This window comes from Bacillus rossius, chromosome 1, assembly GCF_032445375.1.
Source record: "Bacillus rossius redtenbacheri isolate Brsri chromosome 1, Brsri_v3, whole genome shotgun sequence".
Taxonomy (NCBI): domain Eukaryota; kingdom Metazoa; phylum Arthropoda; class Insecta; order Phasmatodea; family Bacillidae; genus Bacillus; species Bacillus rossius.
This window is the reverse complement of record NC_086330.1, coordinates 265,690,953-265,979,310: the sequence shown is the minus strand read 5'-3', so window position 1 is coordinate 265,979,310 and position 288,358 is coordinate 265,690,953. Positions and strand designations below refer to the sequence as shown.

The following is a 288,358-nucleotide window of genomic DNA, read 5'->3' as shown; positions in this document are numbered from 1 at the left end:
GTGAAAATACAAATTTCAAAATACTGCCAAAATAATAATCACCACTCTAGTTCACATAAAACAAGCTGTGACACCCGTTTCCAGTTGTCACAATTTGTTTTGCACTGAGCGCAAATGTGTTTGTGTGACGTGGACGGATCGCTGAGCGCCGCGATTTTCTGTCAGCGCAGGTTGGTCACAGCGCCAGTCAGGTTGTAGCGGAACTAGCGCCGCGGGGCAGAGGGGGAGTCGAAGCTGTGTTACACGCATGCGTAGTGGACGACGCGGAGGAGAGGGGAAGTTGGGTCGAGCAACAGGGGGGAGGAGAGAGTCGTGAGGAGAGGGAGTCAGGTGGTTGACCAGCATGAGAGGGGACAGGTGTGAGCTGTCGGGAACTGTCATTGGGACTTCAAGTAAAAGATATGCGCTGTGAAACTACGAAAGAAAAGATTGTCTACGGCGCGACGAAGTTTGAGACGTATGTACCGGGAAGAGGATCGACGGTGTTTAGTTCTGAAACACAAAGTTGGTTCGCAGGCAGGCGGGTAATGAGTCTCGCGGACAGTCGTGGGCTCGGTTGGCCGGTAGAAATCGTTGAAGCGGGATGGCAATCGAGTATTAGACAAGCAGTTACAAAACTTGTTTGAAACAGCATTTTCCAGTAATGCAAGAAGGGTCAGCTATGTATATAATGTAATAACATCGGGGCTTCTTCATTACGACGCAGTATTAATAAATTTTATTATTAAGAAAATTTTGAATATTGATCAAGAGTGAAACATAAAATTTATGTGAATGAGGTATTAGGGAAACATTGGACTTACCTAGAAACGACGAGAATGTTGTCGACAAGCAGGCAGAATCAACTTGAACAACTTCAACCCCGTTGAGTTAATTTTTGTAACTTTAATGTTTTTTAACAATTAGTCTTCAGTATTGCTGTCAAATTTTAGTATGAATACATAATTTTTTTTTTTTTGTCGGGTTGTCCTGAATCTTATGAAGATCGGCAGTGAATCAGCGGTTGTTTGTAATTCGGAGCTGTGTCTACTTGATCGTCGAATGGATCGTCGGTGTTGAAATAGTGGGCAAGAGAGGTCAGCAGTGGCAGTTCAGTTCCAGCTGTCGCAGAATAGGTGTTTGTGCTTCGGGGTGCGCAAATTATTAGTGCATTGTCTGAATCCTGTAGATGGCATCTGAAACTGTAAGTGTTGGTTTGTTTTCAATTATTCTTGGTGCTAGGTAAATTTTCCTGTTGAAATTTTGTTTGTTAAAATAATTAAATCTGCCTTGTTTTTTTTAATGTAATTTCGTTCCCTGCGGCATATACGCATGTTCGAAAGTCTTGGGCAGTTGAGGTTGAGATAGTGCATTCTGGTCTCAAGTAAAGTAGGTTGATTTTTAATTTTTTTCGATTTGTCATACCCTTTTTGGTATTGGCGTCGCTAGCATGCGGTAAGCTGGTGGACGCAAATTAAGATACCCGCGGCCTTGAAGTGTTTTCTTGGAAAGAAGAGCTTTTGAGTTTATAAATTTAAAATTATTAATTCCAATGATTATGATGTAACGATAGCTGAACTAAACATTTCAGCATAGAGCCTAGTTCTGAAACAGTATTTTGAGGAGACACATAAGTATATGCATTTAATTTATTGTAATTTATTATTGTAATTTATTTTTCCTGGAGGCGATTTGTAAATGTTCATCTTTAAAAAAGGTTTGCTTGGTGTTAATTGTACCACCAGTAGGCGCAGGTCATAGAAATTTTCCATTGATGAGTGAATTTGGAATTCTGTGGTTTTCCTTTTAAAAGGTTGTTTAAAGTTTAATTATTAATTAAGCTCATGGCTTAGAATATGTATGAATTAAAGTGTTAAACCTGTTCAGTGAGATTTCCTGCGTAGTTTTTTGTATATCCGTTTTTGAACTTGTTATTTTTGTGTATTTTATATTTTTGTAAGTTTTTATTGTATTTGTTGGGGAGTCAAGTGATTGCTGCTTGGGCACCGAGAGCTCTCGGGGTGGTTGGGAACAAGGTTTTGCGAGCTGTTTTTATAAGGTCCAAAGGATTACTGATGATGATGAAATCATCCGATGAAATCCAAAAGCCAAGGAGTGTGGTGAGTCTGTAACCAACCAAACCACTGGCCCCAAAGCCTTATCTTTTATTATATTAGCCCGGTGTGTTTCATTATAGTTTTGGAAAAAGTCAATGAGATGCCTTTTATCTTTATGTTGTTTGGATTGTGCGTTTTTTCTTTGTAATGTTGTATATCCTTTTATTGAGAATTATAGTCACTCCTCAGACCTTACTCTATGGTTTTCCTTTACGTACCCTGCCTTCTGCTTGGCCTCAAGGGAGGTGTTGCTGAATAAGTTGATTGGTTGTCCAAGTGCGGAGGTGCAAGGTTACAAAGCTTAAACAAATTACATAAGCCAGCAATTTTAATATTGCACCGTTTATAAACCAAAATTTTATAATGTGAATATGATTTATGTATAAGCCTAAACGTAAATCAAAGTATAAAACCATTTTCAGCTGCACAATTATGTACAGAAACTAATCTCCTCAGTTAAATTTCAGTTTGAAAATCCTTAGTCTATCTTTATTCCTGTTACCTTATTAAAACTTGTTTTAAATTGTTTAATGGAAATGCCATTTGCGTGGCTCAATTACTTTTCTAGATAAAATCAATTTGATATCCTTAAAAATTCAGTTAGAATGTTCGGGAAATAAAATGCCTCGCTGAAAGCAATTTGTTAAATTTATGAGTGTTTACAACAATATTTTATATCTGGTAGTTTTGTTCCTGATTTCTATTAGTTTCATGTTGCTCTTGTCTCAAATATTGTTTACTATTCCACTATTGTGGTTGCGCTTCACATTGAGAACCAGGTTCTGACACATCTAGCAGCGAAGAGTAACGTAGCAGCTGTAATTTAAAACGTGGTACTGGCCCCTAGTTGTGGTAGCCACTCTAGTTAAATCTCCTTGCTATTGTATTATATGGTGTTCAACTCGCTCTAATTATTGATGTGTTCTCATGGGATTCTTGGCGCCTACCCTCTTCGCAGTAAATATCGGGAACGCTGCTACTGGATGGTCTGCCCAGACTGATAATCCAGCTAGCACGTCACTGCCCTGTGTTACTGTCCAGAGAGTAATTATAAAAAGGAAATTTAGTAGTGTTGTGTGAATAGTGGAAATATGCATTACTTATTTATAAATGAAATAATAATAACTGAAAAACATATGATTTTAATGGGTTCTTGAATATGGGTGTGAAGTTACGGTTAACATGTGATTAAGCGAGAACAACCAAGGTGTCAAAACTAGGTGTCGGTAATTAGATGCAAATGACGTCACTGGAACACATTGAATACCATGCCGGGTCTAGCTATACGTTGTCGGAGGCTTGACGCTCTCTTCACAGGACCTCCAGGTGGTCTGCTGCTACACTGGAACAATGGACGCTGTAAGCTGTAATTGGCGAACTACAGAAGGTCTGAGGTAGCCGGGTATCTGGCTGAAGACTCGGCTTCCCTCTCGTCCTAGAAAGTCTGGTTTAATCTGGATCGGTCTCACCAATTGTCGTGGCCGATTGCAGCTGGCGCTGACCTCAGTTGTCTGGAACCACTACGGGACGAAAACGGGACCGACGCGGAAGTTGGCACTCGAAGTCGCCGATACTCCCTATCTAGGACTTATTTAGTCCAGATGCAATTCTCTCAACTCGTAGAGCGGAGAATTCTAAGCAGTACACGATCGCAGATGACGCGAATCTTCTATTCCTCGGGCGGCAACCAAGGCTTTGGTTCGCCCCAGCCCGAGAAACGTCTTCCCGCTGCAAGATGGCGATGGCGTCTCCCTTCTTCCTCCTTATAACTATTTACTTTCAGTCCCTAGCAACCAAGGAGCTATAACTATCAGCAAACAGAATAAGCTGCATAGTGAAATAAAACTTGGATGTTAGAGTGTAAGAGTATCGAACTAAGACCAAATGAATAAAGTTTCCAAAGAATAATTCTTAGAAGACCCTGAAGTTAAAAGTGTGTTGTCTATGGCAATAAGATGTGTCATATCTGTTATACCTTGGTTGTCCTCTTTACAATAAAATAGTGAAATACATAATATTCGCTCATGGAATATACAATTAATATTACAATAATAATAAAAAATAATAATCATATAACTGTAAACAGTTGTACTGGTTACAGAGCCGCTTCAATGTTTGTTGTGATCTTTTCTTCCAGAAAAATCAAAATAAACTTTCTAAATATACATTGAATTAACATGACTATGTTTTTCTTGAATAACAATCTTAAAATTCTCACTTCTCTTTGTTGAAAGTCTATCAGAGTCCGTGTGAGATAAATTTCATGAAGTTACATTCAGCATATTATAAAAGTAATAATTATTAACATAATATTCAAGATAATAAAATTAAACATATCCCTTGTCTTAATCTAATAGGTAACATGTTGTTATCTTTTCAATCAACATCATCAATTATTTAAAACAAATCAAATTATCAATTATATATACACAATATCACATCATCAGTATCTAGTCCTGAATAAAGTGACTTAGTGTTTCTTTTTTTTTGTAGATAAAGATTAATAAAATATTTAGCTGAGAATAAACATGTACAATAGACACAAGTACGTAGAAATGTTATTGACCAATTTGTAGATAGTTGACAAAATACCTGACAATGTTTTCAGTTCAGATAATGCACGAAGTTACAAATAAAAATAAAACATTACGTAGTTATCACGTATACACACTCGTGTTCTTGAATCCTTTCTCTTTGTCGACGAAAATGCACTCACTAGTGTTCACTTTCTTTAGTTTGTCTGACAAAAATATTTTAAATAAATGGTTGTTCTCTGCTTATGCAAAATTGCTTATAATAGTATTGAAATGTCTTTATTACAAGCTCAATACTAATGGTCGAGTATAATGATTCTCAAAATTAGCTCATAAGGCAAGCTTTTTCTTTTGTAAGAAGCATGTGTCAAATGACCAATTCAGTTAAATGAATTCTCATCAGATTCATATATTCATAACCATTGTAATGAAATACTAGTTCTTTGTTTAGCTTAGCGTGTAGAGTAGAAACAATTCCTAAATAGAAAATAATATGAATGTCGAAGCTAGGAGAAATGAAACGAAGTAGTGTATGTGTCAGTGCAATAGTGACAGAACAGTGTTTAGATATGTAAGTCGGTTGAAGGACGAACGGTAACGTGAACTATATCTCAAAAGAATCTCAGGTATTAATAATTGTGTATGTGACAGTGACGTGTTTCGCCTGAGTAACAGCTGGCTCTTCTCTCTTAGATGACGCCTCTCGACGAACGCTACTGGATCTTAACGAGTCATCTTCATGATCTTCAAATCTTCCATGACGTAGACATACAGCAGATATCAAATTCTTCAATAATTTCAATGATAAAATAATTATGTGGCATGGCTCAAATCTTACGCACTGGCTAATAAAAATTCACACCACCTATAGGTGTGAAAAACATTGACGACGAAAAATCGCATATCCGCGAAAAATGTCCGCACTGGCCTACATGCTCAGTGGACAAAAACAAATCGTCGATAAGTGCTCTACGCACAGAAATGTCCTCACTGGTACTCTGACACAGTGGACACTAAATTAGCCTAAAGCATGCGTGCTTGTTTTAGCGATGCAACATAGTGCTCCCTTACTGTTGGGATAAACATTAATTAAAGCCAAACAATAAATCTACTTCATGTCGAATGTCACTGATGACTTGACCAAACATCATCTCTTACATATACATTATAGATCAGCGTATCTAAGCCTTAGGTTGCTTATAAAGCCTTAGCTGTGTTAAATTAAATCTTCCGATGACCTTGTCACTGTCAATTTCCTTGAGAGTGTAACAGTTCTCATTTATTGGTTCACAAACTTGAAATGGCCCTTCGTATAATAAAAACAACTTCTTCGTCACCTGTTTCCACATGTCACTAACAGGATTAGTTTGTTTAAGCACTAGGTCTCCTATATTTAACTTCGTTATTCGTTTCGGCTTCTGTAGCTTACTTCGACGTTCTGCAACTAGATGTAGACGAGCTGTAACAAACTTCTCTATTTGTTCCCTCATATCTTCGCTTATCGATTATTGTTTTTCGTGTTTTTATCATGATCGGGTAATATGGTAATCGGTAACGCCTCTGATCGTTCCGCAGTAATAATCTCATGGGGTGTTAATCCTGTCGAACTGTGTACTGTATGATTAAGGATGCATTCTACCAATGGTATATAATCTCGCCAGCTTTGTTGTGCATTGTGACAATACGCCCTAAGCATATTTCCTAGATTCCTCATCTGCCGCTCCACAGGATTACTTTGAGGATGACGGATAGAAGAAGTAGTAGGGATCACACCTAAACTTTGCATACCTCGCTGCCACTTAGCGCTGGTGAATTGCGTTCCACGGTCTGACAAAACACACTCTACTTTTCCTATTTGCAAAATGAATGATTTCATCTTCCTTAACACGGTCTCAGCGTTTGCTTGCTTAATAGCAAAAAGCTTAGTATATTTGGAAAATATATCCATAATTACTACAACGTATTTTACGCCTGCCTTGGATGTGGGTAGGGGTCCGTACAGGTCAATAGAGACTAGCTGTAGTGGTTTTTCAGGTAAAATTGGCTGAAATGTCCCTTCCATACTTTCGTTAGAGTGTTTGGATTTTTGACATAGGTCACATGTAGACACTATTTTTAATATACACTTCGGCATATTATTCCAGTAAACTTGTCTTCGTAGCATTTCGTAGAGCTTAGGAGAACCAATGTGACCTACCAATTCGTGTATTTCTCGAACGATAGTGTTTTGCATGCTAGCTGGTATCACTGGTTTCCAATACTTTTCCACTGGTGTTTTAGGTGCATTATTCCTAAAGAGAATACCTTCTTCTGATATACTATACAATAGATGTATCTTGTGAGTTTGTGGTAATTCCAATAATTTAGTTTTGACAGCTTGGCAAAACTCGTCTGTTTCTTGCGCTCCCTTAAGATTGTGAAATATATCCTGTAACTTAGGATTTTCCTCTATGGCTTGCGTGATTAACTTCGCTACAAGGTACTCCTTACTATTTCTGTTTTGAATTGACGGCTCGGCTCAAATAGTCAGCTGCTATATTGTCTTGACCTTTCACGTGGTGTATTTCAATGTCGTATTCCTGGATCAGTAAACACCAGCGCGTTAATCTGCTACCGAATGTCTTGCCAGTTTTTAGACACGTCAGTGCCTGATGATCTGTCATTAATTTTATTTTCTCGCCAAGGAGTAAATCTCTAAACTTCTGCAAAGACCAGACGATTGCAAACGCTTCCCGCTCGGTTACTGTGTAATTTCTTTCCGCTGCGTTCATAGTACGACTTGCCATAGCAACTGTTTTCTCTATGCCCAATTCATCACATTGCGCTAGTTTCACGCCTAATGCATACGCTGATGCGTCAGTGTACAAAATAAACGTTTGCCCTTGGATTGGATGGTGAATTACATGTTCTTTCAAAAATATGGCTTTTAACGATTCAAACGCTTGCTGTTCAATTTCGGTCCAATTCCATTCTTTACTTTTCTTAAGTAATGCAAAAAGTGGTAATGCGATCTTAGCAACTTGATCCGAGTAATTTCTGTAGAAACCTATCACTCCGATAAAAGCTCTGAGCTGCTTTACATTCCTCGGTGTAGGAAAATTCACAATAGCATTTAGCTTATCAGGTGCCGTTCTAATACCTGAAGGTGTGAGTATGTGACCTAAGAAAGGTACCTCTTCCCTGCAAAATAGCGATTTCTTTAGTTTGACTGTCATTCCTGCGGCTCTCAGTTTCGATATTACCATGTTTAGATGTTGCATGTGTTCTTCAAACGTACTGGAAGTTTAAAATATGTCGTCCACGTATGCGCGCGCAAAACTCTTGCATTCCGGACCCAATGTCGCATCTAAACAACGAGTGAACTCCGCCACCGCATTGCAAAGTCCGAATGGCATGACTTTGAACACGTATTGATGATTTCTGAAAAGAAATGTGGTGTACTGCTGTGACTCTCGCTTGAACGGAATCTGCCAATAACCTGCAGATAAATCAAGAGTAGTTAAGTACTTGACTTCCTGGTATAATCTCAGTATATCGCTCGTATTGTGTGGACTTTCACGATCTCTTACATTTATTTTGTTTATTTCTCGCGCGTCCAAACATAGCCTTACACTACCATCCTTCTTTCTTACGCAGACCATCGGATTGGCGAATGGACTAGCTTCTCTGTGATGTACTTTCCAGTCTAACATTAAATTTAAATATTCTTCGGCTTCCCGAAAATACTTCGCAGGTATCGGATACGATTTCTTGTGGAACGGTTCTCCTGATTTCACAACTATTTTAGCTTCATACAAGTTGTTCCGACCTGGTTTATCTGAAAATACAATTTTATGGTTTTCCAATAAATTATACAGCTCCTGCTTCTGACTATTCTCGATCGTCTTTACCTCAAAAACGGCTTGCAACAAATCTTCGGATGTGGCCATTAAAGATTTTCCTTCACTCACATTAGATATCTGGTGTAATCCTATCTCTTGCTGTAGCAATCCGACTAATTTATCAGATACCTGCCATTTTGTTGTAGTGTTTGGTACAGTGCTGTCAGTAGTAGTTACTAACCATCCTCCAAAGTCTAGTATAATGCCGTACTTTGTTAAGAAGTCTGTTCCTAGAATGACTGGTTTAGCTAGACCTCTAACAATCAATGGGTTAGCTGGTTTAGTGTGTCCCAATACTTCTATAGTAATCATTGCCTGTCGATTCACTGCTGGGCTTGCTCTAGATGTGACTCCTAATATCTTGAGACTTGAAATGGGTAATATAGGTAATTTAAAAGCTGTATCTTCAATTGCAGATACTAAACTTTCGCTAATGCAACTTATCTCAGCAACACTATCCAATAACACAGGTGAGTAATCCGCAAACAAATAAATTTAATTCCGGACAAAATGCTTCTGGAATTTTAGTAACAATGTCATCTTCGTTTGACAAGAAATCTCTCTCATTTTCATGCATTACTATTGTACACATACTCTTACTGTCTTGGACTAGGATTAACCCCTTATTACTATTCCCGATCGGTGCTCGGGGCGTACCATCACCGACCTCTTCTAGTTTAACTTTCTATTTTCCTGGCTATTACCGGCGCTAAAAGTCACGGTACTGGACGTAGACTTAGCCAGTATTGGTTCTATGCCTTGTGGATTTGCATAGTAGGTGATAGGATTGACGGGTTCTTGTCTCACAAAATACCCTGCGTACTGTGATGACGATGAAGGTTGATTCTGGAATGTATTCTGTGAGAATTGAATAGCTTCATTACCGGCGGCTTCACTTCTCAGTTGGTTAACCGATAACTTGCTATGGGAGTTTGGTTTGTGTGGCTGTCGGTTCTGCGGACTACCGGATGACTTCGCCTCTCCTCGATTTTCATAATAATGTTTCGAGTTGTCGTAATTTTTACTCGAATATTTGGGCGAATGTCTGTCGTCCTTATAGCGCGGCGACCTGGGTGGCCGTCTCGGTAAGGTAGGCGGGGTTCTAGACTGTTCGCCCCTGCCTTCTCGCCTAGGCGTTGAATCATAAATAATTCCTCCACGTCTGTATTCTCCGCGTTCCTCGCTGTTACGCCACGAGTGGTTGTGTTTTGAGCGTTCAAACTCACGCGACTTCGAACCTCTATGGTAAACATCGTTGTTGTTCCGGCCTGAATACCAAGTGTTTCGTCTATGGGCCGGCTTATTCTTGCCCCAAATTAGGCTGTTCACGTGCGGCTGTTTATGTTGGTTGTTGTCTGGATAATTTTCATTACGCCGCTGATTCCAAGGCTGATACAGCGGTGGTTGTCTGTTTACCGGCGATTTTTCTGATTCCTCTCGCTGGCTACTTCTATTCTGACGGTCGAGCCTGTCGTATGAGAGTAGCTGTTCCCTGAAATCTGCTATCCCGTCAAAGCTTCTACCTGTCAGATGTAATTGGTAGCGCATCGGAAGTTGGCCTAGAATCATTGCCACGAATTCATCGTCGCTCATGACAACGTCTAGATAACGTGTACGCTCAAACATGTCGCTTAAATGAGCCTTCAGCGTTTTGTTTTTCTTTGGATCGTATTTTTCGCCGTGTAACTGAGCGCGTAAACTCCCCTGAATTTTTAAGCTCCAGTGTTGTTGTAGGAAAGCTGCTTTAAACTGTCCAAATGACGATATGGAAGTTTGGTGAACCTCCCACCAATAATACGCGGTACTTTTCAAACAGTTATTCAAACATCGCAATTTTTCTGTGTCCGAAAGATTAAATCTCTCTGCGTACTCTTCAAATAATTTTATAAATTTACGTGGATTTTCCGTTGATTTTGAGGAAAATACAGGCATTTCATCTGACCAATGCCTAGCAGGGTGATTTAAGGCTGCTGTATCCACTATTATTACTTGTTGTCTGGTCGCAGTGTTGGTAATCACATCTTGTGAACGGTAAGTAGGCGTAGCCTGGTGTGACGACGCGGACGGGTCTCGCTGCGCTGACGTCATCGTTTCCGCCGCAGACGCGCTCGTTGTGTCAACGTTTATCTGTGTATGCGCTGTCGCTCCAGACAATGACAAATGCTGCACGCAGTTCTCGAGCTGGATCAATTTTCTGTTCACGGTTCGAATGTCGTCTGCACTACTAGCTTCATGTCGTTGTAGTGCGGTATTTACGTTCGCGAATTGTGTTTCGCTAAGCTGAATGTAATGGTTGAACTGTTCCTCTGCAGTACATTTCGCAACCTCTATGAACGTAGTTTCCGTGTTAATTACGTGTTGTTGTAACTCGGTTACTTGCGCATCAATTTCCTCAAATCTGTTCATTACTGTTTCACGAATGTTATGAACTTCTTCCTGCGTGTCGCGAATTTGTGTAACTAGTTGTCTGGTTACGTCACCAATTTTAGCTTCTACTTTGCCTATCAATTCAAAGTGTTGTCGCGCTAGCTCTTCAGACAAATTTTTAGACTGTTCCGCCGCTTCGGACCTCTGCCTAGCCATCTCGTCAGATAATGTTTTTGCCTGTTCGAGTTTCTGTCTTGTCATTTCGTTAGATATATGTTCGGTTACTTCTACACGCTGGGATTCTAACGCAGTATTAATTTGTATAGTAACCACATTCAATGCTCGCATTAAATCCTCCATGGAAATATTATTCGTGTTTTCTTTAGCTGCCTGCACAACTGGTTCGGAAGCGTTACTTTCCTATATGCGCGCGGGTTCGGGAGCAAAGCAAATTTCCTGACCTGCCTCAACGCTTAGTGTGGGTGTGCCCTCTTTGTTTTCGATTTCAACACAGCCTAGCATTTCTTTCTGGCCCTCGACTGACGTTTCCTCCTTGTCAGAGCTGGTCTTTTTGTGCCTCAGGAAATACATACCTTCGTCGGCCATCTTGTAGTGCTTCCGACGTAATGATATGCTACGCTACAGCAAACTACACAAATGCACTTTATGTAGCTCGTCCAGTGTGTGTCGACCCTCGTCGTAGCCCCTAAGTTGTATCGCCACTGAAAGTTAAACCTTTGTGCTGCTACTCCTAGTTGTTGTGGTAGCCACTCTCTAATTAATATTATGTGTTCTCACGGGGTTCTTGGCGCCTACCCTCTTTGCAGTAAATACCAGGAACGCTGCTACTGGATGGTCTGCCCAGACTGATAGTCCAGCTAGCACGTCACTGCCCTGTGTTACTGTCCAGAGAGTAATTATAAAAAGGAATTTTGTTATTGTGATGTGAATAGTGGAAATTTGCATATAAATGAAATAATAATTACTGAAAAACATATGATTTTAATGGATTCTTGAATATGTGTGTGAAGTTACGTTTAACATGTGATTAAGCGAGAACAACCAAGGTGTCAAACCAAGGTGTCGGTAATTAGATGCAAATGACGTCTCTGGAACACATTGAATATCATGCCGGGTCTAGCTATACGTTGTCGGAGGCTTGAGGCTCTCTTCACAGGACCTCCAGGTGGTCTGCTGCTACACTGGAACACTGGACGCTGTAAGCTGTAATTGACGAACTACAGAAGGTCTGAGGTAGCCGGGTATCTGCTGAAGACTCGACTTCCCTCTCGTCCTAGAAAGTCTGGTTTAATCTGGATCGGACTCACCAATCATCGTGGCCGATCGCAGCTGGCGCTGACTTCAGTTGTCTGGAACCACTACGGGACGAAAACGGGACCGACGCGGAAGTTGGCACTCGAAGTCGCCGATACTCCCTATCTAGGACTTATTTAGTCCAGATGCAATTCTCTCAACTCGTAGAGCGGAGAATTCTAAGCAGTACACGATCGCGGATGACGCGAATCTTCTATTCCTCGAGCGGCAAACAAGGCTTTGGTTCGCCCCAGCCCGAGAAACGTCTTCCCGCTGCAAGATGGCGATGGCGTCTCCCTTCTTCCTCCTTATAACTATTTACTTTCAGTCCCTAGCAACCAAGGAGCTATAGCTATCAGCAAACAGAATAAGCTGCATAGTGAAATAAAACTTGGATGTTAGAGTGTAAGAGTATCGAACTAAGACCAAATGAATAAAGTTTCCAAAGAATAATTCTTAGAAGACCCTGAAGTTAAAAGTGTGTTGTCTATGGCAATAAGATGTGTCATATCTGTTATACCTTGGTTGTCCTCTTTACAATAAAATAGTGAAATACATAATATTCGCTCATGGAATATACAATTAATATTACAATAATAATAAAAAATAATAATCATATAACTGTAAACAGTTGTACTGGTTACACAGCTGATAATACGAACAACAGTAAAGCAGGAATGAATGACTTCACTTCCTAGAATGTCTCTTTCTACCTGCTGGTGTTTGTTTACGTTCAGCTACATGGAAGCCTGCCCCCCTGCCTGTGGCGAGACTAAAAATAGTGTATTCCTAGAAATTCCTAAGCCTAACAGTAACAGGACAAACAGAAACGAGCGATCCCAGCTACCTGAATAGTAGGACTACCACTAACGCAGACATGCAGGATTTTGCAACACTGGAGTGAACTCCTCAGTTAACTTAATAATACTAGTATGGCCGCATGCCCTAGCAGGGACATTTGGAGTTCATTGGTGAGTAGCATAACCTGCCAGTATCGGCATGGAAGTCAATGATATTATTCCGCATTGTGAGGAAAATGAAAATGCTGAAAATGTGGCTGTTTTACAACCACACTTTTTCAACGCTAATGAAGATGCTGTAGACCTTCACAATGATATGCAGCAGCAGTGCCAGTCAAAAGTTTTTCCTGGAAAACAGAGAAATTCTGTGATATACCACGACGGAAGAGGATATTATTATACTAGTGAAAGAACAACATTGAATACTAGGTAAGTTCAATAGAAAATTACATTTCTCATCTATAAAATTTTTTTAAAACCTTTTACTTGTAAAAAAAAATGTATGTCAACTACTGTCCCATTAGTATGTTTCAAAATTCTATGTTTTTTTTACGGTGTAGCAGTCATAGTTCATTGGTAAAAATTGAAGATATCCAATTATAATATTTTATAAATATTCTTTTTTCTCGATGAATTTTGCACGTATTTTTTGATTGCACACAAAAATGTAAAAACAATTATTATAACGTTTTTATGCTATGGTGGTGGGCATAGGCTTTATAGATTAATGTAATTTTTTAAAGCCAATTTAAAAGTTACATTTTTTGGGATGATTTAACGTAAGAGACATATTATAGCATTAATATAAGTGTATGTACATTATTCATCTACATTTTTACCTCTACGCAATCGCATGCAATCCTTCCTTACGTGTTGTGCACACCCAACACTTCATTATTTTCTGTGTGAAACTGAAGGTAGAGATAAAGAAATGTTCACAAAGCTGTAAGTTCTGTTCTTGCGACAAAGAAAAAAAAGAAGCTGCTTTCACACAGGGTGAGAAACAAAGGCCATTGCATAATATTTGGCAGCTTCCAGCAAAGTAACGCTCTACTAGCTCTGTCATTTAGACAGCTATTACTTTCATTGCATGTGATAAATTTATGTTCAGCGTATTTTGCAAATTAATCATCCTGGAAAATAAATGTTGAAATACTTGTTCCAAAACGTGTGTTATAGATATTATTGTTACTGAACTTAAATTTTTATAATAACTATAGGTAATATTTATTTTTTGCAGGTGTTATTCTGTCATTTACTGAACTTAATTCATATTTGTAATACAACTCTATGCATTCTTTGGTCCATTAAATCTTCATTGTTACAACTCTAAGGACCTACTAAAACTATCAACAAATTTTTGAATATAACTTTTTTTTTTAATTAATCTGTTTCAAAAACATTGACATTAAGGTTTTACTGGTATTGTTGATATTGAGATGTGTGATTTTTACAAATCATACAAATATCAGTGCGATCTGCTAGAGAAAAAGCGGCCAACCTTTAACAGAATATAATTTCTAAACTTTTGTATGAACATACTTCTCTACAATGATGCCCGAAGAATCAAGATGCAAAATTGATCAGTACATAAGAGTTAATTAGATTGTAGGATAATGTTTACGAAAATACAGTTTTTATTTGTGTGAAACATGTAAGTACAGTTTACCGTCTAAGGAATACCGTACGCAAATGAAAATGACCAGTTTTCTTCAGACATTACGGAATAAAACTTTTGCTGTGATTTTGAAAAAACTAAACTTAATTTTTTTAACAAAAAAATTGGTTGTCTGTAAAGTCGGTTTACGGATGATAGTTTAACGTGACAACGTCATAACAAAACATTGATGAAATGATTGCATACTTTTATGAATAAAATTGAATCACTTTTATTGAATTATCACTATTTTGTATGGATACAAAGAAGGAGTGAAATGAAATCTACAATTTAATTGATAAAATTACTTTTATTTGCACTCATTAATTCAAATATGTTTATTACTTTAACGAAGAGATTATTTTAACTAAAACTTTTATACATGTTTGCTATTTAACTTCTTCCAATCTGTGTTATTCTGTTAAGGATAGGACGATGATAGGAAAAGTAGGAAACGAATGGGAGTGTTTCAAGGTTGATGTGAAGGAAAATGGCTTACCCAACACCAAGATGCAATCAAAAATAATATATTTGCGCCACGGACTCTGCAGCAATGCTAGGAGGAGCGGGTTAGTAAACAGCAATGAAAATGTTACATTGAGATGCATGAAAACAGAATTACGCCAGGGACTCTGTCGCAATGCTAGGAGGTTCAGGTTAGCAAAGAGCAATATAAAATGAGCGTAACGAGACTCAGCGAAATGGGACAATGTGCGTAACGGGACACTTTTTCATGCATGCAGCCAGCGTTCATCTATTTATTAGACTTTGTCACGTCAAAAAATACTGCGAGGATTAGTTTTTAACAGTTAAATCTCAACACAGAAAGATAGTGCTGCATAAAATATTGATATTTTTTTTGTGACTCACAAGCTTAGTGGTCCGGAGTATAAAGTGTCTTTTTTGCTCACCACTGTCAAACCGCTTGTTGGCAAACAAACTCCAGTTTGAACTGTCTGAGTAATAAATATTATACATCGTATTGAATATCTAATATTCAATACAGTACATTATTAAATACTATTTTACTAGATATAATCAGGAGAAATGGTGGAAAAGTCATAAAACCCACGTGTTATGTTAACAAATGTCAATTTATTTTTGAATATCTGAAAACATTTATAAATATAAAAGTGGAACTGATGCAATAAAATTAAACATTGCTCTTTTATCTCACTCAGATATACGCAAAGTGTATTGATTCTGGAAAATTTTATAATTTAACTATACATAAATGCCTTAGTTTTATCGGCTATGATATATGTTGCTTATTTCAATAACAAGTGTTTTTTTTACCTATCATTTAGCCATCAAAGCTATGTGCTGTAAATAATCACCAGAAAACCGCCTTTCGAACTGGATGCATTTTTGCAGAATTATAAGGCTCAATTCTTAGTAGCAACAGGCAATGAAGCAGTTGAACAGCACACCACATTGTTTAAAAAATGCTTTTTGATTGTTATAGCAAAGTTACATAGAATACTAAAACTTTCCTTAATAGACAATTATTTGTCGCATGTATGATGTGTCTAAAGAACGTAGGTAACTTTAGCCTGCCTAGTTAAGTAACTACCTATTAAAGAATAATATAGAATGTCCGTAACGAATGTCCTTGTTTAAAGGGAATGTTGCAAACCTGTAATTTATAATATTTACAATGGAAGGTAAACTAACCTTTTTTAATACTTCGTACTAGCAGTGCTAGTGTCATGTAGTTCGCACGAAATCTGCTAGAGAATGAAAATACACAAATCGTACATTATGGAAATTTTGGGAATATTTTGGCGATATTTAATACCAAAATTGCAGTGCGGTTAAGGTCAAAGGTCAATCTCAAGGTCATCCAAGATGACCGTCATGATATCACTTTCCGCGATGGCGGTCGGTTCCAGCTCCATAGTCAGCAGCCCTTGCCAGAATAGGCCAATTCATACTACTGGAAAGAATATTGATTGAATTTGATGAAGTCATGCACAGACCCTTCCTTACCTATATTTTAGTGGAAAAAAATAATGTTTATATTTTTAAAATATTGATGCTCTTAAAACATAAAAAAATTATAAAAATATATAACGTGATAAGACGTTTATTACATAGTTTTACTATATTCTAATGCACCTTCTCCATTTTTGAACTGGGTTTTCAGTATATTCTCTAATAAACAATGAATTAATTAAATATAACTATCTTGTATGTTAAACTTTATTTTTTTAGCCATTCAATGTACAAAAAGTATTTAATAGGTGACAGAAGATCCCGCATGCAAAAAATTTATGTTGGGTTTTGACGAGACACACACACATGAATATGCTGTAAAAATTATATTTATTCTTCTAAAGGAAATTCGTTAGCAAAAAAAATACTGAAACAATCATTAGAGCGGGTGTTTTTACCACATTCTTTTAGTAAAGCTAGAAAATTATTTACACTGTAAATAAAGTAGGTATATTATGTGAAATTGTTCTCTCTCTCTCCTATGCATTTAAAAATAGTAATTTAGAATTGGCATGTGTTTTTGTTTTAATTTACCAGACAACTACGCTGTACACGCAAGAGCGATGGTTATCGTGCGCGTGCAACTATGCGACTAGATAACTGCTAGTAGTCCATTACATTCACACAACAGTGATCTAAGCCTGAGACATTCATACAGTTTGCGGGCTCAGCTTCGAGAACGTTCTCGTAGTGAAACTAAGGACCTGCACAGAATATATGTTGAAGAATCGCAAAGGTTTCAATACAATTTTTTGTTAATACGAGTGAAATTGCATTTTGCGTATGTAGTTCTGGAGTATGCTTACTATTTTAGTAGTCAATGTTCGTATTGCCATAAAAAAATTTGTTCACGATTATATGCTAACGTACTTTAGTTTTCAGAAATCCAAAGGGAGCCATACGCAATTCATTTTTTTGTGTAAGACGGTCTATGCAGCGATGCCGCAGAGATTTACTGCCACGCGTCCCTCAAAGCATTGAAGCGTTCGCAGATACACTAAAGAACTTCAACTGGCAAGAACTCTACGGGTTGGGTGATTGAAATAGGCTAAAAGAAACAATAATTACAGATAATTCCTTGTGAATAGAGACGATTGTTCTCTGCAACGAAGAATTTATTAGAAACTTATCTGAGAATGCAGCTGAAATGATGGATATAGCCATCGACGGAACTTTTAAAGTGGTTCCCCAGCAACCGCCAGGCTTTTCCTGACCATAGCCGTATTCTTTCAGAACATAGTAAGTAAAATAAACGTTGTAGCTATTCAATAATAAAATAAAAAGAAACAAGATAGTAAATGACATAGGGTAAATGTGGGAGAGATGCCCCAGGCTGTCTACTACACAAGCCTCCCACCAGAGGCAAGGTCTGACTATCAGCGTGTGTTCCTGCCAGTTGGTACTCAACGAGCCAGGAGAAAATAAGTACATGTTTTGTGTGTGTTTGTTAATTTCGCTCCAAAAAGGTAAGAATAAATGTTGTGTGTATCGTGTTATAATATTGTGTGTGTGCTGGATGTATGTTTCGTACACAAGAGACTTAAAACCTGTATTTTTTGAATATGAGGTGAAAGTATGTTCACTGCAGAGAACTTAACCTCTGTCGCAGCCATATTGCTGTAGACACACAATTTAAATTCACGTGGGGCATCTCTCCCACAAAAAAGGATAGATGCCCAGTTGACTATGGGAGAGTCCCCCTGAATATACCTAGGCTATGCTAGAAAATTGTGTAATTTATACCAGGTAATAAAAGATTCTCATGACAGCTGTGTTACTTCTCAGCGTTTTGAACATGATTCCCGTGTAAAAATATGGGAGAGTGGGTACAAAAACATTGCTTGAGTATTTTTTTTTATTTATCTGCACAGTTTTGAACTGTTATCAGGAGTAGTGAACGATCACATTATCTTTGTTAGTTATATCTGCAATTTCATCACTTTCTTAGAGGGACGGAGGATTTAGTCATAACAGGAGGTGGGTGAACAAGAAACAGAGATAAAATAGCTTGTTTTGAAGGTACTGATTTTAACATGTCAGTTCACCTAGGTGAAAAAGCTTTTATATTGCGTAATATTCTAAACACGATGGGAAATTTTTAATCATAAATTGAAAACATTGAAATGCACATTTATTCCAGTATCACCCCCCCCCCCCCCTTTTTTTCCTATTTAACACTACCAAAATTTCCCATTAAAAAAGAAAATTACTAAACATTTTTTGAACTCGTATTAACAATGTATTGGACAACAGATATCCCAAATAGATTACTGAATACTCACAAAAATATTTTAACAGTGCAGTGAAGCAAGCTAGTAGGAGAGCAATAAACAAACTTCATCATCTACAAGCCCTCATGTTGTATTGTTAATGAATACAACAAACATTTTATTTTTGTGTGATTTAATTTTTGTGCGGGTCAACTGAGATGCCTAGAAAATGCAACTGTGTTCATCTAAGGGGCAAATGGACCACAGAAAACCTTCAGGAGGCATTAACAAGATTATATTCAAGGGAAATTGGTGTAAATGAACCATCCAGGATTTATGGAATTCCTTCGCGCACACTTAAAAGGCGAAGGCAGACTCGAATTTATTCGCATCTTCCTCAAGGTGTTCTTGGCATTGCCAATGAAAAAAAGGTTAGTGAAGCATGTGCAACGACTAGAAGATGCAGATTCTGCCCCTAATCGCAGCACCGTTGATACTTTGGCTTTCCAATTTGCTGAAAAATTAGGTGTAAAACACAACTTCTCCAAAGAAACTGGAATGGCAGGGTATCATTGGCTCTTGTCATTTCTAGAAAGAAACCCCGAATTAAGTATCAGGCAAGCAGAAGGACTTTCACTGGCAAGAAGCCAAGACATGTCAAGAGGAGAAGCTCAGAGCTTTTGCGATATTTTGAAAACAGTTTATGATGAACATCAGTTATACGACAAACCACAGCAAATCTTTAATATTGATGAATCTGGATTGCAGTTGAATAACAAGCCAGGAAGAGTCATCGCGACAAAGGGTGCGAAAGATATTCATGTCCTAACATAAAGTGAGAAAGGCAAGAATGTAACAGTTATTGCATGCTGTAATGCTGAAGGCACATTTTACCCTTCATTGTTAATAATGAAAGGGGTTAGAGAGAAAACAGAGTTTTCCTTTGGACTTCCACCCGGTTCAATAGTATTCATGAACAGTAAGTCATCTTACATAAATGCAGAATTATTTTTGAGATGGCTTAAAGAGCAGTTCTTGCCCAGGAAAATACCTGGTAAAACACTCCTGATTTTGGATTGACACCCATCTCACCTAAACAGCTTGGAACTGCTTGATTTTTCTGATGCAAATGACATTTTACTTCTTTGTTTACCAAGACACACCACACAAGCAATCCAACCTCTTGATCACAGTTTTTTTAAGCCTCTAAAGACATTTTTCAAACAAGAAGCTTCTAATTGGATGCTTCACGACAAGAACAGAAAAATCTCAAGACTGTAGGCAGGACTGCTGATTGGAAAGGTCTGGACGAGAGCTGCATCAATTGATACTGCCACAGCTGGTTTTCGTGCTACAGGAATGCATCCATTTAACCCAAATGCCGTGCCAGATTGCTTTTTCAGCATTTCTCATATTTCAAGATCTGATCATCTAGAGAAGACTTCTGTGAAAGAAGATGAGGACACCCGAACAGCTTTTAGGCGATACGCAGCAGGAAATATGGTTTCAGACACAATAGTGGATCTGACCAATGAGCCAAGGCCTGTGATTTTGGATAGAGCTGCAGAAGTGTCATCTACACCTTCCTGTTCACCGTTATTACTACATAGGACTAATAATTTGGCCACAATTCCAACCACTGCAACGGAATGCGAAACCCAACACTTGGGATGAATTCACCAACGTCTGAATCTGCAACTACAGACAAACCACAGATTGGCAATGTTGACATGGCAAAGCAAACACCCACGAAGCATTTGATGGAGTTGAGTCCAATTCCTACAATCCACAAATGTGGGACGAAAAAATGAAAGAATCAGCAGAACTCATTTCAAGTAACAAAAAAAAAATTGGAATTAAAGAAAGCTACAAAAACCAAGACAGAGAAGGGGGAAAGAAAAAAAAAAGCTCAGAATGATGAAAAAGAAGTAGCATTGTGATATTACATCTCACATAATTGAATATTTTATTTATTTTTCTATCCCGACCATAAATAATAATTCTTTGCGAAATTACATTTGTATTAATTGCTCTATGCAATAGTGGTTTAACTTCTATGATGGAAAGACAAAAGTAAAGTTTGTGCTATGGTTAAAGAAATTTAAAAAAGGAAAGACTGACATTTTTGTGTGATCGAAGTGTAAGGACGTGTTTAAGTAATTGGGAGTAATTTGTAATTGAAGAAAGACTTTAAGTTAAATGAAAATGTATTACTGTTAGCAATATATTGATTTATTGAAGTTATATATTTTTCAAAAGTACTGTCGGCGTAATTACCTATAAATTGACATAGAGACCTAGTGAAAGACAATTATCGTTTGCTACAATGGAATAGGTATGAAACAATTTTGCAACTCAAGATGTGGCTAATGCAGCGAACCAACTACATTTTATGGATTGAGCCACAAAATTATTGATCCTAATTCTACTGTGATCTTCGAAAAGCAGTTGATAAGACTTTGAATTTTACACCGAGTTAACGGTGTTCTACAATAAAAGTTGCTACGAGGACCTCTGAAGAGAAGCCACATGAATCGTCTAGAACTGACCTATAATTCGAGCGGAACACACGATGAAGGCGGTTGCTGACGAGACTGTGTTCTTCCACCATTCTACGAGAAGCTACAGGTCATCTTAAACTGTAAGGCATCTTCGTGTACGCAATCCCTGCATCATTACGCAATATCTGAGCAGCACCTGCAGAGGAGTTGATAAAGAAGTCCTTGAGCAGTCGTTGGGAATCGCACACACGACCTACCGATACAAGTTGGAAACACACATGCTTCTTACGTATTGACAAAAGATGCTCATAATGAAAATTAGTTTCCGGATCAGGTGTTTTAAGGTGTTCGGTCTCTTTGCTACCGGCTGGCCACTTTCCATGGTAAATTTTACATTTCCTGCAGTAATTAATTGTTAGGTTTTTGTTTACGGTCTTTTGGTGTTGGTAACTCTCTTTTCTGCAAACATAGTTGATTTTTATCTAGTCAGTTATTTGTTTTCAATTTTTTTTTGGTTTGTGTAAAAAATAACTTTTTATACTTCATTTTAACATCCAACAGATTTTTAAAATTTTATTCTTATTATGTAAAAGGAATTTTTTTTATTTTTTTAAGATTTATGCTTTAGGCTAGTAACAATTTTGAAGCAAAGATTGTTTAAGTAACATTTACAGGTAAACTATATGTTTTAAATATAAGCTTTAACTCTCTCGGTTGCACCATAAAAGGAACCACTTTATCTCTAAGAATTTTTACCCTATAGTATGTGGCTCTGTATATTTATGACTACACAGCTTCTATATGCCCTATATATATAGTTAATGGTTGTTATGAACTGAACTACCGAGTTTATATTTTTTGTTTCTAATGATGTTTGCAATGTGGTGGCTTGATTATATTCGATAAATTACTCTCTTTTTTCTGTCCAATAGTCCTGATTTTTGAATGTAGCAAATATTTGAAAAGTTTTCAAAAAGGAGAAATTTTATCTGCTCACACAAAACTTTACTTTCTTGCTTTCCAAGAAGTTTTGTTACACATCAGTGCAATGAAACCTCAACTTAAACTGACAGTAGTATCTTTAACTTATCATAAAATACATCCATATGTTAAAAATATATTTGTAAAATACATTCATTTTATCACCAACCATTTTAAAAAGTTATTGGGAAGCTCATTTCCAATGCCTATTATTTTTAGGTCGTCTGGCGTGCGGTGATGAAGAACGGCTTAGTAACCCATAGCAAAGAAAACGCAGACATTTCTGCAGTCATAAAGATGTTGATGGCCACACCTCACCTACCAGCAGAAAGAGGAGCACCGTACGATGCTTAAGTACTTGCTGTTAATGTCAAGGATGGGATTGATGCTATCAAGACCCATGCTCAGCAGAAAGGAGTAACTGAGATAATGCAGCCTTCTTTCAGTACATTGACCGAGTTTGGGTCCATGTCACTACACCACAGAAGTTCAGCGTTTTCAGATTTCCAAGAAGGACAAATAATGCGCTGGAGTCTTTCCACTCGAAAATTCTTGGTATCATGGGGCCTCACACAAACATATGGCGTTTCGTGATTTATTTGAATGAACTCCTACATACATTCAATTTGGAATACAATTCCGTCATTGGTGGAAACCAGGTCCGACGAAACAGTGGTAGTGTAAAGAATACTGACACAATTCGACGCTGTTTGGGTCTGCTACTGCGTGGACAGAACAGTCCTATTGAGTTCTTGCGGCGAGCAAGCCATATGGTGGACACTATTTTCAATGTGTTTGCGAGGCAGAATATTCTTACTGATGATATGGGACTGATTGAAGAACGCGAAAATGAAGAAAATGCACACGAGTTAGGACTGCAGGTAGCACCCCATGAAGAAGCATCTGCGGGATCACCTGCACATCCACACGCTGAAGAGCCTGCGATGGAACTTTGTAAAGTTTGTTTATTGGAGAAAATCTCGCATATAGTTTTGCCTTGCGGACATTATGTATTGTGCAGTAATTGTGCAGGTGTACTTCTGCAGCAAGCTGAAGAAAATGGTCAGTTGACATGTCCCATCTGTAGAATTATTTCTACTGGCATAACTCGTATGTACGTTTAATAAGATCATGATATTGTATTGTTTTAAGATTTTTGTGACCTGTTTTATGTGTTAATATTCAATACTAATTTCAATTTGAATATAACATTATAACATTTCAGTTCTTCCCTTAAATTTGTTGTGTGTGTCTTTTTTAAATCAGGGTAATTCGTTCGATTAGATTTTTGTTTTTGGACTTTAATTATCCATATAGGGCATTGTACAATGTCTTCTATGCTTTACGGAATCCAGTTCTTTTTCCTTCCCAGAGAGTGTTTTTTTTGGACACCAATGTTAAATTGAATGTTCTCCGTAGCCACTTTTCTTGCAATTTATTTTGTAACTTTATTTTACATACAATTTGTCTTTTGATTTTCTTTGTGGTACCTATAGATGTATAAAGTTGGTTAACTTCAAAGATATTTGAGCTAAAAGTTTTATTTGCAGCTGTCATAACGAGTTAATTATTAATTTTTGCTTCATCACCTAAGCATTTATGTGCTCATACGTGCCAAATGCTATGTTTCATGAATATTCATCACCGGATTTATTTAACATGTACAGCATTTTAATATATGAATTTTATATTTCTCCATCTCAAGAAATAAAAATGACCGTGAATATGCGCTTAATAAAATGGAAAAGTGAGGTGGCACTAAGGGAAGTTCAGCGGACATTTTAATATCTTGCCAAATCGTGATGTCGCGTCACTACCGGGTCGAGACAGTTCATTTGCTCTTCCCGTTGGTCGTATATCTATATTCCTTCATTTCATTTCCGCAAATTATTACCTCTTCGCGCATGTGCACATCATGTAAAATTAATTTATTGTGGCCATAAGTTCAGTTAGATCTTCTTCAAGTAGTAAGGAACGAGACAACATGTATTGAGTACTCTCTGGTTTGGTAGGAACCGTTTGATCTTGTGTGCGTGGGCGGAACTTAATGTAAGTTTCTGATTATTTAAACGCGTTTTCTTTTCAGCCATTCAAATTAATTTTCAGACAGTCCTTGTAAATTCTGTGATTTCAAGCAATATATTTTTAAGCTTTCTATTTTTATTGCTTTACTTGGTTTACTGCGAAACATTGATATTGGTACTGGCTTGTTTCTTATGCTTCTAAAGCTGTAAACTGGTTACTTATTATACTAACATTTATGTCGGTGAACCAATAATAAAAAAAATAATGTTTTGTGTGAGAAAGAATGGTTTTATCGTGCCACGAGCATTGGTAAGTGGTACTCGAATGTGCCTGCTTTGACTTATACACAGGAGTTCACTTTCTACACAATAATTTTTGTCAATAGTCGCCATGTATCTATACGTAAACGTTTGTTTACTATGTCTGGGTCTTTTGCTTGTCTCCTGGTTAGCTGGGCACACAATGTACACATAGCAGTTTTTGTACCTTTGTCTTAAACTGCCCCACTGGATGTGATAGTTTCGAATAGTTGAGTATATGTTATTGATTTGGTCCTTAAGTGTAATTATTGTATGACAATTATGTGAAATGTACTGGAAAATCAGTTTGCTGTACGTCATGAAAGTGTGAGAGTTACACATTCCAGAGCTAATGGCTTAGATGTATGTAACCAAAATACGTTTTCTTTTGTATGAGTGATAAAATATCATTTAATTTATAAGTTGTAAAGTTTTAGAATGTTATATTTGTTTTCCTTGTGTCATTACACTGAAGTTGTTTGCCGATTTATAGTGCTTGGAATGAGTTCTGTAACATATTTATAGTATTATAGATTTATTTATTACCTAGTTGTTGGCAAAATAAACTTTGGTAAAGCAGTTTTTTATGGGTAATACCTGGTATTTATCTGTATCTTTTCTCGTCATTAGTAGTAGTATTATTAGTCATTCATAACGCTCTTTTCCATTGTATGAAGTATAATTGTTTTGGTTTACTCTTTAATTAGGTTAAGTTATGATTGATTCAGCGGATGCCAACTTAAGGTCAATATAATTAGGCTTTACCCTCTTATGATATGAATGTTATGCCAGAAATTTTTGTGTTCATGATGCTGAATTAAGAATGTATGATATAATATTGTAAATAGTTAAAGCTCGTGTTTAAACTAATCTATTTTAATTACTTATGGTGTTATCCAGATTCAAATATTTTATTTATCACAACTATGAAAACACTGTGTGACACTCAAGCATCTTATGCTCGAAGTGATTAATAATTATTGTGCTCAGTGTAGCTGGGTGCAAAAATAAAAAAGAGAATAGGCCTATTATTTTTGATGCTGCGAGACGAGGAGGACAATACTCTAAATGTGTGTTGTATTAATAATGACAAAAACTGACATGTTTTATTCTTACGTTATAGCTTTAATGTCGTTAAAAGATAAAGTTCTGATTACATAATGTAAATATGTTTTAGAAAATTAAAATAGCTTTCTTTATTGAGGTATTTACAGTTAGTTAAGGAAATTCTGCATTAATAAAATCAAGTAATTACTTGCCAACACTACACACAAAGGCTTGTGATTTTCAAATATGAATTTGAAGTCCGTTTTCAGTTGCCCATTTAACGGCATCTTCAAGGTCCATATTAAATACCACAACATTGTTAACAATGTCAGAGAGAGAGAAATATGAGTATAATTGAAGATCGTGGCATACAAATGGCACTGAGTGTAACCATGCGAGTTAGATAAGAAATTTATTTACAGAGAAAATAAAACCGGCTCAAGTACCGAGCCTTGTGGTACTCCAGCTATGATCTAGTACCAGTCAGATGTTGAGTTACCTGCAGTGAAGCTTTAATGTCTACAATACAGGTATGGCTTAAAAAAATTTACTAAATTCATTGTAAAATAAAAATTGCATTCAAGCTTAACCAAAAGTATTTCATGATCAACACTGTCAACAGCATTACCAAATTCTTAAAGTGTAAGAAGAGTAACTTTTTTTTACACCAATAGCAAAACTTATATCATCAATTATATTTACCGTTACAGTGCTTGTACTATGACGAGCACGAAAACCTGACTGCCATTCGTCAAGAAGGTTATTACAATCCAGATGAGATTTTAATTGCTATAGTACTAGTATATAAGTACTTTAGAGAGAACAGGTAGTATAGATATGTGATGATATTCACACTAAAACAGGCTTCAAGGTTTTAGGGATAGGCTTTACGTATGCTTTTTCCCAGGCAAAGAGGAATTTGCACGTTTTCCAAAGAAAAATATTCACAAATAGGGGAAATCAGACAAGCTAAAACTAATTTCATTACTTTAATAAACGGTCGGTTCCAATTGCCGAAATCTTTATATTGTAAACTAATTTCTTAATGCATTTTATAGTTACATTATAGAAGTAAAATGTTTCATCATCATCGTTGAAGATAGTATTGACGCCGACCGCCGGTGCTCCCTCTGGTTCGCACAGGCCGTTATGTCACAACAACACCTCTTAAGTGCATCGAACACGCCCGAGCGTGATGTCCGCCGAGTGTGTAAAAGTGCGCCGCGACGAACACCAAAGCGACGACATCGCCCGGCCGGGTGTGGCAATGCGCCTAATTAAATATGTAATTATTCTGTTCAAATCAAAAACAACCAATTTAATAATTTAAAAAATAATTAATTCAAGGGAAATCATGTCTAATTGTTTATAATCATATATTGTGTAACATGTCTTTTAAGCCCAAAACTGGCCGAATCTGTTTTCCTGCGCTCCACGCGTTTAGGCGCGAGGCCGCAGGGCGGTCTCGAGTTCAGTTACCGTCGGGAGCTCGCAGGGGTCGGACGCTCCGCGAACGCAGAGCCATCAACTTTCACGCTACATCCACATATCAACAATAGTGTAAGTTTTAAATTCCTTTTACCAGCTCTGTGCCGACCCCACCCAGTCGCACGATATTTCGTGCGACTCGTAACTAATTAATTTTATCCCAACAGGGGACTTTACATTTTCTACGTAATTTCGTGTCCAGAGATTAAGGATGGTGTAATTGAGTTACGCAGTTTCGGCTTCACAGCCACTTAATTGTTATCATCGAAGACTCTTAGCAACATGTGTCAAGTTCTTACTCGCTAACTTTCGCCTCTTAATTTTCATCGTCTATAAATGTGTAACTTGTAATGAGCAATCTAACCGAGTAATTACCAATTAGAAAGTGACTGTAACGTGTATGCCTCCAGCTTACAGGGTGTACGTACTTTTCGGGACTTTAATATTTTGCCACAGGTTAGAGTGCAAATAACTTTGGAACAATTGTGTCATTCTCCATGTTAACGTAAATGTCTGCTTAAATTATTGCAGCACAGTAGCTCCGCGACTATCCGCCGCATCCTTCGCGTTGACAGTCGGTCACTGTATCAGTCCGTATATACCACTTTGCAACCTATCCTGATCGCGCGCACCGTTCATGCTCAGAGATACGCGTGTCGCAGCGGTCAGACAACAGACGCGGCTAGTACCTGGACCAATAAGTTTATCGGTTCTGAATAAAGTGCAGTGCCGTGTCAATTCGTTTACCAGTTATTTATAAGGCGCCCCGGGTGGCCTGAACAGCCCGGGTAGGTTTCGAACTGCGACGCGCTCCTGCCTGCAGCCACGAGGCCGAACCCCCGTTAAAACCCCCGAGATCTTTTCCAACCTTAATAATTTCTTAAAAAACTTAGGCAGCGGGAGTGGCGTCATATGGCGCGCAACTAGTGTGGCTTTTGAAAACGAACTTTTGAACGTCTTTCAAACTTCAAAGTACATCAAAATTAATTTAGCACGAGTGAGTTCTAAGGTCGGCAAGTGGCATTGAGTTTTTGTGACTTTTATAACATTACGGGACTATTCACTAAGGAACTTTGTATTTCAAAAAATCTTAATTTTATTTTCATAATTCCAACGCGACAGTCGCACGCCAGGTCACGGGATACGGCGCCGCGAGATAGCGACGGGAGACGACGCGGCGAGATAGCGACGGGAGACACGAGGATCGGTTTCCCCACGACGTGATAACGTCGGCACCGCGAGATACGGCTGGGATTAGTTACACAACGTCTCACCGCGATTAGTTACATCTCGGAACCGCGGGACAGCTGCTCGGCGCAGAATGACGTCACAGGAGACACGGCTGCGCACGCATCACCAGGCTTTCACAAGACAGAAGGCGTGCGAGCACGGGACACTGACTCGGGGATGAGGGGAGGCGGTTCTCCCTACCTGCTCGCGCCCTGTCATCGACGTCCTGATCCGTCGTACGGACAGTCTGCCGCGAACGCGTGACAGGTCACACGTCAACATGAACGGAGACGTGCTTACGGGCAGTAAAACACACCGCGAAAACAGACGCCGCAGGACGTCCCGGGGACGATAGTAACCAGACCGCACAACAGGATCCGCAGAAACCAAACGTACGAGTAGGCGAGTGCGGGGCCGGGCAGTGCCGCGGACAGTCTGACGAGTTAGCCACTTGCTACCAGTGTGGCACGCTGCACCACCGAACATGTACCATTGCGCGAGAATTCCTGGTTTTTCGTGACGGACTATTTATGTGCCAGGCATGTGAAAATAAGGCGACCGCGCCGACGAAAGTGGCGGTCATGGCCGGCCCAGCCCGCGCAGGCGCCGGAATTAGACTTCTCGAGTATGCCGGGCAGGAACACGAAGACCCGCGAACATTCGGCCGTACCTGCCGAGACCGTTTGGCCCATTACGGCGTTCCACTCGATGAGTGGACAGAGCGAGTGAGTGACCAGCTCAGAGGAGCCGCCCGGGACTGGTGGACCATGGTCGGGGAAGGCGAAATGGCGTGGGGCGACTTCATCTCTCGGCTGGAAACCCGGTTCGACGACGCGCGGGCACGAGCACAGTGCCGGCGCTCCCTGTTCTGCACCCCGCAAGGCGACGACGAGGACGTGGAGTCATTCATACGGGCCAAGGTGCGGCTCCATCGCCGCCTAGCCACGGGAGGATATCTAAGCGAGGCCCTAGGACTAATGGTTGAGCTGATGTGGCGAGAGTTGCGCCCGCACCTGAGAGGGGCCACCGGACGTGACCTGGAGGTCTTCGTGCAACTGGCCAGGGAGATAGAGAGGGACGTACTGGCGCTCACGACAAGAACACGTCAACAGGTGACGGCGCGGCCACAGCCCGTAGTGCCGGAGGATCGGCTGGCGGTAGTGCCCTACAGAGCCCCGGCACCTTCAAACGCTACGCCGGCGGGCGAGAGGCGGGGCCGCGCTCCTCCGACGGCAGCCGCACGCCAGCCTGAACAAGCAGCGCTACAGAACCGGCACGCAGACGAGCAACAAACACGACCACCTAGGTGCAGATATTGCCAAGGGGTGGTATACCACTGGCACGGAGTATGCCCAACCCGCGCTGCGCTGGAGCGAGTTCAACGTTCAGGAACTTCTCCGGCGGGAAACGCCAATTAGGGAGCAGCGTACCCGCGGGCTACTGCTCCCAGCTCACTGCCTCGTCACCGGAAACCAGGCCCGCCCGCACAGACTCGTCAACCGTCCCGTCAGGCGGTGGCGCCACGCACCACGTGGTGCCGCCCCGCCCCGGGTCGCCAAAGCACCACGCTGACACGTCAGCGACCCCGGCGACCCCGGCACCACCTGCGGGGCACGACCACGCACCACCGCCACCTGGCACGTCAGGCAGTGGTGCCACGCACCGCGTGTCGCCGCCCCGTTCCAGGTCGCCGATGCACCGCGCTGACATGGCAGCGCACACGGCGACCCCGGCAGCGCGATTGGCAGCACCAAACCGGCTGGGACGAGCGGGTGACAACGCGGGGGGCCTGATCCGTGTGCCGGTCCTGGTCAACAGGCAGCCCGTCCACGCCCTGGTGGACACCGCGGCGAGCCACTCCTACATCGCCGCCCACCTGGTACCTGAGACAGAGCTGGAGCTGGGGGAGGAGGACGTCATTCTGGCCACTCGTGGGATCCGCGTGCGCCCAGGTAACAATCACCATAAGAGAAATGATCAGTCAGACCACTGCCCTGATCAGTCAGACCACTGCCCTGGTGCTGCGGGAGTTGAGGGACGACCTTATCCTGGGGCTCCCGTGGCTCGTCCAGGAGGACGCGTCCATCGACGTCAAAGACGGTAAGGTGCATGTGGGCCGTGCGAGTCGCAGGATGATGTACAGCATCAGCGGGGACAGGCCACACGTGACCACGCCAGCCATCACTGTAGGGGAATTGTGCAATGAGGTCCCTGCAGAACACGTGGACAGGTTCAATGAGGTTCTGGCACAACATCTACAGGTGTTCGCGGCCGCGGACATTTTACGTCGCACCACGGTGACACAACACACGATTCCTACTCGCCCTCATGAACCTAAGTTTGTAAAACCTTTTAGTTTCGGACCCAAAGAACGTGAGGCCATCCAGGTATAAATATCAGAAATGTTACGTGACGGGGTCATTGAAATGAGCGAGTCGCCCGACAACTGCCTAGTGGTGATGGCGAAGAAAAAGGATGGCTCGCTCAGGTTTTGCGTCAACTTCAAACCCATCAACTCCGTCACCATACCAGCACCCCCACCTCTCATTAATATAACGGATGCTCTGGCGGGACTAGGGGACGCCCGCATCTTCACATCATTAGACCTTAAGTCAGGGTATTGGCCCCAGAATGCCCGGAGGACAGACACAAGACAGCATTCACTGCTCCCGATGGCCGCAGGTTCAGTTCTGCGCCATGCCGTTCGGGCTGATGGACGCCCCCGCGACCTTCCAGACCATGATGGTCCGCGTCCTAGATTGGTTTGTGGGCAAGTTTGCCACGGCCGACCTGGACGACGTGATCGACTGGTCGCGGACGTGGGAGGAGCATGCGCAGCACCTTGCCATGGTTCTCAAGCGGCTGGCCAGACATGGGCTGACCTGCCCCACAAATGTCACGTCGGTGCCACGGAGCTAGAATACCTGGGTCACATTGTGAGTGCGGACGGATGCCGACCCCTGCCAGCGCAACTTGACCTGATTGAATCTAAGACCGCACCGCGTACCCGCAAACAACTACAGCAGCTCATAGGCCTACTCAATTGGCTAAGGGGCTTCTATCCCCACTTCGCCACAGTCACGGCACCGATGACAGCCCTTCTCTCCCTCAAGAACAGGTTCAGGTGGACAGATGAGGCGGACCGCGCGCTGGCTGACGTGAAGCGCTTGTTCCGGGAGTGCCACACACTCACCCGCCTCCGCCCCGAGTAGCAGGTGTTCTTGCAAACTGACGCCAGTCAGGAGGGGATGGGAGCGGTGTTGTACCAAGTAGGTCCAGAGGGGGAACGGCGCGTAGTGGAGTACGCGAGCGCCAAGTTCAGTCCAGCAGCACGCCGCTATCACGTCAAAGAGCAGGAGTGCCTCGCGGTCGTGTGGGCGGTAGGGCGCTACAGACACCACCTAGAGGGTAGGCCATTTACCCTTCGTACCGATAGCCAGTGTCTCAATTTGCTTGACTCGGTACAAGGCCGCAAATCGAAATTCACGCGGTGGGCCCTGACGCTCCAAATCTTTGACTTCCACGTCGAACATGTTCCAGAGCGCGAGAACCAACTGGCTGACGAACCCTCACGACACCCCGATCCTAACACCGAGTACCACAACGAGGGCAGCTGGGAGGAACTGCTAAGCCAGTGGGACACACCGCGTACACTCCGGGGGCAGGCGAACCCGCGGTTCTATACGCCACTGATTCCAACGCGAGTCCAAACATGCCTCTCCCCGACACACTCACAGCCCTACATCGTGTTGTGCTGGAGGCGCAGCACGACGACGAGTCAGTGAGGGGGTGGATGGCCAGGTGCAGCCGTACCACAGATGTGTTGACGGGAGGCTGCAGACACGGGTACCGGGGAACATGGAAACCTGGAGAACGTATGTACCCGCAGCTGCCCGTTCAGCTGTCCTGAGTTTTTACCATGACCACGATCTGGCCGGCCACCCGGGCGCGGAGCAGACGCAAGGAGCGCTGCGTCTGGAGTTCCATTGGCCCGGTGTTGCCAGGGACGTCCGCGACTACGTGCGGAGGTGCCAGCTGTGTCAGCAGCGCAAGTCGCGGCGGGCCAACGGGGTAGAGCAGCAGCAGCCTCGCAGACCAAACAAACCTTTTCACACACTAGCTTTAGACATCATGGGGCTGTACCCCCGCACGTCATTCGGGAAAAGGTTTTTAGTTGTCATCACCGATCTTTTTACCCGCTGGATCGAAGCCTTCCCAGTCTCCAATGTCAGGTCAGGCACCATCTTGTCACTCCTAGAAACTGAGGTCTACCCACGATTCGGCTTCCCGAAGATACTGCTAACAGACAATGGATGCCAGTTCACCGGGGGGCGCTGGCGGGCCGGATGCCGCCGGTGGGGAATTTCCCATCACACCACACCCTCATACCATCCTCGGACGATTCCCACGGAACGGATGAACCAGGAGATAAAGGTTCAGCTCCGCCTCCGTCTCAGGGAGGACCATTCCAAGTGGGACATACACCTGCCCAAATTATTGTACTGTCTGCGCCGACGCACCAATGCAGTCACGGACCACTCTCCAGCCGAAATGCTCCTGGGACAGAACCTGGCCCTCCCTGGGGAGTGTCGGGTAGCCACGGCGGCTACCGAGGACCTATGGGGGGAGGAAATCGCAGCCATGAGGGAGCAGGCACGCGCTCAACAGGAACAGTTCCTGGCTCAAAAAATACCACAGTCCACCCATCCTCCTGCACAGCTTGAGCCCGGTCAGTGGGTGTATGTGCGGCAGCACCACTTGTCTTCTGGAAAACACAACTTCTACGCGGGGCTGGCCCCCAAGTGGTCTGAACCACGCCAAATTCTGTGGCGAACCGGTTCATCCACGTACACCGTTCGTACCCCCAGCGGGCGACCGGCCAAGGTGCACCGAGACGACTTGTGCCTCGCAGTCAACGACCTGACCCCAACAGGGGCGGGACCCCCGAATGATAGGCAACCAGGCACACCTCCGAGCCCGACGCCGGGCTCGCCCGAACCGGACGTGGCTGACCCGCACGGACACCACGACGGCCACGCAACTGCCCCATCACCTACACAAAGGTCAGATGCTGTTTGTTCCGTACCAGGGAATCCACCCGAGTCCACAAATATCATGGACTCCCCAGTTCCCGACTGCCCCTCACCCAACATCCTTCCTCTTGCAGCAGACACTATCTTGCCAATGACCAACCTAGCACCGACCTCTCTGGCTGAGGAGGAGACGACTTACCTTGTCTGGCATCTGGACGATGGGGACTCGAACCATGTAGAGGACGATGTCGATGAGCCCTGGTGGCCGCTGGATGTCAGCTTGAGCGAGTCCACTTTCACCATGTCCATTGAGGAGCCTACGTCAGAGGGGGAGGGGGGAACAGCGCAGAGGGGGAAACAGCGCAGAGGCGGTATCCGCAGAGGCGGCGGCGGCTGATGACCCACACGTGCTGCTCGCAGCCACGGCCGCAAGCAGACGGCTCGACAGGCCCTGGGAAAGGGCGCGCAGCTGATAACAACGGGGACAAGGGTGAGGGGGAGATCCAAGCCATTCTAGATATCAATGCCTGCGCTAACACCATCCCTTCCAGGCGGGCACGTCGCCCTCCGGTCCATCTGCAGGATTACGTCAGCGGAAACATCCAGAATCAGGGAAATGCGAGCGTCCAGGGGGTGACCAGTGCACACCAGGGAGGGCGACATGAACAGGCAACACCAATATTACATCTTAATAGAGTATCTCACCGCGTTCCACAGGTGCCAACCCATTTAACGGACTACTTCCTGGGTCGAATCACGACGGCGGGGTCCCAAGGGATGACGGGGCTGTCTCCGACTACGGCAAGGGAGGACCCAAACCCATTCTTCAATCCAGTCGTAGGCTCACAGTCGAGTACAAATCAAATCCTACATCGCCCGCTAGTTACGCCCTCCAGATGGGTCATGCCAGAACCAACATTAATTCAATTTTAGAAACACCTTTACTGAGTATGCCACGCCCAGGGGCCCCACCATTCACTAATCCCCTTAGTGCGACGAACCTGTGCACCACTTACTTCCATGCGTGTGAGGTGTAGTGTTGTTGAGCATAACAGCCTCGTTGGAGGGGGGGGGGGCATTTGACGCCGACCACCGGTGCTCCCTCTGGTTCGCACAGGCCGTTATGTCACAACAACACCTCTTAAGTGCATCGAACACGCCCGAGCGTGATGTCCGCCGAGTGTGTAAAAGTGTGCCGCGACGAACACCAAAGCGACGACAGCACCCAGCCGGGTGTGGCAATGCGCCTAATTAAATATGTAATTATTCTGTTCAAATCAAAAACAACCAATTTAATAATTTAAAAAATAATTAATTCAAGGGAAATCATGTCTAATTGTTTATAATCATATATTGTGTAACATGTCTTTTAAGCCCAAAACTGGCCGAATCTGTTTTCCTGCGCTCCACGCGTTTAGGCGCGAGGCCGCAGGGCGGTCTCGAGTTCAGTTACCGTCGGGAGCTCGCAGGGGTCGGACGCTCCGCGAACGCAGAGCCATCAACTTTCACGCTACATCCACATATCAACAATAGTGTAAGTTTTAAATTCCTTTTATCAGCTCTGTGCCGACCCCACCCAGTCGCACGATATTTCGTGCGACTCGTAACTAATTAATTTTATCCCAACAGGGGACTTTACATTTTCTACGTAATTTCGTGTCCAGAGATTAAGGACAGCGTATTTGAGTTACGCAGTTTCGGCTTCACAGCCACTTAATTGTTATCATCGAAGACTCTTAGTAACGTGTGTTGAGTTCTTACTCGCTAACTTTCGCCTCTTAATTTTCATTGTCTATAAATGTGTAACTTGTAATGAGCAATCTAACCGAGTGACTGTAACGTGTATGCCTCCAGCTTATCGGGTGTACGTACTTTTCGGGACTTTAATATTTTGCCACAGGTTAGAGTGCAAATAACTTTGGAACATACAGTAGAATCCGTTTATAGTGAACCCGCCTATAATGAAATCCCGTTTATTGTGAATTTCCGTCTCAGTCCCGGCAAAATGATTTGAGGTTATGTATTAATTTATTGGATATAGCGCACAACTTTTGTCAATGTTGATACGTTTTCCCGTGTACCACGAACAAATTTTGCCGACATAATGCACATTTATCTCAAATATTTTCATATTACTAAAAGTTTTTTCACAAAACGTCTATTCTGGATCACATTAAAGTTTTTCTCCGCAATACGCTACTCGATTGTCCACTGTTCATATTATAAACAAGTCGTAATCGAGTGGCCTCGGTAGGCTACGTGTAGCCAAAAATGGTGATCAGTTTGGTGAAAATAAAAAATAGTTTTCCCTGCATAGTTAAAGAATGGGCGAACGCATGAACATTTATTATGTTATCAAAATTATAAATAAATTACCGCCACACAAATACGTATGTACATTATAGCAGCAAATTCAAAATTTTTACGTCTCATTTTTATCGTTCACGTTTCGGACATTTTGATCGGATAACGTTCGTAAGACTACCACTAGATAAAACTCTGTGGACAAAATGTTTCCATGGAAAGTGAGAAAATTTCGTTCCAGCTTTAGCAACTGCGATACTAAATGATACGTAGTAATCTTTGATGCACCACACTCGTTATTTTTCGTTTATTTACTTTTGACGGTAAAAAGAATTACGTGTTATTAAGCTGCAAATGTGCTTCAATAAGAAATACGTACATAAAAAAAGGTGAAAAACACTGTAAAAAACGTAAGGCATTATCTTTGCGAGATAAACTGGACATTATTGAAAAGGGAGACTCCAACCCCACTGTCCCGCAGGAACTGAGAATTGCAACATCCACATTAAGTACAATATTAAACAAGCAGAACAATCTTCTTTCTCAAGCTGTGATAATGTCACAGAGTATTAAATGCCCGAAAAAAGTATAATATGCCGATTTCCAAGAACCATTAGGTAATAGAAAGTGTAGTTAATTTAAAAAAATATCTGCATTTGCTCATAAAACTGTTGCTTTGAGTATTTTCATTCGTTCTTTTCTTGGCTTAGGCCTATGTGTAGTTAAGATTTTGCTTTTGAGAATGTATTGCCAATATAAAAGTTTTCCCAGACATAAAGTTTCCCCTCTATAGTGAACATATAAACTACTCCCTTCAGATTCGTTATAAAAGGGTTATACTGTATGTGTCATTCTCCATGTTAACGTAAATGTCTGCATAAGTTGTTGCAGCACAGTAGCTCCGCGACTATACGCCGCATCCTTCGCGTTGACAGTCGGTCACTGTATCAGTCCGTATATACCACTTTGCAACCTACCCTGGTCGCGCGCATCATTCATGCTCAGAGATACGCGTGTCGCAGCGGTCAGACAACAGACGTGGCCAGTACCTGGACCAATAAGTTTATCGGTTCTGAATAAAGTGCAGTGCCGTGTCAATTCGTTTACCAGTTATTTATAAGGCGTCCCGGGTGGCCTGAACAGCCCGGGTAGGTTTCGAACTGCGATGCGCTCCTGCCTGCAGCCACGAGGCCGAACCCCCGTTTAAACCCCTGAGATCTTTTCCAACGTTAATAATTTCTTAAAAAACTTAGACAGGCAGCGGGAGTGGCGTCAGTATATTATTAGAATTTTGAGTTTAAGGGCTTTAGAAATGAAATTTTCTAAGAAATAAGAGTTGAACTCGTTAGAACTAATATTATCTGCTGTATTTGTATCTTAATTTGATGTCCCAACGTTCCTAAAATCACGCCATATCTTGGCCGGTGAGAAATGTCGTTTACCAATATTGGAGGTGTATGCAAATTTAGCGTGACATAATTCTTGGGTATATCAGTTTCTTAGAAAAAAAGTATTTGATACTACATTATAGCGTTTAAGAGATAAATTATATTTCCTGAAAGATGTATCCCGTCGAGCCATCAGTGAATAGATGCTGTCATTCACGGAGACGGAGGACGCGTCAATCGCTGGGTCTTCATTAGAACTCGCGGAGAAAGAAAATTAATTTATCTATATATCATTAAATAATTAAACTATCTTATCTGTCCATTTAGTCTATTTCGTGCTAAGGTAACTGGACCGCTTTGTCAAACAAATCAGTTTTATTAAGATTTTTGATATTACTGTATCTTATTGTTTTAGCTAGAAAACTTGGTCTGCGAATAGAAAAAGTGTGACATACACCGTCCAAGGAGCTTGCAAATGACACAGAACATTGTTAGAATTAAAGGTATTTATTAGGTAAAGCCACGAACTATACTATTTGCAGTGGAGTGTGTTGTATTAAGATAACATAGTGTCAGTAGTCTTGAAGTGTAAAAAATTATTGCTTTTTCAAGTGAGTGTTTGATTAATATGACAGTAATTACTGAAATGTGTTATAAACTCAGTTTATAGCTCCTGTAAATCACCGGCCTTGGGTAGTTAGCTTTTCACGATCCAGCCCAATGAGCCTATAACCTTGTAGTCGAACTGAAGCTTTAGCCACGTCTCTGATACAAATATAGCGTGCATCCAAAGAATTCGAAAACCAGCTTCGAACGCGTGAAAGTGAGCAGGTAAAGACTGAGAGTTGACGCGGGCCATCTGCCAGCTGCGGGTGTGCAAGCGGAAAGCGTTTTGTAACAGTAAACTTGTCGGCGTTGAATGGCTGGGAGTTGAAGAAGGTAGGGGAAGGACAATCTTCACCAGGAAGGGGAAGTGTAGAGGGTTCTCAGAAGCAATTGGAAGTGGGACACAGTACTGCCAAATGTTGTTCACTAGATAGAAATGTAAAATTAGTTCGAAATAAGAGCTATTCACAATGGGCTGAGGCAAGAAGCAGTGGATGATCCAATTACGAAAAGCAAAATACAAACATTCAAACACACGCACACATTACCACCAAAAACAGAAATACTGAATAGTAACTAAGTTAAAACGGTGCTACTATAATCAAATAGCTATCCTTAAACATGTTAATAATAATAATAAAACATACACGTAATTGGTGACAGCTCCGGACAGAAAAAATTGGTTGTCTGTAAAGTCGGTTTACGGACGATAGTTTAATGTGACAAACATTAACATTGATGAAATGATTGCATACTTTTATGAATAAAATTGAATCATTTTTATTTGAATAATAGAAGAATAAATGAATCGCTTATTTATGAAAGGGCATAAGTCAACTTTTTTGAAGAAATGAGTTACATACGGGATGCCAATCTGTGGGTGTATACGCATCGTTTAGTTACTAAAAGGCACTAGTCTGATGCATGGAAGTGGGTTTACAGACCGCCAGAAAATTTAGTTTAGTTATGAAAAGGAATTAGTCAGTGGACTTATGTCCTTTCATAACCAAATGATTACAGCTATTAATCAGTGGACTTATGTCCTTTCATAACCATATAATTGCAGCTAGTTACAAAGAGAAAACAAATAGCAGTATACTCTTCCGACCTCTTTGGCAGTATCATGCAGTGTTGCATGCTGGTATATTCTGCTATCATTTGTTTTGTTGTGTACTTTCAGTTACTTTTGGTTTGTTTACTAGTAGAAAATGAGTGAAATGGTGTCTAATAAGACTTGTGTGGAAAATGATTGTAACCATTCCATGAAACATAAAAAAGGTGTGCAAAATGTGGAAGAATACAAATGTCAAAGAATTAAACGAGCTCGTCTGCAAGGAAAGGAGTATGCAAACTACAGAGGGAATGTTGTGAAAACTAAAAGTACTACCGAGTCGTGCAGGTAACCTAATTCTTCATATTATTTTCTTTTAAGATTTATATTCATTCATCTTTCAGATTTCACTCACGTAAACATATTTCAGTTTGTAGAAATGTATTAGTTAACTACCTATTATTGATAATTTGGAAATATTTAAAATAGCTTGCACGACTCATAAAAAAATTATTTTTATTGTTTTAGATGTGCAAGAAAATGCTATGACAAGATTGACATTGCACAGAGAGGGAAATTACTTGATGCTATACATTCCTTTTCATGCAAGAATGAGCAAGACATCTATCTTCAAGGTTTGCTTGACGCTGTGCCAATTAAACATCGCCGACCAAGGAATGGTGACAAGTCTGGAAAAAGGTCATCCTCCTTCACTTTCCATGTAGTTATTCAAGAACGAAGAGTGAAAGTGTGCAAGAAAGCATTCATTCAGTTATATGGAGTATCTGCCAAGAGGGTAAGGAGACTGCAAACATTGTTACTATGTGGACAAACTCCAAAAGACATGCGAGGCCAACAAAACAATAGGAAGTCGGTGCCTGTTGGTGATGTTCAGGCCATCAAAGACCACATATCTTCATTTCCTGTCAAGATAAGCCACCATGCATCCAAAGAATATAAATATCTTGATGCGCAGTTGGATATAAAGAAGATGCATACACTGTTCAAAGAGAAATTTCCTGATTGTAAAGTTAAGTATTCTTTCTATTACAAGATTTTCAGGGAAAATTTCAATCTCCACTTTGGGAGACCACAGATAGACACCTGTGGAGAATGTGAACAACTGAAGGTCAAGATAAAAAATCCTAATCTTAATGAATGTGCTAAGCGAGTTGCCATGGCCGAGCTGGCCATTCATGAAAGAAGGAGTAACAAGTTTTACACAAGCATGAAAGACACGAAACACATTTGCAAAAACAATGATAGTGTGTTAGGGTTAACGTTTGATTATATGCAGAACATTTCACTGCCCTGCATTCCAGTACAAGAGCTTTTTTACTATCGCCAGCTTTCGGTGTTTCCCTTTGCCATACATAACCTGAAAACAGATGAGGCGAGTTTATTTTTATATCACGAAGGGCAGGCAAATAAAGGGCCAAATGAAACATGCTCTTTTCTCCACAAATACATAAGTGACAACGTGCCTCCATGTGTTAAAGAACTGCACCTTTACAGTGATGCTTGCGGAGGGCAGAATAAGAACAATTGCATGGTAAGATTCTTGTTATCACTTACTGACACCAACAGATTTGACATTATTATCCATCGGTTTCCGATACGTGGTCATTCATATCTTGCTTGCGATCGTGATTTTGCACTGGTGAAACGTGTTCTTAAAAAGACTGATAGATACTATGTACCCATGGAGGTCTGCCAACTTATTACATCTGCAGGAGTTCCTGGAAAATTCACAGTCAACATGGTAACATCTAATGACGTGTTGGACTTCAAGAATTGGTGGCCCAGCCATTACAAAAAGACATGCTTATCATTGGAAAGCCAGAGTAAAGCAGTTCCGCGAAGCCAGAAGCAAGACTTTGCTGTATCAAGGTTTGTAGAGTTCCAGTACAACAGTCGCCATAAAGGTACTGTAGTTGCTTCCGAATTCATTGGCGGACTTGTGTCACATACTTTTGTGCTTCGTCAATCATCCGACAAAAGTTTGAATCCTACTATTCCTGTTCAAAAGGCGTATCCTGCGAAAAATGTGCCAATTAATGCAAAGAAGATTATTGACTTAAAGAAGGTTCTCCGTTATGTTCCAGGTGAACACAGAGACTTCTACAATGAGATTATCCAGTGGCCTACCAAGCAAACAGACTGAGCTACCATGCCATTGTAACAGGCATTGTTACATAATAACATACAAAGTGTGAAGTTATATTAACACCTTTTGTACATGTTTTCAAAACAATGTGTAGTCTTACATCACTGTTGTTTAAAGTGAAATGATGCTTTAGTACATAACTTTTGTGGTGTTGTTTAAAGAGGGTATGCCTGTGATGTTATGCATTATAAGGTCAGTGAAAATGGCGTAAAGTGTTCAATAATATGGTGTACACGTTTACTGAACTATATCTAGGTTGAATTACATCATTGTATTTCGATTGGAATATTTTATTACATAAGTTTTGTTGACTTGCAAGGTTAAGTTATAAAAGGGCCTAAGTCTGTGATATTTAACAATTTTTTTCTCGCAGGTAATGAAACACTTGCAAAGCATGCACTTGTCAATGTAGTGACATTTAGGTACAGAGTAGTAAAAAAATATTAATTTTGATGTATGAAACTTATAACAGATATGATATAGTTTTTTGCATGTTCCCACAACTTTTAGTGAATTGACTTATGCCTTTCCATAAATAAGCGATTCAAATACCCTTGAAATTATCCTAGTAATTAGATTTTTAAAATGCGAGAATAATAAACCTTTATTGCCGAAATTGTTCTTGTAATAAGCAATGAAAACCACATTAACTTTTCACTTCACTTTATAAACATTCGACGAAACAGTTCACGTGTAGATGACTTGTAATTAATTTTAAAAACTGGCGTTTAGCTATAAAGTTTAAAAATAATTATGAACAAGTTTTCATATAAATAAACTATAATCAAATATCTATCATCAATTATATGAATCACCATAATTTTTTAGTCAATTGTAACATAACCTATTATTACTGCACTCGCCGACAGTGTAATGGAACACAGCGTAATGGAACAATGAGCGTAACGGTACAATGTGCGTAACGGGACACCTTTTCATGCGTGCAGCCGGCGTTCATCTATTTATTAGACGTTTTCACGTCAATAAATAAAAATACTGACGTTGATACATTTTTTAAGTTTCCTTTGTGAGCTGATGTATAAGCGCCTATTGGTGCAGCAATATAATGTATTAGTAACAATTTAAAAATGCATATTTATCACTAGAATGAAATACGAGAGCCCATAAATGAGTAACTCAAATAGGTAAAAGAAAATATAGAAAAAAAGCCATTAATGACAATATGAAAAAAAATGCAAGTATAAAAAGTTTTATGACAACAGGTAGGCCGGTCTTCCTGGTAAAGTTCCATTGGTTGGAGATGCCCAAATTTAAGCGCCTAAACCATTGGCCGAGAGAAATAACGGGGAGAACCGCAGCTGACCTGTTATTGGCCAGGGCTAATGGCTGGGGTGTGGACTAAAGGAGTACGGTTAACTGACGCTACGACTGATCGCTGTATGTCCGGAAACAGCCAGTTTTCGTCGACTTTGACAAAAAACTAACAGCGGACATATTAAATGCTGTTATCATTGCACTGTACGGCACTGGTTACCAAGTTGTGGCATGTGTGTGCAACTGTGGAGGTGGTAATGTGGGCTTATGGAAAGAACTAGGCATTTCGATTGACAAGAGCCACTTCAGTCACCCAGTGTTAAAAGATATCTACATTTACTATTTCCCGGATGTCCCACATTTACTGAAATTATTACGGAACTGGTTGCTCGACAGTGGGTTCTTACTGCCCAATCGGTAAATCATAAATAAAAACCCTATCAAAGATATAATCAACACTGCGTCGACAACAGAAGTACGTTCTTGTCACAAATATACTAAACTTCATGTGGACTGCGAAAAAACCCAGCGTCACATACAACAGCAACTGCAATATGAAAATATTGTTCATTGGATTTCGCAAATGCTACAGCTGATTTTATTGAGTTGGTAAATTCCTGGTACGATTTGATGAACACTTACATACCTAACAAGCAGTTATCGGGAATACGACCGAGTAAGTGTGCTAATGGTTTGGATTTGTTGGCACAAAACCAAATATTGGATGCATTGCTTAACACCGTGACTGAAATAAGATGCTCAGGGAAATAATTCTTACAAATTTTCCAAAAAGGATTTATAATATCTGTAAATTCTACCAAAGAATTGCATTCTTATCTAACACAGAAATTTCCCAGCATTAAATACATTTTAACTCACAAATTAAATCGAATTGTTTGGAAAATTTGTTCAGCCAAATTAGAACCAGAGGTGTGCTGAATGATCATCCAACGCCTATAAATGCCCTTTACAGGATAAGAATGATTATTGTAGGTGAAAGTCCAGGCATTGTTCAAGCAGGGAAAAATACTTTTGACACCGACATAGTTTCAAAAGAGTACATTGTTAGCGAAGTTTTGAAAACAGCTGGCATAACGACAAATGCTGAAAACTACAGTGAAACTGAAGATACCAATAGTCTTCAGGTCACGCATATATCACCAATTAAAGAAACCGAAGTTTCAGAAGAGTGCAATGAAGATGGACTCCGCTATCTTGGAGGATGGGTCGCAAAAAAAAATTTCTGCGTTAATTTCTGGATTTGGGACAACATAGTCAGAAAACTAAAATTTCAAACAAATCATCATGGATCCAGCATTTGTTATGGTGGTTTGGTGGAGCCTTCCGATGCTTTTCTGCATAATGTAAAGAAGATGGAATTTATTTTCCAACAATGTTTGGGTCAAAACTTCAAAATAAAACATAGCATTGTTGAGAAAATTTCCAACAACATATTAAGCCAGATTAACGAAATTCCAGCAGCTGTCGTTAAAACATTTGTGACTCAGCGAATTTTCATACGTTTGAAGTTCTTGAACAGAATGCTGCACGAAATTTCAGGGAATAAATGACGACACACAGGAAATAAAAATGGTTCAGATACGCAAGCAAAGAAAATGAAGATCCTTACATAGCTATACAGAGTTTCTGTATACCTATAGTAGGAGTATATAGAAGTGTGTATGTGCATTGCAAAATAAAATAACAGATTTTCGTAACAAGTTTGACCTTAAATAATGTCTATGGAGATTATGGTACTTATGTAATGGTACTAATATTCTTCTGACAGTTCAGTGTTACGAGAAAATAATGGATAAACTGCCGTAGGCTACCAAAACTGAACTTTAATAATTGCAGCTTTTGTGGTGGTTTAAATAGCATAATTGTGTTGATCTATGTAAATAGTGGAAAACGAAGTTCCTTCAGTTGTTTCAAGTGTTTTAATAATTAATATATTTCCTTTATTATTTGATTGTTGTGTGTTCTCTGCCTCTTTTCAAATTTTAAGTTTTCCACTTTAAACTGTGTGGGAATGTAGATAAAAATTTAATGCATATGCAATTCATAAATTTATTATTAATTTAGTAAAAGTCCTTTCGGTGATATGTACGGCCTCAAATGCAGGAAAGTTCATACTGTGACACTTTTATAGATAAATTTACTCCTTTAGTTACATTTTAGGTTATTCATAAAATTTGATTGTTTACATTAGAAATAACATTCTTGCAATTTATATTGTTTTTTGACTATGGTAGAAAATTTTGAGCTAGTGAAATGAAATTTTGCTATGCTTTAGAAATCCAAAAGGCGTGCAGTATATTACGTAAATTGTAACTGGACGAAAGTTTGATTAAATATTTAGTATATTTAACTTGTGACTTCCTCTTATTTATTTTAGATGTAATTTATTTTTTTATTGTGTAGTTTCATGAGAATGAAATAAAATAGGGTATACACATGAAAAAACCATTTTTACATAATTATATGAAACATGATATAAATACCACCGTTCTTTATATTGTGTAACATAAATGTTCACACAATCTAAATGGTATTATAACATTAACAGATAGAAAAATGTCATTTTGAGGTAATTTTTTAAATGAAGAGGAAGTACGCCAAATGTGGACCCCTGCCCCTAGGGTTGACCCCGTTTGTAACAGCGCTGTACGCTCCTGAAATCTAACGGCGAGCACGTGAACTACTGTGATCGCCTATTTCAATCTGACTAGCCCGGTCATTGGCAGACCAACAAAGAAAATAATTTGGTTAATACCAAATTTGAGAAACTCTAAAGAACATATATGATCTCTGAGTATATGTCTATGATTATTGATGGTGAGTCAATAACAATCAGTAACATGTTAAGTTAAGGTGATCCACTGGGTTATTTATAAACACAAAATTATACTTATCATTAATCTTAAGTTTTAATTCAATTTCAATGATAATGCAAACGATTCACTGTTGTAATATGAATAGTTATATTACTGGAAATGATATTGTTTTCACATTACAACATGCTAATTGGAATTTTTACAAGAATAACTATATTCAGTAGAATGGTTTAAGATTAATATTGCACAACCTGTGTAATAGGACACCTCTTCAAATAAAAATTTAATATTTATATTGCAATATCATCTTGAAACTTGATATTACAAATATTGCTATATTCAAATGTAGTAAAGTTTTAATTTATTTTAGCTCAATCGGGACTCTTCGATTAGTATCTCAGGTTATATATGTGTAAGTAGGTGAATCAGACATAAGATTGATACAATGCTGTCGGGTTATGTACTGCTATTAATTATAAGCTTGTGGAGTTGGAAAGATGTAAAATTTTCTCATAGTTCATAGTTACCTCAGAATATGCCGCAAGTTAAGGACAATACCACATTAAGATATGGTATTTCAACTATACCGTGAACTGCGGATCTCAGTAACTACATTCGTACTGACGTAGTGATGTCCTAGTTCTCGATCTTCCTGATGATGACTCCACAGGAACAGCGACTTCTCGATCGTCCTGATGATGACTCCACAAGAACAGCGGCCCTCGGTGTGTACAGCTGGATGTGGTACAGGTCCCGATGTGGACAGCGACTGTTAGTTGATGGGTCTCCAAACCGGCGGTTCTGATGACGACGAAGGGCAGTTGTTCACATTCTTGACAATGATGCAGCAATTTACTATCCTCGATGACGCATATGTAGTTCTTGAATACCTTCGACGACGATTATGTAGTTCTGGTTGAATATTGGCAGCGATGAACTTTAAGTTTTATATAAATTTTAGATTCGTACATTTCTCGAAGTCTCAGTCAAGTTTGCTGCTTATCATTTTCTTCTTTCATGCTCGCCGTTCGAATTCATCCATCCTAATAAAAATTCTCCATCTAACTTGTAATTCAAAAGCAAGAATAGAGGAAGTAGGCAAATAAATATGTTTAAATCCAAAGATATCGTTGTTAAAAGTTACTGTGAAATATAATAAAAAGAAAAGGAAGAAAGTTCCCCAAAACACAAGTTGTGGCAATACTTCACAAATAAATATATACAAATTTTGAAATTAAATAACATTATTAATTACTATAAACTACTGGTTGGTTTATACTACTGCGGACGGACAAAGCAAGCCTAGGGAAGAAGCCTTGTTAGTATGCCGCGATGCACGTAGTAATGGCATTGCGTTTGTGATTTTAGATGCTCCATAACTTTTGTTTTAACAGCTTTTGAAGTGTTACCAACAACACTGTGTGCAAGTAAGTCAATCTCTTTTGTTATTTAGCAATGCATACTTAGCAGCACTAGTGATGTATGGTTTTAGTTGCGTGTTTTTAATGAAACGAGAGTTTTTCGAGCAAGTCAAAAACATGGCAGGTGCGTAGAGCGGAACCCTCTCGTGTGTCCAAGAGTGGACCCCTCCCACATTACTACAGCAGAACTATTTTCCTTTTCTTTTTCTTTGTCAATGACGAGCTCTGATTAATGCACTAATCTAATGTATTATCAAACCTTTAAAATAAGGACTTTACATTAGACTATTGTGACTTCTACTAAATATTCCCTTTGTTTGTCTATTAGCCACACTTGCTTGCCAGCAAGAACTTCGCTCTTTTAGCATATGCTAAAGTAGAGTAACAGTTAAAGTGATTGCCTTCCACCATTATGATCCGGGTTCGATTCCCAGTCAGGGTAAATCCCGGATTTTGGCATGTGGGAATGGTGCCAGGATGATGGCGCTGGTCGGTTAGATTTTTTCTTTTGCTAACTCCCGTTTCATCTGTACATGTATTCTTTTGCTGCTCCATAGCCATTTTATTTAATCTCTCATTGGCTCTCAAGACCACAGCCATTAACATCCGTCCAAATCTCTCAAAATGTGGTGGGGCATATGATATGCGATAATGAGTCGCCCTTCTATTAGCCATGTTTAACATTTCAGGTGGAGGACTATGGACACAAGCAAGAAGAAAAGGGTGCAGAAGTTTCAAAATGGAAGAGTATGGGATGTTAATTCCATGGAAAAAGTTATAATAGCAGTGTGTGAAAAGAAGATGGGATGGAAAAAGGCTGCAAAAATATATTCTGTTCCTAAAACGACAATAATGAGATTGAGTAAAGAAAACGTATGGGGATCCTAAGAAAGCTGCTATCACACAATGGGGTCGCGAAACTGCTCTTACTCCTGCAGGAGAAGCTATTGCAGTACTGTCTGGCAATGGAAGCCACATTGTTCGGGTTAACTCGGGGAGATTTAAGAAGGATGGCATTTCAGCTTGCTGAAAGAAATAACCTCAGGCATCCCTTCAGCGAAGTAGATGATATGGCAGGAAGTGGCTCAAACTGTTTATGAAGAGACACAAACAACGACTCTCCTTTCGTAGCCCTACTGGCACTTCCTATGCTAGGGCAGTTGGATTCACCAGGGAAAATGTTAATAGATTTTTTGATTTACTTGAATCCCTGTTCCAAAAACACAACTATCCGCCCACGAGGATTTTCAACATGGATGAAAGTGGACTTGCAGTTGTGCAGTCAAAAGTTTTGCAAGTGATTGGTCTACAAGGTAAACGCTAAATTGGGCTGGCCAAGTGACTAAAATATTTCACATGCTCTTATTACAGCAATTTAAATCTAGCAAGACGGCAGATGGTCCTCGCATTGAACTGTCTTCTGAGTGGCAGGCTGGACCCATGGTCCTCATAACTGTAGGGTGTTTTCATGTTTGATACACAAAAATTTTGTATTAAATTTTTTTTGCTGTGTATATACTTTTATGAATTTTCTGTATCTCATACCATGTTTATTTTTTCCAAACTGTGTTTTTTAACAGTGGTCCTCGCAACGCAACATTTTTTGATGGTCCTCACAGGGTACTAAAAGCCCGTACGTGTGTGTGTGTGTGTGTATATATATATATATTTATTTATTTATTTATTTATTTATTTATTTGTTTCTGTCTTGACTATTTATGACATGTCCTATACCATTTTTGTGCAAACAAATGTATGGTCAAATGGATGAAAATAAATAAATATTTACAGTATCATGCCACCAGGATCGAAGGAATAATTATATACATGATATGGGTTAATAGCCCATTGTTAACCTGTGGTACATGATGCTGGATGTTTTTAATTTAGTTTATCAAAAGATCCTGTACATAATCAAAACTTGTGGTGTATTAATGGAAATGATTGTTAGTTGAATACAGATATATTTTCCTTTTATTCCACTTAATATCATCAATAATTGTTATATTACAAGTTTTGGTTTTGTGCAAGAAGTTTCGATGTAGATACTTAATTAAAACAGCAAGCATCATACACCACTGCCACTGGAAAATATTTAGGAACGTGCCATAAGGATCAAGGCATAAATTGGATACATGTTATGAACAATTACCTATTACCTAAATAAAGTGGAGAATACACTTTTCAGAATTTAAAAAAAAAAGTCTGTATAAGTCATTACTTGTCTAGTACTTATTAGCTTCAATTATATTGAACAATTAATTTTCTTGTATTTTTTCCTTATTCTGTTGAGGAGTTGTGATTTTTAAAGAGTAGTCGACCATTGATATACCGTTTCAACATTTAGTTAGGTTATGTACATTAAAGATAGCATACAAGCTTAAGAATGGTTTGTTAAGATTGGCTAGCCACATTTAAAATTCAGTGATATTCTGTAAAATTTTGGAATGGTTAGGTTAGCTGTATTTTATATATTTGGAAAATATGTGATTAAATATTTCGACATGTTACATTTAAAACTGATAATTCTTTACCAACCATTTGAAAAGTTGAAAATTTTTAATGTTTCTAGCATAATTGAACATCCATACAATTTATAAATATTTTTATGTTGTTGACACAAACCAAAAGCAATTATCATGATATCAAAATATTTGTAGTAAATATCCATGACCTAACCACTTGTTAAAATGTTAAATACTGTTTAACTACTTAAAGTATTATTCCATCCTCTTCTGAAATCATTCAGAAACATGTTTGAAATTTAAATTTTTAAAAAAAAAATCACAAAATATGCTTTTTCTCTGAATTTAGCTTAAATCTTATGTTACAATAGTCGACAAAGCTGTAGAATTAAGTAATTGTTCAACTTATAATGCACAGTTATTATTATTATTATTATTATTATTATTATTTTTTTTTTTTACTTTGCATTCTTGCATCTGTATGTGATTCTTCTTGAGGGGTAGGCTTTGAAATTCCTAAAGTTTTGTTGCACATGTCAAAGAAATAAAATCAGTAAACTTAAAAAATTACAGCCATCTTTTTTTAAACAATGTTTAGTGATGCCAACATTTTACACAATATTCTGCACACACCCAAAAAAAATCAAACAGTTCATCTGTTAAGATGAGTACCCATTTTTGGACTTACACCCATCAATTGGAAAAATTACTCTTTATTACCAAACTAAATTTTATAGGTTAAAAACAATGTTCTTACACATAGCTGCCTAGGTTAATAACAGTATGATTTGTGGAAGAAGGTTAGATTGGTTAGTGTGGTATTGTGCAAGAAAATGCTATGTGAATTAACAAATATTGATTGTTATTTTGAGATATGACCCCCAAAAAAGCATTAAAAATTTGAATTTTGAAAAAAAATTTTAACAGCAGCACTTGTTCATCCACATTAACAAGATTGTATGTATTATATAGGCTTCTTAAATATTTAACAAAAAAGTTTGTTCTATTAGGATTCTGTATTGCAAAAATATTTATTACCCACCCTATTAAAAAAAAAATCAAAAATTTCTGAATCAATTTGTGTTCTGTATCCAGAAATATACACAAACACAATTACATAATATTTTTAAGTTCTCATTAAACTTCCATGAAGGTTAACTTAAACTGCTGGATCCAAAGGCTCTGTTAATTTTAACATTAACAATTAATTACTGTAAACTACTTAAATTATAACATACTCTTAGTGAATAATTGTTAAACATATCAGAATTAATCATTTCTTTTATCTGAAAATAATGTATTTAAACATTCCAGTATGACATATTTAGTAGTAAATGTGGATAGATAGCCACTTTTATGATGATGATAATTTATAATTCTGAACTGCATCATTTTCTTCTTGGCATGTTTTTTTAATTTGCCTCTAAGAACAAATTATGATAATTCAAACTTTAATTTTTCTCTATTTCTAAGAATTTTTTTCCCCATAGAGAATGATGTTAATGAGGAGGCATTGGCAGCTCTTTCAAAAGATGATGTTAAAGAGCTAATTCCTAAAGTTGGTATGAGAGCTAGATTTATGGTGAAATTGAATGACTATCAACTACAGCTCTGCAGAGGACAAGTAGAATCTGGAGAGAACTTAAAAGTGTTGGTAGCCATTCATTCGCTGAGAATGTTGAGCAGCCAATAATCAATGAAAACGTAGAAGTTGAAATATTTCCAGAATTATTAATGGAGAATTCACTGATAGAAGAATGTAAGTCATCAATTACAAAATGAAGCATGCACACCGAAAAGAAGAAATGAAAGTGAAGAAAGCAGTACAGCAAAGAAATTTTTTTCCCCTGTTGCTAGTTTAGACTTGGAAACAATCTTGAACAAAAGTACATCTGGAAAATTTGTTCTTGCTGCTTACCAAAATGACAAAATTCTTTCCTGCAAAAGTAGAGGCCTTCTGACAGAAGTAATCATTCATCATCTGTTTCAAAATCTTCACTTCTAAGTATAAAATGCTTGTATTTACTGTTGTGTTATCTACAAAAAAAATGAATTTGAAGTGATGTGCTAAAACTCTGTACAATTTTCAAATATTCATAAATTAAAAAAAAAATCCTAGGATACTGTAAAAGTACAGTAACAGTTCTGCTGAAACATTTTCTGTTTTAATATGTCACATTGCACTGCAAAAGGAGAAGCATGTTAACAAACACCACTATAATTCGGACAATAATTTAAACAGAACGTAGCAAGGTTTCATACTGCAGGAGATCAAATTACCATTTATTTTTATCTTTAAAAATTGATGTATAATAAAATGATACCTTAAACATAAACAACATTTGAGACTTCTGCAGTCAGAATTCACTACAGTTCCTGTTTCAGATTGTAAGCACATATTGCTAGTGTATCAAATTAATATATTAAACTAATTTTCATCATTATTGTTCTGAATAACCATCATTTAGCATGCATTTTTCTGTTTCTATGATGTGACTACAAGATCATAATTTGTACAAAATTTTGAGGTACTCCACTGACAAATTACATCTTTTGGTGGTTTTTTCTATCAATGTTCTCGCCCCCCCCCCCCCGCCCCCTCAAATAATTTGTGTTAGCAAGGCTGCTTGTTTTTTAGTGCATTTTTTTTATTGCATTACTTGGGCGATTTTAGGATTTATTGGTGTTGAAGCGTCGTCCTCCAAGCCACTTTTTCAACGTGGGGAAAAGGTGATAGTCACTCGGTGCCAAATCCGGACTGTAAGTAGGGTGATCAAACATAACTCAGGTGTGAGTTGGCCGCTCCACATGGTTGGTGGAAGGGGGTAAACACTACGAGACGTGTCGATTCGTGTAAGAGCGATTAGGGTATCGATTAATGGGCATGCCATGGAGAAATGAAACTGTAATCACACTGCAGGGCACTGTTAAAACGTGGCTGAATAGGCAGGAGGCATCATTTTATGCAGAGGGTATTGGAAAGCTGGTGCATTGGTACGACAAATGCCTCAATCTGCACTGTGATTATGTGGAAAAACAGAGTAAAGATGTACGTTTTTTTTGACATTAAAATAATTTCCCAATTCATTCCCGTTTTTTTATTACAGCTGATCGGAGGTTGAAAAAAAAATAACCCTCGTACTTCTTGAGCAATGGCCTGCTGTCGTCAAGTATTTTATGGATTACATTCTTAAATATAAAAGTCATTTAATGAAGTCATTCAAATACAAGAGTAGTGTGCGACTCTTGAAAGACAAGACTATGACAGCTGAAGTAATGTTTGTTTGTAGAAGTGCTGGTTTATTTACTAATTTTACTGGAGAATTTCAAAAAGAAGAGCCTTTGGCTCACATCATGTACGATGAACTGAAAACTCTTGCTAGAACAGTAATGAACTGTATTTGCAAACCATCAGCTCCATTTTCTGTACAAGCTTTCAGTTTTGAGCATTATTTACCACTGAAAGAAATATGTTGTGGCAATGGTGTGCATGAAGAACTGAAGAAAGTGAGTGAGAAGGAGAGGAAGATATTTATGATGCAAACTAGAAAGCATTTTACTGCTTCATGTAAAGACATTTTCATGAAATCGTCCTTGTTGTCCAAGCCTCTACTTAGGCATCTACAGTGTTTGTTTCCACCAAACCGTGTCAAAGAGGGAAGTCACAAAGAAATAGTGAAAGTGGCAAGATCACTTCCATTTGTTATTGCCAAGGATGTACTTGCAGATGAGTGTAAATTGTTGGCGCTGGAGGAAGATGAACCTGGTAGCCAGAAAAGCCGCATAGATATGTACTGGAATCAGTTCTTTAAGAGGAAAAATAATTCTGCAGATGTGAAATTCCCCACAGTGACGAAAGTAGTGAAAGCCGCTTTGTCACTTTCACATGGAAGTGCAGATGTTGAAAGAGGTTTTTCACGGTCTGGGCCAATTTTGTTCGGTACAAACAGTACTGTGAAGATCAGCAGAAAATTATGGAACAGAAACAGAAAGTTAAAGAGGAAGAAGAACACCGAATAGCTAGAGCCCTACTTTAACGGTAAATAAAATAAGCAGATTTCGCCATAAAAATTTTTATATTTCGTCATAAAAACTGCACTTCGGAAGTGTGAATTAAAAAAAAATACACGCTGTACTTACAAAAATTATGTCATATAGAATGCAAATATAATCGGACAGGCCTACATTTTTTTTTGGCTTTCCACAAAACACAAATTACAAATCAACAGTTTCAATAGTTAAAAATTACAAAAATTATTCAATATGTAAGACAAGAAGCAAAATTTATGCTAATAACAATTCAGCACTGTAAGTATAACTTAGTCCGAGTTTCTTCAACATGTTATGTTTTACTTCCAAAGTACAATGAGACCATAAGCTCAACGTTTTGAGGTTTCAAACTTCGCCTTTTGTCTGAAAACACATCGGAATATGCTGAAAATGTCCTTTCAGAGTCAACATTTGATACTGGTATCCAAATGGCTTTCAGAGCATTGCATGCAAAAGCTGAATGGTCCAGTTTTAAGGCCAACAGAATTGGAATGATATCCACACTTCCTTCACTCTTTTTCACTTTCTCAACTACTATTTCCTTTAAGGCTGAGTATCCTTCCAAAAATTCTTTTCCTGAAACAGTTGAAACAAATGGCAATGATTTTCCTGCCCTGACCATATCATTGCAAACATCATTTCCCGTGGATTAAACAGTTGCCCCAAGTTTTGGAAGATATTTTTGGAAGGATCTTCATTAATCAACTTCATCAACTTTGTGTGACACCTCAACCCACAGGACTGGAACTGGGATTTAACCAAACCTTGTTTAACAGCTGCCAACAACTTTAGACTCTCATTTGTTTTTGAGCCAAAATTAAAATCATTCACCAGCTGCAAACTTTTCAACAAGTCTGAGAGTTTTCCACTGATCAAGTGGGACATGGGGTAGCTTGAACCCTCCAGCTGCTTTGTCAGCTCAACCAAAGCACACCCATGTTCGACGAGAAATTCAGCCTGACATTGAATGATTACAATCTCTTCCACTGACAAGGTTTGAAAATACATCAGAGCTTCTGACGACTCGAGCTCCAGTGACTTCAGGTATGTTACCAAGTCGTCAAGGTATGTGTTAACATAACCCACCGACTCAAACCATGAACCCCATCTTGTAAGGACTGGTGATGGAAACAGAACATGAGGCTTTTCTTGTTCTGGATAGCGCTGCTTGAGAAAACACAAGTACTTGTGTTTCCTTTTGCGCGTGTTCATAAATGCTGTTTTCGTTTTGCTAACAAAATTGTTAAGCTCCGGCAGAGATTGGGGCCAAATATTTTGAATGAGATTCAGTTTATGACTCCAACACTGAACATGAAGGACGTCCCTACCCTCAGACGAAAGAACAACTTGTAAAGAATGCACACACTTTGTCATGTAGCGTGCACTGTCACACACAACCGCATCAACCCTTGTATGGTCAACCTTAAATTTTGTCAGTACTTCTAATATTGCCCGCGAGCACTCACTAGCATTAGAATTCTCTAAAATTTTGACCCCGGCAACAAGAAGAATTTGTGAGTCTGAAGCTTGTAATGTTTTGAAAAGCACCACAAAAACACACTGTCCCTTTTTGTCAGTGGTTTCATCACACAAAATAACAATATCTTGTCCCTCAATTGATTTAATCCACTGCTCCTCAGCCGCTTCTTGGATCTTGGGCACATACGTCTCACGCAATGTTTTTACACATGGTAACTGCCCTCCACCTGTAAGCAAATGGTGCCCTCTAGCGGTATAAACATGGAAAAAAATTTTAAACAATTTTAACTTTAACAAGTTTTAACAGATTAGATGGGGTCTTGGAACGTAACAAATTATTTATAATAAACAAATATTCATCCTTACCAGGAACAAAAGTTTCCACAAAGTTTTTTATTGCAGGATCGCCGAGTTTCTCCAATGGTATGTTCGCTTCCGTGAAAGCTTTTGTCAAAGATGAGGCAAAAATTTCTTTGTCAACTTTCGTCTTTTTTGCCACCTGAAAGCTGTCACCAACAGAAATTTGCCTTTTGCTTGTGCAGGCTTGTGATTCAGCTGCTGCTTTTTTCTGTCTGTGCACTGTACCATCGCGGCAATGCTTGACACACGTGTCTTTGCGAGCCCACTCTATTTTAACATTACAAAATTTACACATCAATGTTTTGTTCACTTTGTCAAAAACGTAAAATCCATCGCACTCAAATTCACGTGCACAATCAAAAACACTTACAACTTTCGGCATTTTCAACACTCAGTATTAACAAACACGTATTTCATCAATCACGAGATAATTTTATTGTGAACATCCCTTTAGTAAACACATGAACACAATGCGCGTGGCCACTGACGCGGTAAACGGATAGAATCGTTAATAGACTGCACCGGCTACACTTTTACGCACAGAAAAAACAGTTGCCATGAATGTATCGACACTTAAATCGACTATCTCGAACTCGGGCGCTTATCGCCTACGCTCGCACTCGCATCTAGCAGGCGTCGATGTGTTTGTTTTGGTTTTCGTTCGTAGGTTACGTTACGTGGAATAGAAAACAGAACAATATTAATTCACATGGGGTTATGAAATGTAGATTTTATGAATAAAGAGCATATAATATTGCTGTAAATAAGTGTAACGCGAGTTTCGGGTGAAAGCAAAATACGTAAATTAGGGTGAACGCTTATGTAAACCAGTGAATTTAAATGATTTAGCGGTTATTTCGCGAATAGATGGTTTATTGTGGAATTTCGCATATAATGTAATTTTGGTGGCATTTCGCGGTATTTCGCGTTATTTCGCGGTTCGCGAAAATTTCCGGGCCCTACGAATAGCAGTCGAGAGAGACCTCCAGCAATAGTTGAAAACAGAAAAAGTAAACATTGAAGAAGAAGAGGCAACACTGAAGAAGTTAAGATCTGAAGAGCAGCGTTGCTGATAGGTTGTTGAAAGATGCAAACCAGCGCTTGAAAGATGCACTCAAGGAGAAGGATATGGTGGCTTCTAGTGTGGCCCAAGCTATGCTGGAAAGTGTAACAAAAGTAAGGGAGAAGACAGAGGAAAAGAAAAAACATGCTGATAAAGTACAGAGGTCTCTAGAGAAAACAAAGTCAACTCTTATTATAAGTTTTTTCAACAAAAAAACCAAAAGCAAACAAATAAAAAATTATACTTTGTGTATTGGTGCTGTTTTATTCCATTAAAGTAGCTTATATGATGCATTAAAAAACTGAGAGTAAATCTTTCCTCGTAAAATAATTTTGGATGTAACTGCAATATTTTTTATACGGTATTTGTGCAATTTTAAGAAGTTTAAGTAAAATGTGTGTATGGTTACATTTATTGCTAACAGTGTTTGTATCAATTTAAGTGCAATATTACAAAAATTAAGATTATTTGTTTAGTAATAAAGTGTACTTATGAAGATGCTTATCTTCCACATGAAAGTTCATCACAGCAAATCTAGATTTGGTTCCTTTTCCTGTGGCCAACTAGGCTGTGCCAGATAATTTCAAAACTTTTGGATGTTTAAGCATTTGGAGAAAAATCACACTTCCTTAAAAAAGCTGAATCACAGTTACCATTACAGGGTTCGTCTAGTCAATCTTCCCATGCTGACTTTGAAATGGCTGTTTGTCCAATCTCGCAAATATTAACATAGAGCAATGATTATTGTAATATTTCTACTGGTATTGTAACTAAGAATATTGAAGAAAGTGCTGCTCAGTTTGTGGCCAAACTATACAGTAATCCGGCTTTAACAAGAAATGTTGTCCAGCATGTAGTTGATGAATTGATATTCTTTTTGGCAGTGGAATGTCATATTTAAAAACAAAACTGGAAGAGGTACAATCTGGTCAACCTGAAGAAACTTTTACTGATGTGATGTCCTTAATCGACTCTCTTCAAAACACATTTAAACATTTACGTACAGAGTATAGTAGAATAAAATTTTTTGAAGAATCTGAATGTCTCATAAAACCACAGTCTTTTGTAATAGGAGAGCAGTTTGTAACCAGTAATGCTAATGCACCAGTTTAAACACCTAAATCTTGTAACGGTCAATATATTCCAATGAAAAAAGTTCTGAAGTTGTTTTTAGGTCTTCCGGGTGTATTCAAAGCTTGTTTAGCACACTTGCATAGTCATTCTAACCAGACAGATAAAATATCCAATTTTCTTAATGCAGGATTATGGCAAACTAAAATGAAAGAATGTCCAGAGAAATGTATCATACCTTTGCATTTATACTTTGATGACTTTGAAGTTGGGAACCCATTAGGATCAAATGCTGGAAAACACAAACTTGGAGTGGTGTATTACACTGTTCCAGCACTCCCTACAGAATGTCTGTCTGCACTGGACAACATTTTCCTAGGAATGATCTTTCATTCCTCTGATAGATCGAACTTCGGTAATGATTCTGAATTTTCCATTCTTATTGATGATCTAGTACATTTGGAAAGAAATGGTATATTGGTGAATACTACTGATGGTGAAAAAACTGTTCAATTCTGTGTTGCCTTGCTTGTTGGAGATAACTTAGGTTTAGATTCTATTCTTGGCTTTGTTGAATGTTTCTCTGCAACTTATTATTGTAGATTTTGCAAAGTAGACAAGAAAACTACACAAAAACAAGTACAGGCTGATAAAAATCTTATTAGAAACCGAGAAAATGACAACACTGATGTTATTTTCCGTGACTCCTCCAAGACTGGGATTAAAAGTAATTGTAGATGGAACAGGTTACCAAGTAATCATGTAACTGAAAAAGGTCTGTGTTGATGTAATGCATGCTTTGTTAGAGGGGGTGTGCAGGTACAACATGGCACACATAATTAGATACTTGGTGAGTGTTGGATTTTTTAATATCAGTACTTTGAATAATAGAATCAAATTTTTTGATTATGGGAAAAGTGAAAACTGTAATAAACCACCTCATATCAATGGTGAACATTTAAAGAATACGCATATAGTAATCATATCAGCATCTGAAATGCTCTCCCTCGTCAGGTATTTCGATTTGATGGTTGGAGATTTGGTTTTGGATGGAGATGCTGTATGGGATTTTTATTTGTGTTTAAGAGAAATTGTAGATATTGTCACCGATCATGAAGTAAATAGGGGAACATTGGTTCTATTGGAAACTTTGATTGTCGATCATCACACCTTGTTTCAGCAGCTTTTCAAAGAACCTCTCAAATCGAAGCATCATTTCATGCTACATTATCCGCGTATTCTGGAATCTGTTGGTCCCCTTGTGAATGTTTGGTGCATGAGGTATGAAGCACGGCATAGATTATTTAATATCTCTGGTCGTAACATCTGCTCCCGGCGCAATATTCCATACTCTTTGGCAATCAAGAATCAGTTGCAGCTCTGCATTACATTCTTCTCTCATAAGGAACTTAATAACACTTTGACAACTGTTGGTCCTGGAAACATTATTTCAACATGTTCTCTAAGCCATTATGACAGTTTTAAAGATACTCTGAAACCCGTGTTTGAAACGAGCTGCTACAAAACATCATGGGTAATTTTGAAAGGAATCAAGTACCTACTCTGGTAAATGTGTTTTGTTCATTGATGTTAAAGATGAAACACCTCAGTTTTGCATGATTGAACACATTGTGGTGAATGAAAATATAGTTTTTGTTGTAATGGTCATGAAAACAGTAGGCTGGTGCTCACATACTTATGCATTTGAAGTGGAACTTTTGAATATGTGGAAATGTGTGGACCATAACAGTTTGTTGCATTTTACTCCTACAAATCTTCATAGAACGGCTGATGGCAAAGTTTTTGTTTGTTTGAAGAATTGAAAGATGAAAAAATCTTGACTATTGAAAAACATCGTTTACTATTGTAAGTACCTTGTTGAAATTGTGATGTGAATGTACAGTGGATCGAAAAGTTTTTGTACCAGGGGTGTTTAGTTGTGTGTTCAAACAGTCTGATTAAGCTCCTTTTTTCCACCTTATTTTTGTATGGTATTTTTTACCACGTAAATTGTTTGACATGCATAATGGAAGCTATATCAGTCTTTTGTTAACGCAGTGTAGGAACATACTTAATTTTTTGGATTATTGGCAATTGAACATGTATTGACTGTATGATTATATATCATTATTGAAAATATGTAAAGCTATGTAAAATCAACAAACGTAAAACAATATTTTTTTTCATACCATCAAAACTTTGTACATGTTAAATTTTTGCTGTTGGTGGTATTTTGTGTGTCCAGAAGTTTACTAACAAGGCTTCTAAAAATTTGTTTTGTGTTTTTCGCTTTGCTTGTGACAGGCCAGTGTCATATTTCAATATTGTAAGGCTTGTGTTGTATTTAAATAGTGTCAAAATTACATAAATAGTTTTTTTAGATTATGTGCCTAATAGTTTTTGACACTGAAGTACAATTTAATAATAATTGTGATAGAAGTTTTAATTTGTTAGTGTATCAAGAAGCTCAACAAAAAAAACAGCCTCTAATAGGGCTTTGAGTTTGTTGTCCAGTGTGACAAGCAAATAAGTATAAGTAAATCAAAGTTTTAAGTGTTGTGTGTCCACTAAGTTACAAAACCATGCTGTTAATGTAACAGCATATAAAGACAGTTTTTCAGAATATTAATAAACTATTGTAAAGAGTCACTACTAGAGAAAACTGTATTTTTGTATATAACACAGTGCATAAAATATGACTGCTTGTAAATTTCTGTAGACTTTGTGGGTTGTAAACTACATACTGTACCAATATTATTTATCTAACAATAAGTAAAGCCTGAAAATTTATTTTGTGATTTTCTTGTGTGTTCCTGCTTTCATAAATAAAACTTTCCTTAAATCAATATTTTTATTTATGGTTTATATTGGTACTTAAGCTAATTTTTTATTTCTGCATTCTTATACTTTGGAAATTCTGAAGTAAGATATTTTGAATATCTATTTGGTAGCAAGCTATAATGCTAATCTTAACTCTTGCTTATTGTTTATTATTGAACATAAGTTATTTGAACACACCCCTCTGCTACTGTAAGTCAGTGACATGTAGCTAGGAGAGACGTAAGTGAATCAGGCAGTGTCTATACTAACTTGAACTGAAAGGTTCTCACTAATAAATCAGCCAATGGAAAAGCTAACACTGGCAGAGAAAACATAATTATAGCTTTAAATTTCAGCCAGAAGTCAAATGAATTTGGAAACTGTGTACATCCTATATATAGAAGTTGTGTCTGCAGTCAAAATTGCTCTGTTTTACGGTGTTGATACTATTATCAATAATTTTTTCAGTTAAGTCAACTTTCAGCCTTTTAATTCTGTTAAATATAGTGATTCAATAGGTACTAATACAAATAAATTACATATTTTAACATTTAATGAATAAAACTGACTTGTCTTTAGAAGGTGCAGTTTAACTGTTTATATAAGACAACATTTGTGTAGAGTAGACCGGGGGAAATCGGGTCACGGGGTAAACCGGGTCATCGTAACAAGATCTGCTATCTTGCGGCGAAAGAATGAACTGGAGTCTACGGAACCTACCGAAGAGTGCTGCTATCTGTCTATACAACCGTCCACTACAAGGCGAACTTCGTCTGTGACAACATTCTGGCAGTCTGTGCGACATGAACCCGAACCTGTGCAGTCCTGAAGTGGAAAATTCTTAACAATGTAAGTTTTATTTTGTGTTACATAAGCCTTTACGTTCGCATTTCGAAATAGTATTGTAGTTTAAGTAATGGAGTACGAAAATATGTACCCAATTAACATTCTTCTGCATTACTGAAGCTCTATATGTTTTACAGAATTTATAATATTTTTCTTTTCTTAAAAGTGCGAAATGGGGTAACTCGGGTCGCTGCCGTTGGGGTAAAATGTGTCACTGCATACAGTAAGGAAATCAGGTCGCTTCATATTTGCTGTATATTATGAAGCACTTTATTCTTCTTTCTCAATTTTTAAGATAAGCCCTATTTTAAATAAGTGGAAAAAATTAATTTAAGGCACATGACTTCAACTTAAGTTAAAATTTGTAAGTAATTATAATAATATTGAAGTTTAGGACATGTTAAAATAATGAAAATATTATCCATGTAAATATATAATCATGAGTTAAAAATGAAGCAGAGAGTTTGACAGCATATATATTGTCGTTTATTTTATTGACAAAATGATTTTTAATGAGGAATATGTAAACACGCTAAATTAATAAATAATGAAAAAGTTACACATTTTGTAATGCAAAGCCAGGTATTCGAAACCAAGTCATCTACACTCCTTCTATAGTTTTGAGTCAGGTTATCTTCTAAGTTTAATAATATTTTAGGTCAAGATAAATGTTGTGCGATGTTGAATTTTTTAAGTTTTCTAGTCTGAGTTTAGTTTATGTGCATGGTTAATGCAAAACTTCAATTTTGTCCACCAAGGTTTTGCAGAATCTAAAAAAAAAAAAAATCTTTAAATTAAAAAACAGCTCTGTAGTTTGGGAGTGGAAAAAGTAAACAGGCTTATTATTTAGTTTATTCTGCATATAAGTTGTATCAAATTAAAAATATAAACACCCTTTTCATTTAAATAGTATGCCATGTAGTTGGCATAACTTAATGTCAAGGACAAGAAATACTAGGGTGGAAAAGTAGCATAACTGCATCCTCTTTAACATATAATTTAGACAACAACTACTGTGTTAAAAAAAAAATGCTTTTATGCTGCCTGGGTTATCTGTTATAGGTGCCGATGAACTACATCCGAAAAACTACTCATGGTTCCTGGTCAATCTCTGTGATGGATGAAGCTGTTAGAGCAGTAAAAGATGGCAAGTAATCTGTAAGGAAAGCAGCTAATGTGTTTGGCGTGCCTTTTTCTTCTTTGCAAAGAAGAACATCTGCTCTAGAGAACTCGCCAGTTTCCGCAGTCGGTCGTAAATCAGTGCTTTCACCTGATGTTGAGAAAGCACTGGCAGTGAGGCTTATATACTTATCTACTAGAGGTTTTGGCTTCACTCCGAGCAGTATACGCAAATATGCCTTCAAGTATGCCACAATGCATGGAATACAGCACAGCTTCAACACTGAAAAGAACATGGATGGGGAAGACTGGTTTCATGGATTTATGAAGCGACATCCAGAACTTTCAATTAGAAAAGCTGAAAGTCTGTCTCGTGCCAGAATAAATGGAATGCAGCATGAGACAGTAAATCAATTTTATGATGAACTGAAGCAGCTGACAGTGGAGTGCAATCTTGAAGGCATGCCGGAAAGCATTTACAACCAAGATGAAACAGGACTGCCAATGAACAATAAACCTCCTAATGGGCGATTCCAGAAAAAGTGGTCCTAAGTACGTAAGAATGAATTTTAATTTTAATTTTAATCATTCCATAGTCAAATTGTAGCTAAAGGTTGCTACTTTTTAGCATTAGCAATGCATTTTGAGAATACCATGAGTATAGTTGTGTTAATACCAAATTAAAGAGTGATTTCATATGTGTGTAACATAGTATTCCACATTTCCTGACTTTAAAATCCTTCAAACATTGGCTTAATACAATTAAATATGAATTTTTCACTTGTGAGTCACAAACATTATCCTATGCTTGATCATGATAATATAGTTTGCAAAATTTGTGTACCGAAAAAATGATAATTGTGAAGTAGAAACCAAAGTTAGTGTAAATACTGTGTCACACACGTAACAAAAAAGTACAAAAATATCTATAACAATAGAAATATATGAAAAAACAATTTGTAAACCTATATTTATAGCTAGTTACACATAAAGATGATAATCTAAAAATACAGTTATTATAAGGCGAAACCTTTTTTTTTTATGATATAAATTAAACTGTCACACACGTAACAAATATTGTTACATGTGTGACGTTACGTGTGTGACACGAGAACAATTTATTTTATGTTATTTTCATAACACTTTGATGTACTTTTAAATGTCAAGTTGGCAGTTGAGATGCAGAGTATTAAAAAAATAAAACAGTATATACAATTTTTACACATTTATAATTAATAGCCTTAACAATAATACTCCTATTATTTAAATTACAGGTGGTTCTAATTATGTTTTCAACCAGTCATTCACCATTTGTTAACATTAAATTATAATTATAAGAAATCTAATGGTTACTTCCTTAAACACACAAGTATTTATTTTGGAGGGAAACAACCAATGGTTTTTATTTATTGTAATATGAGTGGGGAAGAGAGTGTATCTTTAGGCTCAAGACTGTGACAATGTTATAATTTTATATAGAAGTTGTAACTGTTGTTAATATGAATCCTGAAGTATCAGAAGAATCACATAAAGTGCCTATGACTAGTGCAGAAAGAATCAGAAAGTTCAGAAAAAAGAGGAAAGAAGACATAACCTACAAAGCAAGTGAGAGTAAAAGAGTGGAAACCATAAGAAAATCAAGAATTGCAAGCATGTCATCAGCTGAGAAGAAGCGTTACCGGGCTGCAGCTGCAGAAAGAAAACGTTTGAGCAGAGAAAGACAACGTAAAAATATATTGCCCGGAAGTTCAGAGAATAGTAGCCGTGGCAAGTGTGAAACACCTCTACTCAAAAGTAAGCCTTTCAAAACTCCCCAGTCATTAGGGAAAGCTGTGAGGAGATGTTTGCGAACATTTCCAAATTCTCCATCAAAAAAAGTAGCAGTTGTGTCTGGACTTGCCAATCGTTTGGGTTTAAAGTTACAAACTAAAATGGAATGTACTCTTACACCTGCTCATACTAATTCTTTAGTGAAGAAACAAGCAACTTATTTCTTCACAAGACCTGACATTGTGTATACTATGCCAGGAATGAAAGATGAAATTGTAATTTGGGAAAATGGAAAGAAAGAACGTTTCAGAAAATTGTATTTAACTATGTATCTTAGGGCAGCTTATGCTATTTTCAGAAAGGAACATGAAGATGACGAGACAATATCATTTTCAACATTTTGTTCACTAAGGCCAAAAAATGTATTGCTTTTGAAGGACACTCCAGCTGACCAGTGCAAATGCAAGCATCGTGAAAACTTCAAGCTACAACTTAAAGGGTTAAAAATTGAATATGATGGTTCCTTTTGGGATAAAATAATTTGCAACTCTGACACTTTAACGGTTCCATGTTGGAATGGATTATGTAGTGATTGTTGTGATGGTAATGTTTGAAGGCATTGATAAATCAGTCCAGGTTACATGGAGATATTGGGAAAAAAATTAAAATGATGATGATAGTAAAGGCAGTGAAAGTCGGTTGTGCAGGTGAACTAATTGAGGAAATTTTGGAAGTTCTGCCTAGGTTTCGAGAACATGTCAAAATCAAGCGCATACAAAGTGAAGCGTTTGAAAATGATAAGAAATCTTTTAGAGTTCTACAAGTTGATTTTGCAATGGCATATTCGTTTGAGTACCAAAATGAGATTCAGTCTGCTTTATGGTCGCGTGAAAGTGTGCAGCTGTTCACTACTGCTTTATTTGAGGGAACAAATGTACAAAAACTTTCCTGATCTGCTCTGACACCAATGACAAAAAAAAAGATAAAGTGTATTGCTTCATAAATGAGTTGTACGACTTAATTTTTACAACTCCAAACACAATTAATGAATTAGAAAAGATTATATTTAGTGATGGGCCATCATCTGAGTTCAAAAATAAATTTATGGTAAAGTTACTAACAGATTTAACACGTAAGTTTGCCAAAAACTTTACATGGAAATATTTTGATACTAGTCATGAAAAAGGAGTTGTGGATGGAGTCGGAGGAAGAGCTAAATCGCTAGTAAGGCAAAAATCCATGAGTAAAGCTGAAAATTTTGTAATACAGAGTTCTTCAGAATTTGCCAGCGCTGCTTCTCAACTTATGCCTTCAACAACAGTGCTTCATATTAGTCAAAGTGAGATAGACAGTTTAATCAAAACCGTCGCACCATGGTCAGCAGTCGGTGCAGTTCACGGTATCCAGAAGATTCATGTTGTTAAAAGTGATGTTGATGGTAAAGTTTCCTTTTTCCATTCAAACTCAGATAAGCATCCTAGTTTTGTTGTAAATAATGACATTCGTGATGTGAATGATGAAATGTTAAGCTTAAATAAAGGAGATTGGTGTAAAGTAATTTATGATAACAATTTTTTCCCAGGTTAAGTGCTCAGCATCTCTCATTCTGAGATTCAAGTTAGTGTAATGATTCCTTCAGGAAACTACTGGAAGTGGCCTTCGAAACCAGACATTTTGTATTATAAAATGGCCAATGTGAAGAAGAGTCTGGCTCCACCATAAGTAACTGGCTCACGAGGACAATTTAAATTTATTGATTTTTGAAGTACTGTACCATATTTATTAATATTGTGCAATGCTTATGATAGGTTATTTGTATGTTTGCTGTTTGTGAAGTAGTATATATATGTTTAGTATTTTTAATAAATAAATTGTTCTAGGAACTGTTCCAGGTAAATAAGCATGAGACAGCCTGCATATGTTCACTATCAAATGTTAAAACATTTCATAAACCTTCTAAATGAATGTATGATTCATCTATGAGTATTTGGTTTTAATAAGAGAATTAAATTTTGCTGAGTGACTTTGGTCACATACGTAACAGGTGTTCGTCACACACGTAACATCAATACATGAGTTTATTGTGAAAGTACTAGGAAAGCAATGTGTTTCATGTTACAGTGTATATTAGTCCATATAGTGGACTACATCACTATAATTTTTATTTTTATTTTATGCAATAAGATTCACAGTAAAAATGTAACTTTCATAAGAGTGTAAGATATTTCAAAATCTCCGAGTCACACACGTAACAAAAAAGTAAAATCCTTTAAAAAATACTTAGAAATTTATTTAATCTGTTCCAAGCATCAAGTTTTATTAACAAATGTCTAAAGTGTCCCTAAATCATGTTTTGAACAAGAAAGCAACAATCTTAATTGTAAAAAAATAAAATCAAACACAAAAAATTTTCTCCAAAAGTCACACACGTAACACTGGTTTGGTCCTAATGTGGTAGCTCTGAAAGTTTCACGTGATGTTGTTTCAATGACAAATGTGGAACATGGAGAAAATGTCACAGTGATTGCATGTGTTTCAGGTACTGGTACTTACATACCACCCTTTGTAATATTTAAAGGAAAGAGGATGAAGAATGAATATTGTGACCACATGCCAGTTGGAACAGAAGTGTGAATGACAGAATCGGGATGGGTAAATGAGGAGGCCTTTAGCAAGTGGCTGGAGCACATTTACAAACACATAACACCAGGAAAAGTAATATTGATTTTTGATGGACATGCATCCCACACTTCACTTTCAACAGTTGATTTGTGCGAAAAGTTTAACATAGAAGTTTTGCTACTACCCCCATATACAACACATGCACTTCAGCCCCTTGATGTATGTGTTTTCAAGCCACTAAAGACTTACTACCACCAGCAAGCAACGTCATGGCAACTCAGCAATCCGAACAGACCAATTACAAAATTAAGTTTTGAAGGAATTTTTAAAAATGACTGGAACTTGGCTGCAACAGTTGGGAATTGAGTGAAGGGGTTTGAAGCAACTGGTATTTACCCTCTCAATACCACTGCTATTTCAAGCCACAAATTTGTGTCAGAAATAGTGTTTTCTCCTGAGTCGTTGGAACAGAGCTGTGTTTCGATCTCTGATATGCCTACCATATCTTCTTCCCCGTCAATCCAGCAGATTGAATCTACGGGCATCAGAAAAGAACATAACCTTTTCACTGCCAAAGATGTAAGTGGAAGGAGCACCACAGAAGAAGTGAGAGGCCTGTTACCAACATCAGAAAAATTAACACCAAAGAGAATAGGTAAACGAAAAACTGTTGCTTCTCTAAGGCTTCTGTCAAAAGAGAATCGCACATTGTTGGAATCCAGGAAATTGAAAAGCAAGAAGCAGGTGTTAAGTTCAAAGAACAGCAAAATTGAACCTCTGAAGACGAAGAAGCGAACAAAAACTAAAAACACATCTGAGTTGGAAATTTTGGAAGAAGGCCAGGATGATGAGGAATATGTTCTCTGCAACATGTGCAAAATTGCATACAAAGACATCAGAAGCTGCACTGCTGGAGACTGGATTCAGTGCCAGTCTTGCAAAATGTGGTACCATGAGCGCTGTGTCAATGCTTTTTAGTGTAAACAGTTTGTATGCGGAATGTGTCTGTCAAAACAGTAAAGAAAATCTGTTGGCCCGATTTGCCCCACGTGTGATCCGATTTACCCCACTTCTGTCCAAATTGGGTCAAAACATTTCATTTTCCTTTTATCAAGTTTAATGTCAATTCGTAAGGAAGATTGGTTAATGTTTGTATGTAAATATGTGCATAAATGTATGACTGAAATTACTTATTTTATGGTAAATTAATATTGGTTTTATAGATATTCAGGAATTTAAAAAAATTGACCCGATTTCCCCCAGTCTACCCTATACTTATTTGTCAATTTTGCTCTGCTGTAGTCACCTAAATAAATACCAGATTTAGAAATTTATCTTTCAAATTTATCTTTTGATTGTACTAGGCTGGACATTTTTTTGGCCCAAGAAAATGTTGGGTAATATTTTCGAAACAACCAAAGTATTGCTTGTTAATAACAGGTATTTGGTAGAACAAATATAATATTTTTTGGAATTCACAAAATACTGGGTCGAAGAAACAAAATATTATTTAAAGTTAGTAAGAATTTTGTCAAATCAACCACATGTTAGGTAGGCAGTAACATATATGTTTTAATAAAACAGTATATTTGATTGAACTGACTTAATTGAAGTAAGGATTAAGTAAAAGGAAACAATGAATATGTACAACCAACCAAATATGTGGTTGAAGAGAGTAACAACATGATCGAACTAACAAAGTAATTGGTTCAACTGACAAAGCTCTTTGTAGAGCTGAGTAAATATTTAGTAACAATAAAGTGATTTTGTTATGCCAATGAAACATTTGGTTTAACCAACAAAATATTTGGTAACAATAAAGTGATTTATTGCGCCAATCAAACATTTGGTTCAACCAACAAAATATTTGGAAACAATAAAGTGAGTGAGTGAGATTGTGGGGCGCATCAGCAGCCAAGGCCATTAGCACCCACAGATTTGTACATTATAAGCAGAAAAAAGAACGACAGTTAAAATTACCCCACAGGGGAGATGACAACGACCAGGTAAACAGATAAAAACTGGTAAAAAGTCCCCACAGGGGAATGAACAAAATTCAATAAAAACAGTTAAAAGGTCCCACCAGGGGAAAGACGATCAAATATAAAAGGCTAAAAAATTCCCGACAGGGGTAAGAACAACAATCAAATAAAAACCGCAAAATGCCCCCACAGAGGGAGTACAACGACCAATTAAAAGGTTAAAAAAAATGTCACCACAGTTAAATAGCTCGATAAAATAAAACCAGTTAAAAGACCCCACAGGGGAAGTGGCAACAAGCATGTTAAAACAGAGTAACCTTTCCCACAGGGGAAAAGCAACAATCAAGTAAAAACAATTAAAAACAGAGATATAGCTATACAAGCAGTATGTTCAGAATAAAAGGTGACTAGAAGTAAAATTACATTGACATCACAACACATTAAAAAGGCCCACAGTACGTAAGAAGTGGAGTACACCGCTCAATGGTGAGCTCCCCTCACGGAGCAATCCTGAAAGCGTAACAGGAAGGTTAAAAGTAGAGCGGGCCTGGTGATAATGCGGGCACTCCAGAAGGATGTGGCGTACAGTCAGGGGAATGCCGCACCGGTCACATTCTGGCGGTGGTTCCCCCTGCAGGAGGTACCAGAGAGTAAGGCTGGTGTGGCCTATTTGCAGTCTGGTCATGATCATGTCCTCCCTGCGAGTGAGATAGTCGGCGAAGCAATGGCGGCGTGGTGTCTCGCAGATGGAGCGGAGCTTGTTGTTCAGAGGGAGGGAATGCCACTCCCTCTGCCAGGCAGTCCAAACAATCTCCCGGGCAGCCAGCAAAACATCGCATACAGGGACACTGTGTATGCTAGGTGGAAGTCCACAAGCTTCCTTTACGGCTCGATCTGCGGCTTCGTTGCCAGGGATGCCTACATGCCCAGGTACCCACAGGAACTCAACTCGAGTACCCTGAGTTCCACGTCGCGCAGTTTCTGGCGAATAAGGGAAGAACAGGGTGTGAAGTCGAGCCAGACTGGAATGCCAACAGTGCGCTCATAGAGTCGGAGCACACCAGATACCGACGGTGTGTGCCTCCACCCATATAACCCAGGGCCTTTAAAATGGCGTAGAGTTCGGAAGTGAGGACACTACAAATAGGGTGTAGCCCAAACAAAATACTCTCCTGGCTGTAAATAAAAGAACACCCGACATTTCTATCCGAGCGGGACCCGTCTGTGTACAGGCAGTAAAATCCACAGAAATTGTCACACGTAAGGTCTTGAAAAATTGCTCTGTACACAAAGGGTGGTGTAGACGGCTTTGCCCATCTCGCCAGGTCGAGGTGTACCACAGGCTCATGTTGCACCCAGTGTTGCTCATGTTGGACAGGTGGTAGCATGTTATTCGGAAGCGCTGTGTTTGCCCAAGTGGCATGTGCACGAACACACGCCGGCCTGATAACACGTGGTTTCGCTGCATACAGTGCTAAACAAGGGGGGTGCAGAAACGACATATGGTGGGGATGTGAGGGGTCTGAACGGACACGCGCTCCATACGAGAGTAGCAGGAGGTCTCGCCTATACTGCAGTGGCAGTTCACCAGCTTCCGCATGGAGGCTCACGACCGGGCTGGTACGAAATGCACCGGTAGCGATGCGGAGACCAGCATGGTGAACGCTCGCCAACTGCTTCAACACAGACGGCCCTGCCGAGGAGTATGCCACACATCCGTAGTCGAGCTTACTCCGGATCAGAGCGTGATATAAACGGAGCAGGGTCAGTCGGTCCGCGCCCCAATCTCGACTACTTACCATTTTAAGGACGTTGAGCCCTTTGCCACAACAAACTTTCAGGTCTTTAATGTGAAGCAACCAAGTCAGTTTGTGATCAAACATAAGTCCCAGAAATTTTACCGTACTAGAGACCGGTAGTACTGAACCATATAGTTGAATCGCAGGGGTAGGGAAGAGACTGCGCTTTCGGGAGAAATGCATCACCTGAGTCTTGGCAGGGGAAAACCTGTAGCCTTTAGAGTCCGCCCAGCTCTCCAGCTGCCGCACCGCAAGCTGGATTTGTCGCTCAGCCATGGTGAACGTGGCTGAGCAGCAAAAGATAGCCCAATCATCCATGTACAAAGCGCATTGCACTGGAGGGCGGACGGCAGATACAATGCTGTTGATGGCCACTGCAAAGAGGGTGATGCTCAGTACACTTCCCTGTGAGACATCGTTCTCCTGTACGTACACACGGGAGAGAGTAGTGCCATTACGAACCTGAAAGAAAAAATGTTGCATAAAATGTAAGATAAAAAGAGGGAGATAGCCTTGAAGGCCCCAGTCATACAGTTGTTGAAGAATACTAAACCGCCATGTTGTGTCGTAAGCCTTTTCAAAGTCAAAGAAGACAGCGATAACGTGCTGTCTGTGAAGATAGGCGTCCTGTACCAGTGCTTCCAAGCCCACAAGGTGGTCGACAGTCGAGCGATTACGCCTGAAGCCACATTGGAGAGGTGAGAGGAGCCGCCACGCCTCAAGGCAATACACCAGACGGGAATTCACCATTCTCTCCATGGTCTTGCATATGCAACTGGTAAGTGAGATAGGGCGGTAGTTGGATGCCTCAGATTTGTCCTTCCCTGGCTTTAAAATAGGTACCAAAATCGATTACACCAGGCGGAGGGGAAAGTCCCGGATATCCAAATGCTATTTAATAATTGTAATAAAGCAGCCTTTCCTGTCTCCGACATATTCTGCAACATTGAGTAATGTACGCCGTCTGGGCCGGCCGATGACTGCCTCGAGTGAGACAGTGTCTTCTCCAACTCTGTGAGTGTGAATGATAGGTTATAGTCTTCCTCACTAGAGGAGCGAAAGTCCACTCCGGCAGCCTCGCGACGCGCTTTGAGGTTTTGGAAGGCGGGAAGATACAGCGCACTGCTCCAGACTTCGGAAAAGGCGTGGCCGAGTTGGTTGGCTATGTCCATTTCATTTAGCACAAGGGTACCATATATTCGGAGATAAGGGATGTAGGTGGAGGTATTGTGTCCATTTAGCTTCCGAATAGTGGCCCAAATGTGCTCACTTGTGGAATATACATTTAATTGTGAAATAAACTCTCTCCAGGAATTGAATCTGCTCTTACGAAAAGTACGTCGTGCTCGTGCCCTGCAAATGCGGAATTCTTCCAAGCGCTGTTGTGTCGGTCGGGCCGTAAACCATCGAGTGTTCGCCGTCTGGCACGGATAGCATCACGACACTGGTCATTCCACCAGGGTGTGCGACGCCGACCGGTGGGCCAAGATTTAGGGATGGAGATCTCTCCCGCAGATACCAACATTGAGGTGAATTGCTCCACCGCCATGTCCACATCTGGATTGAGGGTGGTGGGCACATGGAGGTTATCGCGGAATTTTACCCAGTCCACTTTCTTAATCACCCATCGAGACGGAAGGTGTGGTGAGTGATTCGTCAGGGTCTCCAGACAGATTGGGTAGTGATCACTTCCACAGAGGTCGTTGTGAACAGACCAATCAAAATGGGTGATCAAAGCAGGACTACAGAAGGACAAATCAATGCAGGAGGAAGAGCCAGTGTGAGAGGTAAAATGAGTAGCAGAACCGGTGTTTAACAGGCCCAGGTTGCCACCTGTCAAGATTCCCTCATACACGCGGCCTCTGCTGTCCCGACGCGAGGAGCCCCACAGCTCATTGTGTGCGTTGAAATCACCAACAACAATGAACGGTAGTGGTAGCTGCAAGAGAAGAGCTTCAAATTCGGCATGACGTAAGCTTTGGGTGGGGGGTATGTACACGCAGCACACCGTGATCAAGATGCCGATGTAGCTGCGAACCGCCACTGCCTGAATTGGGGAACGGAGAGGAATTGCTTCATGAAATATTGTGTCCCGTGCAATGATACTCACGCCACCGCATGCATGGTCAGCCTGCAGGTAGTCCGCGCGATAGAATGTATGCCCTCTAATAGAGGGTGAGTCAGTAGGACGGAGATGAGTCTCCTGCAAGCAGGTAAGCAAGGGTGTGCGCGAGGCGAGAAGCAGGTGCAGTTCAGTGAGGTTGCAGAAGTACCCTCTGCAATTCCATTGGAGAAGAGTCATAAACGTAATGAAGGGTGGTGGGAGGTTACTTATTTGATTTCATTTTCCCTTTATGTCTGTTGAGTACTGGTTTAAATGCATTTGATTCAGTGTCTGTCTCCTCAAAAGGGATGTCGTCAGATACCATCGCTGTCTTAACTTCAGCAGTCGAAGGGGTAGGTTGGCGGGATGGCAAGCAGCGGGTCGCCTCCCGTTCACCTGCACTGGTACCGGCTGAAGTGGGAGGAGTTGAAACCTTTGCGTTTCCAACCTGCTTCGGTTGAGACTTTCCAGTTGTAGCCGTTGAGATGGTCCGCTTTCCCTGATTAGGAGACAGGTCGCACTGTGTGCTGACTTTTGCTGTCCTGGCGTTCGGGGGAGGAGTAGTCTTGGGTGAAACTGTCAGTGGATCGGTCTGTGTTCCCACGTCGGAAGTCTGCGTGAACGCGACTTTCGTCAGTGGGCGGGAGGCCACTACCTTGTTCATCGGCACTGATGGCCGGGGGCCACGAAGTGACTGCAACTTCTTACGCGCATCGAAAAATTTTATCTTTTCTTCCACTCGCAGCTTTTGGATGGCCAGTTCATCATGGAAGACTGGGCATTCCTTAGACCATACTGGGTGTCCTTGATGGCAGTTGACACAACTCAGTGGTTTGCTGCATTGAGGCAAATCAGAAGAATGCTGTGGTTCAGAGCACTTCGGGCAATCCGCAGGGTTTTTGCAATGGGCGGAAGAGTGACCGTATTTCTGGCAGTTGTAGCAGCGGAGCGGAGACGGAACAAACTGTTTAACCCTTACATTCAGGTAGCCCACCTTTAAGGTAGAAGGGAGGTCCTGGATACCGAATGTAAGGATAACAGTAGCCGTAGGAGACAGAACACCATCAGATTTTTTAAATACTCTGCGAACATGGACTGCATACTGGGGTGTCAATTCGTTCAATAGTTCTGCATCAGGTACATAAAGCAGGTATGGACACCAAATGACGCCCTTGCACCTGTTCAGCGACACGTGGGGCTCTACCTCAACGGGGAACTTGACGGTCGCCCCGTTGAACATTTTCATCGCAAGCAGCCCACGCGTCTGGGCGGCATTTGATGTCTCCAACAGGATGTCCTTTCGGCCATTAATCTTCTTGCAGTCTTTAACGGAACCACCAGCTGCACCATCAACCACTCTCTGCAGTTCAAAGGGGGACACCTTTTGAAAGGTGTGCCCCTCGAGACCCTGGATAACAAAAAAACGAGTGGTGGGTAGCTTAACAGCGGTCGAGTTGGATTTGCCCGTGTCGCTGTCCGAAGAATCGCTTGTGTCGGCTTTCCGCAATCTTTTGTTGTGGCTGTTTAGGGTGCCATGGTGAGAGTCCCCCCTAATAGGACTGTCGGCGTCAGCCTGCCGCTCGGGGGGGGGAAGAAGAATAGAAGCCAGCAGTTAAAACACCCCACGGTTTGTGCCGTTGGGAGGGGGACCAACCTCCCACAGACCTAAGCTGTACATAGGAGCAGCTACCCTTCACCGCTATTCACTGTAAATCACTGGCCCAGTAGCACATTAGCATGTGCACCGTGCCAAACCAGGGAAAAGTCGTACATCCGGGGAAAGGCCGGTTTTATTCCCCTACCTGGGAAAACCTCCCAGGCTCCCCACTATAGTGGTCACCCGAGGTGCCATTTCAGGGGACTTGTGGTTGATTACACCGGCCTCCCCTGCACAGCGGTAACACTTCGCCCCAGCAGGTATGGCTATGCGGGCAGATCGGCACCAGTGGTGCTACGTGAGTGTACATGTGCATGGATACGGGCTCCGCACCTAAACTTGCCTGCTGAGACAGTGAGAAGGGTTCGCTAAACCATCACTAGCAAAGGCACCACGTGTGGTCACACAAGTTGGAGGCAGCACTCAATTGCGAGGAGAGGCCCTCATTAGGAAGGAATACATCGCCCTGGCCTGAGACGATGCCGAGGAAAGAAAAGGTACGACGGGACCTGGTGAGGTGAAAAGAGAAAGATGACGAGATAGAGAAGAAGGAAAAGGAAACATGAGGTGAAGGTCCGAATACATTGCAGGTCCCGAATGCATCCCGATTAGTCGCCTCGTACGACAAGCACGGGTCGGCTGTGGTGATATTCTAACCCGTACACCACACGGGGGGAACAATAAAGAAATTTTGTTGTGCCAATCAAACATTTGGCTCAACCAACAAAATATTTGGTAACAATAAAGCGATTTCTAGTGCCAATCAAACATTTGGTTCAACCAACAAAATATTTGGAAACAGTAAAGAAATTTTTTTGTGCGAATCAAACATTTTGTTCAACCAACAAAATATTTGGTAGCAATAAAGCGACGAAAGCTGAAAGTGAGGACGGAGATGTTTTGCACGGAACAAGGACACACGAAGCGGCCGAAGTGTTCGTGCTGATGAAGATTAGTCTTCACAGACGCCTATTCCCGACACAAGCACCTGAGGAGATTTTAGGGCCAGTAGAGCTCATGCGCCCTGAGATGCGTCCGCACATGCGCCACGCGGTATGCTATTCCGAAGAAGAATTCGTGCAGCTCACTAGGATTGTGGAGCAAGACCTGAGTGCAGTGAAAACGCCCCGCGCAAGTGTCGGAGCGCCAACACACGGACAGAACAAACTACCGTAACAACCCAGGCAGTGGTGCCTTACGTCGTGCCACAAACAGCAGGCCGCCACACCGGCGCCCGACCCAACAGCTAATCACCACCGGCATGGCGTCAGCGCGCCATCGGCAACGGACCACCACCACAGTGTCATACGTGCCCAGCCGGCGTCTACCACTGGCATCTCAACTGCCCGGTGCGTAACCGCTTGTAGCCGGACAACAGAGACCCGAGGCAGCCCGGAAATGGCCAAGGGGGGGGCGGTGTAGTTGCTCTAAGACCCCTCCCCCCCTCAACAGCAGCCGAGGAACACGAGAGCCCGCCGGCAGGGCCCCTCATGGGTCACATCAGAGCTGATGAGGGCGAACTCCTACGCATTCCGATCGTAGTCAACGGGCGCGCGGTGAACGCCCTGGTGGACACAACCGCCAGTCACAACTGTGTGGCAGCGCGGCTACTTGCCGACGACCAATACGAGCTTCAACCTGGACAGCTGCAGCTGGCCACCGCCGCAAATGCCTGCCGGACGCAGGGCGTCGCGACGCTTCACATCGAGGTACGGGATCAGCGGTCGACCACGACAGCTGTGGTGATCGCCGGACAACGTGACGAAGTCATCCTGGGGCAACCCTGGCTCTATCAACAGGACGCACGGATCGAGGTAAGGGACGGCCGGGTGCACGTGGGCATCCAGGGTCGTCGCACCGTCTACGGGCTGGGAAGGACGCCGCCGACACCGGATGTAAAGGTCAGTCTCGACGAGTTCAAACACGGAGTTCCCTCCGAGCTCTGTGCCGTCATCCAGAGTGTGCTTGACCAACAGTGTTCCGTGTTCGCGACTGCAAACCCCCTCAAACGCACTACCGTAACCGAACATACCATCCCTACTCACCCTCATGTTCCTATGTTCATCCCACCAGGCAGTTACAGACATACAGGCAAACAGACCATTCTGACGCAGGTTAATGAGATGCCCAGGGACGGGATTATAGAGCCAAGTGAGAGCCCCTATAACTTACAGATAGTCTTAGCGGAGAAAAAAGATGGCACGTCCCGATTCTGTGTAAACTTCAAACCCATAAACAAGGTGACAGTGAATGCCCCCCGCCCTTGTTAAACAAGGCCGACACGATCGCCGGACTCGGCAACGCAAAAGTGTTCTCGTCATTGGACTTGAAATCTGGGTATTGGCAAGTGCCAATACGGCCAGCGGACCAACCAAAGACCGCTTTCACCACCCCCGACGGGAGACGATTTCAATTCAGATCCATGCCCTTTGGTCTCCAGGACGCGCGTGTTGGACAATTATTCAGGGAAGTTTGCGGCGGCATACTTAGACGATATCATAGTGTGGTCGCAGACCTGGGAGGACCACGCCCACCACCTCGCCCTTGTACTAGAGCGCCTAGCATCCCACGGACTGACATGTTACAGGGAGAAGTGTCACCTGGGCACGACGGAATTAGATTTCCTGGGTCTAGTCAGTAGTGAACGCGGAGGGGAATAGGCCTACCGCAAAACAGCTAGAGGTCATCCTTAACCAACCCGCCCCGAACACACGCAAGCAGCTCCAGCGGTTCATAGGACTCACTAATTGGTTACGGGCATTCATCCCAGTTTTCACTCGTGACAGCTCCCCTGACAGAACAGCTGTCACCAAAGAAACCGTACCGCTGGACGAGCGCTATGCAGGCAGCATTCGAAGAACTCAAGCGTAGATTCCGTGAGTGTCATCTGTTGGCTAGGCTGAACCCACAGAAACCCATTATCGTGCAGATCGATGCTAGTCAAGGGGGGGTAACCCAGAGTGATCGAGTATGCGAGCGCCAAGTTTGGGGAGGTAGAGCGCCGTTATAGCATTAACGAGCGAGAGTGTCTTGGAGTTGTGTGGGCCTTGCGACGCTACCGACCACACCTAGAGGGACAACAGTTTGTTTTACGCACGGACAGTCAGTGCCTAAAGTGGCTCGCGACCATGCAGGGCATGTCTGCATGAAACGACTGTATACAGTAATTTAAATTTCTGGGACAAAGTTCCATTACAATTAATATACTTTTAAAACTCTCAGTGGTGAGTCCTGAAATTAGCCTGCATTAAAAAAGTGCTTAATATACTCAAGAAGAAAGTTGATGATAATCTGTACTTCGTACTTGATGTACCTAATGACAAGAGATATGTATCTTAATGCCAGTGAATCCTGTAGTACAAAATTTTTATTGTAATAACATCTAGACTGATATACTGTGGCAACAAACAAATATTACAAATCTTGATACAAGTTGTGCAAATTTATTAAGTAACACATTTACAGAGAATTGCTCAAAATGAAAATATATAAAACAGCTTCATATTCAGTAAAAAAATGCAGTACAAATTCTTCTATAAACAGTATTAAAATTACACAGAATTTTCTCTCTCTAAAATTGTCACATACAGCTCACACCATAAACCATATTTAAGGACAACTTTCCACATAAATTTAATTTATAATTTTTGAACATCCAGACATACAAATCAGCTATGATATTATAGTACACAAATGTACACATTATTTTTTTTTTCATTTTTTTCCCAGTAAATACAAGAACTTTTACAATTACAGATGTTACAAAATTTACAATAGTACTCATATAATTACAGAAGTTACACAATCTACAATATTACTTGCAGTCATTGAGCTGGAAGAAAAACATGTAGTAGGCCTAAGCCAACTTTTACTCACCACTATATCATAAACATATTAACAGATACTTTACAAACATAGCATTATTTTTGAATTGTTAACTACACATGTTCTCTTAAAAGTAATTATTTGCATATACATATACTCATTTACTTATTAAAAATTCAGATGTTGCAGAGAATTAAAAACTACAGAAGGCTACCATACTAAATACTGTTCTAGATACCTTTAAAATAGGTCACAATTATTTGATACTAGCTGTGGCCTAATGCTGAAGTGGAATTTCCATTTACAGTACACAATACATTAATTATTCTATTGTGTTACTTAGTATCAAACACCAAGTTCATGATTTCAGATGCAAAAAAAATTGTAGAAGGTATTGCAATTATTTTTGTTCCAACTAATCTACATTATTTGTTGATACAGTAGAGCACCCCTCAACCGTAATTCCCACAACCGTAATTCCCACAACCGTAATTCCCACAAACGGAACTCCCGATAAACCGGAATAGACCTCCCCCCAATGATTCCGGTTGAGGGGTGCTCTACTGTAATAGTATGTCTGTTCTTACTGAAGTTTTTGAAATTTGTTTCTATACCTAGGTATTTAATTTTTAAAGGTGTGGAAGAGTACGGAGAGGGGTAAACAGTCTATGCTGGTCAAGACTGTGAGGGAATTGTGAGTGTTAAACTATTATTATAAATAAATGCAAGAAGTATCTCTTAGGCTTTAGCTCTTTAACATATTTTTAAATTTGCATTCTAAGTTTATATATTAACATGCAAGAAACTTTGATTTGGTATAATCTATGTACGTTTTTAATTTTACTTCATCATTACGACAACTGGTGTAGTCACCAAAAATACATTTCCTTAAGTTAGTTACCTAAATCCCAAAACATCGAAACTGCTCCATTAAATTATGATCCCATCATTACAATCAAAAAAATTTGTTGCATGAAATAATATTTTGTATCGATAAGTAGGGTCATACAAGCAAAATATTGATTTCAGTTGTCAGAACTGCTGAAGCACAATTGTAAAAGAAGCAATTTCAACAACACATAGGTACAGGAAAAGCAGTTGCTACAGAACCTTATGCAAGTGAGGTTGAAAAGCAGGAAATATAGTTGGAAGAGCATTCTCCCATAGTCTCACATAGCACAGAGATGTCCTGACGAAACACTCGTCAGCAAAGTGAGAAGAGCATAAAACACTCCCAGCTGACGGTTTCCAGTTTTCCCTTCGCACAGCTTTTATCCACTGCTATCGCTTCTCCAAGTCTTTCGGAAGCCTGAAAAGATACCATTGCACTTGTTAGCAACAGTAAGTAAGGGCCACCAACCAGCTTTACACAAAGAATATTGAGATTTCAAGATAAAATGTGCATTAAAAAATTAAAGGGAGAAAATTTGTTTTCTTGAAAAAAAAAAAAAAAAAAAAAATGGTCATACTGGTAGTTTCAACACTGTGTAATGCTAGCTTTCAAAACATGCTAGCAGACTTACCAAAGTTATCTATTTCCTATTTTCTCTAAAACTGTTGAAAACTATCATTGACAAAGGGGTAAGCCTATACAATTATTTTCAAACCAAAAATTATATATTTGCTGAACGGTTTTGTCTTAGAAAGGGTGCAAGTACAATTGATGCACTGATTAAGAGTATGCTGGAAGACTATGAAAGCAATTATGTATAGATTGTATAGGAAATGTAGAAAAAAGCATGCAAAGTGGAAAAGTAGTGGTAGGACAACAGCCAGGGAATGTATGAAGCAGATGGGAAGGGAGCTAGAAAGTAAAATAAAGCAGGCAAAACATTATTCTTTAGGGAACATAATGGAATGAGGATAAAGAGAGGCCTGGCAGTTACAGACCTGAGTGTCTCATATTATGTACGGGGAAGGTAACGGAGAGATTAGTAGTGCAGTATGTGGTTAACATTATGAATGAGAGTAATTGGCTTCAGGAGTACCAACATAGTTTCTGAAAGGGTTATTGATGTGTGACTCAGTTGGGAGGTTTTTTTAGAGGATATTGTGCAGGAAGTTGATGAGGGGAAGCAGGTACCGGTAGATGCGTGCTTCATAGACTTTGAAAAGGTGTTTGACAAGGTGTCTCATGCGATGTTGATGAGGAAGATAAATGATCTGCTAGAGGACAAGTCGTTGGTGAGATAAATTGGGGACTTTCTCAGGGGACGAAGTCTCAGAGTGTGAGAGTGGGTAAGGCAATGTCAGAGAAGGGAGAGGTTACATCAGGAGTACCGCAGTGAAGTTTGTTGGGATCTTTGTTAGTCACCATAATGATAAATGACATGGTATTCAATATAACATGCTTGTATATAATATGCTTGTGAGAACTGTAAGGGAGTGGTATGTTCTGCGGGAGAAGCACTATCAATGATAAAAGACCTGAGACAGAACATGTAACGTATGGTAAACTACAAGGATGTGTAGCGCCCTTGCTGTTAAACAACACAATTAATGATTTTCCAAGGAATATTGCTACGGCCGTCGACTTACTCTTATCTGTGTCGATCGTAAAGATGGAAATGAAGGGAATATGTACATGAAATGATGATAATGAAATGAATCGTGAAGGATGATGGGGAAAGGGAATAGAAGTGAATCTACCGGGATCGTCTGTGTTCCTGATATCGTGACGGCCCTGTCATGAGTATCAGGTTCTGGGGGCGGTTCCACCACTAGTGTTTTTCCTTAAACAGTCCTTAAGGTAGGGTGACGAGTCCCTATTTGCAAAACATTTTAAATAAAGAGGTTAAGGGTGAACGTTTCCACAAGAACATGTTTATTTCCGCAGTTTCAACTAACAGTTTATTCAACACATATATCAATTCTCTACTTTCTGTGTCTTTAAAAGTACCTTCTATTACTAACAAGTAATTACTGAACCATAGTCATGCCTATCAGGGATGCTGTCGGCCATTTCCTAGAGCTGATTCTTAACCTCATTTGTCTCGTGATTCATTAACAACTGTGGCAGACTAATTTATCCCAAGTTACGTGACGGTTTACTTTAATTGATTAATAATGTTTACCGCGTGATTGTTAAAGTGCGTATTTTTAGGTTTTGAAATGAGAGAGAGAGATACCAACTATTCCAAGCTACATGGGCCTAAGGCCGTTGTGCTGCTGTCTAGTGTCAAACCATCGTTGCATCGTGGCTGGTCACTCACCAATCGTCGTCTCGGCGGCGGAGTAGCGTGGCTTCCCACTGATTCTGTGACTCTCCCTTCTCGAATAAAATCGAAGCCCGTCCTGACCCTGTTTGTGTGTGTTGTTAATAACATAAACAGTTCCGCTTCGGCACCACTTCTGACGTCATTACACAATTCCTCTCCTTCCCTGTTCTGTGCTTATGACCGAGTTTCGCTGGGCTGTGAACAAGGTCGCGCCATCTGAGCGTGAGTGGCCGTGTTATGCTATTGTGTGCAAACATTTTGTCCGCAACTCTCGCTTCACCTGTCCTTCAATGTTTCCTGCTGTGTTTGTCATTTCCTCATCGTGTCCCGCTGGTCCTGATTGTCTGGCTGGTTATTCTTGATCAAAAAAACAAAAAAAGCTTTCACTGGTATCTTACAGTATTTTAGGCCGTTACAATCTTATAAATATTCATACTACTTGATCTTGATAGGTTAAATGACATTGTTAATACTTCTTTTCATGAAGATCAAGAATAGTTTGTTGCAAATGGTTTTATGTTAGATATCAATAAAACCCAAATTGTAGCTTTTTTTTTAACAAATGTTACAACTGAATACAGAATAAAAAAATTGCTGGTTAGGTCTGTAAAAGACGTTAAATTAACTTGGTTGGCTCATGTAAATGTAATGACAATAAGACTGTTATCTATAGTACACTTCTAATGAAACATAAAACTAGGCCTACATACTTCTGTTTCTCATTTATTATCAAAATTGTGTTGCAAAATGACAAATATAGAAATGCAAAACTACATGACCATGATTTTATAAGTAGGCCTACTTCTATTTTGCCAAAAATGTGCATGTATATATTCTGTATCCAGTATTAAAATATATTTATACTAGGCCCAAACAACAGGCATGTTTTAACCTAACATGAACACTCGAGGACAATGATTAAACTTACTTGTGAAAAGTTATTTTCTTCTGTTTTTCTACTTCCAGCTGTTCCGCCCCCTTCCTTGCACTCCTGTTCGTGCACCCATATGCTGAACAAGACGATATTTCACGTAAATACATACTCCAAGAGCTCAAATTCCCATCAAACACAATCCAACGTTAACACAACTGTCCTAATTTAAGTAAAACACTTCCAATTTTGCGCTAAAAGTTTTCACTTAGTATATAGAAATGTAGAATATATACTCTTGTACACAATCATTTTTCTCGTGTCAACAGTCTTTATTTGTTTAATATTCATGCACTTTTCCACCACCATATATACATCTCTTATGAGAAAATGTGATTTTCTTTATGGAACAAAATGGCGGCGATCTGCTTCCCCCTTACGTCCCCTGGCTTCAGCAGAGATACCTACAAACTGTGTTTATGCTCCATCTGTAACTTTCTCTAATCTCTGATCCTAACTAATATTATAAAAGCGAGTGTTTGTTTGCTAGGGCATGACATTTTGAATAGAGATAATTTATGGGCTGCAGAGTGACATAGGCTTTTTTATGTACGGTTCCAGTGGAATTTGTACAATTTAACATTTTGTTTGGTTGATCGCAAGGTAAATTTATTTATGTTTTTTTATTTAATTTCTTCTATATATATTTTCTCCCTACCTAGGGCACCCATTATTCTTTTAAGTTTCACGTGTATGTTTTCAATGTCATTTGAGTAATACCATTGTTTTGTCAAATTTGTCATTATTTATACTTTCTGTTTCATTTCGGAAACATGTTTTTTTAGGTATTATGACAAATAAAAAAAAAGTTTTAATAACAGTGGTAGGTTTTTACTGTGTGGATAGTTTCAAGTTTAATATTATGTAGGAAGAGGAAAGAAAGGGGTTATGGAATAGTGTCATAATTGCTCTGGTATGTGCTGCACTCTATCGATTAGCTGCACAATCACGTCAACAGCAGCTGTAATGAAATCCCAACATGGTGGATGTTGGTTATGACGAAGAGTGTGTGTGAGATATTAATTTTGGCTTTCAACATACCAGGAAAATATATGCAGGTAGGGGAATGAGGGGCAAAGTCCGCACTTGAGAAAGAGTAGTCGATTAAGAATGTTACAATTATTATTTATTCATTAAACTACATGAATATGCTATGGACAGTGCATTGTGTATTATTTCATATAACGTATAAAAATATAACCCATGTTTGAACATTTGTAATACAAAAAATAATACATGACTGCAAATTAGGAAACTTGCCCCACATGTGGGGCAAGAATCCTATTGCAGTGGGGCAAGAGTCCAATTTACATATATTGCATTTGAAAGACCCAGATCAACATCACTGACGCCTTAGCCGGGCTGGGGGATGCCAAAATCTTCTCGACCCTGGACCTGAAATCGGGCTACTGGCAGGTGCCAGTATGCCCCGCCGACCGTCTAAAAACGGCGTTCACTGCGCCAGACGGACGGCGGGTACCAGTTCTGCGCCATGGCTTTCGGCCTCATGGACGCCCCGGCCACTTTCCAGTCTGTGATGGTGTGCGTCCTAGACGGGTACATCGGCGTCTTCGCCAGTGGCGCACCTAAGGGGGGTTTTGGGGGTTTAAACACCCTCCGAAAATGTGAAGAAAAAATCTAGAATGGAAAAAGTAGAAACATTCCCAGTCCCAGCAAAAAATAGGTACGATGGTCTATGGGCAGCGCTCAATGTACCAAACTTTGTGAGATGTTTTCACATCAGCGTATACATTATGGTGTTGCCAGACTACTATGCTTACCCCTGCAGCGCCTAGCAATCTCTACCCGGCACCGCCTTCTCTAATCGTTATCCCTTGCTTTGTTAGTCAATGCGTTTTCATTTTCTTTTACTCAGTCAGTTTTCGGCTACCGTGTAACATTACCGAAGATTGTCAGAACTGGGCAGCGTTCTTCTTCGCGAGTTTTAGAACTGATGTTGATAGTGAGTGCAGTATCAGAATGTCTAAAAGAAAACATGGTTTCCATTTACTGAACTACTTCTCCAAACGACCAAAGCCAGGAACTAGTTATGATGCTGAACATGAAAGTAAGTGGCTTGCAGGGAATTGATAGATTTCTCATTTGTGTGTCAGCTACTATACTGTATTTCAAGTAATTGCCCATTTTTTTATGTTGCTCTTCCGAGAAAAGTGCCTGTAAACACAAAAAGGAGAGTACAGACCCTGTTTTTTTTTCTTTCAAGAAGCCGGAGAAGTATTAGGATTAAGCACCACTACTACAATGGAGAGGGCAGACGTCTTTCTCGGAAGAGAATCGTCAAAACACGGACAACTTACATGAAACACAGTTAACCTGCAGTTCATGATGATGGGTAGATCCGTGGCAGGAATGCAGGTTGGGCAGAGGCACTTGTGATATCATGTGGCTCTAGTCGCCAGAGAGCATACATTACTGTGCAATACAAAAACATTAATTCACATTTCTAGACGAATAATTCCTACCACAGTGCAGGAACGACCCAATGATTGTGTGCATGTCTTCACAAGTATTTCGCGATGAGAAAACAACTATTGCCCTGCGCACATTTTCCAGGAAATGGTCTGTCAGTACAGAACCTAGTCCCCAACTCACCCGTGCCCAAGAGCGTCGCCAGCCAATAAATTTGGGGGGTGGGGGGTGGGGGGGGGGGGGGCAAGTTGATATATGGAGCCATGCTTCAACAGTAGATTATAGCAGCGCAGACGAAATACTTGGAATGGAATAAGTGAAATCATTCGAGTTTCGTAGTACGAGACTTGATTGATCGTTCAAACCAATCATATTGCCTTGTCATGAATAATAGTTTTTAGTAGTGTTTTTTAATAGTGTACCACGAACATTTCATTTAGCATGTCTGCAATATGTATCATCAACTGTATTTGACAGAACTGATGCAGCATTGTTAAATATGAGGCTTTCGTTTCCTGGAAGGACAGACGGAACATTAGAGCAAGTCTATTTTCATAATTCCTTCAAATGCAGTGGCACAATTCTTTTACTTTGCTATGTATTATACTACATTAGATTAAAGTGTGTAATGTGCAAACTTTAACACATAGTGTAAAAAATTGTAGTTACTTCATTTCGATATATATTTTTCCTTTCCTTTGGCTTCGGGCCTTCAGTAGTAAAGATTGGTGATTGCTGAACAGTGTTATTGTAGTATTACATTTGTAGTCTGCTACAGTGAATTACTGAAATTTTTTTACAAAATTGTTTGTGTTATATAAAAACTAAGAATTGTTTGTGCTCTACGTTTATCTCAATTTTTGCATAATTTTGGACTGTATTTCTGCAGTTTTAACTAGAAATTATATGTGTGAATTTTATACCCTTTGTTTTTACTCATAGAGTGAACTTAATTTGTGTGTGTGTGAATGCAATAAAAAGCAAACCATCATTGTCAGTGATTTAAGTTGCACAGAATGTGGATTTTAATTCATGGTATTAAAATAATACTGATTTTGAGCAGACGAGACCCTGGGTTTTATAAAGGTATCTTTGTTTGATTCTTTTCTAAAACAAACTTTAGTACCATACTAAAAATTATTTTTTCTACCAGCAGTATATTCAATAATTAGATACAAAAACTTCTTAAATAGCACAAATTTTCACCTAGAAATCCAAATTTTCCCGGGAGAGGACCCCCGGTGTTCCTTTATTAAAAAACAAACTTAAAACACCCCCCGAAAAAAATTCCTGGGTGCGCCTCTGGTCTTTGCCAGTGCCTATCTGGATGACATCATTATATATTCTGGAACGTGGGAGGACCATGCACACCACCTGGCGCTGCTCCTAGAAAGGCAGGCCAGACACGGACTGATGTGCGCCCCGAATAAATGTCACATTGGGGCTGAGGAGATCGTGTTCCTGGGTCACCTGGTGACGGCGGAGGGATGCTGTCCGCATCCCGACCAGCTGGAACTCATCAAGGGGAAGCAGGCGCCAAAGACCAAAAAGCAGCTCATGGGACTGCTGAACTGGCTGCGGTCTTTTGTGTCTGACTTCGCGACGATCACGGCCCCGATAACTGACCTGTTGTTGCCGAAGGCTAAGTTCCGGTGGACGCTCGCCGCGGACGAGGCCCTGCGTCAGGTCAAAGACAGTTTCCGGAACTGTCACACGCTGTCGCGACTGACACCCGACTGACCCATCTTCGTCCAGACGGATGCGAGTCAGGACGGAATGGGCGCGGTCCTGTACCAGGTGGACGGCGAAGGTGTTAGGCGTGTGATTGAGTATGCCAGTGCGAAGATTGGCCCGACTGAGAGGAGGTATCATGTGAACGAGCAGGAGTGCCTTGCAGCATTACTGGCACCATCTTGAGGGCCGCTCGTTCACGTTGAAGACTGACAGTCAGTACCTTCGCTGGTTGGACTCCGCTCAGGGCCGGAAGTCCAAGTTCACTCGCTGGGCAATGCTGATTAAGGGGTTCTCTTTCTCGGTAGAACACGTCCCGGGAATGAAAAATCAGCTGGCCGACGAGCTGTCCCGGAATCCGGATCCTACGAGTGTGTTCCGCGACGACCAGGGCTGGGAGGAGTTGCTTCCCCCGATGCATGAGCCCGTCATCGAGAACCCGGGGCCGCGGCCGTGCGAGTTGTATGTGCTGCAAGGCCCCGCAGTCCTTGAACCAGACATACTGCCAGATAACGACCGATGACGAGTTATGTGACTATGCCCGACGGCGCCAGGAGCTGTTCCTGACGCGACGAATGCCCCAGACGACCCGGCCAGGAGAGTGGGTATACGTTCGGTGCCACCACCTGTCGTCAGGCGACAGGGGTTTTTGCGCCAGCCTGGCCCCTAAATGGACGGGCCCGCAGGATGTGGTCGCCCGTCTGGGTAGTGCTACGTACCTCGTCCGTCGCGCTAATGGATGCATGACGAAGGTGCACAGGGACCGACTACGATGTTCTTCAGAATCCCGTGCCCACCGATGACCCTGTGGAGGGACCTGATCAGGCCGGGCAGGACCAGACGACTCCCGGGGGGGAGGGGGGGGGAAACCAGGTGGTGAACGGCCGCCACACTCAAGTGACTGAGGGGAGAGCAATGACATATGACGCATCTGATGGAAGGAGACCACGGGGTGCGAGCCTGGACGATCTGGAGAGCCTCGTGGACGTGATTCTCCCAGACGACGATGACTGACAGCACGAGTCAGACGTCACCATCCTTGGGGACCTAGTAGACCTGAGTGACCCAACGGTGACTTTTCCGGACCACAGTGTGAGGGGCCGCCAGGGGGCCCACATGCCCGTGGGAACGACGGGTGGGGGGCGCGCCGGCGACTTGGAACAACGCGATGACCAACAGAGTGACAGTGAAGCTCCTCAGCGGGAAGAGCGACGTGGACCGGGCGCAGCCCGTGGTCCTGAACATGCCCTCCGAGGGGACTACGACGGTGACGCACGTGGGGGACGCCAGTCCACACGCCATCTCCTTCCCGTCCGTCCGATTCCCATTTCCCCATCTCCCGGTCCCGGCCACAGTAGGCTCTCGCTGGATTAGTCAGGCAAATCATTAATAATCCAAATTTCAGACGGAAATCGGGGACCGGAAAGGGGCTAAGGCGTCATACAATGAATACCGCCCATGGCATTAAAAGTGTTATGACCGTCTAATGTCTGCGTATTAAAATCAGCGTTGTCGAAAACAAATTGTGAAAATGTGTTAACATTGATATCCAACGGTGAGCGCATTATGGCCGAAACTTCAAAAAGCATCGCTTCGGTACACGAGGAGCAAAATCCAAGAGATGTCAATGTATCTATTAATCGCCGAGATTCATACTTTTGAAATAAAAATGCTGCTACTCAAACCTGCATTGGTGAAACAAAAGATTTCGGCCTTGCTGCGGCAATTATGCAATGTGCGAGAGCAAACCTATTTTTTTCCCATTTCTGAAGATACGCACGTTTGTTCTTCAATATCACATCGTCGAGAAAAACACGTAAAGTCTCAGGTATATCCGACTAAATTTCTTGGAAAAAATTATCCGATGGAGGATAATTTGTTGTCTCGTAGACCTTAGAGCGAATATCCACTACAACAATTGCTGCAGCTGTCTTACAATACGCCGATGTTCTTCTGTTTTAATTTCGTTTTTTTTATGGTACCAGGCGTCCATTAATAATTTATAACCTGTGCTTCGCGAGCAAATCACAGGAGCCTTATTGGCAGTTGAGGCAATCAAAATATCATTACCATATTTCTTGAAGAGTTGTGCCTTTACTGTTTTGATGTGTGGGTGGTAATCGCCTTCAATTTTGCCCATCAATAAATCCAGAGAAAACTGACACTCTTCAGAATTTTGCTCAAGATACAAGTAAATATACTGCATCGCAATATCGATCTCGTTTACATGCGGGCCTCTTTTTTTTATCTCTCCAGTCGGTGGTGCTTGGTACAATTTTTTCATGCACAAGTTGTGATACTGGGCATCAGCAGCAACTAAATCATTCACTTGCTCGAGAGGATCAACAATCGCCCGACACCAATCATCGTTACGAGCTCTAGCAATTTCTGAAATGCTGTTTTTCATTGATAATTTACACACGCTATACACAATATTGCGATTGCACAAGCTCCCCGGATTTTGTTTCGCTATAAACTCTGCTGTTATTTCAGCAGCACACAAAAAACAATGATCTCTGAATGAGAATGTCGGTGTATTGGATCGCAGTTGTGGATGAGAAAGTGTGACATCGCTTCCTCTACGCAAGCATGCAGTGATTAATTTCTCATTATTGTAATGTTTTCGACACACCTCGTGAACCACTATCGATTTCAGTCCCTCCAAGAGCTCTTTATCGTCCTTTCTTTTAATACTAGATTTACAAAATGTCTCCACTGTTTTTTCCTTCTCTTCACTCACCTCACTTTCTTGCAATGGATTTTCACAAATAAAAAAGTTCTTCGCTTCCGCAGAAGAGATGGCACTGAAAATGTGAACGACACCGTGACACCATACACTTGTACTGATGATTCACGCAGAATATTTGAGCTAGGTTGGCAGATGTTCCATAGAAGAGGCCCCAAGGTAGAGGGGGAGCGCGCCTTTATACCTGCGACACATAAAAAAAATTTTCTCTAGTTTGATTTATCATATAACTATTTTCATCATAAAATGAGTTGGAAAGGAGTTATAGTCAAAAAACTGTTTTTGGCGACATTTTTCCAATATGGCGGCGCAAGCAGCAAAGATACGAGGTGGCAAAGTCAAAATTCTAAAAGAGCACGTCGAAATGTATAAAAATATCAATTTTCAAAACTCCCGGAAAACTTTCCAAGTAACCCCCTTTTTGAGCACCAAATGACTGTACTAATATGCATTCACTATGCAATGCAAGGAAAAATATATGAAAAACTTTTAGATATGACAGTAGTTAATGATTCAAGTGGACTTGCTTTGTATGAACTTGTGAAATATACTCTAGCAAAATGTGGCATAGCTACATCAAATATTATTGCTTGTTCTTTAGACAGAGCTAGTAACATGAAAGGATGCAACAACGGCCTGCAAGCCAATCTCAAGAAGGACAACGGAGATCTTATGTATACCCATTGTATGGCACATGTGCTAAACTTAGTAGTTGCTGATACGACTGTTAAAATACTGCAAGAAGAAAACTTATTTGGTTTGGTTGAACAGACGGCAGTTTTTCTAAATTTGTCGCACAAAAGAATGGCAGTGTGGGAAGAAGAAACAAAGAAAAAACACACTGCACATGACAAGTTATATAGGTTACAAAAAATAAGAGCGATGCGATGGTGGAGCAAACACAAAGTTCTTTCAATTGTTTATGAAGAGTTTTTGAATTGTGAAGAAAATTCAAATACTGCAAAATTATTTAATCTTATGTCGGTTTTACAAAAAATATCAGTTGGAAGTTTTGACTGTAAATCAAAATTCACAGCAAGGAATTTGATAAGTGATTGCTCTAAATTTGAGAACCTATTCATGTCTTTTGTATTGCTTGATTTATTTTTAGTTACTTCCCCTGTTTCCAAGTACTTACAAAGTAAAAATGTTGACTACTCTATCACTTGGGACCTGGTTCAAACACTACTCCAGCAAGCAAATAAAAGAAATGATGTACACTTTGAGGCTTTGTACTCAAAACCAAAAACATATGCCAGTGTTCTCAATGAAAAGTTAGAAAATAACGAAGTTGACATTGAAATTGGGTTAGACTTTAACAATAAAAGAACGTCAAAGAAGATGATGCGTGGGGAAAAATCTAAAGACAAAGCTTCTGAACTGTCAACTACTCAAAGAATCGAAGAGAGATTTTTCCCGAACAAAGAAATTTTACAAGACTGTTCCTGGTTGGATCCAAAGAAATTTAATACTATTTTGAAGCTTGATGAATTTCCTGCAGAAGCCCTTTCAAGCATCTCTAAACTGTAAAGTTGACAGAAGCAGGGTACTGATAGAATTGAAAGTTTGCAGCTCAGTACAGCAATTTCATACAGGAAGATAAAATTGAAGAAAAACAAATTGTGGGTGAAGAAAAAACAGACGGTGTAGATCAATATGACGATTTTGAGTCAGCATCAGAAACTATAGGTGTCAACTGCTCCAAAAAGAAACGATGTTGTTGATGTTTGTCATGTGCTTTTTCTGTTCTTTTTGATCTCACACAATCTGGGATCTAAATAAATCTGTATCTAGTTTATAAATTTGTGCTAACTATTCCTTGCACACAAGTTACATATGTGACACTCCAATGGTTGGAGTGCCACATATATTTTTTTGTGTTTGATTTGTTCTGGTTTGTGTTGTGTTGTGTTGCTGCGAGCGTGTCGAGAGAGTTCGGGTAAGTTCGGCTGTGTTCGGGATTGTCGAGGTTGCCTCTAGTTTTTCTGGAGTTGGTAGCAGTGTGTCTGGAGGAGTTTGTGCTAACGAGCAATATCTGTAGGCAGTCATGTTTTGGTGGGTAGCAGTGTGTCTGGAGGAGTTTGTGCTAACGAGCAATATCTGTAGGCAGTCGTGTTTTGGTGGTCAACGAATTGAGTCGTTTAAACAAGATAAAGGGGGTGCAACGAGAAAAACTGTTATTTAATTATTTCTTGGGTAAGGAATAATCACTCTGTCTTCTTATGCTGATGGACGGCCATTGGCTTTGGGGCTTTGAGTCAAATGGCGAGTCCTCGGCCGAAGCTGGTGGGAAGAGATTCGTAGGGAATGCTGTGGCAACAAGTACGAAACAGCATTTCATATTCGTACATACTCCGCATTATTTCTTTGGTGAGAAATAATACCTCTTCTTCTGATGTTTAGCTCATTGATGACGACTCAGTACCTGGTTTCCACTCAAATGCTGACTACCGCATCGAAGAGGCGATTCCCGTTTTCCGTCGTTGAGACTGCTTGAATGGGGCTGTCATGCTGGTGCGCAGTTAAAAAAGAAGAATCCTAAACAAGTATCTTTCGTATTTTAAATTTCCGAGAGGGGCAATTTTTAGGTTGACTCTACCAGTCAGCTAAAAAAAACTAAGTGTTTGACGTCCGATTTTCTAACCTGTACTCCTGTTTATCAAAGTTCGTAGTGAAAATGAGGGAGGTCCGTTTTTTGAGCATGATTATATTGTTCTTTTACCGTATTGTTAAATCAAAGTAATCTGCGTATATATATATAGGGTAAGCGACCCAGTAATTGGCCTTGCTCCAATGATTGGCAGTTTTAGATTTAAAAAATAAATATAAGCTTTGTACTGGCTATTGACAGCTTTTTTTCCAGCCAAAAAAATGGTAGTTCAACTGACTTTCAGAAAAAAAATTACCCACTCAATTGTCTTTGATCCAGTTGTAGAAGTTGGTTCATGTTCTGCACAACCTTCTGTACTTTGAAGCTTCCTTACGGAAAAATTAAGAGGTAAGGCAAATTTTAAATAAAAGTTGTTTATTCTTGGGTTAAAGTTAGGTTTAAAGTAATTATGCATTAAGATTGCTTATGAAATTAAGTTTATAATGGTGTTTTTGTTTAAGTCTAACCTCCCATATTTTGGAGGGAAAGTTGCACTGCCATTCACTGGAACACTTATAGAGCAATGTTCTAGTCTATGGCAATTATTGCCATTCATTATAACATGTTGAATCTAGTGATTGGCAGTTTAATTTTTGAATAAATAATTAAGGCCTAGACCTGTAAATATTATATATAACTACCTATGCATTATATTTCATTTAGGCTATATTTTCATGTGTATTATTTTAGAGGTAGTTAGATAAACAGTTAGAACACCTTTCTTCTTTTTTTACAGATGTCACAGCCGAAGAAAAGGCCCAAATTTTTGTACTCCGAAGAAGTAATGGAGGCAGCTTTTAAAGCAGTGAGAGAAGGTTTGAGTCCCTACAGTGCCAGTAAAAGGTACGGTGTCCCATGATCAACCCTTGAAAATAAAATATCAGGAAAGTCACAAATGGGAAGGAAAATGGGTCCATCATCAATGCTTGGTGACGATATTGAAATCATGCTTACAAATTGGGTGAAGGCAATGGCAAACAGAGGTTTTCCTATCAAAGCTATCGACTTGGTAACCACTGTGAAACAAATTGTGAAAGACATGAATTTGGAACATAACTTTAAAGATGGTACCCCTGGCAGGAAGTGGATAACCTTGTTTTTAAAAAGACATCCCGATATTGCAAAACGTGAGGCAGAGAAATTAACAAAATCTCGAGCCAATGTAACTGAAGAGAGTATTCGGTCTTGGTTTAAAGAGGTTTCCGAATATTGTAAAAGTGAAAAACTATACGAAGCTCTCTCTGCCCACTAAAGGGTTTTCAACACTGATGAGACTGGCTTTGCATTATGCCCAAATTCTGGTAAGGTATTAGCAGCAAAAGGTCAAACAAACGTGTATGACGTTTACTCTGGCAGTGGGAAAGAGAGCACAACAGTTAATGCTTCTGGAAAATATGCTCCAACTCTCGTTGTGTTTCCTGGTAAGAGGTTGCCATCAGCAATTAAAACTAGAATGCCCCCAGGCCCAGACTGGTGTATTGGTCATTCTGATAACGGCTGGATGACCAGTGAGGTTTTCTTTGAATACATGATGAACTCTTTTTTCCACTGGGTAGTGAGTGAGAAAATAAAGTTGCCTGTTACTTTGTTTTTGGACATAAGTCCCATTTGACATACAATCTGTCAAAGTTTTGTGCAGAGAAGAAGATTGTGTTGGTTGCTTTATATCCAAATGCAACATACATCCTCCAGCCTCTCGATATTGCACTCTTCAGGCCTTTGAAACAAAATTGGGATAAATGTGTTCATGGATTCAGAATGAATCCCAATACTGGGGGGGAGACTTTGACCAAATACAACTTCGCTATTGTGCTTAAAAAAGCATTTGATGCAACATTTGTTGGAAAGACAGTTGAAAACGCGTTTAAAGTTTGTGGGTTGTACCCCTTTGATTAAAATAATGTTGACTACACAAAATGTGATGTCTTGGCCATAAAACATGTCGGAAGTGGCGAAGAAAACCAAAATGACAGAATGGAAGAACCAGAAGAGACTCATCAGAGAGGTGCTGGATGCTTAAAACATCTAGAAACATTCATAAATCCAGAGACTTTGGAAGAATTTAATAAGACGTACCAATTGTTCACACCAATTTGGGTTGGGGACAATGCAGCGCATGATTTATATGTAACTTGGAAAAAAATGAAAGATCAAGTTACAAAAAATTGTGAGAAAAATGAAGGGAATCACCAGGTTTGTGCTGTAACTCAAGAAGATATAGAATTAATTTCAAGGGGGAAAGTAACTGCACAAGAAGAGCAAACATTATCTGATAACCTTATCTTCCCCCATCTTCAAGATTCAAGTGACCCAGATGAACCAATGGCAATGCTGCTACCTTCAATCAATGATCCTGATGAACTGATGGTTATACCACAAGCTTCAGGCTCAAGGGAAGAAGAACTTGGTAAAAGACAAAAATTAGCTCAAGTTTTATCACCAAAAACAGCAGGTTCAAATGTACCCTCCCCGTTGAAAAGTCATTTATATTGGCCCGACTCACCAAAGAAGAAAGCTAACTCCATTTGAAAAAAAATTAAAATGCCTTCAGTGTTGACATCTGAAGTTTGGATGGAAATCGAATTAAGAAAAAAAAAGGAGAAAGAACAGAAAGAAAAAGAAAAAGAAAGGAAAACGAAAGAGAAGTGAAAAAAGTTGTGTCATCTGAAAAAGGGAAGAAACAGAAAACTAAGCAAATTCAGGACGTAGGAGAGGACTGGATTTGCAAAATCTGTCAGATGAGATACTCTGCAGAGATTATTAAAAAGACGTTGGGTTGAATGCGATGAATGTCACGGTGCATTCCATTACAAATGCATTCCTAGAAGTCATTTGGACACCTATGGCCTTGAGGATGATGATGAGGATGATGATGAAGATGAAGATGAAGTTACATTTATCTGTCACTTGTGTGTGAAAGATAATAGCGATGACGATTTTAATTTCTTAGAATCAAGTGATGATGAAGCCTCTTAATAAATATATAGCCTAGGCCTACAAAATATTTACAAAATTATTACTCTTTTATCACAAGAATTATTAGTTAGGCTATGCTCAACATATTTAATTTTTTGTAAGGTTAATACATTATGGGTATTTGGTAATTTCTTGTAGCCTACAATTTAGAAATCCCCATAGGTATAATAAGGCAAATTTTTTTATAACCTAGTTTAAACGTATGAATTGAATGCCAGGGTTGTATCTTATTGTAATGTATTATATCTGAAACGAACTGTTATTCTTTGAAAAGATCTCATTTTATTTTCCTGGCAATCTTGCACAATGTTATTGTCACTTATGGGCCTAATCCTGAGAAACTTATTCAGCTAAAATTATTGTATACATTTACAGATAATGTTTGAATAGCAATTGTATTTGAAATTAGTGTGTAGCCATTCACAATCTAAATTAATAATAAAAAATCAAAACTGCCAATCACTAGACCAGGATGTGCCAATTGTTAGTAGAGCTGTGCCATTAACTGGAGAAAACAGAATAAATACAAATATATATATTTTTTATAGTTAAAAATTATTTTCTACAATGTTTCTTATATATTGGATGAAAGAGTGAAGTGGTCGGTGCGCTTAATTTGTACTTTGCGCCGTGCGGCGGGCATTGGCGCTCCTTCCCTTCCTCCTTTTCCCCCTCCCAGCATCTAGTGCTGTGCTTGACTTCCCCTCCTGAGGTGTCCGCGCATGCGCGTGGCGCCTTCGGTTTTACTTAAAACTGCGTGTATTGCCTTGAAGGCTCTTCTTGTTGGTTAGTAAATCATGTAGATAAGTTGTTATAGCCAGTCGGTGCTGGTATTTACTGAATTCAGTATGTAGGTCAGTTAGTTAAATGTAGTGAGTGTGACAGCGGGGAGACTTCATGTAAGTTCTTGAAAGGTGGTGACCCTTACCTTCATGTAACTTTTAACAGTTAAACTCTAAAGTATTCTAAATTGTTTATTTGGCCGTCACCTTTGAAATTAAGTTTGGCATTATTACACTTTTCGTTTTTTTCATTAATAGCTTGCATTGCTACTCGTGTTTTGTCTGTCGGTTCTCCCCGTCATGTCGTTACTCGTGTTTAGGGCTTGTGTTTCGCTTTTGCGTAATGTATGTAATCACGTAGTGTTAAATTGTTACATATTGTGGGTTTTCTCTTGATATCTTATGCATTTGAATTAAGTTGCAATTTGCCTAGTGTATGTTAGGCCGCAGACGCCTGCATTAACATTTACGGGTCTTTTAATATCTAATAAGGCATTTGTCTGTATTAATGTAATTCTCTGTCGCTGCGATGATTGAGGGTTGTCACTCTTTTGCACTTGTTGACGTTAATTTAAGCATGCTGGGCCCATAACCCAGAGGTCCGTGGATCGCAAACCATGCTCTGCTACCACAATTGCGCGACTCTGCTATTGCGCTGAGTGCTAACGTGTTTGTACTTTCTTTTGTCTTGCATGCACCATGGGGTCACCGGTCACGGGATGTGTGTATCGTCTGCGCCGTGACGATCTGGTTTAAATTCTCTCCGAGGAGGGCGTTCCCTTCAAGGAGAGCGCTACCGCTGCTGTTCTGAGGAGCCTACTCGTCCAGCATGTCCGGAACTCCTGGGAATCGGCAGAGGAAGTACCGTCTCAGCAGTTCCCACCCCCTTCTGGCCCCGCCTTGAACTCAAAATTTAATTCAAAAATATTTTTTTCCAACCTCAAACTCCTCCCTCGGCTTGACAGCTGCGAGCCACGAGCTGTTTTGGATTTTTTAAGTGCAGCTTCACGTCTTGAAGGTCTGAAATTGGTCAGTGAGGCGGAGTTATTAAAGGCCCTACTGAGCTTCTGTGGAGCCGCATTTTTGCAATTACTTACTGAATCTATTACTCAGAATCTTTCTTTTGCTCAGTTCAAGAGCTCAGTTTTGCAATTTGCCTGTCCTCCACGAGTGCTTGAGAGCTGTAAACGGGACTTAGTATTTAGGTTTCATTCAATTGCCTAACGAGCCCACTCTTCAGTTTATTAATTCCGTGGCCAACTATGCGGCCGTTCTTAATTTAAACCTCCCGGAAACTGAGTTAGTACAAACTATATTAGGGAATGTCTCTCCGCTTGTGCTTCAACACAGCGCCATGCTTAGTCCTCCAACAACCTTGAATGACTTACGCAAGTGAAGCTCTGAAGTGGAGAATCGCTTGCTCGCAGTTAGAAAATATAGGGAAGAATTCCCCATTTCATCTACATCGTGGTTTTCTAAGCCCAAAAACTTTGAATTTCAGCCTGCTGTGAATGTTTATTCCCAGTCCGCTCGTGCCACTCGCGCGCCACAGCTCGTCGATTGTGCGGTCAGTGTAACCCAGGCGCCCCCCTCCCACTAATGCGCCCGGCCTTAAGGCCAGCCGGTGCAGGTGTGCCAACTGCGGAAAATTTGGTCACGCAGTGTCTGAGTGCACGCAGCCCACCGTCACCGCGATTTACGCAAATGCTTTAGGTGCAACCGCGCAGGGCACTATAGGGATCAGTGTACGGGAAACGGGCCCCGATCGGGCGTATGAGCGGTCGACACGATCGTCGTCGGAGAAAAGCCGCCTTTCACAAATTTTACAACTTTGTTCATGTTAATTTATTTAATGACATTTTTCCGGCTTTAGTGGATTCCGGAGCCACTCGTTCTTTGTTGAGTGCTGATTTTTTTTGATTCCTTACGTAATAAACATCCTGAATTGCAGAGCCGTGTGACTACGTGCCCTGAAGTAATTATTTATGTAGCTAACGGAGAAGTAGGTACGTGCTAACATGACAGCTGAGCTTCACATTAAAATTGCCGGATTTTCCTGGAACTGGCATTTTCACGTTATTTCTGGTTTGTGTCATCTGCTTATCCTTGGTCTGGATTTTCTGGGGAAAACTCGTTGCTTGTTTGACGTGGCTAATCAGCATCTTGTTTTGGGTTTTCGCCCTTTATTAAAAATTAAATTAATCCCGCAGGATGCCGCCCCTGAAGTCATGTCTTGCCCCGACATGAATGACGTAGCTTAAGAGCCTATCTGATTTCGGACGTTTTCAGTCGTTATCCTGATGTAATAAAGAGTCGTATAGGTAGGTGTGATATATTGCCCTAAAAGTTTTATTTAAAGGATCACACGCCTGTTAAGGCCAAAGGCCACAGAGTATCACCCTCTAAACTACAAAAAATGAAGGTTATTGTTGATCGCCTCATGGAAGCTGGGGTCATCGCCCCTCAGTTTCTGATTTTAGCTCGCCCACCTTTCTAGTTCCTAAAAAGGAGGCTGGAGAGTTTTGTTTGGTTCATAACTTCAAATCTTTAAATGATAAGGTTATTTAGGACTCATGAATTGCCGACGGTAGAGAGCGCTCTACAACACCTAGGAGAGGCAGCCATTTTTTCCATCATCGATTTAAACGCCAGTTTCCATCAAATTCTCTGGCATCCTGATTGTCGTAAATACACCGCATTTTCTACCCCTTGGGGACAATTTCAGTTCAATAGGGTGCCCATAGGAGTTTCATTTGGTAGTCAGGCCATGAGCTGCGTGCTTGACCATATTCTTTCTGATTTAAAGTATACATTTGTCTTTAACTACATTGATGATATTGTTTATAGCTCTAGCTTAGAAGAGCACAAACAACATCTAACACAGGTGTTTGATCATCTTCGAGCGGCTAGTTTAACCGTTAATCCTGACAAACTTCATTTGGCCCAGGACCATGTTAAGTTCCTTGTTTACATTATTTCTAAGGGAAAGCTCATTATGGATCCTGACAAGATTTTACCCATAGTTAATTTTCCGCCCCCCAAAAACGTCAAGTGAATTCAGAGATTCCTAGGCATGACAGGTTACTACGCACGCTTTATACCGGACTATGCTGCGATCTGTGGTCCGTTGAACAAGCTGCGTAAGAAAAACATAACCTTTGAATGGGGTGACGCACAACAGAAAGCCTTTGATAATCTTAAGGCACTTGTCTCTTCTCCCCCCGTTTTGATCCCTCCGGATTTTCAGCGTAGGTTCGCACTTCAGGTCGATGTGTCTAGCATTGCTTTAGGAGCCGTCCTGGGTCATCTTGAAAATGAAAGATTACGTCCCATAACTTATGCTAGCAGATCGTTGACAGACGGAGAAAGGCGTCTCAGCGTGTAAGAGAAGGAACCGCTTGCATGCTTGTTCGGCGTTGAGAAGTTCGCCTCGTATCTGGACTGTCAGGAATTTGACCTGTACACAGGCAATCAGGTGCTTAGCTGGTTATTTAACCACCCTAACCAGCTAGGAAAACTAGGGCGCTGGGTTTTACGGCTGTCCCGTTTTAACTTTAGTGTTGACTGTCAGGTTTCTAAACCCCCGCAATGTGCCAAGGTTGGCCTGTATTGCGCGGATCCCCCATTGCTCCGTGGCACGTTCTGCATATGGATATTTTTGGCCCCCTTACACGCTCTAAAAAAGGAAATATCTGCATTCTAGTTGTTCTGGACATCTTTTCCAAATTTGTGTTGCTACTCCCCTTAAAAAATATGAAGGCGACTAGTATTGTTAAAACCTTAAGAGAGCAAGTGTGGAAATTTTTTGGTGCTCCCGCTATGATAACCTGTGATAATGCCAGTTACTTCCGGTCTGTATTATTTAAGGATATGTGTTTTGAATGGGCGATTAAACCCATCTACAGTAGTCCCTATTGCCCCCAGGGCAATCAGTCGGAACGTGTAAATAAGGTGCTTAAAGCCACTCTTACTGCTTATTACAAGGATGATCAGTCATTGTGGGACAGTGAACTTGAATTCATCAATGTGGCGTTTAATTCTGCTGTTCATTTGGCGACAGGGTTTCCACCTTCCATCCCCTTCCTGGGCCGTGAGTTGACCCATCCCTTGCTTAACTCCTGTGGACTGCTGCCTCTGGAACTCGCCTCGGACAGTGATTCCCTGGAGGCCATGCTTGACGACGTGAGTTGCAATCTTAAGAGGGCCCGCGAGGCTGTAGCCGCTTCTTACAACGCTAAGCGGAGACCACATGGTTCTGCTGTTAATGACTTGGTTTTCTTAAAGAATTGTAATTGTCAAAACTGGCTGATAATGTTTATTCAAAATTAATATCTGTTTTGTTGGGCCGTTTGTCATTGATAAATTCTTAAGAGACAACACGAAAATATAAAAAGGCCCATGTGGGTCAATTAAAGAAATTTCACCAATAATTTTTTTTTTCTCTCTCTATGGCAATAGTTGTTTGGGTGTTTGTGTTTCCCTCCCTTTTTTTTTCCTTCTCTCCCACTGGAGCTCCCGCCACGCCCAGAAGAGGACTTCGCGCCGCAGTGCACCCGACGCTCCTCGTCCTGCCCGAGATACCGTGACCGCAGCCGCCCGCCGGGTTCGTAGTGGCTGCGAGGTCACTTGCCTGCTGGGACGTTGGTCGCCGTAACGTCACCGATGAGGAGCGGTGGCAAGTGTTTACTGTCGTCGGCGGTCGCTGCCGTCTCCTGCCCGTGAGGGGCCGTGACGGGTGCGGAGACTGAATCTTCTGCAGCATCCGCTTCGGATAGCTCTGCCTGCCAGGCGCCGAGCATGGGCAGGCGGTGGGGACGCCCGCCGCTCTCGCCCTGCTGTCGCGCTGGCTGAAGGCAGGCTGTTCCTGCTACTCTGGGATGAAGGGAATGCTGCTCGAAATTGAACTTATTAGGGACGTCCCGTTGTCTAAACTTTCTCTTCAGCGCTGAAGAGTCCTTATTCCAGTGGAAATGCTGAAGAATCCATACCATGTGTCTTGACTGTGGAAACGTATGCCAGTCATGAACTCGCTTCAAGAAATCTTCATTTAGGAACACTTTTTGTCATTGTATACACATAGTCTTAAGTGTGGTGAATTGACATTTGCGCTTCTGTACTTCAAAAGTGTTGTGACCGGACCTGCAGTGCCAGCTCGTGTCCCTGAGACTTGGTTGGCGAGGCTGGCGGTTGCGCTCCGTCAAGGGTGGGGGAGTTGAAATGGTCGGTGCACTGCGTTTGTACTTCGTGCCGCGCGGCAGGCATTGGCACTCCTTCCCTTCCTCCTTTTCCCCCTCCCTGCGTCTAGTGTTGTGCTTGACTTCCCCTCCTGAGGTGACCGCGCATGCGTGTGGCGCCTTCGGTTTTACTTAAAACTGCGTGTATTGCCTTGAAGGCTCTTCTTGTTGGTTAGTAAATCATGTAGATAGGTTGTTATAGCCAGTCGGTGCTGGTATTTACTGAATTCAGTATGTAGGTCAGTTAGTTAAATGTAGTGAGTGTGACAGCGGGGAGACTTCATGTAAGTTCTTGAAAGGTGGTGACCCTTACCTTCATGTAACTTTTAACAGTTAAACTCTAAAGTATTCTAAATTGTTTATTTGGCCGTCACCTTTGAAATTACGTTTGGCATTATTACACTTTTCGTTTTTTTCATTAATAGCTTGCATTGCTACTCGTGTTTTGTCTGTCGGTTCTCCCCGTCATGTCGTTACTCGTGTTTAGGGCTTGTGTTCCGCTTTTGCGTAATGTATGTAATCACGTAGTGTTAAATTGTTACATATTGTGGGTTTTCTCTTGATATCTTATGCATTTGAATTAAGTTGCTATTTTCCTAGTGTATGTTAGGCCGTGGACGCCCTCATTAACATTTACGGGTCTTGTCGGTCGCTGCGATGATTGAGGGTTGTCACTCTTTTGCACTTGTTGACGTTAATTTAACGAGAGATTATTCTTTACTATTCAATACTATCCAATACTAATATTGTATTTGTCATATTGAAAATACGTTCACGTATTTTGCTGTGACAATTGTACTTCTTGTTCTATGGGATACTTACTTAATTTTATATAATTGTCTCTGTATCCCTTTTGTAATTAATCAGTATAAATTTCAATGTAAAAGGTTTGTGTAATTGTGTGAGGATCTTACATGAGGCTATTGCCCACGATTAAAACGAAATGTGACTATCCTTGGCTATTATTAATTGGATCACACTTTTGAACACTTTTTACTCAGCTCATAGTATTATCATATTTTTTAAGGATTGTGTTACAAGCAGTTGAAGGTTCTCGTGAAAGTACTTCACCTGCTGACACTTTCCTATGAAGCTCATGGAAGAAGCCTTCAAGAGAATAAACCAGAAATTATTGTAAGTTTAAGTAGTTTAACCTCCTGTTACAATTATTTTACCTGCAAGACTGTAAATACTAGAAGCACGTAAAACTGCCAATTACAGGGACACTTACCATACATATAATTTTTTTTACGTGGTGTAGCAATGCAGGTATGCAACAGAAATGCAATTTAACGCCTTTCAAATATGTACAAAAAGGGTAATTATATAAGTAACTGCAGTTATAATTAAATTGAATTAATCCATTGGAAGATGTGATATTTTGTGTATGGTGCTAAATTTGATATATATGTGTTAAAGAGTTAATTAAACAATTTAGAAATTGCTGGACCGACATTCTTACTGATTCAGAGGAAATGACTAATAGATTTTTTTTGTGAATTAAATTTAGTGAGAAAAAGCAGAGTTTCTTTTAAACTCGCTGTGGTAGTGGATTGGTTGATGGTTATATTTACAAGCAGTACTACTGATTGCACAACGTACCTTAAAATGGCATGTATTACCTAGTATTTCAAGCATTATATTTTTCTGTGATATATATATATATTTATATTTATTTATTTGTAATACAAATATGATCTTTGTGATTATGATTTTAGAGGGGTTTTATTAAGGTGTTGAACTCTAAGAGAAAAGTATTTATTGCTGTTATGAACAGATTGTGGTATAGACTGGGATGTCAATGCGTCCGCTGGTGCACCAGGTCAGAAAGTTGTAGTATTCTATAGCAGGTTAGTGGTTCATTAGTATACTCATGCACGTGGAAGATGCAAAACAGAGTTGTACAGTCTGAGCTACCCTGATGCGCTGTGAACGTATCCCCTGTCTTGTAATTTGTTTTCCCTTGCTCCAATTATATTTATTTTGGAAGTGAGTCACCTTTTATGAAGAGTTGTAAGTTGAAAGTTTATTACCCTTTTATGCAGATTTGTTGTTGCCATTTTGTAAGAATCTTTATTGTTGTTTAGAATACACTATTTAACCACTGCTCTCTTATTCTTTTTTTTTTTTTGGAAGCTGCCTTCCACCTAGTCCCCAATTGAGTGTGAGGAAAGGTCAAGCAGGGGGGTAGTTACAGGCTGCGCCACTCTGCTATTAGAGCAGTTGTGTTGAGTGGTGTGAATGTTAGCTGTAAGCGATTGGGTTATTGTTGTGTTGTTGTGTTAATTTTCATTGCACGTCATGCGACTGCTTGGGTACAGAGGCTAAACAAAGCCGATCTTAAGAATAACTTAATCGCTGCTGGTTTGCAGTTTGAAGTCCGAGGACATGGACTCATTGCGTAAAAAATTGATACATTTTTTGAAAGAGGGGAAGGGTGGAGACGATAAGAACACTGTGGATGGGATCTGCAATCCTGTAAGAGGTGAAATTAAAAGGGGTGCTGTCATAACTTATAAACACATAAATTAATATTTTCTAAGTTATGACAGTTCTAAGTAGTGATAGTTCTGAAGCAGTAGTCTCCTGCTTCCAGCATTTTCAGCACTTTGGCGCACACATATAGCATTCCTTCCCCTCCCTTCTCCATCTTTCCCTTTCCAGCTTCACCTCCCCCTCCAATTTCCCCTTCCTCCTACTTAGTTCTCTTCCCCTCTACCTCGCCAGCGCTCTCTGTTGTAATTTTTTTTTTTTTTTTTTGGCTATATAAGCCCGGCCCTCAGCCAGTCTTAACACAGACTACTACTACACTACTGCCATGACTACTGACGGTGGAGCAACAGCAGCGACAGCAGCAACAGCGAGGAGCTCTCACATGCAGCAGAAGAGAAGAGTGCTACGAGGAAGGATTGCTAGAGCATCAAGTGGAAGAGCGACAAGGCGAGAGGATGCCTGGAAAGGGGGGAGCCTCTTCAGGGGATCGCTCCCCCCCCCCTCGAGCCTCGGAGGGAGGGAGGACTGCTCGCCTCCCTCGCGAGGGGAAAAGGGAGCCGAGCCGCTCGGACACTCAGGGGAGGGCAGCCTCCTATAAAAGGGGACAACAAGGGAATTTGTCTTCAGTCTCGTCCCCTCCGGGGGACAGACCAGTTGACAAGTTTCAACAAGGGCGAAGCAAGAAAACCAGCCAGCAAACAACAAGAGGGCAACCAGCTACACGCAGCCAGAGCAACCAGAAAACTACAAGCAGCAGCCAGAGCGACCAGAAAACTACAAGCAGCAGCCAGAGCGACCAGAAAACTACAAGCAGCAGCCAGAGCGACCAGAAAACTACAAGCAACCAGAACTCTACAAGCAGCCAGCAATCTTCAAGCAGCCAGCGGAAATCATCATGCCAAAATCTGCCCCTGGGAAACCTTGCGGTGCTAACAAAGGGGGCAGAAAGCACACCTACTGGACTGCTGTCGGGGACAGTCCCCCAAGGCCTAGCCTCTCAGAGGTCAGTGGCAGCAGCCAGGGAGGCACACAATTAAACAGATAAGGAAGGTCGTGTCCAGGCCGCCGCAAGTCAGGCGGAGCTGGGCCCCACTCCGGGAGATACACCCTTTGAGGGCTTAGCCCCTGTGCACTATAAGGGTCCCTGGAGTGGCGTAGGCACACAAGCCACAAGCAGCAAATCATCTCAAGCCACATTTAATTGTATTACTAAGAAAGCCACTCATTAATTACCCAAGACACCCCTAAAAAGCATACAGCAGGGAACACAAATTCCAACAGAAGCAAACAAACGAAAAGCCAGCCCACAAGAAGGGAATAACAACAAAAAGACCACGACTAGTACAGTACAAAAACAAAGCAAAACAACAACAAACACAGAGCAGGAGAAGAGACCACCACCAATAGTAGTCACCTCCCTACAAGGTTTTAGAAAAACAGCAAAACTAATTGCAGAACACACCGATCAAGCAACAAAGCTGATTTTCACGAAAGAAGAAGGCAAGATTTTGTGCCCCAACATCAACACACACAACAAATGCCTAGAAACTATAAAATCGCAAAACATCCCCAGCTACACATTCAGGGAACAGCCGAACTACATAACAGGCATTTTACGAGGCCTCCATGCAACAGTAACTGCAGAAGAGGCGCGAGAACTACTCGAAGAGGAGGGATTCAAAATAATCAGCATAACATAAATGACAAATTGGCAATAAAAGGGAACAGAAAAAGTCAGAGCACCCATGCCACTATATAAAGAAGAACTCCCAACACAAGAAAAAGAGCATTTCATAAACTTACACAGACTGGGGGGCTTCGTCGTAAGCACCGAAAAATACAACAAACCTAAAATAATATTACAATGCTACAAATGTCAACAGTATGGACACCACAGCAGCTGCTGCAATCAGCAAGAAAAATGCATGAAATGTGCAGGAAACCACAGAACAAAAGAATGCACAGCAAACCAATCAGAACAAAAATGTGCAAACTGCAAGGCACAACACACTGCAAATAGAATGGCATGCCCAATCAGAAGAAGTGAAGATGAAAAAGTACGAGCCAAATGGGAACAAGGGGAAAAATACCGAACCAAGCAAACACCACAAGCAGCCCCGAAACCAACAATAGAAAACTTCCCACAAATTAAACTAAAATGGGCGGACAATCAGGCAAATGAAAATACACAAACAAATGAAAATAAGCAAGAAACCTTCCAACCTAAGAAAAATTCGCAGCAAACGAAGACCACAGCAGTACAAGACCTACAAGAAGCCATGGAATTCATCAACACAGAAGAATTCAAAAATGTAATACAAAAAGTACTGCAAATCAAAAAGAAAGTAAACACATGTAAAAGCAAGCAAGAAAAAGAAAGCATAATACTACAAGAATTACTCTCCCTAAGCTTCAATGCAACAGCAGAGGAAAACACACTGCAAGAAACAAGGACACAGCAATACAGTAAGGACAAAACAGAAATGGAAACTGAAGAACAAGAACAAGAACAAGATACACAAACCAACGAAGAAGAACAAGATTACATAGACATAATAACAATTTAGCAAGAAAATGAACCCAACAAATTGCGAATAAACAAGAACAAGAAAAACAAGACAAAGAAACCACAATGGACAATGTAACAACAAGAAATACACAAAGGACACAACTCAAAACAATGGAATGGAATGCAAACGGACTAAAAAACAAGCAATACGAACTTGCCACCATTCTGTTTAAAGAAAATATAGACATTGCTCTTATCACAGAAACGAAACTACAGGAAAAAACCAGGTACTACATACCAGACTACAACATATACAGAACAGCAAGGAAGGAAGCAGCAGGAGGAGGAACAGCCATCTTCATAAAAAATGGAATAAGACACATTCCGATTGGGGGACAAAAAGACAAACGAAGCAATTAAAAAGACTACCACTTCAGGCACTTGAGCATCTTTTGGCAATTTATAACAAAATACTAAAAACAGAAAATTTTCCGACAGTCTGGAAACAAGCAAAAATTATAACATTACCAAAACCAAACAAGGATCCGAAATTTCCACAGAACAGAAGACCAATCAGCCTATTCAACACCATGGAAAAAACACTAGAAAAAATACTGGCAAAAAGAATAAGGAAGATAGCAACAGAAAAGAAATTATTACCAAACCAGCAATTTGGGTTTAGGCAAAACCATTCCACCATACAAGCAATAACAAAGGTCTCCAAATTTATACTGAAAGGATTAAACAGAAAGAAATCAACCATTGCAATATTTCTTGATATAGAAAAGGCATTTGATAAAGTGCATCACACTTTTTTAATACAAAAACTAATACAGGCAGCCATACCAGAGGCATACTGGAAATTGATTAAAGATTACTTAACAAACAGAACATTTCAAGTGAACTTAAATGGAACAAATCAACCACAAGAAAAATAAAGGCTGGTGTACCACAAGGAGGAGCCCTTTCACCTCTTCTGTATGCGCTCTACACCAGAGACATTCCGAAAGGCAAAGCCACAAACATGACAATCTATGCAGATGATACCGTCATATATGCCAAAGATAGGAACAGAAGATTTGCAAAAATGTTGGTACAAAGCCACATACAAAAGCTCGAAAAATACTGGCAACAGTGGGCCATAAAAATAAACCCCACAAAAAGTGTGATTCTTGAATGCACGAAGAAAAGAAAACCTGACAAACATGAAATCACCTTATACAAAAAAACGGTACCTACAGTCAAAGAAATCAAATACTTAGGAGTCTACATAGACTCAAAATTAACCTGGAGACAGCACCTGAAAAAGACAGCACAAGCAGAAACAGGGAAAATGCTTAAATTATATTCCTTGTTAAAATCAAGCAACATAAAAATGAAAAAGAAATTACTTCTCTACTCATCTGTAATAAGAACAGCCATGTTGTATAGCAATGAAATTTGGGGAAAGGCAGCAAAAATGCACATACAACAGCTACAGGTAGCCCAAAATAAATGCCTCCGAATCATTTTACAGCGCGAAAGAGGAACCAGCAACGAAGAATTACACAACAAAACAAATATGAAAACAATAACACAAAAAAATTGAAGAAATCAGAGAAAAATTCTACCAAAAAATTTAAGGACACAAGAACCCTGCTGTATGCAAATTAGGAGTGTACAATAACAAAGATAAGAAAAGATTAATATAAATAAATAGCACACAACACAAAACAAGGACGACCTGGGGGGGAGAACCTAAGTAGGGGACTGCCTGGCAGGGCCAGTGCCGGTGGTGAGTAACACCCTCGAGCGCCACGCTAGCCGGATGGGCCTGTCAGGAACTCTGAAAAAAAGGGACAACCACTGGGTCAGCAGGGGCAATGAATAATTAGAAAAAGTTTCAATTCAAACTAGTAGGGTTCAACTATTTAAGGATAATGAAAACAGTAATTAATAAATTTGTGTCAAGCAGCAATCCCAATTAAGTAGGTTATAACTATATTAAGGAAATAATAGGAAATATATCCAAGTATAAATAACTGTGTTAAAACATAATAAATGTAATATAATCAATAATGACGCTGCCATAGAATCAAGCAGGGAAGCCCCATCTAGGCGAATTATTACCTAGATGGGGGTAGGCATAGAAAAAATTAAATATGTATACTTTTATTAAAATAGACACAGGGACGACCGACTTACCAAAGCGGTAAAAAGCACATAGGAAAAAAAAATAATAATTATTAGGTAATTAGGTATTTAGGTATGTACATATGGACAAATAGGTGAAGGTGGACTGTCACACTGACTGACCACCATCCATATAGAGGGGGTTGGTGGGGCAGAAAACCAATAATAATAATAAGCAAGGCATAAGCCACAAATAATAAAATAATAGGAAATAAAATCTATCCCCTAGGCAGGAGGTAAAGGTCCAGTACACCAGGTACTCCAAATCAAAACTGCAAGAGTCTCTGGGCGGCACTCTACACGAGAGCTGGCACAGGACTCAAGCAAAAAGTAAAAAAAAAAAGTATTGACACAGTCGTTCGGGGTTTGTCCTGATCTGAAGGCTGTCACTGCGGTGGTGGCTCTGCGTCTCTAGGTATGTACTCGGCTGTGAAGTTTAAACATCTTTTTTTATGTATTGTCTCTTTCTCGCGCGTTGTGGCTGCGCCGTAACTTTTCTTTGTTGCCAGTTTAAATGTTATTGCCACTTGTGTTTGAGACCCATGTTCTCGTTCGGGCTTTAGTTAATTGCTTACGCCGAGTACTGCATGTAGTATGTTCACTAATTAAACTTTTTGATTCGTTCTACCGGCCATATGGGCAAGCGGCGATGGCTTCAGACGCTTTACGTCAAACCATCTTGTAAGTTTTTTTTTGTTGCATTGTGCCTTCCTGCTTTGCGCCCCATATTACCTTGTTTGCCCTTAGAGCGCCTAGCCACCAAGTCTGCTTTATGCTTATGATATTTTTATTTATGTGTAAATGCTGTTGTGTAAATGTTTTATACTAAATTTGCGTCCCGCGGGAGTGAGTTGGTCGTGCTTTAATGTTGTTATGCCCCAGTGGCGATTTATGATAAATAAATCTGTTATATTATTTTTAAATTATTCTTATTCTCTTTTTGTTTCTTTTCAAAACACTTATACCACTGCAGTTGGGTTTTAATGTAAAAATCCCCCGTATCTTTTACCTCTGCTGCGGTCGACTGGACTTAGTGCCCACTCGGCTTCAGTTCAAAGTTGTAACTTTCTACGTTATGACGTTTCTAAGTTGTGTGTTTCTGCGTAGCGTGTTTCTAAGTTGTGTGTTTCTAAGTTATGACAGTTCTAAGTTGTGTTTCTAAGTTATGATTTTCTACGTTATGACGTTTCTAAGTTGTGTGGATCTTGAATTGTTAACATTCGGTTGTGTGTTTGTGGCGAAGGTTTTCATATGGTCTTTCATGCAGTCCCTACATAGTTCTCACTTTGCCCGCTAGATGGAGATGAATACCTAACCATCTTTACCACGAGTGCTTTCTATTGGTTATTTTAACTACTTCATTTTTATAAACTTTTTTTTATTAACTATGGCATTTCCACACCTTATGTATATTTAACAAAGAACATCTGTGAGAAATAAATTTTATGTATTATTAATTTTATAATAGTAAAAAATGAGCTTATCTCCAATTGAAACACAAAGTTGAACTATGATATAAAAAAAATAGCCTAAATTATTTGAAGCACAATCTAACAAAAATTTACTTCAACTGAATTAAAAAATAAAGTTAACATCCAATTACCAATATGATGGAAATAACGGCCATTTAAATTAGCTAGTAATGCCTAAAACATAATGGGTAGTTTTGATTGCATGGTTTTAAAACTGGGAACAATACAATTGGTTTATTCTTTGTAATAGTGAACACCAATACCTTCTTCGTGTTTTTAAACTACGTAATTAAAACAAATATTTTAAATTTATGTTATTTTGTTTAATTGATAAAGCTCCGCTTTATTGGTCATTTGTGAAACAGAAAAATTAATTCACAGTCCAATGTTCAATAATAATGTTTGTTCGCTGAAGTATTACGTGTAATACAATGCATTAATGAGTACGGCTAGTTGACGACTTATAGAAAATGCATAATCATCCCATACAACACAGAAAGTTAGCCAATAAATTCATAGTGAAACATTTTTCTAAGTTTTCGTTATGTGCAATTTACAGTTAAATAGTATTATTTTAGTTAAAAATTGGTCTAATAAATACATACTTAGCAGACTTATGGGTCTATCTTATGACAACAGTTTGAAATCAACATATTTCATATGCTTTTTTTTTGTATATGTAAATTTTATTATTTACTGCAGAGCTTTACAATCATGAAATTTAAAATATATACTTGATAGTTCAATGGTTTCATTATACATTACAAGATATTACTTCAACCATTTTTTATTTGTAAGTAAATCATCTAGAGTTTGTGTTGTAGGCCAATCGAAATGAGAAAAAAAAAATCTTTGCGACATAGTTTTGTACACTTCAAATGGATTGTCGAATAGAGTTTGATCGTGTATTGGATTATCAAGAAAACAATGCCAAAAACACGTACCAAAAGTCAACAACAGAGGCGACACTAGGAGCAAACAAAGAAAATTTAGACTCCCTACGAACACTTGGGAGAAAAAGGATCGTTATTATATATTAAATAAATAAAAACAACTGTTACGTCTATAGACTTCCTTATTTTATTAATCATTGTTCTTTCTTTTTTTTATAGATTAAATTTTCCTTAATAACATCTGTTTTTCATTGATAAGTGATCTTATTTAAATTCCTCACAATTACAATTATTATATTATATTCTTTGAACTTATCTCCTATCGGGCCGGCCCTGAATGTTTAACAAAAATAACAATACTTAAGCACATTAATGAAATCAACATTGGTAACTTTAAGGGTTGTACATATAGTCCTTGCAAAACATAAAATAAATTTCTTCTCCTCGACTTGCTTTTACTGTCCGCTGTCTTAACTGGGTTACACTAATTTTGAGTTCGTGAATAAAAAGATAGAATTATGCGGGTATCACCCGGGGCTGTAGGTAGACGGTGAGCGAGGTAGTTGGCCTAAAGGTGGTGGGGTCTGCTCAAGAACCGACTCCAGAGGTTCTGGCAGAGGATTTTGGCTGCCCCAAACTTGGAACCCTGTCTGAAACAGAAGTCCAAATTCCAAAGAATTAGACCTGTTTCCAGACAGTATGCTTAAATGGCGCAAAAGGCCAATAGAAGGAAAATTAAAGGGGGGGATGACGTCAAGACTTACCAAAAAAGGGTGTTGGTCCTGGCGCTCAGGAGAGGGAGTCTCGTCTCCGAAAACTCGAACCACGATTCGCGGTAGCCACGGAAGTCATCATGTGTAAATAGAAAATAATTTATATAGAAATACTAAGTTTATCTACTTTCAACTAAACTACTGACTGGTTAATAATTTTAGCTAGGGACTCCATCCCTCTAGTCTGAGCAGACTACATAATATACGGTGCGATGTCGATGATTCGCCGAAGATCGCAATTACAAACGGTACCAGTCAGTCAGGAGGCGCGCACCGAAGTAAGTTCAGAGCGGGATATCACCAGGATATCATAAGCGCGGGGTCTCTAGAGAATGGGAGGGGGGGTAGGCTCTGAGCCGAAAATGACCGAGTCCACCCGAAGGTGTCCGGCATAAAAAAATTAGATCTTACTGGAGTGACTGCGCGACTGAGGCGCTATCTTTTGGTGGCGAGAGGAAGTACTAATAAATCGACTTGTGACCGACGAGAGTGTCAAGCTAGGGGGTAATGGAGTAACCAGTGGTGCCACCTAGCGGCCTGAGACATAAGGAGGGGAAAGGTTGTCGTTACCTCCGCGCGAGCGCGGTAGTGTTGGCGCCGCCGACGCCCACAAGTGGCTTTAGTGACCACAGCCGTCACTAGATGTCGTTAAGGTGCAGAATCGTAACTGCGGCTGTCAAGCCTGAGATGGCCTTGACTCCGGTTAACGTCCCCGTGCGGTCGTCGCTCCTAGCCACACTTCTGAGAAGAAAGTGGTGGGTGAGCAGTATGGGGATGGCTTCAAAAAACGCATGGTCTGTGGGACGCAAGGCCCACGGGATCCTCCTGTCGTGTCTTGCTGCTAGTGAACCTTATACCGATTCGTGACAGAGTAAGCAGGGCTCAGCACTGCTTCACAAGCTGCTATAGGCAAAAGAAGACCCGCGAAGAAATAACGTTACCGGCTCCGACGTGCCTGGAGGCGGGAGAAATATTAGCCAGAATGCTAGCCTAGCATGAGGCTGGGAAAGAAAATCAGCTCGCCTCTGAGAACAGAGGCTGAGGGCCTGGCCGTAAAGAAAATAAGATGAAAGAAAAAAAAAAAATATTTCCAAAAATATTTAAGATTACAAAATTTTTAAATAAAACGTGCCTAAATCCCTAATACACGGGCACATACTCCCCCGCGTTAAAGCGGAGCTTAGGGGAAAGCACAAACAAAAACCAAAAACTTCAGTAGGACGAGTTACCAGGTTCGCCTGTATCCTACTACTTACATGCTAACACACAAAAAAAAGATTAAACACTCTTATGAACTAATGTGCACATTCTTAATGACTAAAATGATTAAATTCATTAACTTAATTAAAATTATTAACTTAAGTGGCCACTTAAACTAACACCTTATATTAAGTTTTCTTACAAACTAGTACCATGGATTTTTATTGTTACTTAATGTTACTACCTAGGTTTTTTATTCTTCAGTTAAACTCCTTATTGAGTCTTAAATATATATATCTGGCATGCCAAGGCTTAGAGAAAGTAATCGCTCTTATTTTAAATTCGGATGCGCTTTCTTAAGGTGGGAGATGTGCGCTCGTGTCACATACTCTCCGGAACTGGGGTCGGCTAGACTCACAGTCACTGGGGTTAGAAACCATTGGATCTGTAATGGTCCAGTCCAGCGATACGATAACTTTGCCGATCGCTTATCGATGGCCTTACTCTGGGGGTGTGCTTTGCACATTACCGTGTCACCTACCCTGTAGGGGTTAGGGGAGCGGTACTTATTGTACCTTCTCTGACTTGTTTGGTGAGCCAAATTTAAATTCCTACGCGCCTTTCTCCAAATCTCCGTGATGTCCTTGGGATCATCCGGCAGTAGGTCTTCGAGAGACCAAAGATTGGAAAGGGGTGTGTTGGGCTTATAAGTAAACATAATCTCAAATGGGGTGGATTTGTGTCCTTCATGTCGGGCATAATTAAATGCCATCTGTAACCACACCAAATTACTGTCCCATTTTTCCTGCGCATTCGCGTGGAACGCTATGAGCGCCGAACGAAGATTTCTATTAAATCTCTCCGCGTGCGAGGGTTTAGGGTAGTATGGCGATGTTGTCACATGCTGTATACCATGCGAGAAACACATGTTCTTGAAAGTTCTGGATGTAAACTGTGTTCCGTTGTCGGATACAATTATGTTAGGTAATCCTGAAGTTTTAAAAATGTGATTTTGTAATGCACGCACAGTGGTGTCAGCTGTAGCCTTACGGAGTGGAATAAGCCAAACGAACTTAGAAAAAGCATCTATGCCCACAAGAAGCATAGAGTGTCCGGATTTGGATCGAGGAAATGGCCCTACAAAATCAATAAAAAGTTTTTGCATAGGTCTTTCGGCTACTTCTGAGGCAAGAAAACCGTACTGTGTATTTTGTGCAGGTTTACTTAATGCACATAGCTTACATAACTTAACTCGCTGTGTAATGTCCCGGTGCATTCCTTCCCAAATAAAATGGCGTCGGATACCTTGAATGGTTTTATAAATACCTAAATGGGCACCGAGAGGTGAACTATGGTAATATGTGAAAATCATATCACGCAGATTTTGTGGAAGAACAATTTTAAGGTGCCTTGACTGTTGTGAACGTTTTTGTAGGAGACCTTTAGCTAACTTATAAAATTTCGGAGCTGTACCCGCTTTAACTTGTTCAATTATTTTTGCCAAATAAGATGAGAGAGAAAAAAAAAAATATTTCCAAAAAATATTTAAGATTACAAAATTTTTAAATAAAACGTGCCTAAATCCCTAATACACGGCACAATATTTTAACATTAAAAGAGAACAAAATTACATAACATTTTCATGGAATAACAAATTTCTGAATTCTTGCAAGTAGTAAGGTCTGGCGAGTCGAAAACATAATTTAGAGCTGTTATTGTTGTTAAAGTTGGGTTCTACCCGACTTTGACGTATTACTTTGACAGAAAAATAACAGATCTAATAAAGTTCCATAACTCAGGTAGAAATTGATGCTTCGAGTGAAATTGGAATCCTACATCCTGACAGGAAAACATTATATGCAGGAACATTATAACAGGGTTCAACTGTATGTATTGCTAGTTATATTGACTTTATTTTAATGCCAAAGTGATTTAAAAAAAGTTAATATTAACGTTTCTGTTGCGACCAATAAGATGGCGGGCATGTTGGGGCAATGGAGATCAGTGTGATCGCCATTCCCCCCCAAGTTGTCATGATGGTTTAATTTAGTTTATTGCGTCAATTAGATCTATTTTGATTACATTTTTGGACAAAGACGTTGGTCATGTCATGGTTACAAAATACAAAATATTGAATAAATGATAAGAAAAAAAATATTCTGAAACACTGTCAAACAATGTATTTTCTTCTGTTGGTTATCATGATTGTAAAAAAATGGCCAGCGTTTTCATTGTTTGTAGCATTGTCCTGAAACAATTGGTCTGACGCTTCCTATTTTTTTGCGTGCACTTAGTAAATCGCAGCCGGTCGAGGCAGTGTGTGCGAAATAATAATCCTAGTGTAGTAAGCCCCCTAACAAATGCATATTGAAAACTTTTTTGCTATGTATCGTTATTTGATTATATCAATATAAGGGCAACAGTTTTAACTTAATGATGTTTGTAAACTTCTGTGTTGTAAATTGTTTTATTTACAATAATTTGCTAGTGATAGTTGAAACAAAGGACTGCTCTTATATTTCTACAAGGGGTCAATTTTCACTTGAGCTCGAGTTTTGGGTTAGCCACCATAGCGATTAAGCCTTCCTAAGCATTACGCGTGTTATCACTCCATAGTTTAGGCAGCGTCCATATACGAGTGTAATATTATACGCCGGTGGTTTCTAGTCAACTCATGAAAACAATTGAGAAAAATGAAAAAATAAATGGAACATAACTTAGGTCATAGTTTTAGTTAACAAAAGGCATACGTAGAAGAGCTTTTACTTCACACATTATGTAGCTGAAAGTGTTCATTTTATGAAAACAAAAATTCTGATTTTTCGAAATAAAGTTCAGAAATGCATAAATTTATTCAAATGCAAGAGCCATTATTTTGGAACTTTTAAAAATTGGTCATTAAGAATCAGACTTCTTTTTGCCCTTGTAATAGGCTATTCCTACAGCAATATTCATTATTTTTTTTTTAATTTCAGATGGTTCTTACATATGACCGAAAAACTCAAAAGGCAAAGTGGACTCTGAATAATCTGGAGAATGCTCTTAAATGTATTAAAAACGGAGCTAGCATTTGCAGTGTTTCGAAGAAGACAGGTATCCCATATGCGACATTACAAGGTCGTAGTAAAAGTGGAATTGCCAAACCACCTTCTCTGGGTCAGAAGACTACATTTACGCCCGAGGATGAACACAAAATAGCTGACTATGTGAAGAATTTGGCTACTATGTTTTATGGCTTAACTCCTCTTGATTTGAGCAGAGCGGCATTCGAGTTTGCAGAGAAGAAAGGACTTCCTCACAATTTCAATAAAGCTAGCAGTATGGCAGGGCGGGACAGGCTTGACGGATTCCTGCGAAGAAACTCATAGCTTTCCGTTCGAAAGCCTGAAGCAACAAGCATGGGGCGAATAAAGGGTTTCAACAGAGAAGAAGTGTCAAAGTTTTTTAGTAACATTGAAGATGTAATGTTCAAGCATACGTTTTCCCTTCTCAAGTATTTAACATGGATGAAACAGAGATGGGGACTGTTCAAGAACCTGGCAATATAATTGCGCCAAAGGGACAAAAAATAATTGGTTCCGTCACGAGCTGGGGGAAAGATATTACTGTCATATGTTCAGTGAATGCTGCTGGTAGTTTTCTTATGCCGTTGTTTGTGTTTCCATGAAAAAGAATGAGCCCTACTCTGGAAAAAGATGGACCTCCTGCAGCAATGTACACATGCTCAAATAATGGTTGGTCAAATGAAACCATATTTATGGACTGGCATCGACACTTTCACGACCATGTGAAATCATCTCCAGAGCAACCTGTTCCATTGATCCTTGACAACCATTACAGTCATGTGATGCTTGAAGCATATGACTTTTGGAAACTCCATGGAATTGTCATGGTTTCAATTCCACCCCATTCCTCGCACCGCTTACAACCACTAGATGTCACATTTTTTTGGGCCACCGAAGAAGGCATACCATAGGGAATGTGATATTTTTATGAAGTTGAATGCACAGAGAATAATTAGGCCTGATGACTTTGCAGCTCTGTTAATCGTGCCTATTCACATGCAGCGACAAATGCCAAAGGTGTATCAAGATTTAGAGCCACAGGGATTATGCCTCTGGATGTTAATATATTTACAAATGAAGACTTCATTTTTGAAATAGAATGTGGAAACCAAACTACAGTGCTCCAGGCTTCCTCTTCACAACAGGAGTTCACGCCATCAAATGAAATGCCTACAACAGAACCAATTGCCGCACCCACTTCTACACGGAACAGTCCTACAGTTTCTTTCGAAAGTGTTTCGCCTCTACATGCAAAAGCTCAATCAGTGAACACTGTTTTGAAAGGTAGAAGAAACCAACATTCAGAGATATTGACTGCCACACCACAAAAGAATAATTTGGAAATGAAGGCCCAAAAGAAAATCGAAAAAGGGAAAAAAAAAAAACCTAACGAATCTGCACAACGAAAGAAAACAAAAGTGGACACTACATCAAGAAAAACTCCAACAAGAAGATCCAGAAGGAACTTAAAAATGGAGTTTGCTTCAAGTGATACATCTTCAGAGTGCGACAATGTTGATAACAGAGATCTTTATGACGATGCTACAAGTGATGAAATTTCTGAGTGAGACGAGGGAAAATGCTTAGTGTGGTGAACTTGGTATGGAAAATGAAATGTGGTATAGGTGCACAGTTTGTGGGCTTTGGGCTCATTCTCTCTGTACTGGATGGGATAGTCCTGAAGGCTACACTTGCGACTTATGTGTACGTAAAAATGCAAAATGATTCTAAAGAATCAGTTAACGATGTATAAGTACTTCTTACCTACTTCTTTTTTAATGCATACCTAGTCTAATTTGGATGTAGACTAATTTTCTGCATTTTTTTATTAGGGCCAATTGTACCATGTAAGTGCTGGTGCCCTGTTCATAATTTATTAATATCCGTTAATGTAGCCATAGTTATCCAAATGGCTGTAAATCGTTTATTTTATTCCAGTTTTAAAACAAGTTAACATTTGATGTTTTGATCACGATTGCCCATATCATGATCGCTATTACCCCAAACTGTGGGTAATGGCGATCAATGTAGTACATGTACTTAATATTTTTTAAATGTTAATGTTTTGTTAAAAATCAGTGAAAATCAGTGACTATAAAATAATACAGTCTAATGTGTGCCAAAAGTGTATGATTTTTTTCACTTTGTTAATAATGTTTTTTTATGTTGGAAAACTGATTTATGCTTAAGTGATCGCCATTCCCGCCTGCTCCCCTACAATAATAAATTAGTGTTTTTCTGCCTGTCTTTCGCATTGCTCAGAGACGTTAATTTGTTACATAGATACTTCTGGAAGAGAGGACAGGGAAGGGGGTCAATTTTCCCTTCAAATAAATATCAGAATTTAATAAAGTTTCCTTTATTTCATGTTAAACGATCTTTACGCCATTATATACACCTCGACAACGCGACAAATCCCGTGTTTCATAAATTATAAAACTATTATTGGAAACATACTCCCCTCACATGCCTCTTCTGCATATATTATATTAAGTTTACTTTATATTATATTAGTATTTTTTTCGTCATATGAACTTTTTACCTATTCGGAAATTCCTTACAAAACACTTAAAAGGTTTTGTTTTTGTCAACAGCATACTTATTTTGTAGCATGACTTTTAATTTGACGATTCTTAGTATAGTCTCTATTCTGTGTTATTCCTGACCGCAGCTATTGCCTTGCCGATGCTTTCTTCACTGCAGTCGTGAAATGCCCTTGGTGTATTGCACACATTGCTCTTTAGAAACTGCCAATAAGTTTTAATTATTGAAATTCCTAAACGGTTCAAACCTTTGCGTTTTAATTAAATTTGCTTTACAACAAATATATAAGTAGATTTACATTTTTAATATGTTTGCCTTTTTACAATTGTGTGTGGTGTTAACATTTCAGTTTCAATTTAAGTTCAGAATAAAATAATTTGTATTGCAATACTTTCTTGGTGATATTTTTGTGTAGAATCAATTATGACTATTAAGTGTGTTAAAAAAAAAAACAGGAATAATTTATTGATTCACTTATTATTTTATTACTGCATGGTTGCACCGGAATGTGGCGCACACGTACTTTTGAAATATGATAATTATAATTCTCACAAGTTAACATCACTTTTGAATGTTAACCCAGTCCATCTGTTATTATTACCACATTTCTACAGCAATAATTAAATAAAGTTGAATTTAAAACTAAATATAAGAAATTGTTCGAATATTACATTCATTTTGATATCAGTTATTTATACAGCTTCTTTAAAGAAAACATGCTAAATCTGATCCAACGATACAACTTACTTAGTCCCACACCTTTTTCATTAGAAAAATCTGGTCTAAAAATTAAAAAAATATAGAATTATACAACTCATTTTATCAAATAAATGATTTACAAGTAGTCAGTATGTTTATACTTCACTTAAGATAGAGTAAATTTCTTAGTTACTCGTGTCTAAAGTAATATATATTCAGTGTAAGTTTTAGCCGCAGCATCAGAAAAGCATAGGGTAATATTAGCCTAACAACTGTAAGCGTGCAAGGAAAGAATATATATATATATATATATATATATATATATATATATATATATATATATATATATACACACACACATACACACAAACACACACACACATATACACACACCTAATATGTGTGAGTGTTTGTGTTTGTATGTACATGTGTGTATATATATATAAAACATTTTCAGCAGTTTGTAGAACAAGAAATGAATAAATGATACATAATACAATTATTTCTTAAAATATAAAACTAATGCATATATATATATATATATATATATATATATATATATATATATATATATATATATATATGAGTCTCATTGAATACGCAAAGGTTAATCGCAGCTGTTCAATACACGAAAATCTGAAAAAAATGTGACAATACAATCACTATTTAGCTATGAAAGGAAATGAAAAAATTCAAGTATGCCATCAAGCTCTCTCCATTTTATACGCTATAAAAAAAGGGCCATTTTTCACCTTACTTCCCTTAAAGCGGTGGGAAAACTACCTGAAGATAAACCAGGGCAGCATCGTAATCAAGGTAATGTCTTAACAAACGAAGCAATTGAGGCGGTCTACGTAAAACGGGCGTATGGGTCCATACGCCCTTTTTACGCAGATCGCTTTATTTGATCCGCCATTTCGTGTAGAATTCAGTGGTGCAAGTTTCATCGCAATATCTTGAAAATTGAAGTTGGTACACCTGTTTTTGTGAGGTGATGTCAGCTGGTTTTCACAGTCAGGTTTTCTTGTTTTGTGGTTATGTTATGTTTTGATAGTCCTGTGTGATGCTGCTTATTTATAATTTCAGAAAATAATAATAATTAATAGTTAAAATGAGTGAAAGTGAAATAGTTCAAGTTAAGAAGAAAAGAACAAGAAAAATAATAAACAAACAGAAAAATAAATTTCATGAGGAAGTGAAACGTAAACGCTCTCTTGGCCTAGGCTATACAACTAGTAAAGGTAAAAGTGTTGATTCTAAAGTTCATTCTGTCATTGAAAACTGTTGTAGTAGTAAATGCTATCAAAATGTGTCATTTGAAAACCAGGTTGAAGTATTCGATGCTTTTTATTGCGGCCAATCAAAAAGCCTTCAAGATGCTTATTTGGCTCGGTGTATGGAAAAGTCGGAAGGCCCTAAAAAAAAGACTGTAAACTTAAAAAGACCAAGAGAAAATTTATGGAACTATGTAATTTATGTCGGTGGAAGTAAGCTATCCGTTTGTAGAAAGTTTATACTAAATTTATTTCAAATTTCAGAGAAACGATTGCGTATTGTACAGGGCAAACTTCTGTCCAATGATTCTTTCGAAGAAAAGCGAGGTACTCATGATAATAGACCACGTAATACTCCTGATGATGTTATTTCGCTAATGGGTGATCATCTTAAATCGATTCCACATGATGAAAGTCATTATTGTAAAGCTAAAACAAACTTGTTATACTTTGACAACTGTATGCTCAACATTAAAACATTATATGAAATGTTCAAGGACTACTACAAAAATCAAACTAATAAGGATATAAAAATGTCGTATAAGACCTACTATGAATATTTTAAAACTAAATTTTCCTATGCTGCCCGAAAACCAAAAACTGATGTTTGCGATTTTTGTGAAGAATGCAAAAATAAGTTAAAAAGTAATCCAAATGATCCTTGCCAACCCATGTATGAACTACATAGAAGGAAGGCATTAAAGAGGAAGGAAATCCGTAATGATTACATTGCTAAAAGCCAGCAAGAAAACTCAACAACACTCACTCTTGAGTTTGATTACTCCCAGAACCATCCAATCCCAAAGTTGAACGTTAACAACCAGTTCTATAAAAGGATGTTCTGGCTTTATTGCTTCAATATTCATGTGTTTAATGATGATTCAAGCTATTGTTACGCATTCACTGAATGTGATGGTGTTAAAAATCCTAATTCAGTTATTTGTTTCTTGTATGACTGTTTAAAAAAGCAAATTGAAAAGTTCCCTGATATTTCTACAGTTGTTTTACTTTCTGATGCCACAGGTGGCCAAAATAGAAATTTTCTAATGTGTAAGTTCACTTCTTGGTTTGCAAGGACATTTAAAAAAAATGTAATGCAACTTTTCCCTGTTAGAGGACACAGTTTCTCGCAATGCGATAGAAACTTTGGTTTGATCAGGAACAAAATAAAAAATAATGAAGTGATTGGAAATCCGAAGCCTTATTTAACAGCAATGTCAGAGTGCAGAACAAACCCTTCACCCTTTGAAGTCCTTATGGATCCAGAACTTCTGCAAGACTGGGAACCTTTTTTAAATAATTTATTTCTGAAGAAACCTGTCTCAAGAAATAAAATCAAATTTACTCTCATGAAATATGTCATAATCAAATCATTACAAAATGGTGCTCTGCTGTGTTCAAAAACTTTTTCTGGACAGTTTGAAGTGTTCAGTTATTGGCGGCCTATTCATCAGATTGGAGATTTTCGCAACGTTACGACTCAAAGGTGTCCTTACCCACAAGTAAACCAACTTAAAGTTAATGATGTTAAATGTTTATTCCGTTTTTTACAGGAAGAGGATGTGGACTTTATTGAAACAATGATTTCTCAAAATGGATAAAGTAAGAAAGCATAATGACAAACAAACGAACTGAGTTAACGTAGAATATAAACTGTTTTCTTTGATTTATTCTTGACAGATATGAACAATTTTCCAACTTTTAAATTTTTCCCTTTTTTATATGTCAATTTTTATTATTATAACAAATAAATATGGTTTGATCTCTTTACTATGCCTTTTTTACTAACCTTTTTATATAAAAAAGGTGTTCTGGCTAAAAAGGGCGTATAAGGGCGGGTACAGACTAGAACATTTCAACGGACAGAACATTGTTCGCGAACATGTTTGCAACCAATGTGGACGGGAAAACGAACATTTCCCCGTAACAAAAAATGTTCGGTTGTTTGTTCGGTTGCGATCCGATATTTGTCGGTTTTTGCCCGTCACATCAAAGGATGTTCGCCGTGGCTCGGATAACAGTCTGGACGTCGCTGCGAACACTTCCTGCGAACATTCAGTTGTCGACGTGGAGCGGTGTTGTCTTCACGGAGTTAGTAGCGGTGCGTGACTCTTTTGTTATATGAGAATGGAGTGGTCCAAGGAAGATCAAATAAAACTGATAGATTTGTATAAACAACAAACAGTGATATGGGACCCAAACAATGTTAATCATTTCAACAAAATTAGAAAACAAGACGCGTGGGAAGAAATCGGGGCCGAAATGGACAGAGATGTGGACGAATGTAAGAAGAAAATGGAGAGTTTGCTATCAGCATTAAGAAGGGAGAGGAAGAAAATGAAAGACACTGCTGGAACTGGAAAAGGTGGGTTCATTTCAGTTTTATTTTGTAAAGTGGATTCTTTTAAAACATTAGTACATTTTGATTACGTAAACAAAATTTTAAGTCGCACAAATTGTTCTACAAACAGTAATTTGTTACAGGAACTGACGAAATGTACAGAAGTTCCTGGTTCGCTTTCGAAAGTCTACGTTTCTTGCTGGACAAAAATAAACCAAGAAAGACAATTTCGACGGTAAGTACAAGTTGCTTGGTACCAAACGTTCATACTAAGCATATTCATCTTGCCACGTTACTTTCCCTTCTCGTGTAAAATACTCCGCCAACTCTTCCCTTACATCAAGTACCGCATTCTTTGATCTGCGGGGAACCCTTGTAACTGGCAACAACGAACCCATATCTGTACCATCATCCCTCCAACGCCCGTGTATTACGTCTCCCGCTTCTTCATTATCAAATGTTCCCGGGGGTGTGTAAACTGTAGCAGATTCTGGTCTTTTTCTCAAGAAATTGTGAAGCAAGGCTACAGTCATTACAACTCGCTCAGCATTTTGTGGTTCTAAGAGAAGAGGTTTCCTCAGCACGCGAAAAACTGAAGATGCAATGCCGAACACGTTTTCCACAACCCTGCGAGTACTGCACAACCTGTAGTTAAAAATCCGTTCCTTTGTCCCTTTACGATGATAACCAGCATATACCTTCATAAGGTTGCCCGACAAAGGAAATGCTTCATCCCCAATAAAAAAATATGGGATATCTGTGTTTCTGTTCCTCAATGGGGCGGCGGGAGGAAGATGCAATGAGTTCGATGCAATCCTTTTGCCCAGCTCAGAATTTGCAAATACGCCACCATCCGATATTCGGCCTTGGCATCCCACATCTACAAATAAGAAATTGTAATTGGCATCTACCAAAGCAAAAAGTACTATACTGAAAAATCCTTTGTAGTTTATGTACTCGCTTCCACTATTCATAGGTGACTGTAATACAACGTGTTTACCGTCGAGCACGCCTACACAATGTGGGAAATGCCACTTGCTTTCAAATTCTCTTGCTACTGCCGCCCATTCTTCTTCAGTAGTAGGAATCTGTAACAGATATATTCAGAACCACATGTAACGACCGGTTGTTATAATTCTCCTTTGACATTTATCCCATTTATTTCATTTACATGTTTATGTTTCTGCCTAACTCAGTGGCAACTAGTCCAATGAAGGGGACGCAGAAACATTATTATACACACGTATTTGACTTGATATTTTGCAAAATGCAAGAATTACTGTTGTGTGGTATAATAACAATTTAAACGATGTAGCTATAAAACCAGTGAAACATTATTTGGCTCAAACGATAATTTATTTATAATTACTTATTATGACATTTTTCAGATGCGAGTAGAAAGCGAAGAGAGAGACGTAGAATGTGGTGCAGTTGGAGAATCAGCACAGGAAACTGTACCGAAAAAGAAGAAGCAGCGAGTCGAAGATGCACGTCTAGACAAAGCCTTTCATATATTGTCGTCCACCGCGAGTCAGCTTAACGATGAGTGCCAACATTTTGGAAATTTGGTCGCATCTAAGTTGAGACAGTACACGTTGATACTAGATGTACAATTGAAAATGACATTATGGGTATTTTCCTTCGCGCTAACAGGGGTTTCTACAATAACACTCAGAATTTTATACAACCACACTATCCATGTCATTTTCCATCGGACAACTCTGTCATGCAGTCAAACACTGTATTGTCCAACCCTACAACCCCGTGTCCTTCAGCAGGATCACCTACCTTGACGTCTGATGATGATGATTTCATTATTCACGATCTCTTATAAAATATTTTTGTTTTAATTACAGTGCTCCTAATGATTTGTAACACAGTGTAAACAACTTTGTCATTTCTTATAAATAAATGTAGAAAATTACGTTAATAAATCTTTCAATTACACAGTACCGCAGAATAAGTCAATACTTACCTTAATGTAATCCTCAAGTCCTTCGATGAGAGCAGAACACACTTCAGGAATAACTGTGCTGATAGTCTGTTTTGAAATTTTAAATACATACTGAAGGCTGGTATACGAATCACCAGTTGCTAAAAAACGTAATGTCAATGCCAGTCTTTCTGTAATTGGAATTGCTTTTCTGAACGACGTATCTCTCTTACCAATTTTCGCTCCTATCAAATTGATCAACCACTCAAAATCTGATGGGTGCATTCTTGTAAAGTTCTTGTAAAGACCACTGACTGACTGAAAACTTAAGTCTGCCAACAAGTTCGAGCCACTATATGTTGTCCTACTTTCATACAGTTTTGTAATCCACCAACGGCGAGATTTCCTTCGCTTTTTAACCGCATAGTGAATGTAAATATATACAGCTGCTGCTACTTGCGCCTGTGTACTCATCGTGCCACTGCTAAGTACGGAATGGGTCACAGGGAACACACCTCGAACAATGTTCGCAAACAATGTTCTTTCGAAATCTGAACACTGTTCGTAAAATGTGTCGAACACTGTTCGCTGTTCTGTTCGCTAAAATGTTCTAGTCTGTACCCGCCTTAACATAGCAAACATTTTTTATTTACTAAAAAAAACACATTCGTTTGATTTGTTTTAAACTTATTGACTGTGTTTTCATATAGATCTAGTATCTATATTAAATTTAAATTACAGGAATAATGATTACTATGACAACAGGAGAAAGCAATGAAATATTCTTTTTGTGTTTTCTCAAAACATCATTTTTGCTTATACGCCCGTTTTACGTAGACCGCCTCAATTACGGCTATCGATGAACATATCCGGTCATTTCCCCTTAAAAAATCTCATTACAGCAGCAAACACATACAATAGTTAGAAGCGAACCTAAACGTCAAAATAATGCATGAACTTTTTTTACAACAATACCCGCAATACCAATGCATAAAATACGACTATTACAGAAAATATTTTAATGATAATCATGGCTACAGATACGGTCGGCCACAAGTAGACGTTTGCTCGGCTCGCGAAGAACTTGATGCAAAATAAAAAATCCATCTCTCAGTGAGAATGCGAAGAGAGTGGCGGTTGCGGAAAAAATTATACATCTTAAACGTGCTAAAAACCTTTTATAATAAACAGATAGAAATTTTGGCCTTGTTTCAGGAAAGAGAAGACATAGGAGCCATTGAATTTGATTACATGCAAAATCTGCCCATTCCTAATATCCCAGTACAAGAGATGTTTTATTTAAGAAAACTATGGCTGTATGTGTTTTGTGTACAAGACTTGGACGAACTCAGCTGATTTCTACACTTACCATGAGGGTGTGAGGGTGAAGCTAAATGGGGCCCGGATGAAGTATGCAGTTTACTGTGGAAAACTATACAGAACATGAATCCCTCTGTCAAAGAACCACACGTTTTTAGTGTCTGTTTTACAGTTACACATAATAATTCAAATTACACCCAGTATCTTTTGCACAATGTTTTAAAAAATATTGTAACACATTATAAATAAGTTTTGTGTATTTGGGATGCGTATTTGTTATTAAATCGTGTTATAAAAACAAAATAATATTATTCCCCTACCGTGCTGCTATCTACGGTGACGGACGCGAACCGAATGAAACGCGATATCTATCCGCTATCGTAGGAACCAGGCACGGCAAATGCAGTAATAATAGGTTATGTTACAATTGATTAAAGAATTATGGTGATTCATATTATTTATGATAGATATTTGATTACAGTTAACTGTTTCGTCGACTGTTTATAAAGTGAAGTGAAAAGTTAATGTGGTTTTCATTGCTTATTACAACAACAATTTCGGCAATAAAGGTTAATTATCTTGCATTTTAAAAATCTAATTACTAGGATAATTTAAAGGGTATTTATTCTTCTATTATCAAAATAAAAATGATTCAATTTTATTCATAAAAATATGCAATCATTTCATCAATGTTTTGTTATGACGTCACGTTAAACTATTATCCGTAAACCAACTTTACAGACAACCAATTTTTTTTTAATTTTTGACGTGATAACGTCCAATAAATCGATGAACGCTGGCTGCACACACGAAAAATTGTCCCACTACGGATGTGTCCTGTTTACGCATGCGTGGCATCTCTGGTATGTTGCGGACGGTACAGAGAACTCGGCCGGCACGTGGCGGCGTACTCGAGGTTATTGTTGTGCACCGCGCCACGGGAGTATATTCGCAAGGAAATGGCGTTCTTACAATTACGTATTATTTTAATTACTAGTGTAAATCAGTATACTTAAACAGTGTTGTATGAGTATTGTTTTAGCTGTGTAACCAAATATTTATTGCTGGTTCAAACGTTGCAAGAACCCTGCCCTCCTAAATAAATCATTTTTCTATTAAACTATTTTTATGCATGTAAATATTTCTTAAAAAAGTCTTTCTAATTATATTTTACCGTTTGTTATATATTTTGGGGTTGATATTTTTCGCTTGCTACGTGTTTTAAAAAGGTATTTTGTATTTTAACAGACTTTTTATCATTACTATTTTTTTAATGTAATTATTCACAAAGAAGTCAATGTACTAGATATTTGCCTGTTTTGGCCTACTTTTTAAGGTTTTTTCTAAATAAGTTTAATTTTGTAAAGCAATTTGTATTATGATTGCTGTTCTTAATTTTAATTAACGTGTTGCATAATTCTAGAACAAGGGACTGTGTCTGGTGTGATGGTTAGAAAGAGAGGCATAAGAGACATGTAAGTGTGAGTGAGAAAGAAACAGTGCTTCCCCGCCAACAGAGATAAAAGCTGGGATTCCCCACTGGTCGTGGGAACTGAGTGATAACTGCTGTATCACGGTGTGGGAGAGAGAACAAGAATGGGAGTCCCCAATTTTGATGTGAAATTGAAAAGAGACAGTGTACTGCAACATGTTTGTTTTGACAGTTTAATTGTTTATTATTATTTACGATTTATTTTATTTTGTTTGCTCTATGTATAATATTATTTATTTTCAGAAACGACAATATTTTGTTATGTATGTCTATGGAAAAGTGATTCTTTGGATTTTTACCGGACTATTTGAACGATGTATTGTTGATACCCCTCTAAGGACTAATGGACTTGGAATCTGTAAACGGTAAAATTAACGCCGTGATTTTATTATGTAAATTATTATTTTAATATTTATGTATTTAAATTATAAGTGAAATTTTGTTATCCGCGCAATTGTTGCGTTCGGAGTTCACGTTTTCGGTAAGAAATTAAGTAACCGAATTGGTCCTTTTGGCCAATCACGGGCCACCATTTAAAAGTTGAGTCTTACTGGTTTATTTGAGAAACTAGTAAGAAAGAGAGTTCTTAATGGCCAGCTGAATGAGCGGCAACTTCGTGACGTAGGCGATTTTAAATCCTGAAAATTAGCTATTTAGCATCAGGCATCCCGGATAGTGGATGATAATTATGAACCATTAGGGAGTTCTGAATATTGAAATAGGATTTATCTAAAAAGATAAATATTATAGGAGTGAATAACGTGAGTAACAAAAGTGCCCAGATTTTTGTGTCCTAATCTTATGCACGAATCACGCAACTCCCGTTTTTATGTCACATCGTCGCCGAAACGTTATATAAACACTGATTTCATGAATTAAATTGACTTTATAGATGATTTAAATAATACTTGGAGATAGATTTTACGAATTTATACACTAATTAACAGACTCAGTGGTCCTATAGATGAGAGGCTCTGAGCTCTGCCGATGATTTTTGAACCTAACTAGCCGAGGTAAATTGATTTTAAGTTCCCTAAAAACATTAATTAAAAACTGTGTAGTGCCAACGAACCTAAATAAAGACTTTTGAAAAATATTTTAAATGTGCTCAACATAACTCCTGGTAATTGAACTTTTATTGAATTCCTATGATGTCAATGTTAAGTTAGGTTGTTGTTGGAATATGAATAGCAATAATAATAAAATATATTAATAAGATTGAAATCTTTTAAATCATTTTGCATTGGGAATAAAATAATTCTATATTTAATATTCAAAGTGTTGTGTTATGTCATTTGTAATTTCACCTACTCCAGTGTGTATTTATGTATGTTCCTAACCAATCAAGTAACACCTAACTGTGAACCACATGACATCAACACTACCAGTGGAGACCCACTCAATTAAGAAATAAAATTTATTACACAGTTTTTATTCAGCCCAACGTTTTAGTGTGTGGGGCCTAAACTCCTACAGTAGCTCTACAACAGATCAAGGGAAGCCCCGAGTTATGTGTGTACAGGGTTTTTCCATGTATTGTAATTTGTACTCTGATTGCTTGTATCTGTAAGCGTGAATGAAGCGTGTGTGTGATTGGTCGGTGAGGTCATGTGACTTCTCCTCCCTGCGTGGAGGAGAGTGTGGCAAGAGTTCACCAGTCGTCCGTCGAACGCTGCACAAGTAGGTCGCGTTCGGTGGATTCTTGCCAAATAATGTAGAAGTTATTGAAGAGATAATTTAACGTTGGTGGTCAGAGCCAGGCCGATTATTAAGATAACCTAATTTTTTTTTTATATTTCATTCGGACATAAATTAGAAATTGTGACCACCTTCGTCGGCTTTTTGGCTCGTGGCGAAATTCGTTTTCGCTGGGTGCGGTCATGTTTGAGGCCGCACTGACTTTGTGTACTTGCAGTAAAACATCACTGAATGATGCTATTTTTTCGTTAATTCTCATCACGCGAACTACGAGCATTTTTCGACGGGCAGATGTATGTGGAATGAGTGAGCAACCTCCTTTGGAAGTGTTTGGATTCGTCTGTGCATTCTATTGTGAAAAATTAAAACAAAAATTACAATCGGCGTTGAACATCTGTTTATTTTTGTATATAACGAACCGTTATATGGTATGATACTTTTCACGCTTTAGTTTGACATTGGTAATTATTTGTCATGAGTTATTATTTGATCAACTAAATCACACACCGTATTATAGTTATGAGCCCACGAGCGTGTAAATATTTCCAGTCCAACAGAGAATATGGTAGTCAAAAGAAATTCAAACAAATATTGTGCGTGGAATGTTATTAATTTATAACATCTGAAACAATTGTTTCAATATGGCCTCGTGGCTTTGCGGTTAGCAACGCTGACTACCAATTGATAGGCGGCTGAAAATTTTTTTTGTACTTGTAAAAATAAATACGGCGCGCACGACACTTCAAAAGTAATAAATATATTTGAATTAATGAATACATATAAAAGTAAATTTATTAATTAATTTGTAGATTTCATTTCACTCCTTTGTATCCATACAAAATAGTGATAATTCAATAAAAATGATTCAATTTTATTCATAAAAGTAAGCAGAGGTAGATTTTATCACACAAAAGATAAACAAATTTTTAAAAAAAATTTCTTCCTCAAAGAATATAATATTTTTAATGCCTATATGGTTTGGTTGCAAAAACCTATTACGGCTCAGTCTCAGGCCGAATATATTAAATTTTCTTCTGGATCAATCATTTCATCAATGTTTTGTTATGACGTCACGTTAAACTATCGTCCGTAAACCGACTTTACAGACAACCAATTTTTTTATTTTATTTATAGCCATATTTTAAAGGGAATATCCCAATAAGATTTCGGATTTTATATGTACGGTGTTGAAATATGTTTTAGGACTGTTATGGCGAAGATACGAATGACAAGAGGATGAGGCAGGACTGTGGTGAAAGGCAAGATAGTTCAGGTATTTTTAATTCTGATTATGAAGCTGCACATATACCGACTTCCAATCATTTGGTTTCCAACACAAAAGCTGCAGTACCCCCAGCCCCACCAACTGCAGTTCATGTTAGGGAAAGAACTGTGTGGCATGCTGGAAGAGACAATGCTTTCAGTAGTAATGTTCCCCCTCCAGCATTTACTGGAAGTCACAGTGTGAATGTTCAAGGAAATATTCCTTATGGTTTTTTGAAATCATTTTTGCCAGATGACTTGATTGATAGAATTGTATTTGAGACAAACCAATATGCCTTCCTGTGTGGTAAAATAAATTTCAAAGTGATGAAGAAGGAAATACATACTTTTCTTGGCATAAATATTATCATGATTTACATTCATTACCCAAGTGTGAGAATGTATTGCAGTTCAATTCAGGGTATGAGGTTTGACTTGATGTGAAATACAATGTCTCTAAATCGCTTCGAGGAAATAAAACGCTTTATTTTGTAAACAATGAATCTAATCCTACAGATGAAGCTTCAGGTTGTTTCTGGAAGTTGACACCTGTCATTATTGCCCTACATAATTCATTCCAGGCTGGCCAGAGCCCTGAAGAAAATCATGCAATTGAGATGATCATACCTTTCAAGGGCAGGAGTAGAATGAAACAATATATTAGAGGGAAACCAAAACGATGGGGGTTCAAAGTCTGGGTTAGAGCAAGCTCTTCTGGATACATACAGTGTTTCGAATTTTACAGTGGGAAAGATAAGAATAGTCGCAGCACGTTGGGCCCAGTTGGTGATACTGTAATGAGGTTATGGCACGAACCACAAACTGTTCATAGACAATTTATTCACAAGTCTACCATTGATTCGCAAACTAAGGAGTGATGACATTTTGGTTTTGGGGACCCTCAGAATAAATAGGGCTCCAGGGGTTGCTGAGAAACTAGTTCCAGGAAAACTTCTACAAAGAGGAAGTTATACAGTTGCGACATCTGATGATAACATTACAGTGGTTAGATGGATGGACAACAAAGAAGTTCACACAATATCTTCTTTTGCTGGAGCTCAACCTGAAAGTGAGGTACACAGACGGGACCGTAAAGCAAAAACCATTTTGGAAATACCGCGTCCATTCTCTATTGGAGAATACAATAGACACATGGGTGGGGTCGACTTAGCTGACAGAATTATTGCTCACTACCCACATGCATTCAAGTCAAATAAATTGTATTTGCTTGTATTTTTCCATCTCCTGAACATGGCATTGGTAAATGAGTGGATTTCATACAAAGAAGCAAAGAATGAAAAAATTCCATTTGTGACCTTCAAAGCATCTGTGGCACATATACTTATTGCTCTTGGTACAACCGAAGTAAGAAAAAGAGGTCGACCGTCTAGTTTGGAAGAAGCTGTACTATCAAAAAAGAAGACGGTACCACTCACAGTAACACCGCAAGTACAATTTGATGGATATGAAACTGGCCTAAGAAAGCAGAAGGACGTGAAATGAGATGCTGTGATGATACATGCAAGAAGAGGAAACGATATATCTGTAGCAAGTGTCAGGTGGCTGTTTTTCCAGACTGCATGCAAAGATTCCATACACAGTAAAAAGGGTATATTATCAATGCAAAAATATTTCAAGTATACAAATGACTGTTATTTCTCAAGTAATATGATTTGTGTTGTGCCGCCAATTTAGATTTTCGGCCCTATTTTCAAAAATTTTCAATTTTTTTTAATCTGAATTTTACGTATTAAATTTGCGACTCAATTTAATTTTTCCCCCCTTCAGTGTACACCCTCACCTAAAGTTTGTTATAGCAGTGGCCCTGCCAAGTTCCCAAGCCTAAGCCCCCCCCCCCCCCCCCCCCACCACCCCCCCAGCATTCTCGCCGATGCCTGCTAAACTCAGCAGGGCGTTTCAAATTTTCCTCGCCTAGCCACACGCCTCCCATCTGTCATTTCGATCCCCTCTCGTGACAGGAACAGCTGCCATCGACAATCTCTCACGACGAGCTCAGATCCGAGTAGCAGCATGACATGTGCACCTTTTGTCATGCGCGGCTCATGTCCCACCCGACGTTAGCATAACGTCTCGTCGCGAACGGCCGTCGTTTCTCACAGACAGTGCAGTTTCCCCATCCCCCCCCACCCCTTCATGTTTTCTCCTGGGCACGCCCCGCCAGGCTCTTCGGGGCCATTTGCTAGCGCCAAACGACTCACCCGTGCCATCTAGTGGCACTGTTTTGAACTAAATTACCCCCGAACGCCTGTAAGTAGGCTTCCCGCTCGTCCCGGAGCTGTCGGCTAACCCTTAGTCTCTCGTGTCACCTACCTAGAGAGCAGCACCGCCCGACCAACAGAACTTACCCCCCCCCCCCTTTTTTTTATAATTTCTTTTAGCCCCTTCGAGCGACCCCCACCAAGGCGTCTTCGGCCAATCAGCTAATTTTCCCTTCCCCTCGAGTCCCAGCTTCCCTGGGCTAGCCGATGTTACCTCGTGCCACTTAGGGAATTGAGGAGAGTTTTTCTTGAGCTCTCGTCGCGAACGGTCGTCTTAGAGACTTGGCTCCCGCCAATTCGTCGGTTTTTCTTCTTTTGCTGTCGGAGAGCTCCAACAAAGTCTAGGCATGTGATTACCAGAGTTTCGGGAGTAGTCCCGTCTCTTTTTTCTAGTTAGCTAGTTGGTTTTTTTATTATTGTTTACATCACCGTAGTAATCTAGTTATGTTCGCTTACGCGACCCGCGTCCGCGAGTGCCATCCCGTGGACCGTTTTCTTCGGAATTCACCCTCAGCAGAATGAGGGTGCAAAGTCCCAAGTTCCAAAGTTCCGGGTTCCAAATCTCCGGAGTACCACCCTCCCAACCTCTTGGAGTTCGGCTCCAACTTCGCGGAGCCCCTGAAAATCGCCAGCCTTCTCCGGTGACCGGGAAGCTATTGCATCTCAACGACATTTTCGGCAATAAGTCCTGATCATGCTTGTGGTACAGTACATTCTTATTTCTCCCGACCCCCTCGTCATGACCAGTCTTCGGTGAACTTTTAATATTGTTAAAATAACAGAACTGATTTTACGAAGGTTTTATTATAAGACAAAAGACTACGCAAAAAAATTATTATTAACCTCTGTCTATGTTTTTTTTTTTTCTAGAGGGGCCCCTGAATTAGTAAATTGAATCTGTCTAATATTATTATGTATTGAAATTATAAAGTTATAATATGTTCGAAATTCAGAAAATACCAACTACAGAAATAGTTCTTTTAAAATACTAACTTTAACAAATAAACAAGGGAATATGGCACAATCACCCATGTTGTTAATTTTTTTTATTAATATAACGATTCACAGTGTTCTCTAAGGTTTACTTGAGGAACACCATTTGGACATTCCGTTTCTCCCTTGTGCCCTCTGGATTTTTCAACGAACATTTGTGTGGCTATAAGCGGCTTCCAGGACTATAAATAAAGGTACTACCCATTGGCACAAGCACAAAGGGGGGTTCAGAAAGTGGTAGCAGAGCGTGGTTTGTTAGAAGCATACTTTATAAGCATAGTTATAGAGAGAAAAAAAAGAAAAAAAAATTTAATTTAAATTAATAAATTTTTGACAGGGTATATTTTAAATAGAACATAAAGAGAGTTCAAGAAGTGATAGCAGTAACTTTAGTTTATATAATTTATCGGATCTGTAATAACGTAATTTTGCATCAAAACTGTATTTATTGTGGTCATTGCTATTATTTTGGCTAAATTACAAATACTTTCAAACTAAATGATAATAAGTGTAAACAGTTTTTTAAAATAATTTTTAACTTTAGTTTATAGAATTGTAAACGTTGACTGGCCAATTAACGCGTATTTTTATATCTATTTACTATAGTAAGTCTTTTTGCATGAAAATTTACACTCATCATTAGAATTCTTTTATCTCCCTTTTATTAATGAGTATGTGTACGTATAGTCCGGTATTTTTTTTTTACGGACCATAGAGTGTCCGCCATGTTGAATATGGCCGCTGCACATCAGTAGACAGGCGAGTGTTTCCTCGCGCCTCCCAGCTGACCTCCCCACCCACTCCGTTTCGCGGCCAGTGTTCGGCTGCGCGCACGTGTGTTATCAGTTAAACGTGCCTCCACTACGGCCTTCCTCTCTCCCCCCCCTCACACCCCCGCAACCCAAACAGCGACGGGCGCGGTGTCGACTTATCTAATCAGCGCGCACGCCCGCCGAGCGAGAGGAACCTCCCCTCCCTTGTTGTTTAAAGGTCATTACTCCTGACAAACGTAATTTTTGCGTTACAATTTGTGGGTTTAGAATCTGTGCGACCAGGGTGGCGACCAGAAAGAAAAAAATAATAAGGCTCCTTGTGAGTCACTAGTATAAGTTAAGTTAAGAGTGTTTTTATGTTTAGTAAGTAAGCCTAGGGTAAGGTTCAAGGTCATTGTGAGCAGACGCTCACTCCTTCTTAAGCCTTCTGTGGTTTAAGGGTACACTAAATTTGATTTTCACTATGATTACTCCAGAGTATCTTTTGAAAGACGAGGTGATCTACGAGTTAGCACTTCGTGGGCAGTCCACTTCAGGAGACGCCCAAGAGCTGAGAAAAAGACTCAGGTCTTGCCAACCACAAACACAACACTCACTTCTAAATTTGAACTTAGACCCTATTAGTGAATTTACTGTCACCACCAGTAAAGTCCAAGATATTGCAGCATTTGCAAATGTAGTGTCCACCGAAACAAACAAACCCCACATACTAAGAATGATCGCCCGACTCGATCACGTTGCCAGCAGGCTAGCAAACCTGGTAATATTGTCAAAAGGCAAACTAAATGGGGTTTATCAAAAGGAAATAGACAAATGTCGTCAGCAGATCCCTAATCTCCGATTCAAGTTGAGAACTAGACTCAATGCTCTACAAAACACAAGCCTCGAGGCGACTGGGTTAGTTCCCGACATCCAGACACAAAGGTCTGAAGTGAACACACCACCCCTCGAAGAGATTAAAACTGACACACAACGAGCACAAACACAGACCACTCAGGGCGCTTCATTACCAGTCTCCCCTCCACTCCTCCCTGCATCACCTTTTCCAGTTTCATTTTCCACAAATCAACTTCCTAGTCCACCCACATTCACTACTGTCAGTCAGCCATCCACCCACGTGTGGTTTCCACCCGGGACGGTCATCAGACCAATACCGCAGACAGTTACCAAGGTCACTTACACCAGACCTCCTCCAGAATACTCCACATACCCTTACCAATCCGTGTGTTTTCCACCCACCTCAGGAGCCATTTTCAATCCATACCATCAATTCACATCCCCCTTCTCATCACTTCAAACCACCCCTGAACGTCACCCCTCCCCCTTGGCATTTAGCATCCCAATCACACCCTCAGCACAGCCAGTCACATCCACCTCGACAGAAATAAGGGCACAAACAACTGTCATGCCAACCATTCCAATACCCGATCCACAAATACCACAGGTCAGTCCCTCAACCACATACCTTCCACTCGCCCCTGCCGCCCCTCTTCCGCGACACAGCCTCCACCCCCCTTTGTCTAATGAACAACCAGCGACTACACAGCACCAACCACCAACATCAGAACCTCAAGGCCATAGTTCGCATTTCTACAGCAAAATTCCCCACCCAGCCGAAAGGCTACTAAATAATCTACCTGAAACCAATGGTTTGGACCCAAAGAAATTAATTGAATTTCTACGACAACTTATTAGGTTGCACCAAAAATGCAACATACCAACGAGGGAACTTTTCGAATTAGTTTTCCCTCTTACACAGCCGCCCTTGAGTGAAAGAACCTCGGTGGCCATTGAAAATAATTTAACTTTTGATCAATACCATGCAGATGTAATAAGTTTTTTTATTCCTGCCAGGATGCTGCGAATCTCAGGCTTGACTGGTATAATAGATTACAACACAGGAATGAGCCTTTGTCCAGGTACATCGCCGACATTAAAGAAGCGGCCCTAGTTCTTCGTTTAGGAGTCACAGAGAATGAAATCGTATCAAATATTCTTGATGGCATTAATCCTGCCGAAAGGTCACGAGCGGTCTTCCAGACCCGACCACAGAACTTTGCCGAGCTGGACAGACTGTGTATTCATGCTACCAATGTAGAATTTGCCGATTACCAAAGGAACCGCTATCCAGATTTCCCGGCTAATCATCCCATTTTCTCGACCTCCCAAAACTCCAACAAGGGAAGCACGAACACTAACAATCACCCTAAATCACAGCCTCACAGTAATCACCAGGGAAATTATAGGCAACAGCAGGGAAACATACCATTTTGTGAATACTGTAAGAGATCCGGACATGTAATTGAACAATGTTACAGCAAAAACAAACAGCCTTTTCACTACCAACACAAACCAAAAAACATGTAGGTAGGTGGCCAGAAAGTTTTCTTTCTGTGCCACCAAATAAACAAACTGATTGGCATAACTCAGTCAATGAAAATCGCCACCCTCCAGGCGAAAACAAGACAAAACGAAAACGCAAAAAGAAACAAAAAATTTCCAAAAAACCGTCCAATTCAAAACAAACCTATAACCAACAGACAAACACATTGGCAACTAAGTCTAAAAACATAAAAAATTATAATGAGCCTACAGAGTACTGTAAACACTGCATCAATCCAAAACAAGACAAGAGGACCTGTCATAATATTTTTGCAAATTTACATACAGTTTTACCTTATGCCAAAACCTTAATTGGCAACCACGAAACTCCAGGACTGATCGACACAGGCTCAGTCCGAAGTTTCATTTCTGGGCATCTGTTTGAAGTTTTACAGAAAGAAAAAGTAATTCACAAAACTGAACCAGTTAATATCCAATGTGTGACTGCATCAGAGCAGCCATTAAAAGTGAACACAATTGCCTTACTTAAAATTAAAATCGACTTATTCTCCTGGACTTTCCCATTTCTAGTTGCACAGGATCTAGCAACAGATCTAATTTTTGGATCAGACTTCATAGCCAAAACAGGATTGATAATTGATTTGCAAGCAAGAAATTTTAAGTTTAAATTTAATAAACAAGTTAATATCTCTTTTGACTCGCCGGGAACAAAATGTCAGGGTAAGGTTAAAGCCATTCGCACAAGTGTCAAAGATGGAAATGAATCATATTTGGACCATCTTACACCAGCTCAACAAACAGAGGTACAAAATTTATGTAACTGTTTTTCTGATGTTTTGACAGAAAAATTAGGACGTACCCACCTTATTGAATATGAAATTAAACTTTTGGACAAAACGCCAGTGAGATGTCACCCTTATCAGTTGTTAGGACCCAAAATGCAAATTATGCGAGAACACATCCAGGACTTACTTGATAAGGATGTGATTGAGCCTTCAACTTCTAGTTATTCGTCACCTGCTTTCTTGGTTCCCAAAGGTCAAGGTCACCGCCTAGTTATCGACTATCGATTAGCCAATCAGAAGATAGACGTTGAACAAATTCCACTCCCTGACCTCAATTCAGCTTGTCATTGGTTTAGTAAGGCCAAATATTTTAGTGTTTTTGACCTAAATTCAGCTTACCACCAAATACCTTTAACTCCTCAATCCAAACACATCACCGGGTTCTGTGTACCCTGGAACCTATATCAGTATAAAGTAGTCCCTTTTGGAATAGCTACTGGCGCACAAGTTTTAACTCGCCTCCTTGATCAAGTTTTCGGCGATCTTAAATTTAAATTTGTATTCAACTACTTAGACGATGTTGTGGTCTATTCAGAGTCCTTTGAGGAACACATAACTCATTTGACTCAAGTCCTGGAACGATTACGCCATGCTTGCTTAACTGTAAACACAAAAAAGGTGAAATTCGCTGTCCCTGAAATCTCATTTTTGGGCCATATTATTTCAAGTAAAGGAGTAACGATTGATCCAAGCCGCACACAGGCTATCGTAGATTTTCAGCCGCCTAAAGACACTAAAGGCATTTCAAGATTTATTGGCATGGTTAATTTTTATTCCAAATTTATTCCTAATTTTGCGGAACAGGCAGCTCCACTCAACGCCCTGAGAAAGAAAAATTCAGCATTTAAGTGGGGCCCAGAACAGGACAAAGCATTTAATTACTTGAAACAGGCAATCATCAGCCCACCAGTGCTCCGAATGGCAGATTTTACTAAGCCATTTATTCTCCAAACCGATGCATCCAGCGTAGCTTTGGGAGTAGTATTGTCCCAAGACTTTGATGGACACAGACAACCGATTTCTTTCGCCTCGCGCACTCTGACTCATCAAGAAAAGAAGTCTTCATCTGTTTACGAACTCGAGTGCCTAGCTGTCGTTTTCGGAATAGATAAATTTAGGCAGTATCTTGAACACAAAGAATTTTTGTTAGAAACCGATAATCAGGCCCTTGCTTGGCTTTTGGCCCACCCCAAACAATTAGGCAAGCTTGGCAGATGGATTGCAAAAATTTCATCACTAAAGTTCACCATTCGGCATATTCGAGGTTCACAAAATATAGTAGCTGATACTCTTTCTCGAATGTTCGAGAACCCCTCCAACTCTAATCTTCAGGAGGAACCTACGATTTCGTGTCAGGCACTTCTCACCGATTTCCCTTTAGCTTTCTCGGATTTGCAGAGTCATCAAAACTCAGACTCCTACCTATCACAAATTATTCAAGACATGAAATCAAATTCACCTCCAAAATACTATAAATTTTCAAAAGGACTGTTGTACAGGCGCACATAACAAAGCAAAACATTCAAAATTGTCCTCCCTCAAAACCTAAGAGACATGGTATTTAGGTATTATCATACCTCACCGATTGGAGCACATCTGGGCACCTACAAAACAATTGCGCATACGTCGCCATTTTAGCTGGGACGGAATGCACAAGGACATTGCTGAGAGAATAAAATTGTGCAAATTATGTGCACTGAGCAAACCCGCTCAGAAAACACGATTCGGATTCCTTACTTCTGATGTGGCCGAAAGACCAATGCAAAAATTATTTATAGATTTTGTGGGACCTTTCCCCCGATCTAAAATTGGACATTCCATGCTTCTTGTATGCATAGATGCCTTCTCCAAATTCGTCTGGCTCATTCCACTCAGGAGAAACTACAATAAGAGCATTGCAAAACAATATCTTCAAGATATCTGGTCTACCCTCTATTATTGTATCAGATAACGCATCCCTATTCACATCCAGACAATTCAAAAATATGTGCTTCTCACATGGCATTCAACATGTGACCACCTCCCCGTATTATCCACAGCCTTCTCATGCGGAACGTTTCAATCGGAACCTCCGGTCTGCTCTAATAGCATACCATGCGAACTCGCAGGATAAGTGGGATACCAACCTTGTATGGTTACAGATGGCATTTAATTATGCTCGTCACGAAGGACATAAAACAACACCTTTCGAACTCATGTTCACTTACAGACCCAACAACCCGCTCTCAAATCTCTGGTCCTTAAATGATCTTCTGCCAGACGACCCACGTGATATAAAGGACGTTTGGAGACGTGCTCAGAAAAATTTAAACCTGGCCCACGAAACCAGTAAGAAAAGGTACAATAAGGGACGTGCTGACAATCCCTATAGAATAAACGATTTGGTGTTGTGTAAATCACACACACAAAGCAAGGCGATCGATAAGAGATCAGCCAAACTCGCCTACCGTTGGAGTGGTCCTTGGCAAATCCAACGCTTTCTAACACCAGTAACAGTCGCCTTAGCCGACCCCAGTTCTGGTGCCTTCTTTACTCGTGCGCATATTTCGCACCTGAAGAAAGTGCATCCTAACCTGAAGTAGGTGCCTCCTTCTTCCCTTTTTACTCCGAACCAAGGAGCTAAAGTCAAAATTCGGCATGCCTCACTCAACACGTGCTGTTGAGTCTGAACACAAATCCTAGGTCCTAGTTATAAGAAAAAAAAACCATGGTACTAGTTTGTAAGAGTGCTGGCACAAATTGTAAGTGTATTAATGCAGTAAAGTTTACATGTATGTTAGGATAAGATGTCTAGATTAAAGTGGCGCCACTTAGTTCTTAAGTTTGTTTATGAAGTGTTATCATGTGTGTTAAGTATTAAGGAGACCGTTTATGGTTAGTAGTTTATGTTAGTCGATTCTGGTACAGGGTAAGTCGGTCAGTTCTCTTGACCTTTTGCTTACTTCTGGTCGCTTACCCTGGCTCCGCCTTTCAGCGGGGGAGTATGTGCCGCCAATTTAGATTTTCGGCCCTATTTTCAAAAATTTTCAATTTTTTTTAATCTGAATTTTACGTATTAAATTTGAGACTCAATTTAATTTTTCCCCCCCTCAGTGTACACCCTCACCTAAAGTTTGTTATAGCAGTGGCCCTGCCAAGTTCCCAAGCCTAAGCCCCCCCCCCCCCCCCACCACCCCCCCAGCATTCTCGCCGATGCCTGCTAAACTCAGCAGGGCGTTTCAAATTTTCCTCGCCTAGCCACACGCCTCCCATCTGTCATTTCGATCCCCTCTCGTGACAGGAACAGCTGCCATCGACAATCTCTCACGACGAGCTCAGATCCGAGTAGCAGCATGACATGTGCACCTTTTGTCATGCGCGGCTCATGTCCCACCCGACGTTAGCATAACGTCTCGTCGCGAACGGCCGTCGTTTCTCACAGACAGTGCAGTTTCCCCATCCCCCCCCACCCCTTCATGTTTTCTCCTGGGCACGCCCCGCCAGGCTCTTCGGGGCCATTTGCTAGCGCCAAACGACTCACCCGTGCCATCTAGTGGCACTGTTTTGAACTAAATTACCCCCGAACGCCTGTAAGTAGGCTTCCCGCTCGTCCCGGAGCTGTCGGCTAACCCTTAGTCTCTCGTGTCACCTACCTAGAGAGCAGCACCGCCCGACCAACAGAACGTACCCCCCCCCCTTTTTTTTATAATTTCTTTTAGCCCCTTCGAGCGACCCCCACCAAGGCGTCTTCGGCCAATCAGCTAATTTTCCCTTCCCCTCGAGTCCCAGCTTCCCTGGGCTAGCCGATGTTACCTCGTGCCACTTAGGGAATTGAGGAGAGTTTTTCTTGAGCTCTCGTCGCGAACGGTCGTCTTAGAGACTTGGCTCCCGCCAATTCGTCGGTTTTTCTTCTTTTGCTGTCGGAGAGCTCCAACAAAGTCTAGGCATGTGATTACCAGAGTTTCGGGAGTAGTCCCGTCTCTTTTTTCTAGTTAGCTAGTTGGTTTTTTTATTATTGTTTACATCACCGTAGTAATCTAGTTATGTTCGCTTACGCGACCCGCGTCCGCGAGTGCCATCCCGTGGACCGTTTTCTTCGGAATTCACCCTCAGCAGAATGAGGGTGCAAAGTCCCAAGTTCCAAAGTTCCGGGTTCCAAATCTCCGGAGTACCACCCTCCCAACCTCTTGGAGTTCGGCTCCAACTTCGCAGAGCCCCTGAAAATCACCAGCCTTCTCCGGTGACCGGGAAGCTATTGCATCTCAACGACATTTTCGGCAATAAGTCCTGATCATGCTTGTGGTACAGTACATTCTTATTTCTCCCGACCCCCTCGTCATGACCAGTCTTCGGTGAACTTTTAATATTGTTAAAATAACAGAACTGATTTTACGAAGGTTTTATTATAAGACAAAAGACTACGCAAAAAAAATTATTATTAACCTCTGTCTATGTTTTTTTTTTTTTTTCTAGAGGGGCCCCTGAATTAGTAAATTGAATCTGTCTAATATTATTATGTATTGAAATTGTAAAGTTATAATATGTTCGAAATTCAGAAAATACCAACTACAGAAATAGTTCTTTTAAAATTCTAACTTTAACAAATAAACAAGGGAATATGGCACAATCACCCATGTTGTATTTTTTTTTATCTAGTTGTTAATTTTTTTATTAATATTAACGATCCACAGTGTTCTCTAAGGTTTACTTGAGGAACACCATTTGGACATTCCGTTTCTCCCTTGTGCCCTCTGGATTTTTCAACGAACATTTGTGTGGCTATAAGCGGCTTCCAGGACTATAAATAAAGGTACTACCCAATGGCACAAGCACAAAGGGGGGTACAGTGTTTAATACTGCGTGTAATTTTCATGTTCCAAGTGTTATGTCTTTATTCACATTCTATTTTGTCACTACTTGTTTTAATGGACGACTTGAAATGGGGCGGAGCTAAGTAGTTCAAGTAACCAACAGCGGAAGCGCCACTGTCAACTGTGGGAAACAGTTGGTAAACAAACAGCAGTTGATCATGGAAGAAGCTACGTTGAGAGAGTTTTCGTGGACAAAATCTTTATATAATTTGAATTCTTTTGATATTAGCTCTGGTTTTAGGTTTGTCTGGGATTTAGGTAGTAAGAGGCTTTCTAAAGAAGAGTATAGTTTATTTGCTTCTTCATACTACAAAGATGAATGGACTGTGACATGTGGGAAAGATGTGTTTGTGAAAGCATACTGCTATCCAAGTCAAAGAAAAAATGAAAATGCCCAGTTTTTCTATTTTCGTGGAGAGGAGAAACCTAATGGTTTTGAAGTTACTCACGCATACTGTGCGTGTAAAGCAGGGTACGTAATTATTATTTACGCTTTGTATAGAAAAGTTGCAGTTTTCATGTTGATTGACAGCTCGTGATTCGAAACTAAAAAGTATTTATCACAAGATTAATCTTCATTGCATAACCCAGAAAATCTGTTTGCATATAGCCTATTCTAATGTGGATATAAATATATTTTGTGTTTCTAAAGTATATAGTATGACGCCCAAAAACGGTTTAATAGTGGCTTGACAACTCCCGGCCCCATATTAAAATGTGATATGAACTTGAATCTCCATTAATTTTTTGGTTTTTGTTCAAGTCTGTTAACTCTATGGTATAATAACGAATTTTTTAATGAGATCACAAAAAATCATATTTAAAAAATTACATAACCTTTAATTATTGAGTTAAAACCTAGGCCATGTAGGTGTGATATGTAAACCTTAATAATTTAGGGTGTTTTTGTGCTGATTACGGATAGTAGGTTATGTTTGAAAAAATAATAAACATGCAAATAATTTGTAAACATCATAACATTTTTTATGTCTTAGTACATAACTGTTTAAATTAACGAATAAGCAGTATGTACAGGCCGTTAGGTTTATGCTACCCGTACAAATTGGTGATTTATAGTGCTTAACTTTACTTAATTTCCCGTACAAAAATATTTAAATAGGTAATATCTTTCATTATTGAATAGTTCTCGGGAATGCGAGCGTAATCATGTTTACGGCCTACTTACATTAGATATATAATGAAGCTTTCTGCGTGGGGGTTTCAATTTCCTTGGAGATGTGAAAGTAAAAACACTAGGCACGGCAGTCTTCTTTAAAAATTACCGCCGCATTCTACTTTTCCATAATCTGCAGCGACGAAATGTTTTGAGCATACACGCATGTGCGCTGAGACTGGACATTTTCGATCGCCCCTGCGAACTTTTATTTTCCATAATTTTAAACGTTCTGGATTTTTTGGAAAGGCGTGGAATGCTATTCCAGGCATTAAACTTGAGCTCCTACAATGAGGAACAGAACAATACTGCACCGTTATTAAACAATTTAACGAATAACCATCACTTGATGCACCGTTCTAGGTTGCAGCCATATACAACAATATATAGCAACTGTTTTGTTTCCCACAGTTCATCCCCTCTCCAAGTGTATCACGTGACACCGTGACGTCAGAGGGCGGGTACCTCTAGTCGTCCATTGAATTAAGTATGTAATTATTTTATCAGTTTTACGTTTTATACATCCTGTATAATGTTGTACATAAATGCATGGTGGTGGCAAACAGCAACACATCAATAAATCATAAATTAAATTAAAATTCTGAAAAATATTATTTACTTCAATATTTTAGTAGTTCTTTCAGAAAAATTCGAAGATAAATTTTTGTATTTACAATTTCATAATTCATGCATGAAGAGGTTAAGGTAAGATAGTTGAAAGTGCATTTCAAATAATTAAAATATAACGATAGTAATTTTAGACCACTAACATATTAGGGCAGAACAGTATTTAGACATTAAAAAGTACACAGCATTTATAGAAAACATTACAATTTTAACTTTAAATGTCACTTAAACTAAGAAAGAAAGTATATATATAAATTTATTAATTCAAAAGCAGGTAGCTCCAATACAAATCAATTCAACATTAATGTCGAATGTCACTTACTAATTGTTTTGAGTGGTATGGTGCATTGTCCATAACTACCACAGAGTTTGGTGGAAGATTTGGTAAGGCCGGCCACACACGTAACGGTATACATGACAGGTAAACCTGTACAGGTCACCTGCGCAGGCAAACCGGAGCGTGTGTGCCAGTCACTGCAGGCGAAACTGCACAGGCGAAGCGACCTGTGCAGGTGACCTGACAGGAACGGAGATTTGGTATCTTGTACCTGCGCAGTCGTCAGTTATACCCTAGACCTGAGCGTGTGTGTGAGTACGTCCGGCCGCCTGCGCAGTTGTTTTGTTTAGTTGAGGCTTCTTCCTTGTGTAGAGAGTGTCTTTTGTCTTTGTGTTTTGTAGTTAGCGGACTATCTTGTGGCTACTGGTGCTAGTGATGTCGAGTCGTAAACGCAACCAAGTAATTGAAGACTTTATCGATATGTATAAACTCGAGCCGTGCCTGTGGCGGGTAAAAAGTAAAGAGTATCACGATCGCGAAAAGAGAGATGCAGCTTATGCGAAACTTTTGCTCAAGTTGAAAGAACTGGAACCCGATGCAACAAAGAAATCTGTGATTAGAAAGATTAATAGTTTACGAAGCAATGTTCGAAAAGAGAAGAAAAAACGTGACATGTCAATGAAGTCTGGTGCATCAGCCGACAATGTCTACGTATCTAAATTGTGGTACTTAAATTTGTTTGACTTTCTTGGTGATCAAGACATTCCCAGTGCATCTATGTCCAATTTAGAGGAAGGAGATGGGAGCGAGATTGAGGAAGTAAGTACCAGACAGATCAATTACCTAGTTAAACAATTTATTTGAACAACACTTTAATTTACAAGTTAAATGTTAAATTAGATGTTAATTAAATGTTAAATGGTAGAATAAAACAAAAAAAGTTTTATGACAAAATTTATATGTATAAATGTAGTTTTATGACAAAATGTATATGTATAAATGTATTTTTTGTGCATGGATTGGTGAATTTCATTGACTCAACTAAGCTAAAAATATATATTCACTTGATAATTATTCACTTAGTCTTCCACTTTAATTTTTGTTTCGAAGAACACGTTGGTCTTGCCATGAAAGTTTGCCTTCATTGACGAAGTAGGTAGCAAACTCCTCTCTGAGATTTTTGGCGGCCACATTTACATTCCCTAAGCTCGCTCGTTGTAATGCAATCATATTTGATTCATTGGTATCTAACCCAGCATTAGTAGTAGCGTCATCGTCATTCTCTTGATACATACTGTTTGGTGGAGCGTAAATGGTAGGATGTGTTTGCATCAAGAAATTATGCAATGCACATGTTGCCATTACTACCTTTACTATGTTCTCTGGCTCCAAATTGATTTGAGTATGGAATATGCGAAATCTGGAGGCTAGTATTCCAAACCCATTCTCGACTACGTGCCTTGCCCTTGAAACTCGGTAGTTATAGATTTCTTTTACAGCTGAATCTAGTTGTGCTTGTCTGAAAGGTTTCATAATGTTAATTGACAGGGGAAAGGCGTCATCTGCCACAAACACGTAAGGCACCTCTTTGAAATGTTCAGTAACATTGCATGGTTTTGGGATCTTAAGTTCATCACTCTGTAACTTTTCATAAAACTTAATATTTTGAAGAACACCTCCGTCAGAAACACGCCCATTGGTCCCAAAATCCACTAAAAGGAACCGATATTTAGCATCCACTATTGCAAAAAGTACCATACTGTGTCTGCCTTTATAGTTGTAATAATATGATCCGGAATCCGCTGGAGGAACTATGTCTATATGTTTGCCGTCCATGGCACCGAGGCAGTGGGGAAAATTCCATTTCTCTTCAAACTGTTCAGCAATCACTTTCCATTTCTCAGTGGTGTTAGGAAACTGGAACAAAATTAAATTCATAATAACTGTTCTCAACGTGAGTAAACAATGTTTACATTATGGGTTTCAAAATCAAGGATAAACCATTAAATCGACAATTTCCAAACCAATGTAAAAGAGTATTTTGTTGTGTAATAATTGGATGGGTACACCTAGTACATAAATATTTTTTTCAGGAGGACGTTGATGAACCAGCTACAACACCGAGCAGAGAAACATCAATCAATAGCGAGGTCCCTTCGCCTGTGGTCCCAAGACCCAACTCAGATACACGTGCGGTAAGCCTACCTCCTTATTCCCGACCTAATTTGGCAAAAAAAAAAAAAAAGAAAATTGAAGACTTGACAACTGGTGTCTTAGTCTCAGTCAGAGACCACTTTCAGAAATCATCATGCCAAGACGACAGATATGATATAATGGGCAAATCCATTGCAATGCGAATTAGGGCCTTAGAAAAACGCCAGGGTTTGATCGTAGAAAAAAGAATCAACGACCTCCTTTTTGAGGCTGAAATGAGTATGTTTGACGTACCTAATACTGGCTCGTACAACTACGAATCTTTGACCAACACCCCTGGGTCAAGTAGGAGCACAACGAGTCTAGCAACTGTATCTTATGGCCAATATCCACAACAAACTTCAACAGCTGAATTTGTTAGCAATGACGTTATTCCACCTCATCAATCAATGGCAGATTACTTAGCTAATTATGACAAAAATCAATAGTCTGTTTTGTTTCTTTATTTATATTCAATGTTACTACGAAACATTTTTGTTTTACCAAACAGTTCTTTTTTATGTTCTACCCACTATCAAATATCATGTCTCTGTACTCAGTTAAATATTCCCTTTAAAAACTGTAATACGTTTGTATGAAATAAAGTAGAAATGTTTAATAACATGTGTATATTTATTTACCCATATACCACAGAATCAATAATTACGTAAGGTGTTTTCTTTGCTTCAAAGTTTCAAGAACCACGGGGTTATAGTTAGTTGAACTATAATAGAATAGCTAACTTTACGTTAGTTTAACTTATATTTTTAAAATATATATATATATTTCTTCTTATACTTTTTTGAATTAGAATAGCCGTTAAGGGAATTCATCAGGGAATTTTGATATAAGTTAATTTCTAATAAATTTAAAATATTTTAATTTTAACCTAACTTGACATTTAGAACATCAATAGAATATGCTGTGCAATATGGCTTGACGTACCTGTAAATAGACGTTTTTCAGCACTTTATAGATGGCTTCACACGTCTCTGGAATTATTTTGCCTAGAGCTTGTGGTGATATCAACGTAGAATACTTGAGACATTCGTACGATCGGCCCGTTGCAAGGAACCTCAAAGTCGCAGTTAATCTCTCATGGGGAGAAATCGATTTCCTCATAACCGTGTCTTTCTTTTCAATTAATGGAGTCACGAGTAACAACAGCTTTTCATAGGCGTCTTCATCCATCCGCAAATAATTACGGAAGTCTGTAGGCTCACCACTCAAGTCTTTCAATAATCTTGTATGAGTGTATTCATTTCTTTTAGTAAGCCACTTTTTACTCCACATTTTACGTTTAAACTTCTTCTTCTTACTGTTTAAAACCACACACAATCCGACTAAAGCTATCCTATCATCTTCATCTTGTTGGCTCGCCATCTCTCAACTGAGCTAAACGTACGGTATACCGTTACGTGTGTGGGCTCTAGTTTGCACAGGTATACCTGTCAGGTAAACCTGCGCAGGTTTACCTGTCATGTATACCGTTACGTGTGTGGCCGGCCTAACACTTGCTGCGACACCCACTTCTCAACATTTTGAGCATTCATCTGCCCGTGATAGTCTCCTGTTGACGAATTGGCTTTGTAAACCAACAGTCCATTCGGAAGAAAGCCTTCTTGTGACCCAATGTGCACAACAATGAGCCTGTTTGCTATTTCCACTTTCCACTAAACCGCCAACACTTCTTAAAAGTTAAATTGGTGTCTATCCACGTTTCGTCAATATAAAATATGTGTTTCCCTTCTCTTCTTAATTGTTTCATTGTCGTTAAATACTTTGAACGTCAAACAACTATATTGGCCCTTTCAATGAGAAACACACACTTTTTTTCTGACCGTTTCCACACAAACCCTATATCTTTGAGGAGGCTACGAAAAGATGACTGACTCCACTTCCAGCCAAATTTTCTCTCAGAACTGGCATAAGTTTACTTACTGTTGGTACAATTTTCTTGACTACGTAAAACTCTTTTATGGTGTCCCATATCAAGCGTCTGTCAAAGCTATCAACTTCAATTTTCTTTTCATTTTTTGGCCTGAGTTAAAAAGAAATACAATGTAAATACTTGCTGTAGTATATTGAAAATTACAACACAATACATAGTTTTGTAAGTTCATGCAAGAACAAAAGGGCTTTGCAAAACACTGATGGTAAAAATATTAATTATTTTAATTTATTATTTTCTACATTGGTAGAGATCTGAAAAATTCGCGTTTTCTTTTACGAACAAGCTAGAATTCAACTAATTACAAATTAGTGCCAACTTCGTGATAGGCTCTTACCCTATTTGACTGCTCGTGGAGAGCGTTGATTCAACGATAAAGACGAAACTAAATGCAGGTCCTAAATATTTGTTCTCACTTTGTCAGCGACCAGCCACTGAGCAGCTGTAGTCTACATGAGTACACAGATATTCTTGGAGGCTAGCCTTCAGGTCAGTGAACCCGCGAATTATTCCGGCCTCTTTATATTGGTTATGCGTCTTCCCACTATTTACATAACAAACACACTTGCATGGTTATTAAAATATACAAGATTTAATTCACACACAACTATGTCAAATCATGAATCTAACGGGTTATCATTTTTCATTTACGAGTACAGCTGATGTAGAAGCAACCTGAAATATTGAGAATTATTATATGTTTTGTATTAAATCCCCCCATAAAATAAAGTGAATTAGAAGAGACATAAAGAATCAAAAACATATAAGTTAGTTGAGAGTTTACTGTCGTTACTACTGTGATACATAAAATTAAAATTTTATTTCGTAGGTATCAATAAAACCACACTTACAATAATTTTTAAATGCGTTTACTTTTAATTTTCATTTTGGAATGTGTTTAAAGCATATTAAACATTAACATAAGAAATATAGCAAAATCGGAACAATTGGCTAAATGTGTCTAAAATTATTTGCATTACTAAACTGTTGATTACCAAGGGATGTCATTGGTAAAATTTAAATACTTAATATACTGTTTGAGATGATTAAAGGTACTATCTGTAGGCAGAGGTCTCATAATTAAATACTACTAATTTTGTATTCACACACATACATTTTATTTTACAATGCGTCTACTCTTATAAAGTAGTTGGTAGCTGGACAAAACATGCTTCACCACACGGTCTTTCTGTTATGTATGCGTTCCTGTTTTTATTCTTTCAATAAAGCGAAATGTCTTTACTATGGATTATCGGTTGTATTTCGGAAACAAAACATGACATTAACAACAACAAATTTGTTTGGTTAACGCAGCAATAGCCACATCAACCTTAACCTACTTTTCCTTGGCTTATAAAATTGACGGTATGGTTGGTCAATCATGATTGGACCAATGTGTAAATGGCGACTGGCCAATGCTTGTATTTTTTTCAATTTATCCTTGGCGCAAACAAAGCATACGAATGAGCAAAATGCATTGTAGGCGGTGCAGAATATTTCAGTTTTATCAGTATGAAAAAAAACACGGATCATACAAAGAAGGGAAATAAAGAATCTAATAAAATAATACATATTTATATAATTTATTAGCAGATCTGCTTAGATCAAACGCGAATGAAATTATTAGGCAGTTCAGCTTTGAAATGTGTTTTATCATTTATTTAAAACAATATTCAAACTATAAATTTTATATTGATTTTTTACAACCGTCAGACAAGCCTTTTTCAAATTGTTTTACACACGTAATGGCAAAATTGTAAAGAACTTACGATGAAGAGGTTAACCTGTATAGCTGTGATTTTTATTATTGTATTAAAATGCAATTTTATGTCTTATTTTTGTAATATTTAATGTGTTCTTGCAAAAACTGATGTAAACAATCACAATCTTCCCTTTCCATATGTTCAGAGCCATGCAAAATACAGCGAAATACAAACAGTAACATATCTCAGAGGTATTGTATTTAAAATTGCGTATTTACCTTTGTTTTCCAGGAGTCGTTTGTGGTTCATTTGGTCTCTAATGTCTCTTCTAATTCTTTCAATAGACGCCCTGCTCACTCCCATGTACTTAAAATTAAAAGCTCTGTGAGTAGCTTTGTTCAAAGGAACAAGCAAACATTTATTTCGTGATTCTTCATCACAAGCTTCAACAACACTCATTATTTCTCTTTCCTTGCTATGAATAACCTTCTTAAATCTCTTCGGCTGCCCGTTACTTGCTATTGTTCAAATTCCCGTCACTTCTGCAGCGCAGACGAAGGTCAATGTGTTTTAAATGGTTCCTAGCGCAGCTTGTAGATGGGGCCAACTTTCTCTTTTATCCCGGCCGCTCCTCAAAATAGGTTTTCCTCAACCAGCGCTTCCAGCCCTCACGAGCTCTGGCGTCTACAGTAACTATATTTTCTTGTTTTTCTGGTTCTACAAATAATGGCGGTAAATCACTTTTATCAAATCCAAAGGTCGTTTCATTTCGTTCAATAATTCTTGAAACCAGCATAAAAAATACTACTTCACCAACTACTCTTATCTGAAGTATAAAGTTTACGTTAAAATATAATTTATTAACATTTTCTCATTTTAAAAACGGAAACGTCAGCAACATAGTGACATTTTTAAAAAATATATATGTACCTCAACAAAACAAGTTTAAACACGGAAATTTCATTAACTTAAAATTACTGCATACTCTAACGAACATTTTTGGATGTTAACATTAGTGTAAATGAAATCCACAGAAGAACTTAGCTGTTCCAAAAGTATGTATAATATACTAGCTTTTGCTCACGGTCTCACTCACGTTAATTTATATTTTGTCAATCAATTCAGGTTTTCGGTCGACACAGAAAGCATAGGCCTATCTAAACTAAAAATTAAAACAGACAAACTATTGCTCAGAGAAAAAAAAAAGGAACAATATATATAAATTTCATGCAGCGTTGCCATGTCGCGATGTTCTACACTCAGATCCTGGACAATTAATAGGTATATTCTATTTTAGAAACAGCTGCACAGGATAATACGTTCCTAGCAAGATTGTGTACTTGTAATTCTTGCTGTATTTCTGAACATGCTCTTCCAAGAAAAAAAAAATTGCTTGTCGGCCACACTACGTACTGCGTCATTATGATATGCAAATAGGATTGATGTTATTTTCCGTGCTGGTTACTGGCCTGAGCGCTGGGGAAAGTTGAAGGCGTGACGTCACGCACAGTAGGCCGACCCTTGCCCTGCTACCTGAACGAGCGAGGCAGTCAGTCATCTTGTAGTTGCCTTGACACGTTGTCGTGTTGTGATTTCTGTGGCAGTTGGCAGTTTGCGTATAGTGTTGGTGGTTTCACGTACACGTTGCAATGATATAATATTTTTAAATGTACAAGTGCTGTGTTCCGAATTGCAGAGGAAATTATACCAACGGGCCAACAGTGCAAGTTTTTAGATTTCCTCAAGATGAAGACACTAACAAGAAATGGGTTTTAACTATTCCAAGGAAAAATTTAGAACCAAGTCTACGGTCACGAGTAAGAATTTATCTTTATTTTCGAAAGAAGCACTACTTTTATGTAAACGTCCATTTTTATTTTAAAAGATAACTGATTATTCTGTAGATACGTAGTTCTTTAAACTTTTAAGCCCGCCGAAAATAAGATATATAACAGAAATCAATTTTCCCCTTCCCTTTTTTTCAATATTAGCTCTAACTACATATAAGTATAATGCGGAATATTCCAATGTTTGTTTCAGTACCTCTCATTTATAGTTTTACTATACACTGTAATCATGCGTTAACATTCGAGTATATTATAGAAACACAAGGCGGATCATTCACATTAACAAGCATTCCGAAACATAAATATTCGTTTTTGAATTCTTTAAGCTCACACATGTTTTTAAGTTTTAAAATGTTGATATTGCCTGGTAAACCTGTAATCCAAAATTTTACATTGCGCTAAAAAATATTTGCTGCTAAATGTTAAGGTTAGGCACTAATAATAATAATATAAAAATGTTAAAAATTACTAGTACTATTACACTACCTACATGATACTAAGAATTTTTTTTTCAATGGCGAAAAGGCACTGCCGTTAATCCAGATGTAATCTGTCAGCATTTATTAACACGTACAATTAGATAAAATGTATTAAAAGTAAAATTAATTTATTCAAGTCTCTGCTTCTCGAATTGGATGCTTTTATGTTTAAAACTAAATTGATATTTTAATTTTTTTTTTTTTTTGCTATGAAATGCATAACATCAAATAAACTGTTTACTGTTAAAATTCAATGACTAAAATTACATTTTCATACGAGTTATAAAAAATGTTGAGACATGTATTTGAAATAGTATGAAATATTTTAATTCACAAACATTGAAAGAACGTTGTTATCAATAATTCAATTTAGATAATCATCCGAATACAGAAATATAAGTTTGAAATGTGTTTACAGTCATTTGTGAAAATATCAATTTAAGTTTTTTTGAAGAAAAAATGTATGTTAGCATACGGTTAGTTCCATAATATTTGAGACATTTAATGCGGAATTAAGTTGCTGTGTTTGTCAACAACGATTAAAGATACAATATTTTTTTCACTAACCTATACCTTCTTGAAGACGTACACATTTTGTGCATTTTTGCTTACCTCATTTAAAACTTATTAAATATTATTTTGTTTATTAAAACTATTCAGAAAGTATAAAATAATCCCAACTAGACATTTATTATAAATAAGAAATGTCATCCAAATTATTTTAAAAAAAATCAAATTAATTGGGCACAGGTACATATACTGGCTTAAATTTGGTCAGGAGATACGATAATTTATAAATTGTGTTTGCATAATGTTTTCCTTGTGTTATGAATACATGAAAAATAACCATGACACTAGTTGGACTTTCATGTCAAATCATCATTGATATTGTTTATAGAATAAACGCACTTGCCATACAGTTGATATATTTATGTCTACATATTGTTTTCTACTAGTTCAATGGAAGCTATTAAAATCATACTTAGATGTTACAGGGATTTGAACTCAAGATTTAATATCTTTATTATTTTATTACATTTTAAGGACCCAAAGTAACGTATTTTTGTAAGTTTGCAATTGCATTCGTTCTTTGAATTATTCTTGCAATGGGGAAGATGGATTAAAAACATTTTTATGGATATACGCCAAACCAGCAATGGCGTAATCCCATAAACATGTTTTAATTGCGATTGCATTGTTGTATCTATTTACAGTATTTTCACACCCTTCTACGTATTTCGCAAAGTATTTTTTGTCGCTAACAACCCTTTTTGCTTTGCCACATTAGCACTGTCAGGTGATTATGTTGCAACTGTCAAAGTTTAAAGTTACGTATTTTAAAAGACATGATGTCTTACCTTATCTACCATATACTTAAAGCATTATGATCAAAAAATAATCAGATTTTATTTTAAAAGATGGCTTTTGTTGTGGATATCATGTAATTTTGATGTAAATTATAATGCAAAAAGTGGCAAAATGTAATATTGAAATTACTTAAAAAATTTTAAATAAATACTTGAGAAGAATAAATTATCATTTTCAATGGTGAATTAGAATGCAGATCACTTTAATGTTAATAACTTTTTTCTGGACATTCCTAGCTACTTTGATATGTCCTACTTTGATATATCCTACTTTGATAAGATTGTCAGAATAATTGTGGATTACCTTAAACAGTTCGAAGAATATGTTTTCAGATCGTTACTAAACAAAAATAAATTATTACAATCTAAGATTTTTTAACTTCGTGGCATGCAATATTTTTTTGGTAAATTTATTTGAACGTTCCACTAGTTTAAATGTGTATTAAATGGAGTCATTAATTTTTAAAAATAGCATTGTTTTTATTAAATTACTTAATCATCAAAGAACTGTAATTTAAAAATTTTTTATTCATAGTGCCAATAAATGTAATTATTTATGTGTTGATACTTAGATTTACGAATATATAGGTACGTAAAAATTCTAACTTGTATTTATATTGTATAGGTATAAGCAATACTGTTATTTTAATTTCATAAAATTTACTTTCATAAAAGAAAAATCTTTGTGTAAATAAATTCTTTATACCTTGTTTAAATTGGAGTTATTAACAAAAAACACATTTCAAAAGTAAGTTATAAATGTTAAAAGAAAATAAACTTCTTGTACGGTGTTTCATGTTGTAACTGTTTTCATAGGAACTGTGAGACTTTCTAGATAAAACATTTTGTTAATTTCTTACTCTGCAAAAAGCAATCACTTGATACAAAAACCTAAAATCCTTCTGTGTAACTTTGCCGAGCTCTTGTAACGGCCAGCACTGCCGTCTGAAGGTCGCCTCGGCAGGGGAAGGATGGGATGGCCTACTGTTGATGACGTCACAAGGGTGCGCGCAGGCCTGAAGTCTAGTAGGTGTTGCCTCAGCTAATGAGAGCAGGCGGTATTATCCCGTGACAACATTCCGAGTGCATTAAGACCGAACCACATTTCGTACGACTATAAAAAGAAAGTTCTCAGCCACTTGCCTAGAAGAGAAAAATTTTAGAAAAATGCATGGATATATATGGGACTATAAATCTGTATGGGGCTATGAGAAATTATTTTATAATTTTAGTCCGTTTTAAAAATGTGGTTTATTAATTTTCTTGTTTAAATATTTATTTTCTGCTTTTTAGTCTTGTATTCCTAATCCATAAAATGATCCGACATGACTCAATGCGATATATGGATGTCCTTTAGCAAATAGTGCATATCCGAGGTACACACCATAATTCGTTAATTAATAATTTAATTAAATAATTTTGTATTGTCAGCTAGTTCTGAGCTATGTTTAATGTTTCAAGTTTATAGCACATTGAAAAGTTAGTTAAAAAAATATATTGCAAAATTGGTGTAAACAGCATTAATTAATTAATTACATATTTAATATTGCATTGTCATTCGGTTCTGAGCTATGTTTGAAATTCAAATCTCTAGCTTATCGGAAAGTTAATTAAAAATCGCTTGCAAAATTTGTACCAAACAGACAGACAAACAGACAAGAAAGTGAGTTTATAAAAACATTGTAAAAAAAAGCTTATACTAGATCATATGTGAAGTGAGCATCTTAAACATATGACAAGTATTAAAATAAATAGAAATAGGACAAGTTTGTCGGTGTTATTTTAATTGTAGTTTGATATTGATGTAACAAATTGTTTTTCCATTATTGCATCGAAATTTCATAATCCTAACCTATCCGTTTTATTAATATTAAATTTAACTCGTAAACTATGAAACCTTTATTAATATATGCAAATGTAAACAAAATTCTCAATTTGCAACATTTTATAAAGCTTATAAATAAAAAGTGTTGTATTAATATAGACGAATGTGGTCAATTACTGGGTACAAAGGTTATAAATTGTTTAAAATGTGCAGTTAGGTTCAATTTGCCTGTAAAATGTTGAATGAATGTATATATTTATACTTTTTTTTTCAGGCAAGCAGGGTCTGATTTCTCGGTATAAGAACACTGCCTTTATATCTTCCCATGAAGTAAAGCAATCCAGGAAACAAAAAAAAGATGAAACACCTACCACTGACAAAAATAAAAAAAATTTGTGTGAAATTTCACCTCAACAAAAGAACCTGAGTTCATTCACAGCGTTAGGAATCAAGGAAAACTGTGATGACATACTGAGTCATAAAAAGTTAATTACCTTAAATCACAGTAATAAAGATTGTCAAGTTGAAGAGGTTGGTCGCAAAACAACTGAGAAAATCGCCAGTATTAGTAACACAAGTGACGTCACATGCCAGAAATCACCAGAAGAAACCATTAATCTACAGTGTCAAGATGACTTTTCTTCAGTACAAGACAAACCATTCTATTTACAAGAATAAAAAAATCTTGTTCATAAACCTCAAATTGAAATGAACAAAGAGGGCACGTTACACCAGATAATGTATAACGCTTCAGAACCAGGGCCAAATCGAAATTTGTTAGAAATCTCGTCACAACATTTCAATGAACGAACATATGATTGATGAAATCAGCCTACACGGATTTATTCCGGATAGACCATGCTTACTGGAGAACACAGACGGAGATATAGGAAATTTTACAGTCCAGTCAGTTGTGATGCAGCAAGAAGACACGTTACAATATTTGCTTGAGGAAATGTTACCATTCTAGACATAGTAAATGATTATGACCTCGTAGATGAACTACCAAAAGTTAGTGCTGAAATGACTGAAAAATCATCAGAAATTGAACAAGGTACAACTACAGCCCACTGTAAATTTGTTTCTAAGTGTACACATACTGACAGTCAGAAAGCCCAAACCGATGTAATTTCGACAACATTAAACCCAGAAAATCTCACATTTAATGTTCAGGTAGACCTTGCGTCGAAAATTGAGAACAACATTTCCAAAAGAAATTGGGACAAAAAATATGTATGTTGTTTTTGTAAAAAATCATATGCTAAACTGCCTAGACATTTTGAAGATTTGCATGCAGAAAATCCTGAAGTAGCTATGTTTCAGTCCAGCAAAGAACGCAAACAAAAACTAATTTCCTCACTAAGTATCATAACGAGGTTTTAGGTTATTTCCCGTAAATGTGTCTAATGAATAAATCCCTGATAAAATATGAATTATTTGTTAGGTGTTATTTAGTATATTGTTTTCATAGAAGCTATTAACTTACAATTTAATACAGTGTGATATTACAAGTGTGATAATTTTTTCTGTGTTTTGGTTAGTAATATCTCTCTCACAATTATTCTAAACGGTGTCTACAACAAGGTAGGGCTTAACAACGATTGTTTGGTCGTCATATATACGTACCTATGTAAACCACATTACAACAAGCAAGAGTTACCTAAAATATTATTTAATAATTAAATTTTTTTTCTTTCAGTCTGCATCGGTTTTCACATATATTTGCCGTATAGAAATGTGTTCGCCAATAACTAATTAAAATAATATTTCAAACAGTTCACAAAATTCCTTACAGAAATTTGGCAACCGAATTACGTAAGGCCTTTAATTCAGGGGGTGGCAACCTTAAAGAATTCAGTCCTTGTCCCTGCATATCCGTTACAGTCAGTCACGATCCTTTAAACGTGCCACTCCGGTCCATATGTATGTATATATAAATATATATTTATTTATTTCACGACATCTACCTATAACATGGTATCTTTAGTAGATTATTCCTGAGCTGAAAATATAAAGATTGATACACGGAACCCATGGCCCAGGTCTAATAGTAAGTGCAGTAGAAACTTCCAAAGTTTGAGAAAATATTATACAAGTGTGATATTTAAGAATCCACTTGCCTGACAGAAACAAATTTATGGTTATTATTTATTAAAACCATAATCAATAATAATTGAAGAATATGTACATTTAACACACCCCAGTAATTTTTACTTTTATTTTTGCTGTGTGTATGTGTATGTGTGTGTATGTGTGTGTATGTGCGTGTGCGTGTGCGTGTGTGTGTGTGTGTGTGTGAGCGCGCGTGCATGCGTGCATGCATGTGTATATATACGCTATATAAATTATTTCTATGGAATTTCTAGCTGCAGTACCCGGCGTTGCCCGGGCTGAACACAGGGTGAAGGGTACCTATTTCGAAATCAGATGTAGTTAGTAATTGTCTTCTTAATTTGAATTTCAAGTGTGCAAAATTATTTATATCACTTTCAGATCCCGACAGACGTTCTGCCAGTGTATTTTTATTTACCTGTATATATCTAAAAATTGGTGGTCTGTATGTAGTCTAGACTCTATAAGACACTATAGAAAAAAGCTTAAAAATAAGAGATTACTAATATTGAAAAGATTCCATTATCTAGCTAATGCTCAGCATGCATTGCAATCCCTCATTCAGTTTTGTTTTGTAATATGTTTAAAGTAGTTACACATATACAAATGATCTATCCATCTCTCTAAACATATATTTATCTCTAACTACATTTTTATATATCTATGTATCTCTCTATATCTACATATTTAAATATATACCTGACACTATCTCTTTCTCTTCTACATATAAATCTCTATATAGCTCTATACATCTATATCTCTCTTTATCTGACCCATTTCATTCTCTATACCTCGCTCTATCTCTACTTATCTCTCTGTCTCTCTCTCTCACTCTATATACATCACTCTATCTCTGACTCTTTTTTATATTTAAATAAATTGTGTCATGCGTGCGCACTTATACAACAAAAACAGAAGAAGTGCCGCTATATAATATGAAATAAACACATTTTTTGACACGATTTGTGCTCCAACTATTGCAAAATAGTTATACCGTCTCAGAAACCTTCACGGGCATGCGCATAACAACTCACCAAAATTTCATCGCAATTGGATGAATGGTATAGGAACGCATACGGCACAAACAAACGAAAATTAAAGACCTGACAAACGCATCAAACGATGGTGCGTTTAAAATTCAAAGCAACTAACTCTATCTATTGACCAAGTTAAGAACAAAACTGTTATGAGCGCCTTTATTTTGCTAGCCGCTGCGGGCTGGTCTCACCAAGGAGAAAAATATGAATTTACCAGACCTTACTATGTCTATGATCGTGTGGCAGACATAAAGAAATGACACACACTCACTCACTATTTGTATGTCTATGACCTATGATTTTTTCTGTTATAAAATGAAATTATCACTTTTTCACTCCCTTAGAGATGGAATTTTATATTAATATGAGGTCTATGTGTTAATCCAGGTAATGAGCTCGCTGTAGGCAGGGAAGGTTGATCAAGTGTTAATCGATCAGCTATCGACCGGGGTTGAAAAATATAAAATTCTATTAAAAATTAGGTGTTGGTGATAGAAGGGTGAAAATTTACGGTTGTATGTATTTTTTAATTCCACATTATAAAAAAATAAAATAAAAATTTTTGTCCAAAATTTAAAAAAAAATGTTTGGGGTGGACAACCCTTATCACTTAGGGGTATGAAAAATAGATAGTAGCCGATTCTCAGACCTACTGAATATGCATACAAAATTTGATAAAAATCGGTCAAGCCGTTTCGGAGGATTTTGATAACTAACACTGTGACACGAGAATTTTAAATATATATTATATATTATATATATATATATATATATATATATAGAGAGAGAGAGAGAGAGAAGGGGGGGGGGGGGGGTGTTTCCTTTCATAAGTGGTATACATATCAGATCAGCGAAAATGTCTTGACTATACCGAGAATATAAATTTTATTGAAGTTCGTGTACTACCTATGTGATTTCTCATCAACATAAGCAACTTTACAACAACAGGACGCATACTTGGCAGGCAAAAGCACTTCTCTGTTAAACCGAACATGTAATTTTTACTCGGAAAAGACGAGAGTTACACAGTTTTTGCAAAATAAATTCAGTTTCTAATTTTTCCGTTATTTTAATACGCATGGTCAAAAATATAAATTAAAACTATATTAATTCATTAGGTTTATTGCGGAACGACACAACACAAGGGAAGCAGAAATTTCTGTAAGAAACTTCATCGCAACCCAACATTGTCTGTTATTAAGATTAGAAAATAGGTTGCTTTTTAAGAGATGAAAATCTTGCTTACTAACCTATGTTAAACAATATTTTGACTCAAACTTAATGCCAGGATAAAATTAACGTCACTGTCTGAAAACCAGTGCAAATTTAGTTTAAAAAATCATTAATGAGGAAAAGTATTAATAAAAATCTAATATCTCGCACAATCATTAAGTGAAAAGAACGTATTTAAACACATTATAAAATTAAATACTGCCCTATAAACATATTTCTTAACTGCCTGAGTTTCAGACTAGTCGCATTACACTGTGTTTAGAGATATATTAAAATTTCAAACATTCTTTCTGATTGGCCGAAAGCAATGTCCTCGCCGAACCCGTCAGCGCTCACATCGGTGTGTTAGTTGGAGGTGTGTATCCAAGTCCTCGATCCACATCCAGACGATCAACTGCATACACATTGGGTGTGAAGGAAATCGACTAGAGCACTTCCTGGTGGAATTTAGCTGCACTAGTCGTTGGAATCTCTACCGTCGTTCCGAGGACTCGCTCAGAAAATTTTGAAATTTTTCCACTGAGCCGGATGCGACCCTTAGACTTCAAAACCACAAGATTTCCTTCCAAGGACTTGACCGAGGTCCTCGCAACATTTTAAGTCCTTACAGCGTCGGAAAAAATTCACATGTGCGTCCTCGCAAGCTACCTTAACCAAACACACACACTGACAGAGACACACACATATATATGAAATTTGTCGCTTGTACAGTAATGTTGCTATTTCTGTAGTGTACTTAGTGTAATTGTCAACATGTCATGTAGGTCTAATTTTTTTTTTTTTTTAAGTAGGCATGAGGTTCAACAATTTTGCTTTAACAGCTTTCAATAGCTTACTAGCTTCTGTACATATATTTGATGGGTTAATTAAGAATATAAAATAATGAGAAGCCTAACTTTGGGGAAATTACTACCAAGTATTACAATTTTGTTCATTGTTAGAAATGTTCAACAATATTATTATTTTTGGATAGTAGCATTTGAAAACTGTTTTTAGTAATATATTTATTGTAAGAAATGTTATTAAGAATGTTAAAATATGTATTCCTATATCTTGATTGCATTAACAACAACAAAATTCTGAAATTGTAGTATTGGACAGCAATTATAATGAATGGGTTTTAAGTTTTGCAACCAAATATTTTCACTGCTTTTCTTCTGTAAGTTAACAGTTCTGCATAAACTAGACACACTCCTCAGAGGGTTTTTTTTACTTAGTATTGTACTTGTCGTTAACACCTGTTACGGTGTCTCTGTAGTTGGCACATTGGTTCAAGTTTTATTATTTGATCATAGTTATGATGCCATGAAAAGTCTTAACTAGTCAAACACACTCTTAAGTAGGTAGGTAATTAGTTTGTTAAAAATCTGTAAAAAAATTTCTTTCAAGCACAAAATGGCTGAATCCTATTAATGTACTTATATATCTTACTGGATGTTCTTCCCATCTTTCCTTGTAACTTAGAAAAGTGGAACTTAATTAATATACCATAAGGTTGTTATAAAATAACAAAATTTTAAAAACTTGGTATTTCATTACAGTAGTCAACATACAAAGTTCTGCATTTTGCTAGTATGTAACACATAGCAAACATAGTGTAATAGTTGATGAATCAAAACAAACATTATTTGGAAATTAAATTTTAAGCATAGTTGCACAAGTCTGAAATATAATTTGTTATTTGCTACTATTTGATACATATTGAATATATCAACATTAGGGACACGTGTTGTAATACTGCCACTTTAAGAAATATTATATCATGGAAACATATTTTACACGTCACCATATGTCCACATTTCTATAAACACAAGACATTGTTCCTATATTATATAACATGTAGTTAAAATGTCTCTCATAGCCCTTAATGCTTTCTGTAACAAATAGTGTAAATATTTGTACTCACTGGATGAAGTCTTAAACATGGGACACATTCAACAAATAATTTATTTAACAGTTATTGAAAGTCAATTTTGAAGTATTTATTTCGTATAATTTGGTGATACATTGCCTCATCTTAATTTTTAGTTGAAAGTCTAATGTGTTGACTACTGGGGGTTTACCTTCTTGACGATGTGTCACAAAATCATGAAATGAAACCAACACATTCAGGTTAAATCTTTTTCAGTAACGGCATTTAATTTTTTTAAATATATTAAGGCGCTAGCTAGTTAGAAATTTGTATACATATAGTATGTCTATTCCAAATGTAATGTTGGTTTTTGGCTGTAGTACATTCCAGCAGTGGAGGTACCAGTGCATCTTGTCCAGTTGATGACATCAACCATTTACCTAATGGTGCCACCAATTCAACTGCTGCCACCACATCACCTGCTGCTGGTATACCTGTGACATACAGCTCCCCTGTAACTTCCACCACATCTGCTGCTAGGGGTAATAATAAGGGACTACTAAAATCTGTTAATGTGTCATTTCAGAATGAACCAACACCCAAAGCAAGTTCATTATACAAGGCAGCCATAAAGCATAAACAGCAGGCTAGACTGCTGAGAAATAAAAACTGTTCTTTTCGTAAGCGGTTGAAAATGGCAGAGGAGACATGTACGTCTGAATTTCTACAAATACTTTCTGAGAAGGTTGATACGATTTCTTATAAATTGATTATGTCTCAGATAAGAAATAAGGATGTACGACCACAAGGACGTAGATTCACCCTGGATGACAAGATTTTGGCATTGTCTATTTATAAACAAAGTTGCAAAGCTTAACGTTTGTTGGCTAAAGTCTTCTCTTTTCCAAGCAGGCAAACAATGATGAAGCTGTTGCAGAATATCCCAATTTAGCCCTGGTTTGAATCAGCAGATATTTAACAACCTTCTGCACAGTGTATCAAGACTTTCTACATCTGATAGTTACTGCTGCTTGTTATTTGATGAAATGGCTATCAAACCAAGCCTTCATTATAGTACAAGTGAAGACAAGATAATCAGCTGGCAAGATTGTGGCAATAACAGAGTTCCATTAGTTGCTGACCATGTACTTGTTTTCATGGTACGTGGTATAAGAAGAAAATGGAAACAGCCAGTGGCATTTACATTTTGTCAGAATGCAACAAAAACTCATTCTTTAGCCATTGCCATCAAACAAGTCATTAGGCGTGTGAATGCATGCTGTCTTAATGTCATTGCCACTGTTTGTGATCAGGGTGCGAACAATCAAGCTGCAATGAATTATCTGTTAGAAGAAACAAGACAGCAGTGTTTAAAAGATAACATAGAAAATAGAAGTTGTGGTTTCATTGTGGATGGAAATGTCATCATCCCACTGTTTGACCCACCACATTTATTAAGATGTATTCATAATAATCTTCTAACAAAAATTGTTAGATTTAAGTGGAAAGTGAATAAATGTGCAAAAGTGTTTAGTCAGAGAGTGTCTGCGTTAATGCGAAAGTTAGCAGAGGGTGGCAAGTATGAACCAGAGTTAGACAGGAAAGCTGTGGACACTGCAGACATACTTTTGTTAATGGACAAATTGTTTGACTCTGTCAATGGCAGTGCTCTCGAAGCTCGAGAAGGTTAGAGAACCTTAGATGTGCTTTAGAGAACAAATCATCACTTATACCATTTTGGGATGAAATGATTCAGGTTTTCAGAACAATGAAGTTTGTTGGTGCCCAGGGGGAATTTTCTGTACCTCCATCTGTGAAGAATTGGATTCGCACACTGCAAGGCCTAAAGTGTATTTGTAAGAGACTGCAGAAAGAGAGATGGACATTTCTGTGTCCAAGAAGGTTAAATCAAGATCCCTTAGAAAACTTTTTTTGTAGTGTAAGAAGTCAGGGATGCCGTAATGTAAACCCAATGTGTGATTCATTTATTTCTTCCTTCAAAAGTTTAATATTAACAACTTTTTGTCAAGCAACTCTGTCGGAGCTAATTGTGAATACACACCAGAAGACGCTCTTGATACATTGCAAAATTTTGTCACCAATGTATCATTGCCAGGCCCAGCCAACATTAAGTCCATAAGTAACACTGCAAATGACAACTTTCATGAAGCAATGTGTGATCATTCAAAGAGAAAGAAACACCTTAGTATCACAGACAAACAATATTATCTTTCAACGGCTGTAAAAAGGTATGTAAGTGGATACTTAGCTCGAAAACTAGTCCATGAAACTAAGTACTGCAAAATCTGTCGTCGTATACTAATGTCATCTGCGACTGAATCAGTGGCTCATGAAGAAATAGTAGAGAACATTGTAATATCTAGTCAATCATATTCTCCAAACGCTCTCTGTTATCCAAGTACAAAGTTCAGTCAAACATTCCGCAGAATTTCAGAAATTAGTGCATCACTTTTGCCTGTTTGGTGTCATAATGAGAATGTAGGGAAGCAAATCATCACTGAAATTTATAATTCTGTTGACATGAGTTTCATGACGTGCAAAGAACATGATTTAAAGAAGCTCTTCACTCGTCTTTCTGTCAGGCTTTTAATTCATGCATGGTGCAAAAATGTAAACAAGATATTGAGTGGTTGGAATGTGCATCGTATTCATGTATCGTCACAGCTTCTGAAGGATCCTATTAAGAAGCAGGCTTTGCAAAAGTTTGTGAAGAGGACTTGCAGAAAAAGTGAGGCTATGTAAGCCTGATCTAACAAATCGTCTGCTTAGAGGTAAAACTGCCCAAGTCCACTTTTCTTGAAAATGGCCATTTTACTTGTAAACAGTTCATTATAGCCATATCCTTCAGTAGTAAAAGTGTCCAAGTCCTGTCATTGCAAGTTATTGAGATATAGAACTTCTGGAAAATTATTTAAGTCCAGAATATAAGGTGGTACAAAGGTAAAAATGACTAAATGGGACTTAATCAATTTTGCCTCTCTTGTTGATCTGATTGCGATTTGCATTTTACATTTTCAGAATGGCTAAGTTACATGTGGTAATTCTTATCACTAGACAAATAATATACTAAATTTCTGAAATGAAAATAATTATTCTACATATTGACTTAAATTAATGTCACTTGTTGATAAATGAATTTTTTTTCAACAGATGTTGGCAACAATGCTCTAGTAAGCTTGCAAGTTAGCACCATGTGGATATCTAGTATCAATTAGTCTATGGTTTTGTGAATGACTGTTATAAAAATGTGTTAAACATCTTGTTTGTGGTGTATAAGTAATTCTATTAACTTGTCTATGACAGAATGAAAACAAAATGTTGAGCCGTGGGAAGTATATTATCAGTCTTGTCACAAATTGTAATAATTTGTCTTGTAATGATGCAAATGAAGACTGAGACGGAAATATGGTAAGCATGATCAGACATTTATAATGTTAAACAATGTATAATTTGGTGATACTTTTAAAGGTACTTTAAGTTAGCCTAAAATGTGCATGTTGTATGTCCAGGAATCAAGAAATGGTGCAGCATTGTTTCAAAATAGGCCAGATGGCGAAACTGACTTGAATAGAAAGGCATTGAAAATACCAGAAAATGGCAATTTGGAACTGCTACAAATGTATGAGATAGGTCCGACACCTGACCATCTCATAAATGAAACTGCACACTCATTTCACGAGGTTAGTGTTTGCTATTTATTTTAAAAATACCCTAATTATTATTTAAATATTTACTATGTTACCATGATGTAATCAATATTGAATCTAGTTTATAATCACAACTGAGTATGATACCATTTATATGCAAAGTTTGGATGTTATAATTCATTTGAGTACTTTGGCTGTGAATGTGGTAAATATAATTTAACTGAAATATTGTTGACTGCAATTAAATAATAATTTTTTTTATAATATTTCACTTTATTAAATCTGTGGTGGGTGTGTAAAGTGTGTTAAGTCAACAAACATTGTGAAATGACTTATCACTATTGCCAGAATCAAAAAAAATTTGGAACGTGTGCGCATAGTGTGTTAAGTAAACAGTCCATTTCTATAAAATTCAAGCAGCAGTGTTAAATGTGCTAAGTTAACATTATCAATAATGTAGGAGTGCAAAATGTGTTATGTCTGTTGGCTGCAACATAGCACATTGTGCACTCTACACATATACATTTTCAGTGACAACACATTGTGCACTAACAGGGATAAAATACAAAAAATATAATGTTTTTAAGTGTGTTAGATGTTTAATCTGTCTTCCGATATTTAGGAAAAACTGTAACATCTTTTTTCAGTGTTTATTATTTTTAGACCCATTTTCATTTATGTTGGCAGTATGCAAATATAAACAATAGAAACATCATTTCATTGCTGTCATACTTTCATTACTCCATGATTGTAACTTGTGGCATTCTTTACAAAGGGTGGTAGTGTTTAGACAATGTGTTCATTTTATCACTTTTATTTCATGAACTCAACATGAAATTTGCAATGTGAAAGGGAAGTGTCACCTAGGAAATGGATTTTATAAACTGATAGATATAAGAAGTGGTTTTGTTTTAAAAAAACTTACTCCTAGCATATTGGCGAAGCATTACTATTGAGATACTTTTTTGTGCTACTACATCCTCAGCGATGTTTTCAAGGGGAAAGAGAATAACTGAAATGGCTTTACAACAACTTAATCAACAGAATGACTTTAACAATGAAGGTAAGGAAAAAGTTTTCATACATTACTAATGTCATTTAATTTGTATTAGTATTTAGTTTTCACTCTGGGTCACAATTGGTACATAATAATATGATGGTTGTGATGTGTTTAGGGTTATATAAACTTTAATGAAATACAAATTTTATTTATTACTTGAAGTGAGCTTTTTTTTTTACAAGGAAATGTAGACATTTGCAATGATGCTAGAATGAACCAACTGCATGCAAACCATATGAGTTTTGGATATTACGTGATGTACAGTAACAGATTCTATGTCCCCATTGTTGCAACTTTTGTTACGACAATAGTTCTGCAAACACGAAATATGTTGTGACCTCAAAATTCTTAACTTAATAAATAAATAATTTCATAAGTGTTATGACAGGTTATTTTTTTACAAAACAGTCGTGTATTATTATGTTTTAGATTCCAGTCGTGAATCATCCGTTCCTGAAGAACTGCAACACATTTTGAATTCCAATGACTCTAATAGAGATCCGAATTTTGATATTGATGGCTTATCATTATCATCAAGTGATAGTGGCAGAGAAGATAGGCCACCAAAAATTAGAAAGACCATGCTTCAAGCCACTAATAGTAAATCCAATCTCATTGTTGAATCTGAGGATTCTGAAGAAGGAACCAACATCGCAATTACGAAGAGGGGGCGGCCGTGGTGTGAAAGGTAATAGTAGAAAAGGTAGAAAGGCAAGAAAAATTGCACGTAATTCAGGGAAGGGATATAAAACTCTGAAAGGTGGAATTGTGGAAGCACGGAAAACAAAGCCTTTGGGTCAGTGTAGGAACAAGTGTGCAGGGAAAATTTTGACTGAGACCCAAGAAAAAGTGTTTAGTGACTATTGGGAGAGGGCAACTTTGACAGAAGGCTGTCTTTTATATCAAGTTTGATTGAGATCAAGGACAAGAATACAACACGGAAAAGAAGCAGAGATTAAGAAAACTGTCATTTCCGCCAAATATCTGTGATTTATAACATTTAAGCAGGAGGAGATAGAAAATCCTTCTGCAAGACATGTTTCATGGATGTATTTAGAGAGTCGACGTTATATTGAAACAGTGATTCATAAGAAACGCTTCAGTACATCTGGGATTGTGCAGCTAGATGCCAGGGGATTGCATGAGCCAAAAAATAAGAAATCTGAAGAACACATTAATATCGTTAAAAAGTTCCTGGCTTCGATTCCTGCTTATGAGAGTCACTACTCCCGAAGGAACTGCAAAAAGAAGTTTCTACCTTCATTAATGACACTGGCTGCACTGTATAAGGAGTATACAAAAACATATTCTAGTGTGCACTCCAGTTAGCAGGCAACTTTTCGAAACTCTCTTTCATGAAAATAATCTTGCTATTAAGAAACCTAAAGTTGATACATACTTGTGCTACGTGTTATAAGTTAGCACTTCAAATCAAGACAGGACATGATACAACGGACTTCCAGAAACAGCTAGATGAACATCATAAATTGGCTGAAATTGCTTACGATGCTAAGAAAAAAGATAAGACTTTGTCACAATCCGATAAAACTAAAAAAACAATAACATTCAATATGCAACAGTGCCTACCAACACCTTCTGTTCAGAGTTCAATAGCCTTTTACAAGAGACAACTTTGGACCTACAATCTTACCATACATGACTGTGATGATGCACAAACTTATTGTTATCTGTGGCATGAAGGAATGGCTGGAAGAGGAGCCAATGAAGTTGGTTCACGTGTGCACAGCTATCTCACGAATGAAATAAATCCTGAAATTAAGGAGTTAACAATGTACTCTGACACCTGTGGTGGTCAAAATAAAAACAGCCATATTGCTGTAATGTGTATGGTGGCATTACAGCAATTACCAAATTTACAAGTCATTAATCGTAATTTTTTTTTGTCTGGTCATACACATATGGAGTGTGACTCAGACCACAGTTTAATTGAAAGGAAGAAAAAAAAATACAATGGAAATATTGAACATCCACATGACTGGGCACAGTTGATTCGGCAGGCTGGGAGGAAAAAAACCGTTCATTGTAAAGGAAATGTCCCAAGAATAATTTCTAGACTTTGCTAAATTATTGACAGGTCCACTCCAACTGTGTAGAAGTGATACAGATGGCAATGCGTTCAACTGGAGACAGGTCAAGTGCTGCGTTTTGAAAAAAAAAAAGAACCTGGCATTCTTTTTTACAAGAAAGAGTTGGATGAAAGTGATTTCAAAACAATATCTTTCAGAAGAAGGGGAAGAAGTGATGTAAAGCTTAACCCACAACTGAGGTACATGGGTCCAAATTGTATTTCAGCTGAAAAAAAGAAAGATTTAATGGACCACTCCAATTTGTTTCTCCTGTATTTCACTAGTTTTACAAGGAATTGGAAACACCCAAGTCTGCCCGGAATGTACATCCAGATACCATAGCAGAAGGAACAGACAACGATGAATAAGTTTACTTATTGGACACCATTTCAAGAAATTCTTTATAGAAACTTACTGTGGAATAATAGTTATGTGCAATTTTCCTGAAAATAGTTATGTGCAATTTAAGATAATATTTTGTTCTGGCTTATGAACATTGTTTTAAGTGCGAAAAAAGTGTGTAGTAATGGTGTGCACAATGTGTTATGTCAATATTTATTGCACATTTATATCTTCTCAGTCATTATTATAAACTACTAGCTGCCCGACCCGGCTTCGTACGGCTATACTAATGGAAAAAAATTAAGCCACATATCCCATTTACAGTAATGGTAAATTGAAAAAAATCATTGAAAATTTATTACAATGCTGTATAATGTACCGGAGAGAAAATGAATAGCACCGATGGTTTCCCGACCCGGCTTCGCACGGCTATACTAATGGAAAAAGAATTATGCCACATCTCCCATTTACAGTAATGGTAAATAATAAAAAATTCCGTGAAAATTTATTACAATGCTGTATAATGTACCTATGGTTTCCCGACTCGTGCACGCAACATAAAACTGATGTACCCGTACTTCGCTACGGCAGTCTACAGGCAGATCACTCTTGCGCCGCTCATAATACATGCCCCTCGTTGTGGGTACGCCACTGCCGCGCGATGCCTGTTGCCATGGAGACGCAGAAGGCATGAACAATGCAAAATACTGTTCTCATGCAGACAAAGTACCCACTGTTGCCTGGTTTTAACCACCTATGCTATGGGATCTAATTTTCGGAAAATGTCATCCTGCGTAACATAAGGAACATTACTGTGAAGTTTCAAGTCTGTAAAATATATATACTTGAAAAAAAAGGGCAATTTTTGATATTTAAAGTACTTGCAAAATTTCAACGGTGATGAGGACTGCACTAACAATGAAATAGCCGTTGCCATAGAGACGAATGAAGCATCAACAATGTTGCCATGGTGATTTCCTACCAAAAACTGGAAATAAAAAAAAAATTTAGGGGTGGACTACCCCTAACATTTAGGGGGATGAAAAATAGATGTTGGCCGATTCTCATAGATACCGGATAAGCACAAAAAATTTCATCAAAATCGGTCAAGCCGTTTCGGAGGAGTATGGCAACGAAAACTGTGACACGAGAATTTTATATATAAGATGTAGTAATGTAAACAGCATATACACTTACATGTGAATTATAATGTTTACGAACTTACTTCTCTCACAATGCAGATATTGAAATGTTTATTTTAAAAACTAGCATATTTAATTAAACATTAAAATACAGTTTTGTCACAATCATAGTTTTGTGACTTATCACACTTTACACACCCACCATAGAAATGTAAACATGGTAATATAAATCCAAGCAATATTGGGGCAATAAGTATTCTGTATACCATATTATGTCATATGATTTTCTACTGTCCTACTAGGACAATGTTATGTTATAGTATCCTTTATCCTTGTAATAATTGCAGAGTGATTGAATCTAGGGACAAATATTTTAAATAATTTTATGTGTAAATAATTTATTATAATTTTGTTTTGAACAGACCTAATTCACAATGTTCAACAGGTAATCACATTTCATATCTCAATATTATATTGAACTGAATGATGTTGCAGGACTCCAGAAATTCTGAGGTAAAATGTCATATGATGATCAAGATTCTCCAGAATTTGACGACAGCGACGCAGATCCAGATTACCAGCCAAATCAAGTTAATAGAAATCTATCAATAAGGGACAAATCAAGTGATGTGCAAGTTCATGTAAATACAGCACAGCAAAATGACCGCACTAAAGTACTGGAAGCTACAAACAATACAGAAAATACTCCTGACAAAGGGTCCACAAGGAAAAGTAGGTGGAAAAAACCAAATCTCTCTCAGTGGAAAAGGAACACAAATAAGAGACTCCGCAGTAAAGGACTGCCATACAAATCCAATAAGAGGTGCATACAGTTACCAAAATTACCCAAACCAGTTGATTGCACACAATGCATGTACAAATGCACAACCAGATTCGATGAAGATTTCATAGAAAAAACATGCCGTACATATCATTCCCTATCATATTCAAGACAAAAGAATATGCTACTTTAACTTGTTAATAGTTCTCCTGTTGAAAGAAAGTGTAGAAGAACAAATATAGGACATCAAAGAGTAAGATCAAAGAGCTACTTTTTTTTTGAAAGATCAGGAGAAGATTAGAGCAGGCCTGCCGATTATACGGATTTTGTCAGTTTTTAGGGATAATTATAACATTGAAAGGATATCCAGATTTTTGAGAATTATTACGGATAATTACTCGCGCATAAAAAATAAATACCAATAATGGTCATTGTTGTTTGTTTACGTAACAGACGTTTCCGCACCGGCGATAGATCAATCAGCGGAAGGAATGTGATGGTGTGTGGGGTTGGGCAGGGGGATCCATCGCTTCAAACTTGAGCTTTAGCAGTTGTGGTGCGATTGGGGGAGAGGGAGGTGCCTGTTGCCTAGCAACTGTGTGACGTCTGCGCCCATCCTATTCAAGGTCAGAAGTTGAATGCCGACTGCACCAGTGTAGCCAGATCGTACCATAAATATCATTTTATACCTTATTTGCATGCTTTGTATCATATACGATACATACCTGCCGATAATGGCTAATTGTACCATAATTATTCACAGCATAAAAATCTTTTTTTTTCCTGGCTCAATTACGCACCGTTATCATTTGCCGAGTGACTGATAGCGAAAACTATGTATAAGTTACTCCTCATTGATCGTCGCAAGGATATAGTATTACGAGGAGACCTTGGAGTAAGAAAGAGTATTTGAAGATTACAAAGTTATTTTTTTTACAAGTAAGGACGATATTGCTGTCCTCTGCAGATAAAGGTGAAATAAATACATTTGTTTACTGTTCGTGTTCCGTTACAAAAGCCACTCTTAGATAGGAGTTCATCGATCACACCACAGTAAGCTTTGGTTCGGCATCGGCAGTTAGTATCGCGATGATGTGAGCTGAGTACACAGTAGAGTCGGGCTTGCCCAACGGGATTGTTCTGTTTTAATGCCACGGTTTATATTAACCACCAAGTGAAATTTTTTGTCAGCTTTACTACACAATTCGTGTCATCCTGCGTAACATAAGGATCATTACTGTGAAGTTTCAAGTCTATAAAATATATATACTTGAAAAAAAAGGGCAATTTTTGATATTTAAAGTACTTGCAAAATTTCAACGGTGATGAGGACTGCACTAACAATGAAATAGCCGTTGCCATAGAGACGAATGAAGCATCAACAATGTTGCCATGGTGATTTCCTACCAAAAACTGGAAATAAAAAAAAATATTAGGGGTGGACTACCCCTAACATTTAGGGGGATGAAAAATAGATGTTGGCCGATTCTCATAGATATTTTTGGTGAGTGACTATAATTTCTTTTACTTACTTTTTTTCTTCCATTGCTGCTTTACAATGGAGGATTCAGAAACAGTTAAAATAAGTGCTTGTGGTTCATCGGGTGTTAGGAAAAAATGTAAGAGGGCCTCAAAAACTGTTGGTGCACTAACAAAACGAGTACAACATTACAGAAGAGAATGGGAAGAAAAATCGGGAATTCCGGGGATGGTTACAGAAAGTTAAAGACGATTCACAAAAAGCTTCTTGTTTACTTTTTAAAGCAGTATTTAAAGCAGAAATTACAGTGATAAAAAATCATAGCATTAGCAAGAAACGCCTTGAAATTTGCAGAAATGTTGGTTCTGGATTGTCTCAAAAAACTATTGAAAATAGCTTTTGTAAACATGATGCGTTGAACAGTTCCGAAACACACTGAAAGAAGCAGAAATTGGCTTTACAGGTTTCATTGCTGAGCATAACATTTCGCTGCAAATCGCATCGCATCTTGCATCTGCGAACAGGAAGTGCTATCCAGATTGCAAAATAGCCCAACAAGTTTCTTTAGGGCGAACGAAGGCAACAGCTATAGCTAAACACGTTATCGGGAAGTGTCATTTTACAGAACTGAACGAACAGCTTATCCAGAATAAATTTAGTGTGATTATTGACGAATCAACTGACATAGGTACAATCAAAACTCTCGCTATTTGTGCGAGCTATGCTACTCTGACAGAAGGCGTAGTTACTAGATTTTGGAAAATGGTACAAATTTTTACAGGCCAAGATGCAGATGCAGCGAATGAGGGTGCAACAGCCGAACAATTGTTTAATCTTTTGATTCAATCTTTCAGTGATGCTGGGGTTCCTGTAAACAATATCATGGGTTTCGCAAGTGATGGTTGTAATGCTATGATGGGGACAGAAAACTCAGTAGCCCAGCGACTGTCAGAACTGCTGCAGGAATTATTACTCAGAAGTGAGTGGTGATGTGGGGGGCGCATCGGCAGCGAAGGCCATTAGCACCCACAGGTTGTGTTGGGAACGGGACAGAATGACAGAACAACTGTAACGGACAGACGAGTAAAGGACGGTAGACAAGGATAAAAACTGTCCAAACAGTGGAGAAATTGACAATATACATAAAAACAGATAAAATCAAATATACGGTAAAAAGCGAGGTATCCACTGAATATAAACAAGACAGGAAAAGCCTGACATGCTGATAAAAACACAGTCGTCACAATGCGTTAAAAAGGCCCACGGTACGTAAAAAAGGGAGAACAACGCTCGCAGGTAAACTCCCTTCACCAAGCAATTGTCGAAGCATAGCGGGGAAGTCAAAAGTACCGCGGGCCCGGTGATATCGTGGACACTCCAGAAGAATGTGGCGTACAGTCAGGGAAGCGGCGCAGGCATCACACTCAGACAGGGGCTCCCCACACAGCAGATGCCGGTGAGTGAGTTTGGTGTGTCCAATGCGGAGGCGGGTCATGATCGTGTCTTCCCTGCGGGTAGGACAATCGACCAAGCAATGGCGTCGTGGTACATCGCAGATGGAACGCAGCTTGTTGGTCAGGGGTAGTGATTGCCATTCCCTCTGCCATGCAGTCCAAACGAACGCTCGGGCAGCAAGCAAAGCATCGCACACACGGACACAAAGGACACAAGGTTGGAGTTCGCAAGCCTCCTTTGCCGCTCGATCTGCATCTTCATTGCCAAGCATGCCCTGGTACCCACAGGAACTCTACTCGAGTACCCCTGTGTTCCACATCGCGCAGTTTCTGCCGAATCAGAGGAAGGATAGGGTGGGAAGTCGAGCGTGACCGGAGTGCGGATAGAGCACTCATACAGTCGGAGCACACCAGACACCTACGGTGGATGCCTTTACTAATAAAACACAGGGCTTTGAGAATAGCGTAAAGCTCTGAGGTTAAAACACTACAGGTAGGGTGTAGCCCAAAAAGATACCTTCCCTGATTACAAATAAAAGAACACCCTACGGATCCCTCCAAGCAGGACCCATCTGTATACAAATAAAAGCCACGGAAATAATTACATATTATCTCAGTAAAAAGAACTCTATAAACAAATGGGGGTGTGGACGGCTTCGCCCAACGCGCCAAGACAAGGTGCACCCGAGGCTCCCGTTACAACCAGGTTTGCTCATGTTGCATGGAGCATCATAACACACGGGAGCTCTGCGGGTGTCCAAACGGATTGGAACCTCATACACGCGGACATGGTAGCCCGAGGCTTCGATGCGTACAGCTGTGCAGAAGGCGGACGCAGAAATGAGTTGTAAACGGATGAGTCGGGTCGGGTCGGAACGGACGCGCACTCCATACGACAGGAGCAGTAGGTCTCACCTATATTGCAGTGGAGGTTCACCAGCTTCTGCATACATGCTAACGACCTGGCTGGTAGGAAATGCACCGGTGGCAATGCGGATACCAGCATGGTGGACACTCGCCTCGCCAACTGCTTCAAGGTAGACGGCCGCGCCGAGGAGTATGCCACACAACTGTAATCCAGTTTACTCAGTATTAATGCGTGGTAGAGTCAAAGGAGAGTAACCCTATCCGCACCCCAGTCCCAACTACTCACCAGTTTGAGGAGGTCGAGATCCTTCAAACAACGAGCTTTCAGATCTTTAAGGTGAGGCAACCAGTGTGCCGGAAATTAAGAATTTCGGCACGTTTTTTAATTGTTATTATAATTTTAAATTTATTTTTCGAAATTTTATTTTTCAAATTGATTGGTTACAATAGGGTGATTGAAACTTTGTTAGGCTGGTGTACGCTATGTATTTAAACTTTGTGCCAGCGGACCGAGGCACCCTTTCTCAAGGATCAATTTGAGCTTTTGCTAGTCTGATGTAGTCGTTGGCAGCCCGGTTGAAATTTCTCTCGCCTGCAGTCACGTCCCGGGTTTGTAATATTAATTCCCTGCATGACTAAAATCGCATGGAGCAGCTTCTGGCCTGCAAGCTCTATTTCTTAGAGGCCTGCTGAGACTAGCTAGTCTCGGCACGAACATGTCTCCCGTGGACCTCCGTTCCCAGCCTGGTGGCGTTTTCTGTCCTCCCTCCCCTCTCTCTCCACCCACCTTTGATTCTAAGAATTCTACCCTGGATCATTGACCGTACGTGAACGCGCCAAGATGATGGCCTACTCCAAGAACTTTCTCCCTTGCCCTAAAGAGCCCTCCACGACATCTAGCGGCAGAAACTGTAACGTCTTCTCTTGGCGCCAGCTCGTGGACCTGACGCCCGCGACACCTGTGGGCGAGCTTGCTAACTCCCCCCTTTATGTCCCCTTTAGGCCACCAGAGTGCACCACCAGCTACGCCATAAGGCCCTATGCTTCCTCCTCGCAGCCTGTAATAGTCGATTGTATGTTGCTTTCTGTACCTGCCGATAGAGACCGCAGCAGTCGCTCTTCGGCGCGAACAACTGAAGTCGTGCTTACGACCACTTTGGGCACCTCCGGATATGTTCGGTCCAAAGCCGAACCTTCCCCCTCCTTTTCCCTAGGGCCCTAGCGCCCGTTTTAATTAGGAGCTTTGTCCGCTATCGCCGCACTTGGTACTCTTGACTTCGGCTACTTACTGCGTCATCTCGGCGTCCTCTGTGTTAAGAGGCTGGTCTTCGGCAACGACGTACTCATTCGAATCAAGAATGTAGTCATCTGTCTTAAGGGATGTGATCCCAGCTAAAAATTCAGTAGCCAGTCAGTAGGAACATTTAGAACAAGTCATGTCTTGGTTAAAATTTTATTAATTTTTTTTATTTCACTTATTGATGATTTCGGTTGCGTCATCCGCGCTATTCTCGGTCCGCGCCATTTGGATGTCGGCGCGAGACATCTCCTGAGCCCTGGAGCTACACCCTGTTTGGTGAGTTACTTCGATCTTTTCCTCCCCGAATTCCCGTTTGTTGGCCTTCGCGTCGACTGTGTTTGACTGTCTGGAAGCAGGTCTAATTCGTTTGGAATTTGGCTTGTGTTTCAGACAGGGTCCAACAGTTGGGTGCCGAAATTACACCCATCATGTTGTGCAGGACCTCCAGCTGCTTTTCCCCATAAGAAGAGCTTTCCTCCCGGCCAGACGTTTAACTTCAAGTCCCGGGTGATATTTAAAATATAACTTCTCCCTGCCGCCAACAAAACAAATTATATACCAGCGAGCAGTGACAAAGAACTTAACCAATAAGAATATATGAAATTATAATAATAACTATAATATGTCAGGAGAGATACTTCAAATTTCTGTTTCTGTGATTTTTTTGTTATCAGTATTGTATAACTTATTTTAATAATATCGGGCGGGCCCCCTTTTATAACTTTAATATATTGTGTATACCATGTTATTGTTAAACCAAAACAAAAGATTCATTTAATTCTTTTTAAGTAAAACAGGGAACCTATAGACCAAGCTACTTATGTAGTGTATTTATTTATCATATACCTTATTCTATTTAACAATCCACTAGCTCCCAAGTTGCTTGTGTGCAGGGAGTTCCAAATTGTCTTGTTCTTCACCTCGTGCCACCTCTGGTCAATAACTTTATTTTTCTTAATATTTTACCCAGCAGTTTCCAAGATTTTTTTTTATTAAATTAAAATAATTTAATTTTGAGGCACGAGGGGCGTAACACCAGGTCAATTTCTGGGCAAAATTCAGACCCAGAAATTTAACCTTATTAGAGACCGGTAACACTGAGTCATACAGTCGAACCTCCGGAGCAGGAGATATAGAGCACTTCCGGGAGAAGGGCAGCACTTGGGTCTTCGATGTAGAAAACCTATACACGTTGGAAACCGTCCAGCCCTCTAGCCGCCGTACTGCAAGCTGTATCTGGCGCTCAGCGACAGAAGATGGCCAGGTCGTCGACGTACAGCGCACATTGCACCGGGGGTCGAACAGCTGAGATGATACTGTTGATGGCCACTGCAAAGAGGGTAACGCTAAGTACGCTGCCCTGTGGAACACCGTTCTCCTGTATGAACGGCCGGGAGATGGTAGTACCATTACGAACCTGAAAAAATTGGTTGCACATAAAGTTAGAGATAAAAAGGGGAAGATAACCCCGGAAGCCCCAGTCATGCATCTGCTGGAGGACACCAAACCGCCAGGTCGTGTCATAGGCCTTCTCTAGATCAAAAAACACTGCAAGGACGTGCTGTCCATGGAGGAACGAGTCCTGCACCACAGATTCCAAGGCGACAAGATGGTCAACAGAGAATCGGTTATGCCGAAAGCCACACTGAAGCAGTGAGAGGAGCCGCCATGACTCAAGGTAGTAAACGAGGCGGGAGTTAACCATCTTCTCCATGGTCTTGCAGATGCAACTGGTAAGGGAAATGGGGCGATAGCTGGACGCTCACCTTTATCTTACCCTGGTTTTAAAATGGGCACCAAAAGTGATTTACCCCAGTTGGAGGGGAAAGTCCCAGATACCCAGATGCGGTTATATAGTCCTAAGAGAGCAGCTTTCCCTTCCGCTGAGAGATTACTTATCGCGTAGTGTACACCGTCTGGACCGGCCGATGACTGCTTGAAGTGTGACAATGACTTCTCCAGTTCGGTAAGTGTGAATGGTAGGTTGTAATCTTCTCCTCTGGAGGGACCAAAGTCAACCACAGTACCCTCACGAAGAGTTTTAAGCATTTGAAATGCAGGGGTGTACCCTGTGCTACTCGAAACTGTGGCAAAAGCATGGCCGAGCTGATTAGCGACCTCCATTTCATCCTGCACTAGGGTACATGTGCCTTCAGCCCGGGCACTGTAGTTGCCATTTTCCAGCTGGGGCTGATGGCGATCGTTGCCCGACGAGTGCAGTCGCATCCGGGCCTTAACCGGCTGTAAATCCGTCGGGCCGAGGTACGGCGGGTCGGAGGGTTTTCCGAGACGACGAGGACACCCCGTGGCTGCACTCTGAAGCGTGATGGTCTGGTCATGCTACCGGCGAACAGTCTGCCGAGTAGACCAAAAGTTGGTCGTAGTACGGGAAGAATCCACCATGTTTGAATGGTGCCCCGCTGAGGTTTCCTCAAAGGCCCAGGATTCTTGTTGGGTAGGACTCGTACTTGGGAGTGGTGCCCCGAGTGCTTTAGGGGCAGGTATCAGGGTTCCCTAGCCCTTTGAAGTACTGACGTTGTGAGCGACGAGGACAGCTCCGGTTACCAGCCTGGACGGTTGGAAAGGCCTCCACCGGACCGCGGGTTCGCTGGGTGATTGAGGAGTCCCAGTGTGAGGCGGGAGACTGGGGTAGGCGCCAGAAGTGATGACTCCAGAGGGCTAAAGGAGCATCCAACTTGCTGGTGAGCTGAGTGGAGTAGGGGGCCGGAGGTGGTGCATAAGCTGAGATGGGTAGCCTCAGTCTCTTTGCATAGCCAAAAGCTTTAACGCTCTTCCCGGTTGCGTATGCGGCGTATCCGCATCCATGCCCATTGGGGCCCCAGGGCGGTAGGGCCTCATGGCTAAGAGCGCTGGGTCAAAAAAAGAAAAGGGGGGAAACCCTATTTGTGACATTGTACTAGGGTACCATTGATTTAGAGATAGGGAACATGGGTGTTACAATTGCGTCCATACAACTTCCGAATAGTGGCCCATATTTTTTGGCTGGAGGAATACACAGTAAGCTGCGATATATATTCCCGTCAGGAGTTTCGACAGCTCTCTCTGATGGTACGTTGGGCTCGGGCCCTATAGATGCGGAATACTTCCAGGTGTTGTGTTGGTCGAGCCGTAAACCGTCGCACAGTAGGAGAAAAGCCCAAAAACCTGGCCAAAACCCCAAAAAATAAATTTTCGAAATAGGGTCAGTTGAGTAGTCATTCAGGTAGAGGACTAGTAACTGAATTCTATTGTGGAAGGGGAAGCCCTTTAAGTGTATACCTGCGCCGCAGCGTCAGTTGGCAGCTAGTGTTCGTGAAGAGTGTACGTGTCACGCGCTGAACAGACGAAAATAACGCTGACTTCAAAAACCCATAACTTTAAAGTGACGGGTTTAATTTCAATTCTGCAACATGGATATGACTTCTGGAGGTATGTAGAACATGTTTTTACATCGGTTGAATCTAAAGTTTATGTATAAATGATTGAAATGTAGTATAGCCTTCGACATAAATAAAATTGAATAATTTTGAAAACTTATATTTTCAACGGTCCGAAAAGTTATATATTTTGTCACATTTTGCAAAGCTCCTAGTCTCGGCCTTTAGTTTAATGTATAAGCTTTCGAAATTTACAAGAGTTACCTGCGGAAAACGTGCGTCTTGTCCGTTATGATTTTTTTCGCATCGTGCGGTAGCCGAGCGTGCACGCGGCACTATTGAGCAGCCTCTGCGCCTCTACCTGAGAATGGGTGAAGTAGCATCATAACGGACAAGACGGCTGTTATACGCTTGAAATAAATTATTTTAATATATATGTATGTGTATATATATATATATAAATTTTCTGTGATTTAATTGTGATATATACGTATGCATATATATATATATACATATTAAAATCAACCACATAAAAATGTCTTAAATATGAATGAAATGTTATAACATTCAAATAAAATATTTGAATATACATATATTATATAGTAAGCAAAGCTTTCTTTTAACCAAATCCATGTCAATATTTTCTGTCTAATTTTTTTAAAATTATTTCAATTATTGCGGTTATTTATTTGGTAAAATAATGTACATTGTTCAAGTTTTTGTATTAATTGAAAATTTTATCTTTTCCTTTAACACCAATTTTCTACAATTTTATGTCTTTATTACAGGATCCGGTTACAAAGAATTGGTGCTGACAAGGAAAGAAGTATTTCTGATAATCAGCGAGCATTTATCCGATAAATTCGCTTCCTTGATCGAATTTATGGTAGAAAAAATTTCCAAGGACACCGGACGTACAGTTGTAGTGCCTGAGGACTCGAAACAGACTTTTTCGATACTCTTCAATCAAATGAGAACGAGGTGGCAACAAGCTCACAGAAAATCCTGTGTATTTTTCAAGAATAACGGTGAATGGCTTAGCAAGCAGGTATGTTTTGCCGCACCTACAGACACTGTAGTAACAAGCCCGGGTAATACGGGCGGCCGCCCGTCCCTTGAGTTTACAATGTCCAGTGAAAGATCTAAACGAAGGAAGACCCAAGATATTCGTACATCGTTCAACTCGGTCGAGTTAGCATACGCTACTCAGATGAGCCTTCGCTCTTCAGGACAATCCGACGCCGCAAAAGTTATTAAGGACGTAACAATGACGAGTCCTTTAAGAGCTTCCAAGTATCGTAAAGCTTACTCAGCAACGGATGAAATTACTTTATCCGAAGAGGCTGCACTTTCCGCTATGATTGAATATAAATTCTCCAAGAGTACTTACCAGGGAATGAGAAGATTAGGGAAGGAAAATAACTGTAAGCTATATCCGTCTTACGAAAAAGTGATGAAAGCAAAAAAGCACCACGTGATGCAATCAGGATTACAGAGAGTAGTGCAGAAGTCCAACTACAGGCACTATTAGATCATACAGTTGAACGTATTTTACTCGTCCAAAATGTACTCATTCAAAGATTGACTCCAGATAATGTTCGTAAAATGGACTTGATTTGCAAGTGGGGTTGCGATGGAAGTTCTGGGCAAAGTGAATATAAGCAGACGTTCAGTGATGACAGCAAATCTGATGCGCATGTATTCTTTACTTCAGTCGTGCCATTACAACTCGTGTGTTATGATCAACAATCGAAGGAAGAAATAGTTGTTTGGAAGAACCCCAGACCCTCGTCTCCACGATTTTGTAGACCGCTTAGACTACTGTTTCTACGCGAAGACACAGAGTCAACACTTAATGAAGTCCAAATTGTTGAATAACAAATACAGTCACTTCGTCCATTCGAAAGTGTAATAGATGGAAAAGAAATCTCCGTAATGTACAAGTTGTTGTTCACCATGATAGATGGTAAAGTTTGCAACGCTGTATCATTGACGAAATCTGCTCAACAGTGCTATTTGTGTGGAGCAACCAGCAAAGATTTTAATGCCATCGACACTGTATTGCAAAGGGAAATCAATGAAACAAATTTGAAGTTCGGATTGTCGACGCTGCACGCGTGGATACGGTGCTTCGAGTATTGCTTACACGTGTCTTACAAACTCGGCATTAAAAAATGGCAAGCTCGAAGTGCCGAAGAAAATAAAATTACCCTGGAACGCAAGAGGGCCATTCAAGAAGGATTCAAGAAGCAATTGGGTCTAAATATCGATCGCCCAAAGCCTGGATACGGCAGCAGCAATGATGGCAACACAGCTCGGCGATTCTTTGAAAATTCGACGGTTTCCGCTGCGATAACGGGGGTCAACGAAGAAGTTATTAAACGCTTGTACGTAATCCTACAAGTTATATCGTGTGGCCACGAGATAAACTGTGAAAGATTTGAACAGTATGCTATTGAAACGGCAAGAAAGACCGTTGCATTATACCCTTGGTACTCCATGCCTACTTCGGTGCACAAACTATTAATTCATGGTCCAGTGATAATAACTCATGCTCTATTACCAATCGGCCAATTATCCGAAGATGCTCAGGAAGCTCGAAACAAAGACATCAAACGATATCGAGAAGATTTTGCGCGAAAAAGTTCCAGGGTTAAAACTACGGAACATGTTTTTCATCGGCTCTTAGTTACTTCTGATCCGTACATTTCAAGTGTCAGAAGACTACCACAGAAGAAGCTGAAGAGTTTGTCGCCGGAAGCTGTAGCGATGTTGATCGCTCCTAAAGTGACTGCTGCAGCAGACGCATTTTGCGCAGAGATTGAAGCCGTGCCGGGAGTTGTAATAGATACAAACTCGGATAATGATTCTGACTCCGACTCCGACTCCGATTACGATTTTGATTAAGAATAAAATATTCTATTTTTGAAACGTTCCGTATGTATTTTGGAAATAAAAATAATAATTGCGTAGAATACACTGTTCACGTTTATTTTATTATGATGATTTTTTTCAATATATTAATGTATCTATTTAGCAGGATACTCGGCCATTTTGTTTATAACAATTTGCTGTAAGCTCTTTGTTGCAAGTTATAAACAATAGATATCGGATTGGTAATCAGCGACCTTGAAAACCCGTATATACCAATTTTTGTCAACATCTGGTAACTTTTTAACGTTCATGTCGGCCATATTGGATCGGCCATTTTTTTTACGATAATTTGGCTTGCGGATTCGTAATCAGCGACCTTGAAAATCCGTAAATACCAATTTTTGTCGACATCTGGCAACTTTTTAACATTCATGTCAGCCATATTGGATCGGCCATTTTGTTTACGATAATTTGGCTTTCAGATTCGTAATCAGCGACCTTGAAAACCCCTGTAAGCCAATTTTCATTCCCGTCAAAGGTCATTTGAGGTTTTGGCCAGGTTTTTGGGCTTTTCTCCTACTGTGCGTCGGAGTGCACGTCGCCGGGCACCAATGGCATCACGACACTGGTCATTCCACCGGGGTGTGCGATGGTAGGCGAAGATCAAGGAATGGACGCCTCTCCCGCTGATAACAATATGGTAGTAAACTGCTCCACCGCCATGTCCACGTCAGGGTGGAAAGTGGTGGGTACGTGGAGGTTGTCCCGGAATTTTTCCCAATCTGCCCTCTTCAACACCCATCGAGACGGAAGCTGTGGGGGCCGCCTCATCGAGGTGTCCAAAGGAATCGGGTAGTGATCACTACCACAGAGGTCATCGTGGACCGACCACTCAAAATGGGTGATGAGTACAGGGCTACAGAATTAAAGATCTATGCAGGAAAAAGAGCCAGTGTGGGAGGTAAAGTGAGTGGCAGAACCGGTGTTTAACAGGACCAGGTTGGTACTGCTGAGGATCCTCTCGATCAATTGGCCTCTGCTGTCTCTACACGAGGAGCCCCACAGTTCATTGTGGGCGTTAAAATCGCCAACAACAAATGGTGGAGGTAACTGTGAGAGAAGACCCTCGAGATCCGAACGATGGAAGCTGTGGGCGGGAGGTACATATAAGAAGCATACTGTCACGAAAATACCAAGGTAGCAGCGAACTGCCACCGCTTGAAGAGTCGAATGGAGGGTAATAGCCTCGTGAAAGATGGAGTCCCAGGCAATAATACACATGCCACCACACGCGTGGCCCGCCTGCACGTGTACCGTGCAATAATAAATGTGCCCCCTTATCGAGGGGGAATCAGTGGGACGGAAGTGGGTCTCTTGCAAGCAAGTAAGCACGGGAGCGCACGAGATTAAGAGCAGTTGCAATTCAGTTAGATTGCAGAAGTACCCCCTGCAATTCCACTGGAGAAGAGTCATCAAGTAAGAGGGGGAGGTGGGCGGTAACTTATTTTCCTTTCACTTTTCCCCTATGTCAGTGCAACACTGGTTTGTATATGCTCTGATAGTAGTTGTAATCCTCAAGGGTGCTGTCATCTGTAACCATCGTCGCGTCAGAGTCAATGACAGGAGGGGCGGATTGGCGAGCGCCGAGTCACCTCCCGTTCACCTGCACAGGTACGGGAAGGGGTGGAGGAAGGCGAATTGTGAGACTTCCCTACAGGTGTATGGATGGCTTTATCAGAACATGCCTTAGCAGGTGGCATTTGCTGTTTGGGAATGGGACCCCACTGTGTGCTAACTGACACGGTTCGAGTCGTCGGAGCGCGTTGAAGGGTAGGTGGAGGCAGAGGCGCATCAGTCTGGGTCACCACGTCAGCAGTCTGTGTACCCGCGTCTCTCATAGGTGGGCGGGAGGCAACTTTGCTATAAGGCACTAATGGCTTAGGTCCACCGTGAAGTGACTGATACCTTCTCCTAGCTTCGCCAAAGGAATTCTTGTCTTCAACACGCAACTTCTGGATGCCTTGTTCTTCTTGGAAGACAGGGTACTCCTTGGACCACACGGGGTGTCCCAGATGGCAGTTGGCACACCGCAGCTGTTGCGTGCATTGAGGTGAGTCAGGAGAATTCTGTGGATCAGAGCACTTCAGGCATAATGCAGGTTTCTTGCAGTTAGCATAAGAGTGACCGCATTGCTTGCTGTTGTAGCAGCGAAGTGGAGAGGGAATAAACAGCTTAACCCGGACATTCACATAACCAAACTTTAAAGTAGTAGGGAGATCACGGATACCAAATGTAACAAAAAAGCATTGTGGTAGGAGTCTGGATGCCATTAACTTTCTTATGTACACAGCGCACATGGACAACATACTGGGATTGCAGCTCTTGCATGAGCTCACTCTCAGGTACATCAACGAGGTCAGGACACCATATGACGCCCTTGCACTTATTCAGGGACGTGTGGGGCTTAACCTCAACAGGGAACCGTGTGGTCGTCCCGCAGAACAGCTTCATGACCATCAGTCCACGCGACTGGGCGGCATTAGACGTTTCCAGGAGTATGTCCTTTTGGTGGTTAATCTTCCTACAATCCTTGACAGGTCCACCAGCCGCACCATCAATAACTCTCTTGAGTTCAAAAGGTGACACCTTTTGAAAGGTGTACCCCTCAAGACCCCTGAGAACGAGAAAACGAGGCGTAAGTTGACAGTGGAGGTGGACCTGCCCGTTTCAATGTCAGATGTGTCGCTTGAGTCGTCGTTACGCGGTTTCTTAGTTTGGCTGTTAAGGGTGCCACCTTGAGTGCTTTTGAAAGCCATGGTAAAAGTTCCTCCTAATAGGACCGTCGGCGTCAGAATGCCGTTCAGCGAGAGAAAGAAAAGAAGCCAGCAGTTAGAATACCCCACGGTTTGTGCCGTTGGGAGGGGGACCAACCTCCCACAGGCCTAAGCTGTACATAGGAGCAGCTACCCTTCACCGCTATTCACTGTGAATCACTGACCCAGTAGCACATTAGCATGTGCACCGGGGCAAACCAGGGACAAGTCATACATCCTGGGTGAGGCCGGTTTTATTCCCCTACCTGGGAAAACCTCCCAGGCTCCCCACTATAGAGGTCACCCTAGGTGCCATTTCAGGGGACTTGTGGTTGATTACACCGGCCTCCCCTGCACAGCGGTAACAGGTCGCCCCAGCAGCTATGGCTGTGGGGGCAGGTCGGCCCCACAGACTCCCCCCCCCCCCCCGCCACGGCGGCACCAGTGGTGCTATGTGAGTGTACATGTGCATGGATACGGGCTCCGTACCTAAACTTGCCTGCTGGGACAGTGAGAAGGGTTCGCTAAACCGTCACTGGCAAAGGCACCACGTATGGTCACACAAGTTGTAGGCAACACTCACATTTGAGGATAGGCCCTCATTAGGAAGGAATACATCACCCTGGCCTGAGACGATGCCGAAGAATAGGAAGGTACAACGGGACCTGGTGGGATGAAAAGGGAGGGAGAGAGAGAGAGAGAAGAAGAAAAAAGAAGTATGATGTGGGAGTCCGGACAAATTACAGGTCCCGTACGCATCCCGAGTAGTCACCTCTTACGACAAGCACGGGTCGGCTGTGGTGATATTCTAACCCGTACACCACACGGGGATATTCAGAAGTGCATCTGTCATTCACTCCATCTTTGTACAAGTCAAGCTTGTACAAAATTGCCAAACAGATGTGAACATCTCGATAGGAATATTTATGATTATTTCAAACATAGCAGTAAGCGACAGGCACAATTTAAAGAATTTCAAGAATTTTGTAATGTTGAGCCACACAAAATTTTGCGGCCATCACAGACAAGATGGCTTTCACTTTTAAGTGTTGTCCAGAGAATAGTAGAACAATGGCGGCCACTTAAATTGTTTTTCTGTTCACAGTTATTTGAAGACAAGTTAGGGACTATCAAAGCTATTTTAGATACAATGAATGAACCTTCCATAGAGTTGTATTTTTACTTTTTGGAATGGGTACTTCCTAAAATTGTACGACTCAATGAACTATTTCAAAGTGACCGAACGTTGGTAGCAGCTGCACATAGAAGATGAGCAGCACATTTATGGAGTTGCTGGGTACATTCATGAACAGAGATTACATTACTTAACGATGCTTGAGTGCAGTTGATCCTGCTAACGAGAGACAATATAAACACATTGAGCAAATTTATCTTGGGGTTAAAATACATCAGAAAATCCAGGAAAATGTGTTATCCAGAGATGAACTACGCATATTTTTATTGCACAGCAGGAACTTTCTCGTTGTTGCTTGTCAAGAAATGAAGAAAAGGTTTGATTTTTCACCAGTCACCTTTTGCAAAAATGTCATGTTTGCAACCAGCAGTAGCTCTATCGCATGATTATTCTCGACCATCTACACTGCAATCCGTAGCAGGATTTGCTCCACGAGTGTTGTCACCGCAAGACACCTGTAAACTGCAAATTATAGATGACCAATGGCGAGGTATGGTACTCTCCAATTTTTCGCCAGAACTCATATCTATGGAAGCTGATAAGTTCTGGACCCAAATTGGTGCATTTACAGACTTAGGCGGGAAAAACGAATACCGAGAGCTATCGGAATTTGCATTAAATGTATTGGCCCTTCCCCATTCGAGTGCTGTATGTGAACGTGTTTTTTCTAAGGTGAACCTTATAAAAACTAAAAATCGCAACAGACTCATGACAGACACTCTGAATGGATTATTGCTCTCATCACAGCATGTGTCCCTAAACGGAGATTGCGACCAGTTCCAGCCAACACCGGCAATGGTCACTTCGATGAGAGCCAATGTCCTCTATCCCCAAAATTTCTCTTCAACACCAACAATGTCAGTGGAAGTAGATGACGAATTCAGTTTTGAAGATTTATAAATCGTGGACCCTAAGGTTACCCAGTGTTTGTTGCAACAACAAAATAAATTAGAGAGTTTTTTTGTTATGTGCTAAAATTGGAAAAAAAGTTAAAAACAGTAACTAGATTTGTTGCAATGTGATAGTGGACATGTATGTGCAAATGAGCAAATGCACGAGTGAAAATCGTAAACATATTTATTGGAGAATACAGATGAAATCATTCATAATGGTGAGTAAAATCAGTTGTTACTCAGTTTTGTTTGATATAACTTCATTTGTATATTTAGAAAATGTTACAATTTGTTTTGCAATATAATTTTATATATTAACAATTTATGAAAAGTTGAGTCTTAAAAAAAATATATTGCAAAAATAATAATGTACCATAATTTATTTCGAAAAACTATAATTTTGAGCACTGAAAACTATAATTTGTTTAAAAAGACCTGGCACAGAACAGAGAGTACCCGAAGCCATCAGTCACAAACATACAAACAAAAATGAGAAACCGGTAATGCGTACCATTAAGAAATAAATGCCACAGTAAAATTTTATCCTTCTGCATATTTCATACATTTTAACATTTTCTATAGTACCTAATTATGTATTAGGGAAAAAATTTTTGTATGTCGAAAAAGAGACTGTGAATTTTACTGCACTACTAAAACTTCGTTAAAACACACGCACGTAATCTTGTGAAAAGTGTTAATAACAAATTAAGGTTAAACCACATTTAAATTTTCACAACTCTCTTCGCAAGTATCAATAATATTAAATTTTGTATCGAGGCCTTACATTTCGTTTAACACTTTCCACTGTGTAGATAAAAATAACGCACACCGGCTAAATGTTTAAGAAACTGTAACGCACATACAAAAAATAAATGGTAAATAACTTCACAATCAAGTGTAGCCTATTGAAGATGCAGCTGACGTGCCATGTCGCATGCAGACGTAGCGCAACAACTTCTTTATCTACTGGAGCGGAGGCGAGCTCAAGGTCAAACCAAAGAGAGTAACAAGAATGCAGACAGCGTTGCCAGATGCGCTCACGCCTTAGCCGCTTAGCCCATAGTTGCCACATCACTCTTTTCAGTTACGGTTGTATGCATTTGCACGTCGCCGATAGTGAAAATAAGTTTTTAGACTCCAAAGGTTTGCGCGTTTGGTAAGCTGTATTAAACATAGCCGAGTGTTTTGTTGATGACATGGTTTTGTTTAGAAAGATCGTCACATAAACACTAGATTTTCGTAATGGGAAGTGGACAGTGTAATAAAAATAAATAGTAAATCACCTATAACCTACAATGGAAAAGAAACGCAAATTGTCTTCTGAATCTGTTGCGGCCAAAAAACATTACAAAAGGGACTGGGAACAAGAATTGAAGTGGTTAAAGCCGGGCGGTGGTGATTATCAAGCAAAGTGCACAGTATACAATTCTGTGTTGAGTATTGCTACCGGCGGACTTAAAGATTTACGTCGCCATGGTAACACAGTCACAAAAAAAACCAACGATGTGTGGAACAAATTTCATCACTCACAAACTTTATGGCAAAGGAAAATAATGCGGGTGTTGATGCAGATCTACTTTGGGCTAATTTGGTTTGCAAAAATAATTTGTCATTAAGTTTAAGTGACAAGTTCTCTAAATTGGTGCTGAAGATGATACACTGCACATTTCTTAGAATTTTTTTGGGTGTTTCTTAATACTCTTAGAGTACCTACCCATAAGTTCATAATTTTCTTGATACATGTATACTCATCTATACATTGGTAGTGCTAACTTAACCTATAATTAACATAACCTTGCTAATTTTTTCCATTAAATTAATAAGTTATTACATTTAAATTATTTATTACTATTTAATAATGATCTGGTAAGTTTAAAGTGCTTATTGCAGTGATCATGTGCAGTAATATACTATAAGATAATGACTGATTGTCAATACTGGAAAATGTTACTAAGACAGCTTATTTTTTCCTTTGTTATAGCCTATATAGTACGACTAGATGTCTTCTACTGAGAGGGTAAAAAATTATCGGCAAAAGTTACACCAGAATAAAGAAGAACATGAAAAACATTTGGAGAAGGAAAGGGAAAGAGACAGAAAAAGACGCGACAAAGCAAGAGAAATATGTCAGATAAGCAAAAAAGCATTAAAACGTAAAAGGCTGAACGATGCAGACAGACAAAGAAAACACAGAGGGAAAATAAAGAAGAGAGGAGCAGCAACAATTTCAACAGGACTGACCCCTGATAAAGAGTCATATTCTTGTATCCGTTCTTTTGGAAGAGCTGTTAACCCAAGAACCCTACCCGGGGTACTGGAGTACCCCGCACAATAATTTTTGCCTTGTATCTTCAAGCAAGTTGGCAGCACTGACTTGTCCTTCCACGTACCTTCCTACCTGGCCTCGAAGTTGTTATTGGTAGTTGTAGAGAAAGAGCAGCTCCATGCAGAGGTGCTGTGCCATAGTGTTGGGGTACACCAGCACCCCAGGGTAGTATTAGCGAGAGTATACATTTTGAGAGGTTTTGGTGAGTAAGTAATGATATGTCGTGGACTTTATGGATAACACATAACAGTAACACAAGTACATTTATTATAAGTAAATGTTATTTTTTTGTTGCAGGTATTGTTTATCCGGCTACAGTTGTCTAGACTCTGACTACAAAATGAACGGTTCTACAGCGACTGAAACAACTGCTTCAGGTTGTCGTAAAAGAAAATACATACGGCCCCTGACTGAAAGTGAAATAATGGAACTATTGATGAAATCTGACGACTAGTGCAAGTGACATATCTTCAGACAGTGAACCAGATGGAATAGTTGAAGATTGTAGACCAGAAGAAAGTAGTAGTGATGACGAGTGTTTTCAGGGAATTGGTTCTTCACATAGTGACCCGTGTGTTCTGGCAAGCAATTCTTCACCTACTGGACATGACTCAAATGTTGAATCTGAAGATCTTCTCTCGGTGATCGATGTGCCTGACAGACTTTTTGGAAAGAATAAGTATAAATGGTGTGGCATAAAGCCAAATAATGTAAGGTGCCCAGCAAGGAATAAAGTGCTTCATCTTCCTGGGAATAAAGGTGCAGCAAGAAATATCACATCTGGAATAGAAGCATGGAATTTATTTTTCACAGAGGAAATACTAGCTGATATAGTAAAACACACAAATTCAGAAATTGGTGTGCAGCGATCAAAATATTCAAATGACCGATATCAGAACACCGATGATGCAGATGGAGATGTTACTGAAGCACCTGTAAGAACATCATTTACTCGTAATACAAACGTTATAGAATTAAAAGCTCTTTTTGGATTATATTATCTGGCTGGTGTTTTGAAAATGAAGTCTCTAACTACTCGTGAGCTGTTTGATAAGCGTACAGGTGTGATATATTTCCATAGTACCATGTCACAAGCAAGATTTGAATTTTTGACTAATACCTTACGCTTTGATGATCGCGAAAGTAGGAGTGAACGTCGAAAGAATGATAGACTTGCTGCGATAAGGGAGATTTTCGGTTATGTTGTTGCAACCAGTCAAAAGCTATATGTGCCATCAGAATACTGCACAGTTGATGAGCAGTTACTTGGATTTCATGGACGCTGTGTTTTCAAGATGTTTATTCCATCAAAACCTGACAAGTATGGAATAAAAATATTGATGATGTGTGATGCTAAGACATTCTATATGTTGAATGCTCAAGTGTATACTGGTAAGGATTCAACTCCCAAAGGTATGCCTGTTGCACAGTATTATTCTACAGAAATGACCAAACCTATTCATGGCACCAACAGGAACTGCACGTTTGATAACTGGTTCACCTCTATACCCTTGGCAAAAAAACTGCTCAGTGAACACTCTGTGACAATGGTAGGTACGATGAAATCTAACAAGCCAGAAATTCCTCCGTTGTTCAAAGACTTTCGTGGACGTAAACGAAACAGCGCAATGTTTGCCTTCAGTGGTGAAGAGACTCTTCTGTCATACTGTCCCCCAAAGAAGAAGAAAAAGATTGTCACAATGTTATCTACAATGCATGACCGAAAAGATAAGGACAAAACTGTCAGAATCCCAGAAATAAGGTAAGTGTACCAGAAGTCGTCATCGCACCAGTAGTCGTCACTTATAAATAAAAAAATTAATATTAAGTGCAAGTATGCAAAGTCTCGCGATTCGAACGTATTAAAATTCAGATTGATAGTCACTTATTTTTGTCGACATAAAGATTTTCGGAACGCACCCGATTACATAAGGGGAATTCCCGCATCTAAGAGGCTGTGCACCATACTCCGAGAAGTGGTATATACTGCTGTTGGTTTGTGCTAAGAAGGTAAGTAATTAGTTTTTTCAATTATTGCATTCGTATTTCTTTCAGGGTAATGTTTGCATTTTTATGTTTCTAAGAGGTGTTTAGCAAAATATCTGGCATATTAAGTCTAGCGATATTATGCAAAGTTACAAAAAAAATGTGGGTGACGAGCACTGGATCACTTAATACCATAAATCACCAGTTTTCGTCATGCCTGACGAACACTGGTACATGTCAGTTATTTTTAAAATCGAATATCTGCATTCGTTAAAATGTATATTACATCATGATAAGTTAACTGTGTTTGTAAAACATCCAATCAGTGATCAGGACCAGTAGTCGTCACAGGTGACGAACACTGGTACAGAATCATGACGAATACTAGAACATTAGCTTAAAAAATAATTAACATACTAAAATTAGAACTATTTGAAAACTTACCCTCATTAGTGTATTTTCTTCCTCCCCGATAATATATAATTTTGGTTACATATAAGTATTGGATTATTTTCATTAAAATAAACATTTCTCGATATGATTTGAAAATAGTTTGTAAGTATTTCATTCGGTATTAGTTTGATGTCAAATCATAAATTAACACAATAAAACTCATTTGCAGTGCCATGCTGAGAGGAAGCATACTGAAATATGAGCCCCACCAGATGGAAGAGGCTTTGCAGGCTGTGAAGGACGGGATGTCCATAAAACAGGCAGCGGAAAGACATGGTGTTCCGAGGAACACACTTTCGGATAAAGTAAAGGGCAAGACACCTATAGGACGAAAAATGGGACCCGAATCTTGGCTTAAGAAAGAGGAAGAGAGCATGCTAGTGCAGTGGGCTCTTTCTCTCTGTAAAGCAGGATTCCCGATTACCATAGACGACTTGCAGAATAGTGTGCAGCAGTTAACTAAGGAGTTAAGGAGGCCTTTTCCTTTTAAAGATGGGCGGCCAGGTAGGAAATGGTGCACATCTTTCCTTAAAAGGAATCCAGGTTTAACCTTGAGAACTGCACAAAATCTGACTTCCAGTCGGGCAGCTGTCTCGCAGGAACAGATATCAGCATGGTTTAGGGAAGTATACAAGTACTTGGAGGAGAACAAGCTGGAAGATGTTCTGTCTGACCCAAGAAGAATTTTCAACGGAGACGAGTCTGCTTTTTTCCTGAACCCTAAGGGTAACAAAGTTCTGGCCAAAAAAGGAGACAAAAACATTTTTCAGCAAGTCAACTCTGACGAAAAGGAATGCATCACTGTATTACTGACTGGGAATGCAGCTGGTGAACTTTGCCCACCACTGCTGTGCCTCAAGTATGAAAGGCTTCCACAGGATATTGTAGCAGGAATACCTTCCGAGTGGGGAATTGGCAAGTCACCAAATGGTTGGATGACTGGTGAAGTATTTTATGAATTTCTGACTAACATATTTCACCCGTGGTTGGTGAAGAAGGAGATAACTTTACCAGCAATTATTTTCATTGATGGCCATTCATCACATCTGACTCTGAACAGCAGCACATTCTGCAAAGATCATGGGATAGTTTTAGTGGCGTTATTGCCTAATTCCACCCACATACTGCAGCCCATGGATGTCGGAGTCTTCAAGCCACTCAAAAGTGCATGGAAAAATGTAGTTCATGAGTGGCGACTGCAGCGTGTGGCTCACAAGGAAGACCCCACACTAAAGAAGAAAGATTTCGCCAAACTGCTGGATACTGTGATCGCGAAAGTTGTCACCCCAGAAATACTGCAGCACTCGTTCAGGAAAAGTGGAATTTTCCCATGGGATCCTTCTGCAGTGGATGAGGACAAGTTCGTTTCTAGGCCCTCCAGTGTCCCATGCACACCAGCATCAACACTTTCCTCACCTACACCCAAGACTCCAGAAAGTAATATTGGTAGTTCTCGGGTTGTTGAGCACTTGGAAAAGTTTCTGGGACATAACAAATTGAAGCTTTTCAATGAATCGGGAGATGTGTGGCAGGGAGATGTTAGAGACACGTCAATATTTGAATATTGGAGACATGTTAGAAATTACGACAAGGTCGAAACCAGCTCTTCTGCCCAACATGAGGAACCACACCCCCAAATTGAAGAACCAACAGTACCTGAAAAACCATCAAACCCTCCAACTGCTGTTGAAGAAGAACTACCAATCATTGAAGACACCATTTCCTCAATTAATCCTGAGCCTACTCCATCAACATCCAAAGATCTTACTGCTGTGCCCACAGACAAATCCATTCCCTCACCCTTCAAGCGAGCATTGTTTTGGCCTTCTCAGAAAACCAAGTTAAAGAAACGTGCACCAAGAGAGAAAATTCCTTCTGTTGCTAGTTCGAGTGCTTGGCAAGATTACTTTTCTAAGAAAGAGAAGGCCAAAATTGACTTGCAAAAGCAAAAGGAAGAACGGGCAGCTGAAAGATTGCGAAAGAGGTTGGAGAAAGAAAAACAGACTGCCAAGAAGAGGAAAGTGGATGACAATTCTACATCATCATCATCGGAGGAAGAAATCATTCCTATGGAATCTTCTGATGAATGGAGTGGGGAACATGAAGAAGAAGAATGTGTAGAGTTAGAAGAGGTGACTGATGAAAATTTGCGGCCTGGATCTTTTGTTCTTGTGACATTTATGGGTGGGAAAAGGGGCGCAACAAAATACAGATTTGTTTGCATCATCCAAGAAACTGAAGGGGAAGAAGTAAGAGTTATGGGCATGCGAGCTCAAGACGAGAGTAAGAAGGTATTTGTGACAAAAGAAAATGATGTTTCTTATGTAAGTAGGTCACAGATTAATGGCATTCTTCCATCTCCAAGCATAAATCAACAAGGTGCCAGGGTCAACTACATTTTTAGTGCATCTGTTGATGTTAATGAAAATTAAGTTTAGAGAACTTGTGGAAGATTGCACGAACTAATACAATTATTGAACAATAATTAATTAGATAATTTTTAAGAAATATAACTTTAGGTTTAATTATTTTCAATGTTTTATTGCATTTTCATTAGGCAAATGTTCATACTGTTGTGAAATTTAATCACGAAACAAAAATGATCACTTTAAAGAATGTTTTTTGACTGAATATTTTAAATACTTGTACATTTTTTGTTTTACATGTGTTATGTAAAAATGTACTTAATAACTTCTTATCACGTTTGTATTTTCCAATGTTTATATGTAAGTGTTGGCACAATGTATCTTGTTTCCAGCTTTATTTATTGCGACCAATTGCGACTGCCGAAAGCAATGTATAGGTCGGTAAGTTGAGTATAAGTAATATAATTTTTATGTTTGTGTATTTACATTACAATGTTATGTTAGCAGTTCCATTTAATAGTTTGCATTATCATTTAAAACAAAGTGTTAAACCCAAAATGGTACTATATAATAATTGCAAATTCTTGTTTACAATCTATAGGCATCGAAATTACGCATGACGACTACAGGCACAAAGATGTGACGAGTACTGGTAAATACGAAAATTGGCATGACTACTGGCTCAAAATAACACTTTTTTTAAAATTGTAAATATACTAAAATAATTTGTCTTTATACAAAAGTGAGTTATATTATTGTAGAGGAATGTTTGAGGTTCAACTCAAACACATAATAAGCGCTAATACACCAAAAAGGTTAGGTAGGCGATTTTTTTCCCTTAAATTGTTCTTAGCATGACGACTACTGGTGCACTTACCTTAATTGAGTTTTATAATAGTACAAAGGGTGGTGTTGACTGCTTTGATAAATTATGTCATACATATTCTGTGTCAAGAAAGACTCGTCGATGGCCCTTATGTATATTTTATGGGTTACTGAATGCTGTTGGAATCAATTGTATGATACTTTTGGCAGGTTCTGAATCAAAGTCAAAAGAATCTTTGCCAAATCGACGTACATTTCTGAAAAAATTGGCTACTGATTTGATACGACCACACCTCGAGGCTCGAATCAAGATCCCAAGTTTGTCCCTTAATCTCCGTACAGATATAGCTGGGATTCTAGGTATCCCGGTACAGAAGACAGTTACTATCCAGAAGAACATAAATTCAGGCAGATGCTCATTTTGTAACCGAAGCAAAGACCGTAAAAGCAGAACATCATGTCACACTTGCAAAAAATTTATATGTGCAGATCATCAAATAAAAATATGTCCAGGATGTGCAACTGAAGGATGTTGAATAAAGTAATGCCTTTTTTAAATGTTTGCATTGTGTATGGTATAATAAAAATTTTAAAACATTAAAAATAATTGTGTATTTTAAAAATTTTTTATGTGGGGTACTGGAGTACCCCAGGTAGGGTTAGTATAATATCTGGAATGGGTAGGGTTCTTGGGTTAATAAAGTAAGAAAGCACCTTCCGTCTAGTCCAAGGAAGAAAAGTGCAGTGGTTAAGAAACTTTTGTTAGAGGTACTACCTGAGGTAGCTAAAAAAGTTGCTAATATTTCTAAAACAGGAAAACATTTACACAATGAAACAGAAGAAAAAGTACTGGAGTTTTATGTAAGAGATGATGTTAGTTGTCAAAAACCCGGTCGAAAGGATGTTGTAATCATTAAAAATCTTCAAACAGGTGAAAAAGAATATTTTCAAAAGAGAATTATGATTACAACAATAGGAGAGGCGTACGAGCTGTTTATTTCTGAATATCCAAATCTAGAAATCAAGAAGTCCAAATTTTACTCCTTGCGACCCCCATATGTTCTGCCAGTAGCAGAAACACCACATAATGTGTGTGGCTGCAAATACCATTCCAATATGCAGTTATTAATTGATACTGTGAGCAAAGCTGTTATGTTCCCTTGTCAAATGGATGATCTTCTAGTTACTGCAGTATGTGATGAAGACAATTACCCTTGCATGGCTAATTTTTGTGACCAGTGTAGACACTTTCCTATAATTGGGCTCATTGATAAAGACAACATGGACATAGATGTCAAGTGGAAACAATGGAAAGATGTCAACCTCATAGAGCATACAGGAAAAATACACAACTGCATACAAGAAATTCAGAATCAATTTCCACAATTTAAACTGCACTGTTACATTAAAAGAAAGCAAGCACAGCATTTCGATGCTACAAAATTAAAAGTTACAACAAATACTGCTGTTCTTCAAATAGACTTCGCAGAAAACTATACAGCAGGGTTTCAAGATGAAATTCAAAGTGCACATTGGCACAAACAACAAGTATCACTTTTCACTGCAGTTGCTTGGGTTGGTGTCTGCAGACGTTGTTTTGTAATAGTCAGTGATGACTTGAACCACAACAAATACAGTGTCTGGGTTTTCTTAAATAAATTGATCACTGTCTTGAAAGAAGAATTTCCCAGCCTTGCACGGGTTCATATATTTTCGGATGGAAGTGCAGCTCAATTTAAGAACCGTTACATAATTCTGTCTTTTGACATATTTTCAGCAAGATTTTGGTATTGATTGCACTTGGAACTTCTTTGCTACATCTCATGGCAAAGGGTCTGTAGACGGTGTAGGAGGGACAGTGAAACGTACAGTTTGGCGTTTAGTCAAGTCACGTCAGTGTGTTGTACAGTGTGCAGAAGACTTTTTTGACTGTGCTAGGAATGCCTTAAAGGGGATAACAATCCTCTTCACATCTGCCATTGAGATTATTTCAATGTATGAAACTGTGTCCTCAAGATGGGTTAATGTTGATCCGGTTCCAAGGCTCCAAAAACTTCACAGCTTCCAGCCTGTGACTGAAGGCGTTGTTAGCGTTGCTATAACATCTTATGGTGAAAACAGTTTGGTTGTAAACTTGAAAAATGCATATAATGAGTGTGAAGTTAGTGATGCTCCACAACCAGGCCCATCTGCATCAGTCAGCATAGAGGGCACAGACAGTATTGAAGTTGGCGACTTTGTATTTGTGCAACTTAATGTAATGGGTCTTGGGACCAAAACCACTAGCCAGAAAGACTATTTTGCTGAAGTGCTTAGTATTGACATTGAAACTAACCAAGTAGTTTTAAAATACATGCATCCAAGAGGGAAGATGTGGATCTGGCCAAAAGAAAATGACATTTCAACTGAGGACATTTCTGTTATTGTGAATAAATGTGAACCTCCCAAACTTGTCAATAACCGTGGACAGTTTACATTTAAATAATTTATTTTTAGTCAAAATGAAGTTTAAAGGATGGTTAAAGTAGGTTTTTTTGATTTTAAATAAATAAATAATTTTTAAGAATTGATTTTACAAATCTATCATCATTAAAATGTTTTGTCACACCCGCAACATGTAGAAAAATTTATAAAAATTATAAAAAAACAGTTGTGCTTGTTTAAAATTCATTTTCAGATAATTTTAATCATCAGAATACACTTAAGTTATTTTTTAATAATTTGGTAAATCTGTATTGTACGGATTAGCGCCAAAAAAAATCGTACAAATATGAAATAACTTTCATTATATGCTATCTTACGTCCTCTTTTCAGAACCGCCTGCGGAGATTAAAAATTCCAATTACTTTTGGAGATATCGAATTTTTTAATATTCATTTTTCAGCGATTTTTTTAAAAAAAATTTAAAAATCCGAAAATACCTTTATTCTGTGCTCTTTAACTTCCTCTTTTCATTAAACCCGGCGGAGATCAGAAATTCCAAATACTTTAGGAGATATGGAATTTTTTAATTTTCGTGATGTGCACTGATGCGTCGTTTTGAGCGGGAAGCCTACGATTCACACATCCTTCTGGACATACCCGAATACTCACGTTGGCTAGCCTTCTTTTCTTAAAATTAGCAAGAAGTAATTAAAAATACTTTAAAACACTGTGGATGGTTGGTTATATTAGGTAAGTATAGCTACATTAAAAAAACTGTAAAATCATTTTATGGTTGCTTAGCAAATAACTTTTTAATATGTAGCTATCCAGCGCTAGGAAACCGTTTACATGATTTCACAATATTTTTAATGTAGCTATCCTAACCAAATCAACCATCCACAATGTTTTGAAGTATTTATAATGTAGCTACTTAACATAACCTAATTGACCATTAGTTTTCATGAGTTGCATATTTATTTACATTACCAAAAAAAAACCCGAAGATGCACGATCTGGCGTTTTCCTCTCGTCTGTTGAAAGAAGGCTTGCCAACGTGAGTATTCGGGTATGTCCAGAAGGATGAGTGAATCGTAGGCTTCCCGCGTTTCCACCATTGTTGCTTGTTTACAAGTATGATTTTTTTTTTTTTTTTCGCGACGTAGTTGAACGACTACATCACGTAAAAAGAAAATTACGTGAGTTCCTACTGTTCATCCTTTTTCCCGGTTTGTTAGGTCAGGTCAGCTACATTATAAATACTTTAAAAGTAAACAACCATTAAAATTAATTTTATTATTTTTAATGTCCGTTCAGTTTCAAAGTATTTATACTGTAGCTGACCTGACCTAATCTACCTTTGTCCTGTTTTGTTAGATCAGGTCAGTTACATTATAAATACTTAAAACTATACAAGTAAAATTAATTAATATTATTTTTAATTTCCGTTTATTTTGAAGTATTTATCATGTAACTAACCTTACCTAATGGAAAATTTCTGTTATTTAGGCATTCACGCACCCACAGCAAAATATAAAATGGTGTCTGTTGAATGATTACATAGGGCTTGTATTGCAAAATAAGAACGGCGATATCTCCAAAAGTAATTGGAATTTTTAATCTCCGCAGGCGGTTTTGAAAAGAGGACGTAAAAGAGCATATAATGAAAGTTATTTCATATTTGTACGATTTTTTTTGGCGCTAATCCGTACAATACAGATTTACCAAGAATTTAAATTATTTTTTCCAAAATTTTATTAACAGACATTTCCAGTCAAAAACACCGTTGTTCATAAAGAGAGGTATTTTTTGTCACACCCGTAACAATTTTAATTTTAGCACCACGGTACCTTAATAAAGAGTTTAGATATATTTTAAGCTTTTGGTTTGTGAACTAATCATTTAGAGAAGAGTACATCCACTTTAAAAAATTATGCTTACTTAAAATTTTTCTGGACATACTGTTTTGCATTGCAGTATCTACCAATTTTGTCACACCCGTAACAATGGAATGACCCGTAAGTAAAGATTTCAGGAAACTGACATAGTCTAGCAATAAGTTCCTTATACAATCACTAACATTCACTTAACAACCAAAATTAAATTTCTCAAAAAACAGAAACAGTGCAGCGACTTGTTCTATTATTTAGTTCTCTGGCACATCTAACACACAAATATTTTTTTAAGATTTCAGTAAACAGAAATAGTCCAGCGACGAGAGCTCATTTTATAAATCCCTGGCATGCACATAATATCCAAATATTATGATTTCGGGAAATAGAAATAGTTCAGCAATGAGAAGTTTTTTTATCCACCATATGCCTCCTAACCCACAAATATTTAGATTATCAAAACAGAAATATTCCAGCGGAGAGAATTTATTTTCCAATCACCTGGCCCCTCTCACTAGAAAAAAAGTTAAAATTTCTGAAAACATTAAAGTCATCATTGATTTTTAATCCCACGGCCTCTTCCAACCAAAAATATTTCAGATATCTGAAAACAAAAATAATCCAGCGATGAGAGCTTGTTTTCAATTCCTGCTTCCTCACATTCACAAATATTTAAGAATTCAGAAAACCACTAAGACGAGAGAAGAGAGCTTGATTTACAATCAAATTGCACATCCCAAACCGCAATATTTAAGATAATCGAAAACAGTAATAATACAGAAATGGGAGCTCTTTTCTTCAATTCATACCGCACACTTACTAATATACAAATACTTAAGTTTTCAGAAAGCTGAAATACACTAGCGATTCCGATTTACACGAACTCGAGGTTTAGTCGGACGCCATTGTTCTAATCAACGAGTATCAAATACTGTAGAGGGAGAATACAGGACAGCTCGCTCGTTTACGCGAGAAACCGATGGTGCTGCGCTCTCACGGCTCGGCGTGATGACTACCCCTAGCTGCCGCGACCACGGCCGCGCCATACGAAAACCTCTGAAACTAAACTCGCTGAAGTACAAAGAGTAACCGTCAGAATTGAAAGGAAATATTAAATATTTTTTGACTAGACAACGTCTAATAAATTGATGAGCGCCGGCTGCACGCACGAAAAAGTGTCCCACTACGGATGTCCCACTACGGATGTCCCACTACGGATGTGTTCTGTTTGCTCATTGTACGCATGCATATCATCTCTCTTCATGCTCAATGTACGCATGCGTGGCATCTCTCTTCCACTCGATTGGAACAACCATCGATTTGACTTTTCAAACATATTTTCGTTGTTTGAATTATTAATATTATGTAATTTAACGATCGTCCACCGATTTTCAGCACAATCGGTACGGTTATTTAAAAGTAATGTTGAAAATTCAAATACGTTTTGAACCAACAATGGTGTTTTACAGTTTCACATAATAATTCAAATTACACCCGGGATCTTTTGCACAATGTTTTAAAAAATATTGTAACACATTATAAATAATTCGGGATGCGTATTTGTTTTAAAATCGTGTTAATATTTTACCCCTACCGTGAACAAAGTTTTTATAAATATAAATATATATATGACATTTGAAACTACAATACTTTAGTGTGGCCTCGTGGGCGTGTGGTTAGCGCATTTAACTCTTTAACTAAAGATTGTCGGTACGAAACCCGGCAGCTGCGAAATATTTTTTTTGTACTTGTAAAACTATATATGGTGCACGCAACATTTCAAAAGTAATAAATATATTTGAATTAATGAATGCAAATAAAAGTAAATTTATTAATTCAATTGCACATTTCATTTCACTCCTTTGTATCCATACAAAATAGTGATAATTCAATAAAAATGATTCAATTTTATTCATAAAAGTATGCAGAGGTAGATTTTATCATGCAAAAGATTGAAAAATTAAAAAAAAAATTCTTCCTCAAAGAATATAATATTTTTAATGCCTAAATGGTTTGGTTGCAAAAACCTATTACGGCTCAGTCTCAGGCCGAATATGATATTTCCTTTTCTTCTGGATCAATCATTTCATCAATGTTTTGTTATGACTGTGTTACGTTAAACTATCGTCCGTAAACCGACTTTACAGACAACCAATTTTTTTTTTTTTTTTTTTTTTTAATTCTATTGCCTTATAGAACGTAAAAATTTTCCCCAAGTTAAAATATTTCTTTTAGAAAAACATACTATCATGAGTTGTAATATTTCCCACTTCCCACTTTCATTGTTAACTAAATATGCCTTATTTCTTGGTTTGCTGATATTATAGTGATTTTATGCTTTTTTTCTTCTTATTTTCACACAATTCCTTTTCAGATAATGTATTTCCTCGCAAAAGCATCGTTTACACCTTTTATAAAACAATTGATTATGACATTAAAATATTTGTTTTACGATGAATGTGGGAGAACCCGGAGCAAAGAAAACAAAAAAGCAAAAAAAGTCATGCACATGTAAATTGTATGAAATATTTACCATAGCAGTGGTTAGAAGGTATGATCGCGGAAAATAAACTTCTTGCTACCTATTTAGGTACAGCTGGATAAAATTTTACAAGCATAATATTATTCGATCTTGTATATTATTAGACTTTTTCATTTACAATGGAAGTGAATCTTGTAAAACTTGTTCTAGCTCTGGTACCATTGTAATAATGCATTTATTTAAATATTATTATTTTAAAGTAACGAGGTATTAATACATATTTAATATTTATGGTAGCTTAAGATGGTGCAATTTCAAGTTCGAATTTAAGGATTATATTGTTTATTTACATTGTGTCAAACGCTATGTACTTCTACATATTTATGTCATACTGAAATTATGTATTTTTTCATCTCCCTTTAATTTTCAATATTATTTAAATGTCCATGTTATTTAATTTTATATCGTGCTCAAATCTATGTTAACTGTACATATAATTATTATATACGTATTATATACTATATGAACAACTGTACTCATTATATTGCACATATTCATAAAAAAAACTTTTAACCAAGGGGCTGTTGAACGATAGCAAATCAATAGTATTTATTGGCTAAAAAATTTGGATAATTTAATTAATTCATTAGATAATTCATTAAATGAACGATGATTAGCAATAGAATGCTTTCAAAACTTTTACTTCAATTTTCCTTGAAAATATGCTGTTCATTGTTAACTTTTTTTTACATCGAAAGCAACTAACTTTTCAGCAAATAAATTTACATTTGCATGGCCGCAAAGAATACGAGGGTCAACACAATTTTTTTCAAAAGAATATGTTGATTAGGCTAGGTGCAATGACGAGTTGAAGTTAATACATTTTAGGCTTGGAATGCATGGCCGTGGGTACTGTTATCACGCCGAGCCGCTAGGTAGCAGCGCTGACGCTCTTCGCCCACGCGGCTGTGCTATTAGTATAGAGCTGTCCTGTATTCTCCCTCTACAGTATTTGCTAGTATTCAATTCCATGTTTCTTAAACTTTTTTTTCTTTGTTGGCCTACAGCGTTAACCAGCAGCTATGGTTAAAAGCAGCGTAACTACTATATTAATATGGTATCTACATGAAGGATAACAAGGTATGGATGCCTAGGGGCGGTATTCCAAGACGTTTGAGTAAGGTAGCTAATATGCACTGCCTTGTTGGGCAACTGCTGTACCCTAACTCTCGTCGGATCATATTACAAAACGTGTCCTAATTGAACCCCTGTAAGGTATCAAATCGGCAGGCATTTTGATAAACGAGGACTTGTGCGAGGCTATAAACAGTTGTAATTCGTGGAATCCATCGCAATTTTAGCTTATTTTTAAAAATTATGGAATTATAATGTGAAATAAAATATTTAATTTTGGTTGTACAAGAATAAACGATAAATTTTTAGCCGTATTTATGTTTGCTGTTTTTTAAGATAATAAGGAGGGGGGGAAATTGCAATCGTAAAAGTTCCGTTAAAGTTCATTAAAAAGGAAAAATTATATATACAGTTATGGATCAAATCGGCAACAGATAGGACACCAAAAATCAATGTTCTAAAAATAAGGGACTGGCTGTGTTCTATCGTGCACTTGGAATATGGTTAGGGTACAAGTATTGCATATTCAACACCTAAACCCTTATTTTTGTGTCTTGGAATACGGTCCCTAGTATTCTCGGTAGAGGCTTATCTCTACCACATGATTTGAAGGCCATGGACGAGAGTAGTATTAGGATGGGATTAGTAACAGTAACCGGCCACCACGGAATATTTACTAAACATTGGTTATATTAGAATATTTTTATGTATAATTAAATCTACTAATATCTTGCATACTTCTTGTGTATATTCGAATAACAGCGAAGGATATGACAAGGGGAACGACAATCCTAATTTCATCAATTCTTGTAACATCTGTTGTGTACCTACATACTGAGAACTTTCGAGTAGTATATGTTTCACGTCGCCATAAGGTTCTCCACAAGCACAACATGCCCATTTCACAAAGCTACAAGTTTGTTCGTAACAAGTAAATCCTGACAAACTTGTAAAAAAATGTAAACATTGCGTTTCACGAAGCTACAAGTGAACACTTGTGATTACAGGTGAATTTGGACAAGTTACAAGTAAAATACTTGTTGCGGACAAGTGTAATGCTTGTTACCAACCAGATAATGGATCAAACTTGTAGGTTACAATTGTTGTGAACAAGTCTTTTTTACAAGTCTCAGTAGGTAGGTAGACTGCTCTAAAAGTGAGTTTAAAACATTAATTTGAAGGGGAAATGTGGTCTAGTTCTTCTGAAGATGAAGAGAATCCACCAAAAAGGAGAAGAATTTTTAGAGAAAGAATAAATGGCAATTTTCAGTCGGTGTATGAATTTCATGAACGGTTTCGGATGAATGCAGTGAAAATGGAACAGTTGCATGAGGACATTGGGCACATATTATTTCACCCCACAAACCGGTCTCAAGCATTACCTACAAAATTACAGTTATGCATTGGTTTGCATTGGCTAGGCAATGGGGGACAACACCATGTCATAGCAGATGCACATGGAGTTAGCAAGGCAAGTGTGTGTAGATGTGTGAAGAGTGTTGTGAATGCAGTAAATGAAGTAAAATTTTCCGTTGTCATAAAGTGGCCTGAGAATGTTCTCAATGTTTCTGCATAATTCTTTGCTGTGGCGCGTTTCCCACAAGTAATAGGGTGTGTTGATGGCACACTAATTAAAATAGATGCTTCACCTGCCTATGAGTCTGCTTTTGTCGATAGAAATGGTAATCACTCCATAAAATGCATGATATTTTGTGGTCTAAATATGGAAATCTACTTTGTGAGTGCCAAATGTCCTGGCAGCATCCATGATGCAAGAGTATTAAGGAACAGTAGCCTGTTCCGAACAATGGAAGGGGGCTGGCGTCCAATCCCAAATGCCATCATCCTTGGTGACTCTGGTTAACCTTTGCTGCAATGGCTTATCACACCAACCGTAAACTGTGTGCATGCTGGAAGCTTGGCATTTAACAGAGCACATAAAAAACAAGAAGCATTGTTGAGAATATGTTTGGAATTCTCAAAGAGACTGTCACCACTTTATGCTGCTATTGTATTTAAGTGTTGTGCAACACTTTGAGCCATTTCACATGAGGGGGAGTACATTGACCTACCAGCAGTCAACCATGAAGAACCTATGGAAAATGAAATTGTTGAAGAGGTTAACCATGCGCCTCCAAATGCAAGACAAAGATTGCAGGAACTACTAAATTTCTTCAACCAAGAAAATTTTGCATGAACATTAATAGAGCTACTGTGGCAGAAAATGATCAACATTGACACAATGGAGAATGTATTTAAAAAACATTTGTTCTACAGACATTGTTTAGTTATAATCAATATCATGTAGCCTAAATGAAATGTACTTTGTGCTCTTAAGTAATTTCAGTTTGTACATGCGATGGTTTGTATCATCTACTGTCTACCAAATAAGAAACAGACGTTAATGATTCTGTAAACTTAGAGGGAGCAAGATCTAGTTCCTTTTCTAACTTCAAAATTTGCAATGTCTTAAGGTAGTTTTCCTTCTCCAGAAATTCCACCTGCAACATCAGCTTCTTCTTCTTCAGCTGATGCAGTGGCTCTTGTGACAATGGGTCTTGAGAATCATTTCTTTTCTTCTTTGTCCATTTTTCCTGTAGGTGTACTAACTAATTCACTAACATTCCCTGCATTTTCAACAACTTCAAATGTATATGCTTCAGGCACGACTGTTTCATTATTGTCTTACAGCTTCCCACGTCTCAGTAACACCAAGACTTTGAATGACAGGGCTATCCTTTCCAATAATATCTAAAACTAAGATATCCACTTCAGTGTATTTGCAGTCAGGACCACCTGGTGCTCCAGTCTTCTTTCGGTTATCAACCTTTTTCTGTAAAATAAACAAAATATATAAACTTATACTATACATTTTAAAACTAACTTCAAGAAAATTAACGTAAATGATATGCTTTGGTGTTGAGTGCCTTAGAATTAGTAATTATATTTATTATAGCCCATTTGTGTACTATTCGAGAGGTAACTGTAATTTTATGTAAATACACAAATACATATACAAACATACCATTGTTGATTTCTTTAGGTTCTGCCACAATACCTACATTACGAGTGTAAGACCATTCTTTATCAGCTGCCACCAACCCCAAACTGCCACATTGAGTATGAATTTCTTTCCAGCATGATGTTTTCATTTCCTTTGTTAAGGTACAAGAAAATGGTCCAAACAGTGTCTCCTTCTTATCTCTGATTTTTTGTAGGATAAGAATCTTATTAGCGACTGCAAAATATTTAGACTTTTTATCATGCGAATGTACTTCTGACTATAGGTTATGTTTATACTTGTTACCGACAACACGTGTAGCGGACAAGTCTAGTTGGTAACAAGAATTGTTACGGACAATTCTTGTCACCAACAAGTTTTCCAAAGATACATGAAACACTTGTTGCTGACAACTTGTAGTAGTAAGTACTTGTTACACACAATTGTTGCGAACAAGACTTGTACATTAGTGAAACGGGCCCTTCAGCTGTGTCAATAATACACAGTTTGTAAAAATGAGCTGGTGAACTATTATGGTCTGTGCGAAGACGAAAAGAGAGTACAGTCCGATTGCGAAGTGATGAATCGGGGTAGCGGGATTTGACATTAAATGAGGTGCCATGTAATTCATGATATAAGGTAGAGCGAGATGTTGATAATTTTGTCCATTCTGAAATCCTGATGTTATGGTAGTGGGCCTTTATAATAGGGTGTAAAAGTTGCGGAGATCGACGATATATAGAGACGTCCCGCTGCCGTCACCCGACCTCTGTGAAAGCCTCAGGAGGTACCTGACGGGCGCTACGGGCATCGCGATGCTGTTGTTGTCCGGAGGGGCGCCAGGCTAGCGGGCTGCTAGGCCGTTGATGTCGGGTCGTGGGTACTCTGCCCCCGCGTGCTCCGCCAGGTACACGGCTTGAAATATAACCTGAATGGTTTTCCCTTGGCTGTGATGGCCGCTCGGCCTTGTGGAGGACAGAAGACTACAGAAATGATTGTAACACAAGTTGGTGAGAATTACGTTTAATTTAAGAGTTTCAGCGGGGGTCCGCGTGGGTACACAGGACACACTACATGTTCGCTACGCGGTTCAGTCCCGCTACAAAAACTCTCACCAACACTTGGCAACATCTAGCGGTTACACAGTTACACTTACCAAATGATCAAAAACAAAAAAAACACAACACTACGCGACACTGAAATTATTACCGCTGCAGTCTCGCGGGACGTGGGTCAATGCTCGCTGGAGATGGCCTGCGCCGAAAGTAAACCGTTGTGGAGGGAGGGGGGCTCGATGAGCGGGCTCCTAAGTTTGGAGTAACACTTACGTGATGGTGCAGCCGGCAGGCATATGCACGGCGTCCTTAAATAAAATGCTCTCGCTGGAGTCGGCTGGTACCGTAAGTTTCGTTATCCGATACGCAGCGCGGTATCACAATGAAGACGGTCGGGATAGGGCCGGTTCCACAAAATACACGCCGAGTCGAAGTGGGCAGCAGTGAATTAATAAAAGGATTTAGTTATGAAGGTATAGTGCAGAATAAAAATAAGAAGTGTGACTAACTTGAATGCTGCCCACGGACACACGTCTGTTCCCGGCGCGGAGTGATTGGAGACTGCCAAAAGATAGCCGCTTCGCAAGGGAGGGGACTTTCACCTCCTTTGTGAGTCGGCACCAAAAACTTAAAATAACCTAATTTGTTATACTATGAGTAAAAAACATGTTCCAGGTGCTTGATTAAAACTTTGCACCTGGTAAATAGTTGCCTAAGGCTTAACAGTTGTTTTAAATGATTTAATAATTTAAAAAGGGCACCAAGTTGGCGACTGTAAATGTAACTATAAATTGCCTCAACATCCACTGTTTGGGTTTGAATTCCCTTAGTTTGCCTAGACTACTATCACAGGCCAATTAATCAAGCCCAGTAGCCGCTGTGGCTAGTAACAAGGTTTGTTTTCTGTTCCGTGCATGCGCACGGAGTCTCTACGACGCACTTGCTCACTGCTTGTGATTAATTAATTTTGTCTTAATGCCTCGTTTGGGAATTGTTTTCCGTAGTCAAGCCCCCGGGGTTTCGTGTCCTGATGTTTAATTCAGTTAATTGAGGTCACGCCCGGGGCGCTTGCTTGACTCATTCCGGCTGGGCTAGGGGTGCACTCCGAAAACGGGATCCGGTACTAGCGGTGCGGGGCACGGGCTTAAAGGCCATGGTCGGTACGACATCACCGTGTAATTGCTATGATCGCAAGACTATCGACTATTTCGTTGCCGTGTATGCCAATATGATTAGGAACCCATATAAAAATTGTTTTTTTTTGTGCTTTGACGAAAGTTCAAGCATAATTTTTTGATTTAAAGAATAATAATCTTGGAAGGATCATGTAAAGATTGTAAAGCAGTTAAAACACTGGCCGAGTCTGATATTATTATAGGTGATTTGATCTGATCGGTTAACACGTATTTCAATGCTTGATAAATTGCAAATGCTTCTGCAAGATAAATAGTCACATAAGAAGGCAATTGATATAACCTAGTTCTGCCATTAGTTTTATCAAACCAGGGTGCTCCAGTTCCGTTAGATATTTTGGAACCATCGGTGTAAATCTGGTTAGAGTCCATGTCTTGTGTCAGTATTTCTGTGGCTATCTGATGTAAAGCATAGGGCGAATGATCTTTGAGTCCGAAAATGCATAAAGTGGGATAATAATATTGACAATCATAATCAAAGGAAAATTTCGATTTAACTTTAGCGGGCAACATCAACAAAGAACTGCGTTGAATGGACTGTGGAATATCATATATCATATCCAATATTCTACTTAGGCCTGATATTCGTGACAAATGTAGATGATTCCAATGTTTACAGTAAGCCAATTGTCAGTACATAGTTAAAGGTAAAAGGCCTAATTCGACTTGCATATACGTAATTGGGGTAGATTTGAAAGCTCTTAAAAAATTCTCATGGCTTCATTCTGTATTTTCTCCAATCGATACTCTTGCACCTTAGATACATTTTGTAAAATAATACTAACATATAATAAATTAGTCCTGATTGTAGAGAGTAATATAGCACATAGGGTGTGGATATCCGCTCCCCATCTTTTGGCAGTTAAAGCTTTAAGCAGTTGAAGTCTGTGGTAGCATTTATTGATCACATAATTTATGTGTTCAATATCAGTGAAATGCTTGTCAAAAATTACTCCTAAATATTTTCAATAAGGGACTGCCGGAAAATCGTAACCTTCTAATGATGGTGTCGTGGGTTTTACTAAGGACACAGGAAAACCCTAACAAGGAGGAAAAAGGGACGTTTGCGGGAGTACTGGGGTATGAAACGCGCATAGTACCCAACTATCCCTAGAAAACGTCTAATCCCTCGGATATTTCTAGGACGAGGAAAAGATATCACTGCCTGGACTTTCTCTTGGTCCAATATGAATTGCCCACCTCGTACAATAAATCCTAACACCTTCGCTTCTTTCTGCCCCCAGGTAACCTTCTCCCTGTTAACCGTCAACCCCGCCAGCCTAAAGGCTTCCAGCACCTGACGCACGTGGTCTTCATGTTATTAGAGTGTTTCGCTATATATAATAACGTCATCCATGTAATTCGTTACGAACTTCCCTAAGAATGGTTTCAAAATCGCGGCTAAAGCTCTGCACAAAGCCTGGGCCCCGAAACTTACTCCAAAGGGAATTCTATTCCATTCGTACAATCCCCACGGCGTTATGAAAGCCAACACGTGTTTGGTTTGTTCGTGTAATTTGCATTGGTGATATGCGTGATTCAGATCGAGTACTGCAAAATATTTTCCCTTGGAAAGATGCTCCCACACGACTTCCGCCTGACTAACCGGGTAAGGATCAACCTGGATATGCTTCCCGACTTCTCGATAGTCAACCACTACCCTAAATTTTCCCGGTCTATTTTTTTTCTACAAGAAAGGCGGGACTGGCGTACATACTACGCGAATGTTGTATGATATTCTCGTTTAACAATTTATCAATTATATCTTTAAAGAATTTTTGTTTGGGTCCTAAAACTGGATACGGCTTACATCTGACAGGAATGTGGTCTTTCAACGGGACAATATAGGGTTCCACAGTACATTTCCCTATTCTGTCGTTAATGACATCCTTGAATTCACTCTCTAATTTTGTCATTTCTAATTCACAGCTTATAGCTACACTAAGTTCGCCAGTTGGCAGGAAATCAATGCTCTTATCAGTAAAATCAAAGTGCAGTTTATTCCTTTTTACGTCAATCTTCCCTTGTACAGCTTTCAAAAAATCTACTCCCAAAATAATGTCATAGCTCAAATTAGGTATGACTACGTAATTGTACTTCCACCGTAGTTTACCTATTTTAAAAAAAAGATGTGACAATAGTATTTGCGTTGATCATTTCTCCATTGGCTAGTTTGAATAATTTGGGTGAGAACTCTTTTGTTTTAATTTTCGAAGAAATAGATTTTTGCAATCGTTCCACACAAGCGCGGCTCATTAAAGAATTACTAGACCCGGTTTCTATCAGGGCGACGCAACATTCTACCCAAATATTTACTTCTACTAGAGGTACTTGTCCCCCACTAGTGACTATATTCATTTTTCGCCTTTCCGAGGCGCCAGGATTTTTGGTGCTCGATACAATCTGTCCCTGATTTACACGGTTACTTTTGTCCACCCCTGTACAACCTCGCTTTATATGCCCTTCTTTCCCGCAGCGAAAGCAGCGGAGTCCCTGGTGTCTGTTTACTTGGGGCGATTCAGGACGTTGCATACGTTCGAAGTTTTGACGACGGAAATAACAATCGCGGGCAACATGATTAGTTTTCCCGCAAACAAAACAACGTTTATTCATTGCGTGTCGCGCCTGTTCATTTGAGAGTTGTTTTATGTAATTATGTTCCTGTTTGTCCACAGTGCGACCATGCACTCGAGTTTCAGCTGAAATAATTTCTGATTTTAAATCAGCTAACTTCACTGGTTTCCCCACCAAACAATACATCTTCAAGTCAGAACTTAGGTTATCTATAATCATATCTACTAACTCTTTTTCTGGGTAAGGGTTACCTAGAACCTTAACATATCCGCAAATATCCGTGACGTAGGCTAGGCCTGACTCATCATGATGTTGCGATCTACACAGAAAATGATTATACAGCTTTTCCCTAATTTTTGAGTTGGTGCAAGAGTGTATCAACATCTGTTTCATTTCCTCCCAATTGCAATTACATTTTTGTCCTTTCAAAAAAATTTCACATAATTCCAACGGGACTTGGCACACTAACAACCCATACAAAGTGCTCAGTGGTATAATATTTAAGGCAGTAATGTCCTCCACCTTACTCAAAAATATTATTCTGTCTGTGGGAACACAACTTTTTAATTCGGGCAGTTGTCCTATAATTTTATTTAAGACATGTTTCGTACAACTACCATCAACTACGTTACTGGTTTTTACATCAATCGGATTCACGTCAGTCACATTGTCAGTGCGTTCTGTGGCGTAACACTTACGCGCTAAACGTCTAAATTCGTCTAACGTGACTTCTTCCGGATTCACATCTACTACCTTTAGGTCTGTCAGTAGTTGCAATAGTGTCGTTTTGGAAACGTCTTGAATCCAACTACTCCCTGAAAATGACATGATTACTGGGCACAACACACTAAATATAAACAAATTTAGAATGACTCCAACAAATGCCAGTTTGAGAATACGTATAGTAAAGAACATCTCTGTTAAAGCACCTAATCAACCACCCTAACTGCAAACGCAGCAGAATGGCGCACAAACCCTTGTCGCGGGTTTTACTAAGGACACAGGAAAACCCTAACAAGGAGGAAAAAGGGACGTATGCGGGTGGTTGTGATATTAGTTGCTAAGTTAAATTCGATCCAATAACATTTTATTGACAAACGCAATAACACCAAAAGGAATAGCATAGATTCTCAAACTGACATAACACTTAAACAAGTCGGGTTCTCGTGGAGACGAACTGCTGTGGTAAGTTCCCACTAGAACACAATACCCACGAATTAACGCTATGTGCTCAATTTCTGAACAATGAAAACAAAACAAAACAATACCCTTAATTGTGGCGAGCCGTGCGCTCGTCACAGCTAACGATCAAAACGCCGTCAATTTCAACTACTAAGCCTATACCACTTACAAAGTCTTAATGAACATGCTTAATCTCAATATTACTCAATGTTACACGTAACAAACAATACAGATAGTTAATACCAGTGGTGGGTTACAATTATTTACACACAACTAGTCATGTAACGCTGTCAATGTCTATAGCTTGGTTTTCAGCGCTCTTCCCCCGGTACCATGTGAAGCTTTCTCCGCATTCCCGTAGTAACGCCTACGTTCTTAATCTTGACAGCTGTCTCTTGTGTGTAGAATTACTCGTTACCGGCGGTAGAGTTAGAGTCCATACAGAGTTACGATCAGGTTGTGATAGTGTCTTGATAGTGTCAATACTTCCACTCGCTCGGCCCTCACTGAAGTTAGCTAATCCACGCCCTCTTGCCATTGTGGCCGGACCTTCGTATTTATTTAATGTTCTTACTGAAAGATTTTATGCCTAATCCAGCGACGCTTCCACAAGAACTGTCCATATCCTGGGTTACCACTCGGAGAGGTCTCACCCAGTCGATGTCTTGTCGGTCCTCGGGCAGCAGCAACTCCGCGGCGATTGACGGTGTAGGCCGGCGAGCGGTGTCGGAGTAGCGAAGCAGCCTGCCGGCTGAATGTACCAGTTGTTCTGCTTCTTGATAGTCTGGGCGCATGCCCTTTTATACTCGCAGGCTTCCCTGACGAGCTGGAGGAAGAATAGTCTCGTCTATTCGGGGGAAGCCCGCCCAGCTCACTGTGTTGCCGGTGATATGCTGTGAAAGGTCAGGGGTACAATACTTCGCAAGTGTACGCAGGTACACACGTTACAATGGAGTATGGAGGGGTTTTCTGTAACATTTCTTGGTCAAATATACAAGATGATTTTTCGATAGTGATAAAGACATTCCATGTTCCGTTAACCATTTGTTGGTAGATTGGATAGCAACCGTCAATTTTTCACTGACATCTTGAAAAGTGGGGATGTGGTACCATAGTACTATATCATCTTCGTATGCTGTAAGGTAGACATAGGGTCCGATATGAAAGATTAAGTCTTGCGTATAAAGGATAAATAGAATAGGACTTAATGTGCTTCCTTGTACTAAACCTTGAAATACGTGTCGAGTATAAGGGTCGTTATTTATCATTCGAGGTTTATAAATGTGATGAACGAATAATTCACGAATGATGTTATTGAGTTGAAATGGTATGCCTAATGTAGTTACCTTCTGATGTCATATCTGTAATTGTACACTGTCAACTGCAGATTATATGTTCATAAAGAGTGAGCCTAGGATCTCTTTTTGTTGGAGCGCTTGACAAATACGTGAATAGAAATAAATAATAGCATCCACCGTACCAACAACAGATCTAAAACCGTATTGATCCTGTCGGATTAGGGAGTGAAGTTCTAACCACCAGACTAACCGATTTTTAATTAGTTTCTCAAATAGTTTTGCTATATTAGATCGTAAGGCTATGGGACGGTAAGATGATGGTAAGAGAGGCGGTTTACCTGGTTTGTGAATCAGAAGGACATAAAACTCTTTCCATGGAGGGGGAATATAACCAGCATTCTAAATCATATTAAATAAATTTAATAGAAGACTTGTAGCATTAGATGGTAAATTTTTGATCATATTATTAGTTATTAGATCAGGTCCAGGGGAAGATTCTCTGGCCGTATGGATGCATTTATGTAATTCTGAAATAGAGAATTTATTTAACAGAATATGTGGATTTGGAATGAAACGTCCGGTTGAAGCCTGTACAGCCTGTGTAAATGGATTAATATTAGGACCGTAATCTGGGGCAATCATTGTCATGAAGTCTGGTAACAGTGTGGTGGGTATATTGGTGGAAGGGGATTAACTAATACTATTTCTGAAGGAAGAAAATTTTTTCCACATAAATTTCAATGGGGTGGTACGCGACAATGTAGAACAAAATTGCTGCCAGTGGGCCCTCTTGCGTTGTTTCCAAATTAATTTAGCAGAGGCTTGAGCTTTTTTAAGTTTAATGAAATGTACTGTTGTAACAGCTCGTCTATATTCTCTGAGGGCTATTATTCTCTGAGTGTTGATTTCTTTAGAATGATTATCCCACCATGGGACTTTACACTTTTTAGAAGTCACACCTTTCATATTAAGTGGTATAGACGCTGAGGTGGCTGTAATTATATTACTATTAAATTTTTGATATAGTTGTGTAATATTACTATAAAATTGTTGATATAGTTGTGTAATATCCCCTATCACCTCTAACAATGTGTTAACAGTTAATTCTTCAATTATTTTCGTATATTTATCCCAGTTGGCTTGTGAGGTTAAAAAGGGGCTCTGTCATAAGAAGTGGTTTGGGTATGGATGTGAATAGGGAAGTGATCAATACCCCAATTATCTGTCAAGACATTCCATTGTAGCAGTCCTGCCAGGTCAGGAGAGATGAAGGTTAAATCAATTGCTGTGGGAGAGGTGGTTGGTGGACCAAGCCATGTGGGTTGTTTATCTTTGAGCAGAAGGAATGGAGTGGAATGTATGAAGTTAAATAAATGCATACCGGCTGTGTCATTGGAAGAATTACCCCAGAAGGTGTGATGAGCATTAAAGTATCCTCCTATAATGCATGGACTGGGAAATTGATTGAAGAAAGTTTCCCACTCCTGGGTCGCGTAGACAGTATGAGATTGGACATAAACGGAGACAATGTGCAAGGCATAATTTTGAAAGTTGAGTTGAACCGCTGTCGCCTCCATACCTGTATTATTGGGGGGATAGGTGATGAGTACTTCAGAGCAAATGTGTTTATGTGCTTTCAGGATTGCAGTTCCCCGGTCGCCCCGCTGTGCAGTAAAGAGATGGAATCCCGGGATATGAAATTTATGATCCTGTGAAAGTCTGGTTTCCGTGAGTAATACTGCATCACAAGGATTATTCTCAAGATAGTGTAACAGCGGAAAGCAGTTCGCATTGAAGGAGCGAATGTTCCATTGTATAATTGACAATAATTGTATACTGAATACCGGGTTATTCTAACACTTTAACGAAGGCAGCAACTAGACTTTCCTTATCTAAGGAATAGGAGGGTTGTTTTATAGCCTCAGTAAACATTATTTCTAGAGTGTCTATCAATTATTGGCACTTTTCCATGTTAATTGTGGGAATTGTGGGGAACTGCTGGTAGGTGGGTGTATTAGACATTCCCAGGATATCTGTAGATCGGTGTGGCAAGTCTGGGGAACCTGTATGGGTATGAGCCAAACACTGTGTTACTGATTCTCTATGAAGATTTCCTTGAGTAATATCTGGGGTATCTGGGCGGAATTGTGAATAATAGTGTTGAATGTTGAACTGTTCTGGACCCACTGTCATGGTAACTGGAGGGATGGCCTTATAGCAGACAGTATATCCATACTTTCTGATGTGAGAAGTTTGAGATGTATTAAGTACTGATTCTGCGTAAGTATGGTCTAATGTTTGTCTGTGCTGAGATGGAGGAGATGGCTTGTGCATAGGTGTAAAGTCCCTTCGTGAAGGGATATCCAGCTGTTGATGGGAAGGTCTTATGTTTGAGTATGATTGCCCTGTATTTTGCAGTACGTGGTGTTTAGCTGCCATATATGGTAAGTTCAGGTAAACCGTTACTCTCTTCACCTCCCTTTCGAGTTCCCAGATGGGACAATTGATTTTGTCTTTTGAAGAATGTGAGCCCTGGCATTTGACACATTTTGGAGTGTTTTGATTTTTACAATCATCCTGCAAATGATTCTCAGAACAAATGCCACATGAAGGGAATTTTGATCTACAAATTTTAGCTGTATGCCCAAAACATTGGCATTTGTGGCACTGTATCACTGACTGTACTCTAGGTTTTACTTTATAGCATTCTTTGTAGATAGCTATGTAATCTGGGAGAGTTTGACCTCCAAAGGTCACTTTGATGAGTTTGGTAGGCACTCGGGTATTATTTGGAACAAATTTAGTTAGTCGTTCTAGGTGGAGGATAGGTTGTGGCGATTCCACACCTATAATAATTTCTTTCAAGTTTATGTCTAGTGGCACTCCATAAATCAAACCTTCGCATTGAGTTAGACTCTGAGGTATGTGGCATTTAATATGTATTCTATCAGGGATATCTGAGGAAACGAATTGATTAGCCCCACGAGAGGAACTGAAGGAAATTTTTAACCTGTTCGGACCTGAGCGAGTTATTTCGAGAATGTCTTGGTTACGGTGCAACTTCATTCCTAGAGAGATGGGATGAAGATTCCCTATATTGTGATCGATTGATTCTACAAGTATTATAAATGGGCCCAGATGGTTACATGGGAATAGCTGCCTTGAACCATGTACATACCTGGCATTTTATGATGTTGGCTGAGAAACAACTATTGTCATATGATTTTTAGTATGACGATTTTTTTCCATCGTTTCTTCTTCTGGTAATTTTCTTTTAGTCATATTACTAGTATCCATATCCATATCATGTGAGATCGAGACTGTGTTCGCAACTGTCAAGTCAAATTGAGAAACATTATCTAAATTGATATTCAGTCTGACACAGAAGACAGGAACCACCTGTCCCTTCCGATGTTCAGCACACGAATAAACAAATTAAAAATTGGCTCAACTTTAACTGAAGAATCACAACCAACGATATATATATATATATATATATATATATATATATATATATCATAGACCCTGCTTCGTCTATGCGCTCCACAACTGCTTTGAGGTCAACATTAAACAGCTGAATGTAGGCTATTCGGGTTTGTTATTGTTTGCAGCATAATGGCAATTTGTGATACGAAACATGGTTCTGAATTAATTAGAATGCATTTGTGTGTATTTGTTGTAAGATATGGTGATAATTAAATAACTTACCTGTCTTTGAATATTCCTGTGGTTTATTTATATAATTTTACTTATGTACCGCATATTTTGGAGCATAATGCGAAGTGTTAGTGTTCGTCCTTCTCACAGCATAATTTTTTTTCGAATGTGTTTTTTTTAAATTATTTTAATACTATTATATTGCGTGTTTTGTTCAATTATAGAATAATTAGAAAATTGAAAACCTAAAATGTTAACTCAGTGTTGGCAAATTGATTTTTTAAAATTACAATAATTTTACGATAGCGTCTCGTTTGGCATGTTGAGATGGGATGAAATATACAAAAAAGTTGCTAAAATTAAATAATATTAATTAACTCATTTTACTTTTATCAAATGTCTCTTTAAAAATTATATTTCGTTAGTTTATAGTATGACACTGAGATCTGGGCTGTATAGGTACTCAATCTTGTCGTCGTCCCGCTAGCCCTCCCTCGTGGTTTGACGCTCGGCTGCTCAGTTGTCCTGGATAGAGTGGGGTTCGGCCAGTGTGGCCCGGGAGGGTCAAGCTCAGACATATAATTATCCACCACCAGTCTGTGACAAACACCCGGTTTATTATCACATGACCCTGTACATGGGGCTGTCCTAGCCCCGCCTGCGACAGTTTGGTTTCACGCAGGGCGACAAGAGGTTTCTTCTACTGACCGGATACTTGGCGTTACTTTCAGGATAATCTGCACCGTATTATATACGAGTTTAGGCCTATGTTATGTTGGGGGGTCCCTGCGCGCAATATATGTTCTAGCGCCCTTCAGGTTTCTGTGACTCTACTTCGCGTGGCCCGGCAATGCCCGGAGATGCGGCACGATGCGCACACTAGGTTGCAAACCAGTATGTACAAATGCGGATATCTCAGTCCGTTACGCCCATATACACACTGAACAGGCCTTTTGCTACTGGTGCCTTCTAGCGCTATGTCATATAGTTCGGCGACATCTGGAAGTGTGGCGCAAACCTGACACACTATGCTACAAGCTATTATGCTCAAACATAAATTCCCTGCAAGCTACTATGTACAAATGTAAATGCCCCAGTCCTAGCCACATGTATACGAACAAGACGAGACATGTGCTATGACTGTATGCTGTCGCTATGCTAGCGTCACGACGCCGACGTCCACTTACTGACTCGTTGACTCACTGCTCAGCGACCGTCTCGAGGCCCGACTGCCTCTCGTCACGTGACTGCTTCTCGTGCCCACCTGGTGACGACTCTCTCCTCCGCGATCCGGCATGGCGCGCGGCTTCTCATCCTTCCCCCTCCCGGTGTCCCGCGCCGACCCTGACATGTCGCAGATGGGTGCGATGTAGTCCCCCAGTGAATAATGGTAATAGTACAAAACATAAACACTTCAATGATAAAAATAAATATGTGCAATAAAATAAGATAATAAAGAATATTCACAATATTCGTCCCGCTGTAAATACAGCGTCCATCCTGTCCAAAGAAAGTTCATCTTCCGCTGTTGCCAAAGTGTTCAGCATGCTTAACCTGAAGGATGGCTATTGGCAGGTGCCCATATGGCCTGGGGACCGAGGTAACACTGCTTTTACAACACCAGATGGGTGGCGCTTCCAATTCAAGGCCATGCCATTCGTCTTAAAGTGCGCGCCAGCCACTTTCCAGGAGATGATGACGCGGGTGCTAGAGGGGTATGTGGGACAGATTGCCATAGCCTACTTCGATGATGCCAATGTGTTTTCCAAGACATGGGTAGTACGACAACCGCCAACTTGCCCTCGTCCTAGAGCAGCTCGCGACACTTCACCTAACAGCAGCCCCATCCAAGTGTCATGTCGGGGCACTCGAAGTCGAGTTCTTAGGGCACTTGGTGGATGCGGCAGGCAACAGACCACAACCAGTCCACCTGCGGAAAATGGCGGAATCTGAGGTGCCGAGGACCCGCAAACAGCTACAACGTTTCGTGGGACTCGTTAACTGGTTAAGTAGCTATATACCGAAATTTTCAAATATAATTGTTCCACTCACAGACCTTTTATCACCACAGTTGCGCTACAGGTGGGATGCGATCGCACAAAATGCCTTTGACCACATCAAGGCCGCATTCACGAGCTGCCATACATTGGCACGGGTGGACCCAGAGCGCCTCCTGTACCTGCAAACCGATGCCAGTGCCCTAGGGGTGGGAGCTCTGCTGTTCCATCTGGATCAGAATGGAGACTGACAAGTCATCGACTATGCGAGTGCGAAGTTCGGCTCGGCAGAGCATCGTTACCACAGTAACATGCTGGAGTGCCTGGCTGTCGTGTGGGCCATGAAGAAGTACCGCCCTCACCTGGAAGGAAAACCATTCATGCTCCGCACCGACAACAGGTGCCTGACCTCGCTGCACACCATGCAGGGGAGGAAGGGCAAGCTGATCCGGTGGGCATTGTTCCTGCAATCTTTTGACTTTGAAGTCGAACACGTCCCCGGAACAGACAACCAGCTGCCCGACCTTCTGTCTCGCGAGCCAGACGGGAACAGCGAGCTAGCCAACCATGAAGACTGGGAGGATATACTGCCCCCTAGCCACCAAAACAGGCAAGCCCAACCAGATGCAAAATGCACGCGGATTACAGCCGATGCCCAGGAAGACGACGTACCACCGAGTACAGCAGCCGATGTCCACCACCGAGTTTTGAAAGCCCAAGGGACGTCACCAGAGGCCAATCGACGGCACCAACAGGCGACGATGGGGGAACATGACACCTGGTGTGTATGAGACGGGACCGTGTTGTGCCGTACACCTGGACACCAAGTGGACTGGAAGACGTACATACCACTTGAAGCCCGGGAAGCTGTACTACGGTTCTACCATGACCACGACCTTGCCGGCCATCTCGGCACCGACCAGATAAAGCGGGCTGTTTGCCAATATTACCACTGGCCCAGAGTAGCCAGCGATGTACGCGAATACGTGAATGAATGTCAAGTCTGTCAATCACGGAAGGCACGATGGCGAGATGGGAAGGAGCAGCAGCGGCCACAGGAACCCACCACAGCCTTCCAGACAATAGTGCTGGATGTGATGGGCCCATATCCACGAACACCGAGAGGGAACAGGTTCTTGCTTGTAGTAACTGACCTGTTCACCCGGTGGACGGAGGCCTATCCCTGTCGAAATGTGCGAGCCACCACCATCACCAAGATCCTGGCACACAAGTTCTTGCTGCACTGGGGCTACACACAGTCAGCCCTCTTCGACAAAGGCAGCCAGTTCTTGGGCTGACAGTGGAGGACCTGGTGCGACATCCACCAAATACAGCACCACACCACATTCGCATACTACCCGCGGGCGAACCCCACCGAACGCCGCAACCAGGAGCTGGAGGCGCAGATGCACATACGCCTCAGCTCGGACCATGCAGAGTGGGACAGGCACATTTCAGATGCCCTGTTCTTCACGTGCCATCGGGTGAATGCAGGAACTGGTAGAACACACGCCGAGATGGTTCAGGAACACAATCTACCCCTGCCTGGCGAATGGGCCACGCATGGAGTACCACACCCGACAGAAGGACCGAAAGAGCGAGACCACCACTGCGCAGCCACACACGAAGAAGCACGCCAACGGCAACCACACACCACCCACTGTGCAAGAAGGAGACCAAATTTTTGTGATTGTCCATCCCCTGTCGGCCACACCACGTAATAACTCCGCAGGATTGGCCACCAGCTGGGGAGGCCCCTACACAGTACAGAGACGCCTGGGCCAGACCACATACCTCGTGCACCTAGGTGGACAGCAGGTAAAGAAGATTCATCGTGATGACCTGCACCTTGCCACACTCCCGGGAGACAGGCTCCCAGAATCGCCTGTAACACTGACTCCACCAGAACACCCAGCAACCAGGAGAGAACTAGACTATCTGACCACCCCTGAGGGTGAGGGGGACGAGGACCAGAATGGTGGGCAGGCCTCATGCCAACGACGGCCCAAACACAAACGATTACCACGAGTAACTATCACTGATGAATCGGCGGATGAAACGACATCCGATGCAGACGAGGCACCAAGTACACCACCAGTCGTGACCGAACCGTATGAGACTGACCCCGACACACCTGTGTCACTGACCCGAGGCACCTGGGGCCACCTGGCATCCTAAGAGGATGCCCACTTCACTGTCCATGTGAGCGAGCCGAACGAGGCTAACGAACAGCCCTGCCGGCCAACCCAGCACCCGTGTCACCTGGATGATAATGGCATCGATGAGCCAATGACCCCACAGCGACAAATGCATCGACAAATGCGAACAATGCTGTTCACAGGCACAGACACCGCACCTGATAGGAGCAGTGACCACGCGCTGACACCGCCCTCAACGGAACCAGAGGAGGACCGAACCAACCAGAACTAGAGTGGTCTGGCATCACCTGGGATTCCAGAAAGTAAACAGACCACGTCGGCCACCCAAACTGACCACCGCCAACATGACAACCTGACCGGACGGCCCCAACGGGTCAGACAGTCACCGGGATACCTCGCAGACTACTACCTGGGAACAATCCAGGGCGCCCAGTCTGCTGATGCAGCCCCCAGGTACACACAGCGGGATGACCTGTGAGCAGAGCGCGGGCCCTACCAGCTGCTGCCACTCCAAGTTCCTCCAGCTTGGACCTGCTGCCAATGCTAGGGGTGCAACCATGCTGTGGAGTACCGATCACAGGGAAAGACCAGGCTTCTCCAGGGGGGGCGTTTGACGTCGTACCTCCTGTGACAGTGAAGCCCGGTCTGGACCCCGCCAGTACTGGATCCCGCTGCGAGACCGCACCCCTAGCTTAGCCTTTGCAGGCTGACGCTGCCCCCCCCCCCCCTCCTAGGCCTGCCGCGGTCAACAACAGTCGACAACAGGTCATCAACTAGGACGGACGTGCCGTTTCCCGCGTTTCCCATCCGTTCATGTAACAATCGTCTGGTAATTATGTGCGTGTGTTTATTGTGTTCAGCCACCATACCCTAATCAATAGCCTAGGATCTTAATAGTGCACGCTGGGGCCGACGACCCACCACACCAACGGCTTGATGCTTTTAAGACTAGCCTGGCGCCCTCCCGGAGAACTAACACTTCAACAGAGACACCAGCAACTACTAAGCTCACCCCGGGTATCAAGCTCAAGACCCAGAATGATGGCATTATGTATTGTAAATTAAATTATGAGGAACATAAAAATGCTATTATAGTAATATGTCGAATGGCTCACTATTCCGATTTTTGTTATATTGTGATTTGACTTTATCAATTTGAATGTGTTATTTTGTCATATAACTTATCATAAGATATTTATATTATCAGATTTATTAATGGTGAAGCAGTTTTTCTGTCACATTTTAAATTAATATTCAGTGGACACTAGGTACACCATATGCTTGTGTCAATACATTCTGAATATTGGCATCATCTAAGAATATTTAATTAAAGGTGTGTAACATTAAGAGTTCTCCTATCCTGATATTCAAATGAATTTACTTAAGAGTGGGCAATGAGTGGGATAATGACGTCTTTGTTAAATTGTTTACTCAAGGCTCAGCCTCACTTAAATATTTGATTATAGCTTGTTTTGATTATTGCAGTTGTTTGTTAGCACATATTAATAAAATGTAACTATAGCTATATATAGTTGGCAAAATATATTATCTCACACTACAAATATTAATCTTCAACCACCGTCATGTAATTATGATGCAATTAGTCAAACATATTTTTAATTATAAATACATCTGTGGAGCCAGCTAGTGCCTAAAATGAAATTATCTAATTTATTTAGTAATTTCCTCAATTCTAGCCGAACTCTACCACTATCAAGAAATGTGTTACGATATGACATCGTACGGCCGAAGGCCACCCCAAAGCCCGACCTGCACCCGCCAGTACTCGGCTCCGCTAACGGAAAGCACCCCTAGCCATGGCCCACCTGAGTCAAGTGAGCGGACCGCAGCCCAAGGTAGAGAATAGCGATTTTATTTTAATTATGCATGCAACGCACTCCCCGTGCCTACAAAATTCCCCACACAATAATAAAGTAATCAAAAACAAACAAAAGCCCCTAATTAATAGAGTGCGACGTAGGAGTGCCCGGGTCACTCACGTGTAGTTTTCTACTAAAACACCTGTGAGTGCAACCCTTGCTGCCTTCAGCCTAAATTCAGTAGTGAAACGTGTGACGTAACGCAAACCACCCCAAATTAGCATTATCATTCGCCACTGGAGTAGTTATCAAGAAACAGACAGTCTCCAGCTTGACTCTAATATTCAAACTTATTTTAGACAAACTTATTAAATGTCAATTCTAAAACATATATAGATATTTAGTTAATCATTAAGTTTTATTATGTGAATTTAGAGCCACATAAATTTTTTTAATTATATAGATTTTTACGAATAACGGAACTTTAGAAACTCTGGCGCGACAGGGAGCTCACCCCTCCCCTCGCGACAGGGCTAGACGCCAGTACAGCGCGACTCGCGGACCGGGACGGACGCACGTCCCACGGGGAGCCAGCATCTCTTTGTTTCACCGAACGTCCATCTGGTAATTATAGTCACAACCAAAACCTTTTTTTAAATACTCCCCGTGTGCGCCCGGTCCTTTTCCGGTGTTGGGCCTAACCCAGCCGCGTCAATTTAACACGTCCCACACAAAGCATTACGTGGGGGCATGCAGTATACGGTACGGGCCGTCTCCCGCCCCCCCAGAACTTTAGTTAATCGCCCAGTGCGCAGGCACAGGCTACATCCAAGCTTAAACATGTTTTTAAATTAGTAGCGAGCCGCGGTCCACACAGGTGGGCCCGCGCGTCGCAAGTTACCGATTACGAGATTAGCCGATGCTAATCGAACGCTCTCCCTCAACTGCGACTGGCGTGAGGACTTAATAAGTAAACACACGTAGAGGCACGCAGGTGTCCCTCTCAGATAACGTGTGCAGTGTAATCGTGTACGTAAAAGCACCACAGAGTGCCGTTTTATCAAGTGTAATTGTAATAATAGTGTAATCAAAACTTCTACGTGTTCCGACACCTCATTGGCAGTCATGTACCGCCGAGTAGACCTCGCGCCCAATGTAATGAACCAGTGTAAATCGTGAGCAATAAAACGTCCACCCCGCACCTCCCGTGCGCGACGTGCGACCCGTAGAACAACCAGAACAGTGTATGTAAATTAACCTAAACAACCCAACCAAATCAGGAAACAAGTTCCATCACCGCCGACGGTTCTAGCGGACCACGCTGGGGCAACGAACCCACGACCACCACACGGTTAGACACCGAGCTAGCCTGGCGCTCTCCCGGAACAGAAATCTCTAAGAAAGCCAGCCACTCCGCTAGGACCTGCGCCCGACCTCGAACACGAGACCGCGGCAGACGGTAGATACTTGTGTGTAAAAGTCAGCAAAAAATGTTACAGATATGTTTCAGATATATAACTTTTGAAACATTGAAACATTTTTGAAACATTTCGCAACCTACCTGAAACATCTCGGATATATTTCAGAAACGTCAAAATGTCCGCCTTGTGATATATTTCAATGAAACATCCCTGCAACATCAAATGGTAATGTTTCTGAAATGTTTTCACTAATAACCCATCAAAATTTCCGAAACATTTAACCGAAATATTTCCACAAATATTCTGAAATACGTATAAAATGTATCATGTGACCTAAAATACCTCTGAAAATTAGGATGACTGAGGGTATATTTATAATTTTAAAAAAAATTGCACTTTAATAGATACCATAATGTAACAGCTGCATTGGTCAGCTAGTTGCAGTGAAGTGCAGTGATTGTGTTCCAATTCATCACAGCAAGCCCTCGTACACTTCCTCTTGATCACTTTGTGCATAATGTCCCTTGACCACTCCCTTAGAAAGTGTTAATCGATGGATTGATATGATCTTGTTCGTATATCTTCTTGTTTTCATCAAGTTTTGCTTGTCCTTAGTAAGGTGTCATTTTTTGATTATATAAAAAAATATATATTGTAATATTATTTTGTTGGAGATTATTTTAAAGATGTGCTCTGGTAGGGCATAGAAAGTAAATTTTTGTCGTTTTTAATATAATGATAATTTATTATATTACTTAATAATTTGGCTTGTACAATTGCTGATAAACCAATTAAAAATTGGCTTATAATTTCTATCATATGTAAGATTAAAAAGGGCTGCCGACTAAATCCAACAATTCATGTAAATTAATGAAACCATATTCTCCACCCTACTGAGCTAAAGTTATATATATATATATATATATGAACCAAGTTAAAGAAATAATTTAATTAATCTAATTAGACATCAGATGTGTTCCCAGGTCAGCGTACCAGACTTGCTTAACATTAATTTAGGCTACAAACTATTTTATTATTCTAAAACAAATTATGGTCACGAAAGAAAAATTTAAATAAGTCTTCAGTATGCTTGCAAAGTGAATGAAACTTAAATGAATGTCATAGGAAGCCCAGCACTGGTGTCCATGGTTCCTGTCCATTGCATTTTATTTTAATGGGGAATTTGAATGTGATATAGTGGCAGGCAGGCATGCGTCTACATCAGTACATGGGGAAAAAGGGACAAGCTAATGCACAAAGGTACAATTATTAAATACAATGACAATGTCATCTTGTAATGAATAAATTAAATTGAGGCTCCCCTAGCTATCTGGATGTTATCTCCTTATGCTCAGCACAGAAAGTATGCTAATATTTACTTAATCCATAACAACCAAACCCCACTTGCATAGGAGACATGATTACTGAGCATTTTAAAATATAATTTTCACAACCCATTGTGTTATGGCCACTTCAAGTTTGTTTTTGATTACCTATCATAAATGAGCACTTGTCCATCGATGTCTTTATCTGTATTTGAACAATGTCTTGAGAATTTAGAAGCAGTGCGGGCACTGCTTAGTATTCCTTCCCCTCCTTTCCCCTCCCTTGACCACCTTTCCCCTTCCTCACCAACTTCCCCTTCCTACCCCCCCTCCCCTTCTCACCAACCCTTCCCCGCCGCGCCACCAGCGCACTCTGCCGTGTATTGTTCCCGGCCTATATAATCTCGGCACCCGGGCTATTTGCCGCAGTGTTCCGGTCGTTTGACACGAGGACTGTCACTTGGGGTTGGCATCGCGTTGGTATGTAATCGGCTGTGAAACTTAACGTATGTAATTGTCAGTATTTAGTATGATTTCTTGTTCTTGCTTGCACGTCGTGGCCGCACTTTCACTTATTCTTTTTTGCCATGTTTAGTAATGTTTGTAATTTCTCTTGGACCCTTCAAGTCAGTGTTTAATTGGATTCTTTGCCTTAGTTTCTTTTGCTCACGCCGAGTACTACCTGTAGCTTATGTAACAGTGTTTTTCTGCGGCTGTATATGGGCATGCCATGATGGCTTTGGACACTTATTGTCAAGCCGCGTCGTAACGGTAATCGTAATTGTATGTAATTTTAAACTCTTTCTTTCTTTCTTGTTGTTGCCTAGCGGCCCATATAATTGTGCTACGTTAAACGCGTCGTCAGCTTGCCCATTTATTGCAATATTGTTTTAACCTGTATTCCCGCGGGAATCGAATTGTTATATGCATATTATATGTATTGTATGCATTGTGATTAATAAATTTGATTGCTTGTTATTTCGTATTTTTGTGACTTAATTTTCTTGCAGCACGAGTGGACCACTGCCGTGGTCGTACGGCAACGACCCCTTGTTTGTATTGATTTTCCGTTTCAGTTGTAGGTGCGGCTACAATTTGGATGTGGTTTTCTATTGAATTCCAGATGTTGACATACTCAAAAATCACGACACTGTTATTGTGTACGGTATCAACAGTCTAGATAATCATGTGGTATTACATTAACTTAAAATACTTGATACACACAAGAAAAAAAATTGCATTCAACCTCAAACAATAAATGTTATAGAAATAAAAAAAACTAATATACTTATATACAATAAACTAATATATTATAATAGAAAATTCCTTCTTGTATGTTGCACAGGAAACCGGTATTAACATAATGAACAGCCATGAGACTTGACCTGTGCTCGTATTGTGATGTACTTTTTTCCTTATTTAATGCTATAGTATATATAGCTGGTGCTTGTGATTTGGACATTTGCAATAAAAAATGTGTGCTTGAAAACCCTCAAAAGACATGCAACAATTTTATGTTATAATTAATGTATTTTTCTTCTTAAACACACATATACTAATTTACAGAGGGTTTAAATATGAAACAATGCAGTCTTAATACAAATTCATCATATAGCTTTATAATCGGCATATTGTTTTCCATATCACACAAGCTCAACATAAATGAGACTGGACTGGAATCGGCTGTCCTCTTTAAACGAAAAACTTGTCTGACCAGCCTAAAGAAGTGAGATGGTGGTGTAGTAGTGGAATATAAATGGGAATGAAACAAATGTGCAATGAGAAATACTCTATACCATTGCAATGTCACTTTCCCTAATTGAAAGACTTATTGTATCAGACAAGAGTTAAAATTGATCCAACTTCCCTAACATTGAGATGCCAGTGACTTGCTGACGATGCAATAGTGACAGACCATAAAAAATCTGGTTTCCTTAATTTTTTCTATAGATAGCATGTTAATCTACCTAAAGTTCATGGATTGTGCTAGGTTTTATATTTGTATTTTAATACTACCAAATTGACTAAATAAGGATAAAACAACAAATACAATATGGCAATAGTGTATAGGGGCTCTAAAATCCAAATTTTCAAAGTAAATGCACAAAATAATATTAATGCAACAGTACTTCCACACAAACTATATTCAAATGAGATCACAAATTTATTGTAAACAAATAATATAAATAATTTTGTAATATGCAGTACAACATTTTAAAATAATATGCATGGCGAGTTATACTTTGTACAAAATAGATGGTAGCTAGTTTGGCATAACTCGTCAACAATGAAGTCATTAGCGATAGAGAAACTTATTCCAACAGACAATAGGGTTTTGGATTGTAACTTCTATGATCTATATGTTATGAACCAAGCCAAGAATGCACCTGAAGTAAGTTAAGAACCATGTACAACCACAATCAGAAATCCACACCAGGTCAAACCACGTTCTTTCCATTCGAATACATAACAATAGAGGCAAAGCTGCAAAGGGGTATTCTCAATAACAAATAACAACATAGTCTGAGAAGTAGACTTTAATAAAAACTATATATATTATATATATACAATCAGAGCGAACCCAGAGAGTAATATGTAAGGTTCATCTAAGGTGACAATGGTAGCCAGTAAGTGGGGACTACCACCAGGTCCATAAAATGGTAATTTTACAAGGCTGGGGGCACCTTGCCAACATTAACCTGTAAATTTTGAAATAATCCATTCTACATGGGAAGTTTAACCCTCCCAGACACACAAACACAATGTGGAGATAGGTGTGGGAAGTTGGATGGGATCAGGCTGCAGCTGGATATCACTGTACAGAGAGAATTTTGCAACTTGGAGAGTCAATGTTTATCAGGTTCAGTCTAAAATATGAGGCCTCTGAGGAGGGAGTCTAGCTTAGGTGGGTGGTGATTGGTAACCCCCCTTCCACGAATGGTCTCATGGTGAGGTGCTGGTGCATCAGCTGCTTGAGTCGGGGGGAGTTTAGTCTCCCTTTTCCCAGAGATTTGACAGCAAGACAATATTATACCAGCAGCTAGAGTCTAAGGGTAATTTCAGACCTCCCTCTGTGGAGGCACAGTGCTGTTAAGAAAACCATCTGCAAAGCTCGGGCATATATCATGTGGTGTTATCTGTTATGTTATGTTATGTTATATGTTATCTGGCACACCGAGATCGAGTGGCAACTCTGGATCGGTTGGCAAAGGTGGTTAAGTGATGGCAGGGTTATAGGCATCGAGCTGCAGGCACCATGGTTTGAGACTGGACTGTGATGTGAGACCATTTGTTTAGTTCGGTGATGCAAGTGCGATAGCATTTGAGTCCCACAATAATGGGGTCAGAGGTTAGGGCAAGGGAAGGCCCATTACCATCGGCCGATCTGGCTGCAGCTGTTGTATGATGATTCACAGTTCCCTGAATCAGGATGACCAGACACCAGCTGAACCAGATGTTCCGATTCTCTGGTGTACGGGGCCATATAGTTACCGGGGTGTCAGTGCTTGGCGCATGATAGCAGATTTTTGTTCATTCTGTACCTGGGCCTGGGTCTTCTATATACCTAGCTGGGTGGGAGCTGATGGTGAGGTGACAGGCTGGTCCGCCGACCAGATGGATGCAGCCAAGGAGTGGGGCACTTTACCAATTCAAGATGCTGGCTGTAATTTAGCTGCCAGGGGCTCCTATGGCACCTGTGAGAACATAGTGCAAGAATCCAGCATGCGAGTGCACCAGGTCACAACCAAGTTGACCTTGGTGAGTTAGCACAGCAGCATCTCCAGAGACAGCATAGGGGATTGAGTCCTAAGGCATCGCACTTGCCTTTGGAGATCCTTCACGAAACAAGATGCAATTGGGTTGGAAGTACATGTGGAAATACGCCAGCCAGCCATCCAGCATGGTGACCTGAGTCAAGTGACAACGTTTTGCTTGAAGACCATTGGTCTTATGGCAGCTAGGTTGACTCGAGCATGGCTTGTAGGCAGGGTGGCCACATCAATGGTTTTATTAGGGTGCGTTTCCAGGTTTCACCCCTACCACCGATGATCCAATAACGGGCAGCTAGTGCCTTCATCTGTAAAGAACCGAGCAGCCGATTGTTGGGCATTAGCTGCTGTGGTGTGGGCTCCACAGCTTAAGTGCTTGGGGTCCTCGTGTGTTTGTGGAACTGGTCTTACTTTTTGCTGATGACCACCTCACCTTGGCACTCAGGGATGGTGTATCCCCTCTTTGCAGTATTTATTTATTTTTTGTCAATCTGCATCAGCACCACCTTTGAGATGGTCTCCCCTCACAATGAATTGCAGCCTCAACTTGAGGAACATAGTGATTGTTGATCTGCCACAGGGGTGAGGAAGTTAGCATGGAACTTGTTAAGATATTCCCCCATGGCTTCCACTTCTTGCTCGGAAAACTGGGTGTGCTGGTAACCTGCTAGAACACCCAGACAATGGAATGGGTCATAGTTAGCAAGGGCAGTTTTCAGTACCCTGCCCACCTGCATCATGGTGGGTTGCTCCCCAGGCCAGCATCCATGGCGAATGAACCTGCAGTCGACTTTCCCATAACAGGGTTTAGCCTCTTTTGGCCAATGTCCACAGTCTGCTCCACTGGCGTGGGTATATTCGCCTGCACAACGACATCTGCAGCTTCTGTCTGCAGTCACATCTTTCATTTCCTCAGCAGCTCTACATCTCCATCTGGATCAATCTGTGTTTCCACATCTGTGATTTGGAGCTGAAAGTTGTGGTTGGGGGCTGGCATCACTGGTAGCTTGAGTATAGCCTGCTGCTCAGCCACTCTCCTTCCAAGAGCCAGTTTGGGAGAATATTCTCCATTCTGCTAGTTTATGTGTGTCAGAACTTCTCTTTAAAGTCCCACCACTTTGTTGCAAACTGCACAAATGCACACATTTGTTTATATACTTTTCGTGGGGAAAAGAAATGTCAAGCTGGGTCTGGAGATGGCTTTGGGTGCAGCAAGGGGTTCTTGTTGGGCAGGAGTTCGGCCTACTCCACCTCAACATTTTTATTTACCTAAGCAGTTGTTGGTTACTCTTCTTGCACATAGGATCTAGATTGGGTTTCAGGTTAAGTAAAAGTGACAGCTTGCTCTTATGCGCGACCACTCTTTCTTTTCTGGGGGCAAAACATTGAAAACTTCCTCTTCCAATTTGTTGTGCAGGTGTGGGGGCTTCCTTCCCAGCTGAGGAGGTGAGGCATTGCAGCAGGCCAGCAGATAGCGACCAAGGCAGCTGCAGGGTTGATGTTACCCGCATCGTCTGTGATGGTGGGACTGGGTCATGGCATCCTCTTCCTATTAGGCCATCCCTCCCATCGCACCACACACTGTGGTATTGCACATGATGGCAGGGTTTGGTGCTCTTGGCTTTATCAAACCAGCACTATTATTTTCCATGTTCCCTAACCACATCACACTGAACGATCTACAAAAGGTAAGCATAATCCCAAAATGTGTCACAAAACCACTAAACGTAGCCATAGTCACTTCCATGTTATACCGTTTCTTGTGCTTCCTCAAGTTGTGCCATACAGAAAACTGTCCAAGGGTCTTCGACCCGATACCAAGGACGCCACAGAGGTTGGAAAATAGATCTTTCAGCAGCGACACTGGCACATACAGGACCAGCAATTTTTTTCCATTTCCTGCACTAGTGACATTGCAATATTTTGCTCTTTTTCGTTGGATGAGATCTTAAACATCATTGTCTGCCTCCAGCATCTCCAGGTCAATAATCAGACTAGATGCTCTGACTCTGATGCACAGTTTAAAAATGGACTTGTATATCGCTCAGGGTATGGAAATTCTCGTGTGGTCGACAGATTTTGCAGTAATACCATAACCCGCAGTCATGCACTCGACAATAAGCAGTGAGTTTGGCAGGGCATCGGAATTCAGATTCCCATATCCCAAACCACACACATGCAGGACACTTAAACTCCTCTGGTGCTGCTAGTGCCATGGCACTGGGGCACATAGACATCCTGAATAATCCCCTTAAAGCTAGCATGAGTTGACATAACTGCACATCAGCAAACAAAATCATCTTTAAAGTAAAAATATAATCTTTTGAAGCCAAAATAGTACAAGGGTTTGTAGATAGTATCCACAAAAAATATAATTTAAAACAATATAATTCCAGAAAAATAAATAAAACTCTTCTTCCCAATAAATAAGGCATTCCTCTAAAAAAAAAAACAAAACAAATAAAACATAACAGGAGACCAACTGGTGATACTAATTCTTGGTACACCAAGCAGAAGCATCAGCAGCAGCAGCAGCAGCACAAAATCGTAATGCAATGGCAAACAAAGTGCTGGGCTCAGGTGTCAAGACACTCCTCTCATGAGCAGCTGAAAACAGATCAAAAATTACTACTAGAGCCTTCTGCAGATCTAACAGTAACTAACATGCAGCTGAAGACACTACAGGTCACCATCGTTGTTTTAATAACAAGTTATGCCCTTATGTTTATAATTTGGGAGGGGGTGGTGGATAAATTAATTTAGGATAGGGTTTATTCTGTTAGATGAAATTATATACATTGCTGTAATAAAATCATGACAATGTCTTTATGATATATTTACATGTGCATGTAAAAATTTTAAATTAAAATTATAAGTAAAATATGAAATATAATTATAGCCTCTCAATTTTCTTGCTTAGGTTAAATTGTAAAATTTTGTATTCAATAAATATGTAGGTCTTTATTTGTAGTAATTAAATACGTTAAGAGATGCATGAGCTATTTAACTTGACATCGCTCCGTCTGCCTTCCTGTAGTGATTAAGTCCATAAGAAAATATGTGGGTGTCAGAGTTTTGTTCGGCCACATGACCGGTGTCAGAAGCGTGCCGACAGAAAGAATCCTTGGGTTGTTCAGGCTACCCTGGATGCCGTCTTAAATTAAAAGATGAATACCCTGACAAATTGCAGAGGTTTATAATCACTGGCACGAGGTACATGGTGCTGTCGTACTCCTGGCCGTTTCTGTTTTTGGATATCCACTGATGCCGCCGTCGGTGCTACCTCTGAGAGCACAGGCCGTTATGTGTCTTCAACACCTGAATTAGGACAAGTGTAACGAACATGCCCGCGCGTGCCAAGTAGAGTAGGGTAGGGCAGTGCACCGAACGATGTGATGCTATAGTCACAGCCAGCTGTGCTGCGAGAGCGCCCGGCCGGGTGTGGCAATGCGCAATCTGAACATAGTGCACATGCAATTATAATTAAGAGAATTAACTAAAACTTTTTATGTATTTAATATTCTTAAATAATTAATTCATGTTGTTGGAAATGCTTTTGTGTCACAAAACTGGGCATCACCATCTTCCCGCACTCCGTAACTTTCCACTGGAAGTCGAGCCCTCCCTGGCTGGGTTGCCAGGGAGAGTCGGCAGTCGCCATCCAGCACTCACCAGGGCCGGCAGATCCGCACACGTGGGGCCTTCACTTCTCGCGCCAAAACCAGCGTGTAGCTTCCATAGGTAAAATTTCTAAATCTGGTTTCATCCGCTTCACGGCCGGCCCTAAATCGACCGTGCGAAGTGTCGCGCGGTCCGTAACTAAGTGTGTGTGGTTCAGTCATGAACTGTTTCGCTTAATAAGTAATTCTTATCGTTTTTGGGCAGCACGCCGATGTGCCTGCACTTCACGCCATAATCCCTCCGTCAGGAGAATTGAACTTTGCCCACGCGGGGCGGCATTGTGCCAAACGCGAACAGTGACTTACTAACGATTCAGTTCCTGGGATGTGCCGTGGTCCCGAGTGAGTTTCCGTGCCCCGGTACCGCCTTGCCAGCGCCCAGCATTAAGTGGTCCCACGCCTCTAAGAGGATGGAATCTGTAATTATGTTAATTTTATCCGAGCAGTGTACCTGTATCATATTCATTCCGACCTACGGGACGTTTCCATGTCAGACTCTATTCCTCGGTATCAATGTTAGTATTAGTTTCTGCCATCAGCCACGTATAGTTGTGTAGTTCCAGTGTTTCACCTAGGTCGTTTAATAATTAATTAATTGAAGTATTCCTTTGTTTCACCATCCGGAGTATCATTATCCGCAGTATCCAGACGCGTCACACGCCTTCATCGCCTCTACCAGTAATCTCAGGGTAGCCTGCAACACTCGGTGGGGTATTTCCAGGGAATTCCATAAACTGTGAATCAGTACCGCCATTCGAGGGCTGTGTGTGCGGAGATGAGAAGGTAGACGATGATACGGCCAGTTACGTGATGGCATACTGTACCAGGTGACATAATGTACTGTGTGACGTGTTAATAAATCTAGCTATATTTACGCGTTCTTTTAATCGGTACGACGTCCTGGGTGGCCGAAACAGCCTGGGGAGTCCTTGTCGACGTGTCCTTGTCTGCAGCCACGAGGCAAAGAACCCCGCCCTCGAGTCAAAATCCTAGTTTTCACAATTTAAATTCTTTTAAAACAGGCAGCGGGGATGGCATCACCACACTAACGCGGCCCCTTCCAGTGGTGGTACCAATTCCATTGCTCGTGATGGTACCTAACCGACGAGTGACACGGCGGATGTTCCCGCGTGGCATGAAGTCTCTAACACTAATTTTAATGTGCACACATGATTCTCCGACAATATACTTAGAACACAGTTCCTTACAGTGGTGGCACTGATTCTAGTGCCCGTGGAGGTCCCTTAACCGACGAGTGACGCGGCGGATGTTCCAGTGTGGCACGAAGTCATTAACACTAATATTAATGTGAACACATGACACTCCAACAATATACTTACGACACAATTGTCGTTGTGCTGCCTGTGTGCGTCATGAGGAATACTATGTCGACATGATGGACATTTCCCCTACATACTTTTTGCGCGGGAAAAAGCTGCTCCCGGATAGTGTGGAGGCTGCCGGCCTGTTTCAGCTTCCGACTGTAAGTTGTACACTTACACTTACAGAAATGTAGGTGTACTTACTTAAAATAAGTAGGTATTGGAGTACACTTACAACAAGTGTGTGGAGTTGTGGTGTATGGTATGTAACAAATACACGAAACACTGATCATTAAACCCTTCAACACTTGTTGCATTAAAATTATTAATAGACTCGAAAGAATAAGAGAACTTTTGAGTCTGGTAGGTGGGTGTATAAATAAGAGAAATGTAAATAATAATATAAAAAACAAATATTTTATTGAAATTAGTTAGAATAAAATACAAGGCTGTTCCAGGCACACATTTCCCCAAAATAAAAATAATTATGTATAACTAATGGTGCCTGTAGGATGGCCGGCAATAACAAAAGTTTTTGTCGAAAAGAGAAAAAAAATAATAGTTCGCTCGGCTTTATATGGAGATGAGTTTAAAAAAAAGTCACGACCACTTAGTGTCCGTTGCTAACTTCGCAGATGTTTATAGGGTATGCAAGCATCAGCAGTACAGGATGTATCCTACCGTACTGGAGATACGAATATCCTGCCTCTTGGAGTAATTCTCCGTCACCAAATCTTCAGAAATACATGGCCGTGATGTCTTAACAACGTTTTAAGATGTAAATCACGTGCCCGCACCGAAATTATTTGTCAGTATTCACGTTTATCGGAAACCGCCAAATAAAAGCATCCACTAGCCGCAATGGCCACCACCCGATGTTCCAATTTTTAAAGGAATACTGGCCAACCGGAAACTGGCCGCTAACGAACTTTTTAATTGTTAACGTCAAAGTCAAAAAGTTGTTAATTTACCGTAAATATCCTCCGCAGGCCTGGAAAACAAATTAACACAAGACCAAGGCACAGTTACTGTTTGTTTTTCCAAATCTCGCAAAAAAAAAACCGACAAATAGTCTGGCAAGGGTCTCGGCGGGCTGCATACGGACAGAACACTGCGCCAGCAGCTCTGTACCGCACTGTACCGGTACAGATGCCGCTCCCAGACTAATTTGGAGCATAATTCGTCCAGAATTCGGTACAATTTAGTCTGCCGAAACACTGACACAACACTGTTCGACGGTGGGTGGATAAGACAGGGAGGTCGTGCCATGTAGCACAGAATACTGCACACTGGAACCGGCACAGGCACCAAGTTTCCCGCTGCTGCCGCTGCTGCTGATGATGCTATGACTGCTGTTAATGCTGCCACTGCTGCTGCGACTCATGGGGCTGCTACTGCTGGGGGGCATGTATCTTGTACCGACCTCAGATTAGGAGAAGTCATGGCATCAGGTGGTGCTGCTGGCACAGTGCCATTGCCCAACGGAGATGGCTCCACCCAGGATCACTTCCTGCCATAGCAGAACGTGACAGAGTGATACGCCAAGGCAGCTTCGCCATCCAGGTGTCCGTGAGTTTCCGCTCTAACCTAGCGAGTAGGGAGACGGCCGGTGGATTCAATCTGGTGCGGGTCAACACTCGCTGCTCTACTACTGCCCCTGCAGTAGATACTGCTGATGTGGATGTCTACATGAGACGAGCAGTTGGTCCTCACCGGTAATCAGACAGCAATCATAGTTGCACTACCTGATCTCACTCCACATGTCACTCGCGCAATAGGATTAAAACGTTCGGTTCTAGCATCAGGCTACACTGGACACAAACCCTCTTCAACTCTTGCACCCCTAATATAACTTAAATTTAGTGCGGGAACGACCTTGTTTACTAAAGTTAACCAAGACTCTTACCCAACACAAAAAATATATATTATAACAACACAAATATCCCTTCAAACCTATAACTATTGCATTGACAAGATAGATCAAGTAAACATTTACATATGACCCTCAAATACATGACAAAACAAAACAGCATACATAACATCACACTAGTTATACACAAAACAAAACACTGACAAAAAAATTGGTTGTCTGTAAAGTTGGTTTACAGACGATAGTTTAACGTGACAACGTCATAACAAAACATTGATGAAATGATTGCATACTTTTATGAATAAAATTGAATCATTTTTATTGAATTTTCACTATTTTGTATGGATACAAAGAAGGAGTGAAATGAAATTTACAATTAAATTGATAAATTTACTTTTATTTGCATTCATTAATTCACATATGTTTATTACTTTAACAAAGAGATTATTTTAACTTTAACTTTTATACATGTTTGCTATTTAACTTCTTCCAATCTATGTTATTCTATTAAGGATAGGACAATGATAGGAAAAGTAGGAAACTAATGGGAGTGTTTCAATTTTAATGTGCCTCGAAAAAGTCAAATCGATGGTTGTTCCAATCGAGTGGAAGAGAGATAGATGCGGCGCAAGCGTACCATGAGTGTAACGGGACAATGTGCATAACGGGACACTCTTTTGTGTGTGCAGCCGGCGTTCATCGATTTATTAGACATTTTCATGTCAAAAAAATTTGCAAAGAGAGATTCTGGCACAAACAACAAAGAAAATTCATTGGACATCAAACATGTAAATTAATTGTTACACAAAAATACAGAATTAGCACATTTGAAAATATCAGACCCATTAAGCTCATTGGCCTTTGTTTGGGGTTCATTGCCCTCTTTTACTTATGCCATAACACATTTGAAAATATCAGACCCGTTAAGGTCATTGGCCGTCGTTTGGGGTTCATTGTCCTCTTTTACTTATGCCATCTTTTGGTGTGGCAGTTTTTTTTTCAATTCACAATTGAAATACAATTATACCTACTGCAGAAAAAAACATATGACAAAAACACTAATGCATAACTCAAAACACAAAGTTACACTATTACCATGATGCAAGCTAGTTGCTAACAAACAAAAATCGAATATAGTTAAAATACACCACAACCAGAGGAGGGACAGAGGCCTTGAGGAGCTTACACAAAGATGAGGAGAATTTAAAGTACTGTAGCAACACTGATAGATTCTGACCAAGCTAGAAAATAGCAAAAAGAGTGCTTGAAATGAGAGCTGTGTTACATGTCAGGACTAGGGTGTCAGTAGGCATGCTATACAATAGCCTTAAGGAGCACAATACCTGGCCGCACTAACCATTCTGTGTGTATATGTCCCACATATCCAAAATGCATATAAAACCAACACAGGGGTGTACATTGTTTAGTGTTGATAACACTGAATTACTTGGTGTAGTCAAAACGTACTTCATGTACGCAGTTCCCTCATTACGTTCCTGTACGCACTAGGAACAGAACATCAAGTTCCGTACCTACTGAACCAAAATATGAGGCGAACATTACTCATGTCGATATCAGCTGAGTAAACACATAAACACTTGACATAATCTCAGCTGACTTACACACCAGCCCCTCAGTAGGAAATTTACCATCATAAACAGAGTGTACACACATGCATATAGATTAACAATTAAAATTTCTAATGTTACACAGACACATTATCGAACAGTACTTGGTATACACAGCTACTATTGCTCCATCACTGGAGTCTTGTATGCCCTTAGTTAGCTGATGTTGTAATTGCCAACTGTGACACCAGACGAAATGTCCTGTAGGGTGTAGCAATTCTCCCTCAGTAATGCAACAATCTTGAAGGGGCCGTTGTACAACGGAAACAGCTTCCTCGTGACGTTCTCCCACTTGCTACTGGTCGGTGCATTGCCCTTCAGTACAAGTTCCCCTATCTTGAAGATGTGAACTCGTGATGCGGGCTTCCTCTTCTTATGGTTCTCTGCTTCTAATACAAGCCGGTCTCTCACTAGCTCCTCCACTTCCTCTCGGGTCGGTGGTTCTACGTGGTCGTCTTTGGGGTAGGTCGGTAGGTATTGTGGTGGTATCACATCCGAACGGACCACTTCATTGATGTCCGAGGTGTACCACCATCAATCCGCTCTAGTATAACGAAGGCTTGGCTGCTCCAGTCCACACAATGTTAGCTGTCTGGTTGTCCGGCGGTGGACAGCTGTTCGGAGGGATGAGCGCTTGGCACTCTAAGTATCCCTGTGGTGGGCACATGGCAAGTGGTGGGAAGTTGTAGCTGGGGGAACTCGCCGAACATGACGCTCCGTGGGTGGTTCCGGCTCCAATGGGGTACGACAACTGCTGTTGTGGCTGCTTGTCGGACTGGTATGGCAGGCGGTAGTAATGTCCCTGCTTCGGTGACCCGGATCGCTTGTTCTTCCTTGGAGACCTCTCGTGGTACTCGGACCTAGGAGAACTGGGGCTCCCACCGCAACATTCATACCTGGGAGGCTGTTTTTCCCCCTGCTGGGTCTGCTCCTCGTCTTCGCTGTCTAGATGACAGTGCTTTCCCCACCATGTGTCCTTCTGCTGCTTGGAGGACTGCTGTTAGCCTCCATACTTGCCTGACTTGCCGTGCTTTTTGCCAATAATGTTGACATGCTTGGCGTTCTCATTACCCCACTGCCAGGGCTGGTACAGAGGGACTGGCTGCTGGGGCGGCGGCCGCTCCTGCTCAGCAGAGCCTGCTTTCGTCTGCTGCTCCAGCCGGTCAAAGCCAGCACCTGCTCTCTGAACTCGGTGATGTTGGCAAACGTCCTGCCTGCCAGCTGGAGTTGGTACCTGTACGGCAGTTGCGTGATCACCACGGCGATGAACTCGTCATCACTCATCTCCACGTCCAGGTACCGTGTCCTTTCGAACATCTGGGACAAGTGGTCCTCCAGAGACATGTTCTTGCGTGGGTCGTAACGCTCACTATGTAGCCGGGCCCTCAAGTTACCCTAGATGTGCACATTCCAGAACTGGAGCTTGAACTGTTCCCTGAAGCTCTGGAAAGTGTGGGTAGTGGGTTGCATAATCTCCCACCAGTAGTATGCATGGTTCCGCAAGGCGGTGTTCAAGCATATGAGCTGCTCCTCATTGGTCAGCTTGAACATGCTGGAGTACTAATCCAGCTGCTTCAAAAACCACATGGGGTTCTCATGCTCACCTGCGCTGAAACGAGGCAGTGCCTTCGACCACTGTCGTGCAGGATGGTGGAGCGCAGTCACCTGGTCCAAGACGGGATGGGAAAGCTGGGGATGTTGTTGGTACTGCGGTCACTGCTAGCAGTGGCTAGCTTGCTGTGACAGCTGGTGTTTCCTTGGTGACAGTTCCTGATCTGGTGCTGATCAGGTTGTCCAGCCTGAGCTTCAGGACCTGCTCGTCCACCTGCCTAATGCTCTGCTCCAGCTGCTTTCTTAAACCATCCTGACGGCATGACAAGACGTCCAGCCTCTCGCTTACCTGGCTGTTTTGTTGTTCGACAGCCTCGTTCAACAGGGCCTGACATGTGTTATGCACCTCCTGCAAACTGCAGTGATTCTGCACCACCTGCTCTGCAACCTGCTCCAGACGATCGGTCAGCTGTTGGTGCCGCATCCTCTGCTCATTGGTCAGCTCCTGTAATTGCTGCAGCCTCTGCTCAGCACCAGAAACACGGCACGACAGAGCCGTGACCACATCGGTGATCTCGTGCAGGTCGTGTTTGAGGCCCTCCTCCAGGTGGCTGAGTTAGGTTGTCAGTTGTACGGTGTTGCTGTTCAATTCAACCCTCAACTGAGCCTTGTGGGTGTTCTATTCAGCCCTCAACTGAGCCTTGTGGGTGTTCTATTCAGCCCTCAACTGAGCAGTGTCTTCCTTCATCTGAGATGTGTGGGTGTTCTATTCAGCCCTCAACTGAGCAGTGTCTTCCTTCATCTGAGATGTGTGGGTGTTCAATTCAGCCCTCAAATGAGCAGTGTTTTCCCTCAACTGAGTAATGTCTTCCCTCATCAGAGCCATGTTTGTGTTAATTTGTGTCATGAGGTTCTGAAGCATCATAATGACAGATGCATTGTCGCTGGGAGGGTAGACTACTACAGAAGAAGCCAACATTACTTGGTCTGGCTCCTCTGGCTCAGACTCAGCTGCAAAGAGTTCTTCAGGTGGTGTCTGCTGTGGCTGTGACATGGTGCTTTAGGGCTTATACACACAGCTAAACAGATGTTAGCAACTTCCTTCGGGCCCCATGTTGGGCGCCACTGTAAGTTGTACACTTACACTTACAGAAATGTAGGTGTACTTAAAAAAGTAGGTATTGGAGTACACTTACAACAAGTGTGTGGAGTTGTGGTTTATGGTAATTAACAAATACACGAAACACTGATCATTAAACCCTTCAACACTTGTTGCATTAAAATTATTAATAGACTCGAAAGAAAAAGAGAACTTTTGAGTCTGGTAGGTGGGTTTATAAATAAGAGAAATGTGAATAATAATATAAAAAACAAATATTTTATTGAAATTAGTTAGATTAAAAAACAAGGCTGTTCCAGGCACACATTTCCCCAAAATAAAAATAATTATGGATAGCTAGCGGTGCCTGTAGAATGGCCGGCAATAACAAAAGTTTTTGACGAAAAGAGAAAAAAATAATAGTTCGCTCGGCTTTTTAGGGAGATGAATTTTAAAAAAATGTCAGTACCACTGAGTGTCCATTGCTAACTTCGCAGATGTTTATAGGGTATGCAAGCATCAGCAGTACAGGATGTATCCTACCCAGTGGCATAGCCAGGATTTGTGTATGGGGGGTGTTAAGAAGCATGCCCCCCCCCCCCCATATTAAAGTGGGTGGTCCGTGGGTCCCCCCGGGAAAATTTGGATTTTAAGGTGTAAAATAGTGCTATTTTAGCAGTTTTCGGTACTTCAATTTAAATATTGTTATCGTAATTTTTTTATTAATTTTAATATGAAATTTGTTTGGGTGATGAATAAGAAATTAATTAAAGATTTGGTGCTAAGGGGGGTGTTTGAACCCCTAACCCCCCCCCCCCCCCCGGCTCCACCACAGTTCCTACCGTACTGGAGATACGAATATCCTGCCTTTTGGAGTAATTCTCCGTCACCAAATCTTCAGAAATACATGGCCGCGATGTCTTAACAAAGTTTTAAGACGTAAATCACATGCCCGCACTGAAATTATTTGTCACTATTCACGCTTATCGGGAACCGCTAGATAAACGCATCCACTAGTCGCAATGGCCACCACCCGATGTTCCAATTTTTAAAGGAATACCGGCCAACCGAAAACTGGCCACTAACGAACTTTTTAATTGTTAACTTCAAAGACAAAAATGTGTTAATTTACCATAAATATCTTCCGCAGGCCCTGAAAACAAATTAACACACGACCACGGCAAAGTTACTGTTTGTTTTTTCCAAATCTTCCAAAAAAAACGACAAATAGTCTGGCAAGGGCCTCGGCGGGCTGCATACGGCTTGAACACTGCGCCAGCAGCTCTGTACCGCACTGTACCGATACACGACGGAGACTGCCTTCCTTCCCAGTGCTGGGCAGGAGGGAGACGCTAACTCCCGCAAAAAAGCACAGAGTACGGGAAAACAGAAGCGGCCAGTTTTACAACATAGTCGCATTTTGAATTTGAGTTTGTGGGAAAAGTAATTCAAAGCAGTTACAAGTTTAAGTTTGTGCCTGAAGAGAAATACATGAACCCTTTTGCGTAGTTTGGGGGAACACCTTGCCACACCTGGTGAATTTATAGGGACAACATGGCCGGTAGCGGCGCTATATTCATATAGCGTTCGCGCACTGCTCACATCGGCACTCCGATGCGTGCACTGGTTCTCAGGTGTTGATGATGCATTAACGGCCTGTGCGACGAGAGGACACTGACAGATGGTGTCAAACTAATAAAGATGTCCAAGTATTTTGTTTTAAACTTTGTTGAATGAATAGAAAGGGGCCTTGCAATAATTATGAATAATTGATGTAAACTTAATTAAGAAGTAAAAGTTGTTTGAATATAATAGTTTGGGTTTGTTTCAAATCAACAAATAGGAAATAAACCTAGCCATATTCATAACTGTAATTGGTATAGGTATATAATCAAATCCGAAAACTAAGAATTTAATTAAAAATTAAATCATGAACTTATTTATTTTAAAACAATCTCGTAAAAAATTTCATTTGAAAATATTTCTTTATAAAAATATTATATGCGAAATTTGTTTGATTGTAACACAGGCATAAGATACTTTCCTTTCGCTATTTTTTTATTTATTTGAAAACACACATTAAGGGCGGTATTATGACCTCCAGCTAATCTTCAGGTTAGCTAGCCTCCAGGTTAGGCTACAGCCCGGTTATCGAACGAGGGGTGTATTATGACCCATACTTAGCTTGCGGTTGGCTAACCGGAACCTGACGAAGCGTGTGGTGTAATAATGGGTGTGTTGGTAATGAAATATACCAGAATTTGGTAACTTTTGTTGCAAGACAGTTTTTTTTTTTGGTAGAATGTTAGTCAGCTGTTTTTTTTGTATTGTGATTCGGAATGTTTACAGCTGCAGTAAAGAAATATGCCGCGAACTTTATCTTGCAACAGATATAATTAAATTAACCAAAAAACTACTTCGACGTCAAACCTGCTTTGTATTAAACCATAAAATTACAATTTACGATTCAAAACCGTGTGTTTTCAACTTTACTCTTGTATTGAAACTCATGATTTTGTTAGGTTATATATTAAGCCAAAACTAACGAAGTAATTCTATACAAACATATTAATAGGGATGACATTTTTGCTATAGACCACTTATTTCTTTCATAAATTTATTTCATAATCAAATAATATAGACCCTGTTTTGGGAAAATACTTGTCGATTTTCATTTCACTGGTGTAGGTTTCATTTTTGTACTAATAGTTTCGTATCACGTATCGAAATTAATCCGATCCTGATGGAATTAGTTTGTAGTATAGGATGCTTGCTGTTTTAATAGAGATCCTACACATATTCACTGGGGAAATTTTTATGATTGTAAAATGTATACGAAAGAAATACATATTTTACAAGACCTGACATAATTTGTTTGTATCGTGATATGTTAGGTATTTTGAGTTATGTACAGTTTTTTTCAACAGTCTAATTTAAAACAGCAAGTCTAATGTAAAACAAGACCAACAGGTAAATATGTAGTGTACGGATTAGCGCCAAAAAAAATCTTACAAATCTGAAATAACTTTCATTATTATGCTCTTTTACGTCCTCTTTTCATAACCGTCTGCGGAGATAAGAAATTCCAATTACTTTTGGAGATATCAAATTTTAAATTTTAATTATTGTAAAAAAATTTTTATAAAAATCTGAAATAACTTTTATTATATGCACTTTTACGTCCTCTTTTCATTACAGCCTGCGGACATAAGAAATTCCAATTACTTTTGGAGATATCGAATTTTTAAATTTTAATCACTATAACTGCACACTCACACGGTGTTAACTATTGTTTATTGTATACCAGTATCATTTGTTTTTTTTTTTTATTGGAAAATGTTGTCACGTGATAGTTCGTGATAGGCCAATATTCAAATGAACCAATAGGCCGCCTCCAACTTAGGTGAGTTTTTAAAGTTTCAAATTTTTATGCTTTAAAAAATTATGTTCGTTCCTACTGTTAATCCTTTGTTCTGGTTTGTTAGGTTAGGTCAGCTGCATTATAAACAACCATTAAAATTAATTTTATTATTTTTAATGTCCGTTCAATTTCAAAGTATTTATAATGTAGCTGACCTGACCTAATCTACCTTTGTCCCGTTTTGTTAGTTCAGGTCAGTTACATAATAAATACTTAAAACTATACAAGTAAAATAAATTGATATTATTTTTAATTTCCGTTTAATTTGAAGTATTTATAATGTAACTAACCTTACCTAATGGAAAATTTCTGTTATTTAGGCATTCACGCGTACATGGCAAAATATAAAATGGCGACGGTCGAATGATTACATAGGTCTTGTATTGCAAAATAAGAAAGGCAATATCTCCAAAAGTAATTGGAATTTCTTATCTCCGCAGCAGTGGCGAGGCGTGAGGTTTACATGAGGGAAAGCAACAACTCCGTTCAACCCAATACACCAGGGCGGTGGAGGGGGGGGGAGGAGGCCCTCCCCCGGGAAAATATGGATTTAAAGGTACAAAAGGGTGCTATTTAAGTAGTTTTCTTAACTGAACATTGACTATTCCACAGGTAGAAAAATTGACATATTTTTAAAATTATAAACTATTTTTGAAAAATAATAATGTTTGGCATACATTATTCTGATAATAAAATACCTACTCTACATTATTTATATACTAAGTGGGAGTGTAGTATCATCGATATCTGGTACAAAATATATAAACAGACAACACATGGCAAAGTAAGTACTTAAAATAAAGAGAAGAAGCTCATAAAAATGTACTAGAATAGTACAAATTAAATGTTGGTATTTTTTGTACCAATACAAAATAAACTATCTTCATACGTGATCATAAACTCTGTAAACTGGTACGTGGTTTTTCACAGTCACTCCAGCGAGATTGCAACTCTCGAGCTAGGATCCCGTATCCGCCACCCGCGGGACGCGGTCGGTAGCAGTTGGCACTGCTAGGCCGCCTCCCGTACGCCCACAAATCCCCCACGCACTGCCAGCCTTTGGTTACCCAATAGGGCGCAGGGAACTCCCAGCCAACAGCCCGCGAGAGAGATTCGCGCGCCCTGAGAGACGACCGCCGACTGAAACGCGACCTCGCCACCTGCCCTGCCGAACTTTAGCGGACATAGCCGAAGCAGTCGGCGGAAGAATTCCACCGTCTGCTTCGGCCATGTTCGCTTGAGTTCGGCAAGAAAGCGCTACCTTCGTAGCTTCTACCACGTGTTTTTACAGCCAATCCCCTCCTCGAACCTTTGTACCATGCCACCCCCCTTCCGAAAGGAAACTACTGCGGCAGCCTTCCTGCTGAAAGCGGTCCTACCAGCGCTTCTAAACCTAGCAACGCTTCTAAAACAGCGTGTTTTGTGTGTCGACGAGTACTTTTCTTATAGCGCACAGCGCACAGTATTGGGTCCCAAGAAGATAATGTAAAAAATACGTACACCTAACTGCACGAGCCAAAGTAAAATACTATTCTGAATAAAATATTTATTTAAAAAATACATTGTCTGCAAACTGCCTGGGCAAGCACCGCTTGCCTTGCTTGCCCTGACGAGACGCCACTGCTCCGCAGGCGGTTATGAAAAGAGGACGTAAAAGAGCATATAATGAAAGTTATTTCAGATTTGTACGATTTTTTTTGGCGCTAATCCGTACACTACATTTTTACCGACCAACATATAAAGGGTCAAGCCGATACAATCAAGGCATAAACTTGGATACTGGAAACAGAATAATTCCAGTGCTGTTTTTGTTTTGCACTTGCGTGGCAGGTAGATAATAAGTACCTAAATGTTTGTAAGATAGGGAGGGATAATTGGGTAACATTTATTTTCACATTCAATTGTATTCATTGAATTAGAACCACGTCTGAAGTCGTATGAAGTGCATTTCATTCCCGGCATATGTCCACTGTATTACGAATAAAAATTCACAGATACAACTTCCACGAAAACACACATTTTATAGGTAATAATAACCCTAGTTTTGCAATTTTAAAATTTACTTATTTACACATTTTCTTAAGCAGGAACATTTAAGTTTATGTACATTGCATACGTTTATGTACTTCGTGATCAATTAATTCAATTAATAATACACGACTCGACGAGAATAGAAAAGCGTGACTACACTTTCATGCCGTGTAATTTTTAATAAAACTTTGACGAATACGGCAAAGCATTTTATATTTAGTAAAAAATTATTCCATCGCATCCTGCAAATAATCAATAGAATTCATCAAATAGTCATCATCACTATCAACAACTAACCTGTCCTGATACATCGCCATTTTATTTTCTGTTGCTTAGCCTCCGGTTAAGCAGCTAGAGGACGGTTGCCCAATAGAAATGAAAATTCTCCGACCGTTGTTGTCTGACGGTACTTTTAAGTACCATCATTTATTTGTTCTTTTATATTTCAATGCACAAGTATAAAATGATAAATTCTGCCTGTTGGTACCTCAGAGTACCCTTCATAATGTAAAATAAATTTTCTTTCTCAAAACTCACTCTTCATGTGAATGTCTATGGCATTGTTTTCCTCCTCTGTTTTTGTGGTTAATTAAAAAACAAACTCAGTGGAGTTAGACAAAATATTTGTGTAGATTGTTTGACTGATAATTAATATTACATTTTAATATTTTTCCTAAACATTTTAAATTGTTATTAGTACATAAATCAAAGTTTTCTGTTGTGGACTGCTGAGTACTGCTGGGCACCAATGTAACCTAATTTTAGTAGTTATGAGGAGTGTTTACTTGGATATATCATCGTCAGTTTTTGTATTTATGTTGTAAATTGTAAGCAAAATGTCAATTCGGAAAATAAGAGAACTTCCTCTCACACAAGAACAGGCATATATTTTTTTTGAAGAGCTTCCCGATGACAACATAGATACTGAAGTTGAGACGGACGATGAGAATGTCGAAAATTTTAGCTGTAGTGTCAACATTACCGATTATACTTTCGACAAAATTTTTGAATCTGAAGTTCGTAAAGTGAGCGAATGTGAACCTTCTTGTTCCACATATAATGTACAAGTAATTCCAAGGGAACGAAACGAGGCTGACAACGAACTTGCAAGCACGTCGTCAACAATTATTAACTCTGGGCATCCTATAGCTACTGAAGATGATGCAAACACAAGCAACACATTTGGGAGGCATAATCAAAATTTGGAAGAAAAAGCTGTCAACGCACCTAACAGATTGTGGAGGAAGCGAGAAGCAGAAACTACTATTCCTATACATTCAAGTTCAGAACGTGTAATTGAGGGTATTTTCGAAAAATGTCACACACCTACAGAAGTGTTTATGAAGATATTGGATGATGTAGCTGACGTTGTATTCCAGAGTAATCTTTACGCGACACAACGAAACAAAATTCTAAATCTCAAGAAACCCGAACTATTTGCATTCATCGGAATCAATTTCTTGATGGGATTTCATAGACTGCCAAACTGGAGACATTATTGGTTTATGATCCAGCATTTTCGGTTAAAATTGTAAGTGACACAATGTCCAGGAACAGATTTGACGACATTCTTAGCTATCTGCATATCAATGACAACAGTCAGATTTCTCCAAATAATAGAGGCAGAACATGGAAAATCAAACCGCTGATCGAAAACTTGAGCAAGACATTCGACAACATTTATCATGGAACTGGAGCACTCTCCATTGATGAATAAATAATACTTTTAAAGTGTAGAAACTGCATGAAGCAGTACAATCCTATTGACGTCGTCCGACCTAAGGCCACCCTAAAGCACGACCTGCAACCGCCAGTATCCGACCCCGCTAACGGAACGCGCCCCTAGCCATGGCCCACCCGAGTCAGGCGAGCGCCACGGAGCTAAGGTAGAATCAATGCGCATGACTTAATCGACCAGACAACCCGAATCCCGTACATCGTAAATTCAACACACATTAATGATCACATCATTTTTAATTAACAACCCTGTGCAAGGGAAGTGCGACGTAGGAGTGCCCGTGTCACTCACGTGTGGTTTTTTAGTAATACAGTTGTGAGTGCTCCCCTTGCGGCCTCCAGCCCAATTTCAATAATGTAGTGTGTAACTTAATTAAAACCGCCCCAAATTTCCGTGTATCATTCGCCACTGGAGCAGTCATCAATGGACGAACAGTCTCCAGTGTGACTCAGATTATTAAAACTTATATCATATAAACATGTTTAATCTAATTTCCAAAACATATATATCTATTAGGTTAATTGTTAATTTTTTATGTGTGAATTTAGAGCCACTTACATTTTGTTATTAATATAATATTATACGAATAACGGAACTTTAGAAACCTTGGCGCGAGAGGATGCTCACCCCTCCCCTCGCGCCAGGGCCAGACGCCAGTACCGAGCGACTCACGGACTGGGACGGACACGCATCCCACAGGGAACCATCAACCATAGTCGACACTGAATTCATTCTGGTTAATATAGTCACGCACCAAAATCTTTTTTTAATCAACTCCCTGTGTACGCCCGGTCCTTTTACAGTGTATGGCCTATCCCAGCTGCGTAAACATAACACTCCATGCACAACTTATTACGCGGGGCAGTGCAATATATGGCACGGGCCGACTCCCGCAATAACAGACTTTCAGTTAACTGCCGAAGTGCTGAGGCACTGGCCACATCTAATTGAGGACTTTAATTAATTTCATAGCGAGCTGCTTTCCACACAGGTGGGCCCGCGCATCGCCGTTCGCAAATTACGGGATTGGCCGACTCCAATCAAACTCTCCCCTTCAACCTCGACTGGCGTGAGGGCTTAATTTTAGTGACGGCCCGTCAGAGCGCCTAGTGTAATCATAGTGTACTTTGTGTAGGGAAATAGTGTGACTGTAACTGCAAGTGTAATTGCCAACGTTAATTAAACGTCCACTCCGCACACTCTGTGCGCGATGTGTATACGACAGTGCAAAACAGACTCGTGTAAGTTATTTGAGGAACCTCCCCAATCCAGTTAGGGATCAGCGTGCTATGTTGTGTAGGGCCAGTAGTGCACCAGTAATTACGGATCCCTAACATCACGACCACCGCCGCCGTTCCTAATGGGCCACGTAGGGGCATTCGTACCCAACGACCCACCTCGTGGTTAACCACCGAGTTAGCCTTGCACCCTCCTGGACACGTTTCACGTTGACGTCGTCCGGCCGACGACCCCCCCAGAGCCCGACCTGCACCCGCCAGTATACGCTCCCGCTAACGGAACACACCCCTGGCCATGACCCACCCGAGTCAGGCGAGCCGAACAGCGATTAAAGGCAAACCCGCGAAAACCTGAGTAGACAAGAGAAGAACCGTACCCATTCCTCCTGGAACATTAAATTAGGATTTTAGCGACAATAAAGTCTCTTCCAGACACACCCATTTAGAGTCTAGCGTAATGAGGTCAAACCTGGCGCAAGAGAGGCCGAGCCTCCCTCGGACGCCATGCCAGTTCGGCAGTTCAGCACAGCTCACGGACCGGGGCGGACCTACGTCCCACGGAGTGGCAACAGCCTTTGTCTTCATCGAAAGTAACGTCCGGTAAATATAGTCACTAATTAACAGAACCCCTTTTTTTTACTTAACCTCTCCGTGAGTACCCGGTCCCTCTTTTCGGTCCAGGACCTAGTCCGACCGCATCAGTTTAAAGACACCCCGCACCACACTTGGTCAGCGGGGTTGATCTTCAGTATACGGCACGGGCCGCCTCCCGCAACTCACAGAACTATACTTAAGGTCACGCGCACGGCGCTGACCACAAACCCGCAAGGGAGCTTGGACAAACTTAATTGCGGTGCGTGTTTCACCACAGTGGGCACAACACCCACGCAGAGACATTTGTATACGGGATTGGCCGTCTCCAACCGTCCACCCCTTAATTCAGTGTATTTTGTTTCCCGGATTTTGTATTACTAACTTACGTTACCCGAGTAACGAGTGCCACGTAACTTGTGCGCGCCCCCTTAATTCAGTGTATTTTTGTGTCCCGTATTTTGTATTACTAACTTACGTTACCCGAGTAACGAGTGCCACGTAACTTGTGCGCGCCCCCTTAATTCAGTGTACTTTTGTGTCCCGCCTTTGTGTTACGAAATTACGTTACCCGCGTACCCAGTGAGACGTATGAGACGTAACAGCGTCCGAGGCCCACGTAACGCGGAACACAAACAATACGGCGCCACGGAATAACGAGTAAACCCCCCCCCCCCCGGGGACCTCTGTAGAGTGTTGTATTGTGTACGACTCGCTCCTATGAATAAAAGGTACGAAACCGCCACCTCAACTCCACGTCTCTTATTTAAACATCATCTCACGCAACACCGCCGCCGGCCCTAGTGGGCCACGCAGGGGCACATACATCCACGACCCCAAATTCACGACTAGAGCCGAGCTAGTCTGGCGCCCACCCGGACAATACGTATCAAGAGCCGCCTTTCCCCACTAGGAGCCACACCGGGACTCGAGCCCAAGACCCCGGACGACGGCATTTAGCGCCCGCTGCGTGGGGTAGAAAATAACGTGAAATTTTTTTTTTCCCCCCTTCTGGACATTTTCGAGATAAATTCACCAACAGGCGACAGCGGAGACACGAAACGGCAATTTTGGACACAGGAAGGGTCGAAGGCCAGACAGACCGGCGCGACGAGGCGAGCGGACAAAGGACACTCCAACCCCCCACCCCCGCATGTCATCACGGCGAGGCGAGCAACGGAGCGACGTCACCACCCCCACCCCGCGTGGACCGTTTTCGCCTCCTCTTTGTGCGGCTGTCCGGGCACATGCTCCCACCTCGTCACCCCTCTTCACGCTCTCCGCTTCGGGCAACCATCCTGATACCCCCACTCGGCACGGACTCTTCGCGCTCCCTTTTGTGTGGCTATCCGGACAACTGCCCGCCGCCGATCTCAAACCCGCGCGCTACAATACACGCCCAGACTACAAACAGCCCGTCACAAACGGCGAACTTGAACGTACAACATACAGCTCAACATGCAGGCACCACTTACAGACCTCGTGTGCACGCGTTGCCTATTACCAAGGGAAATAGACCTATTGACGGGATCACTGCCGTGGTATAGGACATGCCAATGCGCGAACACCCGGGACGACATCACCGACCATACCTGGGGCAAGCCCTGGAGCAAGACGTTACTCGGCGAGCAGCACACCCAATTACCGTGGTCATGGGCACCGCTCAAGACGGAGGCACCTGCTAACGTCACACTAGGAGGCATACTACCGACTACGTGCCTCACGAGTGCCCGGACCAATCTGGCACCCAAATACATCCAACCACCAAGCGCAATCACCGGACCAAACACGGGGATGCACACACGCAACCCGTGCTACACAGGGAAGTTAGCACTACCCGAGTTCAGCGGAATAGGGCACGAAGTACCCAGAGACTTCCTAACGCACTGCGAGGTCAGACTGGCGCGGTCCGGAATACCGACCGACGAATGGTCGGGGCGAGCGAGCGAACTGCTGAAGGGGACCGCCTGCCAATGGTGGAGCCTCTGGGGATGCTTCGGCATGCCCTGGGAGGAGTTTGCAACGTCATTCAACCGCCAATTTGACACGGACCACGCACTGGTCCAATGCACTATGCAGTTCTATGGCGAACGCCAACGCGACTGCGAACCCATTGAACAGTTTCTGGCCAAGAAAATGCAGCTGTTCAACCGAGTAGCACCCGGCGCCGCACCAACCGCCGCGCTCGCAACCATAACCACCCTCCTACACAATGAACTGCAACCGTTCATGCGGTGTTACCGCGCGGAGGAAGTCGAGGACTACGTCCGACAAGCCATAGACACGGAACGGAACATCCGGGGACTGCGGCACTACGACACCACGAACACCGATCGGGGCCTGGTCAGACGCCCAATGGGTCCGAGAATAGCCAGTGTCCAGAACCGGGAAGCAGGGGCTACCCACCCGACTACCCGCGACGAGCCATCGAGGACGCACCACCACCCGGTAGGCCCGATGGGACATCGAAGCAACAGGAACCCCCACTACCGCGATGCCAGTTGGGCTGCCCCGCAGGTACACGCCACTGGCATGCCGACTGCCCTTCACGCCGGCAAACACCACCCGTCACCAACACGTCGGGAAACGCCCACCCGGGGGCGCAGCGGTAAAACCCGCGCCTCCGAGCAACCCGAGTTAACCCACACCCGCCGCGGAGGCAGCCACACCGCAGCTAAACCAGCTAGTCAACCCACGCGACGGCCTACTCCGCATCCCAGTGGAAGTCAACGGACGACCCACGGCAGCCCTAGTAGACACGGGCGCGAGCCACGTGTTCGTGGCCCCCCACCTGGTACCTCCCGGCGCGCTGCAGCCCCACCAAGCCGAATTGCGGTTGGCAACCAGCACACAACCGGGAACGACAGTGGGGCAAGCCGAACTCGAGGTACGCCTTCGGGACGACGTCACCACAGTAACCGCCCTGGTGGTAGAGGACTTACACGAAGGGATAGTACTAGGCCAACCATGGTTAGCGAGACAAGATGCGGTAATCGAAATGAAACCCAGACGAGTTTACATTGGCACCCGCGAGCGACTCACGGTGTACGCCATAGGCACTACCCCCGAGAGTCAGGGGGAGAAGGTAACCTTAGACCAGTTCCGCCACAACGTCCCCCACGAACACCGAACAGCAGTTGAACGCGTGTTGGCAGAAAGACAGGACGTCTTCGCGGTAGCCGACCCACTGAAGCGCACCACCATCACCGAACACCAAATGCCGACCACCCACAACAACCCAGTACACGAGCCCCCGAGAAGCTACGGGTTCCGGGAGCAGAGGGCCATCCGGGAGCAGGTGGCGGACATACTTCGCGACGGGGTAGTCGAACCGTCCAACAGTCATTACAACGCTTGCGTCGTGTTAGCCCCAAAGAAAGACGGTTAGCTACGCTTCTGCGTCGATTTTAGGCCGTTAAACGCAATCACGATTAGCTCACCCCCACCTCAAATCAGTGTCGACGCCGCCGTAGCCAGACTCGGCCGCGCGAAAGTCTTCAGTACGCTCGACCTGAAGGCTGGGTATTGGCAAGTGCCCATACGAGCGGAAGACAGGGGAAAAACTGCGTTCACGATACCAGACGGGCGGAAGTTTCAATTTCGCGCCATGCCTTTTGGGCTAAAGTGCGCACCGGCCACGTTCCAGGGAATGATGACCCGAGTGTTGGAGGGGTACCTGGGCCGGTTCGCGATCGCGTACCTCGACGACGTGATCATTTTCTCCGAGACGTGGGAGGACCACGCCAGACACCTGGCGCTGGTCCTGGAACGCTTAGCCACACACCATCTAACGGTCGCACACCACAAGTGTCATATAGGGACCCAGGAGGTCGAATTCCTGGGCCACCTAGTAAGCGCGGCTGGCAACCGACCCCAACCCGTTCACTTGCGCAAGATCGCTGAAGCGGCACCACCGCGGACGAGGAAGCAACTCCAACGGTTCATTGGCCTAGTGAACTGGCTCAGGGGGTACATTCCCGACTTCTCCCGTACCATCGCACCGCTGACCGACCTCCTGTCACCACGGGCACAGTACCATTGGGGCGAACCCGCGCAACGCGCCTTTGAATAAATAAAAGCTGCCTTCACTCGCTGTCACACCCTCACACGAGTAGACCCCGGATGCCGCCTCTACCTCCAGACCGACACCAGCGCACTCGGTGTGGGCGCGGTGCTTTACCACACGGACCCGAAAGGGGACAGCGAGGTCGTCGACTACGCTAGCGCAAAGCTCGGACCGGCCGAACGCCGGTATCACAGCAACGAGCAGGAGTGCCTAGCCATAGTCTGGGCCATGAAAAAGTACCGGCCTCACCTGGAGGGGAAGTGCTTCACACTGAGGACAGACAACCGCTGCCTCACCTGGCTGCGTACGATGCAGGGGCGGAAGGGCAAACTCATACGATGGGCGCTATTCCTCCAGTCGTTCGACTTCGACGTCGAGCACGTTCCCGGCACAGAGAACCAGCTCCCCGACTTACTGTCGCGGGAACCCGACGCCCGAACAGAGCTGACGGACGAGGACGACTGGGAGGAGATTCTACCCCCGGACACACCACACGGACACGCATCGCACGACTCGGCATGCGCGCGCATCACGGCCGACGCGGACGGGGACGAAGACCCACCCAACACCGTGGCCGACGTCCAGGACCGGGTACGTCGAGCACAGGAAACGTCAATAGACGCGGCAAAACGCCGCCAGCAAGCGACCGCCGGACATGAGGCGTGGCGCGTGCGAGACGGCCTGATTCAGACTCACACGCCCGGATACCAGGAGGACTGGAGGACCTACGTCCCGACGGAAGCCCGAGAAGCGGTCCTTCGGTTCTTCCACGACCACGACCTCGCTGGACACCCGGGGACCGATCAGACACGACGAGAAGTCACCCGACACTACCACTGGCCCCACATCACGTACGACGTACGTACGTATGTGCGCGAATGCGAGATCTGTCAAGCGAGGAAAGCGAGGCGGCGTGACGGCGAGGAGCAACAACAACCCAGGGAACCCACCACCGCCTCTCAAACGATAGCCTTGGACGTGATGGGCCCCTACCCCTGCACGCCGCGTGGTAAACGCTTCCTCCTCATCGTAACGGACCTTTTTACGCAGTGGACAGAGGCGTATCCATGCGGGAACGTGCGCACAACTACCATCATCAGCCTGCTGACCAGGGAATTCCTGTCACGTTGGGGATACCCCCAGCCGGTGTTGACGGACAACGCCAGTCAGTTCCTGGGGCCACATTGGAAGGGCTGGTGCGACGAACACCAGATCGAGCACCACATGACGCCTGCCTACCATCCGAGAGCGAACCCGACAGAGCGCCGGAACCAGGAACTGAAGGCACAGCTCCGGATCCGGCTGGGGGCGGACAACACGCAGTGGGATCTACACGTGGCTGACGCCCTCTTCTGTGTACGGCGCCGCACCAACGCCGCAACCGGCCGCACACCAGCCGAGATGATACAGGGCCACAACCTACCCTTACCGGGAGAATGGGCCACACACGGCACTCCACACCCCGACGAGACGACGGAGGAACGCGACCAACGACGGGTGACTCTGCACGACGAGGCAAGACGCAGGCAGGAGAGATACGCCAACCGGATCACCCCAACCACAGATCATCCTCCACCCGCCGTGCAGGTCGGCGATCAGGTGTTCGCGCGTTAACACCCGCTTTCAGCCGCACCCCGCAACTATTGCGCGGGACTGGCCCCGCGCTGGGGCGGGCCATACACGGTACGGCGACGACTAGGCAGGACAACGTACTTAGTCCGCACGGAGGGACGGCACCTGAAGAAAGTACACAGGGACGACATCCGACTCACCGCCCTACCTGGGGAGAGGAACCCAGACGGAGACGCAGGACCCCCCACTCCGGACGAAAACGGACGCCGTACGCCGGAGAGCGACGCCGTCCACGAAGACGACTTGCCAGAAGCGACCCCCGCTAGAAGCCGACCCGAACCACGCCCATACCGCACCCTGGTGTTCACGAACACCAGGTCCAACAGGCCCCGAGACGAACCCGCGGACACGCCCGGGACATCGCCCGCGGAGACCGCATCAGACGACGAGGCAAGGCTACGACCACGGCGGTGGCGGCGCCCGCCCACGTACCTCGACGATTACGCCCTTAGCATGACCACGGGGGACACCGGGGGCGACCCCGCCCACGACGTGCCAGATGAACTGGAAGAGGTCCACGAGGACGCACCGGAGACGGCAGTGGTACCCTGGGAGGGGAGCGGGGTGTACGAGAGCCCCCCACCGCAATACTACCCACGGGGCGATGAAGCAGAGACCGTGGAGATCGCCGAGCTGTCGCACAGCATAGGTCAATCCGACGCAGGCAACGACGACGGGCCAACGCCGATCGTCACGCAACCCGGAGAGACCGACCCGGAGATCACCGCCTCAGCATCAGCCGCCATCCCCGAACGGGAACGGAGTCTGTACCAGTCCACGAACTGTCAACCGCCGCCGAAGGAGGACCTCCGCGGACCGGGACATCGACCGGGAACAAGCGAACCCGCCAGCGAGCCCGCGGAACGACCCCGACGGGCCCACAGACCTCCAGTTCACCTAGCCGACTACGACCTGGGACCAGGGCGCAGAGCCTTTCAGCCGCAAGGCCACTTTGATGAGTCGACCCCCGGATGTTCGGCGTGGGACGACCCGGGACAGGTGCTCGAGCCCTACTAACTGCGGCCACCGCGAGCACCACCCGGGTGGAGCTGTTGCCGGAGCTAGGAGGCGCCACGACGCCGCCCCCGGCACGCCTGCCACAACGGCAACCGGGGCGGCGCGCACGCTGGCCCAGTCAGCCACGATCACCAGGTCCAGTGCGCTGGCCCTACCAGCCGCTGACCCCACACCGGCACCACGACGCCGCCCCCGGCACACCTGCAACGACGGCAACTGGGGCGGCGCGCACGCTGGCCCAGTCAGCCACGATCACCGGGTCCGGTACGCGGAGCCGACCAGCTGCTGAGCCGCGAACCACGCCGGGATGGAGCGGCCGGAGCAAGGGGTGGCCCCATGTTAGCGGGACCATAAGCAGCGCAAGGTCAGGCTTCGCGAGGGGGGTGGGGGGCGTTTGACGTCGTCCGGCCGACGACCCCCCCAGAGCCCGACCTGCACCTGCCAGTATACGCTCCCGCTAACGGAACACACCCCTTGCCATGACCCACCCGAGTCAGGCGAGCCGAACAGCGATTAAAGGCAAACCCGCGAAAACCTGAGTAGACAAGAGAAGAACCGTACCCATTCCTCCTGGAACATTAAATTAGGATTTTAGCGACAATAAAGTCTCTTCCAGACACACCCATTTAGAGTCTAGCGTAATGAGGTCAAACCTGGCGCAAGAGAGGCCGAGCCTCCCTCGGACGCCATGCCAGTTCGGCAGTTCAGCACAGCTCACTGACCGGGGCGGACCTACGTCCCACGGAAGGGCAACAGCCTTTGTCTTCATCGAAAGTAACGTCCGGTAAATATAGTCACTAATTAACAGAACCCCTTTTTTTTACTTAACCTCTCCGTGAGTACCCGGTCCCCCTTTTCGGTCCAGGACCTAGTCCGACCGCATCAGTTTAAAGACACCCCGCACCACACTTGGTCAGCGGGGTTGATCTTCAGTATACGGCACGGGCCGCCTCCCGCAACTCACAGAACTTTACTTAAGGTCACGCGCACGGCGCTGACCACAAACCCGCAAGGGAGCTTGGACAAACTTAATTGCGGTGCGTGTTTCACCACAGTGGGCACAACACCCACGCAGAGACATTTGTATACGGGATTGGCCGTCTCCAACCGTCCACCCCTTAATTCAGTGTATTTTGTTTCCCGGATTTTGTATTACTAACTTACGTTACCCGAGTAACGAGTGCCACGTAACTTGTGCGCGCCCCCTTAATTCAGTGTATTTTTGTGTCCCGTATTTTGTATTACTAACTTACGTTACCCGAGTAACGAGTGCCACGTAACTTGTGCGCGCCCCCTTAATTCAGTGTACTTTTGTGTCCCGCCTTTGTGTTACGAAATTACGTTACCCGCGTACCCAGTGAGACGTATGAGACGTAACAGCGTCCGAGGCCCACGTAACGCGGAACACAAACAATACGGCGACACGGAATAACGAGTAAACACCCCCTCCGGGGACCTCTGTAGAGTGTTGTATTGTGTACGACTCGCTCCTATGAATAAAAGGTACGAAACCGCCACCTCAACTCCACGTCTCTTATTTAAACATCATCTCACGCAACACCGCCGCCGGCCCTAGTGGGCCACGCAGGGGCACATACATCCACGACCCCAAATTCACGACTAGAGCCGAGCTAGTCTGGCGCCCACCCGGACAATACGTATCAAGAGCCGCCTTTCCCCACTAGGAGCCACACCGGGACTCGAGCCCGAGACCCCGGACGACGGCAACGTAATAAAACAGCCATCCTGCTAGCAATTCGCCGGATCTCGAACACGAGAACCCGGGCGACGGCACTATGAAGCCGATAAAGCGAGGCTATAATCTTTGGTGCATGGCAGACCAGAAAGGGTTCATAAAGAAATTCTCTATCTACCAAGGAAAACACGAGAAAATGAATTGTGAATTTGAAGGCTATGGCTTGGGAGAGAAAGTGGTACTGTCACTCTCCGAAACTGTGAAAAATACTAACAGGATTCTTGTTTTCGACAACTACTTTACATCGTTACCACTTCTAGAGAAACTTCGAGTTGATGGTACATTGGCTTGTGGTACAATACGACCTCAAAGAAAATATGTTCCATCTCTAGCAGAGGACAAAAAAATGGCAATGGGTGACTTTGACTACAGAATATCTCAGAGTGGTATTGGTGTGTACAAGTGGAAAGATTCTAAGGCTGTGTACATTGCTTCGAACTACCATGATTCAGAAACTACAACTGTTACAAGGAAGGGAAAAGATTGAAGAAAAAGGGAATTTTTTTGTGTCCACAGGTAATCAATGATTACAATTTATTTATGGAAGCTGTTGACCATGCAGATCGTCTTTTTATCACATATGGGGTCAACAGACGATCAAAAAAATGGTGGCATAGGCTATTCTGGGGATTAGTTGACATTGCATTTGTCAATTCTTAGGTATGTTGTGCATTCAGAAGTTACTGGAGAAAAGAATGCGTTACTCGACTACAGAAAGGATGTTGCAGTTAGGTTGATGTCATTCAAAAGTTTACAGTTGTCAAAGAAGACACGGCAAAGCAAGAGGAAAGGAGAGCCAGGCAGTAGCAGTAGCCCCAGCAGCTCAAAAAGAAGAGGGAAAATGGAATCTGTTCCTGCTGATGTTCGTCTGGGTAATAGAGGCATCCATTGGCCAAAATTTGGACCGAAGCGTGGACGCTGTGAACTATGCTCCAAAAGGGGATTCAATCCAGGCCACACTCTTGGTTGGTGCTTTCATTGTAAATGCTTTTTATGTTGCAATGAAAGCAAAAACTGTTTTGCATAATATCATGCAGTAGAGTGACAAAATAATCGAACTAATTTGAGCTTGTTTACAATTAGAAATACGCTACCAAAATTTGTATAGCTAATATGTATGTTCAAGTTATAAAGTTTACTGCCCGAACACGCTAGAATATTCACCTCCGGCCAACCTCGGTTTTATTTATTTATATTTATATTTCTCTGTTTATTTTAATGTAGCTATACTAAACTAACTACTCCCTCGTCCATAGTGTTTTAAAGTGTTTTAATGTAGCTATCCGAGCCGACTAGTTTTAATATTTGAATTAATTTTTTCCTGCGTAAATATAAAACATTTCTCGTGGTTGGCCGAAGATGAATATTCAGGCGTGTTCAGGCGGGGACAGAACTTGATGGATATTATGCTTCTCATCTCAAACCTTGTTATTCTATGAACATCAAGAGGAAGTCATTTGTAAAACCTAGTACTTTATTTACTCTATGTGTAAAACAATCGTTGAAGAATGATATATGGTCGTTGGAAGAATGGATTCTAACAATAGCGTTTATTTGCTTTGTTTTTTTGACAATTTTTTATCATTTGGCGATGATTTTGGTTGCGTTAATTTTTTTCATTGTCTATTACCTTGCGCCAGCATGTTTTCTGAAGTTTACCGAGTTCGTGTAAATCTGAACCGCTGGCGTACTTATTTCAGCTTTCTGAAAACTTAAGTATTTGTATATCATTAAAAGTGCGGTATGAATTGAATAAAAGAGCTCCCATCTCTGTAGTATTCCTGTTTTCGATTATCTTAAATAATGCGGGTTGGAATGTGCAATTTGATTGTAAATCAAGCTCTCTTCTCTCGTCTTATTGGTTTTCTGAATTCTTAAAATATTTGTGAATGTGAGGAAGCAGGAATTGAAAACAAGCTCTCATCGCTGGGTTATTTTTGTTTTCAGATATTTTAAATATTTTGGGTTGGAAGAGGCCTTGGGATTAAAAATCAATCATGACTTTTCTGTTTTCTGGTGAGAGGGGCCAGGTGATTGAAAAATAAATTTTCTCCGCTGGGCTATTTGTTTTGATAATCTAAATATTTGTGGGTTAGGAGGCATATGATGGATAAAAAAACTTCTGATTGCTGAACTATTTCTGTTTCCCGAAATCATAATATTTGGATATTATGTGCATGAATTCTCGTCGCTGGACTATTTCTGTTTACTGAAGTCTTAAAAAAATATTTGTGTTTGAGATGTGCCAGAGAATTAAATAAAAGAACTGGCTGCACTATTTCTGTTTTTCGAGAAATTAAATTTTGGTTGTTAAGTTTTATGTTAGTGATTGTAAAAGGAACTTATTGCTAGACTGTCAGTTTTCTGAAATCATTAATTATTCTTTATAAGGTGTATGCCAGGGTTTGATGAACATGCTCTCATCCTTTATTATTATTTCTGTTTTCTGAAAACAGAAACATTGGAAAGTTGGTTGGGGAGAGGGGTCTATAAAGGGGGTACGGAGCACCCTATGCTTGCAATGTTGATATAGGCTTTACATAAGGAACATTTTAGATAAATCTGTGAAAGCTATTTCCAGATTTTTAAAGGTTGTAAGTATATATTTCATATTGATGCTGAAATTACAATACAGTAGAACCTCCAGGGTTCGTACGGTCCTTAGAAGTCCTTAAAAAGTCCTTATTTTTGAATACTGTTTTTAAGGGCCCTTAAAAGTGCTTACTTTTTTACGTTTGTCGTGTTGACTTTAGAAATAACTTTTTCCTTTGTTGCGCATTGGATGTTACGTAACGGTAGTACGACTATGTTTTGATGGTACAAATATTGGGCCGAATAGCTTAGTAAATGTCGTACGATGTACCAGAATACTTTTGTTAGTGCACAAAATATACCGGAATTATCGGTTTACCGGCTTATAGTGCTCATAACTACTGAACAGAGCGCGCTGTAGTAGCTGTGTTAGTGTTTTGGCGCGTAAATGCAGAAGTTTCGTTGTTTTGACTTGGTGTGATTGTTTTTTCTTGTGAGAAAGGTTATCTGCTAGTGAAGTTATCTTGACCGTGATGCCGGGGAAGTGTGTCTTTAACATACTTTGGCTCGAAAAAGAGCAGTACAAAAAGTGGCTTTCCCGTGACCCAGACAAGCACAAGGCAAGATGCCGATTGTGCTGTAAAGTTTTCGATATAGGGAATATGGGCGAATCGGCTTTGAAAGCACACATGGCAGGTGAGACGCGTGTATTTTTATAAGTTTTTCATGAAAATTTTTTGGTTGTCTTACATTTTTGTATGTCTACATTAGTTAAATTGTTTCATGTATAAATAACTAAAAACGAAAATATGAATTTGTGAATGGTATTGGAAGTTGTTGGATTTGTGTGCGGTGGGATTATTTTCACCCAATGCATAACGAAGTACATTAATAAGGTTAACATTTTATTTGAAAACAATGTAGTTGGTATTGAATGTTTTTTGTTGTATTAATATGTCTGTTATAAATGTAAAATAACTTATGTATTTTCGAAATTTTTTTTTATTAGGGTCGAAGCACTCTTCATTAGTTGAAGAGAAAACCAAGACCGTTGCGATAAAAGAGTTTTTCAGTCCCATGAACTTACCTAATCAAACTTCTTCAACCTCAAATGCTGCAGGTGTATGCAAGCCAGCTACAGAAGCAAGTGGTAGTTTGAATTTGTTTACCACTGGGAAAGACGTTCTGGATGCAGAAATTTTGTGGACTTTAAAGTGTATTTGTAATAACTATTCGTACAAGTCTTGTGAGGATTCATCTCAACTTTTTGCTAGAATGTTTCCAGACAGTTTAGTCGCACGACAGTTCTCTTGCGGTGAAAAGAAAGTGGCATATTTGTGTAATTTTGGTTTGGCTCCTCATTTCCAGACACTTTTATTCAAATCTTTTCAGGACACTAGTCACTATGTCTTGCTGTTTGACGAAACACTGAATAAAAGCACCCAGCAAAAACAAATGGACATCCATATTAGATTCTGGCATACTGACAATTCAGTGAGAACACGTTATGTTACTTCAGCTTTCATTGGTCATGCCACAGCTGATGATTTACTGAAGGCGTTTTACAAATGTACAGAGAAGCTTGATTTATCAAAATTGATTCAGGTATCAATGGATGGACCATCAGTTAATTGGAAGTTTTTCAAACTGTTGCAGGAAAACATGGGAAAAGAGTTTAATTTTGAGTGCATTGATGTTGGTTCTTGTGGGCTTCACACTTTGAATAATTCATTCAAAAAGGGCGAATCTGCAACAGAGTGGGGTATTTCATCTGTTCTGACATCTCTTTACTCTTTGTTCAAAGATGCCCCAGCACGAAGGGATGACTTTGAAAAAATTATCCACAACACATAAAATGCCAGTCAAATTTTGCAGCTGCCGCTGGTTGGAAAATGTTCCATCAGCTGAACGGGCATTAGAAGTTTGGAATGATGTAACAGAGTATGTGGGAAAAGTTGAAAAAGGTGTACTTTCAAAAGTGACATGCAAGTCCTTCGGTGTTGTCGCTGGAGCAACACAAGATAACCTGATGACTGTGAAGCTCAATTTTTTTCTCTCCGTGGCAAAAGTTCTAAAGCCATTTTTGGAAAAATACCAGAGTGACAAACCATTGTTACCCTTCTTCGCACAGGATGTTCTTCAACTTGTAAAAAAGTGTGTTCAACTGTACAAAGTCTTGAAACCTGCTCATTTTGATCGTATTTCTAGTGTTGAAAAATTGAGCAAGTTTGATTTTTTAAGCAAAAGTTTCCATGCTTCAGCAAGTGATGTTAGTGTAGGGTTTGTTGGAGATAAACTTCTGAAAGAGAAACTCTTTAAACAACAGGTAACTGAAAAGCAAGTAGTGGTTCTAAAGTATGAGTGCCAAAAGTTTGTTTTGACTATGTTGGAGAGTTTGATGGCTAAGTGTCCTGTAAATTATTCACTTGTGAGGAATGCAGCCTGTATTGATCCATCGCAAATGGCAAGAGATTCTGCTAGCTGTAGTCGTAAAATGAAGTGTGTTCTTACATATTTTGTACAAAAGAAAGCGATTGCAGCAGAGGATTGTGATGATATTTTAATACAGTTCAATGACTTCCTAGAGAATGTTGTTGGACCATCATCATCAGAGTTCCTGAACTATGATAGGAATGAAGGTCTTGACAGCTTCCTTAGTGGCTATTTTTTAAGAACAGCATATGGAAAGGTATGGAATGTCATTAAAATGTTGCTAATTCTCTCACATGGACAAGCATTAGTGGAAAGAGGTTTTTCCATCAACAAAGCCTTAGAAGTTGAAAATCTGAAGGAATCGTCTTATGTAGCCCGCCGCACTGTACATGACTACATCACTTACTGTGGTACCATACATGACATACCTATTACCAAAGAATTGAGGGCGTCTGCATCATCTGCCCGAATGAAATATATGCAGCATTTGGAGGAGGAACGTGCCAAGAAAATTGCTGCCAGTGCACAGGAGAAGAGAAAGGAAATGTTTGATGAAATTGAAGTTTTGAAAAAGAGGAGGGTTCTTTTGGAGAAGGAAATTGACACATCTGAAACATCAGTTAATAATCTTTCACAAAAAGCAGAAACTTCCAGAAATATTGAACTGTTTATCAAGTGCAATGCTGTTAGGAAAGAAATCTCTGTAAAGAAGCAGGAGCTGAGTGATCTCAAAACTAAAATTAGTGACTTGCAAAATCTGACTAAATAGACCTGGTTTCAAACTAATTTCATATAAAGTACTTGACTATTGATTCACACTAGTGCCGTCTTATCATGGAGCTACGAACACTTTGGTGAAAACTGTTAAATGTGTAAATGTTGTATTATAATTTTTTTACTATCAAGTCGATCAACATATAAGAAAGTTTGTGTTCGCAAAGTATTTTTAAATTGGTAAGTTCAAGGCGTTTGTTTAGGCCTATTTTAAACTGCATGACTATGTATAATTAGTACTTACACCACTTGATTTCTTTGTTATATTAATACATTTTTTGCCAACGTGCAGAATATTCTTGTTTTAAAACTTGTAGATCAATGCTAAAAGGTCCTTAAAAAAACTATAATCAAGTCCTTAGAAGTCCTTAAAAGTCCTTATTTTTTAATGACCTAAGAGAGTACGAACCATGACCTCGTTAACAGGGTTGGCACGTTTAAAACAAAATGTTTAAAACAATATGTTCAAAATTGTTTTAAACAATACACTCTGAATAAAACAAGTTTAAAACACAATGTTTAAAACATTCTGTTCTAAACATGTTTTTTTAAATATATTTTAAAAAAAGTTTTATTTCTTACGAAAACGAAAACTGCATATTGACATTTTCATCGCAAAGCATCACTGTCTCATTGTAAGTCACCAATTGTGATAAATATCCAGACTAGGATGAGAAGTTTTGAAGTGAAACACATTCCTCACGTAAACATAAAATACCAGCACTGCTTGGGGTCAAACCAGTCATACCTTTTAGGGTGCCAGTTCCACTAAGTTCATCTAACCTAATTAAAATCTGTTTTTGTTAGTTAAGTGCACGGAAAACAGTTACAAGTTTGGCAGCCTTCTCTGTTCCTAGCCGGTTCCTTACAGTACTATGCACAAACCCGAATGTGGAGAAAAGACGTTCAATACCAGCTGACGAAGCCACTGCACTGTAACTGATGTGCCAGGTTCAAAGTTGCATGATGAGTACTTTTCTCCAAAGACATCCACCATACTAGGGGTTTAATCTCTTTTAGTGTTACAGGACTGAATAAGTAATCCTTGAAAGGTGAACTTTTTGCCTTGTACTTAATAATATCCGGAATGACTAGTCAGGGAATTCCATATTCAAAAATGTGTAGCAATATACATACCTTACACCTGATGGGACTTCTACTGAAACCATATGTGCAAAACATATTCTGGTGGTTTTGATTAAAATTAATATTAAAAACAAAAAAGTTAAACTTAAAAAACCTCTTTAAAACATGACAAACTGTTTAAAACAAAAAAAAACAGTTTAAAACAATAAAAAACATGTTTTTTGATTTTTTTTAAAAAAAAACTGTTTTTTTCCCAACCCTGCTCGTTAATGTGTGATGGTCGGGACTGAGATAATCACGGATTACAGAATTTCACGGACTAGCGATTATAAGCCCGGAAGGTCTTGTCAAGCTTCTCAGACACCGGCGTGCAGCTGGGTTGAAGGCTAAGGTCATGTGATGTAACATCTCCCTAGGCTTACTGCGCCTTGGCGCACAGTTATAAAACAAATGCAGCAGATGGATAAAAAATATATATATTTACAAATGTTTGGGTAAATATGTAGTTGGGTGGTATTTGCGAAAAAAAATGCTACAAATCCGAAAATACTTTTATTCTATGCTCTTTCACTTCCTCTTTTCAAAACAACCGGCGGAGATAAGAAATTCCAAATACTTTAGGATATATTGAATTTTTTAATTTTGCAATACATAAAAGACCTGTGCAACTATTCGACCGTCGCAATTTTTGTTATTTTGCAGTGTGTTCGTGAATGAGTAATTAATAAAATGGTTGATTAGTTCAGGTCAGTTACATTATTAATACTTTCAAACTAAGCCGACATTAAAAATAATGTGAATTAATTTTAATGGCTGTTTAGTTTTAAAATATTTATAATGTAACTGACCTGACCAAACAAACCGGGACAGAGGATGAACAGTAAACTAAAATGGTCGATTAGGTCAGAAACAAACCGGGACAGAGGATGAACAGTAAACTAAAATGGTCGATTAGGTCAGGTCAGTTACATTATAAATACTTTCAAACTAAGGTGATATTAAAAATAATGTGAATTAATTTTAATTATTCTTTAGTTTTAAATTATTAATAATGTAACTGACCTGACATAACCAACCGGGACAAAGGATGGACAGTAGGAACTCACGTAATTTTTTTTTTACCTATTGCTTGCGCAACAATATTCAAATAAATAATAAGACTTTAAAATTAGAAACGTTAAAAACTCACCTAAGTTGGAGGCGGTAATTAAACACAGTTTTAAACAATAAATGAACTAAATAATCACGTATTGGTTCATTTGAATTCTGGCCTATCACGAACAATCACGTGACAATATTATCCAATAAAAAAATAGATACTCGTAAACAAGAAACAATGGTGAATGCCATATGAATGCACTGGTATTGTGATGTTTAAAAATTCGATATCTGCTAAAGTATTTGGAATTTCTTATCTCCGCCACTTTTAATGAATAGAAGTTGAAGAGCATATAATAAAGGTATTTTCGGATTTTTAACATTTGTTTTCGCAAATACCGCTCAACTATATATTTACCAATGTTTGTGATTATAACATTAGCCAAACTTAACGAGTGCATTCGTATGCAATTGTCCCTAGAAAACAGGCCCATGCTCTATATTTGTATGTACATACAACTTTGTTGTTGCACTGCTGTCGCGCTTGCTGATGTGTGGCAATGCTGTACGCCACAACCTGGCGACATTCTTATCTACATGACTCATCAGCAAGCATCCACGTCCACCCACAGCTGTCTTGTGGTTCCTTATATCTGCATCTCATCTATCCTCGTGCTCGATCTCTCTCTAATACATAGTAGGGAAACACACTCGCACACAGACGTTTCTGTTTCAGTCCGCGGCTCGTTTCGCTCGGCTTGTTGTCTTGCACTAAACGCAAAAGCATGGCATCTTGAAAAACAAGGTTGGATGTTACATATTTACAAGTCATTGCACAAAGTATATGTACTGACATTAAATGCAATAAAATGTTAGTAAATCTTACTTGTGCATGCACCAGGTTTCACTGTTGAATTTTCACTGCGAGCAGGTTCACACACTGTCAGCTTACCAGAACATGACGGCACGTTCATCGCTGCGAACATGTCTGTGATACGCCTCTGCTTCAAGTGTTTTGGTTTCTCTTGAAAAAGATGGCTTTGCAACACATACAAATTCATTATTTGTTGTGGCGTCATAAGCTTAGTCTTTCAAGGCTGGAAATAAGACGTCCCGTGAGTGTGATACAGTCGTCGATGGAAAGAATTTCATCTGCCGGATCAACTGCTGCTTCATTTTCATCACATTTTTACAAGGAACGTCTTTGTTCATTGCCATGTCAAAGATTTCTCTATCAGCTAGATGGTTAACAACAGGTGCACCCTTATCAACCTCAAGACATTCTTCAATATCTTCGGCTGTAAATTCGGAAACTGCTGGGTTTACAACACTTTTGGCATACTCTAACAAATTGTTAACAATTTTTTTTCTTGTGAGATTTTAGATCCTGTAAATTCTGTCTGTTCACTACAATCATTCTCATGAAATATAATGGATGGCCAAATTTTGTGCCAAGCATTGTTTAAAGTTGAGAGTGGTATGCTGTCCCATGCTCGTGCCAATGCCCTAATAACATCTTTCAGGTTGTATGACTTCATGATTTCAAGAACAGATTTCCCAGAATTTACACTGTTTAAGAAATTTCACAGAAACTCTGTACAATATTTGCATTTCAGTGATCTCAGAATGCCCTGATCTTGAGGTTGGATAAGAGACGTGCAGTTCGGCGGAAGGTAAAACACTGACACATTATGATTATCTTTCTCTAACGTCTGAGCACACGAATGGGCAGAGCAGTTGTCCAAGAGGAGAAGAATTTTACAGTTTTTTTTTTCCAGCCCTATGCTACAGTGCTGATGTGCCTGCCTTACAAAGCTGTCAAACCATTCTGTGGTTAAAGTTGTTGTAACCCAAACTTTATTACTTGCTCTGTAATCAACTGGAAACACCTTCATTCCTTTAAATGCTCTCGGCTTATTACTTTTGCCAACAACAAAACAACTTCAGTTTGTGTGTTCCTGCAGGGTTTGAACATGCGAGTACAGTAACACGATCTTTAGATTCTTTAATTCCCGAACACGCATCTTCAGCAGTAGCCAGTGGTTTCTTAGGCATACACCTCCAGTACAATGCTGTTTCATCAGCATTGTACACCTGTTCAGGTGTCAGTTTTGATTCTGTAATTAATTTATTGAAGTCGATTACAAACTTTATCAGCTGCTTCCTGGTCAGCCGAAAGTTTTTCCCCACATATACTGAATTGTGAAATGCCTGTGTTTAAATCTTTGAAGCCAGCCTTGGGAAAAGTCACAGTCAGTAGGCGTATCAAGTTCACTATTAAAATTTTTGGCTTGTTCAATAAGCATTTGACCCGTAATACTGACGCCCTCACTCCTCCGTAGCCGAAACCACTGCATAAGAGCTGTTTCTAAATCTGTCACTTTGCCTGTTTTAATTGTTTTTCGAACATTCATGCTGTCCTTTGAATCAGCTTCCGAAAAAAAATTTACAAAGTCTTTGTTTGTTTTTATGGATGTCATAAATTTCCTGTGTACCATCATTGTACATTTCACTCAATTGTTTGGCAGTTGATCTTTCATCTAGTTTTTTTAGCACCTCAATTTTTTCTTGGATAGATAAAGTTTTATGCCGCCGTTTTGTGCTAGGGCTTGCAATATCATTAACAAGACGTTTTCAACCGCTCATTGTTGAAAAAAATACACTTCACTACTGAACACTATTTCTTTTTGAACACGGTGAACAACAGCGAATACATATCCGGCTGTAGACAATCACAAATTAGCAGAGTATGCACACAATCAGCTCGGCAAACTGATCCCTCTCCCCTTCTTGTTATCACTCTGCCAGGGTGATGGGCGGCCTTCCGAGGGAAAACCCCTTTTCCCAAAAAGTCTGATTGGCTGCGGCCCTACCAGTCCTTCACACACCCACTACCTTCCCCTCCCATCCCGGCCGCACTTCTACCGTCCCCTCCCTCCCCGGACGCTCTTCTTCCGTCTCCTCCCACCCGGCTGCCCTTGATTTTTCCTTAATCTCTCATGCCATTCTTTTGATGCACTGTCCATTATTCTTTGTTCCATACTTCCAACTACCGGTACAAGTGCTGTCGTGCAGAGTTAGGCGGCCCACGGGATGGCTTGCAGAGTTTGCCGGCTCGCGTGACATTTATTTTAAGGGCTGACAATTTATACTTCTCTATGCTTTTTTTCTGCACTTTTAAATCGTCCCGGATCATCCAATTCCCGAATTAGCGCATCACGGATTAACGAGGTTCTACTGTATAATAAAACAATGTAAATTTTATAATTTTTTTTTAACTTTAGTTGTAATTTTTCTTTCATATTTTGTGGTTATATAATTTTTTATTTTTATTATTGTGAATATTTTTCAAAGATATAATTTCAGTATGCATAGAACCACATTATCAAGACATTCTGTTAGTTTCGTCTCCCAGCATTAAATCAAAGTCGAGAAAATGTACCTTAAAGCTTGAAAAAATATGTTTTTAGAAAATGGCCTTCAAAGTTGGCAATCAGTGCTTGCCTGCTCTATAACTAGGATTGTCAATGTCCTCTTCCATTTCACTCTCAAGCTTCCTTTTGGCATTCCTCCTAGCCTGTCTGATCTTTTTGTGCAAATTTCTGACTCATTTCAGCTTGCCTAAGTCTTTCTAAGTCAATTTGTAGCATAGCATCAGCAGTGCGAGAGCCAAACTCAACCCCAGTTCTTCCAATACCTTACATTTTGTAATATTTCCTTGATTGAATGGTGCTATCGCATATTAAAATACCAAAATGAAGGGTCTTTATTTGCACAAACACAGTTTTGGGCAACCTACTCCATATGACACTTCACACATTCATTTGGATTCTGAGTACGACCATGAAGACAGTTTTTCAGGAGATTTATCTCTGACAGATCCCGAAAAATTTGTTTTACCTCTTCTATTATGGCGAATGGTAAACTGTGAGGATGGTTATAAGTTTCTCCTGTAATTTTTCCTCTGTTATATTTACACTATGATTCTTTTCCTTTTGGACACAAATCATGTTGCGGGCTGTCATCAGTCGATGAAATGTGACAAAACAAGCCTAGACAGCTGTCCTCATTTTCTCCACACTTTCAGTATTCTGTCTTATTGCAAGTCCATAATAATTCTGGATAATATCAATGGTGGAGTCTGTCAGTCTGTTTTTACCATCTACTGTTCTTCCATCACTCAACATTTTTCCTTTCATGCTTGTTTTCAGTCGTCTCAGTCTTGAACCCATTCGCTTTTGAACATGTCCAACACATTCCAGTTTTGTAATCTGTGCACACTCGCCATATTGTTTCATTTCTTCAATTGCCTTGAATGCTTTTGAGTGCACATATCTTGTATTATACAGTGACATTAAACACTCAAAAATCTTTTTCACTCCAGAAACCTCCATACCACCACTAGATACACTGTAGTTTGATCAACACCGCTCTTCATGATGATTTACTGGTAATTCTTTGCATTTACAGTGTTTAGACATGATTGCAATGTCAATTACCTTTCCTGTATCTACACTTGTGGCTGAAACTATACAATTTACTAACGTATGTCCCCGTTTCTGCCAAGAGCCATCAAACGCCACAGTTATGTCACGATCCATATTATTTTCTTCAACAGCTTCCTCAACAGCCTCCTTCATACTTTTCATAGCAACATCCTCCACAGCAGAACCTACCACATTTACATATCAATCAAATTTTGATGGTGGACTTGGTAAATTCATTACACCACAAAACAAGCAACCCGCGGCTCTTCCCTTGCCAATTGCGCGAAGTCCATAAACTAACCTAATATTTACACTATAGTATTTAGGCTACTTGAAATCTTCTGCTTATCAGGATTTTTACATTTATACTAGTAGAACTGGAAAATGTTGTCTTTTAATTACAATGTTAACAAAATATTTATAACTCTGCAGCCAGGCCTATATGTTTGTTAATATTCAGACATATGCCATTTTTAGCACACTGCATTATTCTGAAGTATCTCTGACAGTATAGAATTATCAATAACCTCAAACATTTCACTTCCTGTATTTATGTTACGGTAATTTTCTTTCACTTCGCCTATTTTTTTTCTACAAAAGAGTTTTCAAGTTCATGATTCACAGAACTGAAACAGTCTCCTTTTAGATTATTTTGGTCTATACTAGACTTTAAATTTGATAGCAATCCCGAAACTTGTTTGTCACTCAATTTTGCTTTCTTTTTACAATTTGCACATTTTTTTGAATACTTTATTACAAAACCTCGGCATGTTGGATCAGCAGAACACAATAAAACCACAAGAAAACATGCTTGAAAAAAAAAATTCCTTAACCACAGTGGCCAATAGACTGTACACTGCTGCTAATATATGAAAACATTTTCCCAACTTCCTTAAAATTTACCAAACACTGATAGGATAATATATTTACAATTACCTGCCAGTTTATCTTCCCAAGACCCCACAAAAAAATCAAAGGATTAGTAAGCACACACTTATTATATAGAATTGACCTGCACTATTTTGCCAAAAAAAATAATTTTAATATTTCTAGTAGGTGCACAATCAAAATTGATACACCACTGGAAAGAGGAATGTTCAAAGATTTGGATGACTAAATAAAAAAATTTCGAATTTTTTATAATTTTGGTGCTCCGTACCCCTTAAGGTTGCCAAAATTATAAATATTTGAAGTTTGAGAGGGGTCTTGCGATGGAATACAAACTTTCATTGCTAGAATATTCCTGATTCCTTAAAGTTTTAAATATTTGTGGGTTGAATGGACCCTCAGGATTGAAAACATCCTTTATTGCTGCACTATATCCATTTCCTTTAATCTTTTATATTTTTGGATGTAAGGAACCAGGGATTAAAAACAATCTCTCATTGCTGGTCTATTTCTATTTTCGGCCTGTTGTCTTGATTGCGCATCATGACGTTTACATTCTTGATCAATCAAGACAACTGCAACTTCATCTGCCTCGATGTTCAGCAGTGGGATTTTTTGTATGCGCTAATGACAAATTTGTACTTGTACTCATTGTTTTGTCATGGTGGAATAGATTCTAACGCGGTTTTAAAACTTTGCACGTATAGATTCATGTGACGCAGCATATTTTGAAGAATAGTGATTAGGTGACCATTTAATTGTGGAAAGTTTTGGTTCCTAATATTTGCATTTTCTTGATAAGTAGACACAAAATAAATCTGAAGAAATATTGGCTCTTTTTCAGTCAGCAGTGAACCAATAAGATGGTAAACCTGACCCTGAATCTTGAATGTAGGCATGAGAGGTCCTTTTGATATTTGTATTGCTCCAAAGGCTGTCATTCGGAAGGCACTCTGTAGGCACAAATATTTTCTAAAAAGTGTATTGATTGTAGATGGTCCTTATTTAGTAGTGCTTTCAATATCTGAGGAAGGTTGTCAAAAATTTCAATACATTCTTTTCTGTTCAAGCAACACATACTACTTGTTTTCTTTTACCATTTAATGGTGTTACAAAACTGATATTTATTATCATTCCTCCAATTGAAGCTAATGTACCATAGGCAATCATTTTTGTATAATTAAATGCACTCTTTTTCTTTCTTTATCTACCCAAGGCAGGACTTTATGCCACCTTGGGTATCAGGTCATTCCATATCAGATCACCCATCTCTAGTGTGGAATGACACCCAACTCAGATTTTCTTGAAACTTTTTTTAACTGGACCACCCATCAAGTTACTAATCAACCTAAATTTTTTTCGCTGTAGGATACATAGTTTCCGAGATAAAAATTTCCAAAGTTTTGGAAAATTGTACGTAAGCGACAGTTTCAAGACGCCACTTTACAAAACTGTGTTATAGAAAAAAATTTTTTATAGCTCTATGTCTAACTTACATATCATTATAAATTTTTTTCCATATATGAATCAAAGTATGTAGATTTCAGAAAAAAATTTTTCACAAATACAGTAAACTCCCGGTATACCGCGCCCCGATAGATCGCGGAATCGGGTATATCGCGGGTCAAACCATGTCCCCCAATCATAAATGAATAATAATAACAACAACAGTAGAACCTCGTTAATTCGTGATGGTCGGGACCGAGATAATCAAGGATTACCGAATTTCACGGACTAGCGATTAAAAGCCCGGAAGGTCTTGTCAAGCTTCTCAGACACCGGCGTGCAGCTGGGTTAAGGCCAAGGTCATGTGACGTAACATCTACCGAGGCTTACTGCGCCTTGGCAGCAGATGGATAAAAAATAGTAAACTCTCCATTATTCGTGTTAATTGGGACCCGCCGATGCCCGGATAATTAAAATCCTGTAAAAAAAAAAGTAATAAACACGGATAATCCGTTCACGGTAAGGGCCGTCTTCGAATTAGTCTCGGCTTAAAAAAATACGGCACTGCCTAGCCATTAGTTCACGGTCATTTACAACAGCCGAAGAGAGAAAGATAAGATCGTGCTGAACTTGCACACATAAATTTTGGGTAGCCCCCCCCCCCCCCCCCCCCCTTCCCCCCTCATCAAAACTTCGTCCAGCCGAATGCCAGCCAGACACGTCACTCACCAGGCGCCTGCCGTGCGTTGGCGGGTGGAAACAAACAAAGGGAGACGGGAAGCAGAAGTCAGGACATCCCCCTCAAGTTTAAAGAGTGACAAATGTGACAGCTGAAAGGGGGACGACACAAAGGGTCGGTACAAACAGCGTAGCAGAGTTTGGCGGCCCATGCGAAGGCTTGCAGTGTTTGCCGGCCGCCGGCCCGCGTGACGTTAATTTTAGGCGCTGACAATATTTACTTCTCTTTTTTTTTTCTGCACTTTTAAATCGTCCCGGATTATTCGATTCCCGAATTAGCGCGTCACGGATTAACGAGGTTCTACTGTAATAATAATGCAATAAATGGTTGACAGCCGATTAGGATAATTTTGCGTTGTCACTAACAAACTAAGCAACGGGCAGAAAAAAGCCTAGGCGTAGAAAATGTCCGCAGTGAAATTCTTAACAAGATATCTCCGTAAATTATTCCTCTATCTTGTAGTGTTTTCAAATTATGGTCCAATCCAGCCCAGTGTTATTTTCTGAAACACTAGTTCTTAACATTTTTTTTAACCCACAAATAAAGCATCGGACAGGGGACCCGATTAAGCCCACCGTCCAGCGACATTATCCAGCGTGACTCGGCTGGGGATTGATTTTGGATAGGTTTGGTTGACGGCAAGCGCTGGGAGGGGAGAGGCGAGCCGAGAATATGCGACCAAGACACCCGGGTAGACGGGAGGAGTGGAATATAAGCGCCAGAGATGAGAGGGGCGATTAAGCCGAAAGGGGGGAAGACTGGTGACCTTGAGTAGTTCACTCATTTCCGTCGGCACACTTCTCGTGGTCACGTGTGTTGACAAGCGGAGACATATAAATGTTTTGTTATAACTTGAACCTACAGACGTAATTTTATTCGTTGTATTATACACGTTCATCTTTTTACTTTGGTATAATGTTTTAACATTAAATAGTAAAGTAAATCAGCTAGCGTATTTTTAATCTTTGCCGAGGAATTCCCAGTGGACCAATACTTACGTGAACCATACTGTACCACTTTTGCCGTGAGGTAGTAAACAAGCCCCGGATATGTTTATGTGTAGCGGACTCCCGACCTTTAACCAGAGGCTAGGGAATATAACACTTGCCGATCCGAGCCACACACACTCAGCAACTCGACACAGCGTTTGATGGAATAAGTAAAGACAACGTTTAACAGACTTTTTAATACGGCGCCACTTATTGCGCTAAAATTATTTTGGCGCAATTTTTGTATCCCACATGTGACCATTTATAATTTAATGTAAGCATGGATAACAAAGATTAGCCACTTTACACGATAGACGATTCTTTATTTTATATTGTACGAATGCTAGAATCGTTTTTCACGTATCTGCTGCATACTTCTGCAAAAGACACGCTATCTGTAAGTACGTAAATCTAGAATTTTTATTTTGTCAATCAAACTCGGTACTTTGCGATTCATTTTCGGTTTGAAGTATTACTATGGCCTTTCTATTTAGAAGACTTTGACCACAGAATCGTGTGTAACCGCACACACTGCCCTTACTTTGTTACGGACACTCAGACGAAGCAGATACTGTGGCTGACACCACGAGACTGGCAGCAGCTTGTGTGCCGCACGTGTGTATGGCGGCGTGTGGCGCGCTCGTAGGCCGTGCGACAAACTGTGCGCGGCATGCGGGAAAAAAAAATCAACATTTAATATTTATCTTTAAAATTTATTATTTTTATTTTTTCACCCGCGTTTAGTGAAAACTGCGGATGCAAAGTCCGCACAAAGGCGGGCCGTCTATACTGTGCGTGCTTGCCGACCTATTAGAACACAGGCGGTGTTTTATGACTTTTGACCTTGGTCACATCGAAACATCGCGGTTATGCAACAACGCGGGTAAAAGTTATGTCCCCCGACAACCGCGTTAAATAGGGAGTGTACTGTACTGTGTAACTCTTGACACACATTAAAATTTAATGTTCGATTAAGAAACAAATTTTTAAGTACAATTGCTTGGTTTTATTGAGTTGGTATTATTGTAGCTGGCATAATTGTAGCTGGCATAGAAGATACCAAATCAATTTTTTTTATATTGATCCTAAAATGATCTACAAGATTGTGAAAGAAAAATGATGATAATTTGATGGCTTATATAGCTATTTCAACTATAAATTACATCTTATAATTTAACACATACACAAACACATTGCATCACAATACAAGAGAAGTAACTTCACACTTTCAATACATTACAGAAACTTTAAAATTCTTAAAGTAAATGACTACTAAATTTACAAACTATTGTGAAATTAATAAAGTGTATGTCAAGAAAAGTTTTATGATAATAACTTTAAAAAGGCAAATTGGCCCTTTTCAATGAGAGGAGAAAAATTGCAAATATAGACTGTTAGTTGCCAATTAAGAAAAATAACTTATAAAATAAAGTTTTTAAACTGAAGGAATAATGCTTAAAAGTACTTTTCATTTGAACTGTCGTTACTTCTTGTATTGGTGTTGTATGAAATCAACTTCCTTTTCAGAGTAGTAGTGCACTCTTCCAGAACCTTTGGTGATGGGAGTACTAACAGAACAAATGATGTTGCAAAGAGGAACGTGACAGATGTCATTCTGTGGAGGCCAGTGAAATGATGGTGCAGGGCCATAAGAGTGCATGAATTTCACTTTTATGTCACCTTCCTCTTCATGTTTTGAAATAACTAAGCCGAAAAACCAGTAGGAGTCATAAATACATGCAATGTATAAGTGCGTTGATATATCTGTTATTTTGACTGTGTCAGGTAGCTGCTCTTCAGTAAAATGGAAAACAGTGCTGAATTATTCATCAAAACTGTTTCGCTTCGTTGCAATCGATCTTTCAGAAACAGGGATGAAATGGTCAAAGTTGCGTGTACCTGGAATTGTTTTTGCTGTGGAGAACTTTGCATTCAGTTGCTGACATGTTTCTAACAGTGTCTCTTTTTTAACCATCCAGAATTTTATGTTTTGGATTCGTTCCTTGCAGAAGTTGAACACTTTTTCAGCAAAGTCTATTACATCACTAGGAGATGCTTGAAGACTAGCTTTGGTAACCAGCCTCTTAACTGTACCACCAATGCCGTCACAAGGTGATTTGCCATGACTAGTTGCAAAAATTGTCCATGAAGCAGTTAATGCAAAGTTGTGGCTGTGGTGGCAGAGATTGAGAAAGTACATTTTTTACTATTGGAAACATTTTCTTTATATACTGAGTGATTATTTTTTGCGTTTCATACACAAATGCTACATCATGCTCCAAATCATCAGACAAGATGCAGATACTTGAGACGAGTAGGTCTTCTGATTGTTGGACACGTGTGTAAAGTACAACTGGGTGTAGTGAACAACTAGCATTTGTCCAGTGATACCCTTGTGCTGCATCTTGAATGATACACGTTTAGTTTTCCCTAAAGTCTAGGAGAATTACAGCTGTATCCAGTTCAAGTTCCGCTTTAAATTTCTTTAAAAAATTTGCCTGGGTTTTAGTTATAAATGCATGGGGCACAAGTATCTGTAGTTTCTCAATTAAAGTTGTTACATATTCATCAAATGTCACTATGAATTTCACCTGTTGTGTCCTGTCTGTCGACACCCATGAATTATATGAGACTTCATCTTCAGGGTCCCACTCAAATTTTTCAAGTAGTAAACTATTCAGGTTTTCAATTGATGGGCATTGAGAGCAGTGTCGTAGCATGCAGTCTTTGTTATCTTTAGAACACACTAAATAACCAATCAAATCTTGGCATGTCTCTTCTATATGACAAGCATGAAGCAGAAGAATTACATTTTGATGGATTGTGCAAACACAAACAGAATGTGTGCCAGAAGACCCTGCTAAAACACAACATTTTGGGCGCAACATGCAGAATTTCGAAATACCAACTTTAATGTTGGGATATTCAAATTTGAAAGCAGAATACAGTTCACTTAAATTATAATTATTAATCGCTTTTGTGCATGTACATTTTTCGACATACTAACAGTGTCCTTTTTGCCTGGCATGATTGGCGAATATTCGTCACTTTGGTAAAAGTTTGTCACCGTTTCAAGTGTGTGTTTATCTAGTGTTTTTCCTTTTCTTGGCTCGGGTAAAGCCATAAGTCCTTTATCTTTCAGAAGGTTTCTTGATTGACGAACAGCATACCGTACTCACTCACATGGAACTGTTCCATGACTTTTTTCTTGCTCCATGAAGCAGGAGCAAGCGTTAAAAGTTGTATCTTTTCTCGCAGCGTGATAGGAGTTCCTAGTTTTGCTTTAAGTAAACCTACAAGCACATCCATATCATTAACTTTTTCTATATCTTTTGGCAGTTTTTTGATGCCCTTAACAGATAGAGACAATTCTGTTCCCATAACTCTGCTAACTTTACTTTTTAAAGTGGAATATGCTGACTCAACCTTTCTTTTTGTATATGCAGGTTTTCTGTGTGATGAAATGGAATAAAGTTTCAATGGAGACACTCCTAATTCTGCCGATGATGTATTAACTGTTTCTAATGTCTCCTCTTTTGAAATTGATGTTTGTAAATTTCTAATACTGTCACTATCTGAATCCACCTCTTGGTAATATTCATTTTTAAAATATGGATGTTTCTGTACTCTGTCTCTACATGCATCACATATTTTTGCCCAGAAACTGATTTCACAAGCATTGGAATTTCATTGATTTTTTTCTGAAAAGTCAGATGTCACAGTCCTTAATGATTTTGTAATTTTTTTCTTATGGCACTTAAAAGGATCAAAACAACTTGTCAGGTAAGTTTCAAATTTTTTCAGGTTGTATATTTTATGATGCTCACAGACAGTAAGTATAAGTTCATAACTTACCTCACTCCTCACAGCCAAAAGTTATTTTTCTGAAGCACTTATTTTCTCAATGTTTATAAGATTAACCACATGTGTGTAACTCTTCGTGTGACACTCTGTTCTATTTACTTTTCCTATACTACACTGTTCAATATGCTGTTCAGTTTGGGACATTTTAAAAGCTAGTTTTACTCAGGTATATTGCAAGCACTTTTTTAATAAACTTAATACATTTTAACACAGCAATAATGGTTAGCAAACAACTGAGCAATGGCTTGCCACTCCAGCTGAACCCTTTATCTAGAAGAAAGAGGGTCATAAAGAATCAGCTCATTTTCTTTAGATTGTGGGGTATGACTCATGCCAGTATCTGCCATGCTGAGTCATCTGCTGCATTCAGATTGCTGAACCCTATGTCAGCTGTTTTCATCTACATACACACTATAGTCTATTCCACGTACTGTTTCTAGATTTTGACATTTCTCTTCTAAGAAAAGTGTCTGTAAACAGGTTTGTAAAGGCCTGGTTTTTCATGGAAGCTGGTAGGGATTAAAGATCAACACAATGGTACTGTCCTAAGCTTCTTTCTCAGCAGAGAAATGTCACAATCTGGAAACATTACATACATGGAATAGACTATATCTCCCAATAACTCCCAACTCAGGACACATAGCTTTCCTTCCTTCCAGATAAAAATGTTTATAACTTAAAACAATTTTATAATTAACTATGTATAATTCAAAATAGGTATTTTCAATTTTGTAATGAACGAGTTAAATTATAAATTAAGGTGAAAGTAACTATATAAGCCATCAAATAACCATCATTTTTCTTTCACAATCTTGTAAATCATTTTTTTAGGTTCAATATAAAAAAAAATTGATTTGGTATCTTCTATGCCAGCTACAATAATACCAACTCAATAAAACCAAGCAATTGTACTTAAAAATTTGTTTCTTAATCAAACATTAAATTTTAATGTGTGTCAAGAGTTACACAGTATTTGTGAAACATTTTTTTCTGAAATCTATATACTTTGATGCATATGTGGAAATTTTTTTATAATATGCAAGTTCGACAAAGAGCTACAAATTTTTTTCTATAACACAGTTTTGAAAAGTGGTATCTTGAAACTGTCGCTTACGTACAATTTCCCAAAACTTTAGAAATTTTTATCTTGGAAACTATGTATCCTACAGCGAAATTTTTTTTAGGTTGATAGTAACTTGATGGGTGGTCCAGTTAAAAAAAGTTTCAAGAAAATCTGAGTGGATGGGTGTCATAGCCTGGGTGAAGTGATATGGATTAACCCTATCATCATAGTCTTCAGATGAAATTGTGAATTCGTTGAGCGAGTGCCGTAGTTGGTCAGCATTCAAGCGGGCCTGACACTGTTCTTCTGTCTCTACATACTGCGTTGCATCTACTCTCTCCCTTTCAGTTTCTAAGAAAGTAGCATGATTATGATGTAGGCTTTCATAGTTCTGCCTAGCTATTTCTAATCACTGTTGGCATTGGTCATCACATTTTAAGGCTAGAGCACTATAGTGGCAATCTCAATTGTTACTTAAGCTATCATCGTACTGAGTAAATGTTTCTGAAGCGCGAGACAATGTATGGCACTCATGATCAGCGGTCAGTCGAGATTCCCTTTGGGTGAATGTCCCAGAGGCACCAGACAATGTATGGCGCTACGCTCAGTTTTCATTTCGGTGAAAGTCTCATAGGCGCGAGACAATGCATGATGCTCACAATCAGCGCTCAGTCGAGATTCTCTTTCTTCGTTATATTCTTGAGATCTAAACATTCTCATTCTTTTCGCTGCTCTAGTTTTAGAGGACAGATCAGACCTTTCTTAAGTCATTTTTGTACAAATCTGAAAAGAAAACGTGAAAAAGTATAAATATTAGTTAGATAAATAACATGGCAAAATATCGATCAAAGAAAAAAAGGAACTTATAATCAACATAAGAATTTTATTCTCCAATGAAAATAATAAGCAATTTTCTGAAGACTTAAGATTCAACTGGACATAGCTGCACACCAGGCTATCTGAATTTCGGTCTCTGTTTTACACCCCCTACCTGTGGATGCAGTACATTTCCCCTTATGCAGCTGAACTTCCCACCACATTTTTCAGCGCAGCCCTGCCCTACCAAGGTGTCCTGTCACCCCGCCCCTTGGTTGGTAATGTCCAAGGTTAGTGGAGGGAAGGTTGCTTCAGACTGGCGTGGATCTTTCTGCGCAGGCAGCGAAGTGATGTCACGTGCTGTCCACCGCCTCGACTTTGCTCCCTTCCCGTCCCCCTAGTCAAAACGTGTGCGCTTTCACAAATATATAACTATGTTCCGACAAAACTGGACATACTGTCATAGAGGCAATCTCATGACACACATATTTCTAGTTTCTTATTTATGTGCACGATGAATTCAGCCATCTCATGGAAGTTTGTCGCATGCGTGTTTATAGAGTTTTATTTCCTGGCTTGATAAACGTCAACTTGTGCAGTGTTTGCCGTTGAACAAATATTTTATAACATTAATGTAGGTTCAATACTAGTCTACTGTGTAGTAAAATTCCCGCGACTAGGTGTGCTGTAGCTGCTTGTAAAAAATCGTTGAGACAAAACAAAAAAGTCATATTTCACAGATTCCCAAAATAAATTGTTTTCAGAAGCCAACGGGTGAAACGCAGCAAACGACAAGATAAATTCAATATTGATACTTCATGTTTGTTCAGATTATTTTTTTATGTTCAAGGACTATGAAACAGATCTGTAGGCGGAACTAATATTTACATGAAGTCATACATTGTAGCAACAAATGAGTACACTCTATACTAGTGGCAATTTAATGCATGCTTGGAACAGTTGTGTAGCATCAAAAAATTACAAAATGTTCTTTACTTTAAGGCACTCATGCTTTTGCTAAGTACATCAGTTATCAATATTTACATGAAGTCATACATTGTAGCAACAAATGAGTAATGGCATTCATGATGACTATATTAGTTATCAACAATTACTACAGCAACTTCGTTCGTTTGAGGTGCATTGAACCTTCGTTCGTGTTGACCGGCTGGTCGTTTATCTGCGCGAATGACAATCTTATAATTGTCTGCAATAGACACCTGCGAGTACTCGAAATTCGAGTTTCGAGTCGAGTTTTTTAGTAATACTTGAACTCGAGCTGGTGGGTTTTCAACAACTCAAAATTCGATTGAGCTTTTCTTGCACTGTACCTTTAGAAAAAAAAAAGACTCATTATATCTGAATAAAAGTCTTACAACACTATTATCCTTTACTTTATAATGTAACATGATCGACCATATACATGAACACCTCATTTTTACGTACCCGGGGTTTACGAATTTCCGTGATTAATTTTTTTCTACTTCTGTAATTTTCTGCATAGCATTAATGTATCACTTTCCCGCTTTATGCGGAAGCATTTCGCACATTTTACTGTAACAGAGCTGCATTTAATAACGTACAATCAGAAACGTTTCGACGAAACAAAAGTTTAAAGTGTATAGTGTAAAGTTTATTTATTATATTGCTTCATTTGGCATTGTAAACAACCAAATCTTTTATTTTTGTTAGCCACGTATCACGGTAAACAATACAGCCATGAACCAAAACGTGTGTGACTTGAATACGAAAATTAAGTTCAGTTTAACCCTTTAAGTACTGATTATGGCATGTGACAAAAATATGTATTAGACTAAATTTGGCAACAAAAAATTAAATTTTTTTTTTTGGAATTTCCTAATTTTATACAAAAATTAATTTACTGTTGAAATTTATTTAATGTCTTTGATTTTAAAACTTTGAGAGTGTGTGATATTTCTTAAAACATGGTATCAGACACAGGGGAACAGCACATTGTTCACACAGGTATCGCGTCTCCTTTCGCTTCTTCTGCCCATATCGTGTTTGTGAGAAAACTCTGCATGGCTTGGTAGGGTGCATTTTCTTTTCAGTAGGTGGTATTGTCTCTAGAAAATGCTGCCCAAAAGTCTTGTCGGTGCTTCTCGCAGTGATGGCCTACCTCGCTTTGTCCTCTCAGATGGTTTTGCATACTTCTCCAAGAGTTCTGAGACAACTTTGAGTTGAAAGTCTGCCAGACTCAAATTGTTTTCGGTTTTCATTTTGTAAATTGCATATGCATTCAACAATGCAAAATCTACAAAATGAAAAAAATAATTTTTTGTACCATTTTGTACTTTTTCTCACTGACTGGACAGAACTAAGCAACATGTCACATTTGTCAATGCCCCCCATGTTCATGTTATATTATAGAACACAGCTTGGTTTTAGAATATCATTTCCTGTTGATCTGTCCTTTCCTGTATTCTTCATTTCATTATTATGCATTGTGGTCAGTAAAGTAACTTCTCTTCTGTCAAACCAACGTACAAACAAAATGTTCTGTGAATGCATAGCCTCATGCTCTCCCTTCTTTAGCTTCTTGGTAACTTTCGGCATGTGTTTTCTGCTCTTTCGCACAGTGCCACAAGCATTGGTCTTATTTTCATGCAGAAACTGGAACAACTGTGGACTGGTGTACCAGTTGTCAACAAACAGTGTGTGCCCTTTATTTAGAAATGGAGCCATCATTGTTGACACTACTGACCTTGAAGTACCTAGCATATTTAAATGGGTGATGTTTGTGCTTTTACCTATATAAATGATGAAGTCTATGATGAACCCTGTTTCACAATCACATAACACAAAAAGTTTTATGCCGAATCTGTCTTTTACTGGGAATGTACTGTTGAAATGATAGCCGACCTTTGAAAAGTACAAGTTCTTCATCAATTACCAGGTTCTGAAATGGGTAATAAACCTCACGCATATTTCTTTTCAAGTCATTGATAACCATCTGAATTTTATAAAGTCTATCTCCAACTGGCTGCAGTTCATTGAAACAAAAATGCAAATATCTCAGTAACAGAATATACCTGTCACGAGATAAAGTGTTACCAAATATTGGTGTGTGTATGAGAGGATCAGTGGACCAGTACTCTTTTATAGAGAGTTTTTTCTGTCTTGTGAACAGGAACGTAACTGCAAGAAAACATACATTTCCTCAGTCTGTATCAGTCCATGGCTTTTGTTTGCTAGTTCCTGGATCACCGATATTCGGAATGTTTTCCATTACATACCGGTTAGTTTCCGCAGCTATTTTACCTAACATATCTGGGGAAAAAAATAATTCCAAGAATTCCCGGCAGCATGTATTTTCAGTGACATTGTCATCCAAAATTCCAGACATTTTATTATCAAAAGCATGAACAGTGGGCACAAAGTTACCTTCTTTCCATGTAAATACATTATTTTCCATAGGTCTGCCTGCAGGCCTACCCGTAGGCCGTCGACTGCAGTCACCTTTTCCAGCCGCCCAATCCTCCAATTCCGATTCAGCATCTGTTTCTTCTTCCGAAAACGTCTCGCTACATTCATTTTCACTCGGGAAATAGTCACTTTCACTGTCTTCATTTACACAAATTTCTTCGCTGAGATTTGTTTTTTTTGGCCGCAGTGTCCTACCTGACATATTTATTTACTTGTGACAGCAATAAATTACAAAAATAAACATGTGTGGAATTACAAGTCTTTCCCATGAGAAAATGTTTTTATGGCTGTAAAATAAGTATAACCTACACTAAAACATGTTTTGTCAACTATGGAATATTCCACAACAGCAACGAAAATATAATTACTCCACTGAGTTAATTTACAAACACACCACGCTCGGGATCCAAACAATAGCCATAGATAAACATGTGCAGAGAAGATGTAAATAACCGAAACAATGTTCCGGTATTTTTATTCTAGGGCCAAACCATAGATAACATCATACAAGATGTATAGCACACTTTACTTCGTTATACGAATAAATTCGAGACCCGTCATGTTGACATGAACTTTGTTCCGAAAATTCTCGGGACCCGATTTTCGGCCATAATAAAAAAAAGTACGAATTTTTTCGGGATCCGTCCTTAAAAGGTTCATATCTCCCCTTAAAACGTTAATGTAACTTGCATGAAATGAGTTGCAAATATTGTTTTTACATAAAATAGTCAAATAAGTTTTAAAGCAACATAACCAAGTTTCCGTAAAAGTGTGCCGTCTTCGTGCATGTTTGGAGATGCTCGGTTTACATCAATAGAAAATTTTGGAAAGGCAGTTGGCGGCTGTGAATTTGCAAATATTGAAACGGAAACGTTTGTAAATTTTTAGGCAAAGCAGCAGCCTATTGAGCTCAAGCCGAGTACTTACCTCAAGTTCGAACTCAGCTCGAAAAATTTGTTAAGCTCGAAACTCATCATTTACGCCATTAAATGTGTGATTTAAAGTCTCGTTTAGAATTTTTATGAAAGTTCCTGCCTTAGTAATGGCGCACGTAAATATAAATATGAAGAAAAGACAAATGAACAACTTACGAAGAAATATGGATGATGTACCATAACTACAGTACAAACCCAATAGTTATCTTAAGATAATTACCATAAAAAGATCTAAAGTTTCTTTGTAGATACCTAAATTACTACAAAAACATGATAGTTACCACATTTGCACTATAGTTACCGTAATAACCGAGATGTGTATTTACCGTGATGGTAATGTATTTATTTATGACATATTGAAAATAAAAAAGGATGTTAAATCTTGATATGTACGGTTGGCACATGTTGCTAACAAATATAGCGATCTGAAAGAATGCAGTACTACTACGAAAAGTGAAAAGGGTACTCGTGGATTTTTAGGTTATGGCTGTCTCTTTCGTTTTTCAGTAATATCTGCCAAAAAGTAAAAAGTTTATCGGAAGTTTGCAGAAATGCCGATTCAACTATATATTGGCAAAATCGGCTTCTTCAGTACAGCTCTACATTTTATGACATGAGTAAACGTATTTCAGACTACAAGATATAGAAAAAGACTTTAATTTCCATGTAGGTTTATTGTGTGTATGTTTTTTTTGCAAGTGTAAATTGAATTAAGTAAAATGCTTCTATTTTTATTACTTTCAATTGATTAAACTTTAATGACAAGTTACAGATATTTGACACTAATTTTGAGGTTAAGCAATTTTACTAAAGCATTTCAGCCACACAGGTTGCCAGCGAGAGACGCTTCTCTTCTGCTGTAAACACCATCTCCAATCGTAGAGCTAATTTAACTCCTGAACGTGCAGAACAAATTATTTTTCTGCATGATAGATTGAAGAACAGAATTTAATACTCAATGACAATCTCTCTCAGAATTTTTGTGCCGAAAAGTGGAAATATTGAAACAATGTGAATGTACTTTTCAAACAACATGATTTTTGGTGCTAAGTTTGTTGAAGCTCAGTAAGGACTCCAGAAAAATTGACAAGAATGAAATTATTCCAAAGATATGTTACATTTACACAAACATATACTTGTAAACTGTGGTTATGTTAGTTGGATGATATCAGTTACTAATGAACCAATGGAAGCAGGTTAGATTCAATGGCAAAAATGTTTTTTTTCCTAGCAGTGCAAAATGTAAATGCACTCTGTAAATAGTTACCCAAAATTAATAAGCCCACTTTATTTTAATACTTTATTCAAACATTATACTAAGTTTAAAGTAAAAAAAATTTCCCAAAAGTGTAAATGTACCACAAAAGCTCGAGCTTCGAGAACTTTAAAGTAGGCTCACTCCAGCTCGGATCAAAGTAAAATTCTTACGCTCGCAGCCCTCTAATGTAGGTCTATCTATTTAGTAGGCTAACAATGATAGTGGTTTCTTTTTTTATTTCCATATTTTTCTCAAAAGTTTTCACATTTTATCCATCATAGTAAATTTATGTGCAATAAACTTAAAAAAAAAAACCTCGAACTCGATACTCACTCGTGAGTATTTTAGCAAACTCGCTCGAGCTCGACTCAAAGTGAAAATCCTCTGCTCGCAGACCCCTAGTCTGCAACCATTTGCTCTAAAGAAGTTTTAAACACATTGATTAGTTGATTATGATTATGAAGTAGATGTTGTAATTTTTGAATAATGTCTCGTAGTCCCTTAATGTGTGAGCAACGTTGATCTATTTCAAGGTCTTCGTCACCAATAAAGTATACTTGAAGAAACTTTGGAGTCTCATTAGACATCGGCATGAGTGACCCTACTCGGTGATAAATTTGACCTTGAACCTTGAAAACTGGACTGAAATTTTCTTCCGGGCATATTAAAGTAGCTCCAAATGAAGTCTGTTAACGTTCTTTATATGAAATAAAAAGATTTTATTTCCTTTTTTTTTATTTGAGAGTTTTTATCGTCCGAAAGACGAAACAAACGCATCCAATCACTTTCAATAATTTTGTTCACTCATTCAATCCGACTGTCAAAAAATACTCGCAGCTTGGGCGATGAAAATTAAAGAAAACAAAACGTAGCTGAAATCCTTCAGTAAACTCTTACTGTAACAGAAATCAGTGCGACCTCAAACAGGGCCGCACCCAGCGAAACCGAATTTCGCCACAAACCAAACGCCGACGAAGGTGATCACAATTTCTAATTAATGTCCGAATGAAATAAAAAAAAATTAGGTTAACTTAAAACTCGGCATGGCTCTGACCACCAACGTTAAATTTTCTATCCTGCTAATTCTCCCACACATTTTGCGAGAAGCCACCGAACGCGCCCTCCTGGTGCAGCGATCGACGGACGACTATGTCATGACACTGGTTTCTCCACGCAGGGAGAGCAGTCACATGACCTCACCGACCAATCTCACGCACGCTTCATTCAAACTTACAGATACAAGCCAATAAGAACACAGCAAAGATACAATGAAAACGATTTTCGTACATAGAAACAGGGACTTCCCATTGTCGTTCTCTCTCCCACACCGTGAGACAGCAGTTATCACTCAGTTCCCACGCAGTGGGGGAATCCCCGTCTTTATCTATCTCTGAGGGGAATCACGGTTTCTTTCTCACTTGCACTTACAGGTCTCTTATGCCTCTCTTTTACACATCACACACCAAATCCATTGTTCTAGAAACCTATGTACCAGCAATCATAATACAAATTACTTTACAAAATTAAACTTAATTAGAAAAACCTAAAAAAGTAGGCCAAAACAGGCAAAAATCTAGTACAGTGACTTATTTGTGAATAATTACCTAAAAAATAGTAATGATTGAAAATGTCTGTTAAAATACCAGGGACATTCTTAAAATACATAGCAAGTGCAAATAATATATATTAATATCCATAACGTCTGTTTATACTGTTTCATAACATTTACACCACTCAAAAAACATTGACTTATTAATACTTACATATACAAAAAAGAAGTTTAAAAGAAAAATATTTAGCTAGGAGGGCAGGGGTTTATAACGTTACATAACCCCCTCCCCCCAACTTTTCAATTAAATTAACACTACATTTAATTGAAAAGTTACCAAAGTGAAAAACTAACCTGTACAAAATAAATTCAAAAACATCCTGAGAAATAAATGCATCCAGTTGTTACAACCCTTGTTTGTAATGGAATTAAAAAAAAGAATAAACAGTTTTACAAATTACAAATATTATAACCAATTTTCTGTTTAATTTAACATTGGAAATTTCAGTTCTTAGTACAGTCAACAATCCTCATCCTTAGTGTTCTCTTGGTTTCATTAATACAAAATACAAGTAGTTTCTAAATTAATCTCTTCACAAATATCATGCAGTGTTCCCTGATCTACGAAGAATCTTCCCCTCATCACATATCTCAACTCAACTCTGGTTGCAACAGCTGTGGAAACTTCTACACCAACTGCAACAACTACAAAAATATTTACGACGTGATGATACAACTACCTTAGCTGCACTAGCTAGAATAAGAACTGCAGGAATTACGTCCCATTGACCACCTGAAAACCCAATCTCGACGATCAACATACTTCAGCTGTGGAGCACCTCGACACTAGCCGGCAAATAGACCTCAATGATGACGATGAACAACAATCGTCTCCTCAAGACGACAACAGGCATTACGACGAATAACTCCTCTTTTACCAGGAAACCACTACTTTCACCCATGAATCGACCAAATCCTCCACCCTTCATACTTGCACCAACTAACTTCAACAACACTGCTAAACTCAAACTGCTGACCAAAACTTCCGACTTTGAACTTTCTACCACTGATGCATTTACTTTCATTTACGACGAAGATTTCTCTAGTACAAATAATTATTGAAGATCCCATGAATATTATATATATATATATATATATATATATATATATATATATATATATATATATATATATATATATATATATATATATATATGAAGAAACAACATGACGAATACAATGACGAATATACCTTTCAACTCCCTTCCACTCTCAGCAGGGAATCCACCATCTCCCTCATACATCAGATTGTTGACCTGTCTTCAAAAAGACGCAACCAAACCTTTATTTCATTTGACCATCCCGGTCCCAGGTTCCTACTATACGGTATGGTCGAAGGGTGAAATACTCCACGGAACCACGGTCACCAAACTCATCAATTCCGTGAAGAGAACGGACTTGGAAATCTCGGCAGAAAGAATATTCCGTCCAGGAATATTCTTGGAA

General features: G+C 39.9%; 3 protein-coding genes and 2 long non-coding RNA genes across 6 annotated transcripts; 3 read left to right on the top strand and 2 right to left on the bottom strand.

Annotated features, from left to right (window-relative positions):
* The first annotated feature begins 38,985 nt into the window (after window positions 1–38,985).
* On the top strand, window positions 38,986–41,254 carry LOC134527564 (uncharacterized). The gene is made up of 2 exons (XM_063360350.1): window positions 38,986–39,155; window positions 39,336–41,254. Exons 1-2 carry the CDS (start codon window positions 39,019–39,021, stop codon window positions 40,969–40,971), a joined length of 1,773 nt encoding a protein of 590 aa, XP_063216420.1. The 5' UTR covers window positions 38,986–39,018; the 3' UTR covers window positions 40,972–41,254.
* An 8,110-nt stretch (window positions 41,255–49,364) lies between these two features.
* LOC134527563 (uncharacterized) lies at window positions 49,365–58,774 on the bottom strand. The gene is made up of 2 exons (XM_063360349.1): window positions 54,868–58,774; window positions 49,365–54,728 (listed from the first exon to the last, which is right to left on the bottom strand). The coding sequence occupies exons 1-2, from the start codon at window positions 55,241–55,243 to the stop codon at window positions 53,566–53,568; spliced, it is 1,539 nt and encodes a 512-aa protein (XP_063216419.1). The 5' UTR covers window positions 55,244–58,774; the 3' UTR covers window positions 49,365–53,565.
* An 18,367-nt stretch (window positions 58,775–77,141) lies between these two features.
* LOC134527562 (uncharacterized) lies at window positions 77,142–199,654 on the bottom strand. 2 transcript variants are annotated; one of them, XR_010074218.1, is made up of 4 exons: window positions 199,561–199,654; window positions 149,665–161,632; window positions 81,686–81,767; window positions 77,142–78,848 (listed from the first exon to the last, which is right to left on the bottom strand). It is a non-coding gene; the product is annotated as an uncharacterized LOC134527562 (long non-coding RNA). The 2 variants fall into 2 exon arrangements; XR_010074217.1 differs by lacking the exon at window positions 199,561–199,654 and having other exon boundaries at window positions 149,665–176,647.
* On the top strand, window positions 121,168–123,257 carry LOC134527561 (uncharacterized). Its single transcript, XR_010074216.1, has 3 exons — window positions 121,168–121,696; window positions 121,816–121,907; window positions 123,061–123,257. It is a non-coding gene; the product is annotated as an uncharacterized LOC134527561 (long non-coding RNA).
* A 59,056-nt stretch (window positions 199,655–258,710) lies between the features above and the next one.
* On the top strand, window positions 258,711–287,975 carry LOC134527558 (uncharacterized). The gene is made up of 2 exons (XM_063360347.1): window positions 258,711–260,676; window positions 260,990–287,975. Exon 2 carries the CDS (start codon window positions 261,785–261,787, stop codon window positions 263,180–263,182), a length of 1,398 nt encoding a protein of 465 aa, XP_063216417.1. The 5' UTR covers window positions 258,711–260,676; window positions 260,990–261,784; the 3' UTR covers window positions 263,183–287,975.
* The last annotated feature ends 383 nt before the right edge of the window (window positions 287,976–288,358 follow it).

Coding starts and splice junctions, on each gene's coding strand:
- LOC134527564 (XM_063360350.1), top strand. CDS start 39,019: ATGAAACATAAAAAAGGTGTGCAAAATGTGGAAGAATACAAATGTCAA. Junction 39,156..39,335: donor AGTACTACCGAGTCGTGCAG/GTAACCTAATTC, acceptor TTATTGTTTTAG/ATGTGCAAGAAAATGCTATG.
- LOC134527563 (XM_063360349.1), bottom strand. CDS start 55,243: ATGCCGAAAGTTGTAAGTGTTTTTGATTGTGCACGTGAATTTGAGTGC. Junction 54,729..54,867: donor TGTGGAAACTTTTGTTCCTG/GTAAGGATGAAT, acceptor ATTTGCTTACAG/GTGGAGGGCAGTTACCATGT.
- LOC134527558 (XM_063360347.1), top strand. CDS start 261,785: ATGCCCCAGCACGAAGGGATGACTTTGAAAAAATTATCCACAACACAT.